Here is a 254,537-nt window from a genome sequence, read left to right on the forward strand (position 1 = left end):
ACCAGATCAGGGCATCGGATCCCTTCTTGCCCCTCCCTAGTTCTTGTTTTCCCACATGTTGTTACATTTTTTCCCTGCTATATAAACTCCTAATTTTAGTTGGCCAGGGAGTTGGATTTGAGTCTGAGCTCCCATTACTTCAGCTGCAGCACCTGATTAAATCCTTCTTCCTTGGCAATACTTGTCATGTCAGTGATTGACTTTCTGTGCGGCAAGCAGCAGGACCTAGTCTGAACCCCTGGTGTTTCAGTAACACTCCTGCCTTAGCCTCCCAAGTAGCTAGGACTACAGGCATGTGCTGCCACACCTGCTGATTTTTTCATTTTTTTGGAGAGATGGAGTCTCACTATGTTGCCCAGGCTGGTCTTGAACTCCTGGGCTCAAGCTCTCCTACGGCCTCAGCTTCCCAAGGTACTGGGACTATAGGCATGAGCCACCACACCCAGCCTCTCCTTCCCTTAAATCTGGGTGGCTCTTGTGATTTGCACTAGGCAATACGATGCAGTGGAAACAACTTTGTGCATGTTCTGGGCTTCAGCCTTAAGGGAACTGGCAGCTTCCACTTTTGTGCTCTTGGTATCCAGAACCAGAAAGGAAGCTCAGTTCAGACAACTGAATGATGAGAGGCCACAGGAGAAGGAGAGCTTTCATGTGAAAGAGAAGTGGCCACCAACACTAACATCCAGATCCAAGAGGGAGCCACCTTGGATGTTCTAGCCCCACATGGACCTCCAGGTGGATTCAGCCATATGAGTGATCCCAGGAGATACCACGTGGAGCAGAACTGCCCAGCTGAGCCCAGCTAACCCACAGACTTGTGAGAAAAAATGGTTGCATATCAATAAATTTGGAGTAGTTTATTAAGAAGCAAAAAGTAGGCTGGGCATGGTGGCTCATGCCTGTAATCCCAGCACTTTAGGAGGCTGAGGCAGGCAGATCATTTGAGGTCAGGAGTTCAAGACCAGCCTGGACAACATGACGAAACCCCCGTCTCTACTAAAAATACGAAAAAGTTAGCTGGGAACGGTGGCTTGTGCCTGTAATCCCAGCTACTCAGGAATTTGAGGCAGGAGATTCACTGAACCAGGGAGGTGGAGGCTACAGTCACCTGAGATTACACCACTGCACTCCAGCCTGGGCCACACAGGAAGACTCCATCTCAAAAAAAAAAAAAAGCAAAAACATTTCTGACACAGTAATATTTACCCTCATTCTTGTGTGATATTTTCTGTTTTATTCCATTTCATTTTAAAAGAATGTTAATTGAGACCGACTAAATTGATTTCCATTCCCTCTAATAGGCCATGACCAACAGTCTGAAGAGCACAGTGATGGAGGGTGACTGGTGGGTTGGTTACTTTAAGTAAGAGGAACAGAAAAGACCTTGCTGGCTGGGCATGGTGCCAACGCAGGAGGATCATTTGAGCCCAAGATTTTGAGACCAGCCTGGGCAACATAGCAGGACCATTTTTCTACAAAAAATTAAAAATTAGCTGGGCATGGTGGTGGGTGTAGTCCCAGCTACTCAGGAGGTTGAGGAGGATCACTTGAGTCCAGGAGGTCAAGGCTGCAGTGAGCCATGATCATGCCACTGCACTCTAGCTTGGATTAGACCCTGTCTCAAAAAAAAAAAAAAAAAAAAAAGAAGAAGAAAAGAAAAGGAAGGAAAGAGAGAGAGGAAGGAAGGAAGGAAGGAAAGGACGGGGAGGAAAGGAAGGAAGGGAAGGAAGGGAATTTTTTTTCCAAAAAATAAATAAATAATTGAGATCAGATTCACATAACATAAAACCAACCATTTTAAAGGGAACAATTCCATGGTAATTAGTACATTAACATATATCGTACAACCATCACCTCTATCTATTTCCAGAACATTTTCATCACCTCAAAAGGAAATGCCTTTTTTTTTGGAGACAGAGTCTTGCTCTGTCACCCAGGCTGGAGTGCAGTGGTACGATCTGGGCTCACTGTAACGTCCACCTCCTGGGTTCAAGCAATTCTTCTGCCTCAGCCTCCCAAGTAGCTGGGATTACCGGCCTGCATCACCACACCCAGCTATTTTGTTTTGTATTTTTAGTAGAGACAGAGTTTTGCCATGTTGGTCAGGTTGGTCTCAAACTCCTGACCTCAAGTGATTTGCCTGCTTTGGTCTCCCAAAGTGCTGGGATCATAGGCGTGAGCCACTGCACTCGGCCTCAAAAGGAAATTCTGTACTGATTAAGCACTTGCTTTGCATTCTCCCCTCTGCCTGGCCCCTGGCAACCACTAGTCCACATTCTGTCTCTAGGGATTTGCCTATTCTGAGTATTTCATATAACAGGAGTCATACAATGGGTGGCCTTTTGCATTTGGCTTGTTTTGCTCAGCACCATGTTTTCAAGGTTCATATATGCTATATTTCATTTCTTTTTATGGCTGAATAATATTGTACTGTATGTATATACCAAGATTTGTTTATTTATTCACCCATTTCCCATCATTTTGAGTCGACCATTTAATCTAGCTCTCTCATAGACCTTGATTTGACGTCATCAGCCCCAGGAGGATGAGAAGGTCTTGGCAACATGAAAGACAAAGCCAGTTTATGCCTTGCTGCTCTTGTCCCCTCCCACCAACCTTCTCCTGCATGACTCTCAGCTTCCTGATGGCCCAAAATGCAGCTCCACTGCCGGTTACCCTTAAATACTCCCCCTGAATTCTATAAATACACCAAACATTCAGCTGGGAAAAAAAGGAACTTGAAAGGCATCTGAAATGAAAATACACTTTTTTCCCCAGCATTGGCCAAGTGTTTTCTCTCCATCTTCCCCCTCTTAGATTTTGGGATAAGCGCTTGGATTTCAAACCATTAGCTGTACCTGGGTGTGAGAAGAGCTTCCTTGGCAAAGCCCTTGTAGGCAGAGAAGTCCAGGCACTGTGTTGATGTGGTCCCTCCCACACAGAAAATCCCTGTGCCTCCCACCTCAGCAGCCTGATTTATCGTTCTTTCGGTCTCTGCTGGGCCAGTTTGGAGCCAGTTTAGGGGGTTGATGAAAATGGCTTTGGAATCAGGCAGACCTATGTTTGAATCTTGGCTCAGCCAGCTACCAGTTCTGCCACCTTGGGCCTCTGTTAACTCTCTAGGTCTCAATTTCCTTAATTATTAAATGGAAAAAAAATAATACTGTGGCTGGGTGTGGTGGTTCATGCCTGTAATCCCAGCACCTTGGGAGGCCAAGGTGGGAGAATTGCTTGAGCCCAGGAGTTCAAGACCAGCTTGGGCAACATAGTGAGACCCTGTCTCTAAAGAAAATGCAAAAATTAGCCAGGCATGGTGGTGCTCGCTTGTAGTCCCAGTTATTCAGGAGGCTGAAGCAGAAGGATCTCTTGAGCCCAGGAGGTCGAGGCTGCAGTGAGCCATGATCACACCACTGCACTCCAGTCTGGGTGACAAAGTGAGACTGTCTAGAAAAAGAAAAACAAAAAACTGTCCTTGCAGACTTGTTGTGAAGATTAAATGAGATTATATAGGTCCAGGCAGTGTGCCGAAATGAAATTAGGCCTAACTCACATAATGCCTGGAAATTCAGCTACAAGAGAGCAAGGGCAGCTTGGAAGACATGGGGCTGGATTTGCTGACCCCACAAGGCCTGACTGCCCATCACTTTGATTGTGTAATTTTATCTATAAAGTCAGTCTGCCCCTCCAGATCCACACTGCTGTCACCTTTTTAAAAATTAAATTAATTTTTTTTTTTTTTTTTTGAGACAGAGTCTTACTCTGTCACCCAGGCTGGAGTGTCGTGGCGCAATCTTGACTCCCTGCAACCTCCATCTCCTGGGCTCAAGCGATTCTCATGCCTCAGCCTCCCAAGTAGCTGGGATTACAGGCACGTGCCTGCCCGGCTAATTTTTGTATTTTTAGTAGAGACGGGGTTTCACCACGTTGGCCAGGCTGGTCTTGAATTCCTTACCTCAGGTGATCTACCCACCTCGGCATCCCAAAGTTCTGGGATTACAGATGTGAGCCACTGTGCCTGGCCCCACTGCTGCCATCTTCCTCCTCCTCTTTGTCCAGGGAGGCGCATCTGTATGGATGACCTCAGGGGAGCTCCCTTTCCCTTTGGCTCGCTGTTGGGTTTAGTTAGTGAGGAGCCGGGCAAGAAGAGATCAGAGGATAGGAGAGTGGGATTGGGACTGGCTGTGTCAGAGGCTCTTGTTAGGCAACTGTCTCTGTAGGGCTGACCTGTCAGGCTTTTGGTGCTTGTCCTCTTCTCTTCCTGCTTCAGGCTTAGGAGCAGCAATGGCTGCCTTTGGTGCTAGTCTCTTGGTTGCTCTAAATACTGTCCACACCTTTATAAATAGCCCTTTTTAAAGCTATCCTCAATTGCCCAGAGTGTGCCATCTTTATCCTGCCAGGATGCTGACTAATACAGAGGTTATCAGTTTTAGTCCATGACTCAGATTTGCAAGAGGAAGGACATTATTTTATAACCAACTGAAATCCAATTCTGAGCCCCCATTCTGCTAGGTTGGAGAGAAATGTAGTATCATTTTGAGCATCCTGGGGGATACCAAGTCCCTGGGCTCTTTTGCAGTGATGTAGCTTTGGGCAACACCTGCAGTCTTCTGTCAGTGGCCCACACTAGTGACTGCTTGGTCACCCATCCTCCCAGGCTGCGGGTCCTTTCAGGTCCAATGGCATTCATCCTTCCATGTCAGGCCTGCGACAAAGAAAGCTTTGATCAGACTGGAAGGAACTGGACTTACGGTGTGGCCTCCTTAGGGTATTTCTCCCTTCCCAGGAGCTGCTCTGGACTTATCAACTTGTGACCCTTCCCACTCTCCGTAACATCTGTCTTTTCTCTTCCTACTCTCGTTTTGTCTCATTTTGTTTTGTTCTGTTTTGTGTTGTTTTGAGACAGGGTCTCCCTCTGTTGCCCAGGCTGAAGTGCAGTGGCACAATCCTGGCTCGCTACAGCCACAACTTCCTAGGCTCAAGGTATCCTCCAGCCTCAGCCTCCCCAATAGCCAAGACTACAGGTGCATGCCACCACACCTGGCTAACTTTTCATTTTTTGTAGAGATAAGGGTCTCACTGTGTTGCCCAGGCTGGTCTCAAAACCTTGGACTCAAGTGATCCTCCCACCTTGGTCTCCCAAAGTACTGAAATTACAGGTCTCAACCTCCGCACCTGGCCCCATCTTACTCTTGAAGGAACTCCCCTCTCCACTCCCTGCCTGAGGACAACCAGTACAATTGCCCCTAAAGGCTTCAGTTTTTCACACGCTTACAGGGTCTGTAGGAAGTACAGATGTACTGAGCGAAGTACAGCTGGATTTTCAACCTGCAGAAGTCAAGACAATAAAAATTGTTTCAAGAGGATAGGAAACAGAAGGAGTACACACATAAATTAAAATTTGAATAAATTCTGACACATATTTGAAGTATTTAGCAAAGTTCCTGACATGTAGTAAGTACTCAGCAAGTGATGATATAATGATAATTTCAGCCCACTAAGAATGTTAGGTGCATCCTGGCTATGCACAGTGGCTCACACCTGTAATCTCAGCACTTTGGGAGGCCAAGGTGGGTGGATCACTTGAGGTCAGGAGTTTGAGACCAGCCTGAGCAACATAGTGAGACCTCACCTCGGAAAAAAAAAAAAAAATTATCTGGATGTGGTGGCGCCACCTGTAGTCGCAACTTTTTGGAAGGCTGAGGCCAGGAGGTAGAGGCTGCTGTGAGTTATGATCACGCCACTGCACTCCAGCCTGGGTGACAGAGTGACACCCCGTCACTGGAAAAAAAAGTTAGATGCATCCTGTGTTTCAATCCATACTGATAACCAAGGAGTTAATATGAATTGCGTATTATTTTGGCTATTCTACATTGCCCATTAATCTCATCAGCAATTTGCAGCCTTTGTGGAGCATAGCACATTTGTAAATACAAAACCCATTTTATAAAAGTCATCTGAGAAAAATAATAGTACCAGGCACACATTTAAGAAGACCTCTGGAATCTCATCCATTTAAGTTGAGTGTTTCACATATTATTTATCTTTTTATCTTTCAAGAAAGCACATTCTGCTACTAAACATCCCCACAAGATTAAATTATCAGAACAGAGACCATTTAGGATATCTGCAAAATGCAATTCAGGTTTCCATTCAAATTTAATTTGTTTCCTCTCCAAGTAACCTAGATGGCAAAGGCATTAAATGACAATTAATGGATAACAGAATAACCCACTTCTGAATTTGTTCCTGCGTCTGGGTCATTTTTCCCAGTTTTAAAAGAATGAGATAAAGTGGGCAGCCTGCAGAATAGCCCCAGATGGGATAGCATCTTGAATCCTGGCACTCACTGAATACTCGTGCAGAATCCAGAAATATCTCATGGTCAGGATGAAAGGTCTAAATTTAATACCAAAAACAGAAAATTGGCTTGGCTTCCCTGTACTCTGCACAGGAAAGTTCTTGTTTGGAAGTTCTGAAATGAGAAGGGGTTGGAGACATTTTATTCATGGCCATCATCAGATGTTTGTGGGGGATCCGGAGGGGTCTGCTGTCATCCCAAGACCTCGTTCGGCCCACAATGGAAGACCATATTGAAGAAAGATAATTCGTGGAAGGAAATCAGGGAGAAGCTTCTCATTGATACAGATACTCTCTGCCATGAGTGCAGGCTCATTCCTTCCTCTTCTGGTTTTTGTTATGCCGCTTTCCAGATTTACCAGCCTTCCCTGACCACCTGTGTGGGAAATCTACTGGTCTGGTTTGCATAGCATCTCTATCTCTGATAAGAGGATCCAGCACCTCCTTTGGCTTAGGAAGGGTCTGACACACTTCAGACCAATGAGAGTGGGCCCTGGAAATTTGCTGGAACTATTGGATTAAAAGTTCTGCCTTTTTCTTTTTCTTTTTCTTTCTTTTGTTTTTTATTTGAGATGGGATCTCACTCTGTCACCCAGGTTGGAGTGCAGAGAAGTGATCATGGTTCACTCCTGCCTGGACCTCCTGGGCTCAGGTGATCCTCCCACCTCAGTTTCCTGAGTAGGTGGGACCACAGGTTCGCCCCACCATGCTCAGCTAATTAAAAAAAATTTTTTGTATAGATGGGGTCATGCTGTGTTGGCCAGGCTGGTCTCAAACTCCTAGACACAAGCATCCTCCCACCTCAGCTTCCCAAAGTGCTGGAATTCAGGGGTGAGCTACACTGCACCTGGCCTAGGTTCTACTTTTATGGGGACTGCTAGGCTGGTAGAACATAAGCCTATGGCTACTAGCAGCTCATTCAGAAAAAGGAGGGGTGAGAGACAGAGATGGAGGGAGAAAGAATATCCAGATGATATCATTGAGCTCCTAGGTCAAGCCGTACCTGAAGGTAGTAACATTCTTAGATTTCTGTGGCAGCCAAAGCAACTCCATCTTGGATGCTAATCCACCATGTTGATTTCTAATTAACCTCAGTTCCAGGAAGGTCACTAAGATTCCAAGTCTATCTACTGTTTATCTATTGTTCCTCGTTTAAGAGCACATACTCACTGTAAATCTTTCCCTTATGTCAAAGCAACCTTGATGTTATCATACTTATCATAAATCCTACCCTTAAGCATGTATCCTACACATCCCTTCTAAAGCACCTATACCCTTTCCCTGTGATATATAAGTTCTGGGTCTGGGAGGTGATGATTCTGGGACCCACCATCTTGTCTTGCTGTCACCTGAGACACAGACATGGCTTCTGTTCATAAGTCCCTATTAAATGTCTCTCTCTCTCTCTTTTTTCTTTTTTGATGGAGTCTTGCTCTGTCACCCAGGCTAGAGTGCAGCGGTACGATCTCGGCTCACTGCTACTCCTGGATTCAGGCAATTCTCGTGCCTCAGCCTCCCAAGTAACTGGGATTACAGGCATCTGCCACCATACCCAGCTAATTTTTGTATTTTTTTTTTTTTTTTTTTTTTGGAGAGACAAGGTTTTACCATGTGGGCCAGGCTGGTCTTCAACTCCTGACCTCAAGTGATCCTCCTGCCTTGGCCTCCTAAAGTGCTGGGATTATGGGCATGAGCCACTGTGCCCAGCCTAAATGTCTCTTTCTAAGAAGCTGGATTTGTCAGCCTCTTTTTTTCACTTCTCAGCTTCCTCAGACCTTGGGAGTAGGTTTGCATAGGCCTGCTCACCTCAGAACAACTTCACAATTACATGAGATAAATCCTCTTCTCTTTATTTTTTATCTTATAACTAAACTGAGGCTTGAAAAATACACTTTATCAGGAGTAATTTCCCCCCTCTGAATAATCGGACCAAAGGTTCGAAACTGTGAATACTCCTTATTATCTACACAGTTAAATAAGGAGATAAGAAGGGGCAGCTTCAAGTTTTTCTCACCTCCTCCTCACCTCGCCTCACCCTCTCCTCCACTGGAAGATGGTGAACATTTGAAGCCCATCCATGCAAGCAGCATCTTGTTATCAGAGGGCTTCTGGTGAGAAACAGATTGGGGATTCTAGTGCTTTGGTAGCAAGGGATGAGTAGGTTTCAGTAACAGGTCCGTTACATTATAACCAAAAACTACTAAAGGCTCCACATCTTGGGTCCTGTAATCTACAACCATAGGTACCCAACAAGCCAAAAATTAACAAAAATCGAAAGGAAGAGACACTGTAAGAATGAATCCTTTCTGCAGTCCTGCTGATGTATATATCCTGCTCGCCCAACCTAGGCAATGGAATCCTTATTCATAAGGGGGCGAAAGTGTGTATACAAATGTTCATAGCAGCATTATTCATAGTAGCAAAAAAGTGGAACCAACTCAAATGTCCAGGAATAGAAAATGCATAAACAAAATGTGGTCTATCCATAGAATGGAATTATTTGGCAATAAAAGGGAATGATGGGCCAGGCATGGTGGCTCACACCTGTAATCCCAGCACTTTGGGAGGCAGAGGTGGACAGATCATGTGAAGCTGGGAGTTCAAGACCAGCCTGGTCAACATGGCAAAACCCCGTCTGTACTAAAAATACAAAAAATTAGCCAGTTGTGGTGGCGCACACCTGTAGTTCCAGTTACTCAGGAGGCTGAGGCAGGAGAATCACTTGAACTCAGGAGGCTTGAACCCAGGAGGCAGTGGTTGCGGTGAGCCACGATCGTGCTACTGCACTCCAGCCTGGGAGACAGAGGGAGACTCCATCTTAAACGACAACAACAACAACAACAACAACAACAAAAACCGAGAATGATGTATTGATCCATGTTACTACATGGATGAACCTTAAAAACATTATACTAAGCAAAAGAAGCCAGACACAAAAGACCACATTTTGTACGATTTCATTTATATGAAATGTCCAGAAAAGGCCAATCCATAGAGATGGAAAGTAAATTAGTGGTTGCCTAGGGCTGTGAAATGGGGAGCTTTTCATTGTGAGGGTGATAGCTGAAGGGTACAGGGTTTCTTTTTGGTGTAATAAAAATGTTCTGGGATTAGATAGTGGTGATGTTTGCATAACTTTATGAATATGCTAAAAGCCATTGAATTGTACACTTTTTTTTTTTTTTCCAGACGGAGTCTCGCTCTGTCTCCCAGGTTTGAGTGCAGTGATGTGATCTTGGCTCACTGCAATCTCTGCCTCCTGGGCTCAAGTGATTCTCCTGTCTCAGCTTCTTGAGTAGCTGGGATTACAGGTGCCCACCACCATGTCTGGCTAATTTTATTATTATTTTTTTTTGGTATTTTTAGTAGAGAAGGGATTTCATCATATTGACCAGGCTGGTCTTGAACTCCTGGCCTCAGGTGATCCACCCACCTTGGACTCCCAAAGTGCTGGGATTACAGGCATGAACCACCATGCCCAGGCTGAATTGTACACTTTAAATGAATTTAAATGAATTGTATGTATGTGAATTATATCTTAATAGCGTTGTTTCAAAAAGAGAGTGAGGAAGGAGTGGGAAGCTTTCAGAAAAGCTGTCACATATGGCTAGAACTTCCCGCCCTCTATTAAAAATGTCAAATATAGTTCAGCCAAAAGGCATTGTTGGGAGCTTACAGAGAAGACTCAACATAGCATCTAAGGAGGGAAAGAAAAGACTTCATGGGTGGCTCAGTTGGGAGGAGATCAGCAATGCCTCTGTTGTTGTGAAATTGTTGCTGAGAATTCCCTCTTAGACCCTTCAATGAATCCACCCAAGGTTTTATCTTAAATGAATCAGGGGGCTGGGTGCAGTGGCTCACACCTGTAATCCAATCACTTTGGGAGGCTAAGACAGGAGAATTGCTTGAGCCCAGGAGGTGGAGGCTGCAGTGAGCTGAGATCGCACCACTGCACTCCAGCCTGGGCGACAGAGTGAGACTCCATCTCCCAACACACACACACACACACACACACACACACACACACACACACACACAGAATCAGGGAGTGGTAGCTAATCTTCCTTTGGCCTGGGGACCCAATATATGCAGGTCTCTTTTTTACTGTAAGTCGGAACGTAAATTTTTCAATATACAGATTCCAGGAAGCATGCTGACTGGCTTCAAGTTCTTCCCTGTGTTCCAGAGCAACCATATTAAGCATAAAATCTATTCAAGTTTTAGTCCAAAGAGTGGATCCTCTTGCTTATTTGAATTTAGACAGGATTGCAGTCACATAACTGAAAGGTATAGTGTTTGTAGACCAGTGGCAACAGAGAGAGGAGGAACTAAAAGCTATTAGATAAACCACTCCTATCTAGGATTTCTATAGCCTATACCCATAAACCCTATAGAAGGTGCAAATCTAACCCATCTTTTCTTTCCTTTCCTTTTTTTTTTTTTTTTTTTTGAGACAGAGTCTCACTCTGTTGCCCAGACTGGAGTGCAATGACATGATCTTGGCTCACTGCAACCTCTGCCTCCCAAGTTCAAGTGATTCTCCTGCCTCAGCCTCCCAAATAACTGGGATTACAGGCATGCGCCACCACGTCCAGCTAATTTTTGTATTTTTAATAGAGATGAAATTTCACCATGTTGGCCAGGCTGGTCCTGAACTCCTGATTGGAGTGATGGGCCCATCTCAGCCTCCCAAAGTGCTGGGATTACAGGCATGAGCCATCGTGTCTGGCAAACCATCTTATTTTAAAATTTTTATTTAACAAAATGTTTACTTCTTCTTTTTGTTTTTTTTCTTTCCTTTTTTTTTTTTTTTAAGACGGGGTCTCACTATGTTGCTCAGGCTGGACTTGAACTCCTGGGCTCAAACTATCCTCCCACCTCAGCCTTGCAGAGTGCTGAGATTACAGGCTTGAGCCAGTATGTACAGACTCATTTTTTAAAAAAGAAAAAATATAAATGTCTTCAGTGCTTCCCAATGTTGGGCACTGTTCTAATCACTTTACCCATATCAACTCACTTAATCCTCATGTCAACCTTATTGAGGAAGGTTTTATTATAGCCATGTTTTACAGATGAGGAAGGTTAGCAAGATGAAGAGAGGGTATACAATGGCAGATACAGAATTCAAACCCAGGTAGCCAGGGATGTCTCCTAACACACCCACCAGGATCAATGAATTATATAATCCCTTCTACAAATCTTGTATCGTTTCTCTCAGGATTACATAAGTTACTTAATTTTTTGAGGTTTTAAGTGTTGCCTCCCCTAACTGGTTGTGAGCATTCTGTGGGGCGGGGCCAGTTTTAGTTTCTCTCCAAGAGCCCTGCAGGGTACCTACCCTTGATATTTCAACAGTCAGAGGGCAGCCAACAATGGGACTGTTCTTGGAGTGTTGTGTTGCCCCTGCCCAAAGCACTCTCCCTTTTCCTGTTTGGCTAATTTTTACTGATCTTTTTTAAGAGATGGGGGTCTCACTCTGTTGCCCAGCCTAGAGTGCAGTGGTACCACTCCAGGCCAATTTTTACTTTTAATTTTTTGTAGAGAAAGGGTCTTGCTCTGTTACCCAGGCGGGTCCTGAACTCCTGGGCTCAAAGTTATCTTGTTGCCTTGGCCTCTCAAAGTGCTGGGATTACAGGTGTGAGCCACAGTGCCAGGCCTAATTTTTACTGATCCTTAAACATCACTCCATTTGACAGAAGCTTTCCTGATGGTATGGCCCCTTTGGCACCTCCCTCCTCAAATAAACTTGAGGCCCTTAATCTGGGCTCCTAATCATTGGCTTCTCTTGTTACAGAATTTATCTCAGTTGTATTGGTGTTGCCCCTTTAATAATCTCTGCCAGCACTAGACTGTCAGCTCCATGAGGGCAGGGGCCAGGTACATCCTGCTTTTCTGCATTCCCAGCAGCACGTACAGTACAGGGCATATAGGAAATGCCTAATACGTAATCTGTTATTTTTTGTTGCGGTAGGTCTGATGCTAAAGCTATAGTTGGTTTCTCCTATGCTGTTTGAGCAGGCAACTAAGTTTTCAAGGTATCAATAATTTGATTTTTTTTTCCTTCTCTTTCTTTCGTTGCCAGCTGATATCACAAAGTATCATGGTCTCTAGTCTAATAGAGATTGGTTCAAAATACTATTTGCCAACTAAAGTCTCCCACAAACCCGCTAGTGCAAATTCCAGTAGACTTTTAAACCTCATCAGTGACTGGGCACAAAGATCTCCCTGCCTCCTGCACGGGATGTGAACTCCATGAAGACCACAAGGATTTAATTTATTTCTGCAGGCACCTAAAGAGAGCCCACTCAGAAGCCAAAGGAACCTTAGGACACTTAGTTCTCCTGCACCCCCTTTCAGGCTCTCAGCATATTCAAAACGTACTGGGTTAAAAAAAAATTAATTCCCAGTTCAGGTAATGTGGCCCAGTAATGTGACACAGAAGCTGAAATCTCTATGATGAATGTGTCTTCTTTTAATCCTGCCAGAGCCTCACTACAATTGTTCCTATGCATAACCTAATTTGGAGATTCTTATGTCAAAAACCTAAATTTGAAGCACAGGCCAAATGCTTGCTCATCCCAACCCCTCTACCACCCAGCCCTGCCTCAAAAACAAACAAAAATCATTACCTACGTTTGGCGCATGAATGCATGCATGAATGAATAAATGAATGAATGAATGAAACAGCACACGCATTTAACATAGGTTAATCATGCAGACAGTATTTTGTAAACTGCGAAGTACAGGACTTTCGGGAAGGTTATTGTAGCGCGTCTAGGTCGGAATAACAGTCCCAAAGGGCCAACTTTACAAGTAAGCCCAGCGCCTGTCAGACCCTAACCGACCTAGGCCCCGCCCCCAGCGCGCGGGCGCGCGCGCCCGGTTCCCCGGAAATGACGTAACTCCACGGACTAGCAACCGTTGCCAAGGAGCTCGACTCTAGGAGCCGTCTAGAGCTCGGGCGCCTCCTGGGGGGTGGGGAAACGGTTTCGTGAGGAGGATTTGAGGTAACCTCGCCAACTCGCGGTCGGAAACTCCCCTGAACCCCGAAATAGGAGAGTAATCCCGTCCTTTCTCGATCCCGATGCAGCACCTCGCAAGTGGAAGGGGTCGTCGCGGTTAAGCCCTCGGATAGGGGATCGGGGCCCTGCTGGGATTCGCGCGGATCCAGGCCGCTCCCGGGCGGGGTGTACTGTCGAGCGGCCCAGGGCAGCCCCCGCTAGAGGCCCGGTTGGGAGTGGGGTCCCCTGTCCCCTGTCCCGAGCTCGGGGAGGGGGACACTATTTCTGGGACTCCCAGGAGGCTGCGGGTCGGCGCTCGTGCCAGCCTGGGACCCGGGCAGCACGGTTTCTGTCCCAAATTGTGCCAGAGAACACGCACGTCCTGATTTTCATTGTTCCCCGCCCCCTGCGACTCGTTTGTGGGTGAGTGCTTGGGAATTAGCGCGGCGACTTCGCGCTAGAAGAGGGACAGTAATTGCTTTTGCTAATTTTAGAGCGCAGAGCCCTCTGGGCACAGGTAGCCTGCCTGTTCAGTACACCTTTGTCCTTATTGAGTGACCATTTGCAGGCTGGTGGGCGACTTGGGGGGAACCCAACTAGTTTATTTTGCCTTCCTGGAAACGTTGTACTGGTTTATCCAGTTTTTTCTTTTTTCTTTTTTCTTTTTTTTTTTTTTGAGGGAAAAAAGAATAGACCTATAGATACTTTCTAAATCATTTAAAATGAAATATATATTTCTGCACGCAAAGATTATGATGTGGACTTTTACTTAAAATACTTTAAACAATGGAAAACTTGCACTTCCAATATGGATTTTAAAAAAAGAAACTTATTTAAAGGTTTTCCTTTTATAGCTTAAAGGAAACCTCAGATTTATTATAAGCCATGGTGGTTATCCTTCCTATCCTCTTTTGACTTATTTCTTAGCAATAATAATTATTTGTGCATAATTTTTCATCATGGTGGAGAAATGATCATATCCTTTTTTCCTTTTTTTTTTTTTTTTTTTGTTGAATCGGAGTCTTGCTCTGTCCCCTGGGCTGGAATGCAGTGGCCCGATCTCGGCTCACTGCAACCTCCGCGTCCCGGGTTCAAGCGACTCTTTTGCCTCAGCCTCCTTGTAGCTGGGGCTACCGGCGCCCACCACCACACCTGGCTAATTTTTGTATTTTTAGTAGAGACTGGGTTTCACCATGTTGGCCGGGCTGGCCTCGAACTCCTGACCTCAAGTGATCCGCCTGCCTCGGCCTCCCAAAGTGCTGGGATTACAGGAATGAGTGACAGCTCCCAGCAGGAATTTATTTTTAAATTTATTCTTAATCGTTAAAGTTAAAGCGTTTACCTAGGTAAAGCTGTTTCAGCAGTTAAGAAATCAGATACTCAATTTTTTAAAAAGTTACGATCTTTCTCACTGCCAGCCTGATTTCCTTTAGATTTAGGCTTATGTTGTTTCTGGCCTTTTGCCTGTGAAAAAGTTTATTCAAGCTAGTGGAAGGAATCACCGTTTTAGACAGTGGATGTTCAAAAATGGAATTGGACACAGATACGGAATTTACAGTTTAGCAGGGAAGAGAAGATGTGTACCTAAAGAACTAGCACAAGATCAAAAGTCATGCTAGGAGAGAAGCACAGTTTAAGTGTGGTCAGCTATGGAGGACAGGTGTTGGCACTGCTGCAGAACCTGGAGGATAGCTTGAGAAAGATTTCCTGGGGGAACTGGCATTTGGTGGGCATGGCTTGAAAGATGGTTGGGGGGTTTGCACCTCTCGAGATGAAGGAGGGGTGAGCAGTCATTTTGGGCAGAGAAAGCAACATTAACTAAAGGCAGAGTGATAGAAAAACTAAGGAGCAGTGACTGTTTCAATAGGCTGAACTTTGAAGGGGTAGAAAGGTAACAATTTGGAAATAAAGTTGGAAAGGGATAAGTTATGCCAGATCATAAAGATTCTCAAAATCCAAGAAGTTTGAGCTGTATTTTGTGTGCGATAAGGAGCCTACAGATGATTTGGAATGGGAAGAGGTGGAGACCAGAGAACAAGAGGCTGTTGCCTCATTGAAGGCCAAAGGAAATGAAGGCCTGAGTTACTCTAGGGTGGCAGAGTGGATGCCTACTGGCCACACCAATAACAGAAATGGATGAAGGGTACTTGAAGTGTGCAACTTCTATTCAGCTGCAGTTGGTTGTGGGCATACACAAATGTGGGCCCACGGTTGCCAGATCTGATTTTCAAGAGAAACTGGAAATATAGATTTTAAAGTAAAAATCTCTCAATATTTTTTGGGAGATTTGGGAGAAACATCTGTTAGGCTTGCAGACAGGCTCCTAAAAATTAGGAGCATATTTAATTCCTGGGTAGAAATTATGCACCTGCATGGGAAAGATGTTAATGTAGGTGGGATTTATTATTCATTTGTCCACATTAACTCAGATGATTACTGTTACACCAGATGCATGTACAAAGCATTTGATGTTAAAATTAACAGTATAGGCCGGGCGCGGTGGCTCAAGCCTGTAATCCCAGCACTTTGGGAGGCGGAGATGGGCGGATCACGAGGTCAGGAGATCGAGACCATCCTGGCTAACACGGTGAAACCCTGTCTCTACTAAAAATACAAAAAACTAGCCGGGCGAGGTGGCGGCGCCTGTAGTCCCAGCTACTCGGGAGGCTGAGGCAGGAGAATGGCGTAAACCCGGGAGGTGGAGCTTGCAGTGAGCTGAGATCTGGCCACTGCACTCCAGCTCGGGCGACAGAGCCAGACTCCGTCTCAAAAAAAAAAAAAATTAACAGTATATACTGCAGTTTTCATAATAAAGCCATTATACTTGGATTTCTTTCAACAAAATAACCCTTTTCACAGCATTTTGTATGTCATGCAGACTTATACTTTTCATGCCTACGTTGTGTGAACTTAATTCTGGTTTTTACCCAGGACTTTTGTTACCAGTATTGAGGATTTTTTTTTCTATTTTTACTTTTTAGTTAAAATTATAAGACCTAATTATGAGTGATCAAATTAAATTCATTGTGGACAGTCTCAATAAGGAGCCCTTTAGGAAGAACTATAATTTAATCACGTTTGATTCCTTGGAGCCAATGCAACTATTACAAGTTCTCAGTGATGTTCTGGCTGAGATTGACCCAAAGGTAAGAGTTTTCTCTTTCTTTTTGATGGGTAGCAGAAAGCCAGTTTCTGCCTCTAAATAGTTGTGAGTCTTGGGCAAATTATTTAACCTCTCTGAGCCTTATTTTCCATGTCTGTAAAGTAATAGTAAATGATGCATAACATTTCTCTGCTAGCTCAAAAATAAATTATCTATTAGTACCTTATTTAGAAATTATTTCTCTACTTCCAGACATAAATAGGTTTGGTTAGGGAATGAAAATGCTTTTACAAAAGGTTTTATTGTATTGCAAGTTAGTTCATGTCTCTCATACACTGGTCCATTCCACTGGATACTTTTTTTGAAGCTTAACATTCTTAATATGAATCTTGATCTGACTTGGGTGTACCCTCACTTGGAATCTGGGGACCTCCATCCTTAATCTGTTTTATGAAGAGACCATTGTGCTGTTAAGCTCTAGCAGAACAATTTTGTCAGTGAGTTTAAATATTGTCCTTTGTTACGTATACAGCAATAACATATTTTTTTTTCAATTTCTTTGTTAGCAACTTGTGGATTTAAGAGAGGAGATGCCAGAGCAGACAGCCAAACGAATGTTGAGCCTTCTTGGTATTCTTAAATACAAACCTTCAGGAAATGCCACAGACATGTAAGAATCTGATCACGTATTGAGTTTTTAAAATTATGCTTTAATATCCAAACCTTCATATACTGCACTCAATCTTTTTAGGTAATACCTGGTTTCCCTCATTTGATGGCCTGAGAACATCACTGAGTTTCAAAATAATCTTAAACCTTCTATAACCAAACTCAGAAGTCTTAAGTGGATCAGTTCTTTCCCTTAATCAAGCTGTCTGGTAAATCCACTATACCATTTTATCCTTTATCTGCCATCCTAGATAAAAACAGCTTAAACACAACTTACTTGGATACGCCAATGATATATTGAGGGCCTGATTTTTATAATTTTCTAACTAATGTACAGACTGACTTTAGAATAGCCTTGGGGCCATGCATGGTAGCTCACGCCTGTAATCCTCAGCCTGGGCAACATGGCGAAATGCTGTCTCTACAAAAAAATACAACAGCAGAAAATCAGCTGGGCATGGTGGTTGGTGCCTCTAGTCCTAGCTACTTGGGAGGCTAAGGTGGGAGGATCACCTGAGCCAGGAGGTTAAGGCTTCGGTGAGCTGTGTTATGTTCCAGCCTAGGCAATAAAGTGAGACCCTGTCTCAAAAAAAAATAAAATTCCTTGGGTTTATCTTTTTTAAAAAGTTGCAGAAAGCAATTTGGACATTGTAAATCAGCTTTTGAGAAAATGCTGTCTCTCTTCAAAGTTTACTGTTAAGTGTGTGTGTGTTTGTGTGTGTTTCTCTCTTAGGAGTACTTTTCGTCAGGGTTTGGTGATTGGAAGTAAACCTGTAATTTACCCAGTGCTCCACTGGCTTCTTCAGAGGACTAATGAACTGAAGAAAAGAGCATATTTAGCTCGTTTTTTGATAAAACTTGAGGTACCAAGTGAGTTTCTTCAGGATGAAACTGTGGCTGACACCAATAAACAGGTAAACAATACATAAATGGTACATTGAAACTGTAATGGATTTCAAGGTGTACATATTCAAATACATGTTACTCTTTTTTTCATTTGCTGTCTTTATAGTTCCAAGTGGCACAAGAAGATAAAACTGTATCAGCTAATGTTCAACTATGGCCACATCTCAAGATAATGGCTTTTGCGCACAAATACTGTTTTAGTGATAGGAGTATGTGAATAGAAAAAAAACAAACCTGATACTAAGATTTTAGAATAATTTATTACTTAGCAGTTGTGGGTAAATAGGATCCTGGGTTAAGTCTGCACAGCACTTTGTTCATCAGTAAGGTGACTACATAGTTTTTTATCCAAATTAGAGAGAAACAGACTATCATAACATTTAAACACCAAGAAAAATGGTTTAAATTGACACTATCCCAGGCAAATTGGGACATGTGAGCTCCTGGAAAGAAGCAGGCAAAGAACCTAGGCTGGCAGTCTCAAAGGACTTCCTAATCAGACAAAGCGTAGAGATAGATTCCGGAGTTTGAAATCTCAGTGCATCTTTCTCGCCAGAGTTTTGGAGTAACATTAGGTTCTGGCATAAGGTCTTAAAGCTCTTGAGTACTGAGGATTCTGGCTGGTCTGGCTTCTGATCCTGAGATCCCTGAGTACATTGCTGGCCAAAGAAAGTAGAGAGAAAGTAATTAGGCTTAGATTTAAAAGGACTTTGATTTTTTTTTTTTTAAGTGCTTCTGTTCAGTGTTTCACACTTTTATTCCACAGCACTTACATAGACTGATTTGTGCCAAATTGTTGTGAACAGTTTGTCAATCTGTTTTTCCCAATATATTCTGAGGCTCATAGAGACAGGTGTAATGTCTTACCCATCTTTATTTTCTTCCAGACTTTGTATAGTCACTTCTAATGTGAGCTCAATATTTAGATTGAATCACAGTAACCAACTGAATATTTTTATTTTTATCCATGTATTTTGCTATTTTGGGTGGACATGGCAGTAACTCAAAATAGAGTCAATATTGATCTCTTAAGACAGTATTTATGCAAATAATTATGTCAGATGTCACAGTAGATGCCATGGGAGAAGCACAGCAGGATGAGACCACCTGTCCTTACCTTTGAATATTTTACACAATGTGGGAAATAGAGAAGTGTAAATGTGTACTTTCTCCTTCTTAGGCTCCCACCATCAATAAATCTGATAAAAATTAATTTATCTAGAGGAAGTTGATTAAGTCTTTTTTTTTTTTTTTTTTTTTTTTTCCGAGACAGAGTCTTGCTCTGTTGCCCAGGCTGGATGGAGTGCAGTGGTGCAATCTCAGCTCACTGCAACCTCTGCCTCCTGGGTTCAAGCGATTCTCCTGCCTCAGCCTCCCGAGTAGCTGGGATTACAGGTGCCCACCACCACACCCAGCTAATCTTTGTATTTTTAGTAGAGATGGGGTTTCACTATGTTGGCCAGGCTGGTCTTGAACTCCTGACCTCGTGATCCGCCCAACTTGGCTCCCAAAGTGTTGGGATTACAGTCGTGAGCCACAGTGCCCGACCTGATTAAGTCTTTGCTAAATATGCTCAGCTAGTTAATGAAATAATTAATGGTAATAAAGACATACTTGTTCTTGAAGCATATCTGACAGGTATCTCTCTGTCTCTCTCTCTCTATATATATACACATTATATATATGAGAAAGAGATATACACACAATGATTTACAGTGTATAATGATTTACACATTTAGCCAGTCATTTCAGGAATCCTAATGAAAATACATATTATCTTTTGGAATGAAGAGTCTTATAATTAATAATTTATAGATTTATAAGATATGATCAATCAAGAAAAATATTATTCCTGTCATTCCCCATCAAAATAACTTTTTGGCCAGGCATAGTGTCTCATGCCTTTAATCCTAGCACTTTGGGAGGCCAAGGCAGGCAGATTGCTTGAGCTCAAGAGTTGGAGACCAGCCTGGGCAACATGGTGAAACGCATCTCTACAAAAAATTTAAAAAATTAGCCCGGCATGGTGACATAAGCTTGTAGTCCCAACTACTTGGGAAACTGAGGTGGTAGGATCACCTAAGCCCAGGGAGGTCGAGGCTGCAATGAGCTGTGATCGCACCACTGCACTCCAGCCAGGGTGACAGAGTAAGACCCTGTCTCTAAAACAACAACAACAAAAAGACTATTTTAAAAAATGTTTAGGTAACAGGATTTTTTTCATTCATTCAATTACTTTTCTTTATTTGAGACAGAGTCTCGCTCTGTCACCCAGGCTGGAGTACAGTGGCATGATCTCGGCTTACTGCAATCTCCGCTTCCCAGGTTCAAGCAATCTCCTGTCTCAGCCTCCTGAGTAGCTGGGATTACAGGTGTGTGCCACTGTGCCCAGTTAATTTTTTGTATTTTTAGTAGAGATGGGGTTTCACCATGTTGGCCAGGCTGGTCTTGAACTCCTGACCTCAAGTGATCCATCTGCCTCAGTATCCCAAAGTGCTAGGATTACAGGTGTGAGCCACCGCACCTAGCCCATTCAACTACTTTATATTAAACACCTCCATGGGTTATGCACTATGCTAGGCCCCAGGGATACAAGGGTGTACACAATGAATATGATTCTTTTCCTCTTGGCTCTCACTATATGATGGAGGGAGACAGACAGGAAATCATAATAGTCAGTTATAATTGTACATGATATCTACTCTGATAGGATAGGTAAAGAGCCAGAGAAGGCTTCCCTGAGAATAGTGGAATCTATGTGAAGACTTGAAGGATGAATAGGAGTTGCTTAAGTTATGGGTGAAGGAGTCATAGATGTATAAGCTGGACATGAGAGCTTGGAATGTTCCGGGACTCAGACATCAACATAGCTAGAGTGTAGAGTGTGAAGTAGGAAAGTAACCAGAAATGAAGATAGAGAAGTATTTAGTGTTAAGATGGTAGAGATGTACTTTTTTGTATCCTATATAAATGTATAAGGATGTGTTTTTGTGTTTTTAATGGTGTTCTTACAATGACTTGTTATCGCTGTAAGTTAATAGATAACCTGATTAAGAAAACTCTATGGCTCACGCCTGTAATCCCAGCACTTTGGGAGGCCAAAGCAAGTGGATCACGAGTCAGGAGTTCAAGACCAGCCTGACCAACATGGTGAAACCCCGTGTCTACTAAAAATACAAAAATTAGCCAGGCGCGGTGGCACATGCATGTAATCCCAGCCACTCAGGAGGCTGAGGCAGGAGAATCGCTTGAACCCAGGAGGCGGAGGTTGCAGTGAGCCGAGATTGTGTCACTGCACTCCAGGCTGGGTAACATAGCAAGAGTCTGTCTCAAAAAAAAAAAAAAAAAGAAAACTCAACTGGATCTAGTTATTAGTTTATAATTTATTAACTTATTCTTTTAGTATGAAGAGTTAATGGAAGCCTTTAAAACTTTGCATAAAGAATATGAGCAGCTCAAAGCATCTGGATTTTCTACAGCAGAAATAAGAAAGGTAAAGGAAAGAAAACATAGTAACAATTTTTTTGGGATTTGAATAATATTGGATTTAGCATTTTTGTTTTTAATTAATTCAGTATGAGTCTTAAGACTATATGGAGACTGTAATAGCAAATGGTACATTTTACTTTGTGGGACCTTTGGTAGTTCCTTACTGATGAAATTGATGAGACTGGGGTAAATTCACAATGAGTAGTTCCTTATAGTATGGAAGAAAAGTGATATATGTCCATCTACTATTCCTCCATTATGTCCTGTAAGTAAACCAGAATAATGACAAGAACCTAGAGTCTGTATTTTAATTTCATTCATTATTACTAAAGTTTTCTCTCTTTTTTTTTTTTTTGAGACAGGGTTTCACTTTGTTAACCAGCCTGGAGTACAGTGGTGTGATCACAGCTCACTGCAGTCTCTACATCCCAAGTTCAAATGATCCACCTGCCTGAGCCTCCTGAGTAGCTGGGATTACAGGCAGGCACCACCATGCCCAGCTAATTTTTGTATTTTTTTTGTAGTGACGGGATTTTGCCATGTTGCCCAGGTTGGTCTTGACCTCTTGGGCTCAAGCTATCCTCCTACCTTGGCCTCTCAAAGTACCGGAATTATAGGCATGAGCCACTACTGCAACTAGCTTCTATTTCTTGTTTAATCATATTTTCTAAATTTTCTACGAAGCATATGTTCAGGAATACTTTAGTAGGCCAGGTGTGGTAGCTCATGCCTGTAATCCAAACACTTTGGGTGGCTGAGGCTGGAGGATCATTTGAGCCCAAGAGTTTGAGACCAGCTTGGGCAAGATGGCAAGATTCTGTCTCAAGAAAAAAAAAAATTAGCCAGGCATGGTGGTGCTCGCCTGTAGTCCTAGCTACTCAGGAAGCTGAGGCAGGAGGATCACTTGAGCCTAGGAGTTCAAGGCTGCAGTGAGCTGTGATCATACCACTGCACTCTAGGTGGGTGACAGAGTGAGTCTTTGTCTCAAAAATAAATAAATAAATAAATAAAAAATCACTTATAATCTCATTCTCTAGAGACAACTATGGTTTGACATTTTGATAAGTATATTTAAATCTTTTTCTTGGTATTCTGTAGATAAATGTTGTAATCTGCCTCTTTCAAATAATGTCATATCATGACTTTTTCTCATGTCATTAAACATTTTTCTGCATAATTTTTAATGACTTTCATTGTATTATGCAGTAATTTATTTAACAATCCTCATACATTTTGGTCATTTTGAAATTTTAGGTGTAACTTGCATTAATGAGAATCTTTATAGAGGATGTCTTTTCATGAATGTTTTATCCGGACAAATCATCAGATATAAAATTACTGGGCTAGAAGGGATGAACATTTATTTTAACACTTTTTTTTTTTTTTTTGAGACAGAGTCTCACTCTGTCACCCAGGCTGGAGTGCAATGGCACAATCTTGGCTCACTGCAACCTCCACCTCCTGGGGTTGAGCGATTCTCCTGCCTCAGCCTTCTAAGTAGCTGGGATTACAGGCACTTGCCACCATGCCCGGCTAATTTTGTATTTTTAGTAGAGACAAAGTTTCAACATGTTGGCCAGGCTGTATTTTAAGACTTTTGATATTGTTCTTCAGTACAATGCTATCAGTAATGAGTAAGAGTGCCCATTATTCCAAATTCTATCAATATTGACTACCATGTATATTTACATGGTAAATGTACAGTAACTTTACTGTTACTGTGATAGTTAAGCTATTACTTTTTTAGATTTAGGAAGAGGTTTTTTTATTTGTTTGCTTTTATAACAAAATACTATGAAGCTGGTTAATAGGAAGGAAGTTTATTTTTGAAGTCTTTATTTTCAGAGAGGGAATTGGTTAACTGGAAAAACCAGGCACAAATTTATGTCATGAAAATACCGTAGCCTTAAAAATGATTTTGATGGAAAATTGGCAGAATATATGGTTTGGTGTTTAACAGAACAGATGGGATGTCAGCAGCTGTTGTTCATGTATTTAGACGTGCACACTTTCCATTATAGAAGGTTTTTCAAAAATCATGTGCCCATATTTGGAATCAGAACACAAATGTGCCGGTTGGCAGCTTTACCTTGCTGCATTATAACCGGTTTTTGTTGCATTTCTGGATGAACACCAAGCTGCCAAAAAAATTACCCTGCATAAAAAGCCCTGGGAGAAAAATAGAAATGACCTTCATCCAAAAGAGGATCTTGGTTGTTAATGCTCTGGTTATAAATGATGAAAATGTTAGATGCATAATCAAAATAAAACCTTATCTGTATCCTACAGACTGAGAATACTTTTTCTTATAATGTCTTCTTTGCCACTTTTTAGGATATCAGTGCAATGGAAGAAGAAAAGGATCAGCTCATTAAGAGAGTTGAACATCTGAAGAAAAGGGTAAGGCAGAATTAGCACTGTAAGACTTTGGCCCCAAGCCCCAAGGACTTGCAAAGATTTAGGAATGCAAATAAAGATTCAGCCAAGCATGAGTGTACATCTGAGGATGGACTCAAATAACATTGACGAAAAGGGAATCTCTCTAGGCAGTAGCCCAGCACTTTCAAGGACCTGGAGTCTAGAGCTTTACTGTCATCTCTAGGGAGTACTGTTTACCAAAAGGAAATGATAAGTGGATGTCTGAGTCACATGACATGCTAATTTGTTTCCTCAAACCTGACAGTAACGTGTACTACTTATTCCCTTACTGTAGGTGGAGACAGCTCAGAATTATCAATGGATGCTTAAAATAGCAAGGCAACTTCGAGTTGAAAAAGAGAGAGAAGAATATCTTGCACAACAGAAACAGGAACAAAAGAATCAGGTATCCACATAAAAGTTTATATTTTTGTATGAAAGAAATAGTTCCTTCTCATAATCCAAAGGTAAAGAAAAGAGTTTTAAAATTGTAGACTTTCACATTCCTTTTGCTAACATAGTGGAATACTCTTTTAATTAAGATAAATATTTCAGGCCGGGTACAGTGGCTAACGCCTGTAATCCCAGCACTTTGGGAGGCTGAGGCGGGCGGATTACAAGGTCAGGAGTTCAAGACCGACCTGGCCAACACAGTGAAACCCTGTCTGTACTAAAAATACAAAAATTAGCCAGGCATGGTGGCGCATGCCTATAGTCCCAGCTACTCAGGAGGCTGAGGCAGGAGAATAGCTTGAACCCAGGAGGTGGAGGTTGCAGTGAGCCGAGACCGTACCACTGCACTCCAGCTTAGGCAGCAGAGTGAGACTTTGTCTGAGAAAAGAAAAAAAAAGATAAATATTTTGTGGCAACAACAATACCACTTTTTGGGTTTTATATTCTGAATTGTATCTATACACTGTCTTTTGGCCTATGCTTACCTCATGTTGTTCCAACATTACAGAAGAGTCATTGTAATGTTAACAGTAAGATTAACTGCTAATAAGACTTATAGAATCTCTAACGGATGCCTTTAGATTCCAGGGCTATGAGACCATTCTTTTTATTCCACTGATCACAGTACCCTCTGCAATTTAATACAATGGCAAATAAGTCATGAAAAGGCTCAAAATCACCTACACTCCATGTTTTTAAACTTTGGCTTAAAGAAAAAATAATTTGCTCAGAAATTATTACTTCTACATATTAAAAATCTATTTTAAAATCTGAGTAGAGTTATACGTTAAAATATATTTCACGTAAGCTTCATTTACTACTAAATCAGCAGTTTAAATGTTTGGCTCTGCTGGCACTTGACTTAGCATTGAAGTAGTTTCACTGCAGAAGTAAGCTGCATTGCCTAAGCAGTAAGCTGCATTACTTGGCGTCGGTTTGTGATTCTGAAACATCGCTATGACAATGTTAACATTACTTAGCCTTAAGAAAACCATGTATAACAAGAAAAATCTGGTGTGTGTGTTTCTTTGATAAGTATTTTTCCTTAAACTGCAAATTCAATAAATAACTAAAGAAAAATTTCTGAAAACTTCCTTTAAAAATGTACATGAAAAGGTATTGAGAGAACCAGTTACATTTTGGGTTTAATATGGGAATTTTCTGAGTTTTTATTATTTGTTCCCTTTATATCATAAGAATTATATGGAACTTGTATTTTCCATTGCTTGCTTAAGTGAGAGGTAAGCTTCAGTAGACTAAGCAAGTAATCAATTTAATTGTATTTTAAAGCTATTTCATGCAGTGCAAAGATTGCAAAGAGTACAAAACCAGCTGAAAAGCATGCGCCAAGCTGCAGCAGATGCAAAACCTGAAAGTAAGTGGAAATTATTATATGGTATAGGTGATTAGAAAATACTAATTTAAATCAAGATCTTCCTAAAAAAATCAATTTGTGGGAATTAATTATCATCAAGTGATGTCTTAGCATTTTGGAACATCATTTCCTAGCTGAAGAAGGAGAGCCCTGATGAAGACATCCCTGGGTTTTCACCAGATGTTTTTAAAAATTCCCAACCAGATGGCCAGGTGCAGTGACTCATGCCTATAATCCCAGCACTTTGGGAGGCCAAGTGGAGGCGAGAGGTCAGGAGTTCGCCAGCCTGGCCAACATGGCGAAACCCCGTCTCTACTAAAAACACAAAAATTAGCCGAGCGTGGTGGCAGGTGCCTGTAATCCCAGATACTCGGGAGGCTGAGGCAGGAGAATCCCTTGAATCTGGGAGGCGGAGGTTGCAGTGAGCCAAGATCACACCACTGCAGCCCAGCCTAGGCGATAGAAGGAGACTCCATCTTAACAACAGCAACAAAAAATTCCTAACCAGTTTTTCACATCAGAGAGTAAAGATAATGAAAACAATTGTAGAGGGAGGCCGTCCAGTTTATGCTTGTATAAAGGACTTAGCATGGCTGGGCATGGTAGCTCACACTTATAATCCCAGCACTTTAGGAGGCTGAGGCGGGTAGATCACTTGAGGTCAGGAGTTCGAGACCAGCCTGGCCAACATGGTGAAACCCTGTTTCTACTAAAAGTACAAAAACATTAGTGGGCATGATGACATGTGCCTGTAATCTCAGCTACTTGGGATGCTGCAGCAGGAGAATTGTTTGAACCTGAGAGGCAGAGGTTGCAGTGAGCCGAGATCGCGCCATTGCACTCCAGCCTGGGCAACAGAGCGAGACTCTGACTCTAAATAAATAAATAAATAAATAAATAAATAAATAAATAAAGGACTTAGCATGGCTGTTGTGAAAATGATGATTGGAAAAATTATGAATCATTGTGTTAAAGCCAGGGCTATAAAGAAAAATAATAGAATGCTGGATCCTTAAAACCGAGTGTTTTTCATTATTTTGGTTTGTAGAATAACAGTGCTACTGATGTAGATATCTCTGGCTGTGTTCTTACATTAGCTTAACACAGAGGATAAACTGTCCTAATAGCCCAGATTACACCACCAGATCCATCCTAGGCATTTTACAAAGCGTTTTTGTTTGTCAGAAGAAAGACCACACAAACTGAAAGAGTGACGGAAAGCTCTCATTTGTATTGGAGAACTATCCCAATGTAAATAGCTGATAGAGGGTTAATTCATCTTTCTGTAGTAATCTATGAAATTCTATAAGAGCAGGGAGCAGGAGGTTAAGGAGTTCCGACTTTGTTGACATCTTTCTGGGAAGTGGAAAAGTCTTAAGTGATCTATTCACAGCCTAGGAAAAGGGTAGATTAAACATATTTAATTGATCCAGGTATTTATTTTAACAAGCTTTAACATTTCAGTAACAAAAAAGGCTTACAAAAGCTAATATTTACTTACATAACAAAAAGTACTTTTAGTATGACAGTGTAATTTGTCTTTTTGCAGAGTAACAGCTATATTATAAAACATTCACTGAGGTTAATCTTTTTTTTTTTTTTTTTGAGATGGAGTTTTGCTCTTGTTGCCCAGGCTGGAATGCAGTGGTGTGATCTCAGCTCTCTGCAGCCTCCACCTCATGGGTTCAAGTGACTCTTCTGCCTCAGCCTCTGGAGTAGTTGGTATTACAGGTATGTGCCACCACGCCCGGCTAATTTTTGTGTTTTTAGTAGAGACGGGGTTTCTCCATGTTGGCCAGGCTGGTCTTTAACTCCTGACCTCAGGTGATCCGCCCGCCTCAGCCTCCCAAAGTGCTGGGATTACAGGCATGAGCCACTGCGCCCGGCCAAGGCTAATCATCGTTATACTCCACACATTTGTGAGATTTATTACATAAAAGAAGACAGTCATTTGATTATAGTAGGATCAGTGAGATGTTTTCAAAGGGTTTTTAATAGAAAAGTTTGCTGACATCTTAGTGACCTTGTATTTAATTTCTCCAGGATTTTGAAAGACAATGCTTTTAAAACTTTTCTTTTTTTTTTTTTTTTTTGAGACGGAGTCTGGCTCTGTCGCCCAGGCTGGAGTGCAGTGGCCGGATCTCAGCTCACTGCAAGCTCCGCCTCCCGGGTTCACGCCATTCTCCTGCCTCAGCCTCCCGAGTAGCTGGGACTACAGGCGCCCGCCGCCTCGCCCGGCTAGTTTTTTGTATTTTTTAGTAGAGACGGGGTTTCGCCGTGTTAGCCAGGATGGTCTCGATCTCCTGACCTCGTGATCCGCCCATCTTGGCCTCCCAAAGTGCTGGGATTACAGGCTTGAGCCACCGCGCCCGGCGCTTTTAAAACTTTTCATAGAAACATATGACTAGTTTTCAAGGTCTAAGTTAAATTTTTTAAGAGAGTAATTTAAAATTTGGTGGAAACTTGGGTTTTATGTTTTAAACAGCTTTATTGAGGTAAAGTCGACATATAACAAACCATACAAGGCCTGGTGCAGTGGTTCATACCTGTAATCCCAACATTTTAGGAGGCAAAGGTGAGCAGATCACTTGATCCCAGGAGATCAAGACCAGCCTGGGCAACATGGCAAAACAAAAAAATACAAAAATTAGCCAGGTGTGGTGGTGCACGCTTGTAGTCCCAGCTACTTTGGGAGGCTGAGGTGGGAGGATCACTTGAGCCGGGGAGGTGGAAGTTGCAGTGAACTGAGATTGTGCCACTGCACTCTAGCCTGGGCAACAGAGGGAGACTCTGTCTCAAAAAGAAAAAAAAAAAGAAAAAAGAAAAGAAAAAGCTGCACATATTTGGTGTGGTTCAGTGACTCAATGCCTATAATCCTACTCCTTTGGGAGGCCACAGTAAGAGGATCACTTGAGCCCAGGAGTTTGAGACCAGCCTGGGCAACATAGCAAGACCCCATCTCTACAAAAAATAAAAAATTATTTGGGAAGCCAAGGCGGGTGAATCCCAAGGTCAGGAGATCGAGCCCATCCTGGCTAACATGGTGAAACCCCGTCTCTACTAAAAAAATATAAAAAATTAGCCAGGCATGGTGGTGGGCACCTGTAGTCCCAGCTACTTGGGAGACTGAGACAGGAGAACGGCATGAACCTGGGAGGCGGAACTTGCAGTGAGCCAAGATCGTGCCACTGCACTGCAGCCTGGGCGACAGAGCGAGACTCAGTCTCAAAAAAAATAAAATAAAAATAATAAAAAATTAGCTAGGCATGGTGGTGCATGCCTATAGTCCTAGCTATCCAGGAGCCTGAGGCAGGAGGATCACTTGAGCCCAAGGGTTTGAGGTTAAAGTGAGCTATGATTGTGCCACTGCACTCCAGCCTAGGTGACAGAGTAAGACCTTGTCTCAGTAAATAAATAGCATATATTTAAAGTGTATTTTTAAAAAATTTTTAAAAATTTTACTTTAAGTTTTGGGTTACATGTGCTGAATGTGCAGGTTTGCTACATAAGTATACATGTGCCATGGTGGTTTACTGCACCTATCAACCTGTCATCTAGGTTTTAAACTCTGCACACATTATTTGTTCGAATGCTCTTCTTCCCCTTTCCTCCCATGCCCTAAAGTGTATTCTTGATTTCTTTTGACATATGTATACACTGGTGAAACCATCAGCTTTTGATCAAGATCACAAACCTATCTATCATCCCTAAACATTTCCATTGACTGTTTTTAATGTCTCACTCTTGCCCCCTTCTGCCTCTCTGTCCCTCCCCAGACAACCATGGATTTGCTTTCTGTCACTGTAAATCAGTTTATATTTTCTAGAATTAGAAACTTTTTTTTAAATACAGAAAATATTATTTGAGTATTTTAAATCTTGAAAAACATTTTAGTTTTTGATTCCATGCATCTCTAATTACATGGGGTATGTTTAAAAACCTGAGGATGGAAAAGCTGGTCATCTAACAGACAAAGAAGCCAGGATGTAGATTTAATCAAAAGCCACATAGGAATGACTGACTGATTACAGTGTGATTTATTTTATTTATTTATTTATTTATCTATTTATTTATTTATTGAGACGGAGTTTCGCTCCTGTTGCCCAGGCTGGAGTGCAATGGCATGATCTCAGCTCACTGCAACCTCCGCCTCCCGGGTTCAAGCGATTCTCCTGCCTCAGCCTCCTGAGTAACTGGGATTACAGGCATATGCCACAATGCCCAACTAATTTTGTATTTTTTTTTTTTTAGTAGAGACGGAGTTTCTCCATGTCAGTCAGGCTGCTCTCAAACTCCCGACCTCAGGTAATCCGCCCACCTTGGCCTCCCAAAGTGCTGGGATTACAGGCGTGAGCCACCATGCCTGGCCTATCTTTTATTTTTTGAGATGGAGTTTCACTCTCGTTGCCCAGGCTAGAGTGCAATGGCATGATCTCAGCTCACCACAACCTCTGCCTCCCGGGTTCAAGCAATTCTCCTGCTTCAAGCGTGTTTACAGCCTCCAGAGTAGCTGGGATTACAGGCATGAGTCACCACACCCGGCTAATTTTTTGTATATTTAGTAGAGATGGGGTTTTTCCATGTTGGTCAGGTTGGTCTCAAACTCACAACCTCAGGTGATTCGCCTACCTTGGCCTCCCAAAGTGCTGGGATTACAGGCATGAGGCACCGTGCCCAGCCTACAGTGTGATTTATTAAACACTTTCTCTTCTCTTCCTTTCTCTAATCCTGAAAAAAGAAGGAGTAGTGAAGCAATGAATGGAAAACTTATAATTTGCAGTTAATAAAATTTTACATGTTAATATATGGTTAGCACAGTGGAACTAAAAATAGTTTTAAGGCTTTGGGCCGGATGTATTATGCAATCTATGTCCACAGATTACTTAAACCAGAAACTCCATGTGTTAAAAATTCAAGCCAGGCCAGATGCAGTGGCTCACACATGTAATCCCAGCACTTTGGGAGGCCCAGGCAGGCGGATCACTCGAGGTCAGGAGTTGGAGACCAGCCTGGCCTTAACGTGATGGAACCCTATCTCTACTAAAAATACAAAAAATTAGCTGCGCTGGTAGTGTGCGACTAATTCCAGCTACTCAGGAGGCTGAGGCAGGAGAATTGCTTGAACTCAGAAGGTGGACAGAGGATGCAGTGAACCCAGAATGCACCAGTGCACTCCAGCCTGAGTGACAGAGCGAGATTTCGTCTCAAGAAAACCAAAAAACATTCAAGTCAGAATTTGTAAATGTGTAAATGGAAAGATCTGAAATAAACTTTGTAAATCTCTCTAGGCTGGGAATTTAAAACAAGACTGTTATTCACTGAAAATCTGTGTATGTAGTTGTCCATCTGCATAAATAAGAAAACTAAAATCTGAAAAATATAAATTGCCCCTTAACTGTAAACTAATAATACTTTACAAAATAAAAAAAATACCAAAACATGGAAAGCTTAAAACATTTATGTGTAGATAGATACCTTGTTTCTTTTTTTTTTTGAGACGGAGTCTCGCCCTGTCGCCCAGGCTGGAGTGCGGTGGCCGGATCTCAGCTCACTGCAAGCTCCGCCTCCCGGGTTCACACCATTCTCCTGCCTCAGCCTGCCTAGTAGCTGGGACTACAGGCGCCCGCCACCTCGCCTGGCTAGTTTTTTGTATTTTTTAGTAGAGACGGGATTTCACCGTGTTAGCCAGGATGGTCTCGATCTCCTGACCTCGTGAACTGCCCGTCTGGGCCTCCCAAAGTGCTGGGATTACAGGCTTGAGCCACCGCGCCCAGCCCTCTTTTCTTTTTTTGAGACAGTCTCCCTCTGTCGTCCAGGCTGGAGTGCGGTGACGGTGATGCCGTCTCGGCTCACTGCATCCTCCTCCTCCCAGGTTCAAGCAATTCTTGTTCCTCAGCCTCCCAAGTAGCTGGGACTACAGGCATGCGCCACCATGCCCGGCTAATTTTTGTATTTTTAGTAGAGACAGGATTTCGCCATGTTGCCCAGGCTGCTCTCAAACTCTTGACCTAGGTGATCCACCCACCTTGGCCTCCCAAAGTGGTAGAATTATAGGTGGGAGCCACTGCACCTGGCCTGTTTCTCTTTTTTAGATTTTAACTTGTGGTGCTTTTAGTAATGTCTTCATTGGCTTGAAGCTGACAAATGATAATTAATTACCATTTATGAACTGTTAGAAATATAAATTGCGCTAGGTACAGTGGCTCACGCCTGTAATCCCAGCACTTTGAGAGGATGAGGCGGGTAATTGCTCAAGCCCAGGAGTTAAGAGACCAGCCCGGGCAACATGGCAAAACCTTGTCACTACAAAAAAAATACAAAAATTACCTAGGCGTGGTGACTCACACCTGTGGTGCCAGCTACTTCCAGCTACTCAGGAGGCTAAGGTGGGAAGATCACTTGAGCCGTGAAGGTTTAGGTTGCAGTGAGCTGAGATAATAGTGCCACTGCACTCTAGCCTGGGTGACAGAGCAAGACCCTGTCTCAAAATAAATAAACATATATATATATATGTGTGTGTGTGTGTGTGTGTATATATAAATATAAATACACACACACATATATATATATACTGCATCAAAAGTATTCCGAAAGAAAAAAAATACATGATCATCTGAATAAAAGAGCACCTGGGTTAGATTTTATTTGTTATCATTTGGTTCATGAGTCTCTTAAATACTTAGAAGGTAAAATATGACCCAACAATATATCTGACTCTGCACATGTTATTTTTGCGTATTGTGGGTTATAAAAGAATTAGGTTATAATTTGAAAAGGTCATAATAACACTTTTTCTATAACTATTTAAATATTCTTCCATGTAAATTGTGTTTCTTCATTTTCATTGTAATCAACAATAAAATATTTCAATGGCCAATCTTTTATTGTACTATGCTAGATATTATGCAAATTGTTTTCAACAGATAGGCCCTATCCAGGTCTTATATTTAAAATAGTATACAGAATATCACTGTACCTACTTTTTGGGCTGAATATTTATTTATTTTGTTTTTAAAGGTTTAATGAAGAGGCTAGAGGAGGAGATAAAATTTAATTTATATATGGTAACTGAAAAATTTCCTAAAGAATTAGAAAATAAGAAAAAGGAATTACATTTTTTACAAAAAGTAGTTTCAGAGCCAGCAATGGGCCATTCTGATCTTCTTGAACTTGAATCTAAAGTAAGTGAGAATCATCTTTTTATAGCTCTCAATTTTATCTGATCCCCAGTCCTATAAAATTATGTGAACTGCTTTCTGTAGTATCCCACTATTGACTCTTAAATTGACCTATGCTAAGAGTTGACAACTCTCATAAGGGTTTGTCCTTTATGAGGAATTTTAGAATGTTATGCTGTTACTTAATCCACATGATGTTATGAAAACATAGTCAATTGATTAGCAAATGAAATAACTTAAATATGTAAATTAATGTGAATGAATTGACCAGTGGGTTCATGTCTTCATAATATAAGCATTTAGATGAGAAATTTAAAAATATTTTAATTATTAATTTTTATTTCCAAGCAAAGTATTATAGCAATTTTATATTTAAAGCTAATATTTTTATTAACCTGGTATACCTGCCTTGGAATTACTAAATGTTGTAATGCTTATTGAAAGCTAGTATCAGATTATACCTTTTTCTATTTTTTTGAGACAGTACTTGCTCTGTTGCCCAGGCTAGAGTACAGTAGCACAATCTTGGCTTACTGCAACCTTCACCTCCTGGGTTCAAGTGATTCTCCAGCCTCAGCCTCCCAACTAGCTGGGATTATAGGCACGAATCACCAAGCCTGGCTAATTTTTTGTTTTGTTTTTGTTTTGTTTTTTGTTTTTTGTTTTTTTTTTTTGAGATGGAGTCTCGTTCTGTTGCCCAGGCTGGAGTGCAGTGGCATGATCTCGGCTCACTGCAACCTCCGCTTCCCGGGTTCAAGTGATTCTCCTGCCTCAGCCTCCTGAGTAGCTGGGATTACAGGCATGTGCCACCACGCCTAGCTAATGTTTGTATTTTTATTAGAGACAGGGTTTCACCATGTTGGTCAGGCTAGTCTTGAACTCTTGACCTTGTGATCCACCTATCTCAGCCTCCCAAAATGTTGGGATTACAGGCGGGCCTTGTTTTGTTTCTTGAGATGGAGTATTGCTCTGTTGCCTAGGCTGGAGTGCAATGGCGAGATCTCGGCTCCCTGCAACCTCCGCCTCCCGGGTTCAAGCCATTCTCCTGCCTTAGCCTCCCAAGTAGCCTCCAAAGTAGCTGGGACTACAGGTATGTGCCACCACGCCTGGCCAATTTTTTTATTTTTAGTAGAGACAGGGTTTTGCCATTTGGCCAGGCTGGTCTCAAACTCCTGACCTCAGGTGATCTGCCCACCTCAGCCTCCCAAAGTGCTGGGATTACAGCTGTGAGCCAATGTACTTGGCCTGATTATACCATTTTTGTTCCCTAGAATTAAAACACTAGGTCAGGTTCAGTGCCTTTTTTTTTTTTTTTTTTTTACTTTTTAGACTGAACTTGCTCTGTTGCCCAGGCTGGAGTGCAGTGGCACAATCTTGGCTCACTGCAACCTCCACCTTCTGGGTTCAAACAATTCTTCTGCCTCAGCCTGTCAACTAGCTGGGATTACAGGTGCGTGCCACCATGCCTGGCTAATTTTTTTTTTTTTTGCGGGGGATGGAGTCTCACACTGTCACCTAGGCTGGAGTTCAGTGACGTGATCACAGCTCACTGCAGCTTCCATCTCCCAGGCTCAAGTGATCCTCCCACCTCAGCTTCCCAAGGAGCTGGGACTATAAGGTGCATGCCACCAGTTCTGGCAAAGTTTTTGAATTTTTTGTACAGACAGGGTCTGGCCATGTTGCCCAGCATGGTCTTGACCTCCCAGATTCAAGAGATCTGCCTGCCTCTGTCTGCCTCAGACTCCCAAAGTGCAGGGATTACAGGTGTGAGCCATTGCACTCAGCCTAATTGAAAAGTTTTGACTTGCTAATTCTGTAGTGTGCTTAATATGTGGTTAATAGCCACTACAGTTAAAACTACAATTAAATATGTAATTCTGACTTTTTTTTTTTTGGAGACAGACTCTAGCTCTGTTGCCCAGGCTGGAGTGCAGTGGTGCGATCTCGGCTCACTGCAATCTCCACCTCCTGGATTCAAGTGAATTCTCCTGCCTCCCGGGTAGCTGGAATTACAGGCACCCACCACCATGCCCAGCTAATTTTTGTATTTTTAGTAGAGACGGGGGTTTCACTGTGTTGGCCAGGCTTGTCTCGAACTCCTGACCTTGTGATTAACCCACCTCGGCCTCCCAAAGTGCTGGGATTATAGGTGTGAGCCACTGCACCCGGGCCTGTTTTATGCTTTTAATTTACTTAGAAAAATTAAATGTCCAAGTCAGATCTGGCTAAAAATTTCTTTTGTTATGTTTTGTTTTTGAGATGGAGTCTCACTCTGTCGCCTGGGCAGGAGTCCAGTGATGCGATATCGGCTCACTGCAACCTCCACCTCCTGGGTTCAAGCGATTCTCCTGTCTCAGCCCCCGGAGTAGCCGGGACTACAGGTGCATGCCACCATGCCCAGCTAAGTTTTTGTATTTTTAGTAGAGACGGGGTTTCACCATGTTGGCCAAGCTGGTCTCGACCTGACCTCAGATGATCCACCTGCCTCAACCTCCCAAAGTGCTTCAATTACAGGCATGAGCCACCACGCCCGGCCTAATCTGGCTAAAATTTAATGTCACAGAATTAGGGTTAGGGTTAGAGAGAACTCTAATCTTTCAAAGGATGGATACACTGAAAACCATGGTTTTTGTTTTGATTTGTTGAGGAACCATATGCTTCTGTCAGATTTATTCAGTTTTGTTACGTTTTGGAGATATTTAGATTAATGATTAGGATAAATGATAGCTATCGAAGATTCACAGATTATTAGCACAGGAAGGGCGTTATCCCTGTCAACTCTCAGCTGGGTTCATGAATCCTTGTAATAAATCCTTGGTGCATGTTTGTTCACATTTGCTTTATCACTTGCAGTGACTTGAAGTCACAACCTAGCTGAGGGGATAGCTTCAGATTTTTAGAAAGCATCTTTGTGGTAATATATAAATATTTCATGTAAAATACTTTAGAATAATTTAGACATGGGTGATTAAATCTGTATAAATAATCAAATTGTGTAACTATATATCATGAAATGTAAATTGTTTCTAAAAGTAATCATAACAAGCTCCCCATAACATTAATGGAACTGTTTTGCCCATCAGAGACTTAATGTTAAGAACTGTAAATTCAGGCTGGGTGCTATGGTTCACATCTGTAATGCCAGCACTTTGGGAGGCCAAGGTGGGAGGCTCACTTGAACCCAGGAATTCAAAATCAGTCTGGGCAACATAGGAAGACCCCATCTCTTAAAAAAAAAAAATTAGTCTAGGTGAAACTGAGACCTTGTCTCTTTAAAAAAAAAAAAAAAAGAACCATAAATTCAAGGCTAGTTTGGCCAGATGTCACTTAGTTTATGTACTTACAGGGAAAGATTTAACTTTTTTTTTTTTTTTTGCTCTCATGCTGTTTTAGATAAATGAAATAAACACAGAAATTAACCAGCTGATTGAAAAGAAAATGATGAGAAATGAGCCCATTGAAGGCAAACTCTCACTGTATAGGCAACAGGTAAGAACATTCTTTTGGCTCACATATATAGATCTGTAAGCATATTCGTGAACCACTGGCTGTGTTATCTATAGTCTTAAAGTGAGAAGGAAGTAGAGAATAAATGTTGTTCTGTCACTGCTAATCTCCAGAGTATATCAAAGAATTAGTGGAAAAGCCACAAAAGATGCTTATTCAAGTTTGAAATTTGATACTTCTAATAATGCTTAGTTTCCTCAGCATGTACAAACTGTGGTAATAGAGCTATTTGTGTTTGTATCTGTGACTGTGGAATTTATTTTTAAAATGAAAACTTACCTTAGGTGGTATAAGTAAAAACATTTATAATTTTTAATAAGTTAATGAAAGTATGCTTTTTCAGGTTTAAAGTTAGTTTGCAAGTGTAGAATAAATTAAATTTTAGTGCTAAAGCATTTATTATTTTATCCACAACTAAATTGTCACTTAGTTTTGAGGGTACTTACCTTGTTTTATATTTTTATAAAAGATTGAAATGAAGGCCATGGCTTATCTGAAAAGAACCCAGGTGGGAGGATTTTAGTGTGAAGAGCATTCTATAACCACAGAAAATACTAAGCTACATAACAAGGCATTATTTAAGGACATTAGAATTTTTTAAAACCTTTATAATGGAAAATTTCAATCAATTACAAAGGTAGAGGCAAATTGTTCAATAAACGCTCATGTTTCCTTGAGCTACAGGGTTCAGGGCCATTCTTGTTTCTTCTATACTACCAACCCCAACTGTATTATTTTGAAGCATATCTTAGAGTTCGTCATATCATTACATCTATAAATATTTAAGAATATATATCTAGCCGGGCGTGGTGGCTCACACCTGTAATCCCAACACTTTGGGAGGTCGAGGCGGGTGGATCACGAGGTCAGGAGATCGAGACCATGGTGAAACCCCATCTCTACTAAAAATACAAAAAATTAGCCAGGCGTGGTGGTGGGCGCCTGTAGTCCCAGCTACTCAGGATGCTGAGGCAGGAGAATGGCGTGAACCCGGGAGGCAGAGCTTGCAGTGAGCCAAGATCACACCACTGTACTCCAGCCTGGGCGACAGAGCGAGACTGTCTCAAAAAAAAAAAAAAAAAAACCATCAAGAATATGATTACTACTGAAAATTGGTTTTTAGTTCATTTTGTCCTTGAGGTATATATTCAGAGACGTTTCTAGCATCTATCCCTGTGCTTCCACCCTATTCTTTCCTTCCCACATAGGTTACTTTTTAAATTTCACACTTTATTATTCCATTAGAAATATTATATAGATGTATATACTCATCTCTCACTTCTTAGGGAAAGAAGAACATATTAAACACACTTTTCTTCTCCTTGCATTTTTTTTCTTCTTAACAATATATGCTGGTGACCATTCCATAGTAGAAAACCTTTTATTCCTTTTTAAAAATAACTTGATTGAGATATAATTCACATACCATACAATTTACCCATTTAAAGTGTACACTTCAGTGGTATTTTAGTGTATTTATAGAGTTTGTGCAACCATCACCACGATCAATTTTAGAACAATTTTATCACCCCTAAAATAAACCCCAAACCTAGCACCCACTTTCCATTTCTCCCCCAAACCCCCAATTTCAACTGATTTGAGACCAAATCAGTCTCTATAGATTTGCCTGTCATGCACATTTCATATAAATGGAATATTTTAATATGTTATTCCTTGTCATTGGCTTCTTTCACTTAGCATAACATTTTTAAAGTCCATCCATGTTGTAGTATGTATATCAGTACATCATTCCTTTTTATTGCTGAATAATACTCCATTGTATAGCTGCATCATATTTTGTTTGTCCATTCATTGATTAGTGGGCATTTAGGTTATTTTCACTTTTTGGCTATTATGAGTAATGCTACTACGAACATTCTTATACAAGTTTTTGTGTGGATATATGGGATTTTAAAATTATTTTCTAAATTGACAAATACAAATTGTTTATGTTTATGGTATGCAACCTGATGTTTTGAAATCATAGAATAGCTAAATCGAACAAATATATGCATTACCTCACATACTAATTTTTTTGTGGTGAGAACATTTAACATCTATCCTCTTAACAATTTTCAAGTGTAAGGTACATTAACTATAATTACATTATACAAAGATCTCTTGAATTTATTCCCCCAACTGAAATTTTGTATCCTTTGACCAGTATCTTTCCAATCTGTATACCTCCCTAATCCCCTGAAAGCCACCATTTTACTCTTCTGCTTCCATGAGTTCAGCTTTTTAAGATACCTCATATGAGTGAGATCATGTAGTATTTGTCTTTCTGTGCCTGGCTTATTTAATTTAACATAGTGTCCTTCAGGCTTATCCATGTTGTTGTAAATGACAGGATTTCCCTCTTTTTAAAGGCTGAATAGTATTCCATTTTGCATATACCACATTTTCTTTATGTATTCATTCACTGATGGATACATGGGTTGAGTCCATATGTTGGCCATTGAAATTAATGCTGCAATGACAATGTAAATGCAGATATCTCTTCAATATACTGATTTTTATTTCCCTTGGATATATACACACTAGTGGGATTGCTGGATTATATGCTAGTTCTATTTTTAACTTTTGAGGAACCTCCATACTGTTTTCTATAATGGCTATACTAATTTACATTCCCATCCACAGTGTACCAGAGTTCCCTTTTCTTCACATCCTCACCACCACTTGTTATCTTGTGTCATTTTGATAATAGCTATTCTAATAGTTATGAGGTGATAGCTCATTTTTAAATTTACATTTCCTTGATGATTAGGGATGCTGAGCATTTTTTCATATACCCATTGGCCATTTGTATGTCTTTAATAAATGTCTCTTTCAGTTATTTGCCCATTGTTTAATCAGGTTATCTATTTTTTTTGATATGAGTTGAGTTCCTTATATATTTTAGATATTAACCCCATTTTTGAATTGGGTTGTTTGGTTTTTTGTTGTTGGGTTTTACGAGTTCTCTGTATATTCTGGATTTTTTTTTCTCAGAGATAGGGTCTCACTCTGTTGCCCAGGCTGGAGTGTGCCATCATAGTTCACTGCAGCCTTGAACTCCTGGGCCCAAGTGATTCTCCCTCTTCAGCCTCCCAAGTAGCTGAGACTACAGGTACCTGCCACTGCACCTGGCTAATTTTCTGTAGAGATGGGATCTTTCTACAGTGCCCAGTCTGGTCTTCAGTCCCTTCAAGAGATCCTCCCGCCTGGGCCTCCCAAAGTACTGGGATTATAAGTATCAGCCACTATGCCTGGCTTATTCGGGATGTTAATCCCTTATCAGATACATGATTTGCAAATATTTTCTCCCATTCTGTGTGTTGCCTTTTTACTCTGTTGACAGTGTCTTTTGATGCACAAAAGTTTTAAATTCTCATGAAGTCCAATTTGTCTAATTTTTTCTTTTGTTGCCTATGCTTTTGATGTCATATCCAAGAAATCATTGCTAAATCCAGTGTTGTGAAACATTTACCCTATGTTTCCTCTAACAGTCTTATGCTGTTCCCTAACAGTAATGCTGGCCTCAGAGAATGAGTTAGGAAGTTATGCTACTCTTCAACTTATTGGAAAAGTTTGAGAAGGATTTGGTGTTTGTTATTTTTTACTTTTTTATTTTTGAGACGAAGTTTCGCTCTTGTTGCCCAGGCTGGAGTGCAATGGCGTGATCTCGGCTTACCACAACCTCCGCCTCCCAGATTCAAGCAATTCTACTGCCTCAGCCTCCTGAGTAGCTGGGATTACAGGCATGCACCACCACGCCAGCTAATTTTGTATTTTTAGTAGAGACAGAGTTTCTCCATGTCTCTACTAAAGGTCAGGGTGGTCTCGAACTCTCGACCTCAGGTGATCCACCCGCCTCGGCCTCCCAAAGTGCTGGGATTACAGGCGTGAGCCACCGCGCCCAGCCTGGTGTTCGTTAATTTAAGTGTTGGGTGGAATTCACCAGTGAGGCCATCAGGTCCAGGGCTTTTCTTTGTTGGGAGATTTTTTTTTTTTTTTAGACAGAGTCTCGCTCTGTCACCTAGGCTGGAATGCAGTGGCGCAATTTCAGCTCACTGCAACCTCTGCCTCCTGGGATGAAGCAATTCTCTGCCTCAGCCTCCCAAGTAGCTGAGATTATAGGCGCCTGCCACCACCCTTAGCTAATTTTTCTGTATTTTTAGTAGAGACAGGGTTTTACCATCTTGGCCAGGCTGGTCTTGAACTCCTGACCTTGTGATACACCCACCTTGGCCTCCTAAAGTGCTGGGATTACAGAGCTTGCAATGAGCTGAGATCATGCCATTGCACTCCAGTCCGGGCAACAGTGCGAGACTCCCATCTCAAAAAAAAATGTATTTTTGGCCGGGTGCGGTGACTCATGTCTGTAATCCTAGCACTTTGGGAGGCTGAGGCAGGCAGATCACATGAGGCCAGGAGTTCGAGACCAGCCTGGCCAACATGGTGAAACCCTGTCTCTGTTAAAAATACAAAAATTAGCCAGGCGTGGTGGTACATGTCTGTAATCCCAGCTACTCGGGAGGCTGAGATGGAAAAATCGACCCTGGGAGGCAGAGGTTGCAGTGAGCCAACATCATGCCCCTGTATTACAGCCTGGGTGGCAGAGGAAGACTCTGCCTCACAAAAAAAAAAGAAAGAAAAAAAAAGAAAACATGTATTTTTAATTTCCACAAGTTTGTTAATTTACCAGTTTTGTTTCTGTTAATGATTTCGAACTTCATCCCGTTGTAGTCAAATAAGATACTCTGTATGATATCTATCTTTTAAAATCTACTGAAACTTTTTTTTTTTTGGACACAGTCTCACTCTGTCACCTAGGCTGGAGTGCAGTGGCGAGATCTCAGCCTCTATATGTCTCAGTTTTCTATATGTCTGCTAGATCTAGTTGGTTTATTTTGTTGTTTAAGTCCTGTATTTTCTAACTTATATTCTGCTTGTTCTATCCATTATTGAGATTGAATGTTGAAGTCTGAAACTATTATTATACAATTGTCTTTTTCTGTGTTCAGTTCTGTCAGTTTTAGCTTCATATATTTTGATGGTCTGTCATTAGATGTGAGAATGTTTATAATTGCTTATAATCTTGCTGTATTGAACCTTTTATTAATAATGTCCTTCTTTGTCTCTTGTACTCTTTTAAAATTTAAAGTTATTTCATCTGATATTAATATAGTCACCCTGTTGTCTTTTGTTTATTATTTGAATGGAATATCTTTTTCCATCCTTTCACTTTCAATTTAGTTATGTCTTTGGATCTAAAATGAGTCTCCTGTAGACAGCATTACTTGGATCATGTGGTTTCTTGGGGGTTTTTTTTTGAGACGGAGTTTCACTCTTGTTGCCCAGGCTGGAGTGCAATGGCATGATCTCAGCTCACTGCAACCTCTGCCTCCCTGGTTCAAACGATTCTCCTGCATCAGCCTCCTGAGTAGCTGGCGCTTGCCACCACGCCCAGCTAATTTTTTGTATTTTCAGTAGAGATGGGGTTTCACCATGTTGACCAGGCTGGTCTTGAACTCCTGACCTCAGGTGATCTGCCCGCTTTGGCCTCCCAAAGTTCTGGGATTACAGGCGTGAGCCACCGCGCCCGGCATGGATCACATGTTTTTTATCCATTCTGCCAATCACTGTCCTTTCATTGGATAGTCAATCTATTTATATTTAAAGTGATTACTGATAAACAGCAACTTCTGTCATTTTGCTATTTGCTTTCTATATGCATTATAGCTTTTTTGTCCCTCATTTCCTGCTTTACTATCTTTTGTGTTTAGTTGATTTTTTATAGTGAAATGTTTAAATTCCTTTCTCATTTCCTTTGTGTATATTCTATAGCTATTTTCTTTGTGGTTACCATGGGGATTACATCCTAAAGTTCTATCACTGTGATTTGAATTTATACAAGTTGAACTTCAATAACATATAAAAACTCTGCTCCATTACAGCTACATCCCCACCCCTTTCAGTTGTTCATGTCACAAAATGACATCTTTACACATTGTGTGCCCAAAAACATAAACTAATAACTCTTTTAAATGTGTTAATCTCTTAAATTATATACAAAACAAAATGTGGAGTTATAAACCAAAATTACAGTAATACTAGCCATTCAGCTATTAATAATTGTGTTGTTTTAAATGTATAGTCTCTTAAAGTATGTAGAGAACAAAAAGTGGATTTACAGACCATTGTTACACTAATACTAGCTTTCATAATTGCTCATGTATTTGCCTTTATTGAGATCTTTCTTTCTTATACAGCTTTGTGTTACTTCCTAGTATCTTTTCACTTCACCTTACAGGACTTATTTGAGCATTTCTTCCAAGGCAAGTGTAGTTTTAACAAAGTCTCTTAGCTTTTGCTTATCTGGGAATGTAGCTTTTGTTTATCTGGGAATGTCTTAATTTATTCCTTACTTTTTTTTTTTTTTTTTTTTTTAGAGATGAAGTCTCACTTCATTGCCCAGGATGGAATGCAGTGGCATGATCTCCACTCACTGCAATCTCCACCTCCTGGGTTCAAGCAGCTCTTCTGCCTCAGCCTCCTGAGTAACTGGGACTACAGGTGTGCATCACCATGCCCAGCTAATTTTTGTATTTTTAGTAGAGATGGGGTTTTGCCACATTGACCAGGCTGGTCTAGAACTCCTGACTTCAAGTGATCTACCTAGCCTCCCAAAGTACTGAGATTATAGGCATGAGCTACCACACCCAGCCTCTCCCTTACTTTTGAAGGACAATTTTGCCAGATATATGATTCTTGGTTGACAGTTCTTTCTCTTAGCATCTTGATATATTATCCCACTGCTTTCTGGCCTCCAAAGTTTCTGATTAGAAATACGCTGATCATCTTAATAAGGATCTCTTGTATGTGACTAGTCAGTCTCTTGATGCCTTCAGAATGTTCTTTGCCTTTGGCTTTTGACAGTTTGATTTTGTTGTTGTTGTTGTTTTTTCAGGAGTAGAAGTTTATTTTAAAAGGCCTTAGAGGCCAGGCGTGGTGGCTCACGCCTGTAATCCCAGCACTTTGGGAGGCCGAGGCAGGCAGATCATGTGGTCAGGAGTTTGAGACCAGCCTGGCCAATATGGTGAAACTCCATCTCTACCAAAAAAACACAAAAATTAGCCTGGGGTGGTGGCGTGCGCCTATAGTTCTAGCTACTTGGGAGGCTGAGGCAGGAGAATTGCTTGAACCTGGGAGGCGGAGGTTGCAGTGAGCTAAGATCACGCCATTGCACTTCAGCTTGGGCAACAGAATGAGACCCTGTCTCGAAAAATAAATAAATAAATAAATAAATAAATAATCATCATAATAAAAGGCCTTAGAACAGAAAAGAAAGAAAGTGCACTTGGAAGAGACCCAAGCAGGCACATGAAGTTTAAAGAAAGAAGGTCAAGCACCAACAGTTTGATTTTAATGTGTCTCAGTGTGTGTTCTTTCAGTTCATCTTTCTTGGAGTTTATTCTGCTTCTTAGATGTTTATATTTATATTTAATCAAATTGATGAAGTTTTCATACATTATTTCTTCATATATTCTGTCTGTCCCTTTCTCTTTGTCTTTTCTTTCTGGGACTCCCACAGTGCATATACTGGCCTACTTAATGGTATCCCACATGTCCCTTAGGCTCTGTTCACTTTTCTTCAATATTTTTCTTTTTCTATTTCTCAGACTTGATAATTTCCATTGACCTATCTTTAAGTTCATGGATTCTTTTGTCTGCCTTCCCAAATCTGCCTTTGAATCCCTCTAGTGAATTTTTAATTTCAATATTGTACTTTTTAGCTCCAGGATTTCTTTTTCCTTTATCTTTAGGTTTTCTCTGTATTTGGCATTTCCATTTTGTTAATACATTGTTTTCTTGATGTTCTCCACATCTTCGTGAGTTCTTTAAGCATCTTTAAGACAGTAGTTTTAAAGTCCTTATCTAGTTGATATGCCATCAGGTCTCTTTCAGAGAACTTCTGTTGATTCATTTTTTTCCTCTGTTTTTATTTTTATTTTATTTTATTTTTTTTGAGACAGAGTCTCACTCCATTGTCCAGGTGGAGTGCAGTGGCACAATCTCAGCTCACTGCAACCTCCACCTCCTGGGTTCATGCAATTCTCCTGCCTCAGCCTCCTGAGTAGCTGGGATTACAGGCTAATACAAAAATTAGCCATCACACCTGGCTAATTTTTGTATTTTTAGTAGAGACAGGTTTCACTATGTTGGCTAGACTGATCTTGGAACTCCTGACCTCAAGTAATCCAACTGCTTTGGCCTCCCAAAGTGGTAGGATTACAGGCATGAGCCACCGTGCCTGGTCTATTTTCAAATTTTTTTTTAACAATTTTATTCTAAAAAATAGAAACAGGGTGTCATTATGCTGCTCAAACTGGTTTCAAACTCCTGGCCTCAAGGGATCCTTCTGCCTTAGCCTCCCAAAGTGTTGGGATTATAGGTGTGAGCCACTGTGTCTGGCCTCATATTTTTCCTTTAGATGTATCATATTTTATTGTTTCTTTTTATGCTTGGTGATTTTTTTTGGTTGAAAAGTGGACATTGGAATCTCATAATGTAGTAACTCTGGAAATTAGGTTCTCTCTTTTCCCAGGGGTTTACTGTTTTTTTGTTATTGTTTTTGTTTTTTTGATTGGTGTAGACTGGGCCAAAGAATAGGCTAAAATGTAAAGTTAAGATAGGGTGGGCACAGTGGCTTATGCCTACAATCTCAGCACTTTGGGAGGCCAAGATGAGTGGTTGAGCTCAAGAGTTTGAGACCAACCTGGGCAACATGGCAAGACCCTGTCTCTACTAAAAATGCAGAAATATAGCTTGGTGTGGTGGTGTGTACCTGTGGTCTCAGCTACTCACCAGGCTGAGGTGGGCAGATTGCTTGAGCCTGGTAGGCGGAGGTTGCAGTGAACCAAGATTGGGCCACTGCACTCCAGCCTGAGTGACAGAGCCAGACCTTGTCTCAAAAAAAAAAAAAAAAAAAAAAAATTAAAAAAAAAATTATCTCAGGTCTTTTCTGAGCCATTGCATTTCCCTGGACATGTGTGGTCACTTTCTAAATTTTCCCATATATGCAGTTGCTTTTTAATGTCTTAGTCTTAAATGTCTGGTTTCCAAAAAGGGAGAATGAGAAAAATTAAAGGGACAGAAAAAAGGATCCGGACCTATAAATCCTCTAGAAGTCACTTCAGTCAGAGGGGGAGGGACTTGTAATAATGGTGGAAGATGCAACAACAATGGCCTCCCTCTCTTTGTCTGCACCTCTGTGATCAGAAGTAGCACTCAGGTCACAGATCCCCAGTATTGGAGGACTAGGTCCTTTCTGTTCACTCTTGCTCCAGCAAGCTGTGTGCACGCTGCACCAGGAACATGTGTTTGGGGCTGGGGGTGGGAGATGAAACCTGCTACTGTGCTAAGGGCTGAAATTGATTGAAATTAGCCTCACTTTGCTGTCCAAGCTTTCCACTGGATGTTGCAAGCACTCAGTATTCCAACAATTACACTGGTAGAATCCGTGTGTTGTAATTATTTTGGAATACCAGAGCAATTGTTCACTAGGTGAGGAGACAGATTTCAGGTGCTTCCTGCTCCACCACCCTCTCAGAATCTCACCTCCTCAAACAGTTTCGAAACTAAAAGTAAAATTTATGTCTACATATTGTATTAGGGTTATCCTAATCAACCATATATCCTATTGGTTAGTCAGAACTAATAGGATATAGGTATATATAAAAGAGAGTTTATTACGGAGAATTGGCTCACACAATTACAAGGCAAAGTCATGATAGACCATCTGCAAGCTGGAGAAAGAGAAAATCCAGTAGTGGCTCGGTCCAAAGCCAAAAGCCTCAAGACCAGGGAAGACGACAGTGTAGCCTTCAGCGTGCAGCCGAAAGGCCAAGAGCCCAAGGAAGCTGTTGGTGTAAGTCTCAAAAGCTGAAAAACCTGGAGTCTGATATCCAAGGACAGTAGGAGAGGAAGCATCCAACATGGGAAGAACAAAGAGAGCCAGTAGACTCAGCAAGCAAAGCTATCCCACCTTCCTCTCCCTGCCTTGTTCTAGCAGCACTGGCAGCTGATTGGACAGTGCCCACCACATTGAGAGTGGGTCTTTGTCTCCCAGTCCACTGACTCAAATGTCAGTCTCCTCTGGCAACACCCTCATAGACACACCCAGAAAAAATGCTTTACCAGCCACCTAAACATCCGTCAATCCTGTCAAGTTGACACCTAATATTAACCATCACATGTATTTACTTTCATTTTTGCTTTTATAAATGAGGGCTTTTCTTTCCTTATGTCTTCCGACTGATTTTGTCTATGAAAGCTATTGATTTGGTTTCTGTAGTTTTTCTATTGATTCTTTTGGACACATAATTATATATAACATGCAAATTCCAATTTTTCCTGTCAAATTTTTATGCTTCTAACTGCTGTCTCATGTCTATTAGCTAATACTTTCAACGCAGTAATTAAACTGTGTAAAGGTAGTGGGCATTTTTTTCTTGTTCCTGAGTTTAGTGGGAAATACCCTCATATTTTTCTATTAAATAAGATCCTGGTTTGGGAATGAAGTTTATATTTATTTTATGTTACTTATTTTATTATTGAAGTATACCATCAATTCTTACACAGTTTGGTATTCTATCATTCCTTCTTCACCACTTTTTTTTTTTTCTCTTTTGAGATGGAGTCTCACTCTGTCACCCAGGCTGGAGTGCAGTGGTACAATCTTGGCTCACTGCAGTCTCCGCCTCCCACGTTCAAGGAATTCTCCTGCCTCAGCCTCTCAAGTATTTGGGACTACAGGTACACATCACCATGCCTGGCTAATTTTTGTATTTTTAATAGAAACAGGGTTTCACCGTGTTGGCCAGGCTAGTCTTGAACTCCTGACCTCAGGTAATCTGCCCGCCTTGGCCTCCAAAGTGCTGGGATTACAGGCACGAGCCACCATGCCTGACCCACTTTTTTTTTTTTTTTGCTTTGAGACAGGGTCTCTGTCACCCAGGCTGGAGTGCAGTACATGATCATGGTTCACTGCAGCCTCAACCTTTTAAACTCAAATGATCCTCCCATCTCAGCCTGCCAAGTAGCTGGGACCACAGGTGTGCATCACCACACCCAGCTATTTTTCTTTTATTATTTATTTTTTTTTTAGAGGCAGGGTCTCACTATGTTGCCTAGGCTGGTCTTAAACTCCTGGGCTCAAGTGATCCTCCCACCTTGACCACCCAAAGTGCTGGGATTACAGACGTGAGCTACTGCACCCAGCCTCCTTCATTGTTTAAGCTAGAATAGTTCTATGGAGTGAAACATTCCTTCATCATCACCTGTCTTTTCATTTTTTTAAAAAAAGGACAATAGAATTTTTTTAAAGGATTTGTGCTAGAGATTTCGCTCCCCTGTCATATTTTCTTGAAAAATTATTTGTATCCTTTCTCTTAAGACAGATTGGCTAATGTTTTTCTTAAACTAGTACACCTATGGTTCATTTAAGGAAATCTCCCAACAGTTACTAGCTAATATAAAATGCCGCTAAGAGTAGCTATTTGCATTTTGTAAACATTTGTCTAATTCTGGTGAGTCAGATGTTTGAGTTTGAACCTGCATTTTATTTATTAGAATGGCCCAAATATAATAGATGTTTTAATATTTCATTTTAAAAGTATGGATATTGAATTTAGTAAGATGACCCGTGTTGTAGTTTTGAGAATGAAGCATTTTTTTTCTTCCAATAAAGGGAAACCCACCATGAGAAATACAGTAGACTTGGTGTTACCTTCTACTGACTTGAACTAGGATGTATTTTCATTAGCATTTGAGTGTTATCTGAGAAGACTTTAATATTTTTCTTTTCCTTCTTTTTTTTTTTTTTTTTTTTTTTTCCGAGACAGAGTCTTACTCTGTCACCCAGGCTGGAGCCCAGTGGCGTGATCTCAGCTTACTGCAACCTCCACCTCCCGGGTTCAAGCGATTCTCCTGCCTCAGCCTCCTGAGTAACTGGGATTACAGGCGCACACCACCATACCCGGCTAATTTTTGTATTTTTAGTAGAGATGGGGTTTCACCATGTTGGTCAGGCTGGTCTCAAACTCCTGACCTCGTGATCCGCCTGCCTCGGCCTCCCAAAGTGCTGGGATTACAGATTTGAACCACTGCACCTGACCTAATATTTTTCTTATTAGCACATTTTTGTTTCTCTGCTGATATGTCTTACATTTTCAGAGCTTTGTCTTCCAAAGTGTTTGTAGGTTGGTATTTAATATACGTTGTATGTTCATATTCAGTATAATTGGTGATGATGAGTAGTAGGGCAAGGAGTATTGGTTAGGAGAGACCAAGCTGATATTGAAAATATAACTTGGTAAAATCTAAAAAATAGATAATTTCACAAGATAATAGGAAGCTGTTTGTATATCTTATTATATATTCATATTTAATGCTCAATCAGGCATCTATCATTTCCCGTAAAAAAGAAGCCAAAGCTGAAGAACTTCAGGAGGCCAAGGAGAAGTTAGCCAGCCTAGAGAGAGAAGCATCATTAAAGAGAAATCAGACCCGTGAATTCGATGGTACTGAAGTTTTAAAGGGAGATGAGGTAAGCTGAACCATTTCATGGGACAAGGGTATAAGTATTGTTTTTATGTGAAACTATTAGTGTGTTTGACTTTCTTAGTTTGAATGTTAATATTGGGAAGTTAATCTTATTTTATAAAACTTATTTAAAACTGAATAGTCTTTTTGCAATAATACTGAGATTTTTTTTTCTTTTTCTTTTTCTTTTCTTTTTGAGATGGAGTTTTACTCTTGTCACCCAGGCTGGAGTGCGATGGCAGGATCTCTGCTCACTGCAACCTCCACCTACCGGGTTCAAGTGATTCTTCTGTCTCAGCCTCCCACATAGCTGGGATTACAGATGCCTGCTACCACGCCCAGCTAATTTTTGTGTTTTTAGTAGAGACAGGGTTTTACCATGTTGGCCAGGCTGGTCTCGAACTCCCGATCTTGGATGATCCGCCTGCCTTGGCCTCCCAAAGTGCTGGGATTACAGGCGTGAGCCATCACACCTGGCCATACTGAGAATTTCTTGATGTAAAATGGCAGATATGTTAGTGATTTTACGAGATACTATATTCCAAATTTTCACTTTTTTTTTTTTTTTTTTTTTTGAGATGGAGTCTTGCTCCGTCACCCAGGCTGGAGTACAGTGGCGTGATCTTGGCTCACTGCAGTCACCGCCTTCTGGGTTCAAGTGATTCTCCTACCTCAACCTCGTGAGTAGCTGGGATTACAGGTGGATGCCACCACACCCAGCTAATTTTTGTATTTTTAGTAGAAATGGGGTTTCACCATGTTGGTCAGGCTGGCAAACTCCTGACCTCATGATCTGCCCGCCTCAGCCTCCCAAAGTGCTGGGATTACAGGTGTGAGCCACCGTGGCTGACCCCAAATTTTCATTTCTTAATTAAGTGAATTTATATTGGATTTAATTATTATAAATATTAAATTATAAAAGTGAAAAACATTAGTAGCAAACAGATAATACAAAAATCTATATTTGTTGGTAAATGTATTTCCATAAAGGGCTAAGAAAATATCATTAAGTTATTTTGTCAGTAATGTATACTTGTCTGGTGGGACTGACATGATTAAAATGACCTCATCATAGAGGCTTACAAGTTTAAAAAAATACAATTTTATCTCACATTGCTATATACTTTAAATTTTGAACAATGCTTTAATAGCTTTTGTTTCATTTATCCTTCTGTCAGACTCATAAGATTAGTAGGACAAATAATATTTTTTATAGATGGCTAAACTCAAGCACCAAAAATATAATTTTCCATCCTCTTTTCATAAAATTAGCCCAGGAATGAATGAATACATGAAGTCAAATATCTTAGCTTGGTGCTTTTTTAGCAAAATAAAGTGATAGGTCATATTTTAATTCCTAAACATTGTCTGGACTTTACCAATTTTTACAGGCTTTTAAATTTTGTATTAGCTATTAGATCTCAGCAAAAGCTATTGTGGAAAACTACTCTTGTCCAAACCTCATTTTTGACTTTGAAAAGTTGTTGAATCCATACTGTTACAAATTGGCGTGAACCTTCACTGTGCCAAACAAATGAATTGTTCCCATAGTACCACTTTTCTCTGTGGTACTTCTGCTTGTACCCTCCCAATGTGCCTTTTAGCTTGTTGGGGAAGTAGTAGATTCAGGAAGTCAACACGCGATTGAAAAATTCCCTTGGCTTTTAACATCCACTTCCAAATTGTTTTAAGACATGGGAGGGAGTGTTTTAAATGATATTTGGAAGTCAACAGTGTATGCTTCGTGACATCCTTGCTGTCTGGAGAAAAAAACAAAAGATTAATTATGCAGCAATTTCACTTTACAAGAGAGTATGCTACCTCTTGGCATTTTTATCTTTTCTTAAGAAAATGCTGCCTAAATGGCAAAAAATACTAATTGTTATGGCTGTATTTGGCATAAATAGTACTTATAATTCAGTATTAGATGTTCCCTCTGTGGAAATGTGAGGGAAAAAACCTAGTGCCAAGTTATTAGTCTTTATTTTTGAGAAATCATGGTGAACAGGAGAAGGATCTAGTGACAGGAAAATAAAGCATTCTTTTTTTTAAGGGGAAAAAGATAGCATTTGGAAATGATAATTTTTGAACAATGTCTGGTCGGAAACAGAACAAATCAAGTAAGGTATTTGGCAGTTACCTAAAAGAACAGAAGGTATTGGGGAACATTAAGCATAATTTTATAAAGAACAAATCTTGGTATACCAATTTTATTTTCTACTTTGATAAAGTGATAGGCCATATGGACAAAATAAAAGAAGTTTCTTATATTTAAAATTATATAATACAGCTGGAGGTATAATTCACTGAGGTGTCTGATTTGGTATCACATGGTTCACTGAGGTTTCTGGTTTGATATCACATAGTAATCTCCAAAAAATCATATCCTTTGCCCCCCATCTGTTAACACAGTTGGTGAGAAGGTATTGATAATTAGTGGCATGGTGTTTGGAAAGAACACTATGCCAGGAATCGCACGCAAAATGAGGAAAGGGGGAATCATGTTTATTGAGCACTTTTTATACAAAGCTCTATGCCAGGTACTTTGCAAACAGATACTTTTTTACTTCTTGTAAAAGGTGTTGTTATCATTTCCCTTTCACAGTTGAGTGATGCTCAAGGAGTTTGCAGTTTCACACAACTAGTAAGTGGCCAAGCTAAAACCCAGGACCTCTCCAAGGTCTGTTGACCTTGAACAAATTACTTGACCTCCCTGAGGCTTCTCTATCTGTAAAATGGGGCTGATTGCTCTTTATTATCTCTGGGAAAGGCACATGAAATAATAGATGCTAAAGCTTCTGAGAAACTCAAAGGCTTAGTCAACGTATAACACCTGGCATCTGAAAGTAATCATTGCCATGGGTGGTATGTTACTATGTGTGTGAGAGGCAGCATAGTGGAGTGGTGAAGAGTGGCTCTAGAACTTGGTTGTTTGAGTGCAAATCCTGGTTTTGCCGCTTACCAGATGGTTGACCTTGGACGAGTTCCTTACCCTCTTTATGGTCAGCTGTAAAATGTGAATGTTTGTAGGATATAACTCCTAAAATTATTTTGAGGATTAATTGAACATGCTTAGAACAGCACTAGGCACATAGTAAATGCTCAGTGTGTTAGTTCTTAGTATTTGTATATTTTTGTTATTCACTTGGATGAAGAATTTGAAAGCTATAAATAGAGTTTACAGCTTAAAAGGTGAAACTAGTATTTCTCAGACTGGGAGCAATTTAGTGGAAATAAATATGAAATAGTTTCTGTTTAGGAATAAATAATTTACACAAATTTAAGATAGAACAAGATAGCACTAATGAGAGTAATTTTAGCTGCCATTCTCTGAGCAGTTACTGCATGCTCAGTCTTGAAAGCTTAAAAAATACAGCTTTAGTGATGGTTATACAGCAACGTGAATGTACTTAAAGCCACAGAACTGTATACTTGAAAATGGTTAAAGCGGTAAATTTTATGTTATCTCACAATATACCCTAATTCATCCTCTTGGAAAGCCTCTGAAGTAAATATTAACTCCATTTTGTAACCTAAGAAACAGAGACATTGAAATAATTTGCCCAAAGTCACGTAGTTAGCAGGTAAGAGAATATTGCCATCCTAATGGCAATATTTGATTACCATCAAATGTGAATCCTAAAATTTACCCATTCCAGTAGTGCCTTGGAGACGGCACCATTAGAATGGGTAAATTTTAGGATTCGGCCGGGCGCGGTGGCTCACGCCTGTAATCCCAGCACTTTGGGAGGCCGAGACGGGCGGATCACGAGGTCAGGAGATCGAGACCATCCTGGCTAACACGGTGAAACCCCGTCTCTTCTAAAAATACAAAAAATTAGCCGGGCGAGGTGGCGGCGCCTGTAGTCCCAGCTACTCGGGAGGCTGAGGCAGGAGAATGGCGTGAACCCGGGAGGCGGAGCTTGCAGTGAGCTGAGATCCGGCCACTGCACTCCAGCCTGGGCGACAGAGCGAGACTCCGTCTCAAAAAAAAAAAAAAAAAAAAAAAAAAAAAATTTAGGATTCATATTTGACTCTAAAGAGGACTATACTGTGAACAATCATTAATTGGAAGTGTTTATTTGCGGGAAATTATATGACAGCCATTTGTTTGGATGTAAAACTTTATTCCTTGATTGTCCATATGTAGTTGTTTGATTGATCTTATCTTGGAAAAATTTAGGAACATAACGTGTTAATAAACATAAATGTAACAAGTTCTAGACGTATACAGTGATACAATGATTTATATTCATTTGTCATTTTCTTTTTAGAGGTCCATTAGCAGTTTTTAGTTTGGTGGTGAAGTATACATTTTGATGCTTCCTACTGCCATTAAAGTTAATATTCCAGATGTTATATACTGTCTAAGAGTTTTAGCTCTTCTGATTGCAGATGCTACAGACATTTTTTCTTTACTAGGCCTTTTTATTAGTATTTCATTGGTTTTCCTTATTAGTAAAAGATGAAGTTTCTAGAAGTACTTTCCCTCCATTGTACTTTATCATTTTAACATTTTATTTTCATAAAGTAAGACAGTACACAGGAATAAGCACAGGCATGTATTTATCTCTTACTCTGCCAGAGTCCTGACATAAGTAGGAATTGCTTGAACAGTTGAAATGATCTCAGTGATAAAAGATACATTTTCCTACCCATCCAGTCAATCTTGATTTCTTTCTCTTCATACCAGTATTTGGAAGATGATAGAAACTACACTCTATTAAATGATTACATTTAGTTTAGCAATTACACCCTGCTAACGTAACTGAAAATAAATAGTAATGAATATTTTACTGTTTTTATATCTCAAAGGTTTTTATATTGGATTTTAAGTATATCTTAATATAAATCTGGTTGAATTGATAGTCTCAAAATATTTTGATTGCTGTCATCTCTGAGGAAATGTACACACAAAAAATGCCATGGAGATTTGCCCTTTATCCTAATTTGTTTATTATTATCAATATTTTAGATAAATAATAATTTTTTAAATTATGCAATTACAATGTGCCAGATATCATACTAGTTTTCTTATATACATTATTCTCATTTATGTCATTGTACAACTCTGTAAGTACAATTTTTTTTTTATTTAGGTTTCTTTCTTTTTTTTTTTTTTTCCAGAGACAGGATCTCACTCTGTCACGCAGGCTAGAGTGCAGTGGTGTGATCATGGCTCACTGCAGCCTGAAACTCCTAGGCTCGAGTGATCCTCCCACCTCAGCCTCCTGAGAAGCTTGGACTACAGGCGCGAGCCACCATGCCCAGCTAATTTTCTTTTTTTGTTTTGTAGAGATGTGGTCTCACTGTGTTTCCCAGGCTGGTCTTAAACTCCTGGCCTCAAGCAGTCCTCCCACTTTGGCCTCCTGAAGTGGTAGAATTACAGGCGTGAGCCTGTGCCTGGCTGTAATTACTATTCCCGGTTTTTACAGATAAAGGATCTGAGACACACAGAGGGTTTAAGCTGACTTGCCTGACACCCCATTTCTTGTAAGTAGTAGAACCAGGAGTTGGATTTAGCAGTCTGGCTGTAGAGCCATCAATAGTTTGCATATGACAAAAAGCTGGAAGAAATAGTCAACCTGTAACACATGATGGAATTATAGTTCAGAATCATCTTGGTAGATAGAGGCACTGTGCTTAAACAAAATGCCATTAATGGGATTATAATAAATATAATGTGGTAGAATTCAGGTTTTGTTTGCCAATTCAACACATCATCTATTACTAACACAGCTTTAAAAAATGCATAAATGATTATACTACATTAATTTTTAAAAAGTATCCTTTTTATGGTCTAATTATGCCTAGAGTATTATTTCATATTTTTGACTTCATGTTTTAAGAGACAGTCATGCCGGGCGCGGTGGCTCAAGCCTGTAATCCCAGCACATTGGGAGGCCAAGACGGGCGGATCACGAGGTGAGGAGATCGAGACCATTCTGGCTAACACGGTGAAACCCCGTCTTTACTAAAAAATACGAAAAACTAGCCGGGCGAGGTGGCGGGCGCCTGTAGTCCCAGCTACTCGGGAGGCTGAGGCAGGAGAATGGCGTAAACCCGGGAGGCGGAGCTTGCAGTGAGCTGAGATCGCGCCGCTGCACTCCAGCCTGGGCCACAGAGCGAGACTCCGTCTCAAAAAAAAAAAAAAAAAAAAAAAGAGACAGTCATGCTAGAGTCCCATATGAGCGTGACTAAAATGGATGAAAAGTCTGGAAACTTTTCATATCAATAATTGATTATGTATTAACTGAAACAAAAGACTAGAGAAAGACACAGTGGGAATTGATTATGTATTAAGGAATAAAAGACTGAAGAACGACATAATAAATAGTTAAAGGATTATGAAAAAGATGGTGTTCAGAAAAAAATTAACATGCAGGCCTGAGACTGCTATCCCTAGAAAGGTCTGCTTGCAAAGTTGGCCCTTGGCTGGCATCTGGGGGAACTTGGTTCTTGGATGGATTCCTGCCATTCGCTGATAAGAATGGCTCACCTTGCCTAAAATATATGAAGAGTGTGGTTTATGTCGAGCTCCTGCTTGCCTTTCCTTCCTCCCTCTCTCCCTCCCTGCCTGCCTCCCTCTCTCCCTCCCTGCCTGCCTCCCTCCCTCCCTCCCTTCTTTCCTTCCTTTCTTCGTTCTTTCTCTCTCTCTCTCTCTTTCTTTCTCTCTCTCTCTCTCCTCTTCCTGGAATATTGGTACAGGGTAGGCAGAATGTGCCTAGATGATCAGCTCCTAGTAAAAACCCTGGGAACTAAGTCTCCAATGAGCCTCCCTGATCATTTCATGTGTGTTGTTACAACTCATCGCTGGAGGAATTAATTATGCCCTCTGTGACTGCAGTGGGAGACAACTTTTAGAAGTTTGCACCTGGTTTCCTCCAGATTTCACCCCATGTGCCTTTTCCCTCTGCTGATTTTGCTTGGTATTCAGTGTAATAAATCATAGCCAAGAGTATGACTGTATGCTTTGAGTCCTCCCAGTGAATCACTGAATCTAGAGATAGTCTTGGGGACCCCTGACACAGATGGATTAGTGGTTTTTGTTTGTTTGTTTGTTTATGAGAAAGCCAAATTAGGATCAACGAATGGTGATTAGAATGAAATATTTGATTGACTAGAGAAAAATGTCTACCACTTGAGCTTTCTTCAGTAATGGAGCAGGCTGACAGTCTCACTCTGTCACTCAGGCTGGAGTGCACTGGCATGATTTCAGCTCACTGCAACCTCCGCCTCCCAGGTTCAAGCGATTCTCATGCCTCAGCCTCCCAAGTGTCTGGGATTACAGGCGCCCACCACCATGCTCGGCTACGTTTTGTATTTTTGGTACAGACAGAGCTTCACCATGTTAGCCAGACTGGTCTTGAACTCCTGACCTCAAGCAATCTGCCCACCTTGGCCTCCCAAAGTGCTGGGATCACAGGCTTGAGCCAGCTCACCCCAGATAAGGGACATTTTTGAAGTAATGTGTGCAGTAAGTAGAAGAACATTGGAGATCAGTATTTTGGGTGTTTTAATTTTTTTTTTTTTTTTTGAGACAGAGTCTTGCTCTGTCGCTCAGGCTGGAGTGCAGTGGCGCTATCTTGGCTCACTGCAAGCTCTGCCTCCTGGGTTCACGCCATTCTCCTGCCTCAGCCTCCTGAGTAGCTGGGACTGTAGGCGCCTGCCACCACGCCCAGCTAATTTTTTTGTATTTTTAGTAGAGACAGGGTTTCACCATGTTAGCGGGGATGGTCTCGATCTCCTGACCTTGTGATCTGCCCGCCTCGACCTCCCAAAGTGCTGGGATTACAGGCGCGAGCTACCGCGCATGGCTGGGTTTTTTAATCTTAAAAAATCTGATTATGCCAGGTGTGGTGGTTCATGCCTGTATTATTTTTTAAATACCTGGTGGGAAACTTAAATTTGCCATTTAATCTGGTAGCCTTCAGCTACCTCTTTTGGTATGATTTTTGCTGTTTCATAGGCAGCAATCTAAGGTTGAAGACTTTCTCTCACTTACTGGAAGGACAAAGAATAGAACATGTGCCTCTTGTAGTAGTGCCAGTAGCTAGTGATTTTACCATCTTAGTCACCTTGATCTCTCTGATTCTCTGCTTTCATAATTTGAAAAAGCAAACAAAAAACCAGTCCCAATGATATACAGTACTAGTGCCCTTCCCAAAGTGATCATTTGTATGAATGCATGCCTTTGGGATCTGAATTTTTTTTTATAGCAACAAATGAACCTCTGGTTAAGGTTCCATTGGAACTCATGCAATGAAAGGTCACCCCTGGTTTATGGTGTATGGGTGTATTACAGTCCATTGTGTTTTCTCCCCTGACCATTACAAGAAGCTCAGCTGTTTTGCAGTTATAGCTACTTTTAAAATATGCTTGGTCAAGTAATATTTATAAGCAGCTTTAGAAAGGGCCAGCCAATTCATTCTACAGCTACTGACAGAAATCCTAGAGCTAAATTGGAAAGATTATGAAATCTTCTTAAAATACTTCAAAGAGAAGCACATTGAAGATAAGGGAATCCTGGCAAGATGTGCTGCAGCTGTCAGGTCCTGAAAAATTAGGAATCAAATTTTGACACTTGTAATTGAATCATCCACCCTTCTAAGTGAGCCCAGGCAAACCTGTGATATTTTTAGAACCTTTCAAATCACATTGTACTCTTTAGAGTTCATAGCAGGACCTGAGGCCCCTGAAATTTCCCAAGAGATGGAACAAAACAGAATCAAATAAATTTGGCTCAGTTCACTGTAATAGAAGTGTAGTGCATTATGCATGCAGTCTAGGTAATGCTACACTTTTAACCCCAAATTTTAAAACTTTTCATGGATTTTTTTTTTTCTGGATAATTAACTGCTTGGACAGCAGTCGAAGCACCCATTAGAGATAGTAACAGCTGTGTGGTGGTGATTTGATTTATAATAGAAGCACAGAGACCTTGGATTGTGTGACTGTGTTCCACAGATGGATGTTCCTGTGTCACAAATTTCATTTAATACAGATTTCTACCCACATATATCATATTGATTATTACAGACTCTCTTAAAAGATTGAGCAGTTAACTAGCCACTACCATATGTAGATAATTACATTGCTTATGCTTGACTTGGTGAGATTTTCTAATTTACAGTTGAAAATGTGCCACTAACGGGTTAGAAAAGGTTAGGATAGTATTTGTATGTGTGTTTATATGGCACTAGTTGTGATGGGTGATTTAAAAAGACTGTCATTTTAGCAGATTACAAAGGCTGCTTTGAAACATTTTCTCTTGCCTTAAAACAAACAGCAACTCTGAGACCAGACTTCAGGGAATCCAAATAATTTATTGGAGCGTGACATGATGGCCTTTTCAGGTTTTCTTCAAGTCAGAAGTTCTGTCTAGAGCACAAGACACTGACAAATGAGCAGAAAGACTGTGGCCTTTGTGTATATTCATGCCACTCCTAAACAGTTGGTTCTATCTCATCTCATGCCTAACTCCCTTGAGCCAATTCCTGTAGTTGTCTATGCTTATACATCATTTGATGAAATATCTGACAAAGATGTGATTTAATTAAGAAATGGAAAATAGCCTGGATGTTGTACTAACAGTATTTGAAAAGTGTTCATTCTAGTTATTTTTTTCTAACTTACTGAACTTTGGTAAGTAGTATTAATTTCTCTATGGGTTCCTAGTGCTTTTTTATTTTAAAAAATGGCTCTGGCTGGACGCAGTGGCTGATGCCTGTAATTCCAGCACTTTGGGAGGTCAAGGCAGGAGGATCACCTGAGGTCAGGCGTTCTAGACCAGCCTGGCCAACATGGTAAAACCCTGTCTCCACTAAAAATACAAAAATTAGGCCAGGTGCGGTGGCTCACGCCTGTAATCCCAGCACTTTGGGAGGCCAAGGCAGGCAGATCACGAGGTCAGGAGATCGAGACCATCCTGGCTAACATGGTGAAAACCCATCTCTACTAAAAATTCAAAAAAATTACCCAGGCATGGTGGCAGATGCCTACAGTCCCAGCTACTCGGGAGGCTCAGGCAGGAAAATGGCATGAACCTGGGAGGCAGAGCTTGCAGTGAGCCAAGATCACGCCACTGCACTCCAGCCTGGGCGACAGAGCAAGACTCCATCTCAAAAAAAAAAAAAATTAGCCGGGTCTGGTAGCTTGCCTGTAATCCCAGCTACTCGGGAGGCTGAGGCTAGAAAATCGCTTGAACCTGAGAGGTGGAGATTGCAGTGACTCGAGATTGTGCCATTGCATTCCAGTCTGGGAGACAAGAGCAAGACTGTTTCAGGAAAAAAAAAAATGGCTTGTCTTTTTAATTTATTTTATTATTATTATACTTAAGTTGTAGGGTACATGTGCATAACATGGTTTGTTACATATGTATACTTGTGCCATGTTAGTCTGCTTTCAACCCATCAACTCTGGCCATTTACATCAGGTATAATCCCCAATGCATCCTCCCTCCCCCTCCCCATGATAGGCCCCGGTGTGTGATGTTCCCTTCCCTGAGTCCAAGTGATCTGTTGTTCAGTTCCCCACCTATGAGTGAGAACATGCGGTGTTTGGTTTTCTGTTCTTGTGATAGTTTGCTAAGAATGATGGTTTCCAGCTGCATCTTTGTGGTTCTTAAACAATATAAAGTGCATATTATATGATAGTCTTAAGTCTTCACAGCTAATTCTTTGAAAATCATTTTCATGCCAGATATTGAGGGAGAAAATTTACAGTAGGAGCAGCAATTCTTGTTTCACATAAATATCTAGAATGATCCCTGGAATCCATTAATTCTTTTGAGTTTTCTGATAAGCGAAAAACATTTATAAATGGTTACATTCTTAGAGAAATAAACTGCCTATCCATTACAGAAGCTAGCTCAGATTCTGATCATTACTCTTAAAGGTTGTAAAACATATTAAATACACAAAAGGAAAAAGAACATCTGTCAGTTTCCATTTTGATCACAAGGGAGCCGAGTCTTTAAAATTGATCCTGAAGCCAGAAGCTAGCACTGTAAAGCATTAGTCCATTACAAAAGAGATAAAGATTAGAGTTTCACACAACTGAGTACTCTCTCAGCACCTGCTAGCATAAATCACAAAGTATTAATCTTATTTGATCTCAGCATCTAAAATGATGGCTGCTCTTTCATAGAAGACTAACAGATTACAAATGTATATGGGTATAAATACATGGGTATTTGTACAAATGTATATGGGTAGTAATAGCTGCCATAATGGGCTTTCCTGCCCAGTGGCAAGCTTTGTAGTTCACTTTACTGACAAATTCATTTGGTTTACCTGTTAACGATACACTATGGGAAGGTTTTTCCTTAATGTTCTAAGAATTTGCTTACCTCCTATGCCTTTAAAAATTATTGTTTTCATTTATAGGTAAAGGTGACTGGCTGAGAGTTCTTTATAATATCTTGCCCAGCTACAGTAAAGGTTGAGTGGATTAATATCTTGGCACACCTGCAATGTTTGTGGCACGTGTGTGTACCGGAGCATACCCCATTTAGGAAGCTCTGCTCCGGAGCAGTGCTACTCAAAGTGTGGTCTGTAGACTAGTTTCAGTTCAGAGACTGTTAGTTTCTTCTAATCTGCAGCCATATAAATTGAGAGGAAACATTTAGAAACCCTTATAGTCATTTGACCTCAGTATTTTCATTATTTTACAAAAATATCCGATGAACAAATGTTTAGAAATTTTTTTAAAAACTGGTCCTTTATCCTTAACAGATAGTTTGAGAAGTCCTGGTACTCGTAGAAGTGGAGTTGGTGAGCCATAGAATATGTACAGTTTCTACTTCAGTAGACAAGCCAAGTTGTTTTCCAGACTGTTGCTCTAAATTACATATCTCGCTCTCTACTTCTTCCACATCATCACCAACACTTGATATTGAAAGATTTTTTATTTTTGCCAATTGGGTAGGTGTGAAAATGGCATCTCATTGTTGTCTTAATTTTTTTTTTTTTTTTAGATGGAGTCTCTCTCTGTTGCCCAGTATCTTCTCTGGCTTTGAGAAATTTGGCTCCCTTTTTCTATATTGCATTTATTTATTTGCTCAATCAGTTAACTTGCTTGTTTGCTCAATTTAAACAATCTATCAACTACTCTGGCCTCCTTCTTTACACACCAATTCTGTGCCCCTATCCCACCAACCACATTTTAACCCTCTGTGTCTATATTCCCCATGACTCCTCGCTCACCCCTCTGTGTCCTCAGCTGCCAGGCCTGCTAGCCTATGTCTCTGTGTGTTTCCTCAGCCCCTAACCCCATCATTGCATATCCTTAGCCATTCAGCCTTTTGATCTGTACTTCCATTAACTCCCCCTACTCCCCTGTGTCCCCAGTCACCAGGCTCCTGGTCCACACTTCTAATACAACTTCCCAAGTCCCCTCATTTCCCAGTATCCTCGACCTCTGAACCCTGTACCCCGCCATGCCTCTATGCAGCTCCCCAACCTTACTGGTACCTTCATGCAGCTCTCTTATCTACTGCCCACCTCTCCAGCCACCATTTTGACCCCTGTGAACCAGGAATGGAAGGGAAGAGGAGGGCAATTTTTACCCTTACTCTCATCTGAGTGTACAGCAGAGTTTACCAGAGGCTTCACAAATGATCAGGCCATTGCTCTGGCAGCTAATGGAATTAGTAATTGTGTTTTATAAGTCTGAAGATTTAGCTTCAATGTGTTCATCAGTTTTGGTTTTTGTATGACATTGAAGATTCAGAAATAACCTAAAATCCAAATGATAATTAAAAGAAACCACGAATGGAAGAAAAAACATTGATAATGTGTTTTCTTTGTTCTAATTAATTGTGGAATAGTAGAGCTCTTAGAATGCTTTGATGGCTACCTATTGCTTAATCATATGTAACTGATTAATCTGACCTAGACTACTCTTCCATTAGGTATTATATATAATGAATATCAAATAATAACCAATCAGCATAAAGCACACTCAGTAATTTGTAGGTTTGTTCTTTCATCAGAAACATTTATAGCTTTCAACTTTTAAAAATAGTTCTGGAGCACAGCAAGATAGAGAAGGGGAAAATTGGCCTCTATATTACAGAGGATAGCAGATGAACAGGGTTGATTTCATTTTGGGCACTTTGCCCAGGACACTTTTAATAGCATATATAGTTACTCTAGGGATTCTGAATCTGTGGTTATGTCAGGCTTACACATTTATTCTTTAAAAGGAAAATTTGCAAGTTACTAGACTTCAGGTACATTAGTATGACTTAATTTTTTAATTTTTAAAGAAGTTTCTATAATGCAGTTATTGAAAATTTGTGGTGTGAGGGCTGGATTCCTTAATATTAAAACTAACCTAATCATGGATAGAAAAATATTTTAAACTTTCTTCTTCTAAAACACAGTGTGTTCCTCAGTTCTTTCAAAAAATTTTTTGTTTGTTTTTGTTTGGTTTGTTTGTTTTTGTTTTGTTTGTTTGTTTTTTTGAGATAGAATCTCGCTCTGTCACCCAGGCTGGAGTGCACTGGCACTATCTCAGCTCACTGCAACCCCCGCTTCCCAGGTTCAAGCGATTCTCTTGCCTCAGCCTCCCGAGTAGCTGGGATTACAGGCACACACCACCACGCCTGGCTAATTTTTTATATTTTTAGTAGAGATGAGGTTTCGCCATGTTGCCCAGGCTGGTCTCAAACTCCTGAGCTCACACAGTCCCCCCACCTCAGCCTCCCAAAGTGCTGGGATTACAGGTGTGAGCCACTGCACCTGGCCAACTCTTTCAAAGTTTAAGTCAAGTTTAAAAGATGTCTAAACTAGGAATTGGAAGTTTATTTAACGTGAAGAATTTTTAATCTTAATATTTTAAAGGAATGTTTGTATACTCAGGAATCAAGTATTTTAGAAAAAAAATTAAATTTTAGAGATGCTGTACTTTCTATTTTACTACTTTTTGAGTTAGAATTATTGACCTTAGAATTTGCTTTAAAAATTGGAAGGAAAAGCCAGGCACAGTGGTTCATGCCTGTAATCCTAGCACTTTGGGAGGCCAAAGTGGGCGGATCACCTGAGGTCAGGAGTTCGAGACCAGCCTGGCCAACATGGTGAAACCCCATCTCTACTAAAAATGCAAAAATTAGCCAGGCATGGTGGTGCATGCCTGTAATCCCAGCTACCCGGGAGGCCGAGGCAGGAAAATCGCTGGAACCCTAGAGGCAGAGGCTGCAGTGAGCCAAGATCGTGACACTGCACTCCAGCCTGGGTGAGAAAGCAAGACTTAAGAAAAAAAAAATTGGAAGGAAAAATACCAATATGGGCTGGGCACAGTTGCTCATGCCTGTAATCCCAGCCCTTTGGGAGGCCAAGGTAAGTGGATCACCTGACGTCAGGAGCGAGAGACCAGCCTGGCGTGGTAGCAGGCACCTGTAATCCCAGCTACTTGGGAGGCTGAGGCAGGAGATTCGCTTGAACCTGGGAGGTGGAGGTTGCAATGAGGGGAGATTGCGCCGCCGCGCTCCAGCCTTTGAGACAAGAGCAAGACTCCATCTCAAAAAAAGAAAAATAACAATATGGTAATAGAGCTTGTGTTGGGATAGTGGCTTTGAGTGAACTTTTCCTTTTTTCTGTTTTCCAAAATTTCAACAATATGTTCATTACTTTTATTATTTATAAAATTATTTATTAACTATCCCCCAAAATTAGCTTTAAGAAGCAGTGGACATTAAAAAGGCTAAGATTCTTTTTTTTTTTTTTTTTTTTTTTAGACGGAGTCTCAGTCTGTTGCCCAGTCTGGAGTGCAGTGGCGCGATCTCATTGCAACCTCCGCCTCCCGGGTTCAAGCAATTCTTCTGCCTCAGCCTCCCAAGTAGCTGGGACTACAGGCACATGACTGGTCTTGAATTCCTGGACTCAAGCAGTCCCCCACCTCAGCCTCCCAAAGTGCTGGGATTATAGGCGTGAGCCAACTTGCCCAGCCAAAATTATTTTATATAGTACAAAAATCTGGAAATTATTAGTAGTCTTAATACAGAAGAGGAAGTGTTTTTTTAAGTATTATGTTCTGTTTCAGAAATATCAGAAATTTCTGGCATTTTCTTCTGGCGTTTGCTTCTTACATTGAGCAATACTGTACAGTCATACATTGCTTAATGACAAGGATACATTTTGAGAAATGCACTGTTAGGCAGTTTTGTTGTTGTGTGAACATCATAGACCTTACACAAACCTTGATGATATAGCCTACTACACAACTAGACTGTATGCCATAGCCTATTGCTCCTAGGCTGCAAACTTGTGCAGCATGTTACTATACTAAATACTGTAGGCAACTGTAACAGAGTGGTAGGTATTATTTGTTTATCTAAATAGACCTAAACTTAGAAAAGGTACAGTAAAACTATGGTATCGTAGGCCAGGCACGGTGGCTCACGCCTGTAATCCCAGCACTTTTGAGGCCGAGTCCGGTGGATCACTTGAGGCCGGGAGTTCAAGACCAGCCTGATCAACATAGTGAAACCCCATCTCTACTAAAAATACAAAAATTAGCCAGGCATGGCGGTGGGTGCCCCTAATCCCAGCTACTCAGGAAGCTGAGGCAAGAGAATCACTTGAACCTGGGAGGCAGAGGTTGCAGTGAGCCAAGATGATGCCATTGCACTCTAGCCTGGGCAACAGAGTGAGACTCCATCTCAAAAATTATGTATATGATATTGTAATATTATACAAAGAAATCTTTCTTTCTTTCTTTCTTTCTTCCTTCCTTCCTTCCTTCCTTTCTTCCTTTCTCTTTCTTTCCTTCTTTCTTTTTCTTTTCTTTTCTCTTCTCCCCTCTCCTCCCCTCTCCTCTCCTCTCCTCTTTTCTTTTCTTTTCTTTTCTTTTCTTTTCTTTTCTTTTCTTTTCTTTTCTTTTCTTTTGAGACTGAGTCTCACTCTGTTGCCCAGACTGGAGTGCAGTGGTGTGATCTCAGCTCACTGCAACCTGTGCCTCTGGGTTCAAGCAATTCTCTTGCCTCATCCTCCTGAGTAGCTGGGATTACAGGTGAGCACCACTATGCCCAGCTAATTTTTATATTTTTAGTAGAGACGGGGTTTCACCATTGAAGGAGGGGCAGGCACCATGTTGGCCAGGCTGGTTTCGAACTCCTGACCTCAAGTGATCCAACCTCCCAAAGTATTGGGATTACAGGCGTGAGCCCCCACACCCAGCCTTGAATTCCTTTAAATATTATGCTACTTTGTTTGCTCTTCCAAACTCTAGTTGGTATTACTTAATAATGGAGTGTTTACATTAGAGTTGTAACTTTTTTCCATTATTAGTTATAACTTTGATATCATGGGTAGGTAAATAGATAAATTAGATAACTACTAGTTTTCACTAACTTGGGATATTCTTAGCTTTTTAACATTTGAGATGGGTACCATCCCAGTGTCTCAGATGTCTGATAGCAATATATAGTCACAGTACATTTCTTAAGTGATAAATAGTAGCTACGAGTGTTGATGGTTCTGGTTGGCTATATTAGTCCCAGTAGTCCAATGGACTGCTACCAAAATAGTACAGGACATGAGATATACCATGATAAAACCACAACCAGAATTGTGGTCATTATCTCCTCCTTTTTCTTCTTTTTTAAACCTTTTTATTTTTATAAGATTGTGTTTTCTGTTTTCCTAATCCTTATTTGTAAAGTCTAAAATGAATAGCTTTTATATAAGGATTTAGAATATTTAAGGCCAGGCACGGTGACTCATGCCTGTAATCCCAGCACTTCGGGAGGCCAGGGCGGGTGAATCACTTGAGTCGAGGACTTCGAACCAGCCTGGGCAACATAGTGAAATCCCATCTTTACAAAAAATGCAAAAATTAGCCAGGCGTGTTGCTCTGCACCTGTGGGCCTCCTACTCAGGAGGCTGAGGCAGGAGAATTGCTTGAGCCCATGAGGTTAAGGCTGCAATGAACTGTGATCCCACCACTGCACTACAGCCTGGGCAACAGAGCAAATCCTATCTCGAAATATATATATATATACACACACATGCATACATATATATACACATAAATATTTTATATGTATACATATACATATACACATAATATATACATATATATGTACATATAATGAGTCAAAAAATTAAAAACACAAAATATTTAAACACTCTGGGTGACAGAGTGAGATTTGGTCTCAAAAAAATAAATAAATAAATATAGGAATTCATTTGGTAAGTACTGTTTATTATCTATTATGTATTAGGCACTGTGCCAGATATAGAGGATACAATGCAGAGTTGCTTAGAGCAAGATACTTGCAGGTCCTGCCCTCATCAAGCTTAAGGAATAGTGGGGAAAACAAATACTGAACTGAAATTTAAAATGGTGGCAATCGTTACACAGAACTGAATAGGCTCTGCAAATAAGTAACAGGAGTTTAACCCGGGTAGGGATGAAGACAGGAAGGTGGGGCTTGAGAAGTTTTCTAATAAAACTAAATTATTAAGTTATTATATAATTATATAAAGTCTTATAATAAAACGAAATTATATATGTGTGACACATGTTGGGAAGCAGAAAAAAAATGTTAATACATTGAGTTTATACAGATGTATGATATTTAGCTACTACTTTTCTACTCATTGGATTACATACTGTGTTTCTTTCACAGTTCAAACGATATGTCAGTAAACTTCGAAGCAAGAGTACAGTTTTCAAAAAGAAACATCAGATAATAGCTGAACTTAAAGCTGAATTCGGTCTTTTGCAGAGGACTGAAGAACTTCTTAAGCAACGTCATGAAAATATTCAACAACAACTGGTAATATGGTATTTTCTTGGGCTACTATAAATACAAATGCCAGGAGATTTATGGGTTACAGCTTTATACTGAGGTCATTGTTTTTACTGGAAAAATCATAAAAGTATTACTTTTCTCTGCTTAATTACAGACATGTCATAAGTTGATTCATTTATTTTTAATGTAGCAGTAAGCACTGGCTTTTGTGTGTGTGCTGACTTTGGGGTTATTAATAGAATAACTTGAATTCCAAGTAGGTTTTTTCTTTTGGTTAGTTAATATGAGTAAAATTATCATACCAAGAGAGTGACTGTAAAATTCTTTTTTATCATGGCCTGCTGGGCAGGAATTTCTAAGCAGCCACTTCCAAGAAGCTTTGGAAAGAAATATCCAGGAAAGTGCTGTGTGGAAGTCTGCTTCCAGGCTTATTCCTTATGTGTTTGTGCCTTGGTTGTCTGAGAAGAGTTAAACCCAAAGTAGTCCAACAGCAAGGTTGTTCTAATTGTAGATGCCAGTTCCTCAGGGTTTTCTTCATTTGGCTTTTATTTTTTCTTTCACCAATGGGGAAACTGTTTCATCTGGGTGCTGGTTTACCAGCTAGCAATAATCTGGTAGAGGTAAGTGCAATTTCAACCTGTTGTGTTTCCTTTTAACTGGCAGTATGAACTGTCTCATGCTGATGAATATTACTTGCTTTTAGGGAACTTAAGGTTGAAAATTTACTGTGAATCAACATGGATTCTAACAGCACTAACTTTAAAACTGATAGTAGTAACTACATTATTGTTTACTTCAAAATATTTTCTAATTTCTATTGTGATTTCTTTGACCTTTTGGTTATGGCTTAAAATCAAACATTTGGGGGATTTTCTAGTTACCTTTCTATTATGAATTTCTAGATTATTTTCATTGTGACCAGAGAGCACACTCTGATTTCAGTCCTGTGAAATTTGTAGTCTTGCATTATGGCCCAGTGTGTGGTCTGTTTTGGTAATTGTTTCATGTGCAATGAAAGGAATGTATATTCTGCAGTTGTTGGGAATAGTATTCTTTTTTTTTTTTTTTTTTTTTTTTTTTTTTTGAGACGGAGTCTTGCTCAGTCACCCAGGCTGGAGTATAATGGTGCGATCTCGGCTCACTGGGACTACAGGTGCCCACCATCACGCCTGGCTAATTTTTCGTATTTTTAGTGGAGATGGGGTTTCATCGTGTTAGCCAGGATGGTCTTGATCTCCTGACCTCGTGATTCGCCCACCTTGGCCTCCCAAAGTGCTGGGATTACAGTCATAAGCCACTGCGCCCGGCCGGGAATAGTATTCTAAGTATGTCAATTCAGTCAGTATGTTAGCCATGATATTCACATCTTCCATATTCCTGTTGATTTTTTGTCTGCCTGTTCCATCAGTTACTGAGATAAGTGTGTTAAAAATCTCTAACTATAATTATTGCTTTGTTGCTTTTTTTAGTTCCATCAGTTTTTGCTTTATATTTTTTTTCTTAAGTTGGGTTCCTAGAAGCAGAGCTCGAGAAGGGAATTCTTTGTGCTAGTGATTTATTGAGGGAGTACCTTCGGAAGGAGGGGAGTGAGGGAAGCAGATGAGGCAACAGAAAAAAGCCAAGCAAGAAAAAGACATGGTCTGAACTGGAGTTGGCTTCATTCTGATCCCATGATCAACTTTGAAACAAGTTGCACTGGAGTTGATTCCACCTTGATGCAAGGGGGCTGGCCTTTTGTACCCCATGGCAGTCAGTCATTTGGCTGTGGTCAGGTATAACCTCTTAGGCGAGACACCTCCCGTGTGGCTGAGGGCACTCTCTGGAGAAGAGTGTAACTATGAGCTATTTAGCAGTCAACACTCATAACAGTTTGCAAATGAGGTCTGAGTTGGGCACCAGCAACATCTACTACAGTTCACCCCTTGCACTAGTAGAATCTACTTGTTTGTTGCATTAAATTTACTCCACCCAGCTATAGCTTCTATAGGATTCTGGTTGATCACAATTTCTAGGAAAACTTATAGGAGAAAGATTAGAGAGACAAATGGAAACTCTCATTACTACATTTGGTTCCAAGGACATAACTGAAATTCAACATCTCCTTCCTTTACTGTCTATTCGAGAGTTCCCTCACCTTAGCTAGCACCTCCTCTGGTTTAGATGACTTACTTGGTGGGATGACCCAGTTCCTCATCCTTGAGAAGTGTGAGACTCTAGTAATCATGCCCTTACCAGGCCATGGTTGCTATACTTCCCCATTTACAGTTAAAACTGGGCATGGGAATACTAAGATATGCCCTAATGGATCATCTGAGTCCTAAATATATTTCTTTCTGTCCCTATTATATAGCAGCATCTATATAGCCTTATGATATCCTGCTTTCTTTGCCTGCTAGTCTATTGACATGAGGAGCCCAAGTGACCAGATGATAGTCAGAACATTAAATGTCAAGGGCCTCTTAACGTGCCTTCTGATGGAAGCATGCCCACTCTGGCAACCAGAACACCTATACCCACAGAGCCTAAAGTTGTCTGGAAGGGAAGCATAATTCCCTAAAGTGGATCAATGGGGATCGTGGTTAGTGGTGACACCTATACTTTCATCTCATGGTTCTGAGACCTATGCTTTCTATTGAGAACATAGCACCATATCATGGGCATTGGTTTAAAGTGTACACCCCATCCTAAAGGTAGAACTCATTTTCATAGGCCATCCAGTTCCAAGCTGGGGCCTTACGTTTAAGACACTGGTCCACTATTCTGTCAGGCCATCAGCTTTCCAGATAGTGTAGTATGTGGTAAAATTACTGAATTATATGGTCATATGAAAGCTATCATACTTCCTTTGCTGTAAAGTGTATCCCTTGGTTTGAGGTGATATTATGTGAGATTCTACATCAGTAGACTGAATGCTCTTAGCCCTTGGATAGTACTGCTGGCTGAAGTACAATGGGCAAGAAAGACAAACCTATACCCAGAATATGGATCAGTCCCATTAAGGATGAAATGTCACCCTTTTCAGGGCAGAAAGAGTCTGATGTTATTAAATTGACACAAAATAGGGGGTTGGTTTCCTCAAGGGATGATTCCATACCCAGAGCTCAGGATTGGTCTCTGTTGCTGGTGGGTCAGACGTTTGATATTGGCAGTAGCTAGATGAGCATGGATGAGAGAGAACCCATGCTGTTTGGCTCATACATAACTTCCATCTCTACCAACAAAGCCATTCTGTTTGTGAGTCCATTGTTTAAGCACTGTGTGGGACAATGTCAGAGGCTCGCTGACATCTGCTGGCCAAATCATCCTTTCCACTTAGTTGTTCAGTGCCTCTTTTGCAGTGGACATTTTCTGGTTTCCATGTAATGAAAAGATCTTTATACTTAGTGCCTACACCCATAGGTTCATCCACATGCCTCTTTCCTGGACCTCCTTGTCCTTGCTGTCTTGCATCTTCCAGGGCCTTGACCGACAAGCTGAGCCATTTGCCACTGCCCAGAGGATACAGGATAATCTGGGGATTCAAGGTTCTCAAGTGGGTCTATCCATGTACCCACATCCCAGACTCAGCACCCTTTTTCTTCTCTTTTCTTCCCTGACTTTGGCATAGAATATTTGCCTAGACTAAGAATTCAACTTTCTCTGGAGTTTTGCCAGTCTTAAAATTAAGTCCTGTGCCTGGTTTTCAGCTCCCTCTGCCCTTTAGCCATGGGAAATGAGGGTTTCTTTAAAGCCCTTAAGGAGGTTCTCTAACTTGATTACTTTGCTTTAAATTACAAATTAATGGATTTGAGCCTGTTATCTCTTCAACCGTCAGTAGAGATTAGTGATAGCCACCCCAATTCCATAGTCCTTATAGTTACTATTTCTCCTCAAATGCCAGAAACATTACACTGTCTAGTACATCTTTGTATCAGTTCAGATCCTCCAAGAAGCAGACATTGAGATGGGATTACATGTACAAGAGATTTATTGAAGGACACACTTAAGAAGGATAAAGGGAAGGGAGCAGGAGGAGGCAGGGAAAGCCTTCAGGCTCTGATCCAGGTCTGACACCTGTGAAAGGAGAGGGCAAAGGAAGGAAGATTGGGTAGAAATAGCCTCAGACTTCAGCACAACTCTGAGAAAGTTTTGGTCAGGTTAATGAAGAGTTCCTGAGCCAGTCACCTATTAGAGGAGTCCCTTGTCAGGCAGGACTGGGCCAACACTAGTACTACTGCCGTGCTCAGTCATTGGCTGAGAGCAGCTCCAGGGAAGCATAGCGTTGGTGCAAACATGGTGATGAACCCAAAGGGGCAGCAGCTATGGATGTCAGTCAGCTCTGTTCCCCTCAGCCAACTCTCTTGAAAGCAATCTGAGCCATAAAATTTTGCTTGCCACTACAATCCCCATCCACCTGTATTCTTCTTCCCCAATTCACCACAAGTGAAAGTCTTATTAGTTGCACTGCTACAACATACCCAGGACTGTCAGTACTCTACCTGCCACAGTGATAGAGTCCTTAGTTCCATTTAGCCAGTGAGTGATTGCACTCTAGTGCTTATGCCAGAGATTACAATATACACCCTTGACTGATTACAGTCTTCACTAATTTTTTTTTTTTTTTTTTTTTTTTTTTGTGACAGAGTCTCTCTCTGTTGCCCAAGCCGGAGTGCAGTGACATGATCTCAGCTCACTGCAACCTCCATCCCCCAGGTTCAAGTGTTTCTCCTGCCTCAGCCTCCCAAGTAGCTGGGACCACAGGAGTGTGCCACCACACCCGGCTATATTTTTGTATTTTTTTTTTTAGTAGAGACAGGGTTTCACCATGTTAGCCAGGATGGTCTCAATCTCCCGACCTTGTGAATCCGCCCACCTCAGCTTCCCAAAGTGCTGGGATTACAGGTGTGAGCCACCACGCCCAGCCAGTCTTCACTAAATTTTTACTTTTGCCGTGTCCTGGGCAATGCAAGAACCTAAAACACTTTAACTTTGTTTACCACCTTCCCATATTTAGTGCTATTGTTGATAATATTTTTTTAATTCTAAGTACAGTTTTCTTGAGAAAGGGTCTTGTTCTGTTGCCCAGGCTGGAATGTAGTGGTACAGTCAGAGCTCACTGCAGCCTCAACCTCCTGGGCTCAAGTGATTCTCCCAAGTACCTGGACTACAGGCATGCACTACCACACCCAGCTAATTTTTGTGTGTATTTTTTTCAGAAATGGGGTCTCACTATGTTGTCCAAGCTGGCCTCAAACTCAGGGGCTCAGGCAATCCTCCTACCTCAGCCTCCCAAAGTGCTAGGATTACAGGTGTGAGCCACTGTGCCTGGGCCTAGATAGAATTTAAATCATACATGATATTATATTCAATATTATTCTAGATTATCTACCTGTTTACTCTTTTCATGGTTCTTCTTTTCTTCCTTCATCTTTCTTCTATTGGTATCTGCCTAATGAGCTCACCTTAAGTATTTCATTTAGTTCAGGTCTGCTGAAATCTCAGTTTTCGTTTTTCTTAAGACACCTGTGTTCTACCTTCATTTTGAAACACATTTTTACTGAATGTAGAATTTTTGGTTGGCAGCTATTTTCTTTCAGCATTTTAAAGATTTTTTTTTTTTTTTTTTTGGAGATGGAGTCTCGCTCTGTTGCCCAGGCTGGAGTGCAGTGGCCGGATCTCAGCTCACTGCAAGCTCCGCCTCCTGGGTTCACAACATTCTCCTGCCTCAGCCTCCAGAGTAGCTGGGACTACAGGCGCCCGCCACCTTGCCCGGCTAGTTTTTTTGTATTTTTTAGTAGAGACGGGGTTTCACCATGTTAGCCAGAATGGTCTCGATCTCCTGACCTCGTGATCCGCCCATCTCGGCCTCCCAAAGTGCTGGGATTACAGGCTTGAGCCACCGCGCCCGGCCAAAGATTTAATTCCATTTTCTTCTGGCTTCCATTATTTATTTCATAACATCAACTGTACATCTTGGTTTTTTTTCAAGGTAGTCTGTTATTCTCTGGTTGTTTTTAAGATCTCTCTGTGTTTGGTTGTTCAGTAGTTTTACTATGACTTTTCTAGGTATGATTTTCTTTTTTATTCACCTGGCTTAGGGTCTGTGAAGCTTCTTGAATATGTGGCTGGATGTCTTTGTTCATTTTTGAAAAGTTCTCAGCCATGTTTATTTATTTATTTACGTCTTTCTTTCTTTCTTTTTCTTTTTTTTTTTTAAAGACAGGGTCTCACTCTGTTCCCCAGGCTGGAGTGCAGTGGTGTGATCTCAGCTCATTGCAGCCTCGACTTCCTGGGCTCAGGCAATTCTCCCACCTTAGCCTCCTAAGCAGCTGGGACCACAGGCCTGAGCCACCATGCCCAGCCTTTGTGTGTGTGTGTGTGTATTTTTGGTAGTTTTTTTAGAGACAGGATTTTGCCATGATGCCCAGGCTGGTCTTGAACTCCTAGGTCCAAATGATCCACCTGCCTCAGCCTCCCAAGGCTGGGGTTACAGGCCACCAGCCTTGGGAGGCTGAGCCACCATGCCCAGCCCAGTATTTCTTCAATTATTACTACAATCTTATTCTGTCCTCTTTCACTTTAACTCCAACTACATGCATATTGGACATTTTCACCATTTTCCATGTATTTATTATGGGCTTAGTGTTTTTCTTTTTCTTTTTTTCATTTTCTATTATTTTTTTCCTCTCTGTGATTCAATCTGTATTTTTTTCTACTGTGCTATTTTCCAGTTGATTAATCTTCTTCTTTTTTGTGTGTCTCATCTGTTATTTAATTCATTTGTTGAATTCTTAATATCAATTATTATATTTCTCAGTTTTAGAATTTCCATATGATTCAATTTTATAGATTGCAGTTATTTGTAACATTCTTCAACTTTTTGTTTATTTTCTTGAATATATTAATCACAGCTATTTTAAAGTTCATGTCTGAAATTTATTTGAGCACCTATTTCTGTTGTCTGTTTTTTGTTTTTGTTTTTTTTTTCGAGACAGAGTCTCACTCTATCACCCAGGCTAGAGTGCAGTGGTGTGATCTTGGCTCACTGCAACCTCTGCCTCCTGGGTTCAAGTGATTCTCCCACCTCAGCCTCCTGAGTAGCTGGGACTACAGGCACCCACCACCACACCCGGCTAATTTTTTTGTATTTTTAGTAGAGACGGAATTTCACCATGTTGGCCAGGCTGGTCGTGAACTCCTGACTTTAAGTGATCTGCCCTTCTCGGCCTCCCAAAGTGATGGGATTACATGCGTGAGCCACTGTTCCTGGCCATGTATTTTTTTCTCTTGATTTTCATTCATTTGGGCCTATTACTTTGCTTACTTAGTAATTTTTTTATTGAATGTTGGGTGTAAAGTGTCGTTAAATTTTAGAAGCTCTGACTATATTTGTTTTTAATTTTTTATTGAATGTTGGGTATAAAGTGTCATTGTTAAATTTTAGAAGCTCTGACTATATTTGTTTTTAATTTTTTATTGAATGTTGGGTATTTCTCCAGTTTTCTCTTAATCCAAAGATACAGTTCTTATACTTGTGGTAGAGACTTTAGGAAGTGGTCCTTACTCCAAGGATGTAGGTCTTACTCCTAGGTTATAGCCCTTCTAAGGAGTAGACCTTCTAGGTTTTCAGTTGATAATGTGAGGCATTTACCAAAGCCGGTGCACCCTGGCAAGTCTTGAATTCCTACCTTTATCTCTCTAGTACTGTGAGACTGCTACAATCTTTGCTCGGCTCTTTAATAACCCATCTGCTGATTCCCACTTGGTTTTTGAGAGTCTTACTCTGCTTGTGCATATCCTAAGATTTGGTAATGCCTAAAGAGGAAACTGTATACAGAATTTGGGGCTAATTCTCTTTAGGTCCCAGTCCCACTGACAGGCCAAAATCTTAACTCTTCTTCCATTCTGCCTTTCCTTGTCTTTCTTTCCTTTTGGTTCTTTCATTCTCTTCTGCACTCTCTTCAATACAGTTTTCACACTTACCATTCCACTGAAATATCTTTTGTCAGGCCGTGCACGGTGGCTCACACCTGTAATCCCAGCACTTTGGGAAGCCAAGGTGGGTGGATCACGAGGTCAGGAACCCGGGAGTCGGAGGTTGCAGTGAGCCAAGATCACGCCACTGCACTCCACCCTGGGTGACAGAGTGAGACTCTGTCTCAAAAAAAAAAAAAAAAAAAAAGGCCAGGTACGGTGGCTCACGCCTATAATCCTAGCACTTTGGGAGGCCAAGGCGGGCAGATTACGAGATCAGGAGATCGAGACCATCCTGGCTAACACAGTGAAACCCCGTATCTACTAAAGAATACAAAAAATTAGCCAGGCGTAGCGGCAAGTGCCTATAGTCCAGCAACTCGGCAGGCTGAGGCAGGAGAATGGCGTGAACTCAGGAGGCGGAGGTGGCAGTGAGCTGAGATTGCACCATTGCACTCCAGCCTGGGCAACAGAGCGAGACTCCATCTCAAAAAAAAAAAAAAAAAAAAGTCTTTTGTCAGGTCACTAATACCTTCACATTGCCAAATCCAATGATTAATTATTAGTCCTTTTCTTACTTGACCTAGTAGCAGCATTTAGCATAGTTGATCACTCCACCTTCCTGTAAAACAACTTCTTCTGTCTTCTAAGACACTACACTTCCCTGGTTTTTCTTCCAAACTAACACTCCTATTCCTATTCCGTTGCTGATTTCTTATCATTTCTTTAAAGTTTAAATGTTAGGGTTCCCTAGGTGTAGCCCTTGGATCTCCTTTCTATCTTTACTTCCTTGGTGATCTTATCCTGTCTCATGGTTGTAAAGGCCCCCTCTTATATTGTGACAACTCACCAATTTATATCTCCAGCCTAGATTTCTCCTCTAATTCCAGTCTGTTGGTTTTTTTTGTTTTTTTGGTTTTTTGGTTTTTTGAGACGGAGTCTCACTCTGTTGCCCAGGCCGGAGTGCAGTGGTGCAATCTCGGCTCACTACAACCTCCTCCTCCCGGGTTCAAGTGATTCTCTTGCCTCAGCCTCCCAAGTAGCTGGGATTACAGGTGCCCACCACCACATCCGGCTAATTTTTATATTTTTAGTAGAGACAAGATTTTGCCATGTTGGCGAGTCTGGTCTCAAACTCCTGATCTTAGGGGATCCGCCTGCCTCAGCCTCCCAAAGTGGTGGGATTACAGGTGTGAGCCACCAGGCCTGGCCTAATTCCAGTCTTACACATATAGCATCTTGACCTCTCCATTTTGATACCTAATATATATTTCAAATTTTTAACATGTCCAAAAATAAACTTCTGATCTGCACCACCTCCTCAAACTAGTCCCCATTCTTCTTCATCTCAACAAATGGAAGCTTCATCCTGTTAGTCTCTCAAGTCAGAAACCTTGAACTCATTCTTTATCCCTTACTTTTGTTCACATCCCTACATCTAATTTTCATATTATCTTGTTGGATGTGCCTTCAAAAGAACCATTTCTCATTACTTCTGTCACCACCACCCTGATTCATGCTACCATTTTCTCTAACTTGAACTATTGAGACGGTCTTCTAATTGTTCTCCCTGCTCCTACCTAGCCTGATCTCAGCATGGGTGTTAAAGTGATCATTTTTAAATTGCCCTAACTCTGAACCTTTCAACAGCCTCCCATCTCATTTTAAATAAAACAAAGCTGTTTCATCGGCTTAAAAATAAGATAACAATGTAACTTATTATCTAAACTAGGATACTTTTTAGGGAGTGCAAGGGACAGTAGATATACACTGAGACCTAGCAAACCAGCTGAGCAACATGTAACCCCTCCTTTATCCCCACCTTATTCTCACTGCACCTCCTTACTGTTTCTTGAACTGGCCAAGTTTGCTCCCAGCTTTTGCACTTGCTGATTCCCTCACTTCCTACAGGGCTTTGCTCAGATGTCATCTTCTCGGGATCATCTTCTCTAACCACCTTGTGGTTATACTATATTTATTTATTTACTTATTTACATATTGCTTATTTATTCCCACCAGTAGTAAGCTCTGTGAGGGAAGGGATCTTTTTTTCCTGTTCTATTTGCTGCTGTATACCTGGTGCCTAGAACTGTGCTTGGCACATTTAAATATATAATAAATATTGGATGAGTGAACAAATGCAAGTACAGCTAATCATTTGAGAATTCATTCTTTCATCAAATGTTTATTGAATGTATCCTATGTTTTAGGTTATGTGCTAAGTACATAACATTATTATAAAGTCTACAATTAGAAATACTTCCTATGTACCTGAAGATACCATAGGTTTATAATATATAAAGGCTTGTAATTGAATGAACTAATAATTGAAGTCCACGAAGATTGTCCTTTAGGATTCTAAACTAATTCTATTTACAATTTTTTGTTATGTATGAAATTTGTATATTTCTTATGGGAGCCAGCAAGGTTTTGACACGTTTTGTGGCCTTTTTATTTTTCACTTATAGCAAACTATGGAGGAGAAAAAGGGTATATCCGGATATAGTTACACCCAGGAAGAGCTAGAAAGAGTATCTGCACTGAAGAGTGAAGTTGATGAAATGAAAGGACGAACATTGGATGATATGTCTGAAATGGTGATGATACTTTTATTTAAATTTTCTTTTATTGTGTAGCTAGAAGGCAGGTGTTTTGTTTTTATTTTCAGTGAAACATTCACCTGTTAATTTCTGCACATTATATTCTTTCATCTTTTTTTTTTTTTTTTTTCAGAGTCTTGCTCTATTGCCCAGGCTAGAGTGCAGTGGCATGACTTTGGCTCACTGCAACATCTGCCTCTGGGTTTCGAGTGATTCTCATGCCTCAGCCTCCTGAGTAGCTGAGACTACAGGTGTGTGCCACCATGCCCGGCTAATTTTTGTATTTTTAGTAGAGACAGGTTTCACCATGTTGGCCAGGCTGGTCTCAAACTCCCGATCTTAGGTGCTCCACCTGCCTCAGCCTCCCAGAGTGCTGGGATTACAGGCATGAGCCACTGCACCTGGCCTTATCTGTCTTTATCAATCTCTTTTAAATTTTTTTCATTCTAGTAAGGTTGTTTAAATTCTAATTGTTTATGCATTTTCTGTTTTTTTAATGTGCAAAAGTTATATAACATTAAATAAATATTTAAGAAGAAAAATAAGTTTTCCCAGATCATACCACCCTAATAGAATTATTTAATTGTTGTGTATGTTCTTAGAATCTTTTCATTTTCAGGACTGGTATTTAATCAGGATGTACTAGTACACTTTCACCAGGCATTAAAATGTTGAAATCTTATATTACTTGTTGGTAAATAGCTGCCCCAAACCCTCAGAGTACCCCCCTCCAGTTGCCTTGCCCACATTGGCCATTCCCCCAGAACCCTCTGGATCTCATCACAATCTAACTCCTAAAAGGTTAGCATGTAAGACCCTGTATAGGCTGGGCGCGGTGGCTCACACTTGTAACCCCAGCACTTTGGGAGGCTGAGGTGGGCTGATCACTTGAGGTCAGGAGTTCAAGACCAGCCTGGCCAACATGGTGAAACCCTGTCCCTACTAAAAATACAAACATTAGCTGGGCATGGTGTCGCATGCCTGCAGTTCCAGCTGCTCAGGAGGCTGAGGCATGAGAATCACTTTAACCTGGGAAGCAGAGGTTGCAGTGAGCCAAGATCACGCCATTGTACTTCAGCCTGAGCAACCAAGCAAGACTCTGTCTCAAAAAAGAATAGAACCTGTTCATCTCTCTGACTGGTGTCCATTCTGATGGATCATTACTTATGCTATTTGGACTATACTGTAGTGTTTTGAATGTCACTCCATCTATATTTGTGTATATTTTTATGCCTACATAAATAATACATCATGATTAGAGTTGTATAAGGCAATTTTATAATTTATTTTATTTATTCAATGTTTGATTATGAAGATTTTCCCCTAATGGTTTACAGTCTTGAGAATTGACATTTTGAATGATTAAATAGTCTAGTATTCCACCTTGCTGAGGAATCGGGATTTTCTAAAGCACTTCTCTGTTGTTTGGAACTGACATAATTTATAGTTTTTTACTCATATTTAACACTGAAATTAATATCTTTATGTATGTAGTATTTTTCTTCTTTTGAATTCTTTTTTAGATGTTACATTTTTTGTTTAAAAAACAGGTGAAAAAACTGAATTCACTGGTATCTGAAAAGAAGTCAGCTCTTGCCTCAGTTATAAAAGAGCTACGACAGTTGCGTCAAAAATGTCAAGTAAGTGAATTTGACTTTATGATACTTTTAGTATTCTATCTTATTCACATGTGCTAGTTAGAACCCTGAATATTTTACTTGGGTAATACGGAAAACAAATTATCATTATTATCTTATTGATACGATTCTTCAAAAGAGAATTACAACATGACATATAGGCCAGTTGTGTTGGCTTATGCCTGTAATCCCAGCACTTTGGGAGGCTGAGACAGGAGGATGATCACTTGAGCCTGGGAATTCGAGACCAGCCTGGCTAACAGCAAGACCCTGTCTCTACAAAAAATAAAAAAATTAGCTGAGCTTGGTGGCATGTACCTGTAGCCCCAGATTCTCGGGAGGCTGAGGTGGGAGGATTGCTTGAACCCAGCAGGTCAAGATTGCAGTAAGCCATGATCGTGCCATTGTACTCCAGCTTGGGTGATAGAGTGAGACCCTGTCTCCCACCCCTCCCCAAAAAAATGACCTACAAAGGTTTTTGTTTAATTTATGCTGCTTATTTAGCCATAAATTATTGGAGGCAGGGGAGAAGGAGAAAAAGCAGTTTAAGCTGAAATCCTCAAATTCAGCCAGAGGAGATTTTTTTCTTTAAATCACATGGGTGTTACAGCTATAAATATGAAGTCATACTCTTCTGTGTCCAGGTAAAAGCTCAGAGTCTGCCCACGAGTGGTAACAAGTTAACTTTAGGTTAATGAACGTGCACTGCGAGGAGGCATCGTGCACAGCAAACTATGATAGATTATGAGAAGTGATCAAATACCATTACTTGGAAACTAGTTCTAACCACTGCTTTAAACATAAATTGTCAGAAGGTGAATGCCCTCTACAAATTCAGATCAGGTGGCCTCCACCATTTGACATTCACTGTTCTCTATTTTTAATACTATTTATTTTTTTAACTTGTTTAACTATATTTAATACTTGAAACTACAAAAATACATTATGACACTTTTAAAGAGCAGGAATACTTAAAAATACGTAACTTACTTTAATGGACAACCCTCAACTATTAGGAAATTTTATAGGGAAGTGTGAGTATATTTCCTTTGTATGGTACTTGCATTTTTTTCTAAATTTGAATATTAACAGCTGTTTGAATATTAGAGCATCACCACTGGATTAGTCTGTTCTCGCATTACTGTAAAGAAATACCTGAGACTGAGTAATTTCTAAAGAAAAAAGGCTTAATTGGCTCATGATCTACAGGCTATACAGGAAGCATGATGCAGGCATCTACTCACCCTCTAGGGAGGCCTCAGGAAGCTTACAATCATGGCAGAAGGCAAAGAGGGAGCAGGCATATCACACAGCTAGAGCGGCAAGGAGGTGGGGGGAGGGGCCTCACACTTTTAAACAGTGAGATCTTATGAGAACTCACTATCATGAAAACAGCACCAAGAGAATGGGGCTAAACCATTCATGAGAATTTCACCCGCACAATCCAGTCAGCTCCCATCAGGCCCCACCTCCAACATTGGAGGTAGCAGTTTGACATGAGATTTGGGCAGGGACAGAGATCCAAACCATATCAACAATGAAAGATGTCTAACTTAAATTTATCTAAATCTTTTATAGTCATCTAGAATTAGAATAGCATTTTGAAAAGTTGTATGTTTATTTTCTTAGGAGCAGTTCTAGAAATTATATGTAATTAAATGGAATAATTATGTATAATTGCTAATATGTAGGAAAAAACTGAAATATTCATATTTTATTTTATTCATTTAATTTTTTTAAGTAGAGACGGAGTCTACTGTTGCCTAGGCTGGTCTCGAACTCCTGGGCTCAAGCAGTCCTCCCACCTCAGGCTTCCAAAATGCTGGGATTATAGGCATGAGCCACCACACCCAGCCTGTTTATATTTTTGAGTATGCAATCTGATAATTTTTAGTTTCCATGAAATAACTATTGTTTATTACTTTTTCATATAAAAGTAAAATCATGTTCTTAGCAATAATTAAAACTATACAGAGTTATTTAAGGAAAAGAATAAAAATCATTTCTTTCAGCATCCCCAGCACATGACTTAACAGCTCCATATGTATTTTCCAGAAATTTTCTGAGAATTAATGAACAGATAATTATTTAGTAACTACCTTAAATTTGTTCTCCACGCTTTTGTTCTACTTTCTAAAAACAAAAGCTTTTTTCAGGAGGTGGGAGGACTGAAATCAACCTTGACTGATACCAAGATCAAAATATCTGCTTTCTTTTTTTTAACATTTGGTTGCTGTACTTTTTTTACCCACCTTATACTTTCCACTTTTAAAAAAAGTATTTTGTTTCTGGTATGTCTCTTGAATAGATCTTGAGTTAGGTTTTGCTATGTCATGTCATCTGAAAGGTTTATTTTAATAGGTAAATTTATATGTTAATATGCAAATACATTTGGTTTGGGTGGCATTACTTTATGCTTGGCTTTCAATTTTAAAGCCTACAAAAAATCTTCTCCTCCTTTTTCCCCTCCTCATTCATCCCCCGACTTCTCTCCCTCATGTGTATGTTCTGGCTTATGGTTTTAGTTTTAGCCTTTTAACTCTACTATTCATTATTTATTTCTTTAGATGGCATCTATTAATCCCCACTGTGAGAAGTCATGAAATTGGTATATTTCTTGTTCCTCCTCCCTCCCTTGCCTCTCCTCTAACACCTGATTTTAGTAGATTGTATTGTCTTAGTGTTTGCCGTTATACCTTGAATATGCTTATACTATGACTTGTTAGCTTTAAATGATATTCTTTGACATTCCCCCACCCACCCCTAGCAATTAAAAAAATGAGGAAACCAGCTTACTTATTCTACCTTCCACCTTCTTTTCCCCTTCTTCTTCCTGAAGGCTTTGTTGTATCATTTCTAACTTGTCACTGCATATAACATTTACATTCTCTTCTATTACCCTACTACTTACTTTGGTTTTCAGCTCTAGACCTGTAATTATTAGATCCAGTGCTCATTACCAATCCACTGACTGCCCCTTGTCTCACTTCTCTTTTGATTGCCTGGAACTTGTCCTCTAGTTAAGTCCTCAAAAAAGACTCATAAGAACAATATTCCCTGATGAGTTCTTGCATGTTCTAGTTTATTGCCTAAACATTTCAACAGCCATTTGACTATTAGATCATGCTTTCTTTCCTTGAGGATTTTTTTAAGTGTAGCTCCATAGTCTTCTAGGGTTAAATGTAGCTATGGAGAGATCCGAGGCCTACCTAATTTTTTTGGGAACTTGATCTTGAAAAGAATGTCTATTTTCCAGTTGTTGAGTACAGGGTTCTCCATGTGTTCATCAGATCAGGCTTATAAAAGTGTGTTCTAAACTTCCTAGTGAATGAGTAAAATGTTTCACTGAAACTTTTTCAGATGAAAAGAGTTGTGTAGGTGGATGCTGGTAATGGTTGCCTAACATTATGAATGTGCTTAATGCCAACTGAATTGTACAGTTAAAAAATGGTTAAAATGGCAAATTTTGTTATGTGTATTTTATTACACCAAAAAACAAAACAGACTGGGTGTGGTGGCTCATGCCTGTAATCCCAGCACTTTGGGAGGCCAAGGCGGGTGGATCACTTGAGGTCAGGAGTTCGAGACCAGCCTGGCCAACATGGTGAAACTCTGTCTCTACCAAAAAATACAAAAATTAGCCAGCCATGGTGGCACATATCTGTAGTCCCAGCTACTCAGGAGGCTGAGGTGGCAGAATCACTTGAACCTGGAAGGCAGAGGTTGCAGTGAGCTGAGATTATGCCACTGCGCTCCATCCTGGGTGACAGAGTGAGACTCCATCTCAAAAAAAGAGAAAACAAACAAACAAAATCTTCCCGGTTAAAAAACGAAAACCAGCCCAGAGTAATGGCACATGCTTATAGTCCTAGCTACTCAGGGGCCAAGGCAGGAGGATGACTTGAGCCTAGGAGTTCAAGACCAGCCTGGACAACATAGTGAAACCCTGTCTTTAAACAAAGAAAGAAGAAAAAAAAAACTTCCTGTTGAATTTTATGTTCTGTCTTTATTTTTAAACTTTATTCCTTATTATGGTACATAACGGTTTTTGCCTCAGAGTATTATTTTGTCTACTATTAAAGCGTATATGCCAGCTTTCTTATGATTAGTATCGCTTCTTATTTCTGTTTGCTTTCAGCTTCCTATGTCCTTATTTTTGTCTTATGTATGTCTCATAAATAGCATGTAGGGCCAGGCAGCAGTTGCTCATGCCTGTAATCCTAGCACTTTGGGAGGCTGAGGTAGGAGACTCTTGAGCCCAGAATTTCAATACCAGCCTGGGCAACATAGTGAGACTCCAGCTCTACAAAAAGTAGAAAAATTAGCTGAGAATGGGAGCACACACCTATAGTCTTAGCTACTTAGGAGGCTGAAGCAGAAGGATAACTTGAGCCCAGGAGTTCAAGGTTGAAGTGAGACATGATAGCACCACTGCATCCAGCCTGGGTGACAGAGTAAGACCTGCACTCTAGGTAGATAGGTAGGTAGGTGGGTGGGTAGATAAGTAGATAGATAGATAGGTAGGTAGGTAGGTAGGTAGGTAGATAGATAGATAGATAGATAGATAGGTGTATTTTGTGTGGGTGTAGTTTCTTACATCCAGTTTGAGAATCTGTCTTTCAACTGGCAAGTTTAATCCCATTTATGTTTACTCTAATTTTTGAAGCATTTGAATTTTTTTCTATTTTGTACATCCTATTATTTAGTGTGTTTTCTCTTGCCTTTTTTTTTTTTTTTTTACCATCCATTATACCAATTCTGTTTTCTTTTCTCTTTTTTTCCTTTCTTTATCTTTGATTCTCATATGATTTACTGTTAGGTTTTTATCATATATATATATATATTTCTCACTTAACAAAGTCTAAAATTGTTAACATCTCCACAGTACAGGAACCTTAGAATAATTTGACACCCTCTTCTACCTTACGTGTTTTGTTATCCTCTGGCATTTTATTTATTTGTTTGTTTTATTTATTTATTTATTGAGACGGAGTTTCGCTCTTGTTGCCGAGGCTGGAGTGCAATGGCACAACCTCAGCTCACCGCAACTTCCGCCTCCCGGGTTCAAGCGATTCTCCTGCCTCAGCCTCCCAAGTACCTGGGATTACAGGTGTGCACCACCACATCTGGCTAATTTTGTATTTTTAGTAGAGACGGGGTTTCTCCATGTTGGGCAGGCTGGTCTTGAACTCCTGACCTCAGGTGATCCGCCGGCCTTGGCCTCCCAAAGTACTGGGATTACAGGTATAAGCCACCGCACCCAGCCCTTACTTCTTTATTTGTACATCTCTGAAAGTAGTTGTCATGGTGGTTGTTAGCATTATAATAACAACTTTATATAATCATTTCCTGTTTAGATTTACCTATATATTTAGAAGTTTTCACCATCACTGCTTGTATTTTACTCCTTATTTCTGGATTCAGTTTTCTTTTTCCTGAAATACAATTTCCTTGTTTTGTGTGTGTGCGTATGTGTGTGTTTAGTGTTCTCAGTAAAGAATCATTACAATAAGTAAACCATCTTTTTTTTTCCTTCTTAAATAATGGTGTGGTCAGAAAAAAAATATTTTCATGCTTTCTTTTATTTTATTGAAGGGTCGGCTATCAGTTTATCATTTATTTTTAGGTAATATCTTCCCTATAACTGGTTTTCATATTTTTATCTTTTTCTTTGGTGTTGTCCAAATTTCACTACCATGTTTTAAGTGTATATTGAATTTTATTTACTTTTGTGAATTTGTGTTTTGTGTCTTCCATGAATTCTGGAAAAAGTCTACATAATACCTTCAGATATTTTCTCTCCCATTTTTTGTGGTCTATTTTCCAACTACTTATATTAGAGGTATGTTAGAGATATTTATTCTGTCCCCTGTTACTTAATCTCACTTTCATATTTTTGTCTGTGTTGAATTCTAGATAATTTCTTCAGCTCTGTGTTTTAGTTCATTCTTTTATTTCCTCAGTGGCATCTAATATTATGTTTATTCCATCCATTTAATTTTTAATTTTAATGACTGTCTTTTTCATTTTTATTTTTTCTCACTTTTTCTTTTTTAGACAGTCTCACTCTGTAGCTCAGGCTGGAGTGCAGTGTTATAATCTCAGCTCACTGCAACCTCCGTGTCCCAGGTTCAAGCTATTCTTCTGCCACAGCTTCCTGAGTAGCTGGGACTACAGGCATGCGCACCACGCCTGGCTAATTTTTGTATTTTTTGTAGAGACATGGTTTCAGCATGTTGGCCAGGATGGTCTCAAACTCCTGACCTTAAGTGATCTGGCCACCTCGGCCTCCCAAAGTGCTGGGATTATAGGCATGAGCCACTGAACCTGGCCTCACTGTTTGTAGTCTTTTGATTTCAGTTCCTCCTTTATAGTTTTTATTATTTTAAATATACTTATTTAGTTGGCTTATTTCTAGTATCCAAAGTTCCTTTAGGCATAGTCCTGTTATTTATATCTTCTGTTTCTCACTCCTGATGAATTGATTTTTCCCTTACATGTTTTATACTTTGGGACTGTGAGCTTTCATTAATAGAGTTTGTCTCTTGAATCCTGGCGTCCAGGATGGAGGGTGTGTCCCTCTACAGTGGTTTTGCAGTGTTTTAGAAATATCACAAACTTGTATTTTAGAAATATCACAAACTTGGAGCTAATATTGAGTTAATTTCTCAGCTTGGAAGTTCTTAGATCATGTAGATAGGGTAAATTCAAATTCCAGAGCTGCCTGAGGACAGCTGTGATCACTATCACAGCTGCATAGTGATCAATTTGACCATAAGACTTGTGACCAAAAAAAGATTTTATCAACTATAGCACCTCCATCTCATTGAGAGGCAAGCAGCTACCTAAGTACGTAGGCTCTGCGGCCCCTTTTCCCATTTTGGATGTGACTTTCACCCTTGAGAGCCTTGGGTGTCTGTAGGTCACTTTGATACGTAGAAGCCACATCCCCTTTCTCCCAGCAATCTTTTATTCTGTACTAGTGACCCCAACCCAGATGCAGTCCCACACAACAAAGGCAGCATACACATTACTCATCTGTGCTAACTATCCTGTTTCTAAGGAAACGGTGCAGCAGGAAACCATGCAAGGTCATTCTCAGGATGGTGTTAACCCTTTACTCACAGTTTCGCAGGTTGAAAACAACAAGATTTACTATGGGGTCCTCAGTTCTAACTTCCCACTCTGCACAGACCTAAGGCTTTGCATCTGCTCTGCCTGAACATTAAAATCACTATGTTACCAAGACTGCCATTACCAATTCCTTTCACCAAGGATAGCCATAATATTACCCTTTCTTTTTGGTCCTGTTAATTTCTTTTCTTTCTTTGAGAGTTCAGTTCAGCTCAGGATTTGAAAGGATGTTGCTTTCTTACCAAGCATTTGTAGATGCAGCCATGCATCACTTAATGATGAGGATGCATTCTAAGAAATGCATAATTGAGTGATTTCATCATTGTGCAAACACCATAGAGTGTACTTACACAAACCTAGATGGTATAGCCTACTCACATCTAGGCTATATGGTAGATAGCCTTTTGCTCCTAGGCTACAAACCTGTACAGCATGTGACTATACTGAATACTGTAGGAAATTATTACACAATGGTAAGTATTTGTGTATCTACACCCATCTAAACGTAGAAAAGGTACAGTAAAATTATAGTATAAAAGATTTAAAATGGTATGCCTTTATAGGGAACTTACCATGAATGGAGCTTGCAGGACTGGAAGTTTCTCTGGTTGAGTCAATGAGTGAGTGGTAAGTGAATGTGAAGGCCTAGGACATTACTGTACACTATGATAGACTTTAGAAACACTGTACACTTAGGCTACTCTAAATTTATGTAAAATTAAAAAAAAACAAAAACCTTAGCTTACTGTAGCTTTCTTGGCCAGGGGCAGTGGCTCACGCTTGTAATCCCAACACTTTGGGAGGCTGAGGAAGGCGGATGATGAGGTGAAGAGTTCCAAACCAGCCTGGCCAACATAGCGAAACCCCGTCTCTACTAAAAACACAAAAAAATTAGCTGAGTGCGGTGGCACACGCCTGTAATCCCAGGTACTTGGGAGGCTGAGGCAGGATAATTGCTTGAACCTGGGAGGCGGAGGTTGCGGTGAGCTGAGATTGCGCCTCTGCGCTCCAGCCTGGGCGACAGAGCGAGACTCTGTCTCGAAAAAAACTTTTAAAAACCTTTCTTACTTTATAAACTTCTAATTTTTAAAAAAAAATTTGACTTTTTTGTAATAACAGCTTAAAACACAACCACATTGTATAGTGGTATGAAAATATTTTGTTTCTTTATATCCTTCTTTTATATGCTTTTTTCTATTTAAAAAAACATTTTGGCCAGGTGCGGTGGCTCACGCCTGTAATCCCAGCACTTTGGGAGGCAAAGGTGGGCAAATCACCTGAAGTCAGGAGTTTGAGACCATCCTGGCCAACATGGTGAAACCTTGTCTCTACTGAAAATACAAAATTATCTTGGCGTGGCGGCACATGTCTGTAGTCCCAGCTACTTGGAAAGCTGAGGCAGGAGAATCGCTTGAACCCGGGAGGCAGAGGTTGCAGTGCGTGGAGATTGTGCCATTGCATTTCAGCCTGGTCAATAAGAGCAAAACTCTGTCTCTAGAAGAATAAAAGGTTACAATTTTTTTTTTTTTTTTTTTGAGATAGGGTCTTGCTCTTGTCGCCCAGGCTGAGTGCAGTGGCCCTTTGCAGCCTCAACCTCCTGGCCTCAAGCAGCTTTCTCACTTCAGCCTAAGGAGTAGCTGGGACCACAGGCACATACCACCAAACCTGGCTAATTTTTATTTATTTATTTATTTATTTTATAGAGGTGGGGTCTTGCTGTGTTGCCTGTGCTTGTCTCAAACTCCTGGGCTCAAGCAATCCACCCGCCTTGGCTTCCCATAGTGCTGGAATTACAAGAGTGTGCCACCACACCCAGCCTTTTTCCACTTTTTAAACTTTTTTGTTAAAAACTAAGACATAAACACACACCTAGGCCTACACAGCGTCAGGATAATCAATATCACTGTCTTCCAACTTGAAACATCTTGTCCCACTGAAAGGTCTTCAAGAGCAATAACACACATGAAGCTGTCATCTTCTATAACAATGCCTTCTTCTGGGTGCCTCCTGAAGGACTTGCCTGAGGCTGTTTTACAGTTTACTTTTTATAAGTAAAAGCAGAACACTCTAAAATAACAATAAAAAATATAGCATAGTAAATACATAAACCAGTAACATAGTGGCTTATTATCATCAAGTATTGTATACAGTACGTAATTGTATTGCTGTACTTCTATACAACTGACAGTAGATTGATTTACACCAGCATCACCACAAACTCATGAGTAATTTGTTGCACTATGGCTTTATGATGCCTGTGATATCACTAAGGTGATAGTAATTTTTCAGCTCCATTATGATCATATAGGACTGCCATCATATATGTGGTCCATTGTGACTGAAACATCTTCCCATGCATGACAGTATTTTTAGCATATCTAGGTGTTTGTAGCAGGAGATTTTCAAATTATCCCATTCAAAATACTACATTAGAAGAAATTTTGAAACAACTTAAAACAAAATTTAAAATTCCTCCCTGTCCCTTCGCAATAAAGAAACTACTTAACCTGAATTCAAATTGTTATTCCACCTTTTTTTTTTCTTTTTGAGACAGAGTCTCACTCTGTGGCCAGGCTGGAGTGCAGTGACGCGGTCTCGGCTCACTACAACCTCCGCCTCCTGGGTTCAAGTGATTCTCCTGCCTCAGCCTCCTGAGTAGCTGGAACTACAGGCACGTGCCACCATGCCCAGCTAATTTTTTTTTTGTATTTTTAGTAGAGAGGGGTTTTACCATATTGGCCAGGATGATCTCTATCTCTTGACCTCATGATCTGCCCGCCTTGGGCCTCCAAAAGTGCTGGGATTACAGGCGTGAGCCACCGCGCCTGGCAGACTCCACCCTTTTTTAGCAGTATAATCTTTGGCAAGGTACTTGACTCCCTGAACTTTCTCCAAGCATTATGTGGTGGTATTAATATCTCTTTTGAGGTGTCATTATGAGATTTAGTTATTGTCATTCAAACACCCTAGAATGTTTTACGAAGTTCTAAATGAGCCCCTGCCTAGGTAGGTCTTTAGCCTCCCCTCACCATTTCCCAGAAATAGACCAGCATAGGCTGGGTGCGGTGGCTCACACTTGTAATCCCAGCACTTTGGGAGGCCAAGGCGGGTGGATCACCTGAGATCAGGAGTTCAAGACCAGCCTGACCAACATAGTAAAACCCCATCTCTACTAAAAATATAAAAATTAGCCAGGCAGAGTGGCACATACCTGTAATCCCAGCTACTTGGGAGTCTGAGGCAGGAGAATTGCTTGAACCCGGGAGGCGGAGGTTGTAGTAAGCCAAGATTGCACCATTGCACTCCAGCCTAGGCAACAGCATGAGACTCCGTCTCAAAAAATAAATAAATAAATAAATAAACCAGCATAGTAAACTACTTGTAAGTTTCTTAATTGTTCTTGTTCTCTGTAGCTTCCAATCCTTTATACATAGTGTTCCTGTTTTTAAATACTCTCTTCCCCTTGTTCATCTTCCACCTAACTGTTCTTACTAATCCTTCGTGATTAGCTTAGATATCAATTTCCCCAGGAAGTTGTCCTCACTGATCCCCAAACCTGGGTTAGGTTCCCCGGAGTCCTGTGTGCCTTCTGTAACACCTTGTGTTTTCCTATCATAGCTCTCAGCAGCCTGTTTACTTGTCTGAACGTTACTTGAGAGGAAAAATTTTTGGCTGTTTTATTCACTATTGTCTCCCCAGCGCCTAACAAAGAACCTGGCACACAGCTCAATACATGGTAGCTATTGTTCTTATCAGCACCTTCATCTATCATAATTCTCAAATGTCTGGTTGTTGTATAAATAACTCTTAAGTATGCCAAGAAGCTTAGAGTTAAGTTACAAGACTGACAAGGGCATGCATTGTTTCAGAGCCATGTTTGGGACCTTTGTTTTTCACTTATTCAATCATTTTCCCTTTTTATACTAGGAACTGACCCAGGAGTGTGATGAAAAGAAATCCCAGTATGATAGCTGTGCAGCAGGCCTCGAAAGCAATCGGTCTAAATTAGAACAGGTAAGAAGAGAGTTTTTATTTTAACAATTTAGCAAAAACTACCTGTGTACACACCTATAGTCCCACCTACTCGGGAGGCTGAAGCAGGAGGATCACTTGAGCCCAGGAGTTTGAGGCTACAGTGAGCTATGATCACACCACTGCATTCTAGCCTGGGCCACAGAACAAGACTCTGTCTCTAAAAAAAATGTTTTAAATACTGCCTGTGTGTGCACATTTTCACTACATCAATGTCAAAAGATTCCCAAATCTTTATCATCATCTCCCAAGCCTGTCTCCAAAGCTCCAGAGATCTTTATTTCTTTAATTTGTACACACTGAATTTCCCATCTGTACCACCCCCAACAAAGTACAAGGCTCATTATCTGCTGCCTGGCCTCCACAGAAACCTTTTACCTATTCTCTGGCTTCTACTCTTGCTCTCCTAAGGTTCATTCTCCATAGGGCAGCCTAAGAAACCTTTTTAAAATTTTTGCCACCCTTCATTGGCTTCCTGTTGCACTTAAAATAAAATCTAACCACCAAACTGTGATCTACAAGGCCCCACCTGCCTTATGAACTTCATGTCCATGTGCTCTACTCCTCATCCATGGAGCTTCAGCCACTCTGACCTTCTTCCTAAACTTCAAACAGGCCAAGCTTGTTTTCACTTGTGGGATTTTGCATGTACTCCTCCCTTCTGCATGATATACTCTGCTCCTAACTCTTTGCCCTCCTCTCTCCTTTTCTTCACTAGGTCTCAGCCTCAGTGTCTCCGCCTCTCAGAGATCTCTGATTACCTGATGTTATCCACTCTCCTTCCCAACCTCGCCCACCCAGTCCCTCTATCACATTCTACTGATGAATTTCCTTCATAGCACTTATCCCCATCTCAAATATCCTTCATTATGTTTCCTTGTTTATGTTGGTTTCTTCCACTTCAGTGAAAGCAGGGAACCTGCCTGTTCACTTCTGTGTTCTCAGCACTTAGAACAGTGCTGGACACCCAGTAGGTACTTAATAAATGTATGCTTGGGCCAGGTGCAGTGGATCATGCCTGTAATCCCAACACTTCAGGAGTCTAAGGTGGGAGGAAAATCTTGAGGCCAGAAGTTCGAGATCAGCCTGGCCAACATGGTGAAACCCCGTCTCTACTAAAAATACAAAAATTAGCCAGGCATGGTGGCATGTGCCTGTAGTCTCAGCTCCTCAGGAGGCTGAGGCACAAGAATGCTTAAACCTGCGAGGAGGAAGTTGCAGTGAGCCAAGACTGCACCACTGCACTCCATCCTGGGTGACAGAGCGAGACTCTGTCTCAAAAAATACAACTGGACTTGCAGGGCTGATATGAGTATTCTCTAGAAAAAGATTATTTCCTATTGTGATAGAATAAACAAAGTTAAAATTGCAGAAGAGAAAATGACTCTGATGGTAGTCCTTTGTTGTACATCTGAAGTCATCATCACCATGTCTGTCTCATTCTTTCGATAATGTTGCCTATCTAAAATTATATATTATAGGAAGTTAGAAGACTCCGTGAAGAATGTCTTCAAGAAGAAAGTAGATACCATTATACAAATTGTATGATTAAGGTAAGACAAAGTAGATCAAAAACATTTCTGAGTTTTTTCTATATCAAAGTCTTCCCTAAAACTTAAGTCTTTCTGTTTAGAACCTAGAAGTTCAACTTCGTCGTGCTACTGATGAGATGAAGGCATATATCTCTTCTGATCAACAAGAAAAAAGAAAGGCAATTAGGCAAGTAATTTTGTTGTTTTATATTGAGATACTTCATATTTTCACCAATAAAAGTTTTATAAATAAGGTAGAATTATACAAATTTAGCATATTTAAGTAGACACTAAGATATTAATACTAAATCTTACTAAACATCTAGATATTTCAGCCCTGCTAAGTGGGAATACATATGATTTTATTTCTTGCTTGCTTACTTTTTGATTGTGGTGAAATATATAAAACATAAAATTTGCCACTTTACCCATTTTTAAGTATACAGTTCATTGGCATTGATTACATTCACAACATTGTACAGCCTTCACCACTGTATATGTAAAAAAATTTTTCATTATCTCAAACAAAAACTCTTGTAACCATTAGGCAATAATTCTTCATTCCCCCTCACCCAGGAATATATATAATTTCATAATTGCTTTGTCATAAGCAGTAAAGTTGGTCTCTTTTTAAAGTCCCACATGGCCTAGACTCTAGTCATCTGCCTGCTAATTGTGCAGTGTAATGACTGCATTTTAGCTGGAAATTGTGTGATTGCAGTGTACCAGTCTTCAAAACAAGAAGGATGTATAAATACTGCTTAGTCCTTATATGGTGCTTTTTTTGCAATCCCAGCTTGTGGCATACTGTAATAAATCAAATCCTGCCTAAAAAAAGTACATTTATGGTTGAATTGCTAGCTGTGATAAAATGCAGTCATTGAACAACATAAGCCTTCTTTGCCCCTCATCACAGTTCAAATGTTAAATATTTTGTTGTTACTATTCAGTAAAAATTCAGATAAAATGTAGGACTCACGTTTATTCTAGATTGCATTGAGATTTTGAGTGGCATGTACATTAATGTTATAAAAAGAGACTGGGCGTGGTGGTGAGTGCCCATAATCCCAGCTACTCAGGAGGCTGAGGCATGGAAATCACTTGAACCCGGGAAGCAGGGGCTGCAGTAAGCCGAGATCACGCCACTGCACTCCAACCTGAGCGACAGAGGGAGACTCTGTCTTAAAAAAAAAAAAAAAGAAAGAAAAAAGGAATCTAAGAAATAGAGTGTCTTGCAGAATCTGAATTTTTTTTCAATGTAATGCACTAGAATGCAAACCAGACTGAAAATATTACACAAATAGAGCAGTGTTTTTTCTAATACTCTAACATACTAAACTAAAAATGTACTTATTCATATTATTTCATTGAATGTCAACTTCGTTCATATAAACCTATATGGCCAATGATAAGAAATGAGAAAAGTTAAATTTGTTCTTAAAAAATAAAAATTTTTATAAATTAAGTTCTATTTCTTCCAAAGTTATCGATATAAATAGTAAAGAAGGAAATAAGTGCTCTTGAACTATTGATTTTCTGATCTGTCTTCTAGCCAGAGATATATATATAGATAGATAGATATAGATAGATATAGATATAGATATAGTTTTGTTTTGTTTTTTTTTGAGACAGAGTCTTGCTCTGTCACTCAGGCTGGAGTGCAGTGGCGCAGTCTCGGCTCACTGCAACCTCCGCCTCCCAGGTTCAAGTGTATTCTCCTGCCTCAGCCTCCCGAGTAGCTGGGATTACAGGCACATGCCACCACGTCTGGCTAATTTTTGTCATTTGTGTTTTTTTAGTTTATATTTTTGTATTTTTGTAGAGATGGGGTTTCACCATGTTAGCCAGGTTGGTCTCAAACTCCTGACCTCAAGTGAACCACCCTCCTTGGCCTCCCAGTGTGCTGGGATTACAGGCATGAGCCACCATGCCCCACCGAAAATGAGGATTCATCAGGACTAATTGCAAAATTTTCCTTTACTTAGAGTGCTATATTTTCTTTTTTTGTGGCTTATGATTTCTTGGAGTCCCAATTTTATATTGTTTACTTTTTTCTTAAATACTACAGTGTAGCTTTACACAGAAAAACAGTCTCTTCTTTGTTGTGTGTTCCTTTACCCTCGTCCTTCAGTCTTTATCCTTAACATGTCACCTGCTTTAAATCTCACATTTTGTCTTAAATAGTATTGAAATATAATTTTGTTTATAAGTAAAATACAATGTTATTATGTTTTTAATTTTTACATTAAAAGTATTATTTTTTAGCTTACAAAAGAAATACTTGTAAGAACAAAAGTAACCATTATGAAGTAGTGTGCACAGAAGTTGAATGCTGTCCATATTGCCATGCCTCAGAAATGTCTACTATTAATACTTTGGTGTACATTATGCCATATTCTTTTCCCATGCGTTTGCTGATACATCTGTATATATGTGTGTTAGTTAATGCATGGGAAATGTTATGTGCATGTGTGTATACACAAACGTATACATATATATGTATATAAAAATAAGATTAAACTGCACCTGAGTGTGGTGGCTCACACCTGTAATCCCAGCATTTGGGAGGCTGAGATGAGCGAATTGCTTGAGCCCAGGAGTTCAAGATCTGCCTGGGCAACATGGCAAAACCCTGTGTCTACCAAAAAACTACAAAAAAAATTAGCCCAATATGGTGACACATGTCTGTAATCCCAGTACCTGGGAGGCTAAAGTGGGAGATTCGCTTGGGCCAGGGAGGTGGAGGCTACAATGAGGTGTGATCATGCCACTGCACTCCAATCTGGGCAACAGAGTAAGACCTTGTCTCAAAGAAAAAAAAAAAAGATTAAACTACATATACTATTTTTCTCTTGATCTAGAATATTTTCCACTTCAGTATTTATAGATTTACCTCATTCTTTTGTATAACTCCTTATTATTTGTTTGAATAGATGTGCCATAATTTGCTTAAACATTTTCCCATCTACAGACATTTAGTTTGTTTGCATATTTTCATTATTATGAGCAATGGTGAAGTAAATAGTCTGCTTCTATGTTTATTTAAGTTATGGGATATTTTTGTAGGATGACTTCCTAGAAGTAGAATTGTAAGATTAGGTGCTACTTAATGTTTATTTGAAATGTATATCCTTTCTCCTTTCTACAAGCCTCTTCAAAAACAATGTGTAATTTAAGCAAATGGGTTGCCATTGTTTTGAGGGTAGATTAACCAGAAATAGTATTTAACATTTTAATTCTCTTAATTTCCTATGGAATGTTTTGCTATCTTTTTTTTCCCTTAAATTGCTATTTACTTGAAGAACTAACTAAAGATGGGGAAAGACAAAGAATTTGATAATGGGTTTCATTCTGACTCCAGTACCCTAAACTATATTGCCTAATGTATTTTAGATAGATATGTTAATTTATAATTCCCTTGTATGATCAAATCATTTGAAGTAAATTGAAAGTAAATCATTATGTTGACTCCCTAGGGAACAGTATACCAAAAATATTGCTGAACAAGAAAACCTTGGAAAGGTAAGAATTATTATTTATTTTTTTACATGTGTCTAACTGATTCAGGCTTTCAGTACTGTACGTGATTTATGACTGTCATTCTTTCCAAAAGGTTCTAGTACAGTTTTTGAGAGGAAATTGTTCATTCTTTTTAAAGATGAAAGACTTCCTTAAGAATTTAGTTTTACAGAAATAAAGGCACAATGGATTTTTTAAAGAAAAAATTACCTATTTTTAAATCACAAAGAGTTCATAATAATGTTCTGCATTACAGTTTTCAGATTATCCTCAGGCTGGGCACGATGGCTCATGCCTGTAATCCCAGCACTTTGGAAGGCCAAGGCCGGTGGATCAGTTGAGGTCAGGAGCTCAAGACCAACCTGGCCAACATGGTGAAACCCCGTCTCTATGAAAAATACAAAAATTAGCCAGGCATGGTGGCAGGCACCTGTAATCCCAGCTACTTTGGAGCCTGAGGCAGGAGAATCGCTTGAACCTGGGAGGCAAAGGTTGCAGTGAGCTGAGACTGGGCCATTGCACTCTAACCTGGGTAACAGAGCGAGACTCCATCTCAAAGAAAAAAAAAAAATTATTCTCAGATACCTTTTTATGCGATAGGTACAAATTTATTCATTTATTTTATTTAATAAACATAAAGTTCTTACTATGATCTAGGCCCTGGTCTAAGCCCTTTACAAACATTAATTTATTTAATACAAACAACTAAAAAACCTTGCTTGAGATACTCATCTCCCTCCTGCCAGAGTTACCTGATGGTGACTGAAATAGGACTGTATGATTATTGTTCTTAGTTCTCTGAGCCACTCCTAGAAGTGGTAGAGAGTAAGTTATGGCCTTGACCATCAGTACTTAAATGACCAACTGATTAGTTATTCTAGCTGACTTTATAAAGCAACCAATTTAACAAAGACACCAGCTTTGCATTCTTAGGAGAAAAAAAGAAAAAACATATACTTACTAATAATTCAGAGGAAAGATGACCAGTCATCAAGTGACTTGGCTTCATTCTTAGACTTGTGATTCTAAACAAGCCCTCTAATCACTTTAGAGTTCATTTCCTCATATTTAAACTGAAATAGGTAGATGAGCAGTGAGCAGAGATCACACCATTGCACTCCAGTCTGGGAAACAAGAGCAAAACTCCATCTCAAAGGGAAAAAAAAAAAAAAAAAGATAGCCTTTGTTATCGAAATTTTCAAAACTGTATTTTAATCAATCCATATATATCCATCATCCAACTCTAATTATTAAATTCGTGGCCAGCCTTGTTTTATCTATAGTCTCATCCAGTACCTGCCCCTAATTTTTTTCTAAATTATTTTTAAGCACATCTCAAATTCTTATTATTTTATCTCATCACATTTCAGTATGTATCATAAACACTCTTTTTGAACATAACCACAATACCATTATCCTACCAAAAAGAATTTAACAATAATTACATAACATCCAATACCCAGTGTTCAAACTTCACCATGATTTATTTGTTTAAATCAGGATCCTAACAGTCCATACATTGTTATTAGCTTATATCTCTCTTAAGTCTCTCTCTCTCTCTAGATTACTTCCCCATCATTTTTTCCTTACAATTTTTTGTTGAAAAGAAAAAAAAAAAAACTGATAATTTGTCCTAGTGGGTTTTCAACATTTTGAACTTTGCTGTTGGTAACCCTTTGGTGTCAATTAGCATGTTCTTCTGTTCCCAGTATATCCTGTGAATTGGTAGTTAGATCTAGAAGCTTGATTAAATATGTTTTGATATTTGGCAAGAATACTTCATAGATGGTGGTATGTACTTCTATCAGGAGGCTTTCTTCTTATGATGTAGACAGCCATTGATAATCATTTCCTGGATCCATAATTCATTAGAAAGTTGCACAGTGGTAACATTCTGATTATGTCATTCCTTCTTCATTTATTGGCTGGAATAATTCTGTAATGAGCAACTTCTCCTTATCTTCTATGTACTTACCCTGAGTTACATTCATATAAGAAAGATAGAATAACTGCTTGATTCACTGTTTACTGGTTTTCAAAATGATGAGTTGGTTCTTTATCGTCCTTCAAAAGTAATCTTATGACTTTTAGATTGAGCTCATTTGATATGTTTCAATCTATTGTGATTTTTTGTCCCATTAGTACTCAAATTTGGCCAGTGGAAGCCTCTGAAGTCAGCTTTTGAATCCTTTTGAAAAAACCCTAGTAGACTTTGATGACTTCTCTGTTTTCTGGTGTGACAAAATGTTCTAATTTCATACTGTACATTTTCTTTCTCAAACCTGAAATTAGCCATTTCCCTAAAAAGTGTTCACCTGTGATTTGTTAATAAATGACCATTATATCAATGAAAATAAATAAAAAATAAAAGGAAGCCTTCTCAAAGCTGATTCCTCCATTTACTGGGAGAATAGTGAATTCCGTGTACATTATTTCACTTATGGGATGACACACCATACTTAAAAGGAAAAAAAGAAATAATTTTCATATTTGAAAGCATGTATGTGAATCAAGTTATAAACATTCATTTGTATAATATTTTAACTAGAGATTTTTGGATTTGTAGGATTTGATATGATTGTCAAAATTGACTTTTTTTTTTTTTTTTTTTTTGAGATAGAGTCTCACTCAGTCACCCAGGCTGGAGTCCAGTGGCGTGATCTCCGCTCACTGCAACCTCCACCCACCAGGTTCAAGTGATTCTCATGCTTCAGTCTCCCGAGTAGATGGGATTATAGGAGTGTGCCACCACACCCAGCTAATTTTTGTATTTTTGGTAGAGATGGGGTTTCTACCTGGTTAGCCAGGCTGATCTCGAACTCCTGACGTCATGTGATCCACCCACCTCAGCCTCCCGAAGTGCTGGGATTACAGGTGTGAGCCACTGCGCCTGGCCCAAAATGGACTTCATCCAAAGATTTCGTGTAAAGTAATGTACTTTTTTCATATGAAAACATTCCTCTTTTTTTTTTTCTGTTGCAAAGTATCTGGATGGATGCTGTACATACATAAATATTTTTCAAACCTGAAATCCTTTCAAAGACCCAACCTTAATTGCCAAATCTGATTAAAGATTATTTTTCCCCCATCCAGTGTAGTGTTTTCTTGCAGGATCATTGGGAAAAGTGGCAATATAACATCAAGTATATTTAAGCAAGTGAACCAATGACTGGCTCATTCCCCAGATGTCAGGCTGTATCATTTAAGAAACAAAGCTTCTTAATCCTCAAAGTTTTAGAGTAGATCTAAATTTTCAAGGCAGACAGAACAAACCTAGCCTTTCAAAGTGATGATAATCTAAGCCCTCTAAGCCAATATAAACTGGGCATCCATAGACCTCCTCAGGCCAACTGAGTTTCCCCCCTTCTATACCACCACCTCCTCCTTTAAAAAACAATGAAATATGTGATTAGTGATTTTTGTACATTGCAACTCTAAACAAATGTAAATAATAATAAGATTTAAAATATATACATACTAATGTCAGTTGTATTCATAAAGTTAAAGGTTTCAAACACACATGGTTATGAAGCAAATTAAATGTAATATTTCTGACACAGACAGTGCCCACATCCTGTCTTTGGTTCTTTAAATAACTTTTATAGGTTGTTAGAATTTTTTGACAAGGAAATTATTCCAATAATATAAGAAAAGTTACAGGTTAAGTAGTGCCTTAATTTAAAATCATGTGCAGAAGTCTTAAAATTCTTGATCTGCCTTAACGGCCTTTCTAAATACTTTTTAGTTTATGAAGATAAAATATTTGTTGTAAGATACATTATTGATAACATAAACTTAAATAGATGTATTAATATGCCAGGTATTGTATCAAAAAATGTACTGGTTATATTTCTATTTTTAAAATTCTGTGTTCTATTCCTGTTTGCTGTTAACTTTGCTTTCATTATGCATAGCTGGGTGGGCAGTATTTTAATGGGTGGTTTGAATCTGGTCCTCAGCTTAGTTAATCCTCTTATTTGCGCAAGTACCAACGACCAGCATTCTCATTTGTGTCTCAGATCAACTAGTATATTGACCCTATGTTAAAAGAGGAAAGAATGAGGATGTTCCTGTGCACTCTGCCTCTGTGTCTCTGCTTGGTTTTCTGTCTGTCTTGGTAATTTTCTCACACTCAGTGTCAGTACAGGTATTTGTGACACACTGCGTTTCCCTCTATGTGCACTATCACCTTTTCTACCAAAATGTCAACTGTAGTTGTCTCCAGAGCATGGGATTATGAATGAATTCCTTTCTTTTCTTTTTCTTCTTCTTCTTCTTTTTTTTTTTTTTTTTTTTTTTTTGAGACAGAGTCTCACTCTGTCACCTAGGCTGGAGTGCAATGGCACTCCAGCTCACTGCAGCCTTGAGTTCCCAGGCTCAAGTGATCCTCTTGCCTCAACCTCCTGAGTAGCTGGGACCACAGGCATGTGCCACCATACACAACTAATTTAAAAAAATTTTTTTTGTAGAGATAGGGGAGTCTCACTTCATTGCCCAGGCTGAATTCTCTCTCTCTTTTTTCCTACCTTGTCACCTATTGTCTCTGACTTTGGGTCTACTCTTGCTTTCAGTCACCCTTTCTCAATTTGCCATAATATGGAACCAAAGTATATTTTTGTAATGTATTGGAGATTCTTTTATTCCTGTTTAAAATTTTAGAGTCAATGGGTAAAATAGTTTTGGCAAGTGGACCGTCTAATATGTTAGTAACAAAAACAATTCTGAGAAGGATTTTGGCTTATTTAATAGCATACTATTTTTATAATCACTGAGCTTGCTCCCTGAAGTATATGTGCATATAATTTTATTTATTTGGACATAAATAGAGTATACACTGTTTCAGGATAGGATAGAATACAGCATTTAATAACAAGAATATATATAATACATGATAATTTATCAAGTATTTCAATATCTATTATGTCACTTGAAAACATAATCTTATCAAGTAAATACTTTTATTTTCCCCTATTGTTAGCCTTGATTTGGTTTTTTCGTTGTGTTTTTAAGAGACAGGGTCTTGCTCTGTTGCCCAAGCTGGAATGCAGTAGTGACAGCATAGCTCACTGCAGCCTCAAATTCCTGGCTCAAGTGATCCTTCCACCTCAGCCTCCCAACTAGCTAGGACTACAGGCACGTGCCACCACCATTCCCAGCTAATTTTTTAGTTTTTATTTTTGTAGAGACAGGGTATCATGTTACGCAAGCAGGCCTTGAACTCCCCAGCTCAAGCGATCCTCCTGCCTCGGCCTCTCAAAGTGCTGGGATTACAGGCAGTGAGCCACTGCGCCCAGCTCCCAGCCTCCTATTATTCACCTTATTTTATTTTATTTTTTTTTCTAGCGACAGAATCTCACTCTGTTGCCCAGGCTGGAGTGCAGTGGCACGATCTTGGCTCACTCTGCCTTCCAGGTTTAAGCAATTCTCCTGCCTCAGTCTTCTGAGTAGCTGGAATTACAGGCACATGCCACCATGTCCAGCTAATTTTTGTATTTTTGTATTTTTAGTAGAGACAGGATTTCACCCTGTTGGCCAGTCTGGTCTTGAACTCCTGACTTCAAGTGATCTGCCCACCTATATAGCATGAGTCCTGTTTTCCACTTGAAACTCCAAGCATACCTGACACATAACAGGTGCTCCATAATTATATCTTGAATAAATAAGAATTAGGTTTTAGTATATAGAATATACTGAGCCTGTTGGTTTCTTGAGAAATTTTTATGTATATGGAAATTCTAAAACAAAAGGTGGACATTTCTCAGGCTTAGGCTAATAAATGAATTATTTTAAAGCTATCTGAGCTATAACTATACATTATTCTTGAGTGATATGTCATGTACATCCTCCTAGCTGGTTTTCATTGGAGAACTAGAAAGGCAAGCAGTTTGACTGAGAGTCTCATAGTGGTGCGATCACAGCTCACTGCAACCTCCACCTCCTAGATTCAAGCCATACTCCTGCCTCAGCCTTCTGAGTAGCTGGAATTACAGGCACACGCCACCATGCCCTGCTAATTTTTGTATTTTTAGTAGAGATAGGGTTTCACCATGTTCATCAGGCTGGTCTCGAACTCCTAACCTCAAGTGATCTATCCGCCTTAGCCTCCCAAAGTGCTGGGATTACAGTTGTGAGCCACCACACCTGGTCTATTAACCTTTATTGATAATTGAGAAAACTGAAGTCCCAAGAAATTAAGTGCCTTTCTTACTGCTAGAGGAGACAAAACCAAATTAAAACTGAAGTCTTCTGACTTCCAAACTCTACATTCTTCTTTTCACACCATGATACTGTTCCACTTTCCTAAGTATCTTTTTCTCTCACTTCCTTCTATAGTTTTGTGTGGTTTTTTTGTTTGTTTTTGTTTTCTGTACTTTTTTTTTTTTTGAGACGGAGTCTTGCTCCGTTGCCAAGCTGGAGTGCAGTGGCATGATCTCTGCTCACTGCAAACTCCGCCTCCCAGGTTCAAGCAATTCTCCTGCCTCAGCCTCCCGAGTATCTGGGACTACAGGCACACACCCCCACGCGTGGCTAATTTTTGTTTTTTTGTGTTTTTTTGGAGAACTAGAAAGGCAAACAGGTTGACTTAGTGTCGAGGTTAGTAGAGATCTTGATCTCTTGACCTCGTGATCCGCCCGCCTCAGCCTCCCAAAGTGCTAGGATTACAGACATGAGCCACCACGTCTGGCCTTAGCTAACTTTTATAATCTTAGTTTTGATACATTATAGGAGTATGTGGTTTAGCTAACTATTATTTATCTAGTGTAGAAAACATACCATATTCCTCTGACTATAGCAGTAGAAATACGCCCCTGTAACTGAGATTTAATTATTCCTGTTTTTTTGTGTGTGATAGAAACTTCGGGAAAAACAAAAAGTTGTACGAGAAAGTCATGGTCCAAATATGAAACAAGCAAAAATGTGGCATGATTTGCAACAATTAATGGAATGTAAGAAACAGTGCTTTCTGAAACAACAAAGCCAAACTTCCATTGGTCAGGTAATTCAGGAGGGAGGAGAGGACCGGCTAATACTGTAAATTGTGTTATCGTTTAGAGTTTTACTTGATACCACTAGCTATAAGCCTAGTCTCATAATGTATTTCTTTTTTGAAACTGATTTGTATAGCGTTTTGTTTTCAGATTAGCCATTCTTTATTAAGTTTTCGTAGAAAATAATGTTAAGGTAGATTTAGTTTTAATGTTTTTTCATATGAAAAAGAGGCTTTTATTATTTTCCATAGTTTAGACATCACTGGCATCTTCTGAGTTTTATGAGACAGGAAACTAAGTTTACTATCTGTAAATGTAAACATATGTCCATTAAGAAACATATAGTTTTTTTTTAGGATGTAATAACCCAATGGCTTACTGTTTTTCTTAATCTTTTTTAAAAAAACTTTAGAAGAATCTTTTAGGAATTAGTATCTCTTGTTTTGAAGAAACGTTTATCTGAAGTTCAGCAGTTCGTACAGTTTCACTTCAGTTTATTTTTCTTCTGTAAAATGCAAGAAAATGTAATATTTTGACTAATGTGTTCTGTTTGTATAATTTAAAGGCAAATAAACTTGGTACATATTTTATGTCTATTTAAAAAATGTAAAGTTGTGTCAAAATTTATTCTTTTTAAAATAAGTATTAACATCTAATATTAAATTGGAGGATTATTACTTTTCCTTTTTTTTTTTTTTTTTTTTTTTTGAAACTGAGTCCTGCTCTGTTGCCCAGGCTGGAGTACAGTGTCGGGATCTCGGCTCACTCTAAGCTCCGCCTCCCGGGTTCACGCCATTCTCCTGCCTTAGCCTCCTGAGTAGCTGGGACTACAGGTGCCTGCCACCACGCCCGGCTAACTTTTTGTATTTTTAGTAGAGACAGAGTTTCACCATGTTAGCCAGGATGGTCTCGATCTCCTGACCTCTTGATCCACCTGCCTCAGCCTCCCAAAGTGCTGGGATTACAGGCGTGAGCCTCCACACTCAGCCAGATTATTACTTATTTTCACCAAAAATCTATTACAGATTTTTTTTTTCTTTTCTTTGAGATGGAGTCTCACTCTGTTGCCCAGGTTGGAGTTCAGTGGTGTGATCTCAGCTCACTGCAACCTCCGCTTCCAGGATTCAAGCAATCCTCCTGCCTCCACCTCCCAAGCAGCTGAGATTACAGGCGCCTGCCACCACACCTGGCCAATTTTTGTATTTTTAGTAGAAACAGGGTTTCATCAGGCACAGTGGCTCATGCCTGTAATCCCAACACTTAGGGAGGCCGAGGCGGGTGGATCACGAGGTCAGGAGATCGAGACCATCCTGGCTAACATGGTGAAACCCCATCTCTACTGAAAATATAAAAAATTAGCCAGGAGTGGTGGTGGACACCTGTAGTCCCAGCTACACAGGAGGCTGAGGCAGGAGAATGGTGTGAACCCAGGAGGCAGAGCTTGCAGTGAGCTGAGATTGCGCCACTGCACTCCAGCCTGGGCGACAGAGCGAGACTCCATCTCAAAAAAAAAAAAAAAAAAAAAAAAAAAAAAAGAAAGGAAAAGAAACAGGGTTTCGCCATGTTGACCAGCAGGCTGGTCTTGAACTCCCAACCAACCTCAGGTGATCTGCCCACCTCAGCCTCCCAAAATGTTGGGATTACAAGCGTGAGCCACCCATGCCTGGTCTATTACAGATTTAATAATATAATAACCAGGGTGGGCACGGTGGCTCATGCCTGTAATTCCAGTACTTTGGAAGGCTGAGGCAAGCAGATCATTTGAGGTCAGGGGTTCGAGACCAGCCTGGGCAACATGACAAAACCCCATCTCTACAAAAAAGACAAAAATTAGCCGGGTGTAGTGGCACACCTGTGGTCCCAGCTACTTGGGAGGCTGAGGCTAGAGAATCACTTGAACCTGGGATGTGGAGTTTGCAGTGAGCCGAGATCATGCCACTGTACTCCAGCCTGGGCAATAGAGAGCAAGACCCTGTCTAAAAAAAAAAATCATAATAATAATAATTGATAGTTATGGGAACTGTTATTTTATTTTATTTTATTTTTTCTTTGAGATAGTCTCTTGCTCTGTTGCCCAGGGTAGAGTATAGTGGCACGATCTCAGCTCACTGCAACCTCTGCCTCCCAGATTCGAGCAATTCTCTTGCCTCAGCCTCGTGAGTAGCTGGGATTACAGGCATGCACCACCACACCTGGCTAGTTTTTTGTACTTTTAGTAGAGACGGGGTTTCACCGTGTTGGCCAGACTGGTCTCGAACTCCTAAGCTCAAGTGATCCACCCGCCTTGGCCTCCTAAAGTGCTGGGATTACAGTTACAGGCATGAGCCACCACACCCGGCCTGATATTTTAAATATAAAAAAATTGTCATAGAATATAGATATCACATATTAAATGTAGCACAAGACTCAAAGTGAAATTCAAGAGTTCAAAGTGCTTCCAATCTCTGCTTCATTTGGACAAGGCACTTGAAGATTTCTTAGGTTTCCCTTAGAAAGATACCAAATTCATGTGCCATGCTTTACTTAATTTCAATTTTAGTAGTTTTTCAAAATATCTTGGCTTTAGATTTGAAAACTCAAATTTCAAATTGTTAGCATGTCCATCTTAGGCTAGTTCTTCAGTTGTCTTTAAATTTTTTTTTTTTTTTTTTTTTTTAGAGACAGGATCTTACTCTGTTGCCCAGGCTGGAAGGCAGTGGTATACAGTGGTATGATCATAGCTCTATGCAGCCTCAAACTTCTGGGGTCAAGCGATCTTCCTGCTTCAGCCTCCTGAGTAGCTGGGACTATAGGCACATGCAACCATGCCTGGCTAATTTTTTTTTTTTTAAGAGATGCTATGTAAGCTGTTTTTGTGTCAGTATATAGAAATACCTGAGTCGGCCGGGCGCGGTGGCTCAAGCCTGTAATCCCAGCACTTTGGGAGGCCGAGACGGGCGGATCACTAGGTCAGGAGATCGAGACCATCCTGGCTAACATGGTGAAACCCCGTCTCTACTAAAAATACAAAAAACTAGCCGGGTGAGGTGGCGGGCGCTGAGGCAGGAGGCTGAGGCAGGAGAATGGCGTGAACCCAGGAGGCGGAGCTTGCAGTGAGCTGAGATCCGGCCACTGCACTCCAGCCTGGGCGACAGAGCGAGACTCCGTCTCAAAAAAAAAAAAAAAAAGAATAAAATTGTTTCTACCCTGTAAAAAATATGGATCTCTTTGTTCCCATGTGTGTCCTACTTTTAATTTTTGTTTGAAAGGTTTTTTATTGGTAATCAAAGAGCCTCATTAGCTAGAGATAATTGGTAATGCTAGGAGCTGTAGCAAGAAGAGATGGGGTCCATCAGAATAAGGAAGAACTGGACTTACCAGGAAAGTATGGAGAGAAATATCTTTTAAATTTTTATAAGGAAAACAGAAGCATTTCAGTGTTCATAAGTGATTTGAATTGGTCCTCTGCTTGTTTCATCCTCTTATTTGTGCAAGTATCAGCTGCCATCATTGTCATTTGTGCCTTTAGATCAACTAGCAGACCAGCAGTCCCCCAAAAGAGGAAAGCTGTGTCTCAGTGTGTAGAAACAAATCCTTAATTCAATCATCATTTTTTGGATAGCGACATAGATATATTTGTGTGGTGTTGGCTACTGGCATGTTGTTTTTAAGCCAATAGTAAGTGATGCTACTTTAAACAGAATATGAATTCCTTTGCAAGTATTTGAAAAAGACTAGATGCTCTTTATAGAAACAGCATTTTATTCCTCCAGAGGAAAGTCAGTTCATAAAATTATTAAGCCTAGTGATTATTTTTTAGCCCTTCACTGTCTTTGGTATTCCTCTTGATTTCCTTCACTGTCTTTGGTACTCCTCTTGATTTTCTTCACTGTCTTTGGTACTCCTCTTGATGTTCTTCACTGTCTTTGGTACTCTTCTTGATTTTTAAAATGGTTAATGACAGATACTCCACAGAATCCTTAGAATTCTACTGATTTGATTATTACTTACCGCCTTTATTCCATACAGAAAGAATGTGTGGATTAAACACAAAGGCAGCTCCAAATTACTTAATTCACTGAAGCAGAACATCATTATTACTTCAAGAAAAGCAAATTGAAAAAAAAACTCTAAAAGTACAAAGTTATTTATAGATTGTATGTGACATTGGACATTTAGTAATGCAGCTTAATGGGTTTAGTGCAGTGACTTTCCACTCATTTCATGATTTGATTGGAACATTAAAAAGCTTTAACTAACCCTGACAGTCTTTGACAGCTGGCACTTACTGAAGAGCTTATTACATTTTTCCTTCAGGATTGATACTCTGGCTAGCTAATTGATCAGAGTACTTAATCATTTCAGAAACTAATTTGTCTTTCATGTGATGGCCCAAATAAAGGAGAAGAATGCAGCCTGTGAAATCTGCCTCTGTGTTCACAGATTTCCTTCTTCTAGTTGCCAGCTGTTGCATGGGACTGACTGTATAATTGTAAATTTCAAAAGGCCACTGCTTATCTTGCTTTCTGTATTAGTTCAGGAAACAATCCAACTTTAAATGGTGTCCTTTAAGAAGAATCTTATAATATGATAATGTGCTTTCTGTTATAAATCTATTAACAACTGAATTCCAAAGCCATGTATTTTCTAGGTCTGGGGAATGTACCGGAAGGGTCTTAGAACACTGTTCAAATCCATATGAAAATCAAACCAGAAATTGCAGAACACTTACCTTTTTCTTTAGATTAATACTTGCCCTTATTTTGCTCTAATTCAGGAGATAATAATAAAAGAAATTTCATTTAAACTATCAGATAAATGTAAATATGTTACTTTGCCTAATTAACATTTATAAATTTTTAAGGTCTATGCACTTTCCAAGTCTGTTTCTTTTTTTTTTTTTTTTTTTTTTTGAGACGGAGTTTTGCTTTTTTTGCCCAGGCTGGAGGGCAATGGTAGGATCTTGGCTCACTGCAACCTCCACCTCCTGGGTTCAAGCGATTCTCCTACCTCAGCCTCCCAAGTAGCTGGGATTACAGGCATGCACCACGATAGCCAGCTAACTTTTTGTATTTTTAATAGAGATGGGGTTTCACCATATTGGTCAGGCTGGTCTTGAACTCCAGACCTCAAGTGATTCACCTGCCTCGGCCTCCCAAAGTGCTGGGATTACAGGCATGAGCCACCGCGCCCGGCCCCAAGTATGTTTCTTAACTTTTTAAGGTAACACAATACAGAGCACTTTTTAGTAATTTGAGTAAAATAAAAGGCTAAATATATTGCTGAAACTAAAAATATACAAATTTGCAGAATTTTTCTGAATTGAATACGAAAATATGACAAATCAGTAACTTGCCAAAGCTGTCTTTACAAAGTCAAAGTTTGTGTTGAAAAATGACTTTGTGCCGGGCGCGGTGGCTCAAGCCTGTAATCCCAGCACTTTGGGAGGCCGAGGCGGGTGGATCACGAGGTCAGGAGATCGAGACCATCCTGGCTAACATGGTGAAACCCCGTCTCTACTAAAAATACAAAAAACTAGCCGGGCGTGGTGGCGGGCGCCTGTAGTCCCAGCTACTCGGAGGCTGAGGCGGGAGAATGGCGTGAACCCGGGAGGTGGAGCTTGCAGTGAGCCGAGATCGCGCCACTGCACTCCAGCCTGGGCGACAGAGCAAGACCCTGTCCCCCCCCCCCCCAAAAAAAAAGAAAAGAAAAAGAAAAATGACTTTGTATGCAGGTGTGTGTCTTATAGAAGCCTTGTTTTACACAGGCATTCTACCCTGTATTAGTGACTAATGAGTGTGAGTAAATGACTTGTTTCTACAAAGGATTCTAGGTGCTTACATCATTCATCTTGCCTGGCATGAAGGAGTCTTTAGCCCTAGGGAGCGGGTAAGATAGCGTCCTGATGATTAACTTTCTTTAAACTTGGTTATATCAGTAACGTCATTGTTGTAGTGAGGTGAGGAGTAGATTACATATGCAACAGATCTTTTTTAGACAATTCATGGCAGCCAGGAGAGACATAAGATGTGTCTTTGTTAAATATGTAAATTATTCCTCCACTTATACTGGCTTAGCTCCTCTTCCTCTTCCTTTTAATGAGAGCAGTTTAATTAGAGATGCTTGGTGTATGGTAGCCAGGCCTGGGATGAGCGTTTTGTCTCAGGGGATGGAGAGGGATCATTAAAAGTTATCTATGTATTTTTTATCTTTGACCCTTCTGTCTTAAGATAATCTTAAAAAGAGAAAGTTGACTGTAAATATTATTTAGCCCCACCCCATCCTTGCAAAAGAGATCAAAAAATAAAAACGCAGATCCCAAATAAGTATTTTTAAGAGACTTGGACAAACATATGCTTTCTGCTCCTATGCTCCCTCTTTTGGCAAACTGGAAGTACTTTCTTGGCAAACATTGATATTTTCACAATTTCCTTTCTAGAACTGCTGAGAGGCTTGAGTCACCAAACTCGGTTTACTGCTATGGAAATTCACTATTCTGAGCACAGGAAGAAATTAAAGATTTTTGTTTTTCAGTGAAAGTATGTGTTTCCACCTCTGTTCAGAGTGTAACAGCAGGTTCCTGGCTTGGCTTCTTAATGCTGCACGTGATATCCTGGTAAACAGTCATAGAATTTTAGAGCTTGAAAGGAACCTCAGAATGATTCATATAATCATTTATTAGATCGGGAGCTTTGAGGGATCTCTTCCAACCTCTCTCCAGTGTGGATATCAGTTCTGTAGTGCGTGTAGCGAATCACTTTCTAGCCATGGCAGTGTACCCGCAATGCGGCTCACTCCTCATGAGGGAGCCTGTTTCATTGTTAGAGCACAGCCTAATTAAGTTATTGGTTCTAAAACTGAAGCAGACTTACAAAGGACTTTTTATGAACATCAGTTATGCAAATCAAGATTTAACAAATTTTATTCTCTGAAGCTGTAATTATGACCATGATCATATGAGTGATTCAAGCAACTAACCTGGTACTGAGCACTCCATGTACTTGTACCAGGCACTGTCCTGAGTGCTTTACATGTAGAACTAACATAACTCTCACAATAACCTTATGAGGCAGCTGCAATTATCCCCATTTTATAGATAAGGAAACTGAAGCACAGAGAGACTTTCACAATATTATACAACTAATGATTGTGGCAGAGCCACAATCCAAAACCTGTGCTCTTAAGTACTTATATTGTAGTGTGACCCATATATATATCTATTGTATATAAACAGATTGATGTCTATTTGTTAGTTATGGTATGAAATAATTTTTAGTGCTTATTATAAAATTATAGTACCTTTTTTTAAAAAATGTATTTGCTTACTATACCTAAAGAACAGACTTCACTAAATGGTTAAAAGTAACCTCAACCAACCAGATGAGGGAATTATACTGAAAATAAATGCCCTGTAAATGAATGAAAGAAATGAGTAGTAGTTTTAAATACAGAGTAAACTGAAACTTTATAGGGTTATTTAAATCTCTCTGTGAGTGTGTTAAAATCATGCATGTCTCCAATTGCTGGACATTTAGATCAACTCCAGTTTTTCACTTTATGAACAATGCTGCAATGAAACTTAAAGATTGAAATACAGCTGGGTGGCCGGGCACGGTGGCTCACGCTTGTAATCCCAGCACTTTGGGAGGCCAAGGTGGGCGGATCATGAGGTCAGAAGTTCAAGACCAGCCTGGCCAACACAGCGAAACACCGTCTCTACTAAAAATACACAAATTAGCTGGGCGTGGTGGCAGGTGCCTATAATCCCAGCTACTTGGGAGGCTGAGGCAGGAGAATCTTGAACCCAGGAGGCAGAGGTTGCAGTGAGTCGAGGTCACACCACTGCGCTCCAGCCTAGGTGACAGAGCTAGACTCCATCTGGAGGAAAAAAAAAAGAAAAGAAAAAGAAAGAAATACAGCTGGGTGCGGTGCTCACACCTTATCCTAGAACTTCGGGAGGCTATGGCAAGAGGATTGCTTGAGCCCCAGGAGTTTGAGACCAGCCTGGCCAACATGGTAAAACCCTATCTCTAATAAAAATACAAAAAATTAGCCGAGTGTGGTGGTGCACGCCTGTAGTCCCAGCTACTTGGGAGGCTGAGGCAGGAGAACCGCTTGAACCCAGGAGGCAGAGGTTGCAGTGAATCAAGATCGTGTCACTGCACTCCAGTCTGGGCAACAGAGCGAGATTGTCTCAAAAAATAAAAATTTAAAAAATTTAAAAAGAAGATTGAAATACAATAAGATAATAAAGCAAAACCACAAAATTTATCAAATTTGGTTAAATCCAGAATCTGCTGAACAGTTTTATAGATATTTTATATAGATATTTCTTGTCTTTTTCTGTGAAAATACCAACAGTCAATTTCTTTCTTAACCAAGGAAATTAGCAAGATAACACTTGATTAATAGGAGAATGAAATTAAAAGTCCATTCATTTATTTTTATGCAAGTATTTGTTATCTTGTGTGCCTGACACTGTGCTAAGTGCTAAAATAGAAATTGAACATGACCTAGTTTTTGCTCTCAAAGACCTCACAGTTTAGAAGACTCAAATATTATGCAGCAAAATAAGTGCTGTGTGTACAAAGAACAGGGAGCTCAGAGGAAGCAGCAATTAATACTGATGGGGGATTGTGAAAAGATTAACAGAGGAGATGGGACTTGAGCTTATTTATAAGGATGAATTAAGATTTTGATAGGCATGGGAAAAGTGAAGACATAAAGACATTTAACGATACGGCATGTTAAGGAAAGGACAAGAAGTCTAGTATGGCTCAGTAAGTTACACAGGTGCATGGGGGATGGGGAAAGAATTCCTATTATGTATCAAGCTCTTGGGTTCTATAATGTGCTGGACACTCAGCTAGACTGAATGAAAAGGTGCAGTAAAAATATAAGATATGGCCCCTGTTGTTAACAGGACTAGCAATGCATTAAACAACAGTAGACACATCAAGAAGTAATAACCAAATACTAAATTTTGTAGAGCAATAGAAATTCAATCAAATTGGAGCTACAGGGAAGACCAGAAGGTCAAGGAAGAGTAGAGTCAAGGAGGCTTTATCAAAGAGGTAGGAATTGATCTGGGCCTGGAAGGAGGGGTAAGATGTGGACAGGGGAATGGGAGAGAATGGCAGAACAGCAGGAGTGAAACCAGAAAGTATTCATCACCCACCTCTCCCTTATCCAGCTCTATAGCAAGTATATTGAGCAAGAAAAGCATGGCTGTCACTTCTAAGCAGCTTAAAATCCGGTTATCAAGATAAGTGATGTAACCAACAAAGCAGTACTGGATTAGCCAGTAGGCAAACATGCACTACAGATTTTCTGAAAGTATTTGATATTTCAAAAATCAAAGAAGTTTCCATTAGAAAAAGCAAAACTCAGCCAGGCACGGTGGCTCATGCCTGCAATCTCAGCACTTTGGGAGGCCGAGGCTGGGCAGATCACTTGAGGTCAGGGGTTTGAGACCAAACTAGCCAACATGGCAAAACCCCTGTCTCTACTAAAAATGCAAAAATTACCCAGATTAGTGACGCGCGCTTGTAATTCTAGCTACTCAGGAGGCTGAGGCATGAGAATCGCTTGAACCCAGAAGGCAGAGGTTGCAGTGACCCAAGATCGCACCACTACACTCCAGCTTGGGTGATGGAGTGAGACTCTGTCTCAAAAAAAAAAAAAGAAAGAAAGAGAGAGAAGAGAGAAAGGAAAAAAAGAGAAAGGAAAAAGAAAGAAAGAAAGCAGAACTCTGTTAGACGTCTTTATATTTGTTTTACGGTTTAGTTTTTGTTTCTTCTCATTGCATGTAGTGGGGAGGAGAACTATAATTTTTTGGGAGTTAGGGTCTCTAAAATTTTTAGTTCAGCTTCCTGGAATGGGATAAAAACCACATAGATAGTAGAGTTAATAATCCCCACAGAACTCAAAGCGGGAGAAAATACAGGCTGGAGCAATCTGGTCAGGCTAGAGGAGAAAACATTCAAGTTAAAACTCTTATGGAAGCTTGAGTAGAAATTGGCTCCGAGAGGGAGCAAGAGCTCCGTGGAGAAGAGGAAGCCCCAAAAGGGAATGCCCTGAGGTATGAGCCAGACCTGGCTGGAGGAAACAGAGAAGATGAAGCTGGAAAGGGAATGAGAGATCGAAGCTGAAGGTTTCTAGTTGGTGCGATAATCAGCCATGGTCTGTTGGTAATAACAATAGGAGTTCTTCTTAATATCGTTTTGGACCGTTGATGAAATGAGATTCACTGCATTGTAGGGAATGACAAATTATCATCTCCCACAGAAGACTGCCATCATGGACTAAGTTTGGTTTATTTTTTGTGACAGAGAAAAGCAATACAGGTGGTAAGCCAGTTAATTTGTTTCATTGTATTTTGGGGGTTATTTTTTACACTAATTCAAAGATTCGGCATTTTATTCTTTTGTGTTTTTGTTTTTGTTGTTTTGTTTTGTTTTGTTTTTTGTTTTTTAGAGAGAGATGAGGTCTCACCATGTTGGCCAGGTTGGTCTCAAACTCTCGGCCTCAAGTGATCCTTCCACCTTGGCCTCCCAAAGTGCTGGGATTACAGGCGTGAGCCACCACACCCAGCCTTATTTTATTCTTTGATTCATTTTACAACTCTATATCATCTATGCCATCACTTCTTTGTTACATTTAACATTTTCAGATTTGTGAAAAAGATTTGGTAATTCCAAGGAATTAAGCTGAGAAACAGAATATTTAGAGTTATATTTTTATTGGGAGACATTTTTATAAGTTTATGTGATTTCCTATATTTTAAAAAATGTGAGAAGAATTCAAAGCTGGTTTTTCACTGTGCTTGATTTTTTTTTTTTTTTTCCCTTAAGGGGAGGAAAAAGAACTTTTTACAGAATAATTGCCAAGTCGGCAAGGAAAGCCTCAGCCCTTGAAGAGACCCACTTGCTAGTGACTTGGCAGTGTCAAACAAATGTTCAACTTTTATTCTGACACTTCTTGAAGAATTTGATTGAAACTATATATGTCCAGATAACACTCAGCAAAGTGCCCTTCTTGCATTTGTTTCAAGATATATTTGGAAACAAAGAGATGACCTTGGACTCAGCTGCTTTTCCAATTTAGGACTTCTCTCTAGGTCTACTGAATAATAATATTCCCCAACATTGAAAATTCAACGAATGGAAAAACATTTTAGTTACTATATGCCATAAGTCCTGTGATAGAGGACTTTTTCTCCCAGCAATATGTTCTGCTTCTAAAAGAAATGATATATTTAGCCCACAAACTCTATATTAGCTTTCTAACCATCTACTTCGACATACATTTAGGAACACATTTGCTTTTCATCAGAGTGCCTTTTTGTAATCTAAACTGAGCTATCCTTGCTTTTTAAAATATTTTAGCATCTAAGAAATAAAAAAACAACCCGCAGTTAACTCTTCGCCTTTGCTTTCTGGCATTCATATTTTCATTTGAAGCCAGGGTTCATTGTAGCTTGATGTAAGATCTAAAAGAAGACTTTGGAGGCCCTGACATCCCCTTCTAAGGCTATTGCCACCTGTCCAGATGACAATAGAAGTCCTGCTGGTCTAACCTCAAGCCTGAATGCCAAGGTTAGCTTCCAATTGTGTCTACATTTAGCCCATGGAGATGGATGTTTTAACTATCATTAAAGTGACATCCTTTCAGTTACCATTTTGCATATTTTGGAGGTTTCAGCAGTTCCATTTTTAATTTGTTGTCATGGTCACAGGATAAGATGTAGGTAACCTTTCTGATAAGGTGGTTTTACTTTTAAGCAATTAAATAAGAATTTTAGTCTGATAATTGTCCTACATGGTGTATTACCAGGGATAGCCACATTTTCTATTTTCATATGATTTCCTAATATGTTATAGGCAATTAGAGCATTTATAGAGATTAATACATTGTTAGTTACAGTCTCCAGCATGTGCAATACATTAATTCCCAATAAAATGCTGCGTTACAGGCCAGGTGCGGTGGCTCATGCCTGTAATCCCAGCAACTTTAGGAAGCCAAGGCGGGCGGATCACGAGGTCAGGAGATCGAGACCATCTTGGCTAACACGGTGAAACCCCATCTCTACTAAAAATAAAAATACAAAAAATTAGCCGGGCGTGGTGGCAGACACCTGTAGTCCCAGGTGCTTGGGAGGCTGAGGCAGGAGAATACTGTGAACCTGGGAGGCGGAGCTTGCAGTGAGCAGAGATTGCGCCACTGCACTCCAGCCTGGGATACAGACCGAGACTCCGTCTCAAAAAAAAAAAAAAAAAAAAATTCTGCATTACATATAGGCACATGCAAACATGCACATGTGGAAATAGATACACCATATTATAACACTTTATTAAAGGACAGCTTGTTCTCAAGGATTCCTTCTTGATTGATTTGGAATCAAGTATTAATCATGTGTTAGCCACAAGGTGAGTGATTTTGAAAAGATAGTCGAGAAATTTTTAAACTATTACCACAAAGTAAATAAAAAATAAACTATTACCCTGTTACCACTTAAGATACTTTTAAAGATGACCTGTCTCATCAGATGACATACTGATCTTAAATTTTTGTTACACATTATTGCACCAGGATTACTTTGCAGTCTCCTAACTCAAAAACTAGTGACTTTTATTTTTAATCTAACATTTACTCCTTTATAAAAACAGGTTTTGCATGGGAGTAGCTATCCTGTGTACATTTCCATTATTGTAGTGAAGTTGAACTACAGCAATTGCTAAAGTCACCACACTGCCCTAATTAAGTAAATAAGGTCATATACTAATCAAGCTAATTGATTTTACAGAATACACAGGAAAAGTAAAGTTTGCTTTTCCTGGTGTCAGAGATGCCTCCAGCTACACAACTTTGGAACTGTGCTTTTTAAAGGCTTGAAAAAACAAAATAAGATGATCTACAGAATGTTCCTAAGATCTGTAGTGCTCAAGGATGATTTTAATGAGGAAAATGTCTCAGAGAAAAGGTAATTTTATTTTAAGTAATAGATTAAATTTGAGTTTTGCTGAATGTTTTCATAAAACGCTGTGTGTTTTCAAGAGTAAGTTTTCTCATTGACAAATTTTGAGCCAAAAGGTCAGAATATTCCTGCATGGTTTGTGGTTATTTTGTCGTATGTTTCAGGAATCTTTTTCTCTCTATCCATCTCTCCTTATATTTTCAGATACACTTAACCAAATCAGCATTATTGATGTTCAGTGAGTATTCATTGCTTGAGAGTAAGAACCTCTTTGTCAGCATTCCTAAGACAGGAGAGATTTCTGGAAATTACAGAATAGCATGGTTCTCTAAACTCTTTTATGCGTCTTCCATAGATGGAATTCATATCCAGCTGTCTGCACATTTATATGGAATCTGGTTTATCCAAATACTGTATTTGCAGTCCCGTCAAATCAAAGGTTTCTTTTTCTTATTGTGCCCAAATATCTTACCGTGATCTTTTAGTTACAAAATCCAGATGTGTTTATTTAAGGATACAGATCTAACATGCTTTTAGTTAAAACTCATTTAAAAATCTTTCTTTAGCCGGGCATGGTGGCCTGTAGTCCCAGCTACCCAGGAGGGTGAAGCAGGAGGATCTCTTGAGCCGGGGAGTTGTTCAAGGCTACAGTGAGCTATGATTGCATCACTGCCCTCCAGTCTGGACAACAGCGTGAGACCCTGACTCTAAAAAAAGAAAAAAAAAATCTTTGTTTTCTGTCTCTAACCTTCTCCATCTTTTTTTGTTCATATATATTTTTCCTCCCTGTTTATGAGTGTTATACTCTTCAAATTTTTTCTGATTCTCTTTCACACAAATTTTCTTGGCAGTAGTAAGTTCACTTTTGAAGCATCTTTCAAAAATATTTTTTCATTTTAAAAAATAGGCCAGGCGCGGTGGCTCAAGCCTGTAATCCCAGCACTTTGGGAGGCCGAGACGGGTGGATCACGAGGTCAGGAGATCGAGACCATCCTGGCTAACACGGTGAAACCCCGTCTCTACTAAAAATATAAAAAAAAAACTAGCCGGGCGAGGTGGCGGGCGCCTGTAGTCCCAGCTACTCGGGAGGCTGAGGCAGGAGAATGGCGTGAACCCGGGAGGCAGAGCTTGCAGTGAGCTGAGATCCGACCACTGCACTTCAGCCTGGGCGACAGAGCGAGACTCCGTCTCAAAAAAAAAAAAAAAAAAAAAAAAAATATATGCGGTAGGTATGATTGCATAACTCTGAATATACTAAAAACCACTGAATGTATAAATGCACAAAAGTCTTCTTTAAATTGGTGAATTGTATGATGTATGAATTATGTCCCAATAAAACTGTTAAAAATTAAATTGCATGCTTAATGTAACAAAATTCAAATAATATCAAAGAATATTAGATTAAAAAAAATAAAAAGCCGGCCAGGCAAGGTGGCTCACGCCTGTAATCCCAGCACTTTGGGAGGCCGATGTGGGCGGATCATGAGGTCAGGAGATTGAGACTATCCTGGCGAACACTGTGAAACCCTGTCTCTACTAAAAATACAAAAAAATTAGCCGGGCACGGTGGCGGGCGCCTATAGTCCCAGCCACTCGGGAGGCTGAGGCAGGAGAATGGCGTGAATCCGGGAGGCGGAGCTTGCAGTGAATGGAGATCGCGCCACTTCAGTCCAGCCTGGGCAACACAGCGAGACTCTGTTTTAAAATAAATAAATAAATAAAATAAAAATTAAAAAATAAAATAAAAAGCCCTGTCCTGCCCCAGTCTTCTCACTCCTCAGAGGTATTTCCACAATTCGGTTTTGAAATACTCTTCCAGATGCTGTAATTTTATGCACAAGCACATAAATGCATTTACATTCTTTTAAAATTTTATAACAGGGCCGGGCACGGTGGCTCATAGTCTGTAATCTCACACTTTGGGAGGCCGAGGCGGGCAGATCACTTAAGGTCAAGAGTTTGAGACCAGCCTGGCCAACATGACGAAACCCCATCTCTACTAAAAATACAAAAATTACCTGGGTGTGGTGGTGTGTGCCTGTAATCCCAGCTACTTTGCTCAGGAGGCTGAGGCAGGAGAATCTCTTGAACCCAGGAGGCGGAGGTTGCAGTGAGCCAAGATTGCACTACTGCCCTCAAGTCTAGGCAACAGAGCGAGACTGTGTCTCAAAAAAAAAAAAAAGAAAGAAAGAAAGTGTTATATTCACTGTTGTACAACTTGTTTTTTGAATTAAACCGTAAATTCTAAGTATAGAGTTATCGTAATAGTTGCAAATATTCTTCTATATGGATCTAGCACAATTAAGTTCCTTATTGAATGTCCTTCCACATATATCTTTGCACCCTTATACAAGTATATATCTAAGAAAAGTATTAGAATTGTTGGGTTCAGAAGTATGTGCATTTAAAATTGTAATAGATATTGCCAAATTGCCCTCCAAAAAGCTGGTGCCAATTTGTACACCCATCAGCTGGATATGAGTATGCTGAGTTTGCTGTCCCCTTGCCTATACTAGGTATACTAGCTTTATAATAGTCTTGCCAATATGATAGGTCTAAAGAATCATTTTTATTTATATTTAAAAAATTATGAGTGTGGTTGAGTTTTTTTATGGCCCAGATTTAATTTCTTATGTAACATTTTTCTGTATTTGAAAAAGAAGTCCATATAATTATTGTAGAAATTTTGAATGATACAGGAGATAATTAAGATCACCCAGAGATTATTACCATTTACAATTTTTCTTTAGGCTTCTTTCTATGAAGATCTTCTTGTGATTATTTTTAACAAGAAATGAAGGTTGGTAAAGGAGCTTTTTAAAAAATATGTAATTTATCAAATGAAGTTATAATTTAGCTACTTAGAGTACTACTTTGAGCTCTTTTAATCAAGGTGCTATATAAATATTCAGTGGACTGAGCTCCCCTCTGCCAAGCTTTTGGGATCAGCTAGTGGAAAAATCATTAACATTCTTTCCTTGACACTGTCCTGTCACTACCAAATCTCAAACTGGATGAGATTTCCTCGGAGCCAATAGGTCTGTTAGTGGCAGAGATGCAGCTCGATGATCCCTTAATGGCAGGGAAGATAGAGGAATCTTTACCTTTAAAATCTATACCTTTAAAAAGGAGCATACACATTTCCTTAAATATGTGTGTGTGTGTTTACATACACACATAGGTTTATGGTTGTGTGTATATATATATTATAATTACACATACATAATATGTAAACAGGAGATGAGGTCAGTGAGCCAGGACAAGAACATAAAGGTGTGGTGAACCCTGGGGGATGGTAAATGATTAGCATGTAGGGTCAGCCATTCAAAGACACACACCCTGGATGCTTCCGTATCTGTTTCTCCTTTTGGACTGTAAGAGCATGGAATGCAGGATTGGTTTCTGTTGACAGTTGTATTCCCTGCGCCTCCTTAGGCAGATAGGCAGGGTTGATGAATATATATTAGTTAAATGAAGAATGAATGAAAGAGAAAGAGTATGCCTTGAGCAAATCACTTCATTGCTCTGAACCTCAGTTTCTTTCCCTACAACATCCAAGAATTATTGAAAGGATCAAATCAAGTAATGTATGAAAATGGTAGATGAGAGTGGGAACCCTCTCCAAGGAGACTGTCTCCTCATTCTTTTCACAAAGCTCAATATGGTTCCCATTCAGGCCCCAGTCAAGCAGGTCCTAGTATATAGCAACTGCCCAAGCATTCAATTTTTTTGGCTAAATAGAGAATAAAGTAAATGTAATATCACTTTATAATTACAAATAACCATCCCCAGTGTCTCTGGTATACCTTACATGGAAACACACTTGTGTCCTCTTATACAGAAAGAAGCAGCCAGTGATATTGTCACAAAATTTACCAGAGAACAATTTAAGGGATCCTGATTATAATGAAAAATGTTGAGATAGTATGTCCTGGGGACTTTGACATCTTAGTCACAACTGCTTTCTCAGTAGTTCTAGGTACATAATTTTAATAATAGAGCCCCCACAAGGCTTAGGATAAAGTTCATAGCAAATGGATGCTATTGTGACTTTAAGACACTTAAAAATGCATCTGTGTGATTATTGTTTAAAGGTGGAGATGCTAACTTGGGAAATCACATGATGCACGTATGGAATAGTAGCTATTCTGGGAGCTGGCCTTTTGCATGTGATTGTAATGAATATCTGTCCTTTTTAGCATATCTTCTATCAAATTGTCAAAGACAAGCAGTAGTTACATTTTGAAGTTGTGATGAAATTTTCAAAAGCTATGCAACATATTCTGTATTATTCAAGATAGATTCTATAACCTTTAGGTTTGTTGAAAGAGGAAGCTAGTGTATTATAAAATCAGTTAAAATAAGAATGAATTTAGAATATAAAATAGCATCAGCTCATAGACCTTAGGGAAGATTTAAGTTTTTATTAAAACTTGATATAAATAGAGACATTTATCAGTCTTCTTTCATGTAATGACATAAATATAATAGACTGGCACATAAACTTTCCCCTCTCTATTTGTAACCAAAAGAATTGCATAATCAGGCAGCAACCAGGAAGTAAAAATAATCAAAATTAAACCAAGTGGTCTGTTTTCACTACTCTAAGAAGAGTAAAAAATAAAGGTAAACACAGCCAGCAAGTTTCTTTATCAAATTTGAAAATTCTTTCCATGTCTGTTATACTTTAATAGCATGATAAAAATGAATTTTTATTAAGGTTTTTTACTCAAGACCGTGCTTTTAAAAAAAATTAATTTTAAATTGTGGTTAAAAAAACAGAACATAAAATTTACCATTTAACCATTTTTATGTGTGACATACAGTAAACTGTGCACATTGTTGTACAACAGATCTCCAGAACTCTTTTCATCTTGCAAAACTGAAACTCTAGACCCGTGAAATAACAACTCCCCATTTTTCTTTCCTTCCAGCCTCTGGCACCTGCCATTCTACTTTCTATCTCTATGAATTTGACTACTCTAGGTATTTCCTATAAGTGGAATTATGCAGTATTTGTCTTTTTGTGACTGGCTTATTTCACTTAGCATAATGTCCTCAAGAACATTGCTATCATGTCATCCATGTGTAGGATGTGTCAGAATTTCCTTCCTACTTTATTCTTTTTTTACAATTGACTAATAGTCCATTGTAGAGATATACTGCATTTTGTTTATTCATCTGTTGACATTTGGGTGGTTTCTACTTTTTGGATCTTATGTATAATGCTGCTGTGAACATTCAGGTACAAGTTTGTTCTTGGGGTAATTCCACATGACAGAGTGGAATTAATGGGTCATATGGTAACTCCGTATAGTAACTTTTTAAAGAACTGTAAAAACTTTTTCAAAGCGATTGTGTCATTTTATATTCCCAACAGCAAAGTATGAAGGTTCCAATTTCTCCACATCCATCACCAATACTTCTTATTGTCCATCTATCTATCCGTCTATTTGTTTTTTTGTTTGTTTTTGAAATGGAGTCTCACTCTGTCACCCAGGCTGAAGTGCAGTGGTGCCATCTTGTCTCACTGCAACCTCCGCTTCCTGGGTTTTTTGTTTGTTTTCTGTTTTTTTGTTTGTTTGTTTTTAGACGGAGTTTCACTCTTGTTGTCCAGACTGAAGTGCAGTGGCATGATCTCAGCTCACCGCAACCTCTGCCTCCCACGTTCAAGCTATTCTCCTGCCTCAGCCTCCCAAGTAGCTGGGATTACACGCATGCACCACCACGCCCGGCTAATTTTGTATTTTTAGTAGAGACGGGGTTTCTCCATGTTGGTCAGGCTGGTCTCAAACTCCCAACCTCAGATGATCCACCCCCCTCAGCCTCCCAAAGTGCTGGGAGTAAGGCGTGAGCCACCACGCCCAGCCAGCCTCCTGTGTTTAAACGCTTCTCCTGCCTCAGCCTCCTGAGTAGCTGGGGGGTTTTTTATTTGTTTTGTTTTTTGTTGTTTGTTTATTTATTTATTTATTTATTTATTTTTGAGAAGGAGTTTCGCTTTTGTTTCCCAGGCTGGAGTGCAGTAGCGTGATCTTGGGTCACTGCAGCCTCTGCCTCCCGGGTTCAAGCGATTCTCCTGTCTCAGCCTCCTGAGTAGCTGGGACTACAGGCGCACGCCACCACGCCTGGCTAATTTTTGTATTTTTAGTAGAGATAGTGTTTCACCATGTTGGCCAGGCAGGTCTCGAACTCCTGACCTCAGGTGACCCGCCTGCCTTGGCCTCCCAAAGTGCTGGGATTACAGGCATGAGCCACCGTGCCTAGAATGTTTGTTTTTGAGACAAAGTCTTGCTCTGTCACCCAGGCTGGAGTGTAATGACACTAACAGGGTTTATGGCAGCCTCGACCTCCTGGGCTCAAGCAATCCTCCTGCCTTAGCGTCCCATGTAGCTGAGACTGCAGGCATGTGCCACCACACTCAGCAAATTTTTTAATCTTTTGTAGAGACAAGCGTTTTGCTATGTTGCCTAGGCTGGTCTTGAACTCCTGGGCTCAAGCAGTCCTCCTGCATCAGCCTCACAAAGTGCTGGGATTACAGGCATGAGCCATCACACCCAGCCTCCATTTTTTCTATTACAGCCAACCTGATAGATGTGAAGTAGTATTTCACTGTGGTTTTGATTTGCATTTCATGTGTTTACGTATCTTCTTTGGCAAAATGTCTATTCAAAGTCCTTTGCTTACTTTTTTTTTTTCTTTTTTTTTTTGAGACAGAGCCTTGCTCTGTCACCCAGGCTGGAGTGCACTGGCGCAGTCTCGGCTCACTGCAACCTCTGCCTCCTGGGTTCAAGCAATTCTCGTGCTTCAGGCTCCCAAGCAGCTGGGACAACAGGCACGCACCACCACACGTGGCTAATTTTATATCTTTAGTAGAGATGGGGTTTCACCATGTTGGCCAGGCTGGTCTCGAACTTCTGGCCTCAGGCGATTCACCCGCCTCAGCCTCCCAAAGTGCTGGGATTACAGGTGTAAGCCACCATGCCTGGCTTCCTTTGCCTACTTTTAAACATATGTATTTAATTTTGTTTTTTAAAAAATTGGCCGGGTGCAGTTGCTCATGCCTGTAATCCCAACACTTTGGGAGGCCGAGGCGGGTGGATCACCCGAGGTCAGGAGGTCGAGACCAGCCTGGCCAACATGGCAAAAAGCTGTCTCTACTACAAATACAAAAATTAGCTAGGCACAGTGGCACGCACCTGTAATCCCAGCTACTTGGGAGGCTGAGGCAGGAGAATCATTGAACCCAGGAGGCAGAGGGTGCATTGAGCTGACATCAGGCCACTACACTCCAGCCTGGGTGAGAGAGTGAGACTTCATCTCAAAAAAAAAAAGAGAAAAATTGTGAGAGTTTATTTCTGAACTTCCCATTCTTTCCTATTGATGTATATCTCTATCCTTATGGCAGTACCACACTGTCTTGATTACCTTTGCTTTGGAATAAGTTTTGAAATTGGGAAAGTTTCAGTCTTCCAACTTTGTTCTTCTTTCTCAGAATTTTTTTTTTTTTTTCTATTCTGGATCCTGTGCATTTCCACACGAATTTTAAGAGCAGTTGGTCAGTTTCTGCAAAATGTTAGGGATTAATTGAATCTATAAGTCAGTGTGGGGAATGTTGTCATTTTAACAATACTATGTCTTCCAATCTATTAATATAGGATGTCTTTCCATTTATTTAGGTCTTCTTTCTTTTTTTCTTTTTCTTTTTTATTTTTTACTTTGCTTGAGACAGAGTTTTACTCTTGTTGCCCAGGCTAGAGTGCAATGGCGCGATCTCGGCTCACCGCAACCTCCACCTCCCAGGTTCAAGCGATTCTCCTGCCTCAGCCTCCCAAGTAGCTGGGATTACAGGCATTCACCACCACGCCCAGCTAATTTTGTATTTTAAGTAGAGACGGGGTTTCTCCATGTTGGTCAGGCTGGTCTCGAACTCCTGACCTCAGGTGATCCGCCCACCTCAGCCTCCCAAAGTGCTGGGATTACAGGCGTGAGCCAGGTCACCCGGCTTTAGGTCTTCTTTCATTTATTTTTGACCATTTCTATAGTTTTCAGTTTTCCAGTCTTATATTTCTTTTGTTAAATTTATTTCTAAGTATTTTATTCCCTTTGATGCTATTATAAATATAATTATTCCCTTAATTTCATTTTCAGATTACCATTGCTAATGAACAAAAAATGGATTTTGTATATTGATCTTGTACCTTGCAATCTTGCTGAACTCATTTATTCATTCTAACAGTTTTTTTTTAATATAGAAAATACTATTTCTATATACAATACTATGTCTTGTCTTTTTTTTTTTTTTTTTTTTTTTTTTTTTTTTTTTTTTTTTTTTTGAGATAGAGTCTCGCTCTGTCACCCAGGCTGGAGGGCAGTGACACGATCTTGGCTCACTGCAAGCTCCGCCTCCCAGGTTCATGCCATTCTCCTGCTTCAGCCTGCTGAGTAGCTGGGACTACAGGCGCCTGCCACCATACCCGGCTAATTTTTTGTATTTTTAGTAGAGACGGGGTTTCACCATGTTAGTCAGGATTATCTGTATCTCCTGGCCTCGTGATCCACCCGCCTCAGCCTCCCAAAGTGCTGGGATTACAGGCGTGAGCCACCATGCCTGGCCATACAATACTATTTCTATATACAAGATTACACCATCTGCAAATAGAGAGAGTTTTACTTTTTCCTTCCAATCTAGATGCCATTTCTTTTTCTTGCCTAATTGCCTTAGCTAGAACTTCCAGTACAATGTTGAGTAGAAGTGATGAGAGTGGACATCCTTGTCTTGTTCCTGATCTTCAGGAGACAGTATTCAGTCTTTCACCATTAAGTATTATTTTAGCTGTGGGTTTTAAGTGGATGCCTTTTATCAGATTGAGGAAGTTCCCTTCTATTCCTAGTTTGCTGAGTGTCTTTACCATAAAAGGGGTTTGGTTCAGTGTTTTTCTGCGTCTATTGAGAAGATCACAGATGGGTCTCGCCTTTTATTCTATTATTATGTTGTATATATTAATTGGCTTTCAAGTGTTAAACCAACCTTTCATTCCTAGGATAAATCCCACTTGGTTATGGTGTATTATCGCTTTTATATGTGCTGGGTTCAGTTTGCTAGGTTTTTTTTGTTTTTTGTTTTTTGTTTTGTTTTGTTTTGTTTTGTTTGAGATGGAGTCTCACTCTGTCACCCAAGCTGGAGTACAGTGGCGCAATCTTGGCTTACCACAACTTCCACCTCCCGGATTCAAGCGATCTCCTTCCTCAGCCTCCTAGGTAGCTGGGATTACAGATGCACACCACCATGCCCGGCTAATTTTTGTATTTTTAGGACAAGATGGGGTTTTGCCATGTTGCCCAGGCTGGTCTCTTAACTCCTGACCTCAAGTGATCCACCCACCTTGGCCTCCCAAAGTGCTGAGACTACAGGTGTGAGCCCCCAGGCGGGGCCTCAGTTTGCTAACATTTTCTTGAGAGTGTTTTGCTTCAATATGTATAAGATACATTGGTCTGTAGTTTTCTTATGTCTTTGTCTGGTTTCCTACCTTACTTTTGATCTTTGCTTTGTTCCTTTTGATCATTTATTGCATAGAATGATCATATTTTTTTAACCTATTCATCCAGCTTACTTTATGGAACACCTGTTCTATGCCAGACGCTATTTTAGGCACTGGGAATCCCTTATAGAAAAGACAAAGTCCTTCTCTTATGGAGTTTATATTCTATGGGGTAAGACACAAAAAATTAAATGAGCCAGAAGATATCACATAGTAGTAAATTAGTGTCTTGCCCACTTTAGATGAGATGCATAGGGCAAGTTTCTCTGAAGATGTGTCATTTAAGCTGAGATATGATAAGAAGGAGCCATCCATAGACAGACATGTGAGAGAAGCATTCCAGACATAACATGATATTAACTCATACAGAGTCAACAAGGTAGGAAGAAGTTCTTTGTGTTTGAGAACCAGCAGGATGGCCAGTGTGGCCATGGCAGAATCAGGGAAAAATGATATAAAGTGAGGTAGGAAGCTGGGCTCGGTGGTTCATGCCTGTAATCCTAGCACTTTCGGAGGCCGAGGCAGGTGGATCACCTGATGTCAGGAATTTGAGATCAGCCTGGCCAACATGGTAAAGCCCCATCTCTACTAAAAATACAAAAAACTAGCTGGGCATGCTGGTGGGCACCTGTAATCCCAGCTACTTGAGAGGCTGGGGCAGGAGAATCACTGGAACCCAGGAGATGGAGGTTGCAGTGAGCTGAGATCGTGCCATTGCACTCCAGCCTAGGGAACAAGAGCGAAACTCCATCCCAAAAAACAAAACAAAACAAAAAAGTGAGGTAGGAAAAATGTACGGAGTCCAGCTTATGGAGGGCTTTGTAGCTAGGGTAAGGAAATTGCATTTTTTGTTTGTTTGTTTTTGTTTTTGTTTTTTTTTTTTGAGACGAAGTCTCACTCTGTCACCTGCTAGAGTGCAGTGGTGTAATCTCAGCTCACTGCAACCTCTGCCTCCCAGGTTCAAGTGATTCTCCTGCCTCAGCCTCCCACATAGCTAGGATTACAGGCATGTACCACCACGCCAGCTAGTTTTTGTATTTTTAGTAGAGACAGAGTTTCACCATGTTGGCCAGGCTGGTCTTGAACTCCTGACCTCACGTGATCCACCTGCCTGGGCCTCCCAAAGTGCTGGAATTACAGGCGTGAGCCACCGTGCCCGGCCTGTATTTTATTCTGAAAGTATGAGAAGACCTTGAAAGCTATTAAGCAAGAAAGGTGACATGAGCTGATCTGAATTTTAAAAGATCACTAACTTTGAGTAGAAAATGGATGGTGTAGGGGTTGTAGAATGGAAGTAGGCAGCTCAGTTGAGGAGGTCATTGTAGAGAGATGTTAGATGATGATGGCTTAGACTGGGACAATTGAAGTAGAAATAGAGAAAAGTGGACAGCTACACGGCATTTTTTGTGGAAATAGAGTCAGTAAGACTTTCTGCAGGGTTGGGAGGAGTCACAGAAAGGGCTATTAGCGGTTACTTTTTCAGATTTTGTCATGAATTGAGTTAGAAAAGATTAAGGGGCCGGGCGCGGTGGCTCAAGCCTGTAATCCCAGCACTTTGGGAGGCCGAGACGCATGGATCACGGTGGTCAGGAGATGGAGACCATCCTGGCTAACACGGTGGAAACCTATCTCTACTAAAAAATACAAAAAACTAGCCGGGCGAGGTGGCGGGCTTCTGTAGTCCCAGCTACCGGGAGGCTGGAGGCAGGAGAATGGCTGCAAACCTCGGGAGGCGGAGCTTGCAGTGAGCTGAGATCCGGCCCCTGCACTCCAGCCTGGCGACAGCGCAGACCTGCCTCAAAAAAAAAAAAAAAAAAAAAAAAGATTAAGGGAGAAGCAGACTTAGGTAGGGCAGGTCAAATGAAGAGTTCTGCTTTGTCCGTGTCAAGTACCAATTGGACATCCAAGAGGAATTGTCAGGTAGGAGCTACATTTATGAGTCTGGCATTCCAGAGAGAGGTCAGGGCTATAGATAAAGATAAATAAAGATTTTGGAATCAATGTATAGGTCTCACCACCACTTTCCACTCATACCTCCATCCCTCTGTGCTCTCTTGAGTTTCCCCCAACAGTCCTTTCTCAAGCTATTTTCTTACAGCTTCACATTTCTTCCAGATCAGGGAGTCTTCCCCCATTTTGTCATTCTCTGGAAACCTCTCTGTTATGGAACCTGCCCATACCACCTTTACCCCTCAGCCTTGCAATCGTTGCTTTTCATTTATGTATGAAAACATGCAATTACCCAGAGAAACTAAAAGGGATGAGCAAGGGTGGGGGCAGATTTGGATACTAAAAGGAGCTGATGAAGCTCCTCTTCAGATTTAGGTCGGCTCTGAAGTCACTGCTAAGTGGTGGGGACGGTGTAGCCTGAAAAGAAAGTGGAATGGGGAGTTGGCACACGAGTGGGTTTGTTACTACTCTTTTTGAGGCCAAAAGGGTTTTTTGGTACCTTTCTTATGGATATCATAGTTTGAGATACCATGAAAGACGTTCAGGCAGAGCCTTTTCAAGGAAATCACCTTGCTGTGGTCTTCACAGAATCTAGTTAATAGAAGTTTTGCACTGGCTGGGTGTGGTGGCTCACTCCTGTAATCCCAGCACTTTGGGAGGCTGAGGTGGGAGGATGGCTTGAGCCCAGGAGTTCGAGACCAGCCCTGGCAATATGGTGAGATCTTGTCTCTACAGAAAACAACAATTTAAAAAAATAACTAGGCATGGTGGCACACCCCTGTAATCCCAGCTACTTGGGAAGCTATGGTGGGAGGATCACTTGAGCCTGGGAGGTCAGTGAGCCATGATGGTGCCACTGCACTCCAGCCTGGGTGACAGAAAGAGGCCATGTCTCTCACACACACTAAAAAAGTTTTATACTGTGTAGGGCCGGGCACGCTGGCTCTCGCCTGTAATCCCAGCATTTTGGGAGGCCGAGGTGAGTGGATTACTTGAGGCCAGGAGTTTGAGACCAGCCTGGCCAACGTGGTGAAACCCTGTCTCTACTAAAAATACAAAAAATTAGCCAGGAGTGGTGGCAGGTGTCTATAATCCCAACTGCTCGGGAGGCTGAGGCAGGAGAACCACTTGAACCTAGGAGGTGGAGGTTGCAGTGAGCTGAGATCACACCACTGCACTCCAACTTGGGCAACACAGTGAGACTCCATCTCAAAAAAAAAAAAAAAAAAAGTTTTGTGCTATCTAGGATGGTGGTTATAGTTGCACAACAGTGTGAATGTACTTAATGCCACTGGACTTAAACATTTTAAATGGCAATTTTATATTATGCTTGCCCAGGCTGGAATGCAATGGCATGATCTTGGCTCACTGCAACCTCCACCTCCCAGGTTCAAATGATTCTCCTGCCTCAGCCTCCTGAGTGGCTGGGATTACAGGCATGCGCCACCACTCCCGGCTAGTTTTGTATTTTTAGTAGAGACAGGGTGTCTCCATGTTGGTCAGGCTGGTCTCGAACTCCCGACCTCAGGTGATCTGCCTGCCTCAGGCTCCCAAAATGCTGGGATTACAGGCGTGAGACACCACGCCTGGCCTATTACGCATATTTTTACAATTAAAAAAATTTCAAAGATCTGGAAACTGAATCCTAGGACCTAGAATATTTCTCTGGCCCCCAAACTACCTCTTTTTCTGTTATAAAGGGATCCAGGACACCCAGATGCTAATCAGGAGCTCTTATGGGAGCCTAGAAAGCAGCTGCAGACTCTAGGGGTATCTTGACTTCTACCTGTGTAAGTACAGTTCTGTGTGACCGGCTAACTGGCCAGGAGACTGTGTCTCTGTTCTTGTCTGTGTAATGCTACGTAAGTACTGCCAAATTCTTGGGCATGAGGTCTCCTTGTGTCAGTATCTTGCAGACCATTTCCCCATTTGTTGATACTCATTCTTTAGTTTAATTAGAGGACAGTTGAGTGTTGTGCAGTTTTCTCCGGTTGCCCATGGTTGGGGAGGTGCACTGGCTGTGGTGATGCAAGAGCAGCAGTTATCATGTAGGATGGGCAGAAGGTCCCCAGCAGTTGAAAGCTCACAGTTGCCTCAGCTACACACTTTTCTTTTTTGAGACAGGGTCTCACTCTGTCACCCAGGCTGGAGTGCAGTGGCATGATCATGGCTCTCTGCAGCCTCAAACTCCTGGGTTCAAGTGATCCTACCACCACAGCCTCCTGAGTAGCTGGGACTACAGGCACACACCACCATGCCCAGCTCATTTTTAATTTTTTTGTAGAGATGGGTCCCCACTATGTTGCCCAAGCTTGTTACACTTTTTAAATACTTAAGACCTGACAATATCATTTGAAACCAAATCATTCCATTTCACTCTCTTTATACCTTACGGAAAACAGAGGCATCCTTTCATAGTCTTTGAGAGTCACAAAATTTGGGTGGCAAGAAATGAGGGTTGGCTAGACGTGGTGGCTCACACCTCTAATCCCAGCACTGTGGGAGGCCGAGGAGGGTGGATCACTTGAGGTCAGGAGTTAAAGACCAGCCTGGCCAACACGGTGAAACCCCATCTGGCCAGGCGCAGTGGCTCACGCCTATAATCCCAGCACTTTGGGAGGCCGAGGTGGGTGGATCACCTGAGATCAGGAGTTCGAAACCAGCCTGGCCAACATGGCAAAACTCTGTCTCTACTAAAAATTCAAAAATTAGCCACGTGCGGTGGTGCACACCTGTAATCCCAGCTACTTAGGAGGCTGAGGCAGGAGAATCACTTGAAACCAGGAGGCAGAGGTTGTGGTGAGTCAAGATCACACCACTGCACTCCAGCCTCGGCAACAGAGTGAGACTCCGTCTCAAAAAAAAAAAAAAAGAAACCCATCTGTACTAAAAATACAAAATTGCCGGGTGTGGTAGCTCATGCCTATAATCCCAGCACTTTGGGAGGCCAAGGTGGGTGGATCACCTGAGGTCAGGAGTTTGAGACCAGCCTAGCTAACATGGTGAAACCCCATCTCTACTAAAAATACAGAAATTAGCTGGATGTGGTGGTGGGCACCTGTAATCCCAGCTGCTTGGGAGGCTGAGGCAGGAGAATCACTAGAACCAGGGAGGCGGAGGTTACAGTGAGCTGAGATCACGTCATTGCACTCCAGCCTGGGCAACAAGAATGAGACTCCGTCTCAAAAAAAAAAAAGAAAAAACAATTAACCAGGTATGGTGGCACACTCCTGTAGACCCAGCTACTTGGGAGGCTGAGGCACGAGAATCGCTGGAACCCAGGAGGCAGAGGTTGCAGTGAACCGTGATCATGCCTCTGCACTCTGGCCTGGGCAACGGAGCGAAACTCTGTCTCAAAAAAAAGAAAGAAAGAAAGAAATGAGGGTGACTGCAGAAGCCTCTCTGAGTGAAAGGGCAGTGGAGATGGCCCGCAGTGTGCGGAGCTGCTGGCGTTCATGCCGAGCCATGGGCCCTGGCAGAGCTGGTCCTGAAGGTTCAGCAGCTGCTTGGCATAAGCCACTTCAATCCCCTGGCAGTGAGTTTGGAGAATCTTTTAGCTTTGCTCCTAAAGGTAGATTCCAGGTACTCTCAGAAGAATGATAAAGGGAGGGAGAAACAGGGCAGATGAATGAGAAAAAAGCTAGAAAAAGATTTGGATTGATGCTAGAAAATAATGAGAGCTCTTTGTGGGTTTATTTATGTAAAGTAGAGTGCTAATACCTTGACTTGGCTGTTATTTAGGACCTTCCCTCCTCCCCTGATTACCTTCCAAACTGACACACACATACACCCCAGAGCAATTCAGAGCTCTGGTCTGGAAAATCTTCTCACTGAGGCGTCAGTGGCTTGCCCTGTGATGACAGGTTTAATGATTTTCTATCTCTGCATTCCACTGGGACCACCTACCCAGAGGCCACGCCCTACTGACCGGGTTAGCCAGAGCCTGAGACTAAGCGTGAGCACACAGAAGGCAGTACCAGTGCAGGTGCCAGGAGAGCTGCATTTTGCTTTGAGTGAAACGCTCTGGTTGGCTGTGTGGCCATGTCCATGTTGCTTGCCCTCTCTGTAATTCAGAGTCCCAAGTTATAAAATGGGACTGATGGTTCTTGTCTCCTAGAAATGTGATGAGAACAGAGTAAATTATTGGTCTTCTGCTTTTTTTTTTTTTTTAGGTAGGATTTCCTAGGCTCTGTTATACCAGAGAAGAAAATGTCCTTAGAAGACATTTAATCAGAGAATAAACAGAGAGAAGTCAAACTTGCTCACAACCTGCCTTGTAGTCTCTTACATGTCTCCTTCCAGAGAAGTCCAAGGGAATCTTCAGTAATTTCTGGCCAGCAACCTGGAGTAGGAGGTGGAGGTGATGTATTTTTCTTTCTTCCAGTTTCCGTTTCCAGTCTAATCTCTCTTTGAGTGACACTGATTGGGGTGGGCCAAGGGTCATGGGTGAAAACAACGTCCCCACTGCCTTTTGGATAATGCACCCATCAGCCTGCCCTCTCCATGGGCAAAGCCCCAGCCTTTGTATTGATGTGTGTTTGATTGTTTAAAGGCTGCCCCGCTGGCTCAGTGCCCCCTACTGGTCTCTATCTGCAGCAAAGAGCACACAGCCAGAGAGCAGCAGTCACTGAGGGCCAGGGCCAGGGCATCACCAGGCTTCCCAGTCACCTGCCTGCAGTGCCCAGGAACTCACTGTCAACTCCTTGTCCTTATGAAAGTTCCTCGGGTTCTCCTTTTCATGATTGTATTAATCTCCTGTTGTAACAAATCACCACAAATCCAGTGGCTTAAAACAACATGAATGCATGATCTTCCATTTCTGGAGGCCAGAAGTGCAAAGTGGGTCTCACAAGGCTAAAATCAAGGTGCTGGCTTGGCCGTGTTCCTTCTGGAGGCTCTAGAGGAGGAGCCATTTCCTTTTGTTTCCCAGCTTCTAGGGGCTGCCCATATTCCTTGGCTTATGGCCTCTTCCTCGTCTTCAAAACAGGCTCCAGCCTGTTTCCATCATCTCGTGTCCTCCCCAACTCTGACCCTCCTGCTTTCTTCCTGTAGGAACCTTATATTAAGTTGGGCCCCAGCCCTGTCTGTTCTTGGGTTTCTAAGGATTTCTCAGGAACGGGAGTGCCGTTCCTTGTCAGCTGGGAGCCAGTGGGATAAGTGCATTGATTAGGAAGTTTCCTGAGGACAGGAGGCACCCAACCTTACAGGCCTTTGACACCCTCCCCCACAAAGCAGCTGATGACCAGTGAGAGGATAGAGAGTCCAGAAATAAAAAGAAGCAGGACCCCATACGTCTGGATTATAAGAAACTCAATTGATAAGGGTGAGAGCAGGCAAACTGGCTGACGTCACACACAAACAGCCTGATCGACAACCTTCTCCCTTGCCCCAATTCTGGAATCACTTCACCAAAGCGACACCATGCTTTCCATCTCTTAATGCCTTTATTTTTAGTTTGGGGTATTTTCTATTGTTTGAAGGTTGCCTTGCAACCCGTTCGCCTGGAGGGTTTAAACAATATAGAGTTTCTTTGCTGAGCAGCAACAGTAGCCAAGAGAGACTGAATATAAACTTTTAAGTCTATTTTCTCAGGGTTTCTCCATCAGGAATGGTTTTAAACAGAAGAGCGCACGCCCCCGGCTTGCCTCTCCCTGGGGGAGGGGAGAAGGGTGGCTGATGGAGAACATTTTGTGTTCTCTTATCTTTCATCCTAGTGGAAGGGGATAAGCACCAGAATAGGAAAACAAAATATCTGGCTATTAATATACCCTAAGTCCTCTAGCACATGGATTGGGTTTGTTTATTTGTGAAAGGAAAGGATGCTTTTCTCTGACCTTCGTAAGCACTCCTGCCAGCTGGGAGGGACCTGGCAGAGGGGGTGCCCTCCATAAGGTGAAGGGGCCAGGGGACCAGGGCCTAGCTTCCTAGGAAAAGAGAAAACCCTCAGACTTTTCTCAAGAAAAGTAGGTTTTCAGGATCAGCCTGCTTCAAGCCCCAGCAGTGTCATCCAGGAAAAAAAAAAAGAGAGAGAAAGAGAGAGAGCAAGCAGGAGGATTTCTCACACAAGAGCCAGAGTGTCCCCACCTCCCCACCAGACGTGTATCTCTGTCACCCTGTTTGTACCTAACCTGGGGAACCAGAGAACTGGGCAGCCTTGCCAGAAGAAAGAACACACAGGTTCCTCAAGACACCCACTTATATGGCAGTGAGCAAGGCTAAAAAAGGAGTGCTCCCCTGCCCCAGAGGACAAAGGCTGGCAAGAGGAAGGCATGCAACACCGCCCAGCTCAGGCTCTGCACCGTCCTTCTGTTTTCCTCAGACCCTGTAAGTGGTTTGAACCAAGGAGTGCCCCAGGGTAAGTCATCGTTTTCTGAGCGGCTAGTTAATGATAAGCTTTCCACTGGGAAGGAGCCAGAAGGAAAGAGGCTTCCTCAGGGGGCAGGAGCAGGCAAGGCCTACAAACCCCACACCTGCTGTGTCATGTCAGAGGTGCCAGAGCACCCTTTGCCTGCCTGAAGAGGTCTCGGCTTGCCACCCACCAAGGTCAGGTCGCCTCAGGTCCCCAGGGAGGTTTGACTAGCCAAGAGCCCCAGGCAGAGGCACCACGAGAGGAGAGCAGCATTGGCAGGGCCTGCCCTCTCCCAGAGCAAACAGGGACAAAGGTTGGTGTACTCACGGCTACCTCTCCCATCCTGCCTATGCCTGCCCGCCACGCCAGATACTCCAGGTTGTCCCGGCATTGCTACATTAGGCAGGAATCTGTCATCTCTGCCTGCTGGGTCACTCATTACCCCAGATCCAATTCCCAGGCAGCGAAAGTTGGGGCATCAGAGCAGCAGAGAAGGCTTTGGCATTCGGGAGCTTTAAAACAGAAAAGCCGTCGTGTCTGTACCTGTTCAGTGGGGAGCCAAAGGTGTTTATTGTGCATGTTATGATGCTATCATGAAAGTATGCATGAGAGGAAATAATTTGTAAGCTTGCTCCCCTGCCTGTCTGGAAAAGTGGGGCCCTCTGTGTAAACCCCAGCTCTGCAGGCATTCTGAGAGCTTGAACGTTCCTTGTGACTATTTCTTATACATTTCACTGCCACTCCAGTGTGTTTGAATTTGTCTCTGCGCCAGCAGGTCGGAGTACCCATTGGGATTCTCTGTGAGAATTCAAACAAGTTGGAGGTTGCTGAGGTTGCCAAGTGCGACCAGGTCTGGCACAGACTTGGCATGAGAGAGAGCAGGAGCAAGAAGGCTTGGACATCATGAATCACTGAAGCCCTGGCCCATAGCCTTCTTGTTTGGGATTAGTATAGAAGTATTGTTTCTCCTTTTTTATACCTGACAATGGCCTTCAGCCGCTGAAATGATGATATTTATCGAGGTAGTAGTATACTAGGAACTCTGAATGGATGATCTCATTTACCTCCCACCTCAAACCTATGCTCAGAGATACAGATGAGGACCCATGCTCAGATACTTTGAGTAACATGCTTAAGGTGACCTCCGACATACATCTGCAGTTATTTTGTTTGTTTGTTTATTCGTTTGAGATGGAGTCTCTCTCTGTTGCCCAGGCTGGAAGGCAGTGGCGCAATCTCGGCTTGCTACAAACTCCGCCTCCCGGGTTCAAGCAATTCTCCTGGCTCAGCCTCCTGAGTAGCTGGGATTACAGGCATGCACCACCATGCCTGGCTAATTTTTGTATTTTTAGTGGCGACGGGGTTTCACCATGTTGACCAGGCTGGTCTCAAACTCCTGGCCTCAAGTGATCCACCCACCTCAGCCTCCCAAAGTGCTGGGACTGCAAACATGAACCACCTTGCCTGGCCTCATCTGCAGATATGACTCGCTAGCACCCTATTCTGAAAGGAGAGGAAGAAAGAAGATGAGGATAAGTATTTCTGAGGGCTGTAGTTGTGTACTGGTTTCTTAGAAGCTAGGGCCCTCCTGATTTATATTCCATGGGGCCGTCTGAGGAAGTTGTTTAGCTTTTGAGGTGATAGATGAGGGCTGGGTCACTTCTGTTTGCAGAGCGTGGGCTGAAGGGTAAGTCAGGACATTTTTCCTCTGGTCCCCATCAGGGACTCACAGGCTGACTCCTGTGGCTGTGTTTATATCATCATTTTTAAGGCATCGGTACCAGCATAGCAGCTCTAAGCTCCCTCTTCCTTTTGCTGTCCTCCATGTGGAAAGAAGCCAAACAGGAGAACTTCCCCAACCATTTCCCCTCGGTGCAGCTGGTACCAGCTTGAAACCTAAGACACATAGCACTGCAGCCCGGCCGAAGTGTGGCTAATCCGTGTTTCTTTAGACACAGCAGGAAGCTGCTCTGTGGCCTGGTGTCAGGAACCATCTCAGGGCCCATGGCTGTTTTGCTTCCTTGGTTTGACCCCAAGGGGTCAGCTGGCAGGTGAAGCCCATCAATACTGACTCTGTAGACGGGGACTGTCAGTAGCAGCTTACGGAAGACAGGGAAGAGGATGTCTGGGATTTGAGTCTTTTACTCAGGGCCTTTTCTGGAAAAGCAGTCTCTTTGGAAAAGGAGGATGATAGATGTGTGGCCGTGAGAGGGAAGTGTCAGTCCAGTGCCGTGTCCCATCCCGACAGGTGGCCTCCAGTTGCCATCAGTGCCCTTCGCCATGCCTTCGTCCTGGGGGTGGCCTGCAGTGTTGGTAGGGGACCCTGCCTTTCCTGGCCATCCCCATAGGCCACAGGCCCCTCCAGTCTGCTGCTTCTGCATGGTGCCCAGAGCCTGGTTCCACGCTGCCAGGCACCTCTGTCCGTCACATCGGCTGCACACATCAGCTCTGCCCCGCTCTGTGTTTCTGAATTATTCTCACTGGCAACCAGCACCAGCTCTGCCCTCCCAGTGTCCTGATATCCTCTGGTTAATAAGCAACTCACATAAAGACACCAAGAGCTGTTGCAAGTGGTAGAGAAAAGCCGCAGCTCTCTGAATACAGTCCAAGAAGCCCTGGACTTGGCCCAAGAACTTGGTGGCTGTTTCTGTTCTCTGCCCCTTGGTAGCCTTCCTCATGGGGTATAGAAGGGAGAGAAGCTTGAATCCTCACTGTGAGGCATAAAAGACTACAAGGCAGTGAGGGGCTTATTAGTCAACAAGAGACTCTTGTTGAAGCCGAGGACCCTTCCTGGAGGAGTCCTCTTTTCTAAAAGAAAACAAATTCCTGCCCTTTATTCTTTCAAATCTACTTCTAGAAAAGTCTTAGGGTTCCTGTTAATTCAAACACCAATCTCCCACCTTCCCTCTCTCCTGTCTCTATGAGCAGCCTGGGTGGCACACTTCCTACCCACCCGCTCACTCCCTCCATCTCCTATCCTGTTTTATCCCCTGGGGTTTGGAGATGTCCCTGTGGAAGGGGACAGTGGGGAGTGTGTGCCAGATCCCCCCCCGCCCATTGTCACCTTGGTCTGAATCCAACCCCACAAGGGGAGCTGGAGCCATCTCCCTGGGCCTGCCCATTGTCAAGGTCCTGGTCACCTTTGAAGCCTCCTGCAGGGATCCCCAGTGCCAATGGAGCCTTTTCTGAAGCCCAGTAGCATGACATTTTAGACTTGGAAATCCCTAGACAAATAAATCTCACTTAATCCTCACCAAGTTGGCCCCCAGCGGAGACAATTGCTTAGCCAAGTTTATCAGGTACCACTAGTTCTTGCAGCAAACATTCCTTCTGTTCCAGGCATTGTGCTCGGGTTGGCAATACAGGATAAACAAGACAAGGTCCCTGTCCTTGCTGAGCAACCAGACCATCAGAAGAGACACACATAAAACAGAGGGGCCTGCTCATTTTGCATGCCTCGTACCCAACATTTCTCCACTCTCCCAGGCTCTCTAAGTCCCTATCTCTTGCCATTTCCCAGCTCTGTAATGTAAATGGTTTACTGTATGCCTCAGGCTCCTCATCTATAAAATGGGGTTATTAATAGTATACCTCGCCCGGGGGCGGTGGCTCATGCCTGTAATCTCAGCACTTTGGGAGGCTGAGGTGGGCAGATCATGAGGTCAGGAGTTGGAGACAAGCCTGACCAACATGGTGAAACCCCATCTCTACTAAAAATACAAAAATTAACTGGGCATGGTGGCGTGCGCCTGTAATCCCAGCTACTCAGGAGGCTGAGGCAAGAGAATCACTTGAACCCAGGAGGCAGAGGTTGCAGTGAGTCAAGATCACGCTACTACACTCCAGCATGGGCAACAGAGCGAGACTCCATCCGAAAAAAAATAAAAATAATAGTATCTACCTCATAGGAGCGCTGTGAGGATTTAACGAGATACTGTATTTTAAGGCACATAGTGCCTGGTGAGTAGGGCTAAGTCAGCATTGGCTGCTGTTATTTTCTCCTGAGGATAATATTTGCCAGGGAGAGCAGTGGAATCAGGCAGAACTAGACTGCAATCCTGTTTCCCCACACATTAACAACTGTATTCTTTTGGGCAAAACAATCTCTCAGCATCAGCGTCGTAGGTAAAGACAAACTACTTCATAGGAATAAATTCAGGCCGGCCAATCACGGTGGCTCACACCTGTAATCCCAGCACTTTGGGAAGCTGAGGCGATTGGATCACTTGAGGTCAGGAGTTTGAGATGAAGCTGGCCAACATGGTGAAACCCCGTCTCTACTAAAAATACAAAAATTTGCCGGATGTGGTGGCACATTCCTGTAATCCCAGCTACTTGGGAGACTGAGGTAGAAGAATTGCTTGAACCCGGGAGGCGGAGGCTTCAGTGAGCCGAGATTGTGCCACAGCACTCCAGCCTGGGTGACAGAGCGAGACCCTATCTCAAAACAAACCAAACCAAACAAACAAGCAAAAAAGAAGAAATTCAGGTTGAGCACATTGGCTCACACCTATAGTCCCAGTACTTTGAGAAGCTGAGGCAGGGGGATTGATTGAGCCCAGGAGTTTGAGACCAGCCTAGGCAACATGGTGAAACCTCATCTCTAAAAAAAGTACAAAAATTAGCTGGGCATGGTGGTGAGTGCCTGTAGTCCCATCTACTCGGGAGGCTGAGGCAGGAGGATCACTTGAATCCAGGAGGCAGAGGGTTGCAGTGAGCCGAGATTGTGCCTCTGCACTCCAGCCTCAGCAACAGAGCAAGACTCTGTCTCACAAAAAAAAATAGACCAGGCGCGGTGGCTCACGCCTGTAATCCCAGCACTTTGGGAGGCCAAGGCGGGCGGATCACGAGGTCAGGGGATTGAGACCATCCTGGCTAACACGGCAAACCCCCGTCTCTACTAAAAAATACAAAAAATTAGCCGGGCGAGGTGGCGGGCGCCTATAGCCCCACTACTCAGAAGGCTGAGGCAGGAGAATGGCATGAACCCGGGAGACGGAGCTTGCAGTGAGCCAAGATCGTGCCACTGCACTACAGCCTGGGCGACAGAGCGAGACTCCGCCTCAAAAAAAAAAAGAATAAATTCAGGCCAAGTGTGGTGGCCTGAACTCAGGAGTTCAAAACCAGTCTGGGCAACATAGCAAGACCTCATCTCTACTAAAAAAAAAAAAAAAATTAGCTGAGTGTGATGGTGTGTACCTATGGTCCCAGCTACTTGGGAGGCTGAGATGGGAGGATCACCTGAGTCTGGGAGGTTGAGGCTGTAGCCGTGATTGTGCCACTACAGCCTGGGCAACAGAGTAAGACCCTGTCTCAAAAAAAAAGAAAAAAGGAAAAACAGAATACATTCACTGTTCTATGTGAATATGTGAAAGTACCAAACACATAGCAAAAGCTCAGCGCATGCAGCCTCCTGGGACTTTTTGAGGCTCTGAGGACCCAAGCCGCCAGGAAAGCAGAGGAGACTCAGAATCCAGTGCCCCCACTAGGAAGTGGCCCCCAAGTTAGTCCCAGAAGGTGGACCCTCCCTGATTCGGTCTTCATTCTCCCAGAGAAGTGTGTTCGTGATCAACTGTGTCCCCTCCCTCTGTCCTTTGTGCCTCTGTACTAAGTACCAGGAGGCCCTCGTCCTGTCCACACTCAGCCATCGCTCTGCCGGAGATACACATGCAGCTCCTCTAATCTTTCCCCGCAGCTCAGCCACCCCACTCCCCTCACCCCCATTCCATCTCTTGTTCCCCTTGCTCCTTAATCAAATTAAGGGAAAGAAGAGGATTTAGATAGGGTTGCTAAATATATTTCTGTTCAGGGGAGGGAGAAAAAGAGAAGAGTTTGGAGGAGGAGATAGAGTGTGAAATTCCTTAATGGAATGTACTCTGAGAGCCTACTTTCTCCAGAATAAGCCATGCAATCACCTATCTGGATAGAGTTTTCTCTTTGGCAAAGTGCTTTCACATACATTATCTCATTAAGATATGGGCTGGAGTGGCAGAGTGCCCACTCCCCGGAAAGGTCTGCCGAGGCCATTGGGCCTCGTGAGTTGGCCTGACCCTGGTCTATATATTTCACAGGACACCCTGGCCCCAAAGGGGTGACTCGGCTTTCTGTGGAGCTTGACACCAGCAGCCGGGCTGCTCACGTCTGGAGGTCACGGTTTCCCTCTGTGTGTTCTCCCGCCAGCAGATTCTAGATCTTTTTTAAAGTTTTACTTTTGAAAAACCAGAAAAGTGCTTATTTTAGAAATCTTTGAAAATACATTAAAGAATAAAGGACAAGAATCATTCATAATCTACAATTTAACTACTGGTAGTATTTGGGGCAAAACAATCTCTTTGTTTTTGAAATATACGCATATATTCATGCATATGTATGTAGGTTGGAAGATGGGGTTATAGGCACACACATTGTATCTTACTTTTCTATTTAATTCATTATTTTTGTGTTCCAGTTCATAAAAAATTCTTCTGAAATGTTATTTTAAAATAGCATGAATTACAAGGGCCGGGCACAGTAGCTCATCTCCATAATCCCAGCACTTTGGGAGGCCAAGGCGGGCAGATCACCTGAGGTCAGGAGTTCAAGACCAGCCTGGACAACATGGTGAAACCCCGTCTCTACTAAAAATATAAAAATTAGCCAGGCGTGGTGGCATGTGCCTGTAGTTCCACCTACTTGGTAGGCTGAAGCAGGAGAATCGCTTATACCCGAGAGGCAGAGTTGCAGTGAGCCAAGATTGTGGCACTGCACTCCAGCCTGGGCAACAGAATGAGACTCTGTCTCAAAAAAAAAAAAAAAATTACCTGGGCATGGTGGCACACGCCTGTAATTCCACCTACTTGGGATGCTGAGGCACAAGAATCACTTGAACTAGGGAGGTAGAGGTTGTAGTGAGCCGAGATCATGCCACTGCACTCCAGCCTGGGTGACTGAGTGAGACTCTGTCTCAAAAAAAAAAAAAAAAAGCACGAACTAGAATATTTGTCATTATCAAAAATTATACATGTCCATTGCTTGCTTGCTTGCTTTTTTTTTTTTTTTTTGAGACGGAGTTTTGCTCTTGTCGCCCAACTGGAGTGCAATGGCGCGATCTCAGCTCACTGCAACCTCCACCTCTCAGGTTCAAGTGATTCTCCTGCCTCAGACTCCCAAGTAGCATTGAGCACCTGGCCCAATGACTTTTTTTTTTGGAAACAATGTCTTGCTCTAATCCTCATTAGAATCATTCCTAGAAGTGAAATTACTGAGTCATTCTTTTTAAAGTATCAGTCCAGGTTATCACGTGACTTTCCAGAAAGCCACACCTGCCACCATGCCCAGCTAATTTTTATATTTTTTAGTAGAGACACGGTTTCATCATGTTGGCCAGACTGGTCTCAAACTCCTGACCTCAGGTGATCCACCCGCCTCGGCCTCCCAAAGTGCTGGGATTACAGGTGCAAGCCACCGTGCCTGGTCACATGTCCATTATTAAATAATCATTGCTCATATTTATCTACTCTTTTTTGTTGTTGTTGTTTTGAGACAGGGTCAAGTGTAGTGGCATGGTCACAGCTCATTGGAGCCTCAACCTCCTGGGTTCAAGTGATTCTCCTGCCTCAGCCTCCCGAGTAGCTGGGACCACAGACATACACCACCACACCCAGATAATTTTTGTATTTTTTTGCAGAGACAGGGTTTTGCCATGTTGCCCAGGCTGGTATTGAACTCCTGGCCTCAAGCAATTTGCCCACCTCAGCCGCCCAAAGTGCTAGGATTACAGGCATGAACCACCATGCCCAGCCTTACCTAGTTGTATAATAAACCAGGAACTCTCTGCTAAGCAGTTTACATAGATTATCACGTGTGATTCTCACAGCAACCCTCCAAGGTAGATCTCCTGGCTTCAAGTGACCTCCCCCCTCAGCCTCTCAAGTGCTGAGATTACAGGCGTGAGCCAGCACACCTGGCCCAATTTTTTTTTTTTTTGGAAACAATGTCTTGCTCTGCCCAGGCTAAAGTGCAGTGGTGCAGTCACGGCTCACTGCAGCCTCAAGCTCCTGGGCTCAAACAGTCCTCTCACCCTTAGCCTCCTGAGTGGCTGGGACTACAGATGTGTGCTAACATGCTCGGAAGTCTAATTTTTTGTACAGACAGAGTCCCACCATGTTGCCTAGACTAGTCTCAAACTCGTGGGTTCAAGCAATCCTCCCGCCTTAGCCTCCCAAAATGCTGGGGTTACAGCCCCAATGACCATTTTTAATGACTCCATAGTAGTCTCCAGTATGGACTTAGTGTGATGAACAGTTAAAATTGTTGGACATTTAAGGTTTTTTCTTTTGCTATGATCATGAAGTAATGAGCATTTTTGCATAAAACATCTTTGTTCTTATCTCTTGTCATTTCTTTCTTTCTTTTTTTTTTTTTTTGAGACTGAGTTTCATTCTTGTTGCCCAGGCTGGATGCAATGGCATGATCTCAGCTCACCACAACCTCTGCTTCCCGAGTTCAAGCGATTATCCTGCCTCAGCCTCCCGAGTAGCTGGGATTACAGGCATGTGCCACCATGCCGGGCTAATTTTGTATCTTTAGTAGAGACGGGGTTTCTCCATGTTGGTCAGGCTGGTCTCGAACTCCTGACCTCAGGTGATCTGCCCGCCTCAGCCTCCCAAAGTGCTGGGATTACAGGCATGAACCACTGCGCCCAGCTTGTCATTTCATTAGAATCATTCCTATAAGTGAAATTACTGAGTCATTCTTTTTAAAGTATCATTACGGGTTATCAAGTGACTTTCCAGAAAGCCAGCACACAATCCCACCAGCACGTGGAAGAGAAGGCCCTGTTTAAAAACAATTCTGAGAGGAGCGCATGCATAGTATGTGTGGTTGGGGAAGTCATGTGGTCGTCAGAGTGGAAGCAGGAGTGAGAGGGTCCAGCAGAAGAAAACATGGCTGCCAAAGTGTTTGAGTCCATTGGCAAGTTTGGTCTGGCCTTAGCTGTTACAGGAGGCGTGGTGAACTCTGCCTCATATAATGTGGATGCTTGGCACAGAGCTGTCATCTTGGACCGGTTCCATGGAGTACAGGACATTGTGGTAGGGAAAGGGACTCACTTTCTCATCCCATGGATACAGAAACCAATTATCTTTGACTGCTGTTCTCGACCACGTCATGTGCCAGTCATCACTGGTAGCAAAGATTTACAGAATGTCAACTTCACACTGCGCATCCTCTTCCCGCCAGTCACTAGCCAGCTTCCTCGCATCTTCACCAGCATCGGAGAGGACTATGATGAGCGTGTGCTGCCGTCCATCACGACCGAGATCTTCAAGTCAGTGATGGCTCGCTTTGATGCTGGAGAACTCATCACCCAGAGAGAGCTGGTCTCCAGGCAGGTGAGCGACGATCTTACAGAGTGAGCAGCCACCTTTGGGCTCATCCTGGATGACATGTCCTTGACACATCTTCCTTCGGGAAGGAGTTCACAGAAGCGGTGGAAGCCAAACAGGTGGCTCAGCAGGAAGCAGAGAGGGCCAGATTTGTGGTGGAAAAGGCTGAGCAGCAGAAAAAGGCGGCCATCATCCCTGCTGAGGGCGACTCCAAGGCAGCTGAGCTGATTGCCAACTCACTGGCTACCACAGGGGATGGCCTGATCGAGCTGCACAGGCTGGAAGCCGCGGAGGACATTGCATACCAGCTCTCACGCTCTCGGAACATCACCTACCTGCTGGCGGGGCAGTCCGTGCTCCTCCAGCTGCCCCAGTGAGGGCCCACCCTGCCTGCACCTCCATGGGTTGACTGGGCCATAGCCCCGATGATTCTTAACACCGCCTTCCTTCTGCCCCCACCCCAGAAATCACTGAGAAATTTCATGATTGGCTTAAAGTGAAGGAAATAAAGGTAAAATCACTTCAGAAAAAAAAAAATTCCATTTGATAGGTGGGAATCCTATCTCTTTGAGTTGATTTACATTTTCTTGATTACTAGTGGGGTTGAAAATAGCACTCTTCTTAACTTTTTTGAGATGGAGTCTCGCTCTGTCGCCCAGGCTGGAGTGCAGTGGCCGGATCTCAGCTCACTGCAAGCTCCGCCTCCCGGGTTTACGCCATTCTCCTGCCTCAGCCTCCGAAGTAGCTGGGACTACAGGCGCCCGCCACCTCGCCCGGCTAGCTTTTTGCATTTTTTTTTTTAGTAGAGACAGGGTTTCACCGTGTTAGCCAGGATGGTCTCGATCTCCTGACCTCGTGATCCGCCCGTCTCGGCCTCCCAAAGTGCTGGGATTACAGGCTTGAGCCACCGCGCCCGGCCGGGGTTGAATTTTTATTTCATGCATGTATTAGGCAGTTGTAGATCCATGAGTAATTATCACAGAGAGCAATGTCATCATTCCTGTTAGCACTTGTGTGTGTGTGTGTGTGTGTATGTGTGTGTGTGTGCGTGTGTTGATTTTTAGTTTCTCTGTTTTTATTTTCTTTTGAGATGGAGTCTTGCTCTGTCACCCAGATTGAAATGCAGTGGCATAATCTTGGCTCACTGCAGCCTCCACCTTCCAGGTTCAAGCAATTCTCCTGCCTCAGCCTCCTAAGTAGCTGGGATTACAGGGATACGCCACCACACCCAGCTAATTTTGTATTTTTAGTAGAGATGGTGTTTTCCCACATTGGCCGGGCTGGTCTTGAACTCCTGACCTCAGGTGGTCCGCCCACCTCGGCCTCCCAAAGTGCTGGGATTACAGGGATGAGTCACCACACCCAGTCCTAAGTTTCAGTCTGGATGAGGCTACTTTAGGGGTGCATCATGGAGGGGAAGAATGTTTTCAGATTCAGCATTTCCCACAGAACCTTAGTCTTAATGAGGACTGTGTCCCTGTGGCACCTCCTTCCTCCCTCTCACCCGCAACCACACTGTGTGGCTCTTGCAGAATTGCCCCACCTCAGAGGAAAGGTCAGAGATTGAGATTTTCCTTAAACGGAAGCTCAAATGTGCACTGTCAGGCTGTCCTGGAGATAGTACAGTTTTATTCAGGAAGTACCAAGCCAAGCCAGCCGGCCCATGCCCTCTGCTTTCTCTTCTCAGGACACTTACATTCCTTTTTTCTCAGGGGAAGTGAGAGTGGGACGGGGGCCAGAAGAAGAAACTCGCTTCCCCATGAGGCCTGTGGCGGAGGCAGCATGGACTTCCCTGCTGAGCTTCTGACTGGGCTCCCCTGACTGAGGAGCCCTGGGGTCCTTGGAGCCAGCGAGGAATGCACTTTCATCTCCAGGAGGTTACACAATCACCTTCGTGTGCCTGGAGCATCGGGAGGGCAGAAGGTGCAGCCCTCGAGCTGAGGAGAAGCAGGTGCTGGCTGGTTAGTCACTGCACCCTCACTGCTGGCCCCAGCTGCCATCCGGATGGACGGTGCCTACTCCTTTGGGGTGGGGCTCCTGCCCCACTGCACTGCAGTTACCCCGTCCTGCCAGCTGCTCCAGGAACACTGAATGCATCCTTCCCAGGCTTCCCATCAGCTTGCACCTCTCCCTGTCACTGAAGAACTTGGTACTCTCCCTTCTAGGGACTCTCTCCCAGGCCAAACTCACTCCCATTTCCCTGCTTCCTCCACTTAAGATCTTTCTTTCTCTTGGATCTTTGGCCCATATACTGGACATTCAGTTCTGTTGCCCAGGATGGAGTACAGTGGTGTGATCTCAGCTCACTGCAGCCTCCATCTCGTGGGTTCAAGCTATTCTCATGCCTCAGCCTCCCAAGTAGCTGGGATGACAGGCATGCACCACACCTGTCTAATTTTTGTATTTTTAGTAGACACAGGGTTTCGCATTGTTTGCGAAGTGGGTCTTGAACTCCTGGCCCCAGGTGATCCACCCACTTCAGCCTTCTAAAGTGCTAGGATTACAGGCGTGAGCCACCGCGCCCGGCCTGGACATTCAGTTCTATCAGATCTTCCCTGAGTGGAAGCGGAGGGCACTTCAAATCCCTGCAGGTTGGGAAAATGGAGAAGGTGGAAGCCGGCCTCAGGAATGGACAGGAGAACATTTCCTCAGCCCTTGGACTCCTGAGTGTCTTACAGCAGGATCGTGTTTTCAACTCTGTCCTCTACTGAGTCCCCTTTCAGAAGGCCCCCTTCTGTTCTTGTGGGGTGTCCCAGCCCAAGATGGGGTGGGGCGGGGTGGGTATTCCACTCCATGAAAAGGTTGGCCATTTGAAGGAACGGGAATGATGAGGTGTGGCAGGAAGCTAAAGGTGGCCCTCCACTTTTGCTGACAGAGCTTCAGTGGCCTCAAAGACAAGCATCAGCCGGGCATGGTGACTCACGCCTGTAATCCCAGCACTTTGGGAGGCCAAGGCGGGTGGATCACCAGGTCAGGAGTTCCAGACCAACCTGATCAACTTGGTGAAACCCTGTCTCTACTAAAAATACAAAAATTAGATGGGCGTGGTAGCACATGCCTGTAATCCTAGCTACTCAGGAGGCTGAGGCAGGAGAATCACTTGAACCTGGGAGGAGGAGGTTGCACTGAGCCGAGATCACGTGACTGCACTGCAGCCTGGGCAACATGAGTGAAATTCCATCTCAAAAAAAAAAGGCCGGGCGCGGTGGCTCAAGCCTGTAATCCCAGCACTTTGGGAGGCCGAGACGGGCGGATCACAAGGTCAGGAGATCGAGACCATCCTGGCTAACCCGGTGAAACCCCGTCTCTACTAAAAAATACAAAAAACTAGCCGGGCGAGGTGGCGGGCGCCTGTAGTCCCAGCTACTCTGGAGGCTGAGGCAGGAGAATGGCGTGAACCCGGGAGGCGGAGCTTGCAGTGAGCTGAGATCCGGCCACTGCACTCCAGCCTGGGCGACAGAGCAAGACTCCGTCTCAAAAAAAAAAAAAAAAAACAAAAATAAACAAGCATCCAAGGACATTTGCCAGGTAGAGAAGCAGCTAGGGTTAGAGAAACAGATGTAGAAGCCCTTTTAGGGTCAGAACGAGATAAAGGTGGCCTGCAGGCCCACGTGAGTGAGCACCCACGGTGCTGTTCAATTCAGCGGCAGGGCTACAACAGACCCGAGACCCCAGGAAGGCTTCACAGAGACAGCTACTCGAGGTGGGCCTTGAAGGCAAGACGTAAGACATGAACGGTGGCCTTGCAGAAACAGACATTCCCTCAAGGGGGTGAGAAGCAGGCAACACCACAGAGGTGAGAAGGCAGCTGGCGCATTTGGGAATAGCCAGATCGTTCTAGCTGCTATGGAACACATGTATAGGGTATGCACCAAGCAGGGCTTCACCAGAGAAACAGAACCAGTAGGAGATGGAGCTATGTGGCAAGAGATTTACTGCAAAGAATTGGCTTATTCGTGATTGTAGGGGCTGGCTAGGAAAATTCTCAATTCTTGAAGCAGGCCGTTAGGAAGGGCAGACTCAAAACTCAGCCAGGACCTGAAGCTGCCATTTCTTCTTTGGGGATTTCTTCTTTGGGGAAGCCTCAGCCTTGTTCTTAAAGTCATTCAACTAATTGGATCAGGCCCACCCAGGACATCTCAAATCATTAACTTGAAGTCAACTTTTCATTATTATTTTTTTAGACAAAGTCTTGCCCTGTCACCTAGGCTGGAGTGCAGTGGCACAATCATGTCTCACTGCAACCTCAATCTCCTGGCCTCAAATGATCCTTCCACCTCAGCCTCCTGAGTAGCTGGATTACAGGTGCACACCACCACACCTGGCTAATTCTTGTATTTTTTGTAGAAATGGGGTTTCATCATGTTGCTCAGGTTGATCTCCAACTCCTGGGCTCAAGTGATCTTCCTGCCTCGGCCTCCCAAAGTGCTGGGATTACAGGTGTGAGCCACTGTGCTCAGCCTAACATCAACTGATTATGAACATTAATCACATCTACAAAATACCTACACAGCAACAACTAAAGTAGCATTTGATTGAATAACCGGAGACTATAGCCTAGCCAAGTTGACAAAAAACTGACCATCACAAGTACCAATCAGAAAGGACAGAGGAAAGAGAGAATGGGATCAACAGTGTTTTCCAAAACATGAAATCCTGCTTCTAGAGGTCTGTGAGAAGATGGCACACTGGGTGACTGTTGGAGATACAGGAGCTTGGTGTTAAGATAACACTGAGTTGAGAAAGGAAAAGCTAACTCCTGTTTAAACCCTCTCTCAGCCCTTCTGATTAACTGAGAGAATGTCCCAGTTTGGTGCTGGCTTGATTTTTTTAACATCTCTAAACTTGTTGATAACCTCCCTTTTTTAAAAAAATGAGCGGAATCTGGTAGTCACCAGTGTTGGACAGTATTTATTTTATTTATTATTATTATTATTATTATTATTATTATTATTCTTTGTTTGAGACAGAGTCTCACTCTGTCGCCCAGGCTGAAGTGCAGTGGCGTGATCTCGGCTCACTGCAAGCTCTTCCTCCCAGATTCACTCCATTCTCCTGCCTCAGCCTCCCGAGTAGCTGGGACTACAGGCGTCCGCCACCACACCCGGCTAATTTTTATTGTATTTTTTAGTAGAGACCGGGTTTCACTGTGTTAGCCAGGATGGTCTCGATCTCCTGACCTCATGATCCGCCCACCTCAGCCTCCCAAAGTGCTGGGATTACAGGCGACAGTATTTATTAATAAGAACATTTTCATTGTATTTATGTATTTATTTATTTACTTTCACAATTATTTTCTACATATGGCAAGTAATCTTGGTTTTCTTTTTTTCATAATTAAATATTTCCTTTTAAAATATATTTATGGAGGCCGGGTGCGGTGGCTCAAGCCTGTAATCCCAGCACTTTGGGAGGCCGATACGGGTGGATCACGAGGTCAGGAAATCAAGACCATCCTGGCTAACACGGTGAAACCCCGTCTCTACTAAAAAATACAAAAAACTAGCCGGGCGTGGTGGCGGCGCCTGTAGTCCCAGCTACTCGGGAGGCTGAGGCAGGAGAACGGCGGGAACCCGGGAGGCGGAGCTTGCAGTGAGCTGAGATCCGGCCACTGCACTCCAGCCTGGGTGACAGAGCGAGACTCCGTCTCAAAAAAAAAAAAAAAAATATATATATATATATATATGCTCATACCTATAGTCCCATTACTTTGGGAGTCCGAGCCTGGTGGATCACCTGAGGTCATAAATTCGAGACCGGCCTGGTCAACATACCGAAACCCCGTCTCTACAAAAATACAAAAATTAGACAGGCATGGTGGTGCTCACCTGTAATCCCAGCTACTCAGAAGGCTGAGGCAGGAGAATTGCTTGAACCTAGGAGGTGGAGTTTGCAGTGAGCCAAGATCATGCCATTGCATTCCAGGCTGGGGACAGAGCAAGACTCTGTTTCAAAAAATATATATAAATAAATAAAATATACTTACTTAGATCAGGGCAAGATGGCTCATGCCTGTAATCCCAGCACTTTGGGAGGCCAAGGCAGGAGGATCACTTGAGGCCGGGAGTTCAAGACCAGCCTGAACAACTTGGCAAGACCCTGTCCCTATGAAAAATTAGCAAAAATTAGCCAGGTGTGGTGGTGCACGTCTGTAGTCCCAGCTACTGGGGAGGCTAAGGTGGGAGGATTGCTTGAGCCTGGGAGGTGGAGGCTACAGTGAGCCGAGATCGCACCACTGCACTCCAGCCTGAGCAACACAGCAAGATTCAGTCTCAAAAAAAAAAAAATATATATATATATATATATAAAATATAGCTGTGTGTATATGTATGTATATATTTATATATATTTAGTTAAATTTAAAATAGGTACTAATGGAAAGAAAACTCCTATGTAAATAACAGAAAGATAACACTTGGATACAGCCAAAATCATGTGGCAAGGACACACAGGGAAACTGAAGCTTAGAGAGCCCACTTACAGCCATAAGGGATGACGTGGGATGACTGCAGAAATGCTCATAACTGCGGATGCCAGATCATAGTAAATCAGGGTTTATTATACTATTTTCTCCACTTTTGTTATGTTTGAGGATTTCTATAATAAAAGCTATTTTAAAAAATTAAGACCAGGCGCGGTGGCTCACGCCTGTAATCCCAGCACTTTGGGAGGCCGAGGCAGGTGGATCACGAGGTCAGGAGATCAAGACCATCCTGGCTAACACGGTGAAATCCCGTCTCTACTAAAATACAAAAAAAAAAAAAAATTAGCCGGGCGTGGTGGCGGGCGCCTGTAGTCCCAGCAACTCAGGAGGCTGAGGCAGGAAAATGGTGTGAACCTGGGAGGCGGAGCTTGCAGTGAGCCGAGAACGCGCCACTGCACTCCAGCCTGGAAGACAGAGCGAGACTCCGTCTCCAAAAAAAATTAAGTTGGCAGGATGTGTACAGGATGGACCAAAATGGGGGAAAATTAAGGGCAAAAAAGACCTAATAAATTTTCATTACGTTCCTGTGGAGTCAGATCCTATTATCTTTCCCTATTCCCAAATTATCCAACTGGGTGTCTTTTTGGTAGAGCCTTAGGCTCCAAAGAGGGAAATTAGGTTCATCATGAACCCCCTTTAGGGATGACACCTCATTTTTCCAAGGCTAATTCAAGATAGGTCAGTTAATTGATACAATTGATATAGGTTCCAGCCTGACCATGTTTCTTTGTTTCTTTTTTTGAAACAGGGTCTCACTCTGTCGCCCAAGGTAGAGTGCATGGCTCACTGCAGCCTTGACCTCCTGGGTTCAAGCCATCTTCTCACCTCAACCTCCCAAGTAGCTGGGACCACAGGTGTCCACTACCACACCTGGCTATGTTCTCATATTTTTTGTATACTTGGGAGGCTGAGGTGGGAGTATTTCTTGAGCCTGGGAGGTGGAGGTTGCAATGAGCGAGATCGTACCACGGCACTCCAGCCTGAGTGACAGAGCGAGGCCCTGTCTCAAAAAAGAAGAAAAGAGAAAAGACTGAAACTTTCTGGTCTTATATGGGGCATAGAGGGAAGATCTGAGCAAGCACCCATCCTTCTGTGACTTGGAAATTGAATGCTGTGTGACTCGGGGTCTTTCCCTTTTAAAGTTCAGTGATATTAAACACTTAGAGCAGGTAACCCTGAGGAGCAGGAGCACTGAGAAGTTTCCAGCAACGGTTTAGATTCCATGCCCTTGGGCCTCTAAGAGCAGGTTTTATCCCCTTCAGTGGCCTCAAGAACAGAATGACAGAATGAGGTCGATAGACTCCTTCTGACAGTTACATCTGCCTCCTTGGAAGAAAGAGGACGAAAATAGCAAGTAACAATGCTTCCCAATTTTAGGAAGTGAAAAATAATGGCCAGGCACAGGTGGCTCACATCTGTAATCCCAGCACTTTGGGAAGCTGAGGCAGGAGGATCGCTTGAGCCCAGGAATTCAAGACCTGCCTGGGTAACATAGTGAGACCCTGCCCCTACACAAAATTTTTAAAAATTAGCTGGGCATGATGGTGCATGCCTTTAGTCCTAGCTACCTGAGAGGTTTCAATAGGAAGATCGCTTGAGACCAGGAGGTCAAGGCAGCAGTGAGCTATAATTGCACCACTGCGCGCCAGCCTGGGCGACAGAGTGAGACTCGGTCTCACAATAAAAAAAAAAAAAAAAAAAAATTACTGTTCAGCCTTAAAGAAAGAAATCCTGTCATCTGCTAAAACATGGATAAACCTTAAGGACATTTGGCTAAGTGAAATAAGATAATCACAAAAGGACAAATACAGATACTGAGTGATTCCACTTGTGTAAGGTATGTAAAGTAGACTCTTAGAAACAAAGTAGTATGGTGGTTGCCAGGGACCTTAGGGAGGGGGCAATGGGGAGTTGTTCAATGGATATACAGTTTCAGTTTTGGAAGATGGAAAGCTTCCAGAGATCAGTTGTGCAAGGTGCTTATATAGTTAACACTACTGTACTACTGTACCTTTAAACATGGTTAAGATAGTAAATTTTATGCTATGTTTTTGACCGCAAAAGAAAAAAGGAGGTAAATTGAATTACACATGTGCCAGAGGCTGGCTTGGCAATGAATCTTGGGATGGAAGCCTGTTTGTTGTGCCGGTGTACCCCACATGCATGGCTTGGCAGGCTCCCCTGCCAAACCTCACCAGGCCGCCTGGTCCACCCGGAACAGATTATCTGGAAATCTCGAAGCACCATCTTCACACATATTGGCCATTTTCTATGATACCCCAAACCGATTTTGTTCTTCAGTACTTTTGCAAATCAGTTATGCACTTCAGCTCTCCAATAAGAGTGACAAAATTAATAACTAGCATTTACTGAAAACTTACTCCAAAGGAATTACATCATATATAAGTAAGGTGAAAATTAGCTGTAGTCAAACAACCTTTGAAAGTACCTTAAATTGCTAACAAAATACAACATACATGATATAGTGCAAACAGCAGCCCTATACAGTAATTTCCAAGCAAACTTAAAGTTTTAGAATGATTGAGGTAGCTCAGAGCAAAAATCAAAAGGAAAGGTGATGTGTAGATAGATGTCTGGGCATTCACACCATTCTATCTTTAAGATAAGGGAAATATTTTAAATGGGGAATCTGGGAGGGGGTGACTGAGTGAAAAATTTCTGCTGACCTGCAGGTTTTACTCAATTCTCTTTTAATATTAAAGTTCTATCAAAAGTCTGACAATTGACAGGGCGCAGTGGCTCACGCCTGTAATCCCAGCACTTTGGGAGGCTGAGGTGTGCGAATCACTTGAGGTCAGGAGTTCGAGACCAGCCTAGCCAACATGGTGAAACCTCGTCTCTACTAAAATTACAAAAATTAGGCGAGTGCCTGTAATCCCAGCTACTTGGGAGGCTGAGGCAGGGGAATTGCTTGAACCTAGGAGGTGGAGGTTGCAGTGAGCCAAGATCGCACCACAGCACTCCAGTCTGGTCGTCAGAGTAAGACTCCGTCTCAAAAAAAAAAAAAAAAAGGAAAGGTGATATGAATGTCTGGACATTCACACCATTCTCTCTTTAAGGTAATGGAAATACTCCAAATGGGGTATCGGGAAGAGGAGTGGCTGAGTGAAAAATTTCTGCTGACCTGCAGGTTTTACTCAATTCTCTTTTAATATTAAAGCTCTATCAAAAGTCTGACAATTGGCCGGGTGCTGTGGCTCATGCCTGTAATCTCAGTGCTTTGGGAAGCGAAGGTGGGCAGATCACCTGAGGTCAGGAGTTCAAGACCAGCCTGGCCAACATGAAACCCCATCTGTACTAAAAACACAAAAATTAGCCGGATGTGGTGTTGCACGCCTGTAATCCCAGCTACTCGGGAGGCTGAGGCAGGAGACTCGCTTGAACCCAGGAGGTGGAGGTTGCAGTGAGCCAAGATCACGCCACTGCACTCCAGCCTGGGTGACACAGTGAGACTCCATGTCAGAAAAAAAAAAAAAGAAAAGTCTGACAGTTGAGGCCAGGCATGATGACTCACACCTGTAATTCCAGCACCTTGAGAGGCCAAGGTGGGAGGATCACTTGAGTGCAAGAGTTCAAGACCAGCCTGGGCAACATAGAGAGACACCTCTCCCCCCAACCCCACCATTCTACAAAATATTTTAAAAATTTAGCTGGGCATGGTGGTGTGCACCTGTGGTCCCAGCTACTCAGGAGGCTGAGGTGAGACAATTGCTTGAGCCCCGGAGGTCGAGGCTGCAGTGAGCCATGATCACGCCACTGCACTCCAGACTGGGCAACAGAGCAAGACATTGTTTGAAAACAAAACAAAAAAACTGACAATTGATAAATGGTCATCAGCCAGTATCCCCACAGTGCCAGACCCCATGGCAATGCCAGCCTTCACTGTCTTCAACACGGGAACAGCCTTCACGGTAGGAAAGAGGGCCTGGGACCTGATTATCACGCAATGATAAATCCTCCACAGTGCAGAGCAGACAGGTACCTATAGGATAAAATTTAACAGCCATAAAAGAAGCCTTATCCATTTTGGAAACAGGAGAAAAACAGAGCTGAGTCTTTTGGAGAAGAAAGATAAAGTGAAATTTCATCTTTGATTTTTTCTGGGAAACATTGTAAACTAGTTAAAAGAGAGACTGCAGAGGGAAGGAAACAATGAGAATTTCAGCTTTTTCTCTGTTCTTTTACTTGTTTATTTTAAATATATATGTAACTATAAAGCAAAAAAACGGAAGTCAGTAGAGTTACATGTATCTACACTTGTATTTTTAGCTTTATATGAATAAACCTAAAAAAAAAAAAAAAAAAAAAAAAAAGCCGGCCAGGCGCCATGGCTCATGCCTGTAATCCCAGTAATTTGGGAGGTCGAAGCAGGTGGATCACTTGAGCTCAGGAGTTCGAGACCAGCCTGAGCAACATGAAGAAACCCCATCTCTACAAAAAATACAAAAATTAGCCGGACTTGGTGGCACATGCCTGTAATCCCAGCTACTCGGGAGGCTGAGGCAATTGCTTGAGCCTGAGGGGCAGAGGTTGCAGTGAGCAGAGATCATTCATGGGTGATAGAGCAAAACTCTGTCTCAAAAAATAAATAAAATAAATAAAATTTTTTTTTTTTTTTTTTTTTTTTGGAAACGGAGTCTTGCTTTTTTCCCCGGGCTGGGTTGCGTGGCGCAATCTCGGCTCACTGCAAGCTCTGCCTCCCGGGTTCACGCCATTCTCCTGCCTCAGCCTCCCGAGTAGCTGGGACTACAGGCGCCCGCCGCTGCGCCCAGCTAATTTTTTCTATTTTTAGTAGAGACGGGGTTTCACCATGGTCTCGATCTCCTGACCTTGTGATCCACCCGCCTCGGCCTCCCAAAGTGCTGGGATTACAGGCGTGAGCCACCACGCCCGGCAATAAATAAAATTTTTTTAAAAACCATAGTAGTGAGTAAAACAAAACAAGATGCCAAAGATGTACAAAATTGGTAAGGTTTGTGTAAACTATGAAAAATACCAAATAATACAGTTTGCAATTTTTGTTTTGTTTTGTTTTTGTTTGTTTTGAGACAGACTCTTGCTCTGTCGCCCAGGCTGGAATGCAGTGGCACCATCTCGGCTCACTGCAACCTCTGCCTCCCAGGTTCAAGCAATTCTCCTGTCTCAGCCTCCCGAGTAGCTGAGATTACATGCACGCGCCACCACACCCAGCTAATTTTTTATTTTTTTTGGTAGAGATAGTGTCTCACCATGTTGGCCAGGCTGGTCTCGAACTGCTGACCACATGTGATCCACCCACCTCGGCCTCCCAAAGTGCTGGAATTACAGGTGTGAGTCACTATGCCTAGCCCATTACTATTATATTGTTTATGGATATACATATCTACAGTAAAAATACAAGAATATGCATGAGAATGATAAACCCCAAGTTCAGGATAGAGATTACCACTGGGAAAGAAAGGTTGCGAATGAGTTTTAAGGAACATACAAGGAACTTCAGTTCTACCAATAATGTTTTATTTCTAAATGGTGCATAGATGGGGTATGTTTGTTGTTACAAGATTAAACCAAATGGTTTGTGTTTTAGGAGGGTTGGGCCTTAAGATCAGCCTAAGATAAAGGCGTGTGCAATGTCTCTCTACTAGTGCTGCCAGGCATGTGCGAGGCACATCACATGCACAGTCTCTCATGTACCTCACACGAAAACTACATGAGGTAGATTCAATTATCCACTCTTTATAATTGAGGAAATAGGGACACAGATTAAGTAGCTTACCTAAGAGCATACAGTATTACCTGGTGCCTTCAATTCTCTGAATTTGTCTCTCCATGTTTTCCAAAAGGTGATGTTTTGAAGACTGCGATAATATTGAATCATGTGACTGGAAAAACAGGGGAAATCACAAGTTAAAACACACCCCCTGTCTAACATGTGCAAAGCCCTCTCTGAGGGGTCTCATCAGCCTGGAGCCTGGTTCTAGTGCACTAAGCCCTTTCCTTTCCCTCCCCACTGGACTCCCTTTTAAATTGACATTTAATTGCCTGTAGTCAGATTTCCTCCAATCCCCGTGCCTCTGGGCCCCTGATCTTAGGGGACTCAGGGAGCTAGACCTACATTTTCTTGGATTTCCACTTCTTCCCATTAAATTATTATCCCTGGGTACAGTGAACTCCGTGTGCATGTGTTGCTTTATTTTGCCTTTAAAGCATACAGCTTTAATTGGGCAATCATAATGCCTTTCTCCCATTATCGTCAGCAGGGAAGTAAGTAATCAAGCTCCGCATCTTAAAACTTCGGTAAAATGAGGTCAGCAAGATGTGTGGTATTGACATGGCACCCAGCAAAGGAAAATGACTCTTGGTGGCTCACATTGTTGTGGGGCTTGTTTGCGTTGCTGTGCAGTTGTAATGGAAAATGAATAAAAATAAAAATCCCGGGGCCCTTTTTGGCCAGCACTTGGGAAGTTAATCCCACTGTCCTGGCAGAATTCCAGCTCAGGTCACTGCATTCTGCTGGTGGAAGACTCCTTGTGCAGCTTTCAGTGGAAGGGGAACTCTGCTTTGCCTCTTTTCTCAGCAACATGTGCCGCAAATTAAGCAGCTGTCCCTTCCCCACCCTGGACAGAGATGCATTTCAGTGACTCAGAATGATCCTCTCTCCCCTTGCCATGGCGGGAAGTAGGGACAGATCTGGGATCAGGAAATTAAACTGGTCCAAGAACCAGCTGAGGAGATATTTACTATAATGAAAATCTTTGTGTGTCTCTGAGTGCTTCTGCGCAGTCAGAGAATCACAGATTCCTAGCATTAAAAGGTTTTTCAGGAGTCATCTAGTTTCTTTCTAAAACCCCATGCATACATTCCCTCCATTTGTTTTATAACATTTTATTATACAAATTTAAAATGTTTCTATACCTGAAGTACTTAGAAGTTTTCTCTCCCCTCCTCAACTATATGGTTTTTTGTTTGTTTGTTTTTGTTTTTGTTTTTTTCCAAAATGGAGTCTTGCTCTGTCACCCAGGCTGGAGTGTAGTGCTGCAATCTCAGCTCACTGCAACCCTCACCTCCGGGGTTCAAATGATTCTCCTGCCTCAGCCTCCCGAGTAGCTGGGATTACGGGCATGTGCTACCATGCCCTGCTAATTTTTGTATTTTTAGTAGAGACGGGGTTTCGCCAAGTTGGCCAGGCTGGTCTCGAACTCCTGACCTCAAGTGATCCACCCTCTTTGACCTCCACACCTATATACTTTTGTTGCTTCTTTTCATTGTTTTACATACTTTTTAAAAAATGTTTAACACTCTTTCCAATATGAAATGTATTGCATTTCTTTTCTTTACTTTTTTCTTTTCTTTTTTTTTTTTTTTTGAGACAGAGTTTCACTCTTGTTGCCCAAGCTGTAGTGCAATGGTGCGATCTCAGCTCACTGCAACCTCTGCCTCCCGGGTTCAAGTGATTCTCCTGCCTCTGCAGGCACCTGCCACCATGCCTGCCCGGCTAGTTTTTTGTATTTTTAGTACAGACGGGGTTTCACCATGTTAGCCAGGCTGGTCTCAAATTCCTGACCTCAGGTGATCCACCCACCTTGGCCTCCCAAAGTTCTGGGATTACAGGTGTGAGCCACCGCGCCCGGCCAGATTGCATTTCATTGTGTTAGAAATAGATCCAAGCTAATTCTTCTCCATACAAATAATCTTCTATTCCCAAAGATGTTTATTGAATAGTGATTTCTAATTTGTGTCACTTAACCTCTCTGAGAATCAACTTTCAGTACCTGGAAAAATAGGAATCATAATGATACCCACCAGACAAACACTAAGACAACATATGAAAAGGTCCCAGCACATTGCATGCACAGCACATGCATGTCTACTAAATGATATCTTCCTTTTTGTCCCTTCCTTCTTTTTCTTTCTTTATTTATTTTTATTTTTTGAGACAGTCTTGCTCTGTCACCCAGGCAGTGCAGTGCAGCGATCTCAGCTCATTGCCACCTCCACCTCCTGGGCTCAAGCAATTCTCCTGCCTCAGCCCCCCAAGTAGCTGGGACTACAGGCGAGCGCCACCACGCTGGCTAATTTTTGTATTTTTAGTAGAGACAGGGTTTCACCATGTTGGCCACTCTCATCTCAAAATCTTGACCTCAAGTGATCCGCCCGCCTCAGCCTCCCAAAGTGCTGGGATTACAGGTGTAATTCACCGGATCCTGCCTCCTTCCTTCCTTTTTATCTGCATCAGCCTTTTTTTTTTTCTAGAACCCTTTTATGTACCAATGAAATCAAGCCTTGCTGGAATGGTCCAACGGTCGTCTACCCCTAATTTTATATAGGGAGGTAACTAAGAAGAACGGTGTGGGGAGGAGAGAAGGGTGAAGGCGCTTTCTGGAAAAGACCCATCCTAATGACACATGTACTGTGACTGCAGCCCCCTCTCCCCTCAGGTCAGAGAATCCTCTTAGAGGCTGTTCTGTGGTCTCAAAATGCTCCCCGCCCCCAAGTTGGCATGTCAGATGTTTGAGGGAAATCTGATTTCTGAGGACAGAGCTCTAGGTGTGGGTTGTTTTATTTTGGGGATGGGATGGGGGTAGGAGTTGGCCAAGGGTTTGCTGCATTCCAGGAAGAGGGAGGACTGCTCTCCTCCGATGAGTCATGAAAGAGAAACGTCTAATGTTTGCAAACGTCTCCAGCCAAGCCTCTGCTTTCTTGGACTCCACCCATCCCCCATCCATGCAGATTGAGCCCCCCATGAGAAGATTTAAATGTTAAGGTTGAAGGCCAAAGAGGCCATGGCTCTACCGGTTGAGATGGGAAGCAGCTAAGAGAATGGGAACGATTGTCCAGTACCTCTAGACTCCAGCTTGCAAGACACGGAACAGGACCTTACAATGGGTGTATATGTCTCCCAAATCAGGACATACTCTGGGTGGTGCAGGAGGATCAGGTGAAAGAACTGGATTTTCACAGGGGCCCTGCCATCTGCAGAGGGCTTCCAATCAACACGGCATCTGCAGAGGGCTGGGAGATCAGAGAAGCCATAGTTGGAGAAGGAGCAGAGGGGATTGCAGAAAAGAAGGCCAGAGCATAGGGAGTCAGGGGAGGTCTTGCAAATGACAGAAGCTGTGATCTGTTTCTTTCAGGGGAAGATGAAGGATGAGCGGACTTGAGAGGGATGGAGCTGGTGGGGGTGTGCTGGGAGCCCACGGCTGCCTCAGCCTCAGCCTTAGCCAGACTGCTGGAGCCAGATGGGGTTCATGATGCATCTTCCCAGATGGAACGGATCAGGCATGTCAGACAAGCTTCTCTTAGGATACATGGTGTCCTCCTCCCTCCCCCTATTCGAAATCAGGAGAGAATCACAAGGTAACTTGGGAGGGCAGCCAATCTCCTGGGATCTTTCGTGAACTATCAGGTAACTACAGCAGGATCACAATAGGAGACCTAAACATGCCTCCACCACCATCCCCCCCCGCCTTTTTTTTTCTATTGTGGGACATCAAGGGAGCAAGCTGGTCAGCTTGGGAACAAAGATCCTATTCTAGGAATTTGTCCACAGCAACCCTATCTGCTGCGTGCACTGTCCTTGGATTTCTGCCAGACTGAAACTCAACCTGCTTGGGGCTGCTACCACTACTGTGAGAGCAACACCCTGGCACCCGGCAGGGAAGGGAGAATCAGAGAACTCATCCTTTAAAATTAAAATTGCATTTAATCACTCTTCATTTTTCTACCAGGCTCAGGAGGCCAGGCCAACTCTGCATTTTAAGTGTTTCACCGTTCAAAATCTAAGCACCTTGGGGGGTGAGGAAGGAGGGCAGTGGAGGAGAACTTTTGAAATCTTTCCACAAAAATCAAAGAACAAACCAACTAGAGGGAAAAATAGCTGCTATATTTAAACTACATTATCCCATCAGGGAGCTATGGTTTTGAGAACCATTCCACAGTACTTTGTTTGGCACTGCTATATGGGTTTCTTTTCTTCCTTTTTTTTAAGATGGCAACATTTTTTTTCTTCAGAGTAGTAATTGCAAAGGAAGCAAAGGGCTTCACTAATTAATTTAGTAGATACTCACTAAGCATCTGCTATGTGCCTGGCACTACACTGGTCACTGGGGGCACAAAATAAATAAGGAAGGACTCAAGGTCCTCATTGCAAATAATTATCATGCATTTATTCAAGAAGTTTTGATTGCATGCCTTCTAAGTGCGTAGGATTCTGTTACAGGAAAGGGTCCCGATCCAGACCCCAAAAGAGTGTTCTTGGATCTTGCGCAAGAAAGAATTCAGGTCGAGTCCACAGAGTAAAGTGAAAGCAACTTTATTAGGAAAGTAAAGGAATAAAAGAATGGCTGCTCCATAGACAGAGCAGCCCCGAGGGCTGCTGGTTGCCCATTTTTATGGTTATTTCTTGATGATATGCTAAACAAGGGGTGGATTATTCGTGCCTCCCCTTTTTAGATCATATAGGGTAACTTCCTGATGCTGTCATGGCATTTGTAAACTGTCGTGGCGCTGGTGGGAGTGTAGCAGTGAAGACGACCAGAGGTCACTCTGATTGCCATCCTAGATTTGGTGGGTTTTGGCCACTTCTTTACTGCAACCTGTTTTATCAGCACGGTCTTTATGACCTGTACCTTGTGCCAATCTCCTATCTCATCCTGTGACCTAGAATGTCTTAGCCATCTGGGAATGCAGCCCAGTAGGTCTCAGCCTCATTTTACCCAGCTCCTATTCTAGATGGAATTGCGCTGGTTCACACACCTCTGACAATTTCTATTCTCCTGGAGTTTATAATCTGGTGGAAGAGGAGAGACAATAAACAAGGGACTCAGGGTGATTAAGTGCCATGAAGGAAGGAGTATTACTCATATGTGCATTTGCCCATTTGCTATTCCTTCTGCCCAAAATGCTGTTCTTCTTGGCTCTAAATTTGCAAGGGGCTCTGTATTATTCCTGGCTCACTTCTCAGAGGGAAGTGACCACCCTACTGGCCCTCCTCCTATCACTCTCAAATGTAAGTCCATGACCCAGTCAAGTGGAGATGTCAGATCAGCAGCTGAGCATATGCATCCAGACATACAAATGTGTAGTCAACAATATGTAGGTGGGCCAGGCGCGGTGGCTCATGCTTGTAATCCCAGAACTTTGGGAGGCCGAGGCAGGCGGATCATTTGAGTTCATGCGTTCAAGACCAGACTGGCCAACACATTGAAACCCCGTCTCTACCAAAAAATACAAAAATTAAACAGGCGTAGTGGTGCATGCCTGTAATCCCAGCTACTTGGGAGGCTAAGGCAGGAGAATAGCTTGCACATAGGAGGTGAGGTTGCAGTGAGCCAAGATCGCGCCCCTGCACTCTAGCCTGGGTGACAGAGTGAGACCCTGTCTCAAACAAACAAACCCATTATGTAGGTGAAGTTTAAAGCAGTGGGACTAAGGAAAGATTATAGGTAGGAAGACTGCCATGTCCTAAGCCCTGGGACACTCCAGGTTTAAAGTTGAGTGGAAGAGTCTGGACACAGTGGCTCACATCTATAATCCCAGCACTTTGGGAGGCGGAGGTGGGAAGATTGCTTAAGCCCAAGAGCTCAAGACCAGTCTGGGCAATATGGCAAGACTCCCCATCTCTACAAAAAATAAAAAAATTTGGCAGGGTATGGCGGCACATGCCTGTAGTCCCAGGTACTCAGGAGGCTGAGGTGGGAGGATTGCTTGAGCCCGAATGGTTGAGGTTGCAGTGAGCCATGATGGTGCCACTGTACTCTAGCCTGGGCAACAGAGCGAAACCCCATCTCAAAAGGAAAAATAATAAAGTTAAGTAGAAGAGGAGGCGGCACATGAAAAGGAGGTTGAAAACAACCAACCAGAGAAGGGGAAGGAAAACCCAGGTTACTATACTCAAGTTGAGTGATATAAAATGCTATTTGAGGCCAGGCACAGATAGCTCATGCCTGTAATCCCAGCACTTTGGGAGGCTGAGGTGGGCAAATCACTTGAGGTCAGAAGTTCAAGACCAGCCAGGCCAACATGGTGAAACTCAGTCTCTACTAAAAATACAAAAATTAGCCAGGCATGGTGGTATACGCCCGTAATCCCAGCTACTCAGGAGGCTGAGACAGGAGAATCACTTGAACTTGGGAGGTAGAGGTTGCAGTGAGCTGAGATTGTGCCACTGCACTACAGCCTGGGCAACAGAGCGAGACCTTGTCTAAAACAAATAAACAAAGTGCTGTTTGAGACTTCTGGGCTACTGATGATGGAAGTGTTGGAGAAGGCCGCTATCATGCAAGACTTCCAAGATGAGGTGGAATCTCAGCCTTCATCTTGAAGGGTGACAGATGTTCACCAGGCAGGTCCAAGCAGAAGGCACAGCCTGAGGAGAGGTCCCAAGGAAGGGATAATGAGTCATTGCGTCAAGAGCTTGGAATTGGAGGAGAGGTCTTGGTGGATGTATAGCAGATGACACTGCAAACTGCAATGGAAGAATGTAGGTCATCTCCAAACAGGGTTTTCAGTACTGTGCTAGTTACTCCCTTTTTTTTTTTTTTTTTTTTAGGGCAGAGTCCCACTCTCTCGCCCAGGCTGGAGTACAGTGGTGCAATCTCGGCTCACTGCAACCTCTGCCTTCCTGGTTCAAGCGATTCTCCTGACTCAGCCTCCCAAGAAGCTGTGATTATAGGCGCGCACCACCACACTCAACTAATTTTTGTATTTTTAGTAGGGATGGGATTTTGCCATGTTGACCAAGCTGGTTCTCAGCTCCTGGCCTCAAATGATCCGCCCACCTCAGCCTCCCAAAGTGCTGGGATTATGTGAGTGAGCCACCACACCCAGCCCTGTGCTCGTCACCTCTGCTTCCTTCAGACCAGTGAGGTCTTTGACTTTCCTCAGTGAACACTTGTTGTTTGGCAGATCTAACATTTGCAGCCCTTTCTTCTGGTAACAGCACCCAGATTTTCCTTTGAGGCTTCGTTTTCCAGCATGTGTGTCCTGAACTAGCAGCATCAACATCACCGGGGAACTCAGAAATGCAAATTCTGGGGTCCACCCCAGACCTACTGAATGAGCATTCTGGAGGCAGGTCCCAGCAAAAGGTGTTTTCAGAAGCCCTCCCGGTGATTCTGAGGCATGCGTGTGAAAACCACCCCTGTAGGGAACTACTTCTTCCCCCGTCTCAGTTCGTGCAATTCATATGGCACTGACCATAGTCTTTGCTTCCAGGGGTGTGCACAAATCCTAAAGAAAATCTTAGGCCTTTCTCTCCAGTTTAGTGCTCCGAAAACACTAAACCAGAGAATTGGAAAACGGAGATGCTGGAACCATGTCTGCCACCACCCGGAGAGAGGCTGCCTGAGAGTAAAAAGCAAAGGAAGAGCTGGGTGCGGTGGCTCATGCCTGTAATCCCAGCACTTTGGGAGGCTGAAATGGGCGGATCACCTGAGGTCAGGAGTTTGAGACCAGCCTGGACAACATGATGAAACCCCGTCTCTACTAAAAATACAAAAATTAGCCAGGCATGGTGATGCGTGCCTGTAATCCCAGCTGCTCAGGAGGCTGAAGCAGGAAAATCAGATGAACCTGGGAGGTGGAGGTTGCAGTAAGCCGAGATCATGCCACTGCACTCCAACCTGGGCGACAGAGCAAGACTCTGTCTTAAAAAAAAAAAAAAAAAAAAAAAAAAAAGCAGGCTGGGTGCAGTGGCTCATACCTGTAACACCAGCACTTTTGGAGGCCGAGGTGCGTGGATCACTTGAGGTCAGGAGTTCAAGACCAACCTGGCTAACATGGTGAAACCCCATTTCTACTAAAAATAAAAAAAATTAGCTGGGCGTAGGGGTGCACGCCTGTAATCCCAGCTACGTGGGACGCTGAGGCAGGAGAATCACTTGAACCCCGGAGGCGGAGGTTGCAGTGAGTTGAGATTGCGCCATTGCACTCCAGCTTGGGCAACAAGAGGGAAACCCAAATAAATAAATAAATAGGAAAGAGGCAGAGCTAAGAGGTGGAGAGAGATTCTCAGTGACTTTTTTTGAGCACTTGGATCAAGCTGTTCTAAATTTGGAGTCTATTCTCTATAAGTCCCTTTTTTTATAAGCATAAGATAGTGAGTTGGATTTTTAACACTTGGCCGTCTAAATAATGCTTATAATCGTGCACTGTACAGGGAAGGCAGATTCCAGAAACGACATGCTGTTAAGTTTGACAAATTCTCAGATATTGAAGTTATAGTTCATGGGCATGTAGAAAAAGTGGTGGTCACTAGGAGCTGGTGTATGTTCAGTAACATAAGCCACGTCACAGTGGATGCATTTCTGCACTTCTGTGAAAAGAACACTAGAGTGTGGATTTGGAGCCTGTTATGGACAATGTCTCTGAATCTTCCTCTCTTTTTTTTTTTTTTTTTGAGACAGAATCTCGCCCCGTCACCCAGGCTGGAGTGTAGTTGTGCAATCTCAGCTCACTACAACCTCTGCCTCCCGGATTCAAGCGATTCTCCTGCCCTAGCCTCCTGAGTAGCTGGGATTACAGGCGTGTGCCACCATGCCTGGCTAACTTTTGTATTTTTAGTAGAGATGGGGTTTCACGTATTGGTCAGGCTGGTCTCGAACTCTTGGCCTCATGATCTGCCCACCTTGGCCTCCCAAAGTGCTAGGATTATTGGCATAAGCCACTGCACCCAGTTTTTTGTTTTGTTTTGTTTTGTTTTTGAGACGGAGTCTCGCTCTGTTGCTCAGGTTGGAGTGCAGTGTCGCAATCTTGGCTCACTGCAACCTCCGCCTCCTGGGTTCAAGCCATTCTCCCTGCCTCAGCTTCTTGAGTAGCTGGGATTACAGGCACCTGCCACCATGCCTGCCTAATTTTTGTATTTTTAGTAAAGATGGGGTTTCACCATGTTGGCCAGGCTGGTTTTTGAACTCCTGACCTCAGGTGATCCACCTGCCTTGGCCTCCCAAAGTGCTGGGATTACAGGCATGAGCCATCACGCCCGGCCAGTCCTCTCATTAACTTATTATGGACAAAGTAGAGAAAGGTGGGTGGTAGACTAATGTCTGCCTAATCATCTTAAGTGACAATTTAAATACTGCAGGCAATTCTCATCATTCTACTCAACAAGTATGTGCCCCATAAGAGATGACAGATGTAACTTGGTTGAACAGCCTTAGTTCTCATCGGTGCCTCAGTGTAAGCATCTGACTGTGTCAGTTCCGATTTTGGTACATAAATGGGTGTTTTCATATAACATGACCCTTAGGTCAAGCTGACTACATCAGGCACTCAACCAAAAGAAAAATTATTTGTTCCAACACTGTGTAATAAAGTATTATAGAAGATAAGGAGACAGGGAGTGCCTTATAAGATTTTCACTTTACTGATTTTGGACACTGTAGTCAAGTTGATTTTTTATAATAGTTGAACAATTAAACACATTTAATTGGATATTTTCAATCTGGAATGAGTGTCTAGAAGTTCTACTGGATAGAGACATAGAAGACATGCTTATCAAATTTGTATGTAACCCAAAGCTGGGACATAGAGCTAAAGTACTTGAAAATGAAGAACTCAAAAGACCAGAACAGATGCTAAACATGGGTCTAGAGCATGAGAACATTCAAGTACACGCAGAGTTCAGTGCCTGGGTTAAAAACAATCAATAGTGCAAGTGCACAATGAGATTTACTGACCGTAGTTTATATAGAAAGGACTCTGTTTTGAGTTGACTGTCAGCACAAATCTACAGTGTGCAGGGGAAAAGATCCAGTGTAAAGGTGGGCATGACAACTCCTCTGCAAGACCATGCCCAGACTCTTTTTTTTTTTTTTTGATACAGAGTCTTGCTCTGTCGCCCAGGCTGGAGTGCAGTTGCTATCACAGGGGCATGCCACCACACCCAACTAATTTCTGTATTTTTAGCAGAGACAGGGCTTCACCATGTTGGCCAGGCTGGCCTCAAACTCCTGACCTCATGTGATCCACCCGCCTTGGCCCCCCAAAGTGTTGGGATTATAGGCGTGAGCCACCTCACCCGGCCCCATGCCCAGACTTTTGTACTCAGTACTGGGTACCTCTAGAACTGGATGACAAAGTTGCTGAGGGATTACAAACTCATGATCTAGGAAGAAGCTGGGAAGAGATTTTATTTTTTTTTTCCCTAGACAGAGTCTTGCTTTGTCACCCAGGCTGGAGTGCAGTGGCACGATCTCGGCTCACTGCAACCTCTGCCTCCCAGGTTCAAGTAATTCTTCTGCCTCAGCCTCCGGAGTAGCTGGGATTACAGGCGCATGCCATCATGCCTGGCTAATTTCTGTATTTTTTTTTTTTTTTTTTTTTTAGTAGAGATGGGGTTTCACCATGTTGGCCAGGCTTGTCTCGAGCTCCTGACCTTGTGATCCGCCCGCCTTGGCCTCCCAAAGTGCTGGGATTATAGGTGTGAGCTACCACGCCCAGCTGGGAAGAGACTTTTTAACACAGTAGATAGCTTTAAATACTCAAAGGGATCTCACACCAAAGAGGGATTAAACTCATTTGGAATGGTTCCAGAGAGCTAAACAAGATCCAATGTATAGATGAAGTTAGCCAATGGGAGGTGGATTCAGCCTAGAATGAGACTGCTTTAATGATTAGAGCTGTCCAAATACAGAACGGACTGCCTTTTGCAATCTCCACTGCTTTACAGCACTGGGAAGCTGGCTGGGGCCTCTTTTACAAGTCACTCATTTCCACTGTCCATTTCTGTCTAACTTGCTTTTTAAACCAGCTTGCCTTTTAGCAGCTAATGTCCTCCTTTATAATGCCTTTGAAGTTATTTGATCAAATAATCCATCTTTCTGAATCAGTTTCTGTTTTCTCTCCGTCCTCAATTGATTGAATGTGCCTGCAATTCTTGCTGAAAAATAGAGTATTTCTTTTTTTTTTTTTTTTTTTTTTTGAGACAGAGTCTCGCTCTGTCACCCAGGCTGGAGTGCAGTGGCTGGATCTCAGCTCACTGCAAGCTCCGCCTCCCAGGTTTACGCCATTCTCCGGCCTCAGCCTCCCGAGTAGCTGGGACTACAGGCGCCCGCCACCTCGCCCGGCTAGTTTTTTGTATTTCTTAATAGAGACGGGGTTTCACCGTGTTAGCCAGGATGGTCTCGATCTCCTGACCTCGTGATCCGCCCGTCTCGGCCTCCCAAAGTGCTGGGATTACAGGCTTGAGCCACCGCGCCTGGTCCTGAAAAATAGAGTATTTCTAAAACCTATTCTTACTTTTGAAAACCCTTGTTAACAAGAAGCAAGTATAACACGATGCATAAAATAAATTAAGCACAAGTTTATTTCTACATGAAAGAAACTAGATATTTCTGCCTTTGGGAGACTGCGTTTCTGATAAATTTTGGCAACCCATCAACAACAGCTTTCAGAGACACCAGCAGGTTGAGGAACCAAGAGCATAATTGTTATGATGATGTATAAGGGGGCCAATTCTGGGCTTAAAATCACAGTTTCAGCTTAAGGGAGTATTCCAGCCTCCAGTAAATAGAAAGCTTGCGGAGAACAGTCTAGGAGGGCAATGGCAGTGTGGTAACAGTACCAATGTGAACTTGAACCTTCCTCCTTTCTGAGAAACCTGTAATGCTGTTTAGCTGTTTTTGTCTGTTTGTTTTAAACTGACTGCACTTCACAGCCATTCTCATGAGGCAAGTAGTTCAGAGAGGCCCTCTAATTTATTTCACAAATTGGAAATCAATGAACTTGAGTTCACTGAAAATTTGCTGAGGCCCTCCTATGGGGGAGGCCCTTTGCAAGTCGCTTATGGGCTAGGGATGGTGGGACTCATTCATTCATTCAAACAGCAGGCATTTAATAAATAAGGAGCATAGACTGTTCTTTGTACTGAGGATGGACAAGATGGACAAGGCCCTGTTCTTATGGAGCTTCTGTCCTAGAGCTCCATGAGACACTAGGAGACAGGCAGTTAACAGCTAAACCAAAATACAACATCACAAGTAAGCACTCTGAAGAAAACTGACTGGGCACGGTGGCTCATGCCTGTAATCCCAGCACTTTGAGAGGCCGAGGCAGGTGGATTACCTGAGGTCGGGAGTTCGAGGCCAGCCTGGCCAACATAGTGAAACCCAGTCTCTACTAAAAATACAAAAATTAGGCAGGCATGGTGGTGTGCACCTGTATTCCCAGCTACTTAGGAGGTGGAGGCAGAAGAACTGCTTGAACCCAGGAGGCCGAGGTTGCAGTGAGCTGGGATTGCGCTGCTGTCCTCCGGCCTGGGTGACAGAGTCTCTGTCTCAAAGAAGAAAAAAAAGAAAACTGAAGAATGTGATGGAAGGTGAATTGCCGAGAGTAGCCACTTTTTTTTAATTTTTTTTTTTTTTTTTGAGACAGGGTCTCACTCTGTTGTTGCTCAGGCTGGAGTGCGGTGGTGTGATCACAGATCACTGGTCTTGACCTCCTGGGTTCAAGCGATCCTCCCTCTTTAGCCTCCTGAGTAACTGGGACTAAAGGCGCAGGCTACCACGCCCAGCTAATTTTTGTTTTATTTTTTATTTTTTTTAGTAGAGATGGAGTCTCCATATATTGCCCAGGCTGGTGTCAAACTCCTGAGCTCAAGGGATTCTCCTGCCTCAGCCTCCCAAAATGCTGGGATTACAGACGTGAGCCACTGTGCCTAGGTAGCCACTTTAGAGAGCAAAGACATCTCTGAGGAGGGGACATGTAAGCTGCGATTTGAAAAGAAAGAGAATGACACAAGTGAAGATCTGTGGGAAGAGCATTCCATACAAAGGCTGGGGTCAGGAACTCCTCCAGAAGCTCATAATTGCACCAGAGGTGCTTACAACCCCAAGCAGTGACAGTGGCACAGAATATTCAACATCAAATGCCTAAGCTAATTTCCAGACTGAGTAAGGTAAACCATCCTTCTCTTGCCTGCAGTCTTCTATCGGTCCTGAAAGAGAGAGAGGTAAGGGAGAAGAATTGGTAGGAAATGGTGCAGAGCTGGTCTCAGAGGGCAACAACAACCAGCCCTCCATGACCACACCCCCACCGTGCAGTCATGTGCCCCTCTTGAAGCGGCTTTGATCCTGTGACCTAACCAGTTTCCACCTGGCTTCTCTCAGTGCGTTGCCATACAGGAGAATTTTTGTTTGTTTCGTGTAGGGTTTTGTTGCTTCTTTTCCAAGTATCAATCAAAACTACATGCCAACCTCCACTCCTTGGAAATAATTAAATGACATGACGTGCCTCATTTTTTTCAGCTGCTGATGCACTGTAATTTGCACCTGTTGAAGGAATTTATCTTAAGTCCTGAAGCCTAGCCACTTGAGACAAGTGAGGTGATTTTTCTGCTCTGCTTTTGCTCATGTGAATGGTGTATTATTGCTAAACACAAAAGTGGACTAAATGCTTCATTCTGCAACCTACTCCCTGAAGAAAGTTGCTCTTCTTTGTGAAGCGAATATATTAATGTTTTGGTTCATGAATTCCATGCAATTTCCCATCCCCTTGTTAAGTAATGTAGCTAATTTATATTGGCAAAATTCCCTTTATCTCGCTGTGACCTGCGTTTCGTCCTTCCGAGCAGAGCAAATCATCTGTGGCTTAACAGCAGGCTTTGGATTCAAGTCCCCTTTTCTCCTGTCGAGGGAAGTGAGTCTATGAACCGGCCTTCATCTGAAAGCCACAGCGAAAAACCTCCTAGCCCAAGTCTAGCTGCTGTGTGGCAGCTCCAGCGGTGTGACCTGTGACTGCCCTGCAGACACCTATCAAGCGCTGCGTGAGCTATTAATAATAAAATCAACTCTTCTCCCCCCCCCCCCCGCGAGGGGGGTTCCCTCGTCAGGGCCCAGAACCCGCTGGGGTAGAATCGGGGCTGGCGTGCGAAGGAGCTGGCGGCAGGGGGTGTGGGATGCGGTGTTCCCGAGGAGACAGATGAAGGATTTGGGTTGTGTGGGAAGGGAACTGCGGAATTCCTCCCCTTGGTTCCTGAGGGGGGCTCCGAAGGAGACAGATTAGGATGCAGAGCACAGCCCGGGCGACCGAGGGCGAGGAGGCGAGCCAAGGACACCAGCCCGAGCGCGCCTCGAGGACGCCCCGCGTGGACCGCGCTCCAAGCTCCTCGGCCTCGCCTTCCAACCATCCGCCCACCGGCCCTAGAGCAGCGAGCGCACGGTGAGCGCCCCACCCTGCGTCCGCAGGTGGGTGGGCCAGAGAACCGCACGCAGCTAGGAGGGACCCCGGATTCCCCTCCGCCAACCCCGGGACCGCGGCGCGCGCGGCCTCGATCCGGGTTCCTAGGGGCGGCGCGCGGGAGGGGGCGGGGCCTGCGCGGCAGCGTGGGCGCCAAGCGCGCGGGAGGAGGGAGCCGGGGGGAGGGGGCGGGGCCGCGCCGCCCGCGCCGCGCTGGGCGCTCTCGGCCAATGAGCGGCGTCCACATGCCGCGGCGGCGGCGAGAGGGGAGGCAGCGGCCGATAAATGCTATTAGAGCAGCCGCCGCGGAGCCGTCCCCGACGCCACCTCCTTCTCCTTCGCCGCAGTTTCCTCCGCCGCTGTCGTGCGTGCGGAGCTGAGGGACCCGGTCGAGCGCGGCGCGCACCGCCCCGCCGGCTCGCCTCCCTTGCCGCGTTCCGCCCTCGGAGGTCGGCCGGGCGCCCCCTCCTCCGGCCCGGGCGGGGCCTCTGATCGCCTCAAGAGAACGGGGAGGGGGCTCAGGGGCCGCGGCCTGCGCTCCCCACGGGCGGCTGAGGGCGAGGGAGGCCCTCCCTTCTGCGAGGGGAGGGAGGGTCAGAAGTCCCCCACCCGCCCTGCGGAGCTCGGGGCCGCGCGAGGGGCGGTTGTCTGGGGGAGGGGGCGCGGGGTGATTCAGCGCCCGGCGAGGCGGAAGCGGCCGCAGGAGGAGGAGGGGAGCGCCCGTCCGCGCCTGGGCTCCCGGGGTGGCACGAGCCCGCGGCCGGAGTGCGAGGCGGAGGCGAGGAGGCCGCGGGGACGGGAGGCGAGGCCGGCCGGGCCTCCGAAGCCATGGAGAACGCGCACACAAAGACGGTGGAGGAGGTGCTGGGCCACTTCGGCGTCAACGAGAGTACGGGGCTGAGCCTGGAGCAGGTCAAGAAGCTCAAGGAGAGATGGGGCTCCAACGGTAGGTGCCGGGCGTTCGGCTACAGGGGCCCGGCGCGGCCCGGAGAGCCAGGGAAGATGGCTGACCGGGCTCCACCTCGTGGGCTTCGGCTCCGCGCCCGCCGACGGCTGCGGGCGGAGGGTCGGGCCGGCGCGGCGGCCCCGCAGGGGAGAAAGGGGCTGCGGGTCTCGCCTCGCCTCGCCTCCCTTGGACCTCCTCGCGTCTCGGGCCCTGGATCTTCTCGGCGCGCAAGGCTCGGAGGCTTCTCTCCAGCAGCAGCCGGCCCCGGTGGAGGGAGGGACGAGGCTCCTGCAGCTGGGTTGAGCCCGGCAAGACGTTTTCTCGTCCCCTGCAGATTTATGAGGCGTCGAGGTCGTTGGAAAGCCTCTGACCGTTCTTGTCCTACCCAGAGTTACACATCTGGCAGAAGTGATGACATCGCTGAAACCACTCCTCGGTTCAGGAGCCCTAAGTGATTTCACGCTTAGGGCTAGACCTCAGGCCATTGATTACAAAGAGTGCATGCTTTCTTGAGATATCTTTATAGTATACCTTCTGCTAAAAAAAAATTGGATATTCCTATAGCTAGGTCTGTGTTTTGAAGATACTGATGCTTAGCATTGTAGCAGTTCTTTTTAGAAAGACGGAGTGCTAAAATGTCTCTCTCTTTTTTTTTTAACCTCCCTCTTGACACATTGCCTGGCGAATTTCTACATTCTACAGAGTTACCGGCTGAAGAAGGTAATCTTAACATTTTTTTTTCCCTCTCTTGGTGTGCTGATGGTAAGATGACAGCTACAACACATGTGTTTGTTTCTTACAGGAAAAACCTTGCTAGAACTTGTGATTGAGCAGTTTGAAGACTTGCTAGTTAGGATTTTATTACTGGCAGCATGTATATCTTTTGTAAGTATGAAAAAATTTATTTTCTTTCCCCCAGAAAGATGAAAGTATTCCATAGATAAATCAGAAAACAAATGGTGTCCATTGGGTGAAAACATATTGGGAGTTACAAGCTGTGTCTCCATGTTTAAAAACAATCTGGGCATTTTAAAATTACGAACAAAACACTTGAAGCCATTGATATTCAGAAAATAGATGCCTGACATTTATAATGCAATTAGGAGTTGTCCCAGAGTGTGGCATGGTCTTACAAATTCTTGTGGTTTATCAGCTTTTAATATCAAAAAGTTCTTCACTGGGAAGCCTTTAATGTTTTGGGTTCTTCCATTGTTACCGTGTTGTAAGATCATACTAAGATGATGATGGACTCTTTGTAGTCTGTAAATAGAACTTACAAAAGGAATATTCCAGTTGCTTTCCCTTCCTGGTAATGGCAAGGTGACAGTTGTTCCTGACGGTGACAAGAATGATGACGGCTGTGATGGCACCCTTGTTGACCAAATTTGGTCACTGACCTTTAGGGTGGTATATTTATCTAAATTGGACCCCTGTCTTAAGTGATTCTTAGGTTGGAAGAACAAGGTTTAGTACAGTTGGTTTTAGATCTTAAAGGAAAAAAACCAGCATGGTGTTTTTTCTTGTTCTGTGTGTGCTTACCCACTTGAGTGCTATACGGTTGCTAAGAAACTAGTGAAATGCAAAGAACTACAGCAGAAAAAAGGTGTTGGGGTGGCAAGTATATTTCTAGGTTTTTAACTTTTTTTTAAATGTTCGGTATTAATTTTTTGTTGCATTTTTTTTCCTTGGGCAGTAGACTGCTTGGTAGTTTTCCTAAAAATAATCATGAATAGGACACAGATGTTCCTAATCCTAGTAGCATGAGATGCCTTTTATTCTTGAATTACAGTATTACAAAAACCACAATAAGTGAAATTCACCTGGTGTAGTACTTCTTTCTAGTTAAAACAAAATTGACAAAACTTCACGGTTTCGGTTTTGTACATACTTGTATATGCAGGTCCCAGGGATCAGCCTCAGTCTTTGTGACAACCATACCATAGAGGGCTATTTTGAGAACAAAATAAAGCAGTGGGCATTTATCTAGTTCAGATGAGGAAAAGATTAAATTTATACCCATCTTTTAAGTAGATAGTGGCAGCAGGAAATAAATTTTTGGAATAATTTTTATGTAAATCCTGCTGTGAGACTGTATTATGCCATATTAGCCAAGTGGTGTGTAGCCATTAATAATTCAGTCCCCAAGAACCTTTTCTGTGGTTTTCATTGATTAAAATGGGTACTTACATAGCAAACCATTCAGCATTGTGAGTCAATCACAGTGTACCTCTGACATAATCTGTTTCTCCTTGATTAAAAAATGTTCCCCCAGAAAATGGCTGCTGTTTTACCAATTAAGGGAAATGAGTAGAGCTGTTTGATTAACTGTAGTTTATCAATACATTGTCATGGGGCAAAATAAATGATACATTTGGAGGTAGTGTAAGATTTGTATTTAACTGGGTACATAATTCTGAAATAGCGCTGGCAGTTAAATAATGGGATCCGATAAGGTCATTGGGAACTTCTTAGAAGTTAATCAGCTGACACATACGAGCCAGAAGCAAAATACAGTTTTATTGAATTCTGTGTGTTACAAGTTGAAGCAGTATAGGAAACCACGCTACTGGTGTTACTATTGAGGTTGCATTGGGTCTCTCTTTTGAGTGGCCAGTTTGATTTTATATTAGCATTTTAAATTAATGATGTGTGTGGGTTTTGTTTGTTTTTTACTTTGAAGTAATTAGAGGCTTTTAGTTTGTAGGCATTTCAAGCAGGTTTTTAAATAAATGCTTTAATTTTTTTAATAAGGTAGGACCTTGGCTTTTTGGAGCATTATAGAGCTATGTTTTGGAGTTGAAATTTGAGTTCCTTTTTGGTAACTCTGGAGTTACTGCTCAGGAAATGAACTATGTTACGTTTTTATTTTATGAGTTGGTAAATAGCAAAAGAATAAGTGTTTCGGGAGTACTTCTATAGAATTAATTTGCTTTGGTTTGTTTGATCAAGGAATTGCACATATAAGACCTGTTGTGTTGATTTTCTTCATGTGGGGTTGGGTAGTGCCGCTACATTGTCTTTAGTGTTTCATTCCTCCAGTCTATCTTTTAAAAGAAAGAGCCCTGACTCTTTTTTATATCAGTTTGTTTATTCCTATTGATGTAACAGAAAAAACATGGTAGACTATTCAGGTTTTTTTGGAGAAGTGACTAGGGATTCTTATATACATCATGCATCATCAAGTCATGCTCATATTAAAAAGAATATTGGTGATTTATTTCAAATGTCTAAGTAGTAAATTGTTAACTATAGTAATATTTTGCTGTGGCATAAAATAGGAAGCTGCATTAATGTTTTATGCTTGTGACCTGTAGGGATCTAGTTTAATTTGTAATATTGGCCAAAGTGTTTTTTTGAAACGGTCACTTGGATTGAAAGAAGTAAGCTTCATCTCCCAGTGCATAGGAACATTAGAAATTGCTTAATTTGACATTCAAGACCCCCCGCCATCATTCACTTTATCTTTTCATTCTCTTCTTGATTACCAACTTTGCTGTAAATGTAACACATCATATGGTTGCTTGACTGGAAAGCCTGCCCTTTTCTCTCTTCCTGCTTTGTTAAGATATTTATTGAGCACCTGTCACAGACACTGGGGGTACAGTAGTGAATAAAACGGAGAGGGAGCCCTAGCTGGAGGATAATACTGTTGAGAAAAATAAAACAAGGGGGTTCGGATTATCAGAGCATGTGAAAGGGGGTACAGTTTTCAAATTGGGTGGTCAGGGAAGTCCTTGAAGGCGATATTAGCGAAAAGACCTGAAGGAGGTAGGCATTAAGGCCATGTTGGTCTCACTCCCATCTGTTTAAATCATAAAGTCTTAATTAATATGGTAATAACTTGCATAGGTTTCTCTACCTTCCACCCTCATTTCCCATGTCAGCTACTTAGATTGACCCTAAAATGCTAATAAAACTTTCTAGGCTATGGCACTTCTCAGCCTTTACGTTACATTTGACCATTTGCATGTGTGTGTCTTTTTTCTTCCTACTAGACCCCCTTGAAAAGTACCTTATTTTTTAGAGTTAGGGTTTTTTTTTTTTAAATACGTAGACAGAGTCTCACTCTTGTTGCCCGGGCTGGAGCACAGTGGCGCAATCTCAGCTCACTGCAACCTCCACCTCCTGGGTTGAAGTGAATCTCTTGCCTCAGACTCCTGAGTAGCTGGGATTACAGGTGTCCACCACCATGTCCAGGTAATTTTTGTATTTTTAGTAGAGACAGGGGTTCCCCTTTGTTGGCCAGGCTGGTCTCGAACTCCTGACCTCAGGTGATCTGCCCCCCTCAGCCTTCCAAAGTGCTAGGATGACAGGCATGAGCCACTGCGCCCAGCCTAAGTTAGTGCTTTTGATGTCACAAATATTTGGGTGAGTTTGTTTCAGTAGAATTTTCTGAAAATATATGAGACCTTTTTACTGTGATTTCTCAGAAGAAAATACTCAAAGTATTTGATATTGGATTTGTAGTGATATTAATTTTCTTCTCTCTCTTTTAATTTTTGATTTTAAAAATGGGATAAGAAGGGCAAATTACTGATTGGTTTAACTAGTTTATTTAGAGCTTTTCTTAATGGTTTGAAAGGTGGATTTAATAGAGTACTTTTTTAAAAGAAGATTGTTTTCTCATGCCTGTAAACATTGAATGTTTTTACATAGCTTTATATCTGGATCAGAAGAGAATGAGTTCTAATTCATACTTTTTATTTTTTCGCATTTTATTAATGACTGAAAGAATTGTTTCCTCCCCAGAAATTATCGTAACATTTATTGGTAATTCTTTGTATCTTTTTTGAAATGTTTAATTTCCATTTCCTCTTTTTAAAAAAAAAAAAAAACTTGATGTAAATTTCTTCATTTATTGAGCAATTGTTTGAGGGCCCAAAGGCACAGTACAAGTTTCTGAGAATACTAGGAGCAAAATGTGCTTATGATTTTTTTAAGCACTTTTTTTCTTTCATTTTCTTTTTATGATACTAAGAGCTCTTCCTGTTATCACAGTGTATAGATATCTGAGTCACAACATCATGACTGTCTTCCAGTTTACAGCAGAACATGCTTTTTACCTTGGATTAAAATTTGCTTTATTTGGCCGGGTGCAGTGGCTCATGCCTGTAATCCCAGCGCTTTGGGAGGCCGAGGTGGGTGGATCATTTGAGGTCAGGAGTTCGAGACCAGCCTGGCCAACATGGTGAAACCCTGCCTGTACTAAAAATACAAAAATTAGCCAGGCATGGTGGCGGGTGCCTGTAGTCCCAGCTACTCAGGAGGCTGAGGCAAGAAAATCACTTGAACCCAGAGGCGGAGGTTGCAGTGAGCCGAGATTGCGCCACTGCACTCCAACCTGAGCAACAAAGTGAGACTCCATCTCAAAAAAAAAAAAAAATTGCTTTATTATAGTTATCAGAAGTATAATGCAGTACAGAGTGTTGTACAGTATTTCAGTGCTGTACAGAGATTAATCTTGTGGATAATAATTGGAGGATACTCTATCCCTACTCTATTTTAAGCAGTTTAAAGTAGTTGAGTGTTCATTAGCAAGTGGTTACCTTGAATAATACTGGCATATTTGAAGCACTGAACTTGTTTGATGTAAGTCCCAGAAGACAGGTATTATTGTATTTAGCACAAAGCAAAGGGAAGAAGGAACACTGTTTATGTCTAAAACTATGGGGCAGTGGTCTTCTGTTTCACTTTTCTTTGCTGCTGTTCATGAAGCTTGTTACCTTTTTGCTGTCTTTTTTTTGAGACGGAGTCCCGCTCTGTCACCCAGACTGGAGTGCAGTGGTGCAATCTCAGCTCACTGCAACCTCTACCTCTCAGGTTCAAGTGATTCTCCTGCCTCAGCCTCCCGAGTAGCTGGGATTACAGGCATGCGCCACCATGTAGAGACGGAGTTTCTCCATGTTGACCAGGCTGGTCTCCAACTCTTGGCCTTAGATGATCCGCCTGCCTCAGCTTCTCAAAGTGCTGGGATTACAGACATGAGCCACCTCACCCAGCCCAGATAATCCTTTTTACACATTGCTTAAAATTTTCTATTTTCCTGGAAATAGGGTCTTCTGTCACCCAGCGGAGGAATGCAGTGGTGTGATTATAGCTCACTGCAGCCTCAGACACATGGGCTGAAGCCTGATTCTTGAGCCTCCCAAATAGGTGGGACTATAGGTGTAAGCCATCATGCTTTGTTTGTCTCTTTTTTTTTTTTTTTTTTTTTTTGAGACGAAGTCTTACTCTGTCACCTAGGCTGGAATGTAGTAGTGGCACGATCATCGCCCATTATAACTGCAAACTCCTGGTTTCAAGCAATCTTCCTGAGTAGTGAGGACTTACAGGTATGTCCTGCCATGCCCAACTAATTAAAAAAAATTTTTTTTTATAGAGATAGGGTCTCGCTATTTTACTCAAGCTAGTCTCCAATTCCTGGCCTCTAAAGATTTTCCCAAAACATTGGGATTATAGGCATGAGCCACCTCACCCAAATGAAACAGATAATTCTTTTTTTTCCCCCTTTGAGATGGAGTTTTGCTCTTGTCAGCCAGGCTGGAGAGAAATGGCGTGATCTCGGCTCTCAGTAAGCTCTGCCTCCCGAGTTCAAGCGATTCTCCTGTCTCAGCTTCCCCAGTAGCTGGGATTACAGGCGTCCGCCACAACACCTCGCTAATTTTTTGTATTTTAGTAGAGATGGGGTTTTGCCCTGTTGGTCAGGCTGGTCTTGAACTCCTGACCTCAGGTAATCTATCCACCTCAGCCTCCCAAAGTGCTGTGATTACAGGTGTGAGCCACCGCGCCTGGCTTGAAACAGATAATTCTTTATATTCAACCTATTGTCAAGATTTTTAGAAACATTTTCCCAGTTCCTTGTATAAATATACTTTGTATAACTTCTGGCAAACCATAATTATGAACTCACATTACTCCAGTGCTATAATACTGCAGTAAGGGATCTTGCATTTCAGTAATGTCACTCATCCAGTTTTCCTCCCCTTTCTCTTACCCCATCTCCCTCCCAGTCTCGTGGATTCTTTTGTCAGCAGTCCTCTTTCTCCTTATGTAAGGCAAGAGGTTTTCTTACCAATAGAACAGAACTGTGAAGGACTGCCCAACATAATCTGATACGCTTGTTCTTCATTTTGGCCTGTAATATTTTAGAGCAGAGATTTGCTCTGACAGTCCCATCACTGCTTGCTATTGTCTTTCCCTTTGCTCTAGCTGACAGGGGATATTGCTTTAAGTTTGTTCCCCAGGCTTTACTGCCAAGAGGGAAATTCATACCCACTTTAACAAGGTGTGAAGCTTATCTTACAGTTGCTAATGCCTCACTGACCTTTTGGAAAGGTCATAGTTACTCTTCAAGTTGAGTGATTTTTCTCCCCCAAGAGCGAATTAAAGTTTCTTATTTCTGATATGCTCTCCTTGACAAATGTTTGAAAGTCTAGTATCAGAGCAGCTGTGATCCTGCATCTATCAAAATTTATAACTTCCTAGAGAAGTTTTCATTCTGGCATTATTCCTGGCCTTAACACTAGAACGCCCTGTTGAGAGCATACAGTAACATTTATCATACTCATTCTGTTTTTCTGCTTGCCCTAGCTTACTGGACGTCGGTGGTGATTGGCATCTGTCAGGACTTGGTTGGTCCTGGTGCCTCCTGTTTTTGTTTTTGTTTTTTTTGTCCTCAGATATTTCTTATTCATGGTTACCTTCTTCTAATGAGTCATTTGGATTCATTATTGCCATAAATCATTTGGAGGAGTGCTTTCATGATTTACTGAGTAGATCTTTTAAAGAAGATGTTATTGTGAAATATGCAAACATTTTAAGCAATTTTTTTTAATTAAAAAAAAAATTTGACCTCCAAGATTAAATCATTAGATATGGTTAACATTGTTTCTGGATTGGTAAGTTTCCACAAAAAGAGGTTTTAAAATTTTTAACCACATAGACCACTCTTTACCATATTCTTTATTCTTAGTATTCGTTGTGGTGGGTTCTCTCTTTTTACCACGTTTATAGTTGTTGGATTGAGAAGTGCAATGTGACTCTTACTCTGTGGTTTTTAAATCTTAACAAGGTTATAGTTGTGTGAGCTAAAAGTTTAATCGTCTGCCCCTTTTTCTTGGGGCAGTGCTCTGTGACCAGTTACATTTTTGGACTTAAGTTATCTCTGAAGTGCTGTGTTGCTGTATAGATGTCTTATGGAAGATAATCTACAAAATACACTTCGGATCTCCCAACAGCTTTGTGGTTCTGAAACAGCCTTCAGTAGTACCACTAAAAATAAATAGGGAATTAACTGGTTTTTTGTTTCTTTTATAGAGATGAGGGTCTCATATGTTGCCCAGGCTGGTCTCAAGCTCCTGGCATGAAACGATCCTCCTGCCTTGACTTCCCAAAGTGCTGGGATTACAGACATGAGCCACTGTTCCTGGCCTAGAATTAACAGTTTATATATGCTCTAAAATTTAAGTCAATGATCAAGTTGTTTATACTGTGAATTTATGTCACATGGATATTACTTAATATGAATAATAACCAAATGAACATGACTTAGATGATCACCTTTTACTTTAATCAAGAATTGAAGTTTTATTTTTTCTAAATAGATACATATAAAATGAATGGAATTTATTCCCTCTCCCCAGATTTTATTTGGATTCTAAAATGGAATTATTACATCAGAAGATAAGGTATTTTTAAGAAATGTAGTTGTTTTTTTGAGACTGAGTCTTGATCTGACACCCAGGCTGGTGTGCAGTGGTGCGATCTCAGCTCACTGCAACCTTTGCCTCCCAGGTTCAAGGGATTCTCCTGCCTCAACTTCCCAACTAGATAGGTCTACAGGTGTGCACCACCACACTAATTTTTTGTGTTTCCAGTAGAGGTGGTTTCACCTTGTTGGCCAGGCTGGTCTTGAACTCCTGACCTCAGGTGATCTACTTGCCTCGGCCTCCCAAAGTGTTGGGATTACAGACTTGAGCCACCACGCCCAGCTAAGAAGTATAGTTTTTTTTGTTTGTTTGTTTTTTGAGTTTCGCTCTTGTTGCCCAGGCTGGAGTGCAATGGTGCGATCTTGGCTCACCGCAACCTCTGCCTCCTGGATTCAAGTGATTCTCCTGCCTCAGCCTCCTGAGTAACTGGGATTATAGGCATGCACCACCATACCCCGCTAATTTTGTAATTTTAGTATTGATAGGGTTTCTTCATGTTGATCAGGCTGGTCTCCAGCTCCTGACCCCAGGTGGATCCCCCTTTGGCCTCCCAAAGTGCTGGGATTACAGGGGTGAACCACCGCACCCAGCTTTTTTCTGTTGTTTTTTGAGACCGAGTCTTGCTTTGTCGCCCAGGCTGGAGTGCAATGGCACGATCTTGGCTCACTGCCAACTGTGCCTCCTGGGTACAAGTGATTCTCTTGCCTCAGCCTCCCCAGTAGCTGGGATTACTGACACGCACCACCATGCCCAGGTAATTTTTTTGTGTTTTTAGTAGAGAAGGGGTTTTGCCATGTTGGCCAGGCTGGTCTGGAACTCCTGACCTTAGGTGATTGCCCGCCTCAGCCTCCCAGAGTGTTGGGATTACAGGTGTGAGCCACTGTGCCCAGCTGAAGTATAGTCTTGACTTCGAATAATTGTTATGAACAAGATATAGCCGGTTGTTTATATAATTGCATTTTGCTACCATTTGTTTCTAGAGAAAGAAAATAGATTTTGTCTATCATAATCCCTTTAGGGCTAGCCACTTTTTTTTTTTTTTTTTTTTTTTTTGCGTTTTCACTCTTGTTGCCCAGGCTGGAGTGCAATGGCATGACCTTGGCTCACTGCAACCACCGCCTCCCCAGGTTCAAGTGATTCTCTTGCCTCAGCCTCCTCAGTAGCTGGGATTACAGGCACCCACCACCATGCCCGGCTAATTTTTTGTATATTTAGTAGAGATGGGGTTTCGCCATGTTGGGCAGGTTGGTCTGAAACTCTTGACCTCAGGTGATCTGCCTGCCTCGGCCTCCCAATGTTCTGGGATTACAGGCCTGAGCCACCATGCTTGGCCAGTGCTAGCCACTTTTTTAAAAAGTGACATTAAGCCTAAAAAGACACAAATTCTAATGTGCCATTTCTCTTCTAGGTTTTGGCTTGGTTTGAAGAAGGTGAAGAAACAATTACAGCCTTTGTAGAACCTTTTGTAATTTTACTCATATTAGTAGCCAATGCAATTGTGGGTGTATGGCAGGTAAGCAAAAATTCCTGTACTGCAAAATTTCAATAAGTTATATAAGTGATTAGGGCTGTATTAATCTTTGTTTTTCCTGATGTATTGAGTAAAAATATGTCTGCAGGAAGTTTACATGTATTTTCCCTTTATTCCATTAATTAATTAATATTTTCTGACACAGTCTCACCCTGTTGCCCAGGCTGGAATGCAGTGGTGTGGTCTCGGCTCACTGCAACCTCTGCTTCCCGGGTTCAAGTGGTTCTTGTGCCTCAGCCTCCCAAGTAGCTGGGACTACAGGCATGCACCACCACGCCCAGCTCATTTTTGTATTTTTTGGTAGAGACAGGGTTTCACCATGTTGGCCAGGCTGGTCTTGAGCTCCTGACCTCAAGTGATCCGCCCTCCTCAGCCTCCCAAAGTGGTGGGATTGCAGGCGTGAGCCACCATGCCCGGCCCATTAATTTAATTAATTGCAAATGTTTGACCTTATGCATATAAACTTTGCAGTTAAGATTGCTCATTCTGCCGGGCGCGGTGGCTCAAGCCTGTAATCCCAGCACTTTGGGAGGCCGAGACGGGCGGATCACGAGGTCAGGAGATTGAGACCATCCTGGCTAACACGGTGAAACCCCGTCTCTACTAAAAATACAAAAAATTAGCCGGGCGTGGTGGCGGGCGCCTGTAGTCCCAGCTACTCGGAGGCTGAGGCGGGAGAATGGCGTGAACCCAGGAGGCGGAGCTTGCAGTGAGCCGAGATCGCGCCACCGCACTCCAGCCTGGGAGACACAGCGAGACTCCGTCTCAAAAAAAAAAAAAAAAAAAAAGATTGCTCATTCTTCGCCAAGTGTGGTGGCACCGGCCTGTAGTCTCTGCTACTCAGGAGGCTGAGATGGGAGGGTTTGCTTGAACCCAGGAGGTCAAGGCTACAGTGAGCCGTGATCATACCACTGCACTCCAGTCTGGGCAACAGAGCAGCACCGTGTCTCATAAAAAAAATTGTTCATTCTTTTTGGTAGCAAGGAATTAAAGTGGGTGAGAGAAGCTGCTTAAGGAAATGAGAATGTGAGAACCAGTATCTATCTTTATGTCTCCTAGTTGCTTCCTGTGACAAACTTTAAAAGCTCCATGTCATTTTTATTCTCCTTGGGTTTTTTGGTAGGTTTAGCTATAAAAATTGTTTCCCTTTCAGTGCTTACTACAGACTCTGAGACTGAAGATTCATGTTAATTGTTGATCTTTTAGGTATTTGATGGATATAATCACCCCTTTGAGGACTGAAGTAGACACTTTTTTTGTTTTGTTTTGAGACGGAGTCTGTCCCCCAGGCAGGAGTGCAATGGCACGATCTCGGCTCACTGCAACCTCCGCCTCCCAGGCTCAAGCAGTTCTGCCTCAGCCTCCTGAATAGCTGGAATTACAGGCGCCCGACACCACGCCAGCTAATTTTTGTATTTTAAGTAGTTTCACCATGTTGGTTAGGCTAGTCTCGAACTCCTGACCAGATGATCCACCCACCTCGGCCTCCCAAAGTGTTAGGATTACAGGCGTGAGCCACCACGCCTGGCCTTTTTTTTTTTGACCGACTTTCACTCTTGTTGCCCAGGCTGTAGTGCAGTGGTGCAGTCTCACTGCAACCTCCACCTCCCGGATTCAAGTGATCCTCCTGTCTCACCCTCCCGAGTAGCTGGGATTATAGGCGCGTGCCACCATGCCCAGCTAATTTTTGTATTTTTAATAGAGACGGGGTTTCATTGTATTGGTCAGACTGGTCTCAAACTCCTGACCTCAGTTGATTATTCCTCCCGGCCTTGGCCTCCCAGAGTGCTGGGATTACATGCGTGAGCCACCATGCCCGACACATCTTATAAACATACTTAGTCCTGTTGAAATTGTAAACTTCTAATCTTTACTAATAAATGTTAACGATCTTTATGTGGTAGACTCATAGAAAGATGGCCTACTTAGAAATTTATAATTGTGCTATATTCTTCTCTCTCTTTTTTTTTTGTTTTGTTTGTTTGTTTGTTTTTGAGATGGAGTCTCCCTCTATTGCCCAGGCTGGAGTGCAGTGGTGTGATACTGGCTCACTGCAACCTCCGTCTCCTGGGTTTGAGCAATTCTGCTGCCTCAGCTTCCCGAGTAACTGGGATTATAGGTGCCTGCCACCACGCCTGGCTTTTTTTTTTTTTTTGAGACATAGTCTCTCTCTGTCACCCAGGCTGGAGTGCAGTGGTGTGATCTTGGCTCACTGCAAGCTCTACCTCCCGGGTTCACGCCATTCTCCTGCCTCAGCCTCCCAAGTAGCTGGGATTACAGGCACCTGCCACCAGACCCAGCTAATTTTTTGTATTTTTAATAGAGACGGGGTTTCACTGTGTTAGCCAGGATGGTCTGGATCTCCCGACCTCGTGATCCGCCTGCCTCGGCCTCCCAAAGTGCTGAGATTACAGGCGTGAGCCACCACGCCTGCCTTTTTTTTATTTTTAGTAGAGACGGGTTTCACCATGTTAGCCAGGATGGTCTCGATCTCTTGACCTTGTGATCCACCCGCCTCGGCCTCCCAAAGTGCCGGAATTTCAGGTGTGAGTCACCGCGCCCTGCCTTCTCATGTTTTTCTGAAAAAAAATTATATTTGGTCAGGGCCTGGTGGCTCATGCCTGTAGTATCAGCAGTTTGGGAAGCTGAGGGGTGGATTACTTGAGGTCAGGAGGTCAAGACCAGCCTGGCCAACATGGCGAATCCCATCTCTACTAAAAATACAGAAAGTTAGCTGGGTGTGGTAGCATGAGCCCCCAGCTACTTGGGAGGCTGAGGCAGGGCTTGAACCTAGGGGACGGAGTTTGCTGTGAGCCGAGATCGTGCCACTGCACTCCAGCCTGGGCGACAGAGCTAGACTCTGTCTCAGAAAAAAAAGATTTGAGTTTTTAGAAAAAGAACATTCTTAAGTCTTTAGTATACTGAATGGTATGAGCAGCAATAGAGGGTTCTGGCCTTCTGAAAGTAAGGAAAATTATGACAGTATAAGGTAGTATGGGGGGCATGTTATTTTTTTTCTGACCAGTGTCATCAAGGAAGGCTTTCTTTCTTTTTTTTTTAAGACGGAGTCTCGCTCTGTCATCCAGGCTGGAGTGCAGTGGCACAATCTCGGCTCACTGCAGCCTCCGCCTCCCGGACTAAAGAGATTCTCCCACGTAGCTGGGATTACAGGCGCGTACCACCACGCCTGGTTAATTTTTTGTATTTTTAGTAGAGACAGGGTTTCACCATGTTGGCCAGGCTGGTCTCGCACTTCCAACCTCAGGCGATCCTCCCACCTCAGCCTCCCAAAGTGCTAGGATTATAGGCGTGAGTCACCGTGCCCGGCCTTTTCATTGATTGTAATTGTCATCTTTGTCCTCAGAGTCAGAGATAATTTATCTTTTTTTCCCCCCCAAGACAGCTTCACTCTTGCCAAGGCTGGAGTGCAGTGTCATGATCGCAGCTCACTGAAATCTCTGTCTCAGGCTTAGAGATCCTCCTCCCACCTCAGCCTCCTGAGCAGCTGGGACTACAGGTGCATGGCACCACACCAGGATAATTTTTGCATTTTTCGTAGAGGCACTGTCTCGTTACGTTCAGCCCAGGCTGGTCTGGAACTCTTGGGCTCAAGCGATCCTCTTACCTCTGCCTTTCAAAAGTGCTGGGATTACAGGCATGAGCTACTGTGCTCAGCTCATAATTTAAGCATATGCAAAATACAGTGCTCATGGGATATTTGTTTAACCTTGAGCAGTCCAGTTAAATTCTGCCCAACATGATCTTGAAGAGTAAGAATGTCTGATTTGAGATTGATTGAATTTCCCAAATTTAAGGTTTTTTAATACTTTTTCAGGGGTATATACATCAAAACCGAGGTACACGTGTTACCAGCTTTCATCTTTGTGTCGTTTGATTTTCTTTAGGCTGGTTTGATTCTACAACTTCCATTTTGAAATCGGGAAGAAAATTACGGTGACTACTAATGGTTGATAGTTCATATATGATGTCATGAGAAATATATAACTTGTGACTGGCAGTGCTCTGATGAGAGTTCAGCCATTCATTGGTCTTTACAACTGGAGGGATAGTTCTTAGAATTTGTGAGAGAGATTCATCACTCATAGCATTTACTGTGTGCCCAAACACAATCTAAGCATGTTACATATGACTTCTTATCCTCACAAACCTTGAAGTAGGAGCTGTTAGTGTTGTCATTTTATAGAAAGTAAACTTGTGTGTTGTGTAACCTCTATACAGTAATGTAACTGCTAAGAGCCTGTATTGAACCCAGGCAGCTTAGCCCAGAGTTGGGTGGTTTTTTGTTTTTGTTTTTTTTTTTTTTGACAGAGTCTTGCTCTGTTGCCCAGGCTGGAGTGCAGTGGTAGGATCTCGTCTCACTGCAGCCTCTGCCTCTCGGATTCAAGCGATTCTTCTGCCTCAGCCTCCCGAGCCCAGACTGTTAGGCTGTACTGCTTCTCATGAGACAGAATTCATTTTAAATGGCAGGGGGATTTGGCTAAAGGTGAAAGCTGTGTTTTACAGTCTTAGGGACAGCAGAGTCTATAATTGCTTTTCTTCGTTGTTTTATCCCCTTACCTTAATTGAGTGTACTTACGTTTTGTTTTTAATACAAAATAATAAGTGTCCTTGTGTCTGTTGCCGTAGATGTGAATTGTTTAGTGCAAATGTTACTAGTGGGCTTCTTTTTTTTCACTTTTTTTTTTTTTTTTTTTTTAAAAGATGAGACCTCTAAAATTTTATTCCTTGGGTTAGAAATAATTGCAGTGTCAGGCAGGTCTTTACTACTATTCTGTTTTCTTTTATACAGGAAAGAAATGCTGAAAATGCCATTGAAGCCCTTAAGGAATATGAGCCCGAAATGGGCAAAGTGTATCGACAGGACAGAAAGAGTGTACAGCGGATTAAAGCTAAAGACATAGTTCCTGGTGATATTGTAGAAATTGCTGGTGAGTTGAGTTGGTCATTTTTCTTTTATTCTAGATTGTATTTCCGAATGTAGTCTTTTTCTCAAGGCTCATAATTATATTTAAAATAATTGTTTTCATGTATCAATTAACACATTTTAGTGCCATTCATACAAATCCTGCATTCTCTAAAATTATTTTGAAGTGTTTTAGCACCTCCCTTCCTGTCATTGGTAAGGCTTTTGGTTTTTATTTTTAAACAAGGTATTTTGAATTCTACTTGTTTAAATACATTGTAGAACATAAGTGCTAGAGAGGTAAAACCTAATGTTGATTTGACAATTAATTATAGTGAGCAATTTGTTAGAATACTGGCTAATGACGACACTGTTTTTCCTATTTTGGTTCTTGGCACAAATGTTAAGTCATACCTACAACTATCTAATTGAGTTCATGGTCAAGGGTAATTTCTAGACTCTAAAAGCTATGCTTGGCCCAGCGTGGTAGCTCACGTCTGTAATCCCAGCACTTTGGGTTGCCGAGGCAGGCAGATCACGAGGTCAATAGATTGAGACACCCTGGCCAACGTGAAACCCCGTCTGTACTAAAAATGCAAAAATTAGTCGGGCATGGTGGCGCATGCTTGTAGTCCCAACCACTTGTGAGGCTGCGGCAGGAAGAATCGCTTGAACCCGAAAGGCAGAGGTTGCAGTGAGCCGAGATTGCGTCACTGCACTCCAGCTTGATGACAGAGTGAGACTCCATCTCAAAAAAAAAAAAAAGATATGCTTAAAAATACTTATGTGTTACCCTGAACCAGGAGTCTCTGCCTGAATTCCAGAGATCAGCTTCAAAGAGTCCATGGATTCACTGTGAGTCCAGAACTCTCCACAGACCTCTAAGGGGTCAGTATCCTCACTGCTCTAGATTAGTGCTGTTGTTTTTTTATTTTATTTTTTTTTGAGATGGGAGTCTCTCTCTGTTACCCAGGCTGGAGTGCAGTGGCATGATCTCAACTCAACTGCAACCTCTACCTCCCAAGCTCAAGCAATCCTCCCACTTTGCCCCCCAAATAGCTGGGACCACAGGTGCATGCCACCACACTCAGCTAATTTTTATATTTTTTGTAGAGGGGGGGTTTTGCCATGTTGCTCAGGCTAGTCTCAAACTCCTGAGCTCAAGTGATCCTGCCTTGGTGTCCCAAAGTGCTGGGATTACAGGTGTGCCCAGCAGTCATATTTCTGACAGTCCAAAATCACAGCACCCCTGGGACCAACCAGAGTAGTCTAGGTGGGTTGCTCGTTTTGGCTGTTTCACTTAGAGAGTCATTACTTACTATTATTCAGATTATCTGGCTTTTCATACCTTTCTGAGTTAAGTATACTATTTACTTTGTTGCTATTTGTGAATTATCTCATAGTAATGCTTTTATACTGACTTGGGAAGGGTGTGCTTTGTCTTTTATCGTCTTACTCATTTTAATGAAAAGAATTCAAAGAGCTGCATCCCTTAACCATGCTCTACAACTTTGGCCTCTGAAAGGAAATTGCCTTGTCATATTCTCTCATCCAGAAATTTTTGTTGTTCTTCCAGAATAAAAGGATACTGTTACATATATGCCAGTAAATAGATTATTTGGGACTGTGTAGTATTTGTGTGTAAATGGTGTGTGTAAATGATTTAACATCTTCCTTAAGTATAGTGTTAAGAAAAGTACAACTCAGAATGAAGTGTCTTGGCTATTGGATTTTTTAAAACTTCCTGTTTTGACTGGGCACGGTGGCTCACACCTGTAATCCCAGCACTTTGGGAGGCTGAGGCAGGTGGATCATGAGGTCAGGAGATCAAAACCATCCTGGCCAAAGTGGTGAAACCCCATCTCTACTAAAAATACAGAAATCAGCTGGGCGTGGTGGCTCCCGCCTATAGTCCCAGCTACTCGGGAGGCTGAGGAGGAGAATTGCTTAAACCCAGGAGGCAGAGGTTGCAGTGAGCTGAGATCGCACCATTTCATTTCAACCTGGGCGACAGAGCCAGACTCCATCTCAAAGCACAAAATTTTCTGTTTTGACACAAATGTTAACATTTTATCACAGGTGTATTATTCTTTCACTCTGTGTACACACATTTTCGTATGAACTGTTGGAGGGTATATTGCAGACATGATGCCCCTTTACTCCTAAATAACATTTGTTTTATAACATCAAGGATGTTCTCTTATATAACCTCAGTATGATTATCAGAATTAGGAAGTTGATACAATAGTATGTAAGATCTTATTCAGAATTTACCAGTTGTCACTTTTTTTGATGAGGGGAAGACAGGGTCTCACTCTGTCACCCAGGCTGGAGTACAATGGCACCATCACAGCTCACTGCAGCGTTGACCTCCTCGGCTCAAGTGATTCTCCCACCTCATCCTCCTGAATAACGGATCACAGGCACGAGCCACCACGCACCTGGCTAAGATTTGTATTTTTTTGTAGAGACGGGTCTTGCCATGTTGCCCAGGCTGGTATCTCAAACTCCTGGGCTCAGGCAGTCCTGCCTCAGCCTCCCAAAGTGCTGGGATTACAGGCGTGAGCCCACTGCGCCTGGCCCACATTTTTTTTCATAACAAAAAATATTTGAGTTAGGGAATTCTGATAGTGATGAAGAAAATAGGTCAGAATGGGGAAGGCTGGAGATACAGGGAGGCTATTTTAGTAGTCTAGGCAAGAGATAATGAGGACAGTAACATTAAGAATAATGAAAGATTTTTGAGTTCACGAATAGTGGCTCTTAAGCAGGAGTGCACATCAGAATCATCTGGGGGCACTCTTTTTAAAAAAGTTTTTGTTAGGTCTCAACCTAGAATATTAACTCTGAATCTCCACTGGGTACAGAATTCTGGTCATGAGTAGTTCAAAAAGTAAGCCTCTGACTTAGTTACAAAGCAGCAGATTTTTTTGTTTTGTTTTGAGATGGAGTTTTGCTCTCGTTGCCCAGGCTGGAGTGCAGTGGCACCATCACGGCTCTTTGCAGCATTGACCTCCTGGGCTCAAGTGATTCTCCCACCTCAGTCTCCTGAATAACTGGGATCACAGGCATGAGCCACCACACACCTGGCTAAGTTTTGTATTTTTTTGTAGAGATGGGTCTTGCCATGTTACTCATGCTGGTCTCTCAAACTCCTGGGCTCAGGCAGTCCTGCCTCAGCCTCCCAAGTAGCTGGGATTACAGGCATGCGCCACTATGCCCAGCTAATTTTGTATTTTTAGTAAATACGGGGTTTCTCCATGTTGATCAGGCTAGTCTCTAACTCCTGACCTCAGGTGGTCTGCCCGCCTCAGCCTCCCAAAGTGCTGGGATTACAGGAGTGAGCCACCACGCCCTGCCTAAAGCAGTTCCTTTCTCCCTCCCTCCTTCCCTTCCTTCCCTCCACTTCTTCCCCTCCTTTCCCTCCTCTCCCTCCCCTCCCTCTTTCTGTCCTCCCTGTTTTCTTTCTTTCTGTCTCTCTCTCTCTCTCTCTTTTTTTTTTTTTTTTTGAGACTGAGTCTGGCTCTGTCTCCCAGGCTGGAGTGCGGTGGCCGGATCTCAGCTCACTGCAAGCTCCGCCTCCCGGGTTCACGCCATTCTCCTGCCTCAGCCTCCCGAGTAGCTGGGACCACAGGCGCCCGCCACTTCGCCCGGCTAGTTTTTTGTATTTTTTAGTAGAGACGGGGTTTCACCGTGTTAGCCAGGATGGTCTCGATCTCCTGACCTCGTGATCTGCCCGTCTCGGCCTCCCAAAGTGCTGGGATTACAGGCTTGAGCCACCGCGCCCGGCCTCTCTTTTTTTTTTAACTTGGAAACAGGGGCTTGCTCTCTTATCCAGGCTAGAGTGGAGTAGTGTGATCACGGCAACCTCAAACTCCTTGGTTTCAGGGGTCCTCCTGCCTCAGCCTCCTGAGTGGCTGGTAATACAGACACATGACACCATGCCCAGCGTTTTTTTTTGAGACGGAGTCTCGCACTATTGCCCAGGCTAGAGTACAGTGGCACCATCTTGGCTCACTGCAAGCTCTGCCTCCCAGATTTATGCCATTCTCCTACCTCAGCCTCTCAAGTAGCTGGAACTACAGGTGCCCACCACCACGCCCAGCTATTTTTTTGTATTTTTAGTAGAGACGGGGTTTCACCGTGTCAGCCAGGATGGTCTCGATCTCCTGACCTTGTGATCCTCCTGCCTCGGCCTCCCAAAGTGCTGGGATTACAGGTGTGAGCCACTGCGCCTGGCCTTTTTTTTTTTTTTTTTTTTTTTTTTTTAAGTAAAGTTGAGGTCTTGCTTTGTTGCCCAGGCTGGGCTTGAACTTCTGGGCTCAAGCGATCCTCCTGCCTTGGCCTTCCAAAGTGTTGTAATTACAGGTGTGAGCCACTGTGCCTGGCTCAAAACAACAAATTTTGGTAACTGAATAGATAGGAGAGTATGTAAATCAAAGATACTGACAAGATTTCTAGTTTATGTGACTGGGTGTGATGGTACTCTACTACCTGTAGAAGGAAACATTGGAAAGGAGATTGTTTTTCCACAAATATATGTGGTGGGGGAGGTTGTAGATGACATCACCTAAATATGTGTATGAGATTCTGTTTGATTTTATGCTTACCATTTCTTCAGCTGCTTGTTTAATTTTTTTTTAAAAATAGAGACAGGGTCTATCTATGATGCTTAGACTGTTCTCAAACTCCTGGCCTCAAGTGATCCTCCTGCCTTGGCCTCCCAGAGTTCTGGGATTTATAGGTGTGAGCCACTACGCTTTGCCTTGTTGGGCTATTTTAGTGTGTTGAGTCTACTTGAAGACTTAGAGAAATTACCCCCAAAGCCATTATCCTCAGTTAGCATCAGTAGATGGCAATGGTAGACAGCTTCAGAGGAAACCATAACCGTGATACCTCAAAGCACCATCCTTTTTGAAGAAACAAACAAAAGCCAACTTCTCTTCAATTGGTGACTTTGATTTCTCTGTATCTCTGAATCCTGGTTCTTGCCAGTCCTTCCCGTCTCTTGTAAGACACTCTAACCTAGTTAACTGAGAAACTTGGAAGTCATCTTGATATTTTTTCCCCCTCTCTTATCCTCTGATTTGTCCGTAAGACCACTGATTCTGTCTCCAGAACACACCCAAGTTCGTGAACTGTTTCCTTAGTCAGCACACTAGTCTAGCCATCATCTCACACCGCAGCTGTCATCATCTCCTAACTAGGCTCTGGCTTCCTTTGTTGTCTTCCTCCAGTCCATTCTCCACACAAGTGCCAGAGTGGTTTCTTAAAGGTTGTGTTATTTATTCATCTGCTGAAAAACCCTTAAGGGACTTTCCCATTGCACTTAAAATACAAAATTCTCTGACCTGATAAACTTTCATTGTGTGTGTGTACCTCCTGCTTTCTTCTATGATTTCATCTTATGTTGCTCCTTCATGCTGCAGACATCCAGGCCTTTTTTGCAGTTTTCAGTACCACCAAAGCCACATTTTTTTTGGAAGGTTAGGCAGATTTTTTAGAATTTATTAATAAATTTGCTATGTGCACAGATCTCATAGTGGTGAAGCTTTGGTTATTACCCTGACCTATCTCGCTTTTCACACTGAAATGTCATTCTGTATATTGTAGTATAGTTTTGTTGTTGCATTTGATAGTTTAGAAAGGTCAAATAATGTTTGATCTGTAGTGTATGTGACTTAAGATTTTCAGTCTAATGGGATTTTTCCTTATTTATATTGTGGTAAAATATACATATTATAAAATTAGCTATTTTAACCATTTTTAAGCATGTAGTTCTGTGGCATTAAGTACATTCACATTGTTTTGGGACTGTCACCATCCAGAACTTTTATCTTCCCTAACTGAAATGTACCTCTTAAACGCTAACTTCCTGTTCCCCTCTTCCCTGGCCCCTGGCAACCATTCCCTGTATTTGAATATTCAAAAGACAATGAATTTAATATTCAAAAAAACCCTGAGTTTAAATCCCTTAGGTGAATATACTACTACTACCAAGCGGAGTACAAATTTAAATCCATTTTCCTTTCACCTGTTTCTGAATCCTTCAGGGATAGTGCTGATTCTGGTAGTTATTTACCACTTTTTTTGCCCCAGCTCTTCCCCCACAGTATGGTAATTGTTTAAAAGCATATACATTGCTTGGATGTTGGGCTCTTTCTTTAATTTTTATTATTATTATTATTATTATTATTTTTGAGACAGGGTCTCACTCTGCTGTGCAGGCTGGAATGCAGTGGCATGATCTCAGCTCACTGCAACCTCTGCCTCCCTGTTCAAGTGATTCTTGTGCCTCAGCCTCCCAAGTAGCTGGGCTCACAGGTGTGCACCACCACACCCAGCTAATTTTTGTAGTTGTAGTAGAGATGGGATTTTGCTATATTGGCTAGGCTGGTCTCAAACTCATGGCCTCAAGTGACCCACCCATCTCGGCCTCCCAAAGTGCTGGGGTTACAGGCGTGAGCCACCACGCCTGACCTACTATTATTTTAGTTAAGCCCAGCTATGTGAGACATTGGGCTCTTAAGTGCTGCTTGCTTGCTTCTTAAATTGTGACCTTTCTAACAGGAATGCAAAACAGACATCTAGGTTTAGAATACATGTGGACATTTTATTAAATACTGTCATTATACTAGTAGGCAGTGAGCACCTTAAGGACAGAACTGTCATATTAACAGTTGTAATGTTATCGTAAGTTCTCTATGAATGAAATTTGAAATCAGAAGTATATGATAGGTTCACCTAATGGAAACATAGTTGCTGTGCAGAAGAAACAGTTGAAGTGTATGTGTGTGTTCAATATGATTATTATATTATTATTATTGAGACAGAATCTTGTTATGTCACCCAGACTGGAGTGCAGTGGTGTGATCTCGGCTCACTGCAATCTGTGTACCTCCCAGGTTCAAGTGATTCTCCTGACTCTGTCTCCCAAGTAGCTGGGATTACAGGCATGGGCCATTACGCCTGGCTTGCTTGCTTGCTTGTTTTGTTTGTTTGTTTGTTTGTTTGTTTGTTTTGAGACGAGTCTTGCTCTGTCACCAGGCTGGAGTGCAGTGGCATGATCTTGGCTCACTGCAACCTCCGACTCCTGATTCAAGCGATTCTCCTGCCTCAGCCTCCTGAGTAGCTGGGATTACAGGCATGCACCACCTCACCCAGCTAATTTTTGTATTTTTTAGTAGAGACAGGGTTTCAGCATGTTGGGCAGGATGGTCTCAAACTCCTGACCTCGTGATCCATCCTCCTCAGCCTCCCAAAGTATTGGGATTACAGGCGTGAGCCACCGCTTCCGGCCATGCCTAGCTAATTTTTTTGTAATTTTAGTAGAGGCAGAGTTTCGCCATGTTGACCAGGCAAGTCTTGAATTCCTGGCCTCAAGTGATCCACCTGCCTCAGCCTCCCAAAGTGCTGGTGTGAGCCACTGCACCTGGCCTTCAATGCAATTATTGAATGCCAGATTATTAGTATATTCAAGGTCTGTGTGATCTTCATTATCATCTTAATTCCAGAACATTTTCATCACCCTCAAAAAAACTCATACCCATCAGCAGTTGTTGCCCTGTTTTCCTCCCACCAGTTCCTGACAACCGCAGTTTATTATCTGTTTGGTGGATTACTATTTGTTTTTCTGGATATTGCATATAAATGGAATCAGTCTTTGTGACTGGCTTTCTCTTAGCATAGTGTTATATTTCGTTCATGAATATAGCATGTATTTCATTCCTTATTGCTGAATAATGTTTATTAGTTGATGGAACTAATTTACAAATGCAAGAATTTATTTCTAGACTGTCTGTTCTTACTCCATTGGTCTCTGTCTTTAGGTCGGTACCATGTGTCTTGATAGCAAGTCTTTGGATCCATGAGCATAGGGATGTCTTTCCTTTTTTTTTTTATGGTCTGTCATTTCTTTCAACACTAGTTGTCAGTGTACAAGTCTTGCGCTTCTTTTGTTAAGTTTATTAAGTATTGCATTGGTTTTTTGGGGGAAAATATTTGTAATTGGAATAATTTTTTGTAACTTGAAATTGGCCTATTGGTGGTATTTATTTTTAATTAAAATTTTTAGATTCAAGGTACATGTGCAGGTTTGTTACGTGTATATAAAGTGTGATGCTGAGGTTTGGACTTCTGCTGATTCTGTCATCCAGATGATGAATATAGTATTTCACAGATAGTTTTTCAGCCCTTGCCCCTCTTTTCCTCCTACTTTTTGGAGTGCCCGGTGTTTATTGTTACCATCTTAATGACCATGTGTACCCAGTGTTTAGCTCCCACTTGCAAGTGAGAACATACAGTATTTGGTTTTCTGTTTCTGGGTTAACTCACTTAAGATAATGGCCTCTGACTGCATCCATTTCACTGGAAAGGACATGATTTCATTCTTTTGCATGACTGTGTAGCATCCCATGGTGTATATATACCACATTTATTTTTGAGATAGGGTCTCACTCTGTCGCCCAGGCTGGAGTGCAGTGGTGCGATCTCGGCTCAGTGCAACCTCCCACCTCAGCCTCCTTGTAGGTGGAACTACAGGTGCCCACCACACCCTACTAATTTTTGTGTTTTTCATAGAGACAAGATCTCACCATGTTGCCCAGGCTGGTCTCGAATTCCTGGGGCTCAAGTGATTTACCCGCCTCGGCCTCCGAAAGTGCTGAAATTATGGGTGTGAGCCACCACACCTGGCCACAATTTCTTTTTCTTGGGATATATACCCAGTAATGGGATTGCTGGGTTGAATGGTCATTCTGTTTTTAGTTTATTGAGAAATCTCCAAACTCCTTTCCACGGGGACTGAGCTAGTTTACATTCTTGCCAGCAGTGTATAAGTATTCTCCCCCCCTTGTTTTTTCTTCTTTTTTTCTTTTCCTTTTTTTTTTTTTTTGAGGTAGGGTCTCAGTCTGTTGACCAGGCTGGAATGCAGTGGCATGATTATAGCTCATTGCAGCCATGGCTTTCCAGGCTCTAGTGACCCTCCCACCTGAGCCTTCCAAGTTAACTGGGACTGTAGGCACACACCACTATGATGGGCTAATTTTTAATTTTTTTCGTAGAGATGAGGTCTTACTATGTTGCCCTGGCTAGTCTTGAATTCCTGGGCTCCAGTGATCCTCCCACCTCAGCTTCCCAAAGTGCTGGGATTACAAGCGTGAGCCACCGTGCCTAGCAGTAATAGTCACTCTGACTGGTGTGAGATGCTATCTCATTGTGGTTTTGATTTGCATCTCTCTACTAGTGATGTTGAGCGTTTTTTCATTTTTTCGTATGTTTGTTGACAACTCGATTGTTGTCTTTTGAGAAGTGTCTTTTCATACCCTTTGCCCAGTTTTCAACAGTGATATTTGGGTTTTTTTGTGTGGATTTAAGTTCCTTATAGATTCTGGATATTAGTCCTTTGTTGAGTGCATAGTTTGCAATTATTTACTCCCATTCTGTAGATTGTCAGTTTAATCTGTTGATAGATTTCTTCTGCTGTGCAGAAATTCTTTTGTTTAACTAGGTCCCAATTGTCAAGTTATTTGTTGCATTTGCTTTTGAGGCTTAGTCATAAATTCTTTGCTTAGGGCAGTGTTGAGAAGAGTATTTCCTAAGTTTTCTTCTAGAATATTTACAGTTTGCGGCCTTACATTTAAGTCTTTAATCTTCCTTGAGTTAGGAATTCTTTTTTCAGTTTTTCAATTTCATTTTCAGATTGTTCTTTGCTAGCATGTAGCAATACAGTTGTTTTTTATGTACTGATCTTGTACTTTGCAATCTTGCTGAACTCATTAGTTTTAATAGTTTTATGGGTTCCTTAAGATTTTCTGAATACAAGATCGTGCATTTGCAAATGAAAATGTTTTTACTTCTTTCCAGTCTGGATGCCCTTTATTTCTTGCCTAATTGCCCTGCTTAGAATCTCCAATACAACGTTGAAGTACCAAGAGCAGACATCCTTGTCTTACTGATCGTAGGGGGAAAGCGTCCAGTCCTTCACCGTGAAGTATGACATAGGTGTGGGTCTCATACATGGGTGCCCTTTATCATGTTGAGGAAGCCTTGTTACAGTTGTAATATTTATTTATTTATTTTTTGAGACGGAGGTTCACTCTTGTTGCCCAGGCTGGAGTGCAATGGCACGATCTCGGCTCACCGCAACCTCCGCCTCCCAGGTTCAAGTGATTCTCCTGCCTCAGCCTCCCTAGTAGCTGGGATTATAGGCATGTGCCACCATGCCTGGCCAATTTTGTATTTTTAGTAAAGACAGGGTTTCTCCATATTGGTCAGGCTGGTCTCGAACCCCTGACCTCAGGTGATCCACCCACCTCGGCCTCCGAAAGTGCTAGGATTACAGGTGTGAGTCACTGCGCCCGGCCCAGTTGTAATATTTAGGTTGTCAGTATGCTCTGGTGACCTTTTGTGGTGTTTGTAAACTTATATCCAAATTAGACATGACAGTTGGCTGGGTTACTAGGACCAGCCAGGTCATTGAATTGGCTAAGATGTAATTCTAAGGCATTTACAACTAGTGTGTGGAACATTTTGGAAAAGCATACTGTGATTATGTAACCTGGGCCAGATAAATAGGTATTTATTTTATGAAGACTATACATGTTGAGCCTTTTAAACTTCTATCTCTTTTAGAATTAGTAATCAAATTGACCATGCAATCTAGCATTTAGCCTGATAATTCAGTTCTGTGAAAACTATAGAGTGAACTTCAATTCTGAATTTTTTCTTGTCAGTCGAAGTATTATTTGCGTAGCCTGAAAGATTAAATGGCATAAATTGTGCTTTTAGACCTGGTAACTTTTATATTTTCATTTACATTATGAAATTGGATGTGAAGGGGTCTTTCAGATGTGTTGGAAAACTGGAGAAAGTTGTAAACTAATTTGAAGCTGAAAATAAAAAAGTACTGACTTAACTATTTTTATATTTGCAGAAAGGAACAGACCTTTTTGTAGTCACTGTTTGGAATGTAAGGGTCATCTCCTGACTTTAAAATTTCTTTGTCAGCTTTTGGAAGATATCTGGTAGGATGGTTCTGGCTGAATTTTTCGAAGACTAAGCTGGAATAGATGGTTTTTTGAGGGAGATATGGAAAGAGTTAAGGAAACTAATTTTTTTTTTTTTTTTTTTTGAGACGGAATCTCACTCTGTCGCCCAGGCAGGAGTGCAAGGGCGTGACCGATTAGCTCACTGCAACCTCCATCTCCTGGGTTCAAGCGATTCTCCTTCCTCAGCCTCCCTAGTAGCTGGGATTGCAAGCACCCACCACCACACCCAGCTAATTTTTATGTATTTAGTAGAGACAGGGTTTCACCACATTGGCCAGGCTGGTCTCCAACTCCTGGCCTCAAGTGATCCGCCCGCCTCAGCCTCCCAAAGTGCTGGAATTACAGGCATGAGCCACCGTGCCTAACCAGGAAACTAAATTTTAGATGTTGCTATACTAGTTAATCATTCCAAAGAGAAATTGGGTAAGCATACATAGCAAATGCTAACATGAATCTTAAGTATCTAGAACACAAGAGCCAAATGAAATTGATACGGCAAATAAAAACATGGAGAAAATAACCCACACACAGGCTGGGCTCAGTGGCTCACACTTGTAATCTCAGCACTTTGCGGGAGGCCAAGGCATGTAGATCACTTGAGTCCAGGAGTTCGAGACCAGCCTGGGCAACATGGTAAAATCCCATCCCTACAAAAAATACGAAAATTTGCTAGATGTGGTGGTGCGCACCGGTAGTCCCAACTACTCGGGAAGCTGAGGCAGGAGGATCACCTGAGCCCAGGAGGTCGAGGCTGCGGCAGTGAGCTGAAATTAAGCCACTGCACTCCAGCATGGGCAACAGAGTGAGACCCTGACTCAAAAAAAAAAAAAAAGAGAGAGAATGACCCACATGTTCACGTCTTATGAAGCCACAGTAATTCTGCGTTATCTTAAGGCCAAGAAAATATTTCTCTGGATGGATGGAAACCAAAAGTACATAATCTTGTGAGAAATGCACATCGTTTTTAAGCTTTCTGTATTGTCTCCTGACATTATGAAAGTGAATCAAGCTATAATAGCCTAAGTCGTTTCTGTTTTCTTTTTCCTTTTTTTTTTTTTTTTTTAAAGTAGAGACGGGATTTTACCATGTTGGCCAGGCTGGTCTCGAACTCCTGACCTCAAGTGATCTGCCTCCCTTGGCCTCCCAAAGTGCTGGGATTACAGGCATAAGCCACTGTGCCCGGCCATGGTTTTATGGGGTGTTTTTTTGAGACAAGGTCTCCCTGTATTACCCAGGCTAGTCTTAAACTCCTGGCCCAAGGGATCCTCTTGCCTCGGCCTCCCAAAGTGCTGGGATTACAGGCATGAGCCACCATTCCTGGCCAGAAGTCTTAGTTTTAGAATTTTGGGGCTTCTAGTATATGCCCCAGGGGTTATTTATTAACTTCTCAAGAACACTGTTTTCAGGGTTGTTTAAAACAAACTTTACGTATCTTGGTAACCCAGAGTTGATGAATAGCACTAGGAAATAATATCCTCAGATGACTTCTGTCTTGTAGTATATACTCTGGAGCGAATCATCTTGTAAGATTATGTAAGTAGTGGAAGTAACACGATCTTAACATAAAATTGCATTTGCTTAGCACTTGTACAGAAATTGATAATTTTATTTCCTAAAATGAAGACTTAATAGCCAACAGTGGTGCCAGCAATTTCAAGATTTACTTGGGAATAAAAATAATAATTCTTAAAGTTGACAGCAATTTAAAGGAAGGAAACTTTCACTTCAGACAGTCAACATGTAGTACTGAGATTTAGTAGCAAGTATAAACTGCATTTGAGACAGTTGAGTAAAAGGCAGAGTTGTGAAATAGATGACTGGATTCATATAAGAACCTGGATTATGATCCTAGTTCTGCATGACATTGGACTATGTACATTAACCTCTGCAGAATTAGTTAATTGGAGTAATGTTTTAAGGAGCTTTCTTGCTCTAAAAGTGTGATTTAGATAGTATGTGGACTTTTTTTTCGCTTTTAGAAACCTGTTGGGATTGAAATTGATTGGCTTTAAACATTTAGCAAACATTAAATGCTCTTTAACACAAAATAGAGTATGCTGTAGAGCAGAGGAGTTGGCATACTATCTTTGTGGGTTGGTTGGTTTTTCGTTTGTTTATAGACACGAGATCTCACTGTGTCACTGAGTCTGGTCTTGAACTCCTGGCCTCAAGTGATCCTACTGCCTTAGCCTGTAATCCCAGGACTTTTGCAGGCCAAGGCCGGTGGATCACGAGGTCAGGAGTTCAAGACCAGCCTGGCCAAGATGGTGAAACTCCCGTCTCTACTAAAAATACAAAAATTAGCCGGGTGCAGTGGCAGGCGCCCGTAATCCTAGCTACTTGGGAGGCTGAGGCAGGAGAATTGCTTGAACCCAGAGGGCAGAGGTTACAGTGAGCCGAGATCACACCACTGCACTCCAACCTGGGCGACAGAGAGAGACTCCATCTCCAAAAAAAAATGCTGGGATTATAGGTGTGAACTATAGCATCCAGCCAATATTTTGGGTTTTTTGGGCCACAACAATCTCTGTACCAAAGTCTTTTGTAAAATATGAAAATGAGATTTTTTTTTTTAAGGGGGTGTTGGCCGGGTGCAGTGGCTTATCCCTGCAATCCTAGCATTTTGGGAGGCCGTGGCAGGAGGATCACTTGAGCCCAGGAGTTTGAGACCAGCCTGGGCAACATACTGAGACCTTGTCTCTACAAAAAAGTTTTAAAAACTTGCATAGTGAGGCTGGGCGCCATGGCTCGAGCCAGCACTTCGGGAGGCTGAGGCAGGAGGTTCACTTGAGCTCAGGAGTTTGAGACCAGCTTGGGCAACATGGAAAAAAATGAAAATTTGCTGGGCATGGTGGCACACTCCTGTAGTCCCCTCTTCTCAGAAGGCTGAGGTGAAAGGATCACTTGAGCCTGGGAGGTCAAGGCTGCAGTGAGCTAAGATTGTGCCAGTACACTCCAGCCTGGGTAACAGAATGAGACCCTATCTCAAAAAAAAAAAAAAAAAAAAATTAGCAAGATGTGGTGGTGTGTACCTGTAGTCTAGCTACTCAGGAGGCTGAGGTAGAGGAAGATGGCTTGACTCCAGGAGGCTGCAGTGAGCCGTGATCATCCCACTGCTTTCCAGCCTGGGTGACAGAGTAAAACCCTGTCCCCCAAAAAAAGGGTGGGGGGTGGGGAGCCTTAAGATTTCACACACTGCTTAGATCAGTGTTTCTCTAACTTCATGTGTGTAGGAATTACCTGGGGATTTTGTTAAAATGTGTGTTTTGATTGGTTCAATCTGAAATGCGGCCTGATTATTCTGCATTTCTAACACGCTCCCAGGTCAATAATTAGAGTAGCAAAGCTCTAGAGCAGATCTTAATCATTTCTAAATCACAGTCCCTTTGAGAATTAATGAAATTTATGGACTTTCTTCCCCAAAAACATATATTGAAAATCTTATGTGCAACTTCAGGAGGTTCATTTGTCCTCCTCCTTAGAAAGTCCACCTCAGGATTCTAGCTATTTGGTTTTAAAAACTGAAGTACAGGCCGGGCGTGGTCGCTCATGCCTGTAATCCCAGCACTTTAGGAGGCCAAGGCGGGCAGATCACTTGAGCCCAGGAGTTCGAGACCAGCCCGGCCAACATGGTGAAATCCCGTCTTCACTAAAAATACAAAAATTACCCAGGTGTGGTGGTGGGTGCCTGTAATCCCAGCTACTTGGGTGGCTGAGGCACGAGAATCGCTTGAACCCAGGAGATGGAAGCTGCAGTGAGCCAGGATTGCACGACTGCATTCCAGGACAGAGCGAGACTCTGTTTCAAAAGAAAAAAAAAAGAGAGAAATTGTTTCGGTTGTTCTGTAGATCCTGGAAACCATACCTGTGTTTCCAAAGCCAAAGTATAACTTACTAGTCTAGAAAATGGATAAGCAGAAGAGCAAAATAGTCTAAAACAAAAATCAGCATAGATGAATTAGAAGCAGAGAGTTTTTGAGTTTGAGAGCTCCTGAGCACTGTCAGAATAGCTAAGACATTAAGAACTGTGAGAAATGAGAGATCTCCTCAACCATCAGACCATGATAGGCCAGTTGATCTTGAAGCCTGACCTGGTTTTCATGGGGCTGGCATTTCCTTCCTGATTTCCTGTAATCACCTACTCTCCACTCCCCATGATTCAGTGGTAGTCACAGTACCAGGAAGTGCCAACCTTTTCATTCTTGCTACTGAGATGAAGATTTTGGACAAAGGAGAAGAAACCATGTGGTTTGGGAACCACCTTTCCTTTTTTTTTTTTTTTTTTTTTTTTTTTCGAGACGGAATCGCTTTGTTACCCAGGCTGGAGTGCAGTGGCGTGATCTCGGCTCACTGCAAGTTCCGCCTCCTGGGTTCACGCCATTCTCCTGCCTCAGCCTCCCGAGTAGCTGGGACTACAGGTGCCCGCCACAATGCCCGGCTAATTTTTTGTATATTTTAGTAGAGACGGGGTTTCACCATGTTAGCCAGGATGGTCTCAATCTCCTGACCTCATGATCCGCCTGCCTCCGCCTCCCAGAGTGGTGAGATTACAGGAGTGAGCCACCGTGGCCGGCCATGGGAACCACCTTTCCTAAGCATTAACACTAGATGGCCAGATTTAACTATGACCAACTTTTATATTAAAAGATAATGGAACTTTTTTTTTTTTTTGAGACAGAGACTCTTGTCACCCAGGCTGGAGTGCAGTGGCACAATCTCAGACCACTGGAACCTCCACCTCCTGGGTTCAAGTGATTCTCCTGCCTCAGCTTTCTCATTAGCTGGGATTATAGGTGTGCACCACCCCACCTGGCTATTTTGTATTTTTTTTAATAGAGATGGGGGTTCACCATGTTGACCAGGCTGGTCTCAAACTCCTGACCTCAAGTGATCCACCCACCCTCAGCCTCCCAAAGTATTGGGGTTACAGGCATGAAAAACAAAGGGCTTCATGGCCAGGTGCAGTGGCTTACACCTTGTAACCCCAGCACTTTGGGAGGCCGAGGCGGGCAGATCACCTGAGGTCGGGAGTTGGAGACTGGCCTGGCCAACATGGAGAAACCCTGTCTCTACTAAAAATACAAAATTAACTGGGCGTGGTGGTGCGTGCCTGTAATCCCAACTACTCGGGAGGCTGAGGCAGGAGAATTCGCTTGAACCCAGGAGGCAGAGGTTGTGGTGAGCCGCTATCGTGCCATTGCACTCCAGCCTGGGCAGCAAGAGTGAAACTCTGTCTCAAAAAAAAAAAAAGGTAAAACAAAGGGCTTGGCATTACCAGTGCCAGAAAAATACAAGATTGAGAGAATAGGAGGCAGAGGTTGCGGTGAGCCGCTATCGTGCCATTGCACTCCAGCCTGGGCAGCAAGAATGAAACTCTGTCTCAAAAAAAAAAAAAAGATAAAACAAAGGGCTTGGCATTACCAGTGCCAGAAAAATACAAGATTGAGAGAATGGGGAAATAGGAGAGACATAAACTTGGTGGGAGTATGTATTTGTATGCAAAAGTAAAAGATATGGGCAAAGATGTTAATCCTGTAACACTGTAAAAGGAAATGTTAGAAATAACTAGATAGCCATAAAAATGGAGGGTGATTCATTTAGTTCATGGTATGGGTGTGAAATACTGTGACCTTGAACAGGTACCTTTTAGTGCCTCATTTTCCTCATCTATAAACAGGGAGGGAGTAAAGATAATAGAGCCTTCCTTAGAGTTGTGAAGATTTTTTTTTTTTTTTTTTTTTTTTTTTTTTTTTTTTTTTGAGACGGAGTCTCGCTCTGTCGCCCAGGCTGGAGTGCAGTGGCCGGATCTCAGCTCACTGCAAGCTCCACCTCCCGGGTTCCCGCCATTCTCCTGCCTCAGCCTCCCGAGTAGCTGGGACCACAGGCGCCCGCCACCTCGCCCGGCTAGTTTTTTGTATTTCTTAATAGAGATGGGGTTTCACCGTGTTAGCCAGGATGGTCTCGATCTCCTGACCTCGTGATCCGCCCGTCTCGGCCTCCCAAAGTGCTGGGATTACAGGCTTGAGCCACCGCGCCCGGCCGAGTTGTGAAGATTGAATTAGTAACCTATGAAGCTCTTCCAGCAGTACCTGGTCTAGAAATAGTCTCAAAATTTCACTGCTTATTATTACTATACAGCCACTTTTTAAAATGAGACAGGTGTGTATAAATATAAAGGGTCTGATATTGTTTTAAGGACGTTTTAGTAAATGTTACACATAAAGAGATGTTCAGAAGATATACTGTTAACTATATATATATTTGTTGAAAGAAGGGAAGAGGAATGGTGTTTGACCTTTTAAGTGCACATTTTTCTTTCGTGATAAAAATCTGTTGGTTGGTAGGTAGGCGGGAGTACTCTAACATTGCTTAGTGCATGGTTGCCTCTGCAACATCTAATGAATTGGTTACCTTTCTACCCCTTATAACTCTAGTAACTGGAAACTTGCTTGCTTAATGACCAATGTCATTTTTTTAGTCAGTTCATTATAAAATACTCCTTATGAGCTAAAGTATATTTTGTCTGTTTTATATGTTAGCTTTTTAATTTGGGACCACATAGAAATCTTATTTATTACCAGTTTAGATCTGGAGGGGAGCTCATGAAACCTTATTTTAGGGGATGAGAAGGCTAAAACTCAGAGTTTGTAACTTATCCAGGAGCATGTGGCAGTTTGTGGCAGTCCTAGGACTGTCAAATGTTAGCAGTATGTTGTATCCTAAAATGTTTATTTTTGGCCGGGTGCAGTGGCTCACGCCTGTAATTCCAGCACCTTGGGAGGCCGAGGCAGGCAGATCACTTGAGGTTGGGAGTTTGAGACCAGCCTGGCCAACGTGGTGAGACCCCATCTCTACTAAAAATACAAAAATTAGCCGGCCACATTGGCGCATGCCTGTAGTCCCAGGTACTTGGGAGGGAGGCAGGAGAATTCCTTGAACCCGGGAGGCAGGGGTTGCAGTGAGCCGAGAGCTTGCCACTGCATTCCAGCCTGGGCAACAGAGTGAGACTTCATCTCAAACAAACAAAATTAGCTGGGTTGGGGGGGGTGAGCATCTGTAATCCCAGCTACTCGCGAGGCTGAGGCAGGAAAATCACTTGAACCTGGGAGGTGGAGGTTACAGCCAGCCATGACCATGCCACTGCACTTCAGCCTAGGCAGCAAAGCTAGTCTCCATCTCAAAAAGTAAAATAAAATAAAATGTTTATTTCCAAGTTAGTCTTAGCGTTTGTTTCAAACCTTTTATCATCTTGGTAGTTCTCTTTGGTACCCAGATTGAATGCAGTTATGTAAATGGAGTCTGGTTGTCATTCTAGACATTTTTTGTCTTCTGACAGTCTATGGAAACTTCTTTGGCAGCCTTAATTACTCTACCAGCTAAAATCACAGTCTTTCTCGAGTGTTCTTCCCATCCCCCCATTCCTAAATTTCTAGACTTTTCCTGGCATGGATTATTTTGGTTTTAGTCTAACTGTAGAATTTAAACAACTACCATTATTGAACCTCATTTAGCTTAACCAAAGCTGTTATCTCTTTGGACCCTAATTTTTTATTGTTTCTAGCTTTGTGATGTTCTTCAACTTGGTAATTAGAAGTCTTTTGATACATGTATACTAAAGGAAATATGTGTACCAAGTACTTTATTCACTGACAAATATTTTATTCGACACCCACTGTGTGCCAGGTATAGTGGTAGGGCTAGGAAATCAGTGGTGTCTGAGTGACTCTGCCTTTATGGAGCTTTTGGTTTTAGTGGGGAAGATTCATGAAAACCATGTGAGTGTAAGGAAAGGACAGGATGCTCTGTGGGCACACAGTGAGGGATGCCAGCCTAATCTGGGAATTAGAGGAAAGCCTTACTATTTATGGGAGAAGTAAGGGTATGTGAAGGCCCAGAAACAAGTTAGAGGAACTGAAGAGCATAGTGTGTGATGCTTAGAGGGAGGTGAGAGGGTGAGAGGCAAACAGCACTTGGGTCGTGGAGGCTGTTATAAGCCCGGGTTGGGATGCCAGAGAAGCTGTTGAAAGATTTTAGAACAGGAGGAGATCACATTTGCCATTTTAAAGACAGTACTGTCTAAGAAACAGATTGGAAGCAAACCATAGTAGTATACTGTGGTATTGTGTAATGTTCCTTCCCTGTTCACCGTGAGGCCTGGAAGTAGTTTAAAGTAGTCAAGTAGAGCTTCTCAAATGAAGAATTTCATTCAGTCTGCTAAACTACAAAATTTATGACTCAAATTGGAAACACAGTGAAAATGTTTGAGTCACAAATGTTAAAGTAGTTTAGGATAATTCTGTTATGGCTTGCTTTTCCTAGGAGCCATTTAGATTCAAAAACAGTAGTGGTATTTAGAAGGTAATTTCTGGTCTTACATAGTGTTTTTCTTATAAAAGATTTTAATAACTCTGGTATTTGCCACAATAAATTAGGTTTTTTTAAATGCATAATACAAATGATTAGTAAAAAGAATTTAAAAAAAAATGCTGGTTTTTGGTTTGTTTGTGTTTTTTTGAGATGGAGTCTCACTGTGTCACCCAGGCTGGAGTGCAGTGGCGCAATCTCAGCTCACTGCAACCTCAGCCTCCCGAGTAGCTACGATTATAGGCGCCAGCCACCATGCCAGGCTAATTTTTATATTTTTAGTAGAGACAGAGTTTCACCATGTTGGCCAGGCTGGTCTCAAACTTCTGACCTCAAGTGCTTCGTCCCCCCTTGGCCTCCCAAAGTACTGGGATTACAGGCATGAGCCACCATGCCCGGCCTGAATAATGCTAGTTTTAACCATCAGTATTTATATTTGACATAAGTGGTACACAAAATGTTTAAGTATCATGGCTTATAAACACTTCTTGTAAGGTTAAAAGAACGCTTGCATTGAGTTCTAAAATGTGGCAAACTGATAATTTAATGAACTCTTACTTGCACTCTTGGTAACCCAACTTCAAGTATACTGTGAGGATTTTGTTCAGATTGGAAATCTTTATTGTAATAGCAAATTAAAGAGCTGTGGATTTTCAAGAGCTGAATTTGAAAGGTGTCAGGTGTTAAATGGAAGGTAATTCAGAGTTTATTCTTTTATTATACCTGCCTCTATCCAAAGAGTCAGAGAAAAACTTTTGAAAGAAAAAATTGCGGAGCATCCCTTTGGCAAGAGTGAGAATTTTCCACTACCACTTGCCCTAAGGGCATTGACATGCCTCACTGGGGAAATGTTACAGGATGTGATCATCGGAACAGCCTTGCCTGCTCTTCATGTACAAAATCCTTTGTCTGAAATTCACAGAAGCCTCTCCAGACAAAGGGAGATTGTTGTGTCTTCACTTTAAAAGTATTCAGTGGACCTTTACTTTCATGGATCTTTTAACTCTAAGAGAGCCTATTTTCCTAATAGAGTCAACCCTAAATTGACTCTAATATCAACAAAAGGAATATAACAGTCACACAGCAAGTTAAACAAAGGTTTTCATTAATTGAGCTTCCTTAGAGAAGGCTCCTTTTACTTCCTAGCCTGAGTTCCTGTGCATAAAATGAAGAGGACATTGATTGGTCAAGATGATGTGATGGTCCTTCTAGCTAAGAAAATACTAGAATATGGCAGGTTGGTTGGTTTGTTTTTGAGATGGAGTCCTCCACCCAGGCTGGAGTACAGTGGCGCAACTTCGGCTCACTGCAACTTTCACCTCGGGGCTCAAGCGATTCTCCTGCTTCAGCCTCCCACGTAGCTGGGATTGCAGGCACCCACCACCACGCCTGGCTAATTTTTGTATTTTTACATTTTTAGTAGAGACAGGGTTTCACCATGTTGGCCAAGCTGGTCGCGAACCCCTGACCTCAGGTGATCTGCCTGTTTCAGCTTCCCAAAGTGCTGGGATTACGTTTCTTCAGTATCTTTCTACAAAGATCAGTTTCTAATAGAAGCCAGTTAAACATAGAAACTCTAAGGTAGCACATTTCCCAAGTGTTGGGAGGCTTTGAAGCTTTTTAGCTTCGAGTTGGTGTGCCTGGTAGATGAGAAACAGCACAACAGAAAAGTGGTTCATAGGATCCATGACCCTAGTTACTGCATTTTTCTGTTGTAGTAATTTTTCTAGTATATTTGTAGAACTTTTTTAAAAATATGGATTCTTAATTTTAAAATTAGCCTGGTGCAGTGGCACATACCAGTAGTCCTAGCTACTTGGGAGGCTGAGGTGGGAAGATCACTTGAGCCCAGGAGTTCAAGGCTGCAGTTCACCGTGATCACGTCAGTGCACTGCGGCCGGGGGGAAAATCCGAGCCCCCTTCTAAAAAAAAAAAAAAAAAAAATGTGGATTCCTAGACCCCACTCCAAATGCATTTAATCATGCTCTTAAAGAATCTGTAAAAGACCCCCAGAAAACTCTTCTTGTTGTTTCTAAATATTTAATTGCCACTTAATTAGAATGGAAGTTGTAAGATGGAAACATTCACAACAGCTGTGGTCAGTATTTAAGGGCTTCCCAGGCATTTGACATTTGTTCCTCTGGCATTTGTTCCTCTAGCGTTGGCATTTAAGATGTTCCTCAGTATTTGGCCAACAGTTAAATGTGTATCAATACAATTTCTGCACAGCAAAGAAACACCTTTCATATATTTTAGTAGACCCTTAGGGAAAGAGTACATGTTGGTTTCCTTATAATGCCAGTATAAATGTAATTTTTCATATACATAATATATAGTATATATTAATACTGAATATTATTTATTTATTTATTTTGAGATGGAGTCTCACTCTGTTGCCCAGGCTGGAGTACAGTGGCGCGATCTCAGCTCAATGTAAGCTCCGCCTCCCGGGTTCACACCATTCTCCTGCCTCAGCCTCCCAAGTAGCTGGGACTACAGGTGCCTGCCACCACGCCCAGCTAATTTTTTTGTATTTTTAGTAGAGACGTGGTTTCACACTATTAGCCAGGATGGTCTCGATCTCCTGACTTCGTGATCCACCTGCCCCGGCCTCCCAAAGTGCTGGAATTACAGGCTTGAGCCACCGTGTAAGGCCTTACTGTATATAATAAATATATACTACACATACTGTATATTTATACTATACAACCAATAAGTAAGACCTATAGTCCTGTACTTCCTGTTGGTCCTGTAGGTGTAACTATTAGTGTTAGGTAGGACCAATACTAAATATATATATAATAGTATATATGTACTATATTGTTAGATAACGATTGGATATCCCTAATCTGAAAAGCTTAAAGATCAGAAACTTTTTGAGCACCAACATATGATGCTCAAGGGAAATGCTTATTGGAGCATATCAGATTTTGGGCTTTTTGTTTAGAGATGTTCAATAGTAAGAATATAAATCAAACACTCCAAATTTCAATTTTAAAATTCTGGTTGCAAGCATTTTGGGTAAGGGATACTCAACCTGTAATACGTTGGCAGTGTTATCCGGGAAATTTAACCTTGGTATTTCTTGCCTGAAAAATACATTTTCTATTTATTTCAAATCCTCTGAGCTTCCGCTGAAACACAGCAAAATACATGCCAAAACATTGCTTTTGCATCCTCTTGTAGGTTGTACTCAATTTAAATATTAGATTTGTTGGTCTTTTAAAATTTGTCAAGTATATGAGAGTATGAGCTAGGGTTTATATATTGAATTGTTTAAATCTGTGTTTATCAGTTACAGTGCAGAAATAAAATAGTGTTTATAGATTGACGACCACTATCTCACATTGGACAGAAGTCTTCTACTACTCCATAGGATCATGACATTGACATAAATCAGATCCTCAGACACCAAATGAACATTTGGAAATAAATTTTCCATTTAGGGTCATAATATTCATCATTGCACTTGTCCTCTTTTTGAACGTTTGAGGGCATGTAAGATCAGGTTAATCATGACGGGCAGAAATAGTGCAGTATAGGGCGTGTTAGCTGTTAAAGACCACTAAAGTTTAGAATATAGTTACTTTGTCGTCGTAAATTATCTGTTAGATGTACTCTCTTCAGTGTAGTTAGAGCAGAATTATATTAAAATAAAAGGTTCTCATTGATTCAGTCTGAATATTGCTGTTCATTGCATAAGCATTTCCAGCAGGAATTTCACCTTAGCTTATGTGTCCCTGCAGTCAAATGCAAGGGTGATCTTTGCCTCTTGAGATTATATATTGACAAACTCTGTGCCACCTTGTGACCACATTGCTTACTTAGGCTATAGGGTTGTTTCTATGCACTCAGATTTAAAAAATAAATCATATTCTCCCAGAACTTAAGCTCTGAAGTGGAGAAAAATCAGAACTAATTTGAAGGTTTAAGAAGTTCAATGTTGGCCGGGTGTGGTGGCTCACACCTGTAATCTCAGCACTTTGGGGGGCCAAGGCAGGTGGATTGCCTGAGGTCAGGAGTTTGAGACCAGCCTGGCTAACGTAGTAAAACCCTGTCTCTACTGAAAATACAAAAATCAGGCCAGGTGTGGTGGCACACGCCTGTAGTCCCAGCTACTCAGGAGGATGAGGCAAGAGAATTGCTTGAACCCGGGAGGTGGAGGTTGCAGTGAGCCGAGATCATGCCACTGCACTCCAGCCTGGGCGACAGAGCAAGACTGTCTCTGAAAAGGAAATAAAGAATAAGAAGTTCAGTGTTTACTTCTTGGACAGGAGTGTTATTTTGCCATTTTGTATATGACTGGTAACATGCAATTCAGTATGGAGAGTAAGTCTGAAAAATGATTTGACTTAAAAATGCCATCTGCAAGTATGGGAGAATTTGCTTATCTAATTTGTAGCTGCCCTTGCATAAGACTTAGAAAACCACATTAATTATCTTTCAGAAAATCACAGACAGCTGTTTTGTTGTTATTGTTGTTTTGAGACATAGTCTCGCTCTGTCTCCAAAGCTAGAATGCAGTGGTGTGAACTCGGCTCACTGCAACCGTCTGAGTAGCTGAGACTACAGGCACACCACCACTCCTCCCGGCTAACTTTTTATATTTTTAGTAGAGATGGGTTCTTGCCATGTTGCCCAGGCTGGTCTCGAACTCCTGGCCTCAAGTGATCCTCCCGCCTCAGCCTCCCAAAGTGTTGGGATTAGTGGACAGCTGTTTTATGTCCAGCTGCTTCGTGTGATTGTGCACTCATTCAGCAATATTTGAATACCAGCAGAGGGCTGGGCACTATTCTCAAGGTGCATGGCTTTATCTGTTACTTGGGCTATGTTGTGTCATTTCACTTGATACACATCAAGGAAAGGGGCTGAGATTTGGGCCCTTTTAGAGCTATTAAAGGAACTTGTTGGCCTAGGAAAGAAGACTCAGTTGACTTAAAGATCTTCAGGTTATGCAAGAGGTTTATTATTCATTTAATTGATATTTCTTTTTCTTTTTTTTCTTTTTTTTTTTTTAATGAGACGGAGTCTCGCTCTGTCGCCCAGGCTGGAGTGCAGTGGCGCGATCTCAGCTCACTGCAAGCTCTGCCTCCCGGGTTCACGCCATTCTCCTGCCTCAGCCTCCCATTAATTGATATTTCAAAAGGTATCAAAGGATATATGCCCCAGCTGCCCAGTGTTACTAGTTTGCTACACCTTCCCAGAGGTGTTTCTTTATACCTTTGGAAGTTGTCATTTTAGTATGATTAATTACGTGTTATACGAGCATATCAAAGGGTTTGAAACAGTGAAAGAGCTAAGACTAACTTGGAAATAAACATTTTATTTTATATTGCTTTTTGAGATGGAGAGTAGCTTTGTTGCCCAGGCGATGTGCACCTGTAGTCCTTCTGCTTGGGAAGCTGAAGTGGGAGGTCAAGGGTGCGGTGAGCTGCGATTGCCCCACTGATCTCTACATCCTGGGTGACAGAGCAAGACCCTGTCTTTTAAAAAAAAAAAAAAAAAGTGTTAGTGTATAGTTTGATTTTGCATTTGCCATGTGTTTCGTTGAGTATCTTTTTTAAAGGGGGCCATTTGCTTCCTGTTCGCAATAATTTAGCCTTTTTGATGGAATGAATCATGGCATACACAACTTTATTCTCTTTGCTGTGCCTTGTGTATATGTAGTAAACCTAAGAAAATATGTTACTTCTTATTGCTAACTAGGAAAGTATTCTTTTTTTTTTTTTTTTTTGGACGGGTCTCGCTGTCACCCAGGCTGGGTGCAGTGGCGCCAGTCTCGGCTCACTGCAACTCCAGCCTCCCAGGTTCACGCCATTCTCCTGCCTCAGCCTCCGGTAGCTGGGACTGGTAGCCCGCCACTGCGCCCGGCTAGTTTTTTGTATTTTTAGTAGGGGGCGGGGTTTCACCATGTTAGCCTGGATGGTCTCGATCTCCTGACCTCGTGATCCACCCGCCTCGGCCTCCCAAAGTGCTGGGATTACAGGCTTGAGCCACCGCGCCCGGCCGGAAAGTATTCTTTAAAGTGAAAGCTTAAAGGCCTCTCTGAAGATACAGAGCAAAACTTGTTAGAATAATGTATGTAGTTAGGTTTCCTTAAGCCTCATTCTCTTCCTTCCTAATTCAAATCTTGAATCCATCTAAAGCTTTTTATTACCCGAAGAAAGGTTGATCACATTGCTTACTTTAACAGAATTTTATGTATTTGTATTATATGCAGATCATTTATTATCTTTAAAAATTGATTTGGAGACAAATTCATCTTTAGATAACATAGTTGTAAAAGTTGCTCATTTCAGCTGCCTTTTTTTTTTTCTCCTAATTAGTTGGTGACAAAGTTCCTGCTGATATAAGGTTAACTTCCATCAAATCTACCACACTAAGAGTTGACCAGTCGATTCTCACAGGTAAATATGATGTATTAGGTCATTGAATTTCTGAAGACCCTCTCATGTCCCATGCCAATAGAGTTGGCTCTTGCCTCACTGTCCCTTTATGGTATCCCATCTTAATCCTCTCTAAGATACTTATTTTGTCTCGCTCCGTTGCCCAGGCTGGAGTGCAGTGGCGTGATTGCGGCTCACCGCAACCTCCACCTCTCAGGTTCAGGATGTTCTCCAGTCTCAGCCTCCTGAGTAGCTGGAACTACAGGCTCCTGCCACCATGCCCAGCTAATTTTTGTATTTTTAGTAGAGACAGGGTTTCACCTTGTTGGTCAGGCTAGTCTTGAACTCCTGACCTCAGGTGATCCACCTGCCTCAGCCTTCCAAAGTGCTGGGATTTCAGGTGTGAACCACTGCACCTGGCTGCCAATATGGTTTTAAAGGCATGATTTAAAAACAAAATAAAATGGCTGGGCACGGTGGCTCACGCTTGTAATTCCAACACTTTGGGAGACTGAAGCGGGCAGATGTCTTGAGCCCAGGAGTTAAAGACCGGCCTGGGCAGCATGGCAAAAGCCCATATCTACAAAAAATACAAAAATTAGCCAGGCCTGTAATCCCAGCTAGTCAGGAGGCTGGGTGAAAAGATCACTTGTGCCCGGGTCAAGGCTACAGTGAGCCACGCTTATGCCTCTGCACTCCAGCCTGGGCAACAGAGCAAGACTCTGTCTCCAAAAAAAAAAAAAAGTTGTAATTTGTTCATTACCATTGGTAATAATCTTAAGGTTGAATTGTCTGTTTTGTGGAAAGCAAATTACTTATTCGATGTCCTTTTTCCAGGCAAGAAAAATAGACTCCAGTGCTGTAATTTTTTTCATTGGAGGAGTGCTAATGTTGCGTCCGTCTTTACAATATCCAGATACACAGTTAACAAAAGTTAGCCCCATAAGAGATGAAAGTTGTGCTACCTGGAGTTTGCACGATTGTTTGAAACATTTTCCCATTTTTGTGTGATAAAAGTACAGTCTAGGGTGGAGGGTTCATATTAACTGGAAGTAAGTTTATCAGAAGAATTAACTTTAAATACAATGCTAACTTGGATTAAATAGTAAATATAAAGTCTAAAGGCTCTCAAGATTTATCTGATTATCGGTTTTGAAAAACAACTAATGTCGGCCGGGCGCGGTGGCTCAAGCCTGTAATCCCAGCACTTTGGGAGGCCGAGACGGGCGGATCATAAGATCAGGAGATCGAGACCATCCTGGCTAACACGGCGAAACCCCGTCTCTACTAAAAACACAAAAAATTAGCCGGGCGAGGTGGCGGCGCCTGTAGTCCCAGCTACTCGGGAGGCTGAGGCAGGAGAATGGCGGGAACCCGGGAGGCGGAGCTTGCAGTGAGCTGAGATCCGGCCACTGCACTCCAGCCTGGGCGACAGAGCGAGACTCCGTCTCAAAAAAAAAAAAAAAAAAGAAAAACAACTAATGTCGTGGAGACAGTGATGTGAGTAACCTGGGCTCTATTTTTTTTTTTTGGTATTGTTTCTTTATAAATAGCTTACTTATTAAAACTCTCATTAGCAACAACAAACTGGAGGCCAATTAAGCCATAAAATGTTGGGGAAATGGTTGGGTTATATTTGTGAAATTCTCATAGTGTGCCCTAAAGACATAGTTGCCATTTAAAAACTTTTTTTTTGAGACGGAGTCTCGCTCTGTTGCCCAGGCTGTAGTGTAGTGTCGCGATCTCGGCTCACTGCAATCTCTGCCTCCTGGATTCAAGCTATTCTCCTGCCTCAGCCACCTGAGTGTCTGGGATTTCAGGCGTGAGCCACCACGCCTAGCTAATTTTTGTATTTTTAGTAGAGACAGGGTTTCACTGTGTTGGTCAGGCTGGTCTCGAACCCCTGATCTTATGATCCGCCCGCCTTGGCCTCCCAAAGTGCTGGGATTACAGGCATTTAAAAACTTTTTAGGCTGGGCACGGTGGCTCATGCTTGTAATTTCAGGACTTTGGGACGCTGAGGCAGTAGGATCACTTGTGGCCAAGCATTTGAGAGAGCAGTTATAGTCTCTATAATGAAAACCTTTTTTTTTTTTTTTTTTTTTTTTTTAAATTAAGACAGAGTTGTACTCTGTCGCCCAGTGGCGCGATCTCAGCTCAGTGCAACCTCTGCTTCTGGGGTTCAAGTAATTCTCATGCCTTAGCCTCCCTAGTAGCTGGAATTATAGGCGCACACCACCGCACCTGGCTAATTGTATTTTTAGTAGAGATAGGGTTTTGCCCTGTTGGCCAGGCTGGTCTTTACCTCCTGACCTGAAGTGATCTGCCCGCCTCAACCTCCCAAAGTGCTGGGATTACAGACATAAGTGATCACACCCAGCCTATAATAAGAAACTTTAAAAGTTAAAAAAAAATTTTTTGAACTTCATAGAGGTTCTCGAATATTTTCTTTTGTTAAGTAATCATAATGTAGTTTTTGGCTAACTTGTGGAATCAATTTTTTTGGTCAAATATTGAGAGTGAAGTTTGCTACCTGTGACTTATTTAGAGACATATTTTACTCAGATTGACCCTAATTGTATATCTGCGACGTGATTTTTAAATTGAAATCAGCCGGGCATGGTAGCGCATGCCTGTAATCCTAGCACTTTGGGAGGCGGATGTGGGTAGATCACCTGAGGTCAGGAGTTTGAGACCAACCTGGCCAACATAGCAAAACCCGTCTCTACTGAAAATACAAAAATTAGCCGGGCATGGTGGCACATGCCTGTAATCCCAGCTACTCAGGAGGCTGAGGCTGGAGAACTGCCCGGGAGGCAGAGGTTTCAGTAAGCCAAGATTGTGCCACTGGACTCCAGCCTGGGCAACAAAGCAAGACTCTATCTCAAAAAAAAAAAAAAAAAAAGAAGTAGTTCTTTATTTACCGTGTGATCTTTCCAGTACACTTGCTAATTGCTACTTCAGAGTATAGCCAGATGTGGTGGCCCACACCTGTAATTCCAGCACTTTGGGGAGGCCAAGATGAGCAAATTGTTTGAATCCACGAGTTGGAGACCACCCTGGGCAACAGAGTAAAACCCCGTCTCTCCAAAAAAATACCAAACAATTAACCTGGCATGGTATTGGGTGCCCTTCTATTCAGGAAGCCACGTTGGGAAGATGGCTTGAGCCCGGGAAGTTGAGCCTGTAGTGAGTTGTGATTGTGCCATTGCATTCCAGCCTGAGTGATAGAGCAAGACCCCTGTCTCGGGGGGTGGGGGGAAAGAAGTATCAGTATATATGTTAAAGTATTTATTAAAGTATACAACAAATATGTAAATAATATAGTCACAGTATCAGAGTATAAAATGATTACCGAAAAATGAATTAATTTGAATAGTTACTCCAGAAAATAAGGGTAATCAGTGAGGATTCTACTTGAAAATTCACTTTTTTATTTTGCAATTGTGTTGATTTTTATCCTGACACCCTTTGGTCTGGTATTAATTTCCATTACTAAATTTTCCCAGCTTACCTCCTTTGGATGAATTTGGCCTTTTGCCCCTTTTCTCACACTGACATTATCCCAAGAGTGGTAATGGGTGGGCATGAATGAGAGTCTAGGTTCTTGGTGTGGGTCGCAGAGATCTGTTTTTTTCTGTCTCACAACCCGCTTAGGTGAGTCTGTCTCTGTCATCAAGCACACTGACCCCGTCCCTGACCCACGAGCTGTCAACCAAGATAAAAAGAACATGCTGTTTTCTGTAAGTACTTTATGAAATGTGTTTTTAATTAGAGACATTTCTAAAGCCTCATGGTCCACAAATGTTACGTTTTTCACTGCCAACCATCACTGGCTATCATTCTAAAGGATAATCACACTTTTCATGGTCAGTCTTAGCTGTCAGAATATGGCAGTAACATAATGTGTGAGTTAGATGTCTTTTAGTTGGCAAGTTTTGGGGGACCAAAAAAAAAAAAAAGACCAGCTCAAACATCTTCCAACTCTTACTTGCAAACATAGTTGAAAAGTAGATTTGTTTGGAAAAGCCTTAGCCAATAAAGGGTATTTTCAAAATTATGTAGATGACAGCTGCTATTTGTATGTGGTTCACGATAAGAAGTTGTGTGTTTAGAGAGAGAGAAAGCAAATGTGGCAAACAATACTGGTGAGTCTAAGTGCAAAGTATATGAATGTTCGTTTTACTATTTCAGTTTTTCTGTTGATGTGAAAAATTTTTTGAAGAGTGAGGAAATGCATGGATTTTTGGTTTGGAATCTGTAATGATTTTAAGTTGGGGACATTTGTGGGTTTGTATGAGAGCCTGACTACTACCCATAGTAAGTAAATAGAGTTACCCTGAAAATAATGAAGCCATGTCCTTCTCTTATAACACTAGAAATTAAAATGGCGTAGGAGAGACTGCTCGCACTTAATTTCATTGGTTTTTGGATGCTGGCACATGATTAGGGGTTCTCAAGATAGCCCATGGGGCTAGTTGCCTTTCCTATTACAGTGAGAAAAGTAGGGGCCTTGAGTTGTTGGAGCTAGAGGTGGAGAATGCTTAGAGTTGAACTATACGAGTTTGAAAATTTGGGAACACAGAAGGGTTAGAGCACTGCTTGAAAATGGTCTGCAAATAGAAATCTAGGTGGGTCATTACAGAGCTGCCTGGTATAAGTAAGTACCACATGGAGCATTGCCTGTTGTCACAGTTGTATGGCTGGTTGCTTGAACAGTAGCCAGTGGAAGGCCTAGTAGAATGTGTTGAGAATCTGGGTGCCCTAGTCAAAAATCCAGTGTCAGTATTTAAGTTGGGATGTGGTATTCATCTTGTGACAAGTTCTCTACTTCTGTCCTAGGGTACAAACATTGCTGCTGGGAAAGCTATGGGAGTGGTGGTAGCAACTGGAGTTAACACTGAAATTGGCAAGATCCGGGATGAAATGGTGGCAACAGAACAGGAGAGAACACCGCTTCAGCAAAAACTAGATGAATTTGGGGAACAGCTTTCCAAAGTCATCTCCCTTATTTGCATTGCAGTCTGGATCATAAATATCGGTCACTTCAATGACCCAGTTCATGGAGGGTCCTGGATCAGAGGTGCTATTTACTACTTTAAAATTGCAGTGGCCCTGGCTGTAGCAGCCATTCCTGAAGGTCTGCCTGCAGTCATCACCACCTGCCTGGCTCTTGGAACTCGCAGAATGGCAAAGAAAAATGCTATTGTTCGAAGCCTCCCGTCTGTGGAAACCCTTGGTTGTACTTCTGTTATCTGCTCAGACAAGACTGGTACACTTACAACAAACCAGATGTCAGTCTGCAGGGTAAGAGGAGTAGTTTAGAATATTCCCTGTGGTGGTTCTTTGTTCATCCTACCAATATGCCTTCATGCCATCAAAACTTTTGATTTGTAATTTCATACCTTTCTGTGGGCTGTGTGTATAGCCTGAGCTTAATTTCTAATATTTGAGAGGATCTAATCTTTAATTCCTAAAACTGTTTCACGAAATACAGGACATCTGCATGGCTGATGTACTTGTATTAGATGTAAGAGAATTAGAGAAATTATATTTTCCTTTAATTAAAAAAAAAAGACTGGGCGCGGTGGCTCACGCCTGTAATCCCAGCACTTTGAGAGGCCAAGGCAGATGGATCACCTGAGGTCAGGAGTTTGAGACCAACCTGACTAATATGGTGAAACCCCATCTCTACAAAAAAGACAAAAATTAGCTGGGTGTGGTGGCATGCACCTGTAGTCCCAGCTACTCAGGAGGCTGAAGCAGGAGAATTGCTTGAACCTGGGCGGCAGAGGTTGCAGTGAGCCAAGATCATGCCACTGCACTCAATCCTGGGCGACAAGCAAGACTCCATCTCAAAGAAAAGAAAAAAGACACACAGCTGTGACTCACTTGTAGCCTCAACCTCCCAGGCTCAAGTCCTCCCACCCCAGCCTTGCAAGTAGCTGCAACCACAAGTGCATGACACCATGCCCCACTATTTATTTTTTTATTTTTATTTTTTTTGTAGAGATAGGTTCTCACTATGTCACCAGGCTGGTCTTGAATTCCTGGGCTCAAGTGATCCTCCTGCCTTGGCCTCCCAAAGAGCTGGAATTACAAGCACGAGCCACCACACTCAGCCTCCTTTGTTATTTTCCTGATCCTCTGTCTCTAGGTGTATGTTAACAGACAAGTTCTAGAGAAAGCTGCTAGTTAACCTCTCTACCTGAAGTCCTAGTTGGTTTTTCTATCACATGTTGAATGAAGCATGCTTTTTCCTAAAAAGTAGATACAGTCATCTCTCAGTATTCACTGGAGATTGGTTCCAGGACCTCCCTCAGATTCCAAACTCTGCAGATGCTCAAGTCTCTGAAATGAAATGCTTCAGTACTTGCATATAACCTTGTTCATCCTCCTGTATACTTGAAATCATCTCCAGATTACTTACAATACCTAACGTAATATTATAAATGATATGTAAATAGTTAAACTGTGTTGTTTAGGAAATAATGACAAGAAAAAATTGTACATGTCCAGTATAGACGCAGTTATTTTTCTATCTGCTGTTTAGTTGACAGTGGATGTGGAACCCACAGATACAGAGGGCTGACTAAAATTGCTTTTAACTTGCTTTATTGTGTGTATTCATCATATATACATATATATATAGAGAGAGAGTTTGTTTTCGTTTTGTTTTGTCTTGAGACAGAGTTTCACTCTTATTGCCCAGGCTGTAGTGTGATGGCCCAATCTCAGCTCACTACAACCTCCGCCTTCTGTGTTCAAACAATTCTCCTGCTTCAGCCTCCTGAGTAGCTGGGATTACAGGCATGTGCCCCCCATGCCTGGCTAAGTTTCTGTATTTTTGTAGAGATAGAGTTTCTCCATGTTGGTCAGGCTGGTCTCAAACTCCCGACCTCAAGTGATCCACCCGCCTCCTCGGCCTCCCAAAGTGCTGGGATTATAGGCGTGAGTCCCCTCGCCTGGCCATCGTATATTTTTTGACCACCCTTGGATAAAATAAATGATTTAAACCTGCTGTTAGAAAAGTAACAACTGAATAAATGCAATAATTATACAGCTGAATTATAGGGAAACCTCATATAATATGAGCATTTAATAGCACAGTGTTATGTTTTCTTAGAATGGGCTTGTTAAATAATGCTTCTGTATGATATTGAAAGGATGTAGTTATCTTGGCCTTATCGTCAGGTTTTAGATAATTATTTTTAACATCGGAAATTGTTTTATAATCAGTGAAGCCCTGTGAATTTTTATCTTGCCAATTTTAAGTTCATGATGATTTTTTAGATACAGGTTCTCCCTCCCCCGCAAGCTCCTTGTGAGTCCAAACCCACAGTTAGAATTGACAGAACTGGGGTATTCCAACTTTCAAAGTGAAAAGCTTCTAGGTTTGTCTTAGGTTTCTCCAGGATATTAAGGTGTTTGACTGAGCTACTTAAGTTCTTACTTTTTGGAACCAAAAGGTTGGATGAATTGGCTAAAAGTCAGGTTTATCATACTGGTTGTTTCAGGAAGAGAAAGGGAATTTTCTTATTTACTATTTTGTGTCTCACTTAGCCTGAAAGCGTTAATTCCTCAGAATAGTCTTTATGTCCATGAAAGTAAGCCATGTATAAAACTGTAATTTTTAAAATGTCAGTTTCCCAGTTCATTATAAAAAATTTTTTGTTCTATTCTCCCTTGAATGACTTGACTTAAAATGTTTTAATAAAGAAAAAGCCTGCCTGTTCTGAGTGAAGCTTTACCTCACAACAGAAAGCTGGTGCTAATTGGTATTCTGCAGGCGGCTTCTTGCAGTGGGTATTGCATAACTGTCCTTGACTTAGGAAGATTTTCATCCTGCATATCCTAAATGGTTGACTTGCTCACAGTCAAAAATGTCTAAGTACATTTAGATTTAGCTCATGTAGATTCAAATTCTGAATGTCTTTTAGAATATTTTGGGCTTTTGTATAGACTCAGAGAATTTCACATTTTTGGCTGGGCGCGGTGGTTCACACCTGTAATTTCAGCACTTTGGGAGGCCGAGGCGGGTGGATCACCTGAGGTCAGGCGTTCGAGACCAGCCTGACCAACAGGGAAACCTTGTTTCCACTAATACTACAAAAATTAGCTAGCTGTGGTCGCAGGTGCCTATAATTTCAGCTATTGGGGGGCTGAGGCAGGAGAATCACTTGAACCTGGGAGGTGGAGGTTGCAGTGAGCCAAGTCATGCCATTGCACTCCATCCAGCCTAGGCGACAGAGCGAAACTCCGCCTCAAAAAAAGAGTTATTTTAAAATAAAGATTAATTTCCTTATTGAATGCAAGATAAATTGCTCTGAAATGATGTTCACAACATAGCTTGGTGGTGGTGGTGGTGGTGGTGGTGGTGGTGGTGGTGTTAAGGAGTTTCACTCTGTCGCCCAGGCTGGAGTGCAGTGGCGCAATCTCAGCTCACTGCACCCTCCGCCTCCCAGGTTCAAGCACCTCTCTGCCTCAACCTCCCGAGTAGCTGGGATTACAGGTGCCCACCACCACGCCCGGCTAATTTGTTGTATTTTTAGTAGAGGGGGTTTCACCATCTTTGCCAGGCTGATCTTGAGCTCCTGACCTCGTGATCCACCCACCTTGGCCTCCCAAAGTGCTGAGATTACAGGCGTGAGCCACGACACCCGGCTCAACATGGCCTTTTTAACTGGAGTTTTACATTTTTAAAATTCCCCTTAGAGAATGATTTGATCAGATTATTAATTGCTCATATTTCAGAGAAAGCATGAGAAACTATAGTTTTGACATCACTTTCTGTAATTTTTTCTTTTTAGAGGAGGTTTGAAAACTTTTCATTTGCAAAGAAAACACAAGCCTAAATCTTACTTTTCCAAACTGGGCTTCTGAATTATAATTTGTGATTGCAAATCAAGCAGTGGAAAAATTATCTTTAAGAAAATAGCTTATGTCACTTTAAAAAATAAAATTAATCCTTTCCTAAGCATGCTTCCATCTGTATTGTCTAGGGAACATCAGTTCATTCAGCTCTGCGGGCTCCTTACTGTATACATATAGTTATGCAGCTTCATAGAACATGAGCTATTGCCACAATAAAAATAAGTGGGAAGGAGCAGGGAAGCAGTTTGTCTTATTTTACTCGGGAAATGTTTATGCAACTCTGAAATGTGAGTTTATTCTTCCCAAGCTTTTGTGCTTAGCTCTAAGGCAGGACTGCCTAATACCACTCTCAAAGCCAGCCATTTGAAATCTGGAGTTCTGAGCAATCTAAAGAGTAACTTGTCTCTGGAACTGACCTTTTTGCTGACCGGTAGTCCTCATAACTTGGGTTTTGTGTGGGTTGTTTTGTCTTTGGTGCCACTGCTGCTCATTCATTCAGCACCTCAGTGATGCTGTTTTTCATACTGTTTGATTGGTCGGGGGTGTGATGGGTGAGGCAGTCTAATATAATTAAGCTAGTTAGAGTAAGGGACAGTACTGCTGATGCTGAGTGAGCCTCAGTGAGTTTTATTAAAGTTGTTTTTGTAATGAAAAAGGTTGTTTGCCTTTGTCTTAAGCTAACAAAGGTAGTTTATTTGTGTAGTATTTCTTTAAAATCCCTTTTAAATACTGTGATGCCCTCTACCCCTACAGATGTTCATTCTGGACAGAGTGGAAGGTGATACTTGTTCCCTTAATGAATTTACCATAACTGGATCAACTTATGCACCTATTGGAGAAGTGTGAGTAACCCTCCTCCTCATTTAAAGGATCCCGTGTGGCAGTTTAGTATTTGTGTCGATTTGCAGCATGTCTACAAAGTTAAGACAGCTTTCTGAATGTGGCTCAAGACAACACTTATTACTAAAGTAGTAAATGTTTTTAAAACAGAAACTTTGAAAGATGAAACAAAGGTTATAATCCACTCATCTTTTTGCATCTTCTGGGCTCCAAACTTTCAAGAGGGATCTGTGTGTGTTATTCGCTGATGCCAGTGGTGGAAGAATTGAATTGACTAAGAATTTCTGGTCTTTTTACTGATTGATTTCTGATATCAGAGATGCATTCTCTCTTTTGTTTTTGTCTAATATTGACTCTGGCATCAGATTCTTTGGAATTTTTTCCAGTATATTGTCCCAAAAATTCTGTTTTCATTATTAAACAATTGGGGGGCGGGGGGGAATCAATAGCAGCAACCACACCCTGCTCTAAGAGTGTTTTCTCTTTGGGCAGGCATAAAGATGATAAACCAGTGAAATGTCACCAGTATGATGGGCTGGTAGAATTAGCAACAATTTGTGCTCTTTGTAATGACTCTGCTTTGGATTACAATGAGGTAAGTCTCTTCATAAATTAGAAGAAATGGCTGTTCCTAGTTCAGGGGTGGGGTGGGTGGAATGAAAGTCTAGCCTTCCTTCCTCCCTTTCGAAAGTCACGGGTGCCTGATTTTGTTTCCCCTTTCCATTCAGGACCTTATGGCGGGGCCAGCATGACCTCACCAAAGAAAGCTGAGAGCCTTTCACATATCCTCTGTGACTGAGCATTGCAGTTAGTTAACTAAAAGTTGTAGTATTATGTGATGTTCTTATCTGTTGATAGCATACTTACTATAAATGAATAAAACCCAGGATAGAAAATGCTGTCCTGAAAGCAAAGGGTATGTTTCTGTCTCAAAGGCAAGCCAGTCCCTGTCAGAGACAGAATGTGAACTCTTCAGAATGATAAGCAGTGACATGGAATTACATTATTATGTGAAGGCGCTCTTTGAATTAATAGTGTGATCAGTGGCTTCTTATGTTTGGGTGAAATAATAAATACTGTGATTGATGTCATCTTATGTTTAAGGGAAATGAAAAACCTACTTATTAGAGTAAGATCACATGCATACCTGTACTTTGAGTATGTTTTTAATTATCCGGGTTACCTGTTCCAGAGAAGGATAAAAATGGCCTTACAATAATGTTGTAATAGGGCCGGGCGCGGTGGCTCACGCCTGTAATCCCAGCACTTTGGGAGGCTGAGATGGGCGGATCACGAGGTCAGGAGATCAAGACCATCCTGGCTAACACGGTGAAACCCCATCTCTACTAAAAATACAAAAAATTAGCCGGGCGTGGTGGCAGGCACCTGTAGTCCCAGCTACTTGGGAGGCTGAGGCTGGAGAATGGCGTGAACCAGGGAGGCGGAGCTTGCAGTGAGCCGAGGTCGCGCCACTGCACTCCAGCCTGGGTGACAGAGCGAGACTCCGTCTAAAAAAAAAAAAAAAAAAAAGTTGTAATAGAGGGCAGATTGTGCTTTTGTGGAAAAAAATATTAAAGAGAAATTTATCTATGTACTTCTCCCTTGTTTCTACTTTCTGTGCCTTTAACCAATACAGGCAAAGGGTGTATATGAAAAAGTTGGAGAAGCTACAGAGACTGCTCTCACTTGCCTAGTAGAGAAGATGAATGTATTTGATACCGAATTGAAGGGTCTTTCTAAAATAGAACGTGCAAATGCCTGCAATTCAGTAAGTATTTGAGCCTGGTTTATTGTTCATGCTGCTTATCAGTCGTACTATATACAGTTAGTGTCTGCACTGTCCTACTCTCTTAGAAAACTGATTATAGGCCGGGCGCGGTGGCTCAAGCCTGTAATCCCAGCACTTTGGGAGGCCGAGACGGGTGGATCACGAGGTCAGGAGATCAAGACCATCCTGGCGAACACGGTGAAACCCCGTCTCTACTAAAAAATACAAAAAACTAGCCGGGCGAGATGGCGGGCGCCTGTAGTCCCAGCTACTCGGGAGGCTGAGGCAGGAGAATGGCGTGAACCCGGGAGGCGGAGCTTGCAGTGAGCTGAGATCCGGCCACTGCACTCCAGCCTGGGCGGCAGAGCGAGACTCCGTCTCAAAAAAAAAAAAAAAAAAAAAAAGAAAACTGATTATACCTTATCTCCTCAAACTTACAGTATTTCCTTCCCCATATTCCCTCTCACGTAAGATGCTCTTCCTGGGTATTTGACAAGAAAATAAAAGCAATGAATAGCTAATTTCCATGAGCGACCATCTGTGCCCACAGGGGCTGCCTTCTCCCATAGTGCTGTGAACAGTGTTCTTGCTCCTAGCAGAAGCCACCTCCTCCCAACATCTTTGCTGCATTATTGATTTCCATCTCTACTAGATGTTCTTCAGCATAGGGGAAATAATAGTGTCTTTCTATCTTAAAACTTTCCTTTGACCTTATTTCCCCTGACAGCTATGACACTACCACACTTTCTTTTCCTGTTTAGTTAAACTTTTTTTTTTTTTTTCTCTTTTGAGATGGAGTCTCTCTCTGTTGCCAGGTTGGAGTGCCGTGGCGTGGAGTGCTTGGCTCACTGCAACCTCCGCTGCTCAGGTTCAAGTGATTCTCCTTCCTCAGCCTCCCTAGTAGCTGGGATTACAGGCACACGCCACCACACCTGGCTAATTTTTTGTATTTTTGGTAGAAATGGGGTTTCACCATGCTAGCCAGGCTGGTCTCGAACTCCTGACCTCAGGTGATCCACCCGCCTCGGCCTCCTAAACTGCTGGGATTACAAGCATGAGCCACCGCGCCTGGGCATCAAACATTTCTTAAATCATTTGATGAGACCAGCATAACCAAATACCAAAGGTCAGTGTGGTGGTGGTGGTGGTGGCAGTGGCAGAGGGCACGGACATTGTGCACTATACACTGAACAAATGAGTGGCCTCTGAGCCTTTATCTTTCTGCCTGTCAGAGTCTTTGAGCCAGGGCTCATTCAACCAGCATCACTATGACAAGGGCCAGTAGCAAGGATGGGAGTCTCCACAGTGATTTGGACCTGAGTGTGAGGTTCCTGTCAAAGAGCTGCTACTCCTGCAGTACTGCCCTTAGATTTCTGTGGCCTCACAAGCCTGGGGAGCTTAGACCTCAGTAGAAACACTTTGCAATGGCTGCTGGTGGACACTGGCCATCCATTGAGTCTCTAGCACCTGGATCTCCTTGAAAGACTCGTCCCCCTGCCTGTCACTTGGCTCAGCTTAAGAACTTGAAATGGGCCGAGCGCAGTGGCTCACACCTGTAATCCCAACACTTTGGGAAGCTGAGGCGGGAGAGTCACTTGAGGCCAAGAGTTTAGGTTGCAGCGTCACTGCACTTCAGCGTTACTGCACTTCAGCGTTGGCAGCAGAGCCAGACCCCATCTAAAAAAAACTAAGGCCTGAAGTGGCTCAACTTGAAGGGTAACTCCCTTTATCCTATCCTGGCCAAAGTGGTAGATGATTGCTTGGATGAGAAGCGATATGCGGATAAGATGTTACAATACACAAAGTCTGTGTGGGTCAGTCAGTCATGTGGGTGCCAGGGACAGGTGGGAGAGAAGCAGCAAGCTACAGAAGCAGCTCAAGAATGGGAACTGTGGAAGCTGGATGTATTGGAGGAAGGAGTGTGATGCCCTCAAAGCAGCCGAGGAGGAGCAGAAGGAGCTTAGGGACACAAGTCAGGCTCCCAAAGTCTATGTCTGGTTCTTGACCCCCACATACCACCACTCAGGAAACATCATTCCTGGGCTGTGTGGCGGTAGCAGCTGCTCCTTTTATATGGCAGATGGGCTGATTGCTTGTTGGGCAAGAGCCCTCCTACACTATCTTAAGAGTGAATACCCTCTGTCTGCAGTCCAGGGTCTGCACAGCCACATGGTCCTCTAATAGGTCCACCAGACCATTTGCCTACAAAGAGCCTCATCCTCAGTGCCCACTGTCTCCTAGCTGTGGAGCTTGGATTCCCATGGAATTGGGTTCTGCCGAACATACCTCTTTTTAGCGTCAGACCTACCTGTCTGTCATCACCATGGGGCTGCCAGTCAGTACTTGCGGCCTCTTTATAGGACATTGTTGTAACTTAGGGTTCCCAGGTAGAATAAGGAGCGATGGGAAGGGGAGAGGTCCTGCAGGCCTGAAGGAACAGGTCTGGGGAAGGAGAGGGAAAACTCAGCCTTTTCTAGTTGTCATACAAAGCTGTATAAAGGCAGGCCTCATTTAGCAAAATGATCAGTTGTCACCACGTTTAATGCTTTTTGTATGTCATAAACTGTTTCATCCCTTCCTGAGTGATAACGGTAAATGAGGAGGCATTGTGTCATTGGGGGGTAGTACAGCCTGAGTTGGGTGGGGGAGGAGTATACCTGTTTTCTTCATAACCTCAGATGTCAAGCATTTTAGTGACCACACAGAATCTCAGGATGAAAAGTTCTAGAGCTTCCTGTCCAGCCTGCAGGTAGGGACACGGAGCCCTTCCATGACCTGTGTGGCATGGTCTTCCAGTTAGTGTGAGGCAGCGTTTTGTCTCCTTTGTACTGTCCTGAGAAAACAAAACTCACACTGGAATTGACTGTCTCAGCTGAAGTACAGATTTCCTTTTCAGTAAACTGATACACAATTCGCAAATAGCAATCTCAGAGCCATGAAGGCCTTGGACCACTCCTTTGGCTTCTTCCCTCTACCCATGTGTCTTCCATGAACCCGAAGCAGTCCAGGCTCCTTGCCTCCATTTTAGACCATTCACTCTGCCAGTAAGCAAGTAGGTGGATCCTGGCAGAGCCACGCTGCCTGTGATCTATTAGTTGGTATAACTAAAAATCTGAGGCAACCTGAAAACTGAGTTCACAGATTGAGGGTTTGAGTCGTTTGATTCTAGACCTCTGACTACTTCTGCCCAGTGATGGGAAACAAGTCATGTCATAGGGCTGAACCAGCACTGGCTCACTAGCCAGTGACCACACAAGTACGGGCAACACTCATCCTCATGTCTCCCTGCTCCAGAGCTCCCTTGTCCCATCTTTTTCACATCCCTTCACCAAGGGATCAGAAACAGCTGTCATGCTGCTCGTTCACTAAGGAGTTCCAAACACAAGCTCTTTGCCTCCCTTCCCACTTGAGACAGCAGGAGCCCATGTGTAGTTTAGAAGCAGAGAGAGCAGGTCCAGTGTTTTGGCCCCATGGCTTGTTTGACTAGGTCCGTGGTTCTTGGCCAGCATAGTACTGAAAGAAAGTGATTTCCCTCCCCGACTCCCAGCCCAAGACCTCTCACCTGGGTAGGTTCATGCCTTCCTCAGAAGCATTGTGTGTTCTTCTAGTCATCCCAGTGCCATTAGTGCAAATGCTTAATTGAAACTAAACACACATGTGATTGAGATGATACAGAATCCAGCGTAGCACTCATACCCATTCCTTTGCTGCCTGAGGCAGTTCAGTGGCTGGCAGTCCAGCAGGATTGCTGCAGGGCCCTGATCCCCGTCTAGTCAGTTCAGCAGGCTTCAGTCCTCTCGTAGCGTCCTAGGTTAGATGCTGATGTTCTTGGGAATTTCTGTGATGATTTTTTAAATGTGTGTCAGTGGGAGTAAATTAATGTAATTAACTCCCTACATTAACCAAATTAAGGTGGAAAAAAATGGTAAGATCACCTCAGTAGGTGCATATGATGAAACTCATCTATCACAGCAAACTGAGACTGTAAAAGCATGTCTTCAACGCTGACGGTGTGTTTATACAGAGACCATGCTAACACAACAGAATTCTCACCATTTCTACTCAGTATTATACTGGCATTCCTGGTCTGTGTAATAGGCAAGAAAAGTATAAAAACTGGAAGAGAAGGGGTATCTTTAGTTGTAGGTAATGGTGTAAAGCCAAAGGTTAATTCTCAGTCCTCATCTTACCTATTTTGTTGGTGCTGTCACTTGCTCCCTCTTTGAAGCACCTCTTCACTTATCTTCCATGATCCCACACTTGCTCTCCCTCTCTGGCCTCTCATTCGAGGTCTTCTTAGCTGGGTCTTTCACATAGCACCAGGAGGTGAAGGCCCCATAGTCCTCAGCCATTTCTGTGTATAGTTACTCCCATGATCTCTTCTGGTCTCATGACTATAATCAGTAGCCACTAGCTATCTAAAACTACTTAGAATACTTTAAAAAAAACAAAAACTACTTAGAATACCTAAAAACACTTCCTTAGGTGCCCTAGCCATATTCACTTAAAGTGTTTATCCATCACATGTGACGGCCACATGAACAGTGGCCACAGCACTGCCATCTTTCAGAAGTTCTGGTGGACAGCTCTGCTTGGGGCCATCTCTTCACCTCCGATGTTACCTAGTTCAAGTCAGTGTCATTGTACTGAATGACATTCCTTGTCTCCCTTCAGCCAATTCTTTTGTTTTTTGAGACGGAGTTTGCTCTTTCGTCCAGGGTGGAGTGAAGTGGCGCAATCTCGTCTCGCTAGAATCTCTGCCCCCACTGGCTTTAAGCGATTCTCCTGCCTCAGCCTCCTGAGTAGCTGGGATTATAGGCGCCTGCCACCACACCTGGCTGATTTTTGTAATTTTAGTAGAGACGGTTTCACCGTGTTGGCCAGGCTGGTCTTAAACTGCTGACCTCGGGTGATCCACTGCACCTGACCACCTTCAGCCAATTCTTGACAACTAGAGCTTGAGACCCTCCGTTGTCTTCCTTTTTTACTTGTCATAAAAGCCAAATGCCCCATAATGACTTTTGAGGTATTATGACCTGCTTCTACCGTCTTCTGCCATTACCTGTCTCACCTTTTGCTCATGTAAACTCTGTTCCAGCCACGTTGGCACTCCTTCACCATTCCAGGACTTGCCAGGCTGCACTTCCCATTCTCTGCCTGGTGGGTTTTCACCACCACCCACCGGGTTCATGCACATCTTTTCAGGCCCCATGGGGCCATCTTTATTCAAATGTCACTGTCTTCTGACCACTTTAGGTAACAGTATGATCTGTACATACGCAAATTTTCTCCCCCTTCCCTTTTTCTCCATAGCACTTGTTGCATCTTAGTCTCTCCCCAAAATAGGGGACAAGTTTCATGAGGGCAAAAACTTGTCTGTTTTGTTTATTGCTATATCCCTAGCATCTGTCATGTAATAGGTGCTTACTGTTTGTTAGGTAAAAAAGTTCAGAAATTGCCACCCAGTAGTATTCCATATTTGTTCCCTTTGTAGGTCATTAAACAGCTGATGAAAAAGGAATTCACTCTCGAGTTTTCACGTGACAGAAAGTCAATGTCGGTTTATTGTACACCAAATAAACCAAGCAGGACATCAATGAGCAAGATGTTTGTGAAGGCAAGTATGGCAGATTGCAATTGAGATGTTCTTACCAGGGTTAAGATCCTGGTGAACCAGTAAAACAAAATTGTTGATCTAAATCTGTAACATTTCCAGGGTGCTCCTGAAGGTGTCATTGACAGGTGCACCCACATTCGAGTTGGAGGTACAGGTTCCTATGACCTCTGGAGTCAAACAGAAGATCATGTCTGTCATTCGAGAGTGGGGTAGTGGCAGCGACACCCTGCGATGCCTGGCCCTGGCCACTCACGACAACCCACTAAGAAGAGAAGAAATGCACCTTGAAGACTCTGCCAACTTTATTAAATATGAGGTTAGCTAATAAAAAGTTTCTTTGTCCACACCCGGCACGATTCATTGTGTTTAAACAGTACTCCTTCAAGCAAAAGGTCAAACAGTTCTCACTTTTGCCAAGAAAGAGGTGTGGTTATTTGTTTTTCTCCATGCCAGCTGTGTCACCCTTAAAATTTAGATTGCTGCTTCAAACATACATAGTTAATAATTTCAGGCCGGGCACGGTGGCTCAAGCCTGTAATCCCAGCACTTTGGGAGGCCGAGATGGGTGGATCACGAGGTCAGGAGATGAGACCATCCTGGCTAACGGTGAAACCCCATCTCTACTAAAAATACAAAAACCAGCCAGGCGAGGTGGGCGGGCACCTGTAGTCCCAGCTAGGGAGGCTGAGGAGCTAAAGAAGAGTAAATGCCGGGAGGCGGAGGCTTGCAGTGAGCTGAGATCCGGCCACTGCACTCCAGCCGAGGCGACAGAGCGAGACTCTGTCTCAAAAAAATAATAATAATAATAATAATTTCATAAAAGTCTGTTATTTTCAAAGTAGAATATTTTCAAAGTAGAATAATCAAGATGAGCTTAAATAGGCTTGTAAACCCCATTTTGCAACTCATCTAAATCATGATTTTTTTTTAAGTGGGGATATTTCTAGAATATTCATTAGTTACTGAGGTCAAAGGTCAAGTTGGAGATTCCTTCCACTTTTCTGCTTAGAATAGAATTCTTTAAGATCAAGGATGTGACATCCTAAAGCTGTGAACAAAATGAAGCAGCTTTGGTATTGTGGGCTCAGAATAGCACAAGAGTTAAAGAATGGTTTGGTAACAGGAGTGTAGTGGTATTTTTTTCCCTCACAAGAAAATGCAAGAAACCCCAGCCAGGCTGGTGGCTCCATGTAATCCCAACTGGGAGGCGAGGCGGGTGGATCGAGGTCAGGAGATCGAGACCATCCTGGCTAACATGGTGAAACCGATCTCTACTAAAATACAAAAACTAGCCGGGGTGAGGTGGGGATGTCTGTAGTCCCAGCTACTTGGGAGGCTGAGGAGGCCAGAAGATAGTGAACCTGGGCCAGGCTTGAAATGCGGCTAGGAATCCAAGCCTGCCTCCATCTCGACTCGGCGAAACCCTCAAAAATACAGGGCAGCTGCGGCATGGCCATCCTAAATCAGCACTGGGAGGCCGAGGCTGGCACATCACCTGAGGTTGGGAGTTCGAGACCAGCCTGACTAACATGGAGAAGCCACGTCCCTACTAAAAATACAAAATTAGCCAGGTGTGGTGGAGCATACCTGTAGTCTCAGCTACACTGGAGGCTGAGGCAGGAGAGTTGCTTAAACCCGGGAGGCGGAGGTTGCCATGAGCTGAGATTGTGCCATAGCACTCCAGCTTGGGCAACAAGAGTGAAGCTCCGCCTCAGAAAAAAAAAAAAAAAAAAGAAAATGCAGAAGCCTGTCTCAATGTTTAACTGGGCATTTTTCAAACTGGGGGACAAAACCTAGAATTTGCCACTTTTATTTAAAGTGATGTTCTTATTTTAGACCAATCTGACCTTTGTTGGCTGCGTGGGCATGCTGGATCCTCCAAGAATCGAGGTGGCCTCCTCCGTGAAGCTGTGCCGGCAAGCAGGCATCCGGGTCATCATGATCACTGGGGACAACAAGGGCACTGCTGTGGCCATCTGTCGCCGCATCGGCATCTTCGGGCAGGATGAGGATGTGACGTCAAAAGCTTTCACAGGCCGGGAGTTTGATGAACTCAACCCCTCTGCCCAGCGAGATGCCTGCCTGAACGCCCGCTGTTTTGCTCGAGTTGAACCCTCCCACAAGTCTAAAATTGTAGAATTTCTTCAGTCTTTTGATGAGATTACAGCTATGGTGAGCATGTTTGAACATGTACAGGTGACTCGGGCTACACAAGCACACAGTGAACTCTAATTTTGACCACTGGATTTTTTTGTCAGTTTCCTAATTTGGAATTTGTCATGATTTGGGTATTTTCTCTAGAATTCAGTGAATCAGTGATTGGCATGTTGTGTGCTACTTGCAGGGAAGATCCTAGAGTCGTTTAAAACCCCGAAGGGCCTTCCAGATCAATCCCAGAGGAACAATCTGGTGATCTAGTCTCTTTTTTAAAGGAGACGTGTTTTTATCTTAAGTTTTCCAAAAATTGAGGATGTAATCAGTCTGTCACCCTGTGTTTGGATTGCCCTGCTTTTAAGTTGGATGTTCTTTAAGAGCTGGCTGTTAATGAAGCATTTCCAGTATTCTTCCCCTCACCTGATTTTCATCCAGATATATTATGTTAAATTTACTTTCTTCTCTTTAAAAAAAATACTAGTTTTGAAACATACTGTAAGTGTACTTTCCTCTCCCCCAGAGGTAACTGAAGTTGGAATTCAGCAAAAATATTAAGAACATGGGAGTGCTGTTTTTGTGTCTGTAGACAATATTATTTTTGCATGTTTCTGAAGACATATTTTTTGGCCGAGTACAGTGGCTCACGTCTGTAACCCCAACACTTAGGAGACCAAGGCAGGTGAATCACTTAGGGTCAGGAGTTCAACACCAGCCTGGCCAACATGGTGAAACCCCTTCTCTACTAAAAATACAAAAAATTACTGGGTGTGGTGGTGGGCACCTGTAATCCCAGCTACTTGGGAGACTGAGGCAGGAGAACCACTGGAACCGAGGAGGCGGAAGCTGCAGTGAGCCGAGAGTGCGCCACTGCCCTACAGCCTGGACGACAGAGTAGGACTCCATCTCAGAAACATAAAAATTTGCATATTTTTGCGATCTTCACCTTTCTACTTAAAATTTATCCATGTGGATACAAGTACTTCCTCTTGACTGCCACATAGGTTCTGTTTTTGTTTTTAGTAAGATAATACAGATAAATTTGAAGTCCCCTTTGTCCCACTTCAGTAAACTTATTTGGTAATTTTACATTTCCTAGGTAAAATGTGTTTTGTGACACCAACTTAAGAAACAAAAATTTTATAACTCTTTGTCAAGAGACCTACAGCTCTATTCATTTTCCTCCTGGTTCCCATTCAGTGGGCTTTTGCCCAGGGGTGTGAGTGTGGCATGCCAACTGGCTGACCCAACCATTGCTTTCCCTTTCAGACTGGTGATGGCGTGAACGATGCTCCTGCTCTGAAGAAATCTGAGATTGGCATTGCTATGGGCTCTGGCACTGCGGTGGCTAAAACTGCCTCTGAGATGGTCTTGGCGGATGACAACTTCTCCACCATAGTGGCTGCCGTTGAGGAGGGGCGGGCAATCTACAACAACATGAAACAGTTCATCCGCTACCTCATCTCGTCCAACGTTGGGGAAGTTGTCTGGTAGGTCTCTGTGACAGCATCACTTACTATATGCCTTTATCTAAATGGGTCGTGGAGCCCAGTTCTCCCAGTTTGCTCTCCAGATTGCAGCAGCTTTGGTCTTTGTGCCTGAGTTGGAAGAGGGGAGTGGGCAAGACAGAAATGCCTTATGGAAGCAGTGGTGCTTTGGCCCTCGGGAGGGTTGTCTGCAGCTGCCGCAACATGCAAAGAATCCTCTTTAACATGAAACTGAGCTTAAATTAACCAGATAGTCATGTGAAATTCTTGCCCTCCAAAAGTTGGCTTTATCTCAGTCAGCTTATTTTTTTATTTTTATTTATTTTTTTGAGACAAGTCTCACTGTCACCCAGGCTTCAGGCAGTGGCACGATCTCAGCTCACTGCCCTCTCCACCTCCTGGGTTCAAGCCTTCCAAACAGCTGGGGTTACAGGCATGTGCCACCACTCCTGGCCAGTTTTTTGTATTTTAGTAGAAATGAGGTTTCACCATGTTGCCCAGGCTGGTCTCTTAACTACTGAGCTCTGGTAGTCTGCCCATCTTGGCTTCCCATAGTGCTGGGATTATAGGCATAAGCCACCACACCCGGCCTCAGTCATCTGAATTTAAGTAATAAACTAAGTAAAAGTGAACTTTAATTCAAAATTGGGTATAAGTGTTTTATGGATTACCTGAAGTTATTTAATCGTTGTTATCATTTATTTTTCTGGAGGAGGAGGGGGTGATGATGCTCTTTAAATAGTGGCCAGAAGTCATTTGGGCTCTCTGTCTTCTTTTCTTGATTGGAAACAGTATTTTCCTGACAGCAGCCCTTGGATTTCCTGAGGCTTTGATTCCTGTTCAGCTGCTCTGGGTCAATCTGGTGACAGATGGCCTGCCTGCCACTGCACTGGGGTTCAACCCTCCTGATCTGGACATCATGAATAAACCTCCCCGGAACCCAAAGGAACCATTGATCAGCGGGTGGCTCTTTTTCCGTTACTTGGCTATTGGCTGTGAGTACAATTTTTTTATATTACTGATGTTTAAACAAAATGTTTGTGATCTGAAATTTTGTAAATTCATCCCTTAAAAGCATATTTTTTCTTCTATCCCTGTATAGGGTAGCAAAAGACAGAGATGCCTTCTTACAGTTCGATGAACTATACACCCAATTTACTAAAGTCCTTTCACAGTTCCAGTTTGAGCATCCTGCCCTTCCTGGGGCTTTTGTGAATGAGCAATTAAACATCAGCATTTTCAGATTTAGCCCTGTGTGCAAAGGGATAAGAATGATTCATGCTGGGTTCTGCCTTCTAAGAGTTCATAGGTGGGATTTGAATAGATAATTGTCACCAAGATAAAAAATGTAGTCCCTGTTTCCATAAGTAAGAGAAGGACTGCGCAGTGGCTGTTCCCTTTTATACATAGATCATCTATTTAGCCCTCATATTCCTCACCCCAGGTGCCGTTGGTTCTTCCACATTTCATAGATTGGGAAAGTAAGGTGAAATCACTTCCCTGGGATCCCATAGGAAGGCATTGTGTTTTCATAATATATTCACATGACTTAAAATTCAAAAAGCACACAATGGCATAGAGTTGAAAGGGTTTGGGCCAGTCACTTCCCTCTGGCGTTGAGGTGCTCATGTACCCTGTGCCCTTCCAGAAAGATTGCAGCATGCTGTGCGCACCTCCATGCTGACCCTTGTCTTGCCTTCTTCCTGCTTGTCAGATTCTTCCATATCTGGACATGCGTAGCGCCTCATCCTTGCAGCCAGCAGCCTTCATGCTCCATTATAATTCGTGGGTTAGTGGGTATATGCACTTGTTATTTTTGGTGCTACCACATGGGGATATTCACCTCATCTGTATTCTGTGTATTCTCTGCTGCACCTTGTTGCTTCTTTGCCGTAAACTTCCTAAACTCAAAGCTAATACTGGGGGAAATCCCAGGAGCTGCTGAGGGCAGGGCCATGCTGCTCAGTGTTCCACCCTAGCTCCTGACGGCATTTCCCTAGAAAGCTGCTGCTGGCCCTCTAATGGAGCAAATAAATCTGTGTACAAGTAGCAGCATTAGTTTGCCCAAAAGTCATGGTGTGATCTAGTCTCCCAACACTGTGCAGCCTTACGTGGAGGACACACACACTTGCAGCCTTGAAGTACTACCTGCTGAGAGGAGAAGGCATGGCAAGGGGAAAGGTTGGCACAGGATGGAGCAAGTGCTTTTTCTCACACATTCTGGAGGAAAAGTTATCCAGTTCTTACGTACCAGAAATACCCCTATCCTTCAGAAACCAGGGTCTAGTTGCTCTGGCTACCAGGCGTGAGCAGGTGGTGGTATCACCACAGGCTCCGGTTACCGTTACCGTCCCATGTCTTTAATCTTCATCCTTGTGGGGATTGGCCTGCATGGCCTCGGTGGCAGCGAGCCCTGCAGAGGCAAGTGCATCAGCGTCGTTATTTGTTCCCAGGTTACGTTGGCGCTGCTACCGTGGGTGCTGCTGCATGGTGGTTCATTGCTGCTGACGGTGGTCCAAGAGTGACCTTCTACCAGCTGGTACTCAGTCACTTTTCTTTTTGTACCTTACATGAGAAGTGTTGTGAGGCCTTGACCTTTCTGTAGTTTGGGTATCTATCAAATCATCTTAAGACTCAAATGATAAACAGCTACATCTTTCTGAAGGACCAGGGCTTCTCTGAGAAATTGGGGTGAACCTTTTGGCTGGCTCTGCACTCAGGCTGGTCTGTGCTAGGCTTGGTATGGGGTTGGTGCCTGGACTTGGAAAATACACTAGGCTGATAGGAATTTGGATTTTCTTGCAGAGTCATTTCCTACAGTGTAAAGAGGACAACCCGGACTTTGAAGGCGTGGATTGTGCAATCTTTGAATCCCCATACCCGATGACAATGGCGCTCTCTGTTCTAGTAACTATAGAAATGTGTAACGCCCTCAACAGGTTAGTGCACCTTCACGGCAGGCTGAGGCGAGCATGCTGCCAGGGCACTGGGGAATTGTGTGTAGTCACGGTTGATTAAGGATCACAGGACAGTTCTTCCCTTCCAAAAAGAAAGGAGAACAGGCAACACCAGTTTTAAAAGCATGAGCTGTCGTCACCTCCAGGAAGTAGTGGGAGTGCTTAGCCCTGTGTTTCTTTGGAGCTCTTCCTTAAAAGAAACTGTGGGGGGCCAAAAATAGGAACTTTGGTACCCCTGTATGCCAGCACCCACAGGGAAGGAACCTCACCCTTTCACACAAATGGTACCATCCAATTAAGCCCGTGACAAAAATGGAAATTTCTAAATAGCCCATGTCTCCAGGGCAATTGGGAACAGCTTTGAACCCACTAAGATGGGGTCTGCTATGCCAGAACATAGACATACAACTCAGTTTGTCTTACATTAGGACATTCTCTTCAGCTTTGCCACTGTAGAAAGTTAGTGGAGTTAGGTCAGCGGATGGTGCCAGATTAATAGCCACCTTACTGAAGTGTAGTCCAACAGGGTCTTACTACCACTGTGACATGTGCCTTGCCTTTGAGGGTACGTTCCCCTACCTCTCCTTGCTCTGCAGCTTGTCCGAAAACCAGTCCTTGCTGAGGATGCCCCCCTGGGAGAACATCTGGCTCGTGGGCTCCATCTGCCTGTCCATGTCACTCCACTTCCTGATCCTCTATGTCGAACCCTTGCCAGTAAGTGGTTGGGTGAGGCTTGGGCTGGGGACCAGCCACCTTCCTGGGGAGACTGGAGGCGTGACGCATCCTCTCTGTGTGTCAGCTCATCTTCCAGATCACACCGCTGAACGTGACCCAGTGGCTGATGGTGCTGAAAATCTCCTTGCCCGTGATTCTCATGGACGAGACGCTCAAGTTTGTGGCCCGCAACTACCTGGAACCTGGTAAAGAGTGTGTGCAGCCTGCCACCAAATCCTGCTCGTTCTCGGCATGCACCGATGGGATTTCCTGGCCGTTTGTGCTGCTCATAATGCCCCTGGTGATCTGGGTCTATAGCACAGACACTAACTTTAGTGATATGTTCTGGTCTTGACTGACAGTTTTCCATAAAGAAGATGTTTAACTTAATCAATTAATTTTTTTATTGTTTAAAGCAACTGTCTATTTCTGCTGAATTTTCACATGAACATACTGGCTGGTGATGGAGGTTTCATACTCTAGATTTTGTTTTGCTTTTTCTGACTCCAGTGGGGCAAGATTTTCCTTTTTTATACACATAATTAAAGTGTCCATTGACATGTACAGAGAACTAACACTATTTTATGCAAATATTTTTTTGTAGATGAAAAAGCATGTACAGTGTTCTGTTTAATACTCATCCTTGTATAAAAAAAAAAATAGTTGAGCCAGCAGACATTGTCAGCAAATTAATTGGCAGCAGATTTTAGGAAATGAATGTGTGTGGTTTTTTTCCTAAAACTAAATAGCATGTATTGTGTCTTTTGCATGATGATCTGGATTTAATTTGGTATCAGAGTCTAATTTTTATTCATAAGCCAATTTTTCTGCACTGAGCAGAGTCTTGCTACCTCAGTCAGTATTGTTTTGGTTTGCTACTTCCCTCACCCACTTCGGCCTCCGTTCACCCCATCCCACCCCCCCACCTCTCCCCACCTCACCCCTGCCCTGCTTGGCTGCTGCTTTAGGATTACGATGGTTTGTTCAGTTTACATCAGTTTTAATGAGAGGTATGCCTGTACTCGCTTGTGCAGAAAACATTGTTTCAGATTCAATCGACTGGGTTTATGTCCCTTCACATAGTTTTTAAGGTTATTTATTTAAATGTCTAATGTATTTTATTGTAACAGACATTGTTTTGCCAACATTGCCTATTTCAGTGGCACATCACAATCTAGTTTTAAAAAAATAAAACATTTTAAATGGACAGAGAAAAATAACTGTCTTGTCTTTAACTCTTAAGTGGCTTACCTGGGACTAACAGACATGTCCAACTTTCTCTCCAGTTCTTAGCTCAGAACTTTAGTTGTACTCTGCTTGAGGGGAAGAAGGCTCCTGCTCTGCTGCGTAGGTAGTCATAGGAATTGTATTCTTAATGTACAGGCACTAATTGTCATCTGTGGTGTACATTTTATGCAAGTTTCTGCTGGCCTGGTGTAGAGAACATAAGGGCAAGTGTGCGTGTGTATGTGTGTGTTTTGTAAAATCTGTAAATAGCACATGACCAAATGAACATATTGTATAGAACTATTTTTATTTGAATGTGGCACTAACCACCACCACCGTTACTACGATCAATGTTTGCGCATGTTCAAGATGAGTCTCACCAACAGTGTGTAAGTCATTAACAGTCCTAACTGTGGTGTTTTCCTCCAATGCCTTCCAACATCCATCAACTAACGTGAGTATTTTCTTCCCTGGGATTTGGATGCTTTAGCCTAAAGGTGACTGCTACCAAGTGAGATAACTGTATGTCACTAACTTATAAGCCACCCCCATGTCAGAGGCTGCTGTGCTCCCTGATGCCCTGTGAGCAGCGGGGTTGCCTGTGGCACCTGCCATGTGACTTGGGTGCGGCATCAGCTGGCTGGAGGTGTGGCTTTCATAGACCTCCACAGGCTGCCTAGGACAGCGGCTCCACAAGATGACCGGGAGGGCCCAAGCCAGGCAAAAGCCAGAGTGGGGAGAGGCATTTCAGCCAGACCAACAGGCTGAAGGAGCTGTGCCGTCTGTAGTGCTAAAATGAGGGTTCACAGCTGCCAGGAATCATCCCAGAACATTGCTACTTGTTCATTAAAAAGCTAAAAACTAGTGAAAGCAAGTAACTGAACCAGTGAACTCTGGGTATCAGTGGGTTCATCTTAAATAGGCCACTTCCCCACTCCCCCACCCCCCTTGCTTGGTCTTGTCCTTTGTGGCTAAGACGTATCACTCCAGGGGATGTTAAAGCACAGTTAGTAGGACATGGCTCTGCACAGCCCAAAAACCAGCTTACTCCTTAGCCCAGGGTGTGAGGCCTCGACTATATTCTTGAAAATGTACTTAGGCTCTCGTTACTGGGATGACCAGTAAATGTAATGCAGATGGAGTTTGGGGAGGGTTAGGAGACATCAAGCAGGACAAGGTGCTGCTTAGTTCAGAGGGCTACGTTCAAGGGGTGGAGGTGGAACCTGGAGACTGACTCTTAAAAGCACACTCCGTGGCTGGAAATGTGGTGGCTCATGCCTGTAGTTGCAGCCCTTTGGGGGCCACAGCAGAAGGATTGCTTGAGCCCAGGTATTCAAGGCAAATCAGGCTTACTGTGAGGCCTCCAAGGCTGCTTGCAGGCAGCTGTGGCTCTCGGGAAGGGAGGCTGCTTTGCCCAGCAGGGAACATTTGGGGCAGGGGGTAAATTTTGCCAGTTTGAGCATCATGAGGTGTAACAAGAAATGGGTTGAATGGGCCAAATGCAAGGAATGCATCTCTGGGCTGCAAACTGACTTGAGTGCTGCACTATTACTATTCAATGCAAACAAAACTCAGCTTTTCCTGACTCAGTTCCTTGACCTAGTGGCCTTTACAAAAAGTGTAGTGTGGCCTGCTGTCACACAGCCCCTGGCTAGCTTCATGGTTTCTCAGCTTCAGACCCCTCCCGCCCACAGAGGAGCCCATGGAGGGGCCCACTTCCCTTGGCCCAGACAGCTGGGAGCGGGTTAGGCCCACTGCTGCTTTGATTAGGGCCACTTGGTCCATTTCACTGTAAGGCTTTGCCGGGTGAAAACATTTCAGCATCTCCTCAGGTCAATCCATAAAGACCAGGTCCAGCACCGTGGTCTTAGCGCATCCCTGGCCTCAGGCCCTCACCCAGCAGTGAGGCAGCAACTGCCCAGCCCCACAGTGCACCTACTGTCAGGCGGCTCTTGTTTGAAACTCAGTTCCACATTCTTTCCTGATGGGCAGGTGGCTGAAGGCCCAGCCATCAGTGTCACTTGTTGCCACCCTGTGCCTCCCCTGGCCTCTTTGAGCTTTGCCCAGAACAACAACAATCTCATACATAACCTAACTGGGAAATCATTACTGCAGAATGCAGATGATCCATTCTGGAGGAAGCCGTCCCTTGAGCTCAGTGAGCGCCCAGGCAAGCAGGGCATCTGGCCGACTTCCCTCACAACAGCTGCTCCCACATCCCCCTGGACTGGAGCCTCAGCCTTTATTGAGGCAGGCAGACCTCAGGAGATCTGAGACCACAAGCATTAGCTCAGTGTCTACCAAGCATCTAGCCACTGCCCAGGTCCAGAGCATACCACGTCTGCAGTGCCCGTGAGCAGAGGCAGCAGTTGCGCTGTGACTGTAACCACCAAATTGTCCAAACACCCCCTGCAGTTAGCAAGAAGGGTAGGCTTCACCCTCCCTTACTGAGGAGAATGATGTGGAGGAGTTGCCCCTCTAGGGCTAGGCAAGGCAGGCCAGCAGCCAGAGGCCGGGTGCCCACAGGGCAGGGACAGGAAGGCTGTGCTGCTACTGGCTGCTCACTTCATCAACCTCACCCTCTGCACCACTAACCAAGACCTTGTCCTTTTGCCTGTCTCGCTGCTTTCATACCTGCAATGATTGTGTCTGCCTCATGGGATTTTCCTCCAGAACCTTTATTCTGTAGCCAGACGACACGAGGAGTCTGTGTCACTGAGCCAGTGCTTCTAGATGCTACCCTGTGTGGGCGGCGCCTCAGGGACAGTAAATCAGAAATGCTGGTCTTGAAACCTTGAAAAGATCAAGCTGAATGTTCCTTTTCATCTGTCGCTATTGATCTTCATCTATTTAAATAGGTATTCTAACGTTTCCTCCCTGTATTTCATGAAGCTGATTTCCTCTCTCTTTCCTTTTCAGCAATACTGGAGTAACCGCTTCCTAAACCATTTTGCAGAAATGTAAGGGTGTTCGGTTGCGTGCATGTGCGTTTTTAGCAACACATCTACCAACCCTCTGCATGATTGATGTTGGGGAAAAAGAAAAGTAAAAAAGTTCCCAACTCACTGTGTGTTATGTGGAGGAAATGTGTATTACCAATGGGGTTGTTAGCTTTTAAATCAAAATAATGATTACAAATGTACAATTTAGCTTAATCAGAAAGCCTCTGCAGAGAAGTTTGGTTTCTTTGCTGCAAGAGGAATGAGGCTCTGAAACCTTATCTAAGAACTTGGAAGCCGTCAGCCAAGTCGCCACATTTCTCTGCAAAATGTCATAGTTTATATAAATGTACAGTATTCAATTGTAATGCATGCCTTCAGTTGTAAGTAGCCAGATTCCTCTCCAGTGACATTGGAACATGCTACTTTTTAATTGGCCCTGTACAGTTTGCTTATTTATAAATTCATTAAAAACACTACAGGTGTTGAATGGTTAAAGTGTAGGCCTCCAGTTTTCAGTTATTTTCTGAGTGTGTAGACAGCTATTTCGCACTATATTAAATGTAACTTATTTAATGAAATCAGAAGTAGACAGGTGTTGGTGCAATACAAATATTGTGATGCATTTATCTTAATAAAATGCTAAATGTCAATTTATCACAACGCATGTTTGACTTTAGACTGTAAATAGAGATCAGTTTGTTTCTTTCTGTGCTGATAACAGCGTGGCACAGACATGGTTTCAGGTAAATAAATCTATTCTATGATAAATTCTCAGTGTGGTGGTGACTGTTCTCCTGTGGGAGGGGGAGTGATGAGCACCAAGGGCCTCCACTCCACACCCGGGCCTGCCCCTCTGTGGGGAAGCAGGGGAGGCTCACGCTGGGCAGGGAGGCCGTGTGACTGGAGGGGACAGGAACCTCTTGGACTTGACTACACAGTAGACAGGCCAACTGGTGGTAGGTCCGCCCATGTGAAGCCCACCCTGGCTCCCTGCCCTTTAAGGATAGGGAAGCTGAGTGTCACCAGTGGGGTCTTAAACACACAAGGCCTCACTCGTCGGTGTGGTGAAGAAAGCCAAGACTCCGCGCTCTACATTGTTAGCAGCCTGAAAAGATTTGGAGACTAGCAACGGAGAGATGCTTCTTAGGCTGTTCAAATCCAAAACTTCCACATTCCCCATTGCTGACAGGTATGGGATGGAGAGGTGAACAGAACTGAATTCATTTACTGGTTACTTGAGTGCTTATTTGGCAGTGATGGGTTTGGGATTGGGCTTCTGGTTTTGCAAATTCCCTAAGATGATTCTTTTATCACTTTTAAAAATACCAGGATACGGCCGGGCGCGGTGGCTCAAGCCTGTAATCCCAGCACTTTGGGAGGCCGAGATGGGCGGATTATGAGGTCAGGAGATCGAGACCATCCTGGCTAACACGGTGAAACCCCGTCTCTACTAAGAAATACAAAAAATAGCCGGGCGAGGTGGCGGGCGCCTGTAGTCCCAGCTACTCGGGAGGCTGAGGCCGGAGAATGGCGTGAACCCGGGAGGCGGAGCTTGCAGTGAGCTGAGATCCGGCCACTGCACTCCAGCCTGGGCTACAGAGCGAGACTCCGTCTCAAAAAAAAAAAAAAAAAAAAATACCAGGATACAAGGATAGATGGATGATTATAAATCTAATTTTTAAAACTGTCCGTTCTGGGCAGGTGCGGTGGCTCACGCCTGCAATCCCAGCACTTTGGGCGGCTGAGGTGGGCAGATCACAAGGTAGGAGATCGAGACCATCCTGGCTAACACGGTGAAACCCCATCTCTACTAAAAACACAAAAAATTAGCTGGGCGTGATGGCAGGCACCTGTAGTCCCAGCTACTCAGGAAGCTGAGGCAGGAGAATGAATGGCATGAACCCGGGAGGTGGAGCTTGCAGAGAGCCGAGATTGTGCCACTGCACTCCAGCCTGGGTGACACAGCTAGACTCTACTGATCAGTTCTGCTGATGGAGAAAAAAAACATTTGATAAAATTTAACATCCATCTTCTAAAAATTATCCCTATGTACCATTTATTATAACAAGAAACCAAAAGTGTTAACGCTTTAGAGTTGCATTCCAAGTCCACCGTTGCCCACTACCAAACACTGTTCTAGAGGTGCTAGTCAGTACAATCGGGCATGAGAAGGAAAAAATGCCTTGGAATGAACAAAAAACAACCAGGGGTCATACTGGGTCAATGTTCCTAGATAGGAACTATCTTGTTCCTATATAGAAATGTTTAATGATTCAGGGAAAATTGACAGCTGAATGGGAGTGACACATAATTCATACTGATATATGAGAATACCAGTGGTGGCCTTAGGCCGATCCTAACAAACGTCAGGCAGACAAAAACCAAGGAAGCACACCAAACTCTTAAAGCTATAGTAATTCAATGCATCACTTGAGAAGGGTGGTGTTTCAGTTTAGGAGGTAAAAGTTGGATTATTATGTGGGTGGTCATCTTGAGAAAAAGCTGTATCCCTTATACCCAATAAATTGCAAATGGATCAAAATATTTGGAAAATGCAACTACACCCCCAAAAGAAACATGGTTAAATGGTATAAATGAGAGAAAATGAATAGCTCATGTGAGAAGATGCTCAACTCCACTGGCAAATTAAAATCACGAGGTAACATCTCGAGAAGTGGGTCTTCTGATGCCAAGGATGGAGCAGCTTGCGAGCGTGCATTCTAAAGAATGACCAAAATCACTCAGCCTAGACGTGCTCTCAACACCCTCACCCCCACCCCCACCCCCACCCCCACCCTAAGCAGGTCCACTTCTAGATACGCCTAGAGAATCACACATGGGGAAGAGCCACAGCAGAGTTTTTGGAGAAAAATGAAACCAGCAGGAAAATGGGTGAGTACATTCAGGCCTATGATACTCGGCTATGAAATAAGCTAGAACTACAGTATCAACTTAAATAAATCCTGAACAGTGAAGCCAAGTGCAGCAAAATATCAGTATGCACAATAATACCACCTCATATCCTCTAAACGTGGCCCACAGGCCAAGCTAGCTAAGGAGAGAAAGCGTGTACACCAGAGTGTACGTCAACGTGGACTGATACCAAACAGATTGGTAACGAGTTTGTGGACATCAGCCAGAGGCTGTGAAAGCCCGAGTCAACAGTGGTTAATTCAGTGAGGGAGACGGGCTGAGACGATGAAAGGCAGGTAGAGCTTTTACCTATCAGGAAGGTGTAGATGGAGGTGTTCATTAATGCCTGTTTGTGTGTCAGATTTTCATTTTTGGGGAGGGTGGGAGGTGACAGTCTCTCTCCCAGGCTGGGGTGCAATGGTGCCATCATGGCTCGCTGCAGCCTCAACCTCCTGGGCTCAAGCGATCCTGCTGCCTCAGCCTCCTGGGTTGCTAAGTGCGTACTACCACACCTGGCGAATTTTATAATTTTTGCTAGAAATGGGATCTTGCTACTTGCCCAGGCTGGTCTTGAACTCCTGGCCTCTAGTGACCCTCCCATGTCAGCTCCCCTAGTTGCTGGGATTACAAGCATAAGCTACCACACACAGATTTCAGATTTTTAAACATCTGTATCCTTTGATCAAGCATTTCACTTTCCTGAAATCCTCCCTTATGTTCAAAAAGTATAATCCCTACTGTACGCTTGTAGCAGAAGATTGGAAATAAGCTGATGTTCATCAAGAGGCAAGAACTGAATAAGTTAAGAGAGCATTCAAACCATGGAATACCATGCAGCCTTTGAAAAAGACAAGGTACACGTGTGTACGAGCAAGGAATGATGTCTGATATACGTTGTCTGCCCAGGGAAATATTCAATTACAGAGTAGTTTGTATTATAATCTACCATTTTAAAAAAACGGAAGTTAACAGTTTCTAGTAATGACAGTTGCTGAGAATAACAAAATGCTGCATATAGATGGCAGATGGTGGAAGCCAGGTTTCTCTCTGTTGGAGTGGGAGGAAACAGGAAGCAAGGGGAGAAGCTAAGATAAGCAAGGGGAGGAGGCTAGAATAATCCATGTGGTAATGAATTAGAGCTGGAGATACAGGATGAAGTCATATTTAGCTTCATATGTATGGATGTTTTCATATAGAAATACTGATAGTGGTGAGGCACAGTGAGTGACTCATGCCTATAATCTCAGCACTTTAGGAGGCTGAGGCAGGAGGATAAGAAGCCCAGCAGTTGAGACCAGCCTGGGCAACACAGTGAGACCCCGTATCTACGAAAAATTTTAAAAATTAGCCAGGCATGGTGGTGCATGCCTGTGGTCCCAGCTACTCTGGAGGCTGAGGCAGGAGGATCACCTGAACCCAGGAGAACAAGGCTGTAGTGAAGCCAAGATCACACCACTGCACTCCAGCCTGATGCAGTGAGAGCCTGTTTCAAGAAAAGGAAAAAAGAAAAACTGCTGACTGATGTGTATATACACAGGTCACTGCACACATGCATTTCCTTGTACTGTCAGCTCAGACGGCAATGAACACACTGGGCTCCCCGTGTTAGGTTTCTTTTTTTTTTTTTTTTTGAGGCGGAGTCTCACTCTGTCGCCCAGGCTGGAGGGCAGTGGCCGGATCTCAGCTCACTGCAAGCTCCGCCTCCCGGGTTTGCGCCATTCTCCCGCCTCAGCCTCCTGAGTAGCTGGGACTACAGGCGCCTGCCACCTCGCCCGGCTAGTTTTTGTATTTTTTAGCAGAGATGGGGTTTCACTGTGTTAGCCAGGATGGTCTCGATCTCCTGACCTCGTGATCCGCCCGTCTCGGCCTCCCAAAGTGCTGGGATTACAGGCGTGAGCCACCGTGCCCGGCCCCAGTGTTAGGTTTCTAATGCCATTCTCCAATAAAAAAGGGCTCCTTGGAGAAATGGCTGATTCTAGAGATAGGACAGAAAACGTACAGCACGTGCCTGGAGAATACCGGAGCGCCAGAAATGAAGGGCTCAAAAACAGCAAACAAACATGTGGTTATGTGAAAGGGACACAGGAGCCAACTGAAAAAGCCACAACAGCCAAAGCCGAAGAACGTGAACAACAAAATATAGTATTAGACTAGAATCCAAAGTATAAATATCCACGAGTCCACGCTGACATAAACAAATAAATAAATGGGGGTGACTACAAATCTTCCATGCAGAATTCCAAGTAATTTACATGGACACTGCCTCAGGAGGTGGAGGCTCGCCTCCTCTGTGGGCTGCGCAATGTCCCAAAGAGCACATACAGTGGGGATGGGAAAGTGCCCGTCACTGTGGAGACCTGACATGCTACCTCAGCCAAGAGGTGTCATCTTGAAAGCATGGGCCCTTGATCTCAAGTGATGAAAACGGAATTTTACCTCTGTGGTCTTCCTCCCAAAATACACAACTTCAGTCTAATCATCAAGAAAACACCTGACCAATCCCCAAACGAAAAATCCCTGACTGGTACTCCTCAAAATTGTTGAGGTCATCAAACCAGGAAAGTGAGAAAAGTATAATCATCAGAATGTAAAAATGAATGGGGCCGCATGCAATGGCTCACGCCTGTAATCACAACACTTTGGGAGGCCAAGGTAGTTGGATCACTTGAGGTCAGGAGTTCAAGACCAGCCTGATCAACATAGTGAAACCCCATCTCTACTAAAAATACAAAAGAATTAGCTGGGCATGATGGCACATGCCTGTAATCCCAGCTACTTGGAAGGCTGAGGCAGGAGAATCGCTTGAACCCAGGAGATGGAGGTTGCAGTGAGCGGAGATCAAGCCACTGCTTTCTGGGCTGGACGAGAGACTCTGTCTCAAAAAAAAAAAAAAAAGGCTGAGCATGGTGGCTCATGCCTATAATCCCAGCACAGGGAGGCCAAGGTGGGCGGATCACGAGGTCAGGAGTTTGAAATCATCCTGGCTAACATGGTGAAACCTCGTTTCTACTAAAAATACAAAAAAAAAAAAAAAAAATTAGCTGGGCGTGGTGGTGGGCACCTGTAGTCCCAGCTACTTGGGAGGCTGAGGCAGGAGAATGGTGTGAACCCGGGAGGTGGAGCTTGCAGCGAGCCCAGACTGCACCACTGCATCCCAGCCTGGGCAACAGAGGGAGACTCTGTCTCACCAAAAAAAAAGGTTGGCCAGCCCAATATAGTGAGACCTCGAATCTGCAAAAAATTTAAAAATTGGCCAGGCACAGTGGCTCACGACTGTAATCCTAGCACTTTGGGAAGCTGGGGAGGGTGGATCACAAGGTCAGCAGTTCAAGACCAGCCTGGCCAAGATGAGGAAACCCTGTGTTTACTAAAAATACCAAAAAAAAATAGTCGAGTGAAGTGGCAGGCACCTGTGAGCCCAGCTACTTGGGAGACTGAGGCAGGAGAATCATTTGAACCCAGGGGGCGGAGGTTGCAGTGAGCCAAGATCGCACCACAGCACTCCAGCCTGGCTGGGCGATTGAGACTCCATCTCAAAATATAAAAAAAATTAAAAATTATTCTGGCATAGTAGCACATGCCTGTAGTCCCAGCTACTGAGGGGCCTGAGGCGGGAGGATCATGTGAGCACAGAAATTTGAGGTCACAGTAAGCTGATTGGACCACTGGACTCAAGCCGGAACAGAGCAAGACCCTGCCTGTCTCAAAAAAAAAACAAAAAAACAAAAAAAAACAACAACTTCATGGTTGTATGTGGCAACAGAATTGACAGAGCAAAATAATGAATGAGGCTGGGTGTGGTGGCTCACGCTTGTAATCTCAGCACTTTGGGAGGCCAAGGCAGGTGGATCACCTGAGGTGGGGTGTTTGAGACCAGCCTGACCAACATGGAGAAACCCTGTCTGTACTAAAAATACAAAATTTGCCCGGCATCGTGGCAGGAGCCTGTAATTCCAGCTACTTGGGAGGCTGAGGCAGGAGAATCACTTGAACCTGGGAGGCAGAGGTTGCAGTGAGCTGAGATCGTGCCATTGCACTCCAGCCTGGGCAACAGTAGTGAAACTCTGTCTCAAAAAATAATAATAATAATAATAATGAAACAGTCAATGAGAATAAATTAACTAGAATGCAGCAGAAGGTGAGGATGGGGGAAAAGGCTAGAAAACATGCAAGAAAGGTAAGATATCTAGAAGACAGACTGAGAAAAATGACAAAGTCAAATATACATTTCATTGTACCATCAAAAGAGGGCCAGGCACAGAGGCTCATGCCTGTAATCTCAGCACTTTGTGAGGCTGAAGTTGGAGGATCACTTGAGCCCAGGAGTATGAGAATAGTCCTGGCTACTTGGGAAGCTGAGGCAGGAAGATCGCTTGAGGCCAGGAGGTGGAAGCTGAAATGGCCATGAGCATATCACTGCACTCCAGCCTGGACCACAGGCACATGCTGTCACATCTGGCTAATTAAAAAACATTTTTTTCGGCCGGGCGCGGTGGCTCACGCCTGTAATCCCAGCACTTTGGGAGGCCGAGACGGGCGGATCACAAGGTCAGGAGATCGAGACCATCCTGGCGAACCCGGTGAAACCCCGTCTCCACTAAAAAAATACAAAAAACTAGCCGGGTGAGGTGGCGGGTGCCTGTAGTCCCAGCTACTCGGGAGGCTGAGGCAGGAGAATGGCGTGAACCCAGGAGGCAGAGCTTGCAGTGAGCTGAGATCCGGCCACTGCACTCCAGCCTGGGTGACAGAGCGAGACCCCGTCTCAAAAAAAAAAAAAAAAAAAAAATTTTCACTAGGTGTGGTGACACTTGCCTGTGCAGCTACTCAGTAGGCTGAGGTGGGAGGATCGCTTCAGTCCAGGACACAGGATAAATAAAAAGAAATCCAGGCTGGGTACAGTGGTTCACATATGTAATCTCAGCACTTTGGGAGGCCAAGGTGGGAGGACTGCTTGAGCCTAGTACTTTGAAACCAATCTGGGAAACAGAGCAAAAACCCATCTCTACCAAAAAAAAAAAAAAAAATTAGGTGGTCATGGTAGCACATTCCTGTATTCCGTATTCCCAGCTACTTTGGAGGCTGAAGTGGGAAGATGGCTTGAGTCTGGGAGGCGGAGGTTGCAGTGAGCTGAGATTGCACCACTGCACTTCCAGCCTGAGTGACAGAGCCAGATCCTATCTCAAAAAAAAAAAAAAACAAAAGGAGAGAGAGAGAGAAGTCAATCATTCCAGCCCTAGACATAGCATAATAAACTGCAGAAAACCAAAGAAAATCTTAAGAGCAGTGGGGGACGGGATGGGGCAGGGGTAAACATCATCTTCAAAGGAGACTGACGTTAGAGCAGTAACAATGAAAGCCAGAAACCAACGGGATGACAGCTTCGTGTGCTGAAGGCGATTAATGGCAACCTGGAGAGTATGTAGTATTTAAGCATATAGTATTCAGGGTGAAATAAAGATATTTTCAGACAAAAACAGAGTTCTTCAGGCCGGGCGCAGTGGCTCATGCCTGTAATCCCAGCACTTTCGGAGGCTGAGGTGGGAGGACCATTTGAGGTCAAGAGTTTGAGACCAGCCTGGCTCAACATGGTGAAACTCCATCTCTACTAAAAATATAAAAACTAGCTGGGCAGTAGTTATGCACATCTGTAATCCCAGCTACTCAGGAGCCTGAGGCAGGAGAATCACTTGAGCCTGGAAGATGGAGGTTATGGTGAGCCGAGATCACACCACTCCAGCCTGAGCAACACAGTGAGACCCTGTCAAGAATGGAAAGGAAAGGAAAAGAAAAAGGAAAGGGGAAAGGAAAGGGGAAAGGAAAGGAACAAACAATTCTTCACTGGCAGACCCACACTAAGGGAAACTCCAGATGGGGATGGAGGTAAACAGAGTCTAAATGATCTGAGAGCTTTTGTCATCCAAGAGGACAGACAGTAAAGACATCAGTTAACTTTAGGTGTGGATACGTTAAATAAGTACATTGCAATTCCTAAGATAACCACTAAAGGAACAGAAACACAGGCAAGACTAGCAAGCTGGCTGAAGGAAAAAAGGAATGTAAAATTACAGAATAGCAAGGATAAGATGATAGATTCCAACCTCAAATATAATCAATAACAACATTTTAAGAATATACTAAATATGTTATTCCTGTTCCTCTATTCCAAGAGAATGATTTTAGCATGCCTGAGACGTTCCTATTTTGGAAAGCAATCTGTACTACTTTTTTTTTTTTGAGACAGAGTCTCGCACTGTTGCCCAGGCTGGAGAGCAGTGGCACCATCTCGGCTCACTGCAAGCTCCGCTTCCCTGGTTCACGCTATTCTCCTGCCTCAGCCTCCCAAGTAGTTGGGACTACAGGCACCCGCCACCACGCCCGGCTAATTTTCTTTTTGTATTTTTAGTAGAGACGGGGTTTCACTGTGTCAGCCAGGATGGTCTTGATCTCCTGACCTTGTGATCCGCCCGCCTCAGCCTCCCGAAGTGCTGGGATCACAGGTGTGAGCCACCACGCCCAGCCTAGCAATCTGTACTTCTAACAGGGCTCCCTGCAGGGGGAGGAGAGAAAAACACGTCCAGTAGTGAGCCAGTGAGTGTTGGTAAAGTTTAAATTGGATGTGTTTCCATCAAAATAAGTAGAGGCTGGGCGCAGTAGCTAACACCTGTAATCCCAGTAATTTGGGAGGCCGAGGCAGGAGGATCACTTGAGCCCAGGAGTTTGAGACCAGCCTGAGCAACATAGTGAGAACCTTGTCGCTACAAAAAATTAGCCAAGGCCGGATGCAGTAGCTCATGCCTATAATATCCCAGCACTTTGGGAGGCTGAGGTGGGCAGATCACGAGGTCAGGGGTTCAACATGGTGCAACCCCATCTCTACTAAAAATACAAAAGTTAGCCAGGCATGGTGGTGCATAAATAGAAATCATAAAAAAAAATGTTGTAAGTTTGGAAATTACTAGGTGAAAGAGCAAGACTCCGTCTTAAAAAAAAAAAAAAAATTAGCCGAGTGTGGTGGCATGTGCCTGTAGTTGCAGCTGTTAGGGAGGCTGAGGCAGGAGGATCACTTGAGCCCGAGAGGTTGATGCTGAAGTGAGCCACGATCATGCCACTACACTCCAGCTTGCACAAGAGTGAGACCTTGTCTCAAGAAAATAAATAAGTAGAAATCATAAAAATGTATTTTGTTAAGTTTGGAAATTACTCAAAATGCCTTGATTTGTGACTAAGAATGTACAAACTTTAACATTTATATTTTTTGATATTTATCAATCATAATCTATTAAGAAATAGATTCTATTAAAAACTGAGACTTAACCAGGATTGTGTCTCATGGCACAATCTTGGTTCACTGCAACCTCCATCTCCCAGGTTCATGCAATTCTCCTGCTTCAGGCTCCCGAGTAGCTGGGATTACAGGTTCATATCACCAGATCCAGCTAATTTTTTGCATTTGCAGTAGAGACGGGGCTTCAGTATGTTGGCCAGGCTGGTATCAAACTCCTGACTTCAGGTGATCCACCCACCTCAGCCTTTTTTTTTTTTGAGACGGAGTCTCGCTCTGTCGCCCAGGCTGGAGTGCAGTGGCGCAGTCTCAGCTCACTGCAACCTCCGCCTTCTGGGTTCAAGCAATTCTCCTGCCTCAGCCTCCTGAGTAGCTGGGATTACAGGCACGTGCTACCACACCCAGCTGATTTTTGTACTTTTAGTAGAGACGGGATTTCACCACGTTGATCAGGCTGGTCTTGAACTCCTGACCTTGTGATCTGCCTGTCTCGGCCTCCCAAAGTGCTGGGATTACAGGCATAAGCCACCATGGCCAGTCACAATTTTTTTTTTAATTACAAGGTCTCGCTATGTTGCCCAGGCTGTAGTGCAGTGGCTATTCACAGGCATGATCCCACCACTGATCAGCACAGGAGTTCTGACCTGCTCAGTTTCTGACCTGGGCCAGTTCACCCCCCCTTAGGCAACCTGGTGGCTCCCTACTCCCCGGAGGTCACCATATTGATGCCAAACTTAGCGCGAACACCTGACTGGCATAGTGCACTGCAGCCTAGAAGTCGGGGGCTCAAGCGATCCTCGCACCTCAGCCTCCCAAGTAGCTGGGACTACAGACACATGCCACTGTGCCTGGCAAAAAAATTTTTTTTAATTAGCCGGATGTGCAGGCACCTGCCTGTGGTCCCAGCTAAGTGGGAGACTGAGGTGGCAGGATGGTTTGAGCCCAGGAGGTTGAGGCTGCAGTGAGCTATGATCACGCCACTGTACTCCAACCTGGGTGACAGAGTAAGACACTGTCTCAAAAACAAAAAAAGAAAAAAAATATGAGAGTTTTGGCTGGGCGTGGTGGCTCAAGCCTGTAATCCCCCCGGGCGCGGTGGCTCAAGCCTGTAATCCCAGCACTTTGGGAGGCCGAGACGGGTGGATCACGAGGTCAGGAGATCGAGACCATCCTGGCGAACACGGTGAAACCCCGTCTCTACTAAAAAAATACAAAAAATTAGCCGGGCGAGATGGCGGGCGCCTGTAATCCCAGTTACTTGGGAGGCTGAGGCAGGAGAATGGCGTAAACCCTGGAGGCGGAGCTTGCAGTGAGCTGAGATCCGGCCACTGCACTCCAGCCTGGGCGACAGAGCGAGACTCCGTCTCAAAAAAAAAAAAAAAAAAAAAGCCTGTAATTCCAGCACTTTGGGAGGCCAAGGCGGGTGGATTATCTGAGGTCAGGAGTTCAAGATCAGCAAGGCTAGCATGGTGAAACCCCCGTCTCTACTGAAACTACAAAAATTAGTCTGGCGTGATGACAGGCGCCTGTAATCTCAGCTACTTGGGAGGCTGAGGCAGGAGAATCACTGGAACCCAGGAGGCAGAGGTTGCAGTGAGCCAAGAGTGCACCACTGCATTCCAGCCTAAGCAACAGAGCAAGACTCCGTCTCAAAAAAAAAAAAAATAAAGACTTTACTTTTTGTAAACTCTGCTGATTAACTGTGCAAATATAAAAGGGGGGTGACATATGCATATCCACTTACGTGATTTCAAATTATTTCTGGAAAAATACATGAGAAACTAGTAACTATGGTTGCTTCTAGAGAGGCAACTAGAAGGTAGGCAGGGTGGGGAAATTTCATAATTTCCCTTTTTGAAAACTGCTGTCTAGTCTATTTAGAAAGAAAAAAAGAAAACTGTTCTGACTTCTTATGTGTGAATCTTAAAAGGATATATATAGGCCACGAGTAATGGCTCATGCCTGTAATCCCAGCACTTTGGGAGGCTGAGGTGGGCAGAACACGTGAGGGCAGGAGCTTGAGACCAGCCTGGCCAACATAGCAAAATCCCATCTCTACTAAAAATACAAAAAAATTAGCTGGGTGTGGTGGAGCACGCCTGTAGTCCCAGCTACTCGGGAGGCTGAGGCAGAGAAACATCTGAACCTGAGAGGCGGAGCTTGCAGTGAGCTGAGATCACGCCACCGCACTCCAGCCTGGGCAACACAGCAATACTCTCTCTCAAAAAATAATAATAAAAACCAATAAAATTGAATCCCTACATCATATTATAGAGAGTACATTTTGACCTTGAGTAAGTAAGGATTTCTTAAGAATTGTAAAACACAGGCCGGGCACGGTGGCTCATGCCTGTAATCCCAGCACTTTGGGAGGCCGAGGTAGGCAGATCACGAGGTCAGGAGATCAAGACTATCCTGGCTAACACGGTGAAAACCCGTCTCTACTAAAAAAAAAAACCAAAAAAACAAACAAACAAAAAAAAAACTTAGCCAGGCGTGGTGGCACACGCCTGTAGTCCCAGCTACTCGGGAGGCTGAGGCGGGAGAACTGCTTGAACCCGGGAGGTGGAGGTTGCAGTGGGCAGAGATCACACCACTGCACTCCAGCCTGGGGGACAGAGACTCCATATCAAAAAAAAAAAAAAGAATTGTGGCTGGGTGTGGTGGTTCACGCCTGTAATCCCAGAGCTTTGGGAGGCTGAGGCAGGTGGATCACAAGGTCAGGAGATCGAGACCATCCTGGCTAACACAGTGAAACCCCGTCTCTACTAAAAATATAAAAAGTTAGCCGGGCGAGGTGGCGGGCGCCTGTAGTCCCAGCTACTTGGGAGGCTGAGGCAGGAGAATGGCGTGAACCCAGGAGGTGGAGGTTGCAGTGAGCTGAGATGGTGCCACTGCACTCCAGCCTGGGCGACAGAGCAAGACTCCATCTCAAAAAAAAAAAGAAAAGAAAAAAATAATTGTAAAGCACAACCACAAAGAAAGATTCAACTATATTAAAATTAAAACCCTCTGCTAACCAAAAGATACCATAAAGAGAATGACAAGACAAGCCATAAACTGGAAGAAGATATTGCCAACTCGTGTTCTAAACTGTATCTAGAATATACAAAGAATGACTATGAATGAGAACAAGATAATCCAATAGAAAGGTAGGCAAAACAACAGGAATTTCAGAGAAGAGGAAATCATTCCTCTGCAAAATCATTCTTAAATATATAAAATATTGTTAAATATCATTACAGAACAGGAAAATCTAATTACAGTAACTATGTCATCTCACATACAGTGTGTTGGAGAAAATTATTAGTAAGACCCAAACAAGTGAGGAAATGGAACCAAGTGCTCCAGGTGAGCATGCTGATTTGTACATTACATATTTCTGTAAAAATAAAATACATAGCAGAAGCAGTTTTAAACAAAAAGTTAGAAAAAAAAAGTCCATCAACAGAATAAAATGGATACCTTATATCCACGCAGATTCTTATATCGTAATGAAAAATGAATAAGGCACCCTACAAAACCCTTGACCAGTACTCCTCAAAACTGACAAAGTTAGTAAAAAACAAGTGTGAGAAACTGACAGCCACGAGGAGCCTAAGGAGACATGATGACTAATGTGGAATCTTAGATGAGATTCTGGAACAGAAAAAGGACATTAGGAAAAAAACTGAGTAAATCTGGGCTGGGTGTGGTGGCTCATGCCTGTAATCCCAACAGGAGGCTGAGGCAGGTGGATCACCTGAGGTCAGGAGTTTGAGACCAGCCTGGCCAACATGGCAAAACCCTGACTCTACTATAAACACAAAACATTAGTTGGGCGAGGCAGGAGAATCGCTTGAACCCAGGAGGTAGAGGTTGCAGTGAGCCGAGATGGCACCACTGCACTCCAGCCTTAGTAACAGAGCGAGACTCCATCTCAAAAAAAAAAAAAAAAAAAGCAAATCTGAATAAACCATGGACTTCAGTTAATAATAATGTATCAGCCGGGCATGGTGGCTCACGCCTGTAATCCCAACACTTTGGGAGGCAGAGGTGGGCGGATCACAAGGTGAGGAGTTCGACACCAACCTGGCCAACAGGGTGAAACCCCGTCTCTACTAAAAATACCAAAAATTAGCTGAGCGTTGTGGTGGGCGCTTATAATCCCAGCTACTTGGGAGCCAGAAGAACTGTTTGAACCCAGGAGGTGAAACTTGCAGTGAGCCAAGATTGCGCCATTGCACTCCAGTCTGGGCAATGGGGCGAGACTCCATCTCAAAAAAAAAAAAAAAGTATCAATGTTGGTTCATTAATTGTGATAAATCAATGTTCCATGGTACTGTAAGATATTAACAATAGGGGAAACTGTGTGGAGGGAACATGTGGTTACTTTCTGTGCTATGTGCCCAATTTTTCTGCAAATCTAAAACTGTTCTAAAAATAATCTATTAAAAATAGTCTAGGCAGGGTACAGTGGCTCACACCTATAATCCCATTACTTTGGGAGGCCAAGGCAAGCAGATTTGTTGAGCTCACGAGTTTGAGACCAGCCTGGCCAACATGGTGAAAGCCCATTTCTACAAAACATTAGTCCAGGTGTGGTGGCTCATGCCTGTAATGCTAGTACTTTGGGAGGCTAAGATGAAGGACTGCTTGAGGCCAGGAGTTTGAGACCAGCCTGCTCAACATAGTGAGACCCCATCTCTGTTAGATGCTTTTTTTTTTTTTTTTTTTTTAATAAAAAGAAAAAAAAATAGGGGCCGGGAGCGGTGGCTCACACCTGCAATCCCAGCACTTTGAGAGGTTGAGGTGGGCAGATCACTTAAGGCCAGAAGTTCGAGACCAGCCTGGCCAG

The 254,537-nt window shown here is 42.7% G+C and overlaps 2 protein-coding genes and 1 pseudogene across 20 annotated transcripts; all 3 read left to right on the forward strand.

Moving 5' to 3' along the window:
- Nucleotides 1-13,260: 13,260 nt before the first annotated feature.
- On the forward strand, nucleotides 13,261-168,509 carry IFT81 (intraflagellar transport 81). 19 transcript variants are annotated; one of them, XR_004176199.1, is made up of 22 exons: nucleotides 13,261-13,364; nucleotides 16,340-16,504; nucleotides 17,028-17,131; nucleotides 17,864-18,044; nucleotides 21,440-21,529; nucleotides 23,860-23,925; nucleotides 24,239-24,349; nucleotides 25,687-25,771; nucleotides 30,023-30,076; nucleotides 32,789-32,952; nucleotides 36,343-36,438; nucleotides 48,905-49,051; nucleotides 66,683-66,832; nucleotides 77,230-77,358; nucleotides 78,912-79,001; nucleotides 90,060-90,146; nucleotides 91,646-91,717; nucleotides 91,798-91,883; nucleotides 95,173-95,218; nucleotides 130,951-131,008; nucleotides 168,091-168,168; nucleotides 168,417-168,509. XR_004176199.1 is itself a non-coding variant. In XM_021922908.2 (21 exons), exons 2-21 carry the CDS (start codon nucleotides 16,361-16,363, stop codon nucleotides 157,995-157,997), a joined length of 1,977 nt encoding a protein of 658 aa, XP_021778600.1. In that variant the 5' UTR covers nucleotides 13,261-13,364; nucleotides 16,340-16,360; the 3' UTR covers nucleotides 157,998-158,235. The 19 variants fall into 19 exon arrangements, 15 of the variants coding, with proteins under 15 accessions (XP_021778600.1, XP_031506601.1, XP_031506598.1 ...); XR_004176197.1 differs by lacking the exons at nucleotides 130,951-131,008; nucleotides 168,091-168,168; nucleotides 168,417-168,509 and adding exons at nucleotides 102,069-102,212; nucleotides 114,989-115,165; nucleotides 130,821-130,934; XR_004176198.1 differs by lacking the exons at nucleotides 130,951-131,008; nucleotides 168,091-168,168; nucleotides 168,417-168,509 and adding exons at nucleotides 102,069-102,212; nucleotides 114,989-115,165; nucleotides 128,349-129,169.
- LOC101018970 lies at nucleotides 141,592-142,899 on the forward strand (annotated as a pseudogene).
- Nucleotides 168,510-169,849: 1,340 nt separating the features above from the next.
- Nucleotides 169,850-240,273, forward strand: ATP2A2 (ATPase sarcoplasmic/endoplasmic reticulum Ca2+ transporting 2). The gene is given in 22 exon segments (XM_009181707.3): nucleotides 169,850-169,967; nucleotides 170,670-170,687; nucleotides 170,770-170,852; nucleotides 180,084-180,188; nucleotides 185,017-185,155; nucleotides 210,869-210,949; nucleotides 214,586-214,671; nucleotides 215,771-216,235; nucleotides 220,556-220,644; nucleotides 221,135-221,237; nucleotides 222,279-222,410; nucleotides 227,905-228,027; nucleotides 228,127-228,179; nucleotides 228,181-228,343; nucleotides 229,864-230,199; nucleotides 231,448-231,668; nucleotides 232,458-232,660; nucleotides 234,119-234,204; nucleotides 234,471-234,604; nucleotides 235,219-235,336; nucleotides 235,422-235,542; nucleotides 239,483-240,273. Coding segments are annotated over 22 exon segments (2,991 nt in total). The 3' UTR covers nucleotides 239,497-240,273.
- The last annotated feature ends 14,264 nt before the right edge of the window (nucleotides 240,274-254,537 follow it).

Source organism: Papio anubis, chromosome 9, assembly GCF_008728515.1.
Source record: "Papio anubis isolate 15944 chromosome 9, Panubis1.0, whole genome shotgun sequence".
Classification (NCBI taxonomy): Eukaryota; Metazoa; Chordata; class Mammalia; order Primates; family Cercopithecidae; genus Papio; species Papio anubis.

Excerpts from the sequence above, each read along its gene's own strand:
- IFT81 (XM_031650738.1), top strand. The coding sequence starts at position 16,361 with ATGAGTGATCAAATTAAATTCATTGTGGACAGTCTCAATAAGGAGCCC. Across the intron at positions 18,045-21,439 it reads TGGCTGACACCAATAAACAG|TATGAAGAGTTAATGGAAGC; the intron begins GTAAACAATACA and ends TTATTCTTTTAG. Across the intron at positions 90,147-91,645 it reads ATCGGTCTAAATTAGAACAG|GAAGTTAGAAGACTCCGTGA; the intron begins GTAAGAAGAGAG and ends TATATATTATAG.